Genomic DNA, 221,197 nt, shown 5'->3' on the forward strand with positions numbered 1-221,197 from the left:
TGGCCAGTTCACTTTTTGTGTGCTTTTGAGTGATTGGTTACACCAGAGGTTTAAGTATTTAAAATTGCTACAGCAGTACAAGGTGGGTGAATATTTAACCAACCAAGCTATTCCATATTTTTATTTCTACTTCATTTTCTAAGGAATTCTGGAATATATTTTTCACTTGGTAGCTGTGGGGGTAGGATGTGTGGATGTAAGGAACAACCACTTTTAGTGCATTTTATTTCCAGGCTATAAAGCAACAAAAGGTGAATATTTTGGAAGAGGATGTTGACTTTCTATAGCTACTGTAAACTAGACAAAATATGTTTGTGAAAGCTCTTCCTTCTGCAAAAGACATTCTCTTTTTTTTGGTCCCAGCAATTGCCTTCTGCTCTTGAGGTCATCCACTCAATAAAAACTAGCCCCTATTGAAGCTACTGTGCTTGAATCTTCGTTCTTGGCTATGCAGGGGTTATTCCCTCTGCACTCTGGCCCAAATGTGCAATCAGCCAGTAAGCGTCACTGTTCAATGGCAGGGATGACTTTTCCCTCAGGGGCTGCTATTACTAAGTACAGAAGCCCAACCCAGGACTTGAACTGGATAAAAGTCCTGTCCTTAATGTGTAACATTTGATCTATTCCAAGTACCAAAAAAATACCTGGAAAATATACAATGCAGTTGAGAAATGTGTGAAAAGTGTTTGGGAGCTTTATTTAAAATACCACAAATCTTCAATAGTCTTCTCTTCAAAAACAATTTCAGGAAAGAAGGGGAATCTGTTGCTCTCTGGGGTGGGTAAAGATTGTCCTGTATTTGCTACAGGAACAAGGAGGCTGAGAAGAAAAGTAAAAACGGCTTTAAAAAAGCGTCTTACCTTTTCTCTATTTTTATATTTATTTTGGTTTTGGCGATTTACATAAGATGGTTTTCATAAATAAAAGGGCACTGAGGAAGGACAGAACATGAAAAATAAGAAATATAAAAAAACCCAAACCTGTAAAACAAAAGGGATGTGATTTCTCCTTGCTACAGAAATACAGATCAGTGCGGCATTATTGTCTTGCAGAAACAGGATGGCGTGGCGTGACCTTTTCCTATCCTTTAACTTCTGTCCTGATGCATTCTGGTACTTGCAATCCCTATGTGTGGTTTCCATTCAGTAAAATGTTTTGTTTGTATCCAGGTAGGTGCCGGTGGACTGAGCACTGTATGCACGGGACAGTGCTGCTGCTGCTGCAGGGTACGTAAGGCCAAGTTTGGCACAGGAGCTCTGCAGGAAGGCTGGGAAACGCAAGTCAGGGGTGACTGGACTGGCGGGGTAAGCAGGGCGCTGGGCCAGTGGACTCTCATAGCCAGTGGAGAGGAGGTCGGCTCCTGGAGTTGGGAAATTCAGGTCCAGGCCACAGTGTGAAGGTGCAGGTGGGGGTTTGAAGCCATTGCCCCCAGTTGGTATATCAGCACAAGGATGGGCTGCTGGTGCTAGCGAGGCGCTGAACCTGTGATAGGGGATACTGGGTGGGTAATTCTCTCCACCGGCCTGCTTCATATTGAGGTGGCCAGGAGGTGCTGCAGATGGGCTGTGGGGAAGAAAAGAGAAACAGCCTTTAGTTATCAAGCACAATGCCGGTGTCTGCTTTCCTGTATAGTTCCTGTTATGAGCAGCTTACCCCCATTACTTTGAAGCCTATGGTATGGGGGGAGTTTAAATGATTCACTCAAGATCCCATGGGGAGGAGTAATAGTGGATGGGAAATTACAATCTATAGATGAGAATTTAAATGGCTGACTGGGTTCATATGGGATTTATACCATTTATCAAAAGGTTTTCTATAAATGTTTAAGGTCTCTAGAATCAACAGTATAGGAGGGCCAAGGAAGATATATAGCAGTAGTGGGACGCTAGGGTCTATGGAGTGTCTGTGGTGAAGGATATGTGGAACAGCACTGGGCCCTAGGATTGCCTATCCTCCAGGAATTAGAGGTTAAACTCTCCAGCACTGCTGTATGCAACACTGGAGAAAAGTGCAAATGCTAAAAAAAATAAAAATAGAATTGTATTATTCTGTGGTAAATCATATGTATCCTGGTGCTTGCACAATACATTTTCTATTTTGCAAAAGCTGTAACTACTCTTATGGGGTAAAAGTCAAAATGTTAAAATAAGGATGGCACACAAATTAAATTATGTATTGAGAATGGTCCCATTACTAGTGCTGTCACTGTTCCTTAAAAAGAATAAAGACCAGCTTTGAACTTTATAAGGGGAGCAATGTGGTAAAAAATAGCTACATCTTGGCTAGAGCCTCAAGCTTGCATTCACAGAAAAGGAAGATGGCCGAATGTGGATGCAGCTGGAGAAGGTAGCAGCAGCAGTGCATAAGGTGATGTAAAATGTAAATAAGAAGGTCCAGTTCTTAGATACAATAAAGAATCCTGGATTAGAACTCATTGGATAGTAAAGACGAGTAATAAAACTTTCCAGTAACAAAACTAGGACAATTGTGAAATAAAAATTGTGGGCAAGAATGGGCATAATTGTATAGTATGTCTCAACCATTTCACCAAGTTGGCAATTTTCATTCATTTGCTGAAGTACATGATTTCATTTTCAGTCTCATCATTTGATTAAGTATTTACAACTGGTATTTTGAGCAAGTACTTGCAGTTCAGTTCCAAGCCATTAGGTGAATTTCGCTACAAAAGCAGTGTAGGAAAATACTAGCATACAGCATATGTTTCTAGAATATATTTTTAGAAATTTCATTTCCTGACAACTTACACCTAAAAGTGAAATTTCAATGGAAAGAGGAAGTTTAAGAAACTATATCAAATACATGCAGGGATCTTATTATGGCCAGTCACCAAGAAAATGGTGGAGAAGCCAAAGCAAAGTTGATCTAATTCAAGGTATTGTACAGATTCAGCCCGATACAGAAAAGATCGTGGGACTACGGGTGCTCAATCCTATATTTAAATGAGGGGTTGCACTAAAAGGAGGTGTTAGGGATGATTATGTGCCCCTAGCACATCCTTGGCCCAGGAGAGGTGGATCTGTCAGCGGGTTCAGGAAACCAATGCTCAATTTTATGAGGGTCGATTTTCCGAACCCGCTGACAGTGATCGGTTAGGAAAACGAACGCCAGTAAAATTGAGTACCTGTTATCCTAACGGGACTGGCCGGCACATTTTTTTAAATTTTCTTTTTACATTTTTGTTTCCTCCGGCTTAAATCGCTAGGATATTAAGTCAGAGGTTGTACAGAAAAGCAGTACTTACTGCTTTCTGTACACTTTTCTGGGATGCTCATAAATTAACGCCTGCCCTTGGGCAGGCGTTAATTTATGAACATTAAATGTGGAGATTGGCCGCACATTTTACTTACAGAATGCTGATGACTAATAGCCTCATCAATAAACATTTGCATGTGATGAGCGCTATTAGTTTTCAGGAGGTTTGGCAGTGCATTTTCAAGGCGCTAAACCCCTTACAGTATAAGGGGTAATAGACGCCCCTCGAAAACTCGTGGCCAAACTCATGTTGAACAGTGCGCACGGCCGAGCGCACTTTACAGAATTGGCCCTATTCTATTGGACCCCAGAAAGACTTCATAGCAGGACTTAGCTCCAGCGTAGATGGGTAAGGGTTCCATCCTCCTTACTTGCTATGAAAAACTCCAATGCATCTGGAAGAAAGTATGGCTGGAGATGAATACTACCTTGACAATAACCATCCTACAAACACCTTAGAACAGCTCTGTTTTGTAATTTTGCTAGTAGTAAATATAAGTATAAACAAAGATGGCTATCAGCTTTAGTGAGTGTCCTGAGACACTGGAATACCACTTTACTTCTTAAAGTGACCACATGCTATCAAATATCAAAAATAGCCTCTTATTATACACAATCTATAAGAATATAAGCTGCTTGTATTTAACAAGATTTGGTCATCCTTCTGGAGGAGACATGAATAAATGTCTGTGTGAGAAGATGCCAATAATGTTACAAGCTTGCTTCTCTTTCTCCCCCACCCATTCCTTTTATCCTTGTTTTCTTAAATATATTTATTTTAAAAATTATATTGATTTTTTTTAACATGTAATAATATTTACATAAGTTGATGATGGAGATGTTTATATTATTTTTCTCCCAGGACAAGCAGGATGGTAGACCTCACATGTGGGTGACATCACTGGATGGAGCCCTATCATGGAAAATGTTTCTATCAAAGTTTCTAGAACTTTTGACTGGCACACTGAGCATGCCCAGCATGCCATAATCCCTGTAGCCACAGGGGTTTCCCTTCAATCTCTTTTTTTCCTTGATGCAGTTTGCCTCGCGGTTAGGAGCTCTGTGAGATTTTCTCACAAAACTTTTCCTCACAGAATACTTGAAGTTTACTTCTACAAAAACTTCCCTCACACAGGTCTCCCATCGCGACACCAATTTTCATCGCTTGGTGAGTGAATTCTCCCGTCTTCAGTCAATTCCTGCTTCCCCCTTTTTTCGGTGTCCTCAGGCCGTCGATCGTTTTTGGGCCTCCCCTTTTTCTACCATGGCTACAGGTTTTAGAAAATGCCCAAAGTGTCCCCGTACAATCTCGATTACCAACCCACATGATGTCTGTGTGCTGTGCCTCGGCTCTTCACACCATGTATCTCACTGCCCAAGTTGTGCCCAGATGACCCCGAAGGGTAGGTGGGCTCACCTCGACAAGATGTAGTCCCTTTTTAAAATCAGATTGACTCCATCGACGTCCACCCAGTCATCACCTGCAGGAGCATTGAAGAAACTTGTCATCAAACCGTGCCGGGAGCACCAGGGCAGCGGTGACCATCCATCACCAACTCCATCCGCATCGTCTTCCTCTGTGCTGGAGAAAGACCGGACTGAGCACCGAGGGAAGCACCGGCACCGATGTGAGTCTACTCCCAGTGCCGGCACCAACACCGCATCGGCCTCGATGGCTATCGAGCCAATTGCGAAGAGGACACGGGTAGAGGAGCCTCCAACCCCCTCTCTACCCGAGAAATCAAGGCGATCCCCACTGATATTGGTGCCGGGTACTGAGCCCCCACAAATTCCTGTGGAGGTGCCAGTAGCACCTAGCCTGTCTCCCCCTGTAGCTGTGATATCTACACCAGCTTTCAGGGAGGAACTGGATGGTCTCATCCGCCAGGCAGTGCTCAATGCTCTCCCAGACTTACAGCCATTGATGCTGGCCCCCATACCGACATCGGAGCCATCGATGTTTACACCGCTGCTAAACCGACTGGATACTCTCATCGGTGCCCTTCCAACACAACCTAGGCCATCGATGCCAAAGCAACCCGCAAAGTCTCTGAAAACCCCGATACCTATTCCGGGGTCCTCAGAAGACAAAGGCATGGACTCCAGTCCTCTCTCAACACTGATTCCACCGATGCCGGATCTGATGCCTAGTCCATCGTGGCTCTCGGGACCGAGATGCCCACATTTCCCCTCGATGCTTTCGGTGCCGCCGAAATTCACATCTGTGCCACCTCATCTTCCATCCAGGCCATCGAAGGATCCATCGATGCCAACACGTCCTACAGTATCAACCTTCTTCACTCCTTCAGGAACTTGGCTAGAGACCTTTTCTGACACATGGGAAGATGTGGACACCGATACATCCATGGAGGAAATCTTATCAGAACCATCTCCGGAGGAAGAAAGGAGAAAATCTCCCCCAGAAGACCTCTCCTTTGCAAATTTTGTAAAGGAAATGTCAGAGACAATCCCCTTTGACCTGATTACAGAGGAGGACACATGCCATAAAACATTGGAAGTTCTCCAATTTGTTGATGCTCCAAAGGAAGTTATGGCTATCCCTGTCCACGAGGTGCTCGTGGATCTCCAACATAGTCTCTGGGAGCATCCTTGTACTGTCCAACCAGTGAATAGGAGGACAGATGCAACTTATCTGGTCCAACATATTCCTGGATTCCAAAAGCCACAACTACCCCATCAGTCATCGGTAGTTGAATCCTCACAGAAAAAGGCCAGGCAACTCCGCCCTCACTCTTCAACACCTCCTGGCAAAGACCAAAAATTCCTGGATATTTTGGGTCGCAAGATGTTTCAGGGCTCTATGCTAGTGTCACGCATAGCTGCATACCAACTTTACATGACACAATATCAAAGGAATCTCTGGAAGCAGGTTCAGGGAATAGCTGACTCTCTCCCCCAACAACAACAAGATAGTCTCAACGCCATACTACAGAAAGGCCTTGAGGCTGGGAAACATGAGGTTCAGGCTGCTTACAACTCCTTTGAAACTGCTTCTCGCTTGTCAGCAACAGGAATCAGCGCCAGGAGTGGGCCTGGCTGAAAGCATCTGACTTGAGACATGAAGTCCAAGACAAACTCTCTAATTTGCCATGTACCGGTGACAACCTATTCGGCGACAAGATACAGGACGCAGTGGCTTAACTAAAAGACCATAATGAGACTCTGCGTCAATTTTCAATGATTACTACTGAGGGCCCTTCCTCTGCAAGAAGACCCACGAGAAGGGATCCTAGAAAACCATTTTATTGCCCATGCAGATACTACCCACCTACATCTCGAGTGAGGCCAACCAAGCCATCTCAGAGAGGACATCTTCGACAGCCTAAGCCATCCAGGCCTCAGCCACTACCGCAAACAGGCCAAGCCTCTGGATTTTGAAATCTATCCAGAGAACAGCAGCCACTCCATGAATCCAAAACCAGATTTGACAGTAGGAGGTCACATTCACCACTTCATAACCAACTGGCTCAGGATTACCACAGACCATAGAAATGACGGCAGAAGAAGACCATTCGGTCTGCCCAGCAAGCTTTCACTTTTTTTTCCCATACTTATCTTTTTCTCTTGTCCCTTGTAAGTGACTTTTTGTTCTATTTCCTTTCCACCCCGCCATCCCTTCCACCCCCGCCATCAATCTATTTCCCTTCCACCCCGCCATCAATCTATTTCCCTTCCACCCCCGCCATCGATGTAGTTAGCAGTGCTGGAGCTGCATCTAAGTGAAGTATCTAGCTAATTGTTTAGGGTAGTAACCGCCATCATAGCAAGCTACTCCCACGCATGTTTATCCAGCCTGTACAACTCAGTCCTTGTTGGTTGTTGTCTGAATATAAATCATCTTTTCATCATTCCCCCTGCCGTTGAAGCAGAGAACTATGCTGGATATCATTGAAAGTGAAGTATCAGGCTAATTTGGTTTGGGGTAGTAACCGCCGTATCAAGCAAGCTACTCCCCTGCTTTTTTGTGGATGCAAATCCTTTTTTTTCCATTTCCTCTTGCCGTTGAAGCACAGAGCAATGTTGGAGTCGCATTAACCGTGTGTATGTTTATTTAATTAGGATATTAATCTCCAGGTAGTAGCCGTCATTCCCGCAAGCCACCCCATACCTCTTCACTTCATTCACATCCTCTATACTTTATGGATCCACGCCTCTTTGAAATCCTTCACAGTTTTGGTCTTCACCACTTCCTCCGGAAGGGCGTTCCAGGCATCCACCACCCTCTCTGTGAAGAAATACTTCCTGACATTGGTTCTGAGTCTTCCTCCCTGGAGTTTTAAATCGAGACCCCTGGTTCTGCTGATTTTTTTGCAACGGAAAAGGTTTGTCGTTGTCTTTGGATCATTAAAACCTTTCAAGTATCTGAAAGTCTGTATCATATCACCTCTGCTCCTCTTTTCCTCCAGGGTGTACATATTTAGATTCTTCAATATCCCCTCATAAGTCATTTGATGAAGACCCTCCACCTTTTTGGTCGCCCTTCTCTGTCCCACCTCCATCCTGTCTCTGTCCCTTCTGAGATACGGTCTCCACTGAACACAGTACTCCAGGTGAGGCCTCACCAAGGACCTATACAAGGGGATAATCACATGCCTTTTCTTACTATATATTCCTCTCTCTATGCAGCCCAGCATTCGTCTGGCTTTAGCTATCGCCTTGTTACATTGTTTCGCCAACTTCAGATCATTAGACACTATCACCCCCAGGTCTCTCTCCTGTTCCGTGCACATCAGCCCTTCTCCCCCCATCGAATGTAGTTCTTTCGGATTTACATATCCCATATGCATGACTCTGCACTTCTTGGCGTTGAATTTTAGCTGCCATATCTTCGACCACTCTTCCAGTTTCCTTAGATCCCGTCTCATTCTCTCCACTCCTTCTGGGTTATATCCATCATAACCCAGGGATACCATCTAAACGTCCTCATGGTACCCGTGGATTCACCACCCAATCCACTGTGGATGCAAAAAGATCACACAACCCTTCTAGAGTTAGAACTCTCCACCCTTCTGGGCGCCAGAGCTGTGGAAGCCGTTCCCTGGACACAGCAGGGCAGAGGATTCTACTCCCGCTATTTTCTCATTACAAAGAAATTAGGCGGCCTCCGCCCCATCCTAGACCTCCGCAATCTCAACAAATTTCTACAAAAAGAAAAATTCAGGATGGTGTCCCTGGGCACCATGCTTCCCCTTCTGCAAAATGGAGATTGCCTTTGTTCTCTGGATCTTCAAGACGCTTACGCTCACATTCCAATATCCCCACATCACCGCAAATACCTGCGTTTCCTAGTGGGACATCAACATTATAAGTACCGGGTTCTGCCTTTCAGACTTGCCTTGGCATCCCGTGTATTTACAAAGTGCTTAGCAGTGGCTGCGGCCCATCTACGCAAAGAAAAGCATACACGTGTTTCCTTACCTGGACGACTGGCTGATCAAAAGCCATTCCAAGCAAGGAGCTCTCGATGCTCTCAATCTCACTATCAATCTGCTACACTCGTTGGGATTTCTCATAAACTACCAAAAATCCCACCTGACTCCATCTCACCTCCTTACTTTCATCGGAGCAGATCTAGATACCACAGTCGCAAAGGCCTTCCTGCCCATTGACCTCTGTGTACAAAGAAAACAGCCTCAGCCCATCAATTCCTAACGTTGCTGGGCCACATGGCTTCCATGGTCTACATCACTCCTATGGCCAGGCTGGCCATGAGAATCACTCAATGGACTTTGAAATCTCAGTGGCTCCAAGCCACTCAACCGCTTTCATCCCAGATTCAAGTAACCCACCAGCTGCGATTATCGCTTCTCTGGTGGACAAACAAAGTCAACTTGCTAACAGGTCTACCCTTCCAGCAACCAGATCCGCAAGTAACTTTAACCACAGATGCATTCAACTTGGGTTGGGGAGCTCATGTGAACAATCTTCAAACCCAAGGTACTTGGACACAGCTCGAAGCAATGTTTCAGATCAACTTCCTAGAGCTTCGGACTATATGTTATGCTCTCTATGCATTCAAGGACTGCCTTTCACACAAGACTGTTCTCATACAAACAGACAACACAGTTGCCATAGGTACTTGAACAAGCAGGGTGGCACAGGCTTTTATCTCCTCTGCCAAGAAGCCGTGCAGATCTGGGCCTGAGCCCTTGCACACTCCATGCATCTCTGGGCCACTTATCTGGCAGGCATACAGAACGTAGTAGCAGATCGCCTCAGTCGACAGTTCCATCCCCATGAGTGGTCTCTGAATCCTGTGGTAACGACTAGAATCTTCCAATGCTGGGGTCAACCAATAGACCTCTTTGCATCTGAACTGAATCACAAAGTGGACAGATTCTGCTCCCTGCACAGGCAACAAAATAAGTTAACCATGGATGCCTTTGCTCGCCCCTGAAACACAGGCCTCCTATACGTGTATCCCCCAATACTGCTGATAGCCAAAACTCTCGTGAACAGGACAAAAGGTCAATGATACTCATAGCCCCATATTGGCCTTGACAAGTATGGTTTCCCATGCTTCTCGACCTCTCGATCAGAGAACCCATTCGCCTGGGCACAGCGCCCACTCTCATAACTCAGAACCAAGGCATGTTACTCCATCCGAACCTTCAGACCCTATCCCTCACAGCCTGGATGTTGAAAGCTTGATCCTCCAACCGCTCAACCTTTCAACTGATGTCTCTCAAGTGCTTGTAGCCTCATGAAAGCCTTCCACACGAAAATCCTATTGTTCTAAGTGGAATAGATTTACCATATGGTGCATGCAAAAAGGTATCGACCCCTTTTCCTGCCCCACGCCATCTCTATTAGACTATCTCTTGCACCTTTCAGACTCTGGTCTCCAGACTTCTTTGGTGAGGGTACACCTGTGCCATCTCAGCATACCACAAAGGAGTTGGGGATGTCCCGGTAACAGTGCAACCCCTTGTGAGTAGGTTTATGAGGGGCCTACTACAACTTAAGCCCCCTCTGCGGCCACCAGTCACTGAATGGGACCTAAATGTAGTACTTACAAGGCTCATGCGCTCCCCGTTTGAGTCTTTGCACTCCTGCGATATTAAATTTCTTACATGGAAAGTTCTCTTTCTAGTAGCCGTTACATCTGCTCGAAGGGTTAGTGAGTTACAAGCACTTGTCACATACTCGCCCTATACCAGGTTCCTACATGACCGAGTGGTCCTACATACTCACCCTAAATTCCTTCCCAAGGTGGTTACTGACTTCCACTTGAATCAGTCTATAGTCCTGCCCACCTTTTTCCTAAGACCTCACTCTCACTAGGGTGAGAGAATTTTACATACCTTGGATTGTAAACGTGCACTTGCATTTTACCTAGACCGCACTGCAGTCCATAGGAAATCCACCCAACTCTTTGTTTCTTTTGACAAAAACAGACTAGGAGTTGCAGTGGGCAAACAAACTCTCTCCAACTGGCTAGCAGACTGTATCGAATTCTGCTATGAAAAAGCAGGCCTTCCTCTCCAGGGACGAGTGAAGGCGCACTCAGTAAGAGCCATGGCAACCTCAGTAGCACACTATCGTTCAGTACCAATTGCTGAGATCTGCAAAGCTGCAATATGGAGCTCTCTTCACACATTTGCAGCACATTACTGCCTGGACAAGGAAGGACATCAAGACTCTGCCTTTGGCCAATCCGTCTTCAATAACTTATTTCCAGTATAATCCCAACTCCTTCCACATCCAATCTGCTGTGATATTCAGGCTGCCTCATTTTTCCCAACAGTACGCCAGTTGTTGTGCCTGTGCACAAATTGTATGCTGTTGGTCCAATCAAATAAGAGTCAGCCTGTAGCTTGCTAATCACCCACATGTAAGGACTACCATCCTGCTTGTCCTGGGAGAAAGCAGAGTTGCTTACCTGTAACAAGTGTTCTCCCAGGACAGCAGGATGTAGTCCTCATGAAACCCACTCACCACCCCATGAAGTTGGGGCCGAAACATTTTATTATTTTATTTTTTCGCTCGCATCTTTTGCTACAAACAAGACTGAAGGGAGACCCCTGTGGCTACAGGGATTATGGTTTGCTGGGCATGCTCAGTGTGCCAGTCAAAAATTCTAGAAACTTTAACAGAAAAGTTTTCCGTGATAGGGCTCCGTCCAGTGACGTCACCCACATGTGAGGACTACATCCTGCTGTCCTGGGAGAACCCCTGTTACAGGTAAGCAACTCTGCTTTCCCATCGATAAGCAGGCTGAATTAGCCATCCTGTCTGGGACGTCCTCTGCGGCCCTGGGCAGAGCTTTTCTAAGATCACAGAGCTTTGCCTGTGGGTGCCTGTGTGGCTCTTCCCGCATGACATTGACTCGCAGTCACTTTTCTTCCACGCTGCTAGCTGCACATGGAGCTTTTTCTCCCTCTCATGCTCAGTGAATTAAAAAAAAACAAAAAAAAAAACAAACACAAGTGCTACCATGGCTCCGAAACCTCCTGGTTTCAAGTATTGTCAATGTAGGAAAGTTATGTCCATCATGGATGGACATAACTACTGCTATCTCTGCCTGGGCCCGGAGCACGATCAGTCCACCTGCAGGGACTGCAGGAGGATGTCACCCAGAGCTCAGAAACAGCGGGCCTTGAAGGTAGCCAGACTGCGTGAGGAAGAGACAGGTTCAAATGCACTATCCTTGCACTTGTTCCCAGGGCCAAAGGCACAAAGAGTGGAGCAGGCCAGGAGGGCCCTCCTCCCTGGGGCCACCTGTAAGCAAAAAGAAGTAGAGCCAGCCAGTGCAAGTCACCCCAGCGCTCTAGCTCTCCCATGCCCCAAAGAGACCACATCACAAAAACACAGGCAGAGACAGCATTGCCAGCGACCTCTAGTGTCGTACCATGTGGATCGACGCATAAGTCAAAACAAAGCAAGCCTGACACAAGGGGGGGTTGACATGGGGCAAGGAAGATCTCGCACAATGCAAGAATGCACTGAGGAGCAAGCACGACACACCAAAGTGAAGCTCACAAGCGCCACTCCCAGCAACGCAGGCGCTTCCTAAAAAGAAGATGACAAAAGAACCCACTACGAAGTGTCTATTGGCGATGCATGCCAACAGGCCTATGAGCCCTCATCGGGAAAGAACGATGCAGAAGCACAGGCCTCCCCAGAAGAAGACTTCCCCCAAAACACAGGACTCTCAGATTGTGTTCTCACTGGAGGAACTCTTTGAGATGGGGTTTTCAGATGTGGAACCACTCTCGGACAACCACTGATCATCAAATTCTTCAGGATCGTCCCAAAGTGTTTATTCTGACATGTCATCTGTCTCCAAGAGAAAGACATGCTCGCCTCAGTTACAACAGCCACTAACGAAGAGACACAAGATATCGCACAAAGACCACACTCCAACAGTGTGTGATAGAGGGCCAGATTCCTTGATCCTCCTAGCAGCAGTGCCTCCACCATACAAAAGGGTCAAGCTCAAGGAGAACAAAAGACATGATGGGGGCATACCCACGGTCCACAGAAAGGGATAGAAGGGGTCTAGCTTCATATTGCAGATCTCTGAAATTCTGAGCAATTTCTTTACATCTCTGGAGAGCTCAAGCATCGTCATCTTACCACCTGGCCCAGCCGTCTGACAATTTTTTTGCAAGAAAAGGGTTCACTATCCCCAACACACAAGGATCACAGCCCTCAGGACGAAGAGGCGAACCCCCAACTACAATTTTCTCCCCAGTCATCTGAACCCGGTGATTCCTTGCCAACTTCACCAGGCTCCTCTAAGGGAATTCCGTCACACCCACCAGAGGAACCACCTGAACCATCTTCACTCCTAGAGTACCTGTCCTACTCAAAAGTTTATAGAAAAAGTGGGGATAATTTTAAAAATTTAAATTTAGGAAGGTACTGGATCCCATATCAGAAGTCTTGGGGATACTGAAAATTTTCGAAGTCCCAGCTGAACCAACAGCCTTACCATCCCACCCAGTACTGGATGCAGTAATGGACAAGGCTTGAGAATCTCCCTTTTCTGGACCAGCAATGTCCAGGAAAACTGATTTGAAATTCAGAATGAGGAAATCCCTGGACTACAGCACAGTTCAACTGCCTCATGCCTCGGTAGTCATAGAATCTGCCATAAAGAAATCTAAAAAGTCGTGGCTACACTCCAGTACCCCGCCTGGGAAGGACAACTGATACCTGGATGACTTCAGAAGAAGAACTTTCCAGGCAGCGATGTTGAGTGCTAAAATCCAGCAACACCAATTCTATATCACTCAATATCTATATGAGTGTTTACAATCCCTAAAGCCGAACTTTATCCTGGGACCATCAGACAACGTGCTGCCTCAGGCCTTTATGTATCTCAAAGAGGGCTTGCGACACCTTCTGTGAACAGTATATGAAGCATTCGAGACATCAGCCCATACATCGTTGGGATCCATAGTGGCCCGTAGAATGGCCTGGCTACGTGCCAGTGCCATGCGGGAGGATGTGCATGAGAAATTAGCAGATCTCCCTTGTAAAGTAGACAACTTGTTTGGTGATAAGCTGAGGGAAACTGTATCACAGCTTAAGGAGCAGAATATAGCAGTTCTGTCCCTAGCTTCCCTGGCAGAACAGCCATCTTCAACCAGAAGATATTACCCAACATTCAAAAAGTTCTACTATCAGAGTCGCCCTTTCCAGCTATATATGCCTTATCATCCACCAGCGTACCAGCAGCCCAGACACAACCACAACCGATGCAACCTACAAATTGGGCAAGGGGCCAATGTCAACAAAGGCAACAGCAGGGTGGCAACCCAAAACCACAACAGGATTTTTGAGGAAGGACTGGCTGCAGTTACCATGGGGGCAGACATAAGAACATGCCATACTGGGTCAGACCAAGGGTCCATCAAGCCCAGCATTCTGTTTCCAACAGTGGCCAATCCAGGCCATAAGAACCTGGCAATTACCCAAAAACTAAGTCTATTCCATGTTACCGTTGCTAGTAATAGCAGTGGCTATTTTCTAAGTCAACTTAACTAATAGCAGGTAATGGACTTCCCCTCCAAGAACTTATCCAATCCTTTTTTAAACACAGCTATACTAACTGCACTAACCACATCCTCTGGCAACAAATTCCAGATTTTAATTGTGCGTTGAGTAAAAAAGAACTTTCTCCAATTAGTTTTAAATGTGCCACATGCTAACTTCATGGAGTGCCCCCTAGTTTTTCTATTATCCGAAAGAGTAAATAACCGATTCACATCTACCCGTTTTGGACCTCTCATGATTTTAACACCTCTATCATCCCCCCTCAGCCGTCTCTTCTCCAAGCTGAAAAGTCCTAACCTCTTTAGTCTTTCCTCATAGGGGAGCTGTTCCATTCCCCTTATCATTTTGGTAGCCCTTCTCTGTACCTTCTCCATCGCAATTATATATTTTTTGAGATGCGGTGACCAGAATTGTACACAGTATTCAAGGTGCGGTCTCACCATGGAGCAATACAGAGGCATTATGACATTTTCCGTTTTATTCACCATTCCCTTTCTAATAATTCCCAACATTCTGTTTGCTTTTTTGACTGCTGCAGCACATTGAACCGACGATTTCAATGTGTTATCCACTATGACGCCTAGATCTCTTTCTTGGGTTGTAGCACCTAATATGGAACCTAACATTGTGTAACTATAGCTTGGGTTATTTTTCCCTATATGCATCACCTTGCACTTATCCACATAAAATTTCATCTGCCATTTCGATGCCCAATTTTCCAGTCTCACAAGGTCTTCCTGCAATTTATCACAATCTGCTTGTGATTTAACTACTCTGAACAATTTTGTATCATCTGCAAATTTGATTATCTCACTCGTCGTATTTCTTTCAAGATCATTTATAAATATATTGAAAAGGGTCCCAATACAGATCCCTGAGGCACTCCACTGCCCACTCCTTTCCTCTGAGAAAATTGTCCATTTAATCCTACTCTTTGTTTCCTGTCTTTTAGCCAGTTTGCAATCCACGAAAGGACATCGCCACCTATCCCATGACTTTTTACTTTTCCTAGAAGCCTCTCATGAGGAACTTTGTCAAACGCTTTCTGAAAATCCAAGTATACTACATCTACCGGTTCACCTTTATCCACATGTTTATTAACTCCTTCAAAAAAGTGAAGCAGATTTGTGAGGAAAGACTTGCCTTGGGTAAAGCCATGCTGACTTTGTTCCATTAAACCATGTCTTTCTATATGTTCTGTGATTTTGATGTCTAGAACACTTTCCACTATTTTTCCTGGCACTGAAGTCAGGCTAACCGGTCTGTATTTTCCCGGATCGCCCCTGGAGCCCTTTTTAAATATTGGGATTACATTTGCTATCCTCCAGTCTTCAGGCACAATGAATGATTTTAATGATAGGTTACAAATTTTTACTAATAGGCCTGAAATTTCATTTTTTAGCTCCTTCAGAACTCTGGGATGTATACCATCTGGTCCAGGTGATTTACTACTCTTCAGTTTGTCAATCAGGTCTACCACATCTTCTAGGTTCACCGTGATTTGATTCAGTCCATCTGAATCATTACCCATGAAAACCTTCTCCAGTATGGGTACCTCCCCAACATCCTCTTCAGTAAACACCAAAGCAAAGAAATCATTTAATCTTTCCGCGATCCAGGCTGTCCAGATTCTACAATTCTTGGGAGGCGATCACATCATACCATTGGGTATTAAACATCATCCACAAGGACTACTGGCTGAACCGACATGATGCGATATTTATCGCGAATGCCGGTATAGAAAAACTTTAAATAAATAAATAAATAAATAAACTTCAAAACAAACCTTTCTCTTCTGCACCTGGTGCCCTCAGTGTGAAAGCATACGCAGGCACAGCTATTACAGAAGGAATTGGACCCTCTACTTCAACAACATACGATTCAGGCAGTACCTCCAAGCAAATGCAACAAGGGGTCAACTCCCAATACTTCCTTATTCCCAACAAAACAGGGGATCTTTGCCCAATTTTAGATTTGAGGGACCTCAACAAATTTATTTGGAGGAAAACGTTCAAGATGACATTTCTCAAATCAGTTTTTCCCTTCCTGCAATCCAACGATTGGATGTGCTCACTGGATCTCAAGGATGCTTCCTCCCACATACCTATGCACCGTTCTTCATGGTGTTACCTGTGCTTCCAAGTGAATAAGCAGCACTACCATTACAAGGTTCTTCCCTTTGGACTTTCGTCCACCCCCAGAATCTTCACAAAATGTCTAGCGGTAGTGGTGGCCCACTTGAGAAAGAAGGGAATCCAATTATTTCCTTACCTGGACGATTGCCTTCTGGTGGCATTGGAAGAGACCACACTCTGAACACAATTGCAAGTCACAATGGACCTTTTAGAAGGGCTGGATTTCACAATAAACTATGAAAAATCCAGCCTTCATCTAATGTAAACTCTTCAGTTCATAGGGGCCACCATAATCACCATCATAGGGAAGGCCTACCTTCCAAAAGAATGAGCTCAGAACTTGCACAATTTAGCAATACAGTTGAAGAATTGTGCCCAAATGTGGTCCAGATCTTAACCCTTCTGGGCCACATGACGGCAGCTATATACATGGTGCCGCACGCTCATCTGCATATGTGCCACTTACAATGGGGTCTAAAAACACAAAGGACCCAGTTCACCCAGCCATTGTTCAAAAAAGTGACACTGACCTGAGCAATGAAGCGGGATATCACCTGGTGGTTGTCCCCACTGATCCTTTCTATGGAGCCCCATTCCACAGCCCAGCACACGAATTAGTCTTTACCACAGATGCTTCAACAAGAGGCTGGGAAGTTCATCTAGAGTACATAAAGATGTGAGGTGTATGGAACCCGTCAGAGAGAGCCTGGTAAGTAAATCTCCTGGAGTTGTGAACAATAAAAAAAAAAATGCCCTGCACACATTCAGAGACCATCTGCAGGGAAGGAACGTAATGATGCACATTGACAACCAGATGGCCATGTTTTACATAAACAAGGAAGGAAGGTCAGGTTCCTGGACACTCTGCAGGGAAGTGATCCTGATCCTGGAATAGGCGGAGGTGCATTCCATTTTGTTGCAAGTGACCTATCTCCCAGGGATTGTAAACACAGAAGCAGACAGACTCAGCAGGATATTCCACCCTGATGAATGGGCTCTCATCCAAGAGGTTGCTAACGATCTTTTTGCAATGTGGGGACTCCTGTGTATGGGCCTCTTCACGACAATATACGACTGGAAGTCTCGCACCTTTTGCTCATGTTGGGAGCAATGCGCCCAGGATGCATTTGTAATTCTGTGGAAGGAGGGACTTTACTACGCTTATCCCCTGATACCACTCATAACCTGGATGATCCAAAAATGCATTGCAGATGTAGCGGACCTGATACTTACCGCTCCAGCGTGGCCAAGACAACCTTGGTACGCCTATGTAGTTCGACTATCTGTCGATCCTCCTATCTCATTGGGAAACAGCATGCATCTGCAAACGCAGGAGGGAGACTTGCTGCTGCACCTCATGCACTCCTCATTTCATCTCACAACTTAGAGATTGAAAGGACAGTATTAAACCACCTTCAGTTGTCAGCAGATATCCAAGATATCTTGGTGTCAGCTAGGAAGCCTTCCACAAGGAAAAACTATCAGGGCAAATGGCAGCGTTATATGACTGGTGTGGTGAGAGGGGGGTTGACCCATTCTCCTGCTCCCCAGAAATTCTACTGGACTACTTGAATACAATCTACCAGGCAGGGTTGGCTACAGCATCTGTCAGAGTCCATATGAGCCTATCATCACTTATTCAATGGCCTAACCATTTCAAACTATCCTCTGGTGACCAAATTCATGAAAGGGATCCTGAAATTGAGACCACCTGTGACAAAGCCTCCGGTCCCTTGGGACATAAATTTGGTACTGGAGCAGCTCATGTTCCCACCTTTTGAATACCTGGACAGTTGCCATATTAAATATCTGACGTGGAAGGTGTTGTTTTTGGTTGCAGTAACCTCATCAAGGTGGGTTAGTGAACTACAGATCCTGGTTCACTACCCTCCCTATTTACAGTTTCACCATGACAAAGTTACCTTTAGAACTCATCCCTCCTTCTTGCCTAAGATAGTCTTGGCATTTCATTTGAACCAAGCCATTACATTACCAATCTTTTTCCCGAAGCCACATGCTAATGACAAGGAAAGGCTCCTTCACACCTTAGATTGCAAAAGGACTTTGGCTTACTACAAGTGAAGAATACACGCAGAGAATAGGACCTCGCAACTGTTTTATCCTTCAACCCAGTATCGCCAGGTCTACTGGTAACAAAGATGATGTTGTTAAACTGGATAGCACAATGCATCTATTTTGGTTACTCAAAGCACTTAGCAGAGCTCTCCAACACAGTCAAGGCCCATCAGGTCAAAGTCGTAGTGGCTTCAATTGCTCATCTACACATGATACCAGTGCTGGACATTTGTAAAGCTGCTGCGTGGTCATCTCTGCATACTTTCACATCACAATACTGTCTTGACCAGCAAGCATCTTTGGGCACAGTGCTGGGAGCGCAGCGTTAAACCACTCAGCAAGAAATTGAGGCTGTCCACGACTGCGCAGGTTGAGCATATCAGATGAATTCTACTGGCAGGGGTTGGGTACCCCCAACTCCGAATATATCAGTGTACGACATACACTGCGGGCTAAGCCACTAAGCTGTGGGCTCCCAGATAGCATGGCTAATTCAGCCTTCTTATCGATGGGGAAAAAAGCAAGTTTGCTTACTGTAAATGGTGTTTTCTGTGGATAGCAGGATGAATTAGCCATGCTAACCCGCCCACCTTCCCCAGCAGCCTGTACGTGATCAAGAGACTAAGAAAACTATGTTACAGATTGAGGAGAGTCGGTATTGCGCAGGAAGAGCTGCGCTGGCGCACAGAGGCAAAGCTCTGTGATCTTTGAGAGAAAACTCCACCCAGGGCTGCTTGGAGGACGTCCCAGACAGCATAGCTAATTCATCCTGCTATCTATGGAAAACACCGTTTATGGTAAGCAAACTTGCTATTTTGGGACATTTGAAGATATAATGATCAAACACTTTGGATCTGGCAGTAAAGCACTTTATAGAGACTTCAACATTTTAACTCTACAGAAATAATGCTACTGCCTTTCTGTCAACTTCTTATCATGCTAAAATATCAACTGCCCCCATCTCTTCCTCTTCACACTAACATTGCAATATATTATGTAATTCACTTGTATTTTCTGGTGAAGTCATCTTTTTCTCTGATCTCATTCTTTTTTGGACCTGACAAAGGGTTAATACATTTCACAATAGACAAGCAAGGACTAAAGCAAGCCACACAAGTGGGTGACATCATCGATGATGCCGACATAGACCATGGCCTTTCAGAGCTCCGACAGATTCAGAAATCTTTCTGAGCATGAACTTGTATTCCCATGTTGCTGCCGCCACATGAATCTCCTCCATCCTTTTTCTTCCACTGAAGTGAAAAAACATGGTTTGCTGTCTCAACTGCTCATGGTAATTGTCAAATATTTTAATTCCTTTCATTCTTTTTTCATTTTTTCTTCAGATGTTTTTAAATTTTTCTGAGTCTCCTAAAAATAATTGAAATTAGACTTCTAGAATTTTTAGAATTAGTTTTCCTTTTTTTTTTTCTCTCACTTTCTGTTAATCATGTCAGGGGAAAAAGCCTTCATACTGTACAACATGCAGCCACAAGATGTCCAGCCTCAACCTCCTCAATATCCATACCTGCTGCTTGGGCCCTTCACACAACATTGCTAATTGTGCAGCATGCAGAAAAATGTCCACCCAAGCACTCTCCTTCAGGGAACTCAAGCTAAAGTATCATCTATCCTCTCCTTCAGAAGGGAAAGGGAGGGAAAGAGTTCCTCTGAGAGACTAGTACCACAACGGAAAGAAAGGTCAGAGTCTCCTAGGCGCTGCAGCCATGATTCTGCAAACTCCTGCACTGACCATAAGAGAGAAAGAAATGCTCACCATTGGCGCTGAGAAGCTCTTAAGCATCACTGTGCTGAAAGTGTACTGGCACAGAAGAGATCAGTGCCAAATACCTCCAGCACCATCAACAGCGAGCAGCCCAGTGCAGAAAACCTTGGCACCAAAGATGTCCAGCACTGAAAACAACCACTGAAAAACATATTCCATTGGTTTTAGTTTCAGAATCGTATACCTCTTCAGTACACTCAACCTTTTGCATTTCAATGCCATCCATTCATACAGAAATGATGGAGTCTGTTCATAATTATATGAAAAAGATTGCATCGACTCCCCTTTGCTTATGAAGCCTGTCTTTTTTAAAATTCACTGTTCAACTAGAATCTAAATCTATTCCATCATATCAGAAAGGTCAGGATATTCAAAGAGGAAAATCTCAAAGTTGTATCTCCTCATGGGGTAGGCCCTTTGCCAAAAAAAAGCCTCTGCTCTTAATCACTGACTCTTATAATGACTCTCAGTCATTATTAGGATCTTTTTCCTATCAATCTTTTGAGGATTCAACAGGGATGCCCTCGGAGAATTTTCTGGAACGAGCTAGGAGTACTATTCCATCAGAAAGCATATCTCATCCTGCCATCTTTCAGACTATTCCCTTTCAGTTAGAAGAAGTACTTCCCAGGAGTATTACAATACATATGAGGAAGCATCTAAATGGGCCTTTTCGGTCTCCATATATAAAGCACTTCAATATCTTTAAGCTAAAGTATGGAAGACATATCTTTCCATGCTGCCAATTGCCAGAAAAATAGACCTAAAATGTACAGTTTAAGATTGCCCAGGACATAAAAAGATCCAACTACTTCATGAATCTGTAGTTGTAGAATCTGCCCTGAAGGCAAAAAAAAAAAGTGAAAGCACGTTCCCGTGCTCCCCCTGGCAAAGAGCTGAAATTACTGGACACTACTGCAATAAGTTTTTCCAGTCAGCAATGCTGCACCGCAGAATCTCAGCCCATCAATTCCAGATGGTCCAGTACCTTTACAATTTACTTCAGAAGTTAAGTGACACCTCGGCACAACTACCGACTGAAGGTTTAGGACAGATTTACTTCTCATTGTAATGGTGCAGACAAATGTACAAAGGACCAAACAAGATCAGATCATGACACCTTTGCCATGGCTTTCAGTTCTTCAGTCATGGTCATAGGGACCAGAAGATTAGCACAGCTCAAAGCATCAGGCCTCTGAGATGATGTGGATGTAAAGTTAGCAGATTCCCCATGTGCTGGAGCTAACCTGTTTGGAGATAAGGTTAAGGAAACTGTAAATCTCATAAAGGGCCACTGTTCTACCATACAAACCCTAAGAGCAGCAACTTCCGAGCAACCCTCTACACAAAGGAGATATCAACAATAAAACTTCACAAGGCAATAATATTTATTTGATTTATATTCCACTTTTTGGCATTTCAAAGCTGATTACATTCAGGTACCATAGATATTTCCCTACTATTGTCCTAGGGGAAGATACCAGCCCTACACACATCAAAGGTAATGTCCACAACAACATCAACAGCAATAAATCCGACCTTGTCTAAGGGCTAGATCCCAGACCAGACCTACGCAGCAGTCCTCACAAAAGTCAGGACCTAATTTTTGACTACAATTCCCTTCATTCTCTCACTTCCATAAAAACTCTTCCAGTGGGGGGGGGGGGGCCTTTAATTTTTTCATCAATGGATTCTCATCACCATGGTCTGTTGCATCCACAAGATGAGTCAGAGAGGATAATGGCTAAATGTTCAAGCTCTTCTGCCTACACTCCATCTCACCCTCCTCCTCAAAGAAGAACTGGCACATGCTATAGAGTTCCAATCATGGCAAGAGGCAAGGATTTTCACTCAAGATATTTTTTATCCCAAAAAGGTCAATGGGTCTTCATGCTATTCTGGACCTCAAGAATATAAACAAATACCTAAAAACAAATTCAAGATGAATTCAGTTCACTGAGTACCATCCTTCCTCATCTGGAAGTTGATGGTTGCCTAACAACCTTAGATCTGAAGGATGGTTACATGCATGTTCCCGTTCTCACTGATCACAGGAGATATATACATTTCTTAGTAGTAGAGGAGCATTATCAGTATTGCATTCTCCTATTTAGTCTAGCAGCAGCTCCAAAAGTATTTATCAAATGCCTGCAGTTGTAGCTGCCCATGTCAAGAGAAACAATGTCTTAAATTTTTCTATAATTAGATAATTGGCTAATATCAAGCAGATCCTCAAAAGAAGTGAAGCTAACCACATCCTATATGCTCCACACCTTCTCACTAGGATTTGTAGTGAGCTTCCAAAAATCCTATTTGACTCGAAATTGTCAATTGGACTTTATAGGAGCATACTTGAATGTCCAAAAAGAAAAGGCTTTTTTCTCCTTCAAAGAATGAACACCCTATCCTGCATAGTGTGCTCTTTGTCCAACCAGGATCCGTATTGGCCAGAACATTCATGGAAATGTTAGGCCACATGGCAGCCACATTCCATGTTATACCCTTTGCCATGTCTATGGTTGAGGGAAGTACAGTGGCTCTTGAAGCTTTTTTGGAACCAACATTTACAGCCAGTGTCACAGGATTCGTCTTTCCAAACTTCTCATTTGTTGAAGTGGTGGACTCACTGCTACTTCCTGCAAACCCTTTCATCCTCAATAGATTCTGCAAATGCTAACTATGGATGGTTCCACCCAGGGTTGGGGAGCCTATCTTAATGCTGTTTGCTCTCAAAGATCTTGGACTATCCAAGAACAGAAATTTCATATAAACCTTCTAGAGTTAAAAGCCATATTCAAAGTGCTCCTAGTGTTTCAGCTGTGGTTAAAAGGAACAGCCATTCAGATCTAAACAGAGACTCAAATAGTAATGAATTACATAAACAAAGAGAAACAAGATCCTCAAAATTATGCAAAGAAACAGACAAAATTTGGAATTGAGCAATTTTAAGGAAAATACATCTAAAATGCTGTGCACCTCCCAGGCACGTACAATGCCTTAGTGGATTCACTGAGTCATTGCCTTCAACTTCACCAATGGTCTCTCTACCTCAGTATGGTACGGTTCTCTTTTGTCTCTGGAAAACACTACAGGTGCATCTCTTTGCAGCTCTTTTCAACCACATACTCCCTCTCTGCTGCTCGAAAAGACCGTAACCCAACTCCCTCACGGCAGATGCTATTTTGATTCCATGGAACCAAGGTCTACTATATACTGTTGCACTGATTTCCAAAGGAAAGGACAAATAGGAGCTGATTTTGATAGTCCCCTTTTGGCTATGTCAAATATAGATTCCATAGTTTCAAAGATTAGCTATGTCTTCAAATATTTCCAAATCTCTTAATAGAATACATTGGGTCACTACTTCACCCCAGTCTCCAGTCTCTAGCATTCATGGGGTAAATATTGAAAGAAAAGTCATGCAAGAGCCCTTATTCTGTGACATGAAAGAAGTAAATATCAACAATGAGAAGACCTTCTAGCAAAGGACCAGGTGTTCCATTTAGTCATATCTCAAAAGGCAGATCTGCTCAATTGCTCCACTTCAGTATTACTTTGCCTATTCAGTCTCTCTAAATCGTCTGAAAACTACCTCCATCAGAGTATATTTAGGAATAATTTTCAAAGGAATTGTATATGTAATATTAGCATATATGTGCAGACATAGCCTAAATTTGCATTCATGTTATTTTATAAATATGAAACATACACAAGTATGTTTGCTTTCACGTGCGTATCTATACCTGTAAAAAAAAAAAAGAAAAAAAAAGGCAGTCTAGGGGCATTCCTGGGTGGGCAGAGACTTGCAAGAGTACATGTGGTAACTTATTTGCACACTTTTACACCTACTACTACTACTTTAACATTTCAAATATGATGGAGCCCGCACCACTAACTGTTGCAAGAAAGTGTCCACAAACATTGCAAGTGGTTCCAGAATGAACCTCTTAATGACACTATAGGTCTAATGGGAGTAGCCTGTAAGTTTTTATGGATTTTCGGAACGGAGTATATGATGGGAGTGCTTGGATGATCCTTCACTAAAAATCTCTTTTCTTTGCCGGTGAGAAATCTTGCTCCATCCACACACTTCTTTATTTGCTGTAATAACTCATTGGTCGGATTCTGTGCTATCATCCGATAATAAGTGACATCCTGAAAGTGTTCCAACATTGTCCTTTCATAAACATCCCGATCCTGTAAAACAATGGCTCTTCCCTTGTCCACTGGTTTGATAACCATTTCATATTCATTAGAGAGAGGGGTCAATGCTGATCATAATTCCTGTGACAAATTATGATATCGTGGCATCTGTTTCAGTTCCATCTGTTCTATGTCCTGCAATACCAATTGTCTAAATGTCAAAATGTGTGGGTCTATAGGTCCTGGACGGTTGCACGTAGATTTTAACTTCACTACCGAAATCTTCAGATTTGTGTCACCTTGTTGGTGAAAAAATAATCGACAGTTCAATTTTCTAATGAAATGGTGGATAGCAATTCTTGCCTCAAATGGTTTATGAAACGAAGTTGTCCAATATTTGGATATGGTCATTTGTCAATGTCAATGTCAACGATGACAAATTGACTATAGCTTAGCTGATAACGTTTGTGCACCTGCTGATGTGTCACTCTGCCTGTGGGTAAATGGTAGTCCTGTTGGCCTCTCCATCGAGTTCTGCGGTAATTCATGACATCTGGAAAGTGGCCACTTGGTCCTCCATTCATACCTTTACCAAACATTATGGTCTCACAGAGAACTCTTGCAGAGATAATAATTTTGGCCAAGCAGTGCCTAGAAACTTATTTCTCTTACCAGGTTGCAATTTTCCACAGCCAGGAAGAAAAGCTAATATTTATAACAATCCATAGCTTGGGAATCCTCACTTGTGTGGCTAACTTTGGTCCTACTTGTCCACAGAGAAAGCAAAGTTCTCTGTAGAAAGCAGGACACATCAGCCACACAATCCCATGCTCCTCGCTCTAGAGTTGAAGCTTTGTTTGTAAAATAACTGAGGCAGCTTATGTGGCAGCAGCTGTGTGGGAATACCCATTCATTCTGGGAGTTTCTAAGCTTTGAGAGAGCATGCTCTGTGTTGGCCCCACCGATGACATCATCCACTTGTGTGACCAATTTGTTATGCTGTCTATAAAGAACACCTGTTATAGGTAAGCAACTTCGCTTTCTTGACTAGCTTTCAGGAATTAAATAAGTCCAATAATATTCTTTTGCCTGTTGACCTTTATGTCCATGCATTCAAGAGGACTAACACAGCAATCACACTACTTTATCATTCCTTTCATACATTCCTGGAAACTATAGTCCAATCATTATTTGCGATGTCATGTTTAAGGATACAGAAAAGAGCTGATTTAGTGCAAGTTTGAAATGTGAGCAATAAGGTTTAAGAAGAAGAACATGAGCAAAGGCTCAGTTATGAGAGCCCTAACTTTTGTAAGGTAAGTACAGAAAATTGTAGTTATTTTTGGGGACCTACATTTTCAGTTTTTTATTTTATTTTTCTGGAATTTCAATTTATAACAAAAATGTATAACAAAGTCATTTTTCTACTGTTTGTTTTTTTGTTATAATTGAAATTCCTAGGAAAAATAAAAACAGAAAATGAAGGTGCCTAGTTATTTTTTTTAGAAGTATCAAACATTCTGGAATATCATATATTCTCTTTTTAAAGTAATGAATGAAATGAATGTTAATATATGCATTATTTAAACCAATTTTTAAGGCTGGCCCAGAGAAGGATAAGAGTGCCATCTAGTGGCCAAAGCTTGGGAGCATATGTATTGGGTTCTAGAAATGGTATGTGACCCCTGGAAGGGATCAAGGCTAGATGGGCATGGTCATCGCAAAGAGCGGGCAATAAAGGTAATTGCCCTGGACATGTCAGGCTTGGTGGCAGGCGGCACATCATACTAACCTGCTGAGTCAGTCTGGAAGCATGTGAGCCCAACGCAGAAGGAAATGTGGTTTTGACCAGTGACTGCCCTGTAGATTGGGGGGGGGGGGGGGGGGTTTGATTATGAATGAAGAAACTCCTTTCCATCCCCCTCCCCTACCCCCACCAAGGGTTGTTGGAAAAGAAAGCTTATGGAGCTATAGCCCATTTCACACTGGAAATCTTAACTGAGCAGAAACAGCAAGTTAAAAACAAAGAAACAGAAAAGTTTTCTCTAGAAAAATGAAGTAAATCCTATTATCCTTTTAAAAAAAAATAAGATTAACTGTAGTATTAGTGTGTTGTGTGTGTTACTAGGTAATCTGCTTTCACCATAAATCCAGTCCTTAAACCCACTAGTCATGTGATAAAACCTTCAGATATACGTTCAGAGTTTGCAAACCTACTGGGACCTAGTGGCATCTATAATTTATATGGGGCAAGGGGAAAGGTAAAGATAGATAGTGTCCAGCACATATAAACAGCACTGGGGATCTATGGGATCTAGCTCAGCAACAGCCCACATTTCCTAGAGTTCCAGGAGACTCTCAGGCTGCCTGCACCCCTGCCTGCCGCCCAGCTGAAGGTAGCTAGGATGTGAACGCTGAGACAGGAGCATGGAGGCAAGCAGAGGCAGCCATGAATTTGTTGCCTAGCTGCCTTCCTCTAGTGTGCGCTTCCTGTTGAGAGAAAAATTGCCAATTCTTGATGCCAGGGAGGAGGCAGAGTAGCACGCGGACTGTGAGCGCATGTGCTTCTGCTTGTCTCCATGCTGCCAATGACCCTATTAAATGATGGAAAGCTACAGTCAGGGTTCTTGCACGTGCAGCCCTAATTGTGGGGTTCTAGTTGATACAGGAGACTAGAGGGTGGGGGGAAAGCCATAAATAGACATAAGAGAGGAGGAGAGAGAGTTAGTGTAAATCTCAGTAATTCTTCCTGCCTGCACTTTAAGACCATTACAGATTGTGCAAAACAGCCTCACATGTCTCTTGGCCAGAAGATCAATTCGTGATCATGTTACCTCTGTGTTAGTTGATCTACATTGGTTATCTATTGGCACATGAAATATAAAGTGCTCTTATTGATCCATAAATTAATTTATGAGATTAACCCTATTTGGTTAAATTGTATCCTGAGAATATATAAGCCAGCTCGAGCACTTAAGTCAGCTAACAAAGGATTGTTGGCAGTTCCATCAATCATCTAAACTAGCTCATCTGGTAGAGGTCCGTGATCGTGCCTAATCAATAGCTGGTCCTATAGCATGGAATGCTCTCCCAGGACCATTTTGCCTCTCCTCCGACACTGCTCAGTTTAAGAAGATGCTTAAATCTCATTTGTGCCATGAAGCATTTGACTCCAGAGACTAAGGTTATTATTATTAATACCTTTTCGAGTGACATGGAGCGCAAGTCATTCATATAATCATTTAAATGTTTGGCTGATGATAGTTTCTATTATTTTATTTTATGTATGTTTTTTTTGTAACACGCTTCGGTCTGTATTTGGAGATGGTGATGAATAAATTAATACACTATAAAAAAAGATGGGGAACTAGAGCTGGTGAAGGAAAATGGAAGACAGGAGAGGAAAGAGTCAGTGAGGGGAGATGAGGAGAGAGAGAGAGGAGAGAGAGACAGAAACAAGGGATGGGAGGAACAAAAGCCCTGCAGAAAGAGAATACGCCAGATGAAAAGTCTGGTGGTGGTGGTGATAGATGGTTGGAAAGATACAGATAGAGAGGGGAAATTGGGGGAGGAGCTGGTAAGACAGAGGGGGACAGATGTGGGAACTTTTGAATTGTGGTCATTCTGAGATGATTGTTGGTTAACCGGGGGGGCAGGTGGGAGAAATATGTATCAGCTTTTTCTCTTCCACTACACCTCCAACTGTTTAACATGTTCTTCCTCTCCCCCTTCCTCACCATCATCACCAGTTCCCCCCTTCTAGGGATGATCCCAGCATTCCTTCCTTTCCTTCCACTTTCTCCCATCCATCAACAGGCACAGCTCCTGGACTTGTGCACCCTCACTTCGCCCTTAGCTGAGTAAGTCCCAAGTCCTGGAATCACAGCTGCAGCCTGTGCTGTATGTGTTGCAATCCCTCTCCAGTTTCTTCCCACACGCTGCCTGCAATGTCTGCTTCAGGCTGACCCCTCTCTTCCTATTCCCTGAAGGCTTAGTGAGGAAGGGGTATGGCTGGAGCTGTAAACAGACAGGCCCTGAGTTTTATAGCGGAGGTGCTTTCTAGTGTTTTTCCAGAGATCCGGCAATTGCCGCAAATTCCCTGAGTTTCCGGGTGAAATCTGGAGAGTTCCCATGTTTGCAGAAGTGAGAGAGTGGGTGGCAACCTGTGCAAAAACTGAAATTGGTGCCTCCCCATTATGAACAATACCAGCTTCATTCGCACCGCTGTCCACAGCTTCTGCAGCGATCTCTCCTAGTCCCCACCCCTAGCTTCCTGCCCAATGTTTCCCCAACTCTTCCCTACCTTCCAGGGACAAATATATGTTTATAACACTGTTACCCCCCTCCCCATCCCTATCATTCCCAGTAGGTGAATAACACTATTGAAATCTGGGGGTCTTTACAGGATGAGACAGAACCCCAATATAAATCCTGCACCTTGAGTTCTGTAAACATGTCCTGTGTCCCCAGAAACTCCCCCAACAATGGGTACAGAATAAAAGTGTCTGGCGCTATCAATGGAAAAGCATCCAGCACTGTTGACACAGGCATGTCCAGTGCAGTCGGTGCAAGCACCATCGATGCACATCCAGCGCCATCAACATAGATGATGTTGACACAAGTGTGACCAGCATCATCAATGCAAGTACCATCAATGCAGGAGCGACCAGTGTCATAGAAGCAAGTGCAATCAACACAGGAGCATCCGTTGCCATTGATGCAAAAACCATGAACACAGGTGAGTCTGGTGCCATCAACACAAACACCATCAACACAGTTAACACCATCGATGCAAGCACCCTTGTAGCAGAAATGTCCAGCGCCATTGATGAAAATGCCATCAACACAGGAAGCGCCATCAACACAGGAGCGTCCAGCACCATTAACATAGGAAGCACTGTCTGGAGGAGAATCCAGCACCGTTGATGCAAGCGCCTAAACAGAAGAGCACCCAGCACTGTCTATGCACAGCACCTTTAACAAAGCAGAGTCCAGCGCTGTTGATGCAACCAGCATCGATGCAGGTCCATCTGATGACACAGCCTCTGTCAACACAGGCATACCCAACACAACCAGTCTCTCTCTCGTCAGGATGTGGATAAATTCAATGAAGGAAGGTTCATTCTTCCCATCAGAACTGGTCAATGATACTTGTTTTGAGTTATATGAGGCTGCAAGGCATCTAGTCCCCTTGTGCCCCTAAACCTGAGAGCTCTCCATTGGGGTTTCTGTTCTCAGTGGAGTCAGCTATGTTAATCCCCTTTTACACTCTGTGTTTATTCTTTGATAATGAAGATGTTCCTTCATTGGTTACTAAACCTATTGGTCCTGAGAATGCTCCTCTCTTCAAGTTTCTCCCTTCCAGGAATCATATTCTATTATGGAATTCTTTGGGGGTTTTTTTACAGACAAAACTTCTTGGAGCTGCAAGTCATTCCGGTTTGCAGTAGGGGTATTCTCCCATCTCATGTAAGGAATGAGACTGATGATTCAAACTGACAATCAAATGGTAGTTTATGAAAGCAAGTAATGAGACAGGAAACAGACCTTGAGAAGATCACATTACAAGGATTATCTTCACAGAGTCTTCCAATTTAACAAAAAATCAAGCCTTTGGGCCATCATCCTCGAACTTATTTGCTGTAGTATTGTGCTGACCATGAGACTTATCCCACAGCCAACGCACCTTACCTGTTGCTAGGCCCAGGCCCAGGCCCCCAATGCTGCCAATGCCACTCTGCAGGATGATGCCATTCCTTGTCTCCTCTTAGACATGAACGCATGAAACTCTCTACTCTTTAAAGATCCTGCAGTGAAAACTTGGCCATGGCGGTCCCGGATGACATCACCCTCCGAGCACAAACAGCTGATGCCTTAATAACAGGTCCTCCTGCTTTGCTGGTGATCGTTGCTGCTTGTTCCATTTCCTGCCTTGCCTTTTTCCATCCTGCCTTTTCCTCCTCTCTTCTGACTTCTTGTTACTGTCTTGGACTGTGCCTGGATTCTGACTTTGCCTGACCACCATCTGCCTTGATCCTCTGCTTGGATTCTGACTCTATCTTGCCCTCTGCCTGCATTGAACATTTGCCTGGCTTATGACCCATCTGACTGCAGCTTGCCTACCCATGGACAATTCTTCCTTCTGTGGAGATTCATCTAAGTCCTGCAGGCCTCCGAACCCAAGGGCTCAACTTGTGGGGAAAGGGCAGGTATAGGTGAAGTCTTCTCTGTCCTACCCATAGCGGGTCTGTCTGCTGTCGGTGGGGGCAAAACCATTTCTGTGGCTGGGAAATACCAAACTTACCAATGCTCAAGGACTCAAACTTCATGACAGATTGCTGAGGCCATGGGTTCAGTGGACCTGCCTCATCTCTGGCCGCTCCTGGACTGACCCTCATGATACTATAGCAGCAAGACCAATTGACACAGATAAAGGGTTTGCTTCAAGGCCCTGACCATATGCTTGGATGTCCCGCAGGGATCGGCCTCACCAGCGGTACCATAGGTGTACAGTCTTCTCCAGTGCTCGTATGCATGCTAATAGCCATTCAGCATGTAGCACCCACGCCAAAGTATAATGGGGACCCAAAGGCATGCCATGGTTTCATCAACTAGTGCTTGATTCATTTCAAGCTGCAAGCAGCCTGTTTCCTACTGATAAGACCAAGGTGTTATTTGTCCTATCCCTGCTCTCCAGACCTGCCCTGGACTCTGCTTCTCCCCTGTGGAAATGGAACAAATCCCTTATGGGAAATCTCGTGATGTTTTTGGAGCAGTTTTCCAGAGTTTTCAATGAACTGGGATATTCATCCTCTGCAGTCATGGACCTGCTTCATATATGCCAAGGCAGCAAGACTGTTGGTGATTATGCCATCCAGTTCAGAACTGTTGCATCCAAACTCCAGTGGCATCAAGAAAGACTGGTGGCTTGCTGACCATATTAAGGATGAATTGGTAGGGAGAGATGTGCCTACAGGTCTGGACAACCTCATCATCCTCTGCATCAAAACTGATGTTTGGTTCCAGGAGCAACACCAAGAGAAGGAAGCCCATCATAGGCATCTCAAACTGGCTCCTCAATTTCAACATCCACTCCTGATTCCTCCCAAGGAACCAGTGTCACTCCCAGCCATGGAGGAACCTATGCAGCTTGGAAGATCGAAACTCACAGAGGAAGAGAAGCAGACACGCAGACATCAACCTTTGCTTGTGTTGTGCAAGATCAGGGCACTTCACCACACAGTACCCAGAGAAGTCGAGAAACTTCCGAGCTTAGAGCTAGTTGGAGAGGTAGCCCTTAGTCAATCAGGTCCATTCTCCTTTCTGGAAATGCTGGTCCCAGTCGTAATGAAGACCAATACCTTGGAAATCCCTATTTTGGATTCCGGGGCAGGTGGAAACTTTATTGAAGAAGACGTGGTATATTTGACTGACCCTCCAGTTACAATTTCCTTAGTATACAGGGAACTACTACAAGGGAAGTTGCAGATGGCCATTACTCTTCTGACCTTACAGAGCAGAGCTCTGCATTCAGAGCATATTTCTGTCTTCATGATATTTCCATGAACCCTATTATTTTAGGGTTGCCTTGATTCCAGGAGCCATAATCCTAAGATTGACTGGGCTTCGACCAAGATCTCTCGGTGGCAGTGGTGTAGCCAGAAATGAATTTCTTTTGGGGGGAGGGGGGCCGCAAGGTTAACATGGATGGGCAGTTGACATACAAGTCTAGGCCCTACTATTTGTACTCTTATAAATAAATAATGCCTTAGGGTGCATCTGACAATGGATTTTTAAGTAGTTTCATCATGAGTGATGCTTTAAAATATTTGTCTATTATTTCAAGCCTTTAATACCTTATTAATCTATATTAATTTATTATATATTTATTGCAGTTTATGAATACACATCATGTGAAAAGTAACAGAAGTTGAACAAAAACATCAGATCCAATTATGTAATAATTTCCAAAAATGCAAGGAATATCATAACTACAATAAAACAACAATAATAATAATTATCGTAAGAACTTAAGATTTGCAACAGGTGCAGAACAGAACTAGGACATGCAAAAAATATATTTAAATGCTGGTGCCATCTCAGTGACAGCAAAACAAACTCCCTCCAATGCCAAACACTTTGTGAAATAAGACAAATTCCTACAACCCCCCCCCCCCCCAAAAAAAAATAAAAAAACCACCTAGAACCTTCCCATGCCATACCATAACAGCAGTAACTCTCAGGACTCAAACAGCAACCTTATCAAAAAAAAAGGCAGCAAAGGCAAACATTACACCAAGCCTTAGAATACTAATATACTACATAGTGGGCATTCAGAACAAGCTGAACTGCTACAAATCCCTACTGAGAAACTACACACTAGCCAAAATACTGCACTTCTGTCACACATGTGTAATACAGACAGAGCCTTAGCTAATTCATAATAAGGGGCTACAAATTAGAAATAAACATACAGACAAAACTGAAATGGAAACCAGCCTCAGCCTCTGTGAACACTGGAATACTGAAGAAACAGCAAAGTACAAATATATAAGAAATACACATTCCCAGAGATGGCATATTCCAATTGCTAAAAGTCAAAATAATGTTGTTGTTTTTTTTATCTTTGTTGTCTGATTTTATTTTTCTAATCTGTTGGTCCCAGTCTCTTTGTTCCCCTTGTCTGTCTTTTCCTAATTCCTTTTTCAGGTTCGCTTTTATTCTGTTTCTTCTCTCTCCTCTTGCCTTCTTTCCTTCCTCCTTCATACACACACACACACACACACACACATTCTCTCTCTCATGCATTCTCTCAAGCATATGCTTTCTCTCACACAGGCTTCCACCCTTGCATGCTCTCTCTCACATACACCCAAGCTCCCACTCATGCTCTTACTCTCATATGCTCTCTCTCACATGCAGGCATTCATTCTCACATGCAGGCTCTCACTCACAGATTCCACATACCTTTTTACCCAGGCTCCCACTTGCACACACAGGTTCCCACTCTCACATGAAGATTTCTACTCCCATACGCACACAGGCTCTCTTACATGCTGTCTCCCACATGCAGGCTTCCACTCCCACATGCTCTCTCTCACACCAACTATCTCAAACACCCACATGCTTTCTTTCATACATACACAGGCTCTCCACTCCCATGCTCTCATACATACACACACACATACACACACACACACATAGCCTTCTCGCTCATACATACACAGAAAGGCTTCTCATTCCCATACTCTCACTCATACATATACAGACAGGCTTCTCACTAGCATGCTCTCTCTCATACATACACAGTCAGACTTCTCATTCCCATGCTCTCTCTCGTGCATAGACAGATAGGCTTCTTACTCCCATGCGCTCTCTCATACACACAGGCTGCTCATGCCCATGCTCTCTTTCATATACACAGACAGGCTGCTCACTCCCTCGCTTTCTCTCATACACACACAGGCTTCTCACTCCCATGCTCTCTTTCATACATACATACATACAGAGACATCTCACTCTCATGCTCTCTTTCGTACATGCACACACACACACACCAGCTTCTCACTCCCATGCTGTTTTTCACACAAGTACACACAGATGCTTCTCACTCCCATTCTGTCTCTCTCTCTCATACATACACAAACACACACACACTCTATCAGGGCCTCTACTTCTCTTCTGGGCCTCCTTGCTGCAAGACCTCTTCTCTTCTCTGGCTGTGCATGTTGAGCTCCGCAATGGCACTGAGATGGTCAGGCCTCTCTTCTTGGACCATGCGGGATGAGCTCTGCAACGGCCCTGCCACCATTGGGCCTCTTCTCAGGCCGTACGCAATGAGCTCTGTGACAGCCCTGCGACAATCGGGCCTCTTCTCGGGCCGTGCAGCATGAGCTCCGCGATGGCCCTGTGATGATCAGGCCTCTCTTCTCAGGCCGCGTGGGATGAGCTCAGCAACAGCCCTTTGACGGTCAGCCACACGGGATGAGTTTCGCAATGGCCCTGTATCGGGCCTCTCTTCTCAGGCGCCAGATAACTCAGTGGGTGGGCCTAAGCGCAAAGTGTGTGGGCCTCAGTCCACCAAGCCCATCCATGGCTACACCACTGCTTGGTGGGGACCTACATGTTTCCAAAAGTGCTTGCTACCGGTGCTGCTGCCACTGACCATTGTCTTGGCTATACTCCCTGCACCGTCTAGACTTCCTCAAGTTTATGCAGCCTACACAGACATTTTCAGTAAGGAGCAAGCTGAGATGTCACTACCCACAGGACTTAAGACTGTACCATTGATCTCCTTCCTGACAAGATCTACACTAAGGGGTAAATTTTAAAAAAGTACGCCCGACCAGCACAAACAAGAGTACACCGGATTTTAATAGATACGCGCGTATCTTTTAAAATCCGGGGTCGGCGCGCGCAAGGCTGCGCAAAATCGGCAGACTGGGCGCGCCAAGCCGCACAGCCTGCTTTCGTTCCCTCCGAGGCCGCTCCGAAATCGGAGCGGCCTCGGAGGGAACTGTCCTTCCACCCCCCCCGCACCTTCCCCTCCCTTCCCCTACCTAACCCACCCTCCCAGCCCTATCTAAACCCCTCCCCTACCTTTGTTTTAAAAGTTATGCCTGTGCCGGCTGGCTGGCGATTCCCTGACCCAGGAGCAGTTTCGGAGGCCTCGGCCATGCCCCCGGGCCGGATCCATGCTCGCGGCCCCGCCCCCAGATGATGCGCCGCCGCGACATGCCCCCGATAGCCCCCCAGGAAAGCCCAGGACTTACGTGCGTCCCGGGACTTGCGCACGCTGCTGAGCCTATTCAACATAGACTCGGCGTGCGCAGGGGGAGCTTGGAGCAGGTTTTCGGGGGGTACGCGCATATCCCTTTGAAAATCTGCCCCTTTATCGGTCCCAGAAATACAGGTTATGTCCAACTCGACAATCTCGAAAATGGGCTAGATTCTTCTTCATAGGGAAGAAAGATGCATCCCTACAACCTTGTATTGACTACTATGGTCTCAATGCTATTACCAAAAGAAACAGATACCTGCTGCCCCTCATTTCAGAGATGTTTGACAGGCTCCAGGGTACACAGTCTTCACAAAGCTGGATCTCTGAGGAATGTACAATTAAGTTTTGCAAGGGAGATGAGTGGAAGACTGCTTTTAACACTAGGGACTGTCACTGTGAGCACCTCATCATTCCATTTGAATTCTGCAATGCCCCTGCAGTATTCCAACACATAGCGAATGAGATCTTTTGGGATCTCTTGAAATCTTGCGTTCTAGTCTACTTTGATGACATTCTTGGGTATTCCCATTCCCTCGTTCAACTGCTGATGTTATTCAAGTTTTTAAGTGCTATATTAATGCAGATGTTTGAAATGTTAAGTTATTATTGTATGTCTATTTGTATGAATTTTTTAGTGTTTAGTTAGAAGCCACCCAGGAAAATGTACTTTGATATAAGCGGGTTAGAAATATTTTAAATAAAAAAATAAACAACATAAACAACATGTCAAAGCTGTCCTGCATCGACTCAGAGAGAATCACCTATATACCAAATTAGAAAAGTGTTCTTTTCAACAGAGTTATCCTTCCTGTGATACTTCATCTCTAGGCATGATCTTTATATGGTCCCGGATAAGATTGCTGCTAATCAGAATTGGCCCCACCAATAGATCTCAAGGCTCTCCAGCAATTCCTGGGGTTTGCAAATTACTACCACCAGTTCATTACCACTAACTACTCATCATTAGCAGCGCCTCTCACCACCCTTACCAAGAAGAGTTCTGACCACAGAAACTGGCCAGAAGCAGCAATTCAAGCCTTCAAGCAGCTGAAATCTGCATTTACAATGACCTCCTGCCTAAACACCCTGACTTTCAGAAGCCCTTCATTTTAGAGGTTGACACCTCTGCTTTTGGAGTTTGTGCTCTGCTTTCTCAACTGAATGACAAAGGGAAGATGGTCATTCGTGTTTTCTTTTCAAAAGGTTTACACTCACTTAGAAAAATTATACAATTGGGAATCGTGAACTCCTTGCATTAAAGTTATCCTTGAAAGAGTGAAGACATCGCCTAGAATAGGCCATTCATTCCATCACCATCATAACTACAGCCCATAAAATCTCTTGTATCTTTATCAGACTCAAAGATAAATCTTCGGCAGGCAATGTGGTCACTCTTTTTCAATCGCTTTTATTTCCAACTGACCCACTGTCCAGCAGAAAAGAACCAACTAGCAGACGCCCTTTCCCGCTCCTTTGAGCTGCTGGATATTCCAGAACCGTCGCAACACATTGTGGACCCAGCCAAGATTCTTGCCCTCACATCTGTTCCAGTACTACCCAGGAAAACTGTGGTGCCCAAATCATTCAAGGGGAGGGTACATTGCTAGGCCCATGACTCCATGTTCAGAGGACATCCGGCATCCGCAAAACATTCAAACTTCTCTCCTGACACTACTAGGGCCTCATCTCCCCAAGGATATTCAGAATTACGTGGAATCCTGCCTCATCTGCGCTTCCAAAAAATCTTCCCATGCATGCCTGTGGGGACTCATGCAACTGCTACCAGTCCCAAAAAAAACATAAACCCATATATCTATGGATTTCGTAACTGACCTCCCACTCTCTGAAGAATGCATGGTAATCTGGGTCATCTTGGAGAGTTTTGGCGTTCCTATAGCACCCAAATTGGCCCATCTCTTCTTTCAACATGTATTCTGTCTACATGGATTAACAGAGCACATTGTCAGTAACAGAAGCACCCAGTTTACAGCTAAGTTCTGAAAATACTTGTGCAGAAAATTCAACATCATACTTGACTTTTCATCCATCTACCACCCCTAATCCAATGGGCAAATGGAACACACCAATCAAATCCTGAAGGCATTCTTGAGAGCCTATGTCAACAACAAACACAATGACTGTATCACCCTGTTACCTTGGGCCATGTTTTGCCACAACAAGCACATGGAGGAGGCAGCAGGTTCATCACTGTTTACAATAATGTATGGATGTTATCCAAAACTCCCCATTCCAATACCTCCAAATGGCCTCTGTCCGATGACAGAACACACCGTTCACAACCTCAGGGAGCTCTGAAAAGAACTTGCCAGCTTCTCCTGCAGGGAGTTGAATGGTACAAAACAGGGGCTTGGGGAGGGAGCGTAGAAGAGGGGGTACTGTAGTGTTGTGCTGACCGTGAGGCTTATCCTACAGCTGATGCATCTTACTTGTCGCTAAGCCCAGGCCCAGAGACACCAGCAATGCCTCACAGCAGGTTGCCGCCATTCCTGGCATCTCTTAGGCGCACAAGCAACTCTGATCTTTATAGGCCCCACGGCAGGAATGGCCGTAGTGCTCCCAGATGACGTCAGCCCAACCAGGCTATTTAAACCCCATGAGCACAAACAGATGATGCCTCAACAACAGGTTCTTCTATTTTGCGGTGTTTGTTGCTACTTGTTCCAGCTCCTGCCTTGCCTTATTCCAGATCCCACCTTGCCTTGCTTTGACCTGCTTTTTCCTCCTCTTCTCTGACTGATCTCTTATTATAACTTGGACCATGCCTGGATTCTGATTCTGCCTGACTGCTACCTGCCTTGACCCTCTGCTTGAATTCTCTGTGTTGCCCTATACCTACCTTGAACCCTTATCTGGACATTGACACCACTTGACCTCTGCTTTCCTTGACCCATTGCCTGGCTACCGACCCATCTGACTGCAGCCTGCCTACCTATGGACAGTTCTTCCTGCTGTGAGGATAAATCCTGCTGTCTCTGAACACAAAGTTCAACCTCCAGGGGGAGGGGCTAGTATAGGTGATGTTTTCTCTGTCCTAGCCCATAGCAAGTCTGCCTGCTGATAGTGGGGGCCCAGATGTTTCTGGAGTCAGGTAGTACCAGTCTTACCACAGTCCAAATAATGTTGAAAAGCAACAGGAAGATTGAATTGTTTTTTCTATCCTATGGAGTGAATATAAATCTGTTCCTGTCCCTTCTCTGCCAAAGTGGGAAATACATCTTCTCTATGCATTTCTATAACTGCAGTTAGTGGCAAAAATGCTTTAGTTTAGAAAGTACTTTAGGCTTGGACTAGGCTTTTCCTCATTGTCACAGAATGACCTAGTCAGGGTGTGTTTTTCTCACATCTCATCTGGTTGTCAGTTCTCCTCCTGATTCCTCTGGGAGTCAAACATTCGCTGCTAGCACTGGGAAAAGATCATCTATACCTCATGAACCTTCTCTGGCAAGGGTGTTGAACGCTTGGTAGTCTCCTCTTTTTCACTGTCAAAAGAAGTCAAGAGCATCCTATATCTGGCTTGGTAGCCAGATAACAAAAAGGTGTACAGGTTTAGATGGCAGATATTTTTATCTTCATGCCAGACAGGTTCTCTTGTTCCTTTCACTTATTTTACCAAGGATCTAGATCAGTACTTATTTCCTCTCTGTCCATTGGATCTCAATACTTCATCAATGAAGGTTCACATTAGTGCCATCACTGCTTGCTTCTTCCAAGTATAGGAAATACTGATCTCATTTCATTCTTGAGTATCACAATTTATGAAGAGTTTGGTGGCACATAAAACCTCCAGTTTCAAGACCTCCTGTGTTATAGGACCTCAATGTCAAGCTGCTGGAGTTGTCCTCTTCAAGTATCTTACCTGGAAAGTGGTGTTACTAGTCACTAGCTCATCAACTAAATAGATCGGCAACAGTAGTCCTTTTATAACAAAGTGATGCACCGCACCAATCTTTAATTTCTCTTCAAATGGTCTCTGGTTTTCACCTGAATCAAGCCAAGTGCATTAAGGAGAGTAAGGCCCTTCATTTGCTGGTCTGTAAGAGGGCCATGGCATATTACTGAAGGAGAACTAACCACATCATTAGGCTTATCAATTATCTGTGTTCTAGGGGCCCATCAGTCTTGGAGTAGCAGTTGCCATTCATTCCTTGTCCGACTGGCTAGTGGGCTGTATTGCACACAGCAGTGAATTGGCTGACCTTTCAATTACAGACTTTGTCAAGGTTCATCAAGTCAGAGTCATGCATTTTCACTGCAGTCAGCTGCACAGCTGCAACTTGATTATCTGTATGTCCCAGTACTGTCTGGACAACCTATCCAGAGGAGACAGTAAATTTGGACAAGCGGTTTTGTGCAGCCTGTTCACCAGTAGTCCTGTCTGCACATGGGGAGCCATGTTGCTTTATTCAGTAAGTACTCCACTACACAACCCTCAGCTTGGGACTCTCCACATGTCATGCCTAATTCAGCCTTTCTTATCAATAGAGAAAGTAAGTTTGCTTCCCATAAATTATGTTCTCCATAAGAACATAAGATAGAACATAAGACTTGCCATTCTGGGTCAGACCATGGATCCATCAAGTCCAGTATCCTGTTTCCAACAGTGGTCAATCCAAGTCACAAGTACCTGACAAGTACCCAAACATTAGAGGGATCACAAGCTACTATTGCTTATTAATTACTGTCATAGCAGTTTATGGATTTTTCCTCTAGGAACTTATCCAAATCCTTTTAAAACCCAGTTACACTAACTGCTGTAACCACATCCTCTGGCAATGAATTCCAGAGCTTAACTATGCGCTGAGTGAAAAAGATTTGCTTCGATTTCATTTAAATGATCTACTTGCTAACTTCATGGAGTGCCCCCTGGTCCTTCTGTTATCTGAGAGAGTAAATAACCGATTTACATTAACTTGTTCAAGTTCATTCATGATTTTGTAGACTTCTATCATATCCCCCCTCAGCTGTCTCTTCTCCAAGCTGAACAGCCCTAACTTCTTTAGCCTTTCCTCATAGGGAAGCTGTTCCATCCCCTTTATCATTTTGGTCACCCCAACAGTCTACAGGCCCTTCCTCTTGCCTCACGCCATCCTTTTCTGTAACTCTAGCTTGCCTCCATTTCTCCTTGCCCCCACAACACTTCATTGCATTCCCATTCACTGTGTGCTACTGAGTCTGCTGCTTTTATAGTTCCTCAGGCTTTGCACTACCTACCTGTTCTAGGGGAGGGGGAAAAGCAGTGGTCCATTTTGTTCCTCCAGGTCTTATAAAATGAAAACTTAAGCCCTGGCTGAGACTGGGCAGAGTCACAGGATCCAAAACAGACTGGGAAGAGTCACAGGATCCAAAATCCTCCTTTCCCACATGATGCCAGTGCAGCCAGGGCTGGTGCAAGGGTATTAGGAGTCATATCCTTGTACTTCCCAATCTCCCCCTCCCCACACATAATTTAAAATTATGCATTTATGATGATTTTACATCAAAGGACATACTGTCTGTACAGTCTTTTGAAATAAAAATATCACAAGTATATTACAATTTCATGCACTGCTGTGGAGCCAACTAGAAAACTCCGCAAAAATAAAAATGCTTGGATCCCATCTTGCATTTGACCTATTCTAACACATGTTGGGTGTGGGCTTGGCTCTCAGAAAGCCTTGAGTAAACTAAATTACAATTACTATATAGTAATCATCCCATACCAAAACAGCACCTAATACTGGCACTCAAACAATGACAATCCTACTTATGTAACGGCAACACTGCAAATATTACACCAGGCCCTAAAACACCAATACACCTTCTATTAGGAAAACAGAACAAACCAGGCTGCTACAGATCCCCACACAAATACAACACAGATACATCCTCATCAAATACAGAATAAGGAGACCATAAAGAAAAAATAGAAATGTGCAGATAAAAACTGAACTGGAAACTGCAAGAAATCAGACTCTGTATGCAGTGGAACAAGGGAAAACAGAAACATCACCATTCCTCATAAAACATTAAACAATAAAATAAAGAAATATAAATCATTGGTAATATAAAAACCATACTAATAAAAAGAATAAATATTTCAAAACATCTGATGAATAGAACATCCAATAATTAAAAACATATAAAATTGTTTAAAAATTTCTCAAACAATAAATATTTTTAAACAGCAGACACATCAGATAACACCCAATAATTAAAACCAGTATGAATTAATAAATCCTCCGCTTTATATACTTGGGAACTTTTAACTTCCAGTCATCCTGAAATTGTTGACGATTAGTGGGGGTGGAGGTGCACAAATGTTCTTTTCCCTTACATACATGCTCTGACACACACACATATACACACACTCCCTCATGCTTTCTGACATACACATGCTCCCTCACAGTCTCTGACACACATTGACTCCCTGTCATACAAACACGCATGCATTTTCCCTTACACATGCCTGCTGACACACACACACCTACTAACACATATGCCTGCTCTCATTCACCCTTGCTGGCACACACACTCCCACACACATGCAGGTTCACTTGCACATGCTGGTACACACAACTATGCATGCTCCCTTGCATACATGACTCTCATGCTCATACATGTAAATACACGCTCACTGACATTCTTTTCCCCAACCCCCTCTGAATATATTAAAAAATATATTTTTACTTACATTCAGGCCGAGTCAGTAAAAGGAGCGGGTGAGCACCCGCTCTCCTGTGTGCGCGATTCAGGGGAGAAGAACATGCAAATTAGGGCCCGCGGTAAAAAGAGGCGCTAGGGACACTAGCGTCTCCTTTTTGACAGGAGCGGCGGCTGTCAGCGGGTTTGACAGCCGACGCTCAATTTTTCTGGTGTCGGTTCTCACGCCCGCTGACAGCTACGGGTTCGGAAAACGAACGCTGGCTAAATTGAGCGTCCGTCTTCCAACCCGCGGGCCGCCGGCCAATTTAAATTATTTTTTTTTTTAAATTTTGGGGCCTCCGACGTAATATCACTATGATATTAAGTTGGAGGGTGTACAGAAAAGTAGTTTTTTTCTGCTTTTCTGTACACTTCCTCGGTGCCGGCCGAAGTTAACGCCAGCCTTTGGTTGGCGTTAATTTCTGAAAGTAAAATGTGCGGGAATAACTAATAATGCCATCAACATGCATTTGCATGTTGATGGCATTATTAGTTTCGGGGGGGGGGGGGGGGGGGTTGGACACGCGTTTTTGACGCGCTATTACCCCTTGCTATATAAAGGGTAAAGCTAGCGCGTCGAAAACGCGTGTCCAAACCTGGGCTAACAGTGCGTTCTGCCGGAGCGCACTGTACTGTATCGGCCCGATTGGTGGTCAGGGAGAATCCAGACAGGAATATCTGCTGATAGTGCTGGTGTGGAAAGAGGCGGTCAGGAAGGCCGCGATGTGTGTGAGGGAAAGTGCTACAAATTATTTGTGGGCCCAATATAAGGTGGGGGCCGGCAGAGCTCAAGGAGAGACCTTCAGCTGGTTGATAAGCAGCGAGCAGTGGTGCCTGCTGCCTTCCGCAACAGAGACAGTGGCAGGATGCAAGGACTGGAGTGAAAAGAGGCGGCAGGAATGTTTCCCGCCTCCGCGGTGATGAGGGGAGGAGGGCATTAGTCCCATACTGCATCGAGGGCGTTGCGAGAAGGGGGGGGGGGCGGGGAAACAGGCCAGTGGAGCTGTGGTGGGGGCCAGAGAAACAAAGGGCACAGGCCCATGGAGTTGCGAGTTAAAAAACCAAAAGGCAAAGCAAAAGTGAACAAAGAGGCTCCTGCTCTGCCAGGAGAGCTGCTGTGGGGTCCGGTGTTGGTCGCAGCAGCTCCACAGGTATGGGACTGCTGCAGTGAACACCAGTGTCATGTGACTGACCTGACCGACTCACTGGGGCATGCCCAAAGCCCCAATAGGCCAATCCACCCCTGGTCTCTCAAGGTCCTCCTGTAATTCATCACAATCCGCTTATGATTTAATTACTCTACATAATTTTGTGTCATCCGCAAATTTGATCACCTCACTCGTCGAATCCCTTTCCAGATCATTTATAAATATATTACAAAGCACCGGTCCAAGAACAGATCCCTGAGGCACTCCACTGTTTACCTTTTTCCACTGTGAAAACTGATCATTTAATCCTATTCTCTGTTTTCTGTCTTTTAACCAGTTTGTAATCCACAAAAGGACATCACTTCCTATCCCATGACTTTTTAGTTTTCCTAGAAGCCGCTCATCTAGAACTTTGTTGAACGCCTTTTGAAAATCCAAATACACCACATCTACCGGTTCTTCTTTGTCCACGTTTATTAACCCCTTCAAAAAAATGTAGGAGATTTGTGAGGCAAGACTTGCTTTGGTTAAATCCATGCTGGCTGTGTCCCATCAAGCCATGTCTATCTAAATGTTTGTGATTTTATTCTTTATAATAGTTTCCACAATTTTTCCCGGCACTGAAGTAAGTCTCAGCAAGCTATAGTTTCCGGGATCACCCCTGGAGCCCTTTTTAAATATCGGGGTTACGTTGGCCATCTTCCAGTCTTCAGGTACATGAGATAATTTTAATGATAGGTTACAAATTAATTGAAATAGGTCTGAATTTTCCTTTTTTAGTTCTTTCAGAACCCTGTGCTATATGACAGAGGTGGATTGCAAGAAAATATCGGCCCGGGGGATTTTTTCAAAACTGGCCCACAGGACATCTGACACCAGGTTCCTGCAAAGTTGGGGGGGGGGGGGGGGGGGGGAGGGGAGCGTCATGCGGCCTTGCAGGCCTTGCTCCCAGCCTTGCAAGTTTCTCTTCGGATCACAGCAGTCCCTCTTCTCTTTGGCCGGAAAGTTTATTTAAAAAAAAATTAAAATCACATGACGGGAGTGACCGGCCCACCGGGGGAAGCCTGATCCCCTAATAGGGCAATCCACCTCTGGTGAATACCATCCGGTCCAGGTGATTTACTACTCCAGTTTGTCAATCAGGCCTACCACATCTTCCAGGTTCACCGTGATTTGGTTCAGTTGATCTGAATCATTATCCATGAAAACCTTCTCCAGAATGGGTATCTCCCCAACATCCTCTTCAGTAAACACCGAAGCAAATAAATCATTTAATCTTTCCATAATGGCCTTATCTTCTCTAAGTGCCCCTGTAATCCCTTGATCATCTAACGGTCCAACCAACTCCCTCGCAGGCTTTCTGCTTCGGATATATTTTTAAAAGTTTTTATTGTGAGTTTTTGCCTCTATGGCCAACTTCTTTAAAAATTCTCTCTTAACCTGTCTTATCAATGTCTTACAGTTAACTTGACAATGCTTATGCATTATCCTATTTTCTTCTGTTGGATCCTTCTTCCAATTTTTGAATGAAGATCTTTTGGCTAAAATAGCTTCTTTCACCTCCCCTTTTAACCATGCTGCTAATCGTTTTGCCTTCTTTCCACCTTTCTTAATGTGTGGAATACATCTGGACTGTGCTCTAGGATGGTAATTTTAACGATGTCTACGCCTTTTTCACACTTTTTACCTTTGTAGCTGCACCTTTCAGTTTTTTTCTATTTTTCTCATTTTATCAAAGTTTTCCTTTTGAATGTTTAGCGCTAGAGCCATGGATTTACTTAATATTCTCCTTCCAATCATTAATTCAAATTTGGTCATATTATGATCACTATTGCCAAGCGGCCCCACCACCGTTACCTCTCTCACCAAATCCTGTGCTCCACTGAGAATTAGATCTAAAATTGCTCCCTCTTTAATTGGTTCCTGAACCAATTGCTCCATAAAACTGTCATTTATTCCATCCAGGAACTTTATCTCTCTAGCATGCCCTGATGTTTCACTTACCCAGTTTTAGGGTCCTGCCCGTGATAGCCGTGGGCAGTCCCCTACCTTTTTTCCAGCCAGGCTGCTGATGCCGTTTCCAAGCACGGCCCGAAGGCCGTCACATTGTCGGGGCCTTCGCGGTCCTGGCACCGCTGTCCAGCCCGATGCCTTCCCCATCTTTGCAGCATAAAGCCGCCACTGCTGCTGCCTGCTCCTTTTTCGAGGCAGGGCTGCCACTGCCGCCGCCGCTCCTTGTTGGGCTTCCCACGCGGCAGGGATGCCGCCGACGTGTCTGCTCCTTCCTGCTTCACCATAGGCATGGGCAAGCGCCTCTCTTCAGGATTTAAAGGGCCAGCGGCGGGCTGGTCACGGAACACAATGGTACCAGGTACCATTGTGTTCCGTGACCAGCCCTCGTCGATGATGTCATCATCCTGTTCCTGCTTCAGCCCTATAAAAGGGCCTTGCTTCTGTTCTTCAGTGCCTTCGGATCCAGTCTTCACAGCGTCTGTGGTCTTCTGTGGATCCAGGTCCTCTGTGGTCTTCCTGTGCCTTGATGGATCTTTGTTCTGTGTTCTTCATGTTCCTGAACTTCGTCTCCTTTATGTTCCTGGTCTCATCCCTCGTCAGAGCTCCCTTGTCGTCTGTCTCGTGTCCTGATGTTCCAGATGTCCAGTTCTCCTGATGTCCTGATGTCCAGATGTTCCATGTCCTGATGTCCAGATGTCACATTTCCTGAGGTGCCATGTTCCTGATGTCCGATGTTCCTGTCTTGACTTCATCTGTCTCATCTTCAGCTCTTCGTCCAGTTCCCAGGTCCCTCGTCTGTCCACCTCTCCTGGCGTGCCATCATTGTGTTCCGTGACCAGCCCATGGGGGGCTGTGTAGGGTGCCTCATGGTACAAGGCCTTCTTTTCGTCTTCAGCGCAAGCCTCTCGAACACTCCTATTTTTAATGCCTTGCTTCTGTTAGGAATCTGCTGTCTGGTGGGAGGAGCAAGCAGATGGGAGTTAGCAATCTGTTATGGATCAACTCCTGGAGAGGGAGGAGTTAGCAATCTGTTGGGTACTAACTCCTAGGGAGGAAGGAGTTAGCAATCTGTTATGATCTCATGAGGCGTTAGCAATCTTGTTAGGTTTGCTAGGGAGTTTGCAATCTTGTTATGCTTCGGCTCCTGTGGAGGGAAGAGTAGCACACTGTACCAGCGGAGTGCTTGAAGAGGACACTCAGCTTTTCTTGCAAATATGGTAGTAGCCCTGATCTTTTATATTTGCTAGTCCTAAGGGGACAAGTGTTTAATGCATGTATATATCCAACAAGTAATACACATTGTTCTGATTAAATCTGACCCCAATATAACTATAGATTAGGAAACTTTTCATCCAGCAGGTGTCATGTGAATCCTCTGAATCCAGGGGTGGAATATGCTGGAGTAATTTTTTGTTACTTTTGCTGAGGATGTATATAGAGGATAAGCCGTATGGATTCAGAGTTTTCACCCAGACACAAGCTAGCTTGAAGGGCACAGCCAACCTCTAAGTGAACTCCTGTTTACTGTCTTGCACTGTGAAATGTTTACGGCAGGCAAGAGTCTGTTTATTTAGTTATTCCAGTAGGTCTATAATGAGAAAGCTAATAATTAAAGCCTGAGAGAGAATGAAGGCCACACGCTGCACCTGAGACTTGATAAGAAATCAGAGGGAGGGAACACCACTGCTTTTACAAACATTTTTTAGTATATAAGGAGAGAGAGGGAGAGAGGGGGGAGAGCGCGCTGGATGTGAGAGCACAGGTTGATCCTTTGGAAACATGTAAGCTTTTAAATATATATAGCTAGACAGATGTAGCAATTTTTATTATTTACCATTACTTCTTCAGTATAATCTGATTTTATTTTGTTCTATCCTTCTATTGCTCAAATAAACTCACTTTCCTAAATAACTGGAACCGTGATGTACTGAATCAAAGTTTGTGTGTGGCTCTTTGTGTTGGGAATTAGCTTCTAGATTCAAGCCCCTAGGTATAATCCCAGTAATTGTGGGGCCGATGCAATACAGTGCGCTCAGCCGAGCGCACTGTATTGCACTGAATAACCCGCAGTCGGACACGGGTTAAATAGGCGCTAATCCACCCCCTAATGCAACAGGGGGATTAGCGCCTATTTAACGTACATCTGACGCGAGTGAGTGCGATAGTGCTCATCACATGCAAATGCATGTGAATGAGGCTATTACTCATTCACTCCGCATGCCAAAAAAAAAAAGTGTGCGTCTCAGACGCACATTTAGCTGTCAGGTATTAACTCCTGCCTGGAGCAGGCGTTAATAGCTGAGCACATGTAAAAGAAGAACAGAAAAGCAGAAAAAAATGCTTTTCTTACTTAAGCAAAAAAAAAAAAAACCTCGAGAAAACCGAGTTATGAAGACCGACGCGGTAACTCGGCATCGGTTTTCATAATTGTATCAATAGGCTGAAATTGTATCAATAGGCTGAAATGTAAATATTGTGCTGTTCAATTTCTCCCCTTCCATCCCAAGTTTATTTTCCTTGTTTTTTGTAACTTTCCCTCTCCCTTTTTCTGATTCACTGTATTTAAAGTTCAAGGTTCTTATTGAAAATATTGTTTTTTACGTTACGTTATGCTTTACACTCCTTGTTATTTGTAAACCGGGTTGATGTGATGCCTATCATGAAACTCGGTATAACAAAAACAATAAATAAATAAATAAATAAATAATTGGCCGCCTGCCAGTAATGAAAACGGATGCTGATAAAATCGGCGTCCGTTTTTATTACTGGCAGAAGGCCGGTTATGAAAACCGATGCCGAGTTTATTGGCTTCGGTTTTCGTAACCGGCAGTCGCTGCAGGTTCGTGTTAGCAAGGAGGCGCTAGGGGTGTGCAAGCGATCCTAGCGCCTCCTTGCTAGCGTGACCCCCTAATTTACATATAGCATAGCGCCCTTTCCGCGCTTGTTTTTGCAACGACCCTGTGTGTGGCTATTTTTGCAGGGGATAAGCTCCTGGGTTCAAGCCCCCAGGTATGATCCCAGTAATTGCATATGTTTATATGGGATAAACCCTCAGGTAGCCCCCAGTGTGGACCTCAGTGAGATTAGTCCCTCCCTCCCAGGTCAGAGCCCTTGGGCAGAACACCAGTGGGTACGGTCTGAACCCATAACAGCGTGTGTGTGTGTGTGTGTGTGTGTGTGTGTGAGTGAGTGCCTGAACGCCTGTATACATGTTTGTGTGTGTGTGAGAGAGAGAGAGGGAATGTGAGAGAGTCTGTATGTGATTGTGTGAGTTCATGTGTGCAAGAGCCTGTGTGCATGTTTGAATGCAGGTGTTCATGAGAACCTGTGTGTAGATGTGTATATATGAGGATCAGAGAGCTTGTGTATGTGTGAGAGAGGGAGGGAGTGTGTGCGTGTGTGTGTAAAAGAGAGGATAAAGTTACACTATGCGGGCCATCCAGTGCTCCTACCATGTGACAGGGGCCGGTCGATGGCACGGATAACCCTGTCACATGGTAAGGGCAAAGGGCCATCGGCGCCAATTTGATTAGTGGCAACCGACGGCTCGGGAGCGGGAGATCGCTCCCGGGATCCCCACTGGACCACCAGGTACCTGTAAAATGTTTTTGGGGGGGTCAGGAGGGTGGGGGAAGCAAAGGGATTAGTTTTAAAGGGTCAGGGTGGGTTTAGGAGTTATTTTTGTGTGCCGTTTTTCCCGCCCTCCCCCAAAACGATAAGAGAACCCCCACGATCAATATCATGGGGTTTTCCTATCGTTTCGGGGGAGCCCCCGATTTCTGACGATTTTGAAAATATCGACGATATTTTCAATCGTCCGAAGCCCGATTCACATCCCTAGTATACAACGCTGGAGGTCATACCTCAAAAAGGATACAGACAGAATGAAGGTGGTCCAGAGAAAGGCTACCACAACAGTGCAGTGTCTGCACCAAAAGCCCTAAGAAATGAGACTTGACCTAAATACATACATACCCTAGAGGTGGGTTAGGTAGAGACATTCAAGAACTTAGAAAATGTAAGCAACAAAACAAAAAGCAAACATATTTCAGTGGAAAGGAAATTTTAGAACAAAGGGATCATGGCATGAGGCTTTAAAGGGGTAGACTCAGGAGCAACATTAGAAAATATTTCTTCGCAGAAAAGATGTTGGATTTCATGGAACAGCCTCTCAGTGAACGTGATCAAGGCAAAAACAGTAATAGAATTCAGGAAAGCATGGGATAAGTGCAGAGGATCTGAGCTGTGAAGAGGTATAGGGAACACCACAGATCATCTGAGGTCTATGGCATTGTAACAGGAAATGAATTGGGAAGACTAGATGGGGCTTACGGTGCTTATTTACCATCATATTCTATGTTTCCATGTTTTAATGCTATTTGTGCACTTTGTTATGGAGGGTGGGAGGATTGCTTACTGGATTCACCCCTTCCTCAGTCTTCCTAAAATCACTTTTGCAAACTTGGGCTATTTTCTGATGTATATGGAGTGAAAGGATATGTTCCACAGCTGGGACCCCAGGAGATGTATACGGAATACCTGGAATACATAGCAGTAGTCTCTTTTCCATAGTGTAGGCCGTGGAAGGAGGCTGGATGCTGCAGATAGGCCTCAGCGCTGGGGTTCCCCATATCCAGGCCCCGTGTCGGTGGCTTTTCTGAGGCATGCAGAAAGGAGGAAGCTGTTGAGCTAGCAGAAGGTCCTGAAGGTGGAGGTGTGACAGGATTAAAGGAGCAGTCTGGACTGGGTAGTGAGATTCCCAGACCCAAGTTCCTGACTTCCAGGTCTTCACCCAATGTGGAGTCACAGGGCCCTGACAGTCGCAACTGTGAACAGCCTGCTTGAGAGAAGAAAAGTAATGACCAATCTCTACATTCAATAATAATTATAATCATTATAATTCTACATTCTGTCTAAGAGAACAACACCACGAGACAAGTTAGTGAATGGCCTCTTTATTAAATAATGATTAGAATCTTAAATCTGTTTCTCATCTCTCTCACAATGTGGAGTCTGAGACGTGAGTGTTATCTGTTCCTTCTCAGCCCTCTGAGTCACTGAATGAGTTGATCTCTCCCCTCTCTCCATACCGAGTCAATGAGGATTAAATGGATCTCCCCATCTCAACCTGCTAAGTTACTGAGGAGTCAGTGAAACTATTTGGATGTATATAATCAAAAAAAGAAAGGAGCCTAGGGATAAGATTAGTAGAGAGACAAATAGTGCTAACAAAATGGTGGGTTGCTATTTTAAGGAAACTAGCCGGTACTGGTGCTTTAATGAAGTAACAAACTCTCCAGGGCATGGTGCTGTTAAGGGGTGCATTAGGGAATGACCTGGGGAGAAGGCATGTGTGACTTACCCTTTTTGGTATTATCTGCTTCCTCCTTACTCTCAGGGTTCTCTGTGCTTCTCTTGCCTCGAGTCTGTCGCTCTCTGTGTGGGGTTAATACAGATAATGTGAGGGTAATGGAAAGAGGTCACGTCACATGTCTTCCAGGACTCCTGCTTCCCCTTCCTCTAAATCCATTTTTTGTTTGTTTTTACTGGAGATTCTGCTTGAGAATCCATCAGTTACAAAGCAATTTTTTGTCAGTAGGAGTGTGTTTTGAAAGGGAGGGGAGGTTAGTGAAGGAGGATGGTAGGTACCTTATGTGGCTGGTGGAAGAGGTGGCAACTTGGCCTTAATAGCAGCCACAATACAGACTGAAGTGGTAAAAGGGCGGCAGTAGTGACAACTTTGGGTCAGTTCTTTGAACAGAGTCAGTGAAAAGAGGAGACGAAGTGCACACAGAGAGGGTGTAATCCTCTGGCCAGAAGGGTGACCCTACTCACCTCTTGTTGTTCATGCCATTTTCCCGGAAGCCTTTGGCAAACGGATTGGTCTGGATCTTCAGCTGAGTGATCTGCAGTATGGGAAGAGATTGATTTTGGTCCTCAGAATCCCAGGATTCCCAGCACAACGTGATAACAGATGGTTGGACTCAGGGACTGGCAGGAGAATGGGCAGTAGAACAGATGGAGTTTGGATACATGGAGAAATGATGGATGTGATAGATGGAGTTTGGATGTATGTACAGATGGATGGAATTTGAATACACGGAGGAATAATAGATGGTGGGATGGATGGAAATTGGATACATGGAGAAATGATGGTAGGGTCATGGTGTTTGGATGATGGAAGGAGTTTGGATGCATGGAGAGAAATAATGGATGAAAGAAGATTGAATGCATGGAGTTGATGGTTGGACAGTAAATATATAATGTTTGTAGACACATAGAAAGGATGGATATTGGAATGCATGGAAGTTTGAATGTATAGAAACATAATGGATGGATAAATCGGTAGTTACAGGGACTGATGACTGACCCACTGAAACTTCAAAGGGATGGCTAGAGTGGAAAGATGGATATTTGGGCATACAGAACAATGAATAAATGGCTAGAAGGACAAAGTGTGAGAAGGATAGACACATGTTGGGATGAATGCATGGCTAGAACAGATGAGCAGGTACATAGGAAATATTGTAGCTGGATGGGTAAATGAAAGGACAACATGTGATGGAAAATTACTATTGAATGGAAAGCCAGATAGTGTGACGGATAGATGGATATATAAACATAAGAAAATGGAACGAGGGTTAGAACCTGAGTTATTTAATTATTAATTTTATGGACCTTTCCCCGGGATTAAAACAAGCTGCCCAAAGTGGTTTAACAGATTAAAAATAAAACAAACCACAAACCACCACCAAACATACATCCTATAATTAAAACAACCAAAAACTACATCAGAAAACAAACAGTGAACAACCAGTCCCTAGATGCCATAATCCTCTCTCCACAGCAGATGCCCTACCCCAGCAATAGCGCCTCTTAGACAAATCATCCTACCTCCAGTCTCTGCCTTCCCATATCCCTTAGTCCACAAAATCTGACCTCATTCCTCAAGGAGCCACCTTCCCATCTCCTCCCTGTAATCCAGACAATGCAATTTCATTCCTCAAGTAGCCACCTTCCCATCTCCTCCCTGTAATCAGACAATGCAATCTCATTCCTCAAGTAGCCACCTTCCCATCGCCTGTAAAGCCAGACCTCATAGCAATCATTGCTAAAAAAATATTCTATAGCCAGGAAACCAAAAATCACCAATCATCCCAGGCCTGTTACCTATGGAAGTTATACTGGGGAGAGTAACCATTTTGTTAAAGGAAAAGAACCTCTTAAACCTGATTTTCATCCAGTAGAGCAACTCCAAAGTTGTGGGGCAGAAACAGATAAGGCCTGAGCTCTCATCTATGCCTTTTGTACCTTTTTAAATGTTGGAACACATAATTTTTCCCCTTGACTCAATCTTAATTCCCATTTTGGGAAATACCAATTCAACTTATTTTTCAAGTAAGGTGGAACCCCTGCTTTCTAAACTTTGCAGGTTATTCGCCTCACACCTTAATAGGTAACAATGTAGTGAACAGAGTGGCACTAGCTCTTCTAGGCGGAGTCAGCGTGATTTTGGCAGCCATATTTTGAACTCTTTGCAATGCATGAATAAGTATCTCAGGGAAACACAAAAATTACCCACTGCAATAGTCCAAGTAAGAAGATATACACACATGAAAGATCCATTTTAAAATCTTTATCTCTAAGTAAGGACAAAGTTTATATGTACATCGCAGCTTGAGAAATGCATTCTGAATAATTTGAGAACTATATGACTCCAAGGTAAAAATAGCAATACAAATTAGTATCCAAATCAATGGCCAGAAGGACACAAGAAACAAGAGAGTCCTTCATAGTCAGTGAGAGGGAAATCCCTGGCAAATTACATAGGTCCATATTCAGTAGGTTGACGAGAGGCAAGTTAACAAGGCTCCCGCTGAATATACTCGGCTAGAGCTATCTGGGGAAAGTTATCTGGCTAATTTTTCCCACTCACTGGCTTACTCAATATTGCCCAACAACCCCCTGCAGGATCTCACTCCCTCCACCAGGGTCAAAGAGTTACCAAGAGGGAGCAGACAGCTTCCTGCGGGATCCCCCTTGCTTTATGGCCAGATAAAGAAAACTGTGGGACCCCCTGGATCCTTTCCCCTCCCACCCAGCCCTCTAATGTTAGGGTAAATGCTCCTGCCCTGGCCTCCCCTCCCAAACCTGTGCTCCGCCACCCCCCCCCCCCCCCCCCCACCTCTCTGCCCACACTCTCTCTTCCTCCTGGAGGCAGCCAGCACTGCTCTGACATATGTTACCAGCAGTGCGCTGGTAACATATGCAGCAAGCTTTATGGTCAGACTAACACTGGGTGTCAGGAATGCAGTAAGATTTATCACCTCCTGGTTTGGGCTGAGGGGTTATGGAGGGTTCTGGGTAAGATGGGAGGGGACTCGAAGCCACTTCTGCTTGTATTTAAATATCTGGAGGGTGAGCCACAAGTTTGCGAGGGGGGGGGGGACTGGGTCAGGAGCGTTTAGCTTAACATTGGAGAGCTGGTTGGGATGGGAAAGGATGCTGGTGGCCGCCGGTGCCACATATTTTGAACATAAGAAATTGCCATACTGGGTCAGACCAAGGGTCCATCAAGTCCAGCATCCTGTTTCCAACAGTGGCCAATCCAAGTTACAAGTACATGGCAAGTACTCAAACATCAGATAGATCTCAAGCTACTATTCTTACTGATTAATAGTATTTTATGAATTTTTCCTCTAGGAACATACTCAAATCTTTTTTAAACCCAGTTACACTAACTGCTGTAACCACATCCCCTGGCAATTAATTCCAGAGCTTAACTATGCACTCAGTGAAAAAGAGTTTTCTCCGATTTGTTTTAAATGAGCTACTTGCTAACTTCATGGAGTGCACCCTGGTCCTTCTATTATCTGAGATAGTAAATAACTGATTTACATTAACTTGTTCAAGTCCTTTCATGCTTTGTTTTTTGGCCAGAAAGGAAGATCCTAGATGGGGGTGACAGGACACTCTATGGTAACTTTTTGACACCGGCAATAGGGAGGGGAATCCTGCTGGGGGGGGGAAGGGGTTATCAGGCCCTCCCACGGGTTTTTTTTATATTTCACCAGATTGTCTGATCAGAGTTAGCTGGAGAACTTTACTGGCTAGCACTCAATATCAGCACTAGCTGCTTAAATTTAAGCTCCGCCCCCCAAATGCCTTCCCTGCCTCCTTATTTTTATTTTGAAACTGTTTATTGAAAAGCATAAAGATATAAATGCACGACATACATTAGGCTCTGATGCAAATCTGGCTAAAATTTAGCTATTCAACAGGACAGGATATTTAAAACTCAGGGTCTGTGTGGCTAAGTCCCAAACTTTGCCAGAGAAATCCTTTTGAATATGGACCTCACATCTGTAAAACCTCCATCTTCTGTCCATTACTACACAGTTTACTTAATGATATCCAACTGGCAATCATTTTAAAGCAATCATTTAATTGATCCAGAACTCCTGCGGAACTCCCTGTCCAGGGTACTACCAGTTGGATGTCCTGTGCATATACGTAAGCCATAAGCCCTAGAGAACGGATCATCTGGCTCAGCGGATGCATGTAGAGACTGAAGAGAAGTGGAGATAAATACAAGCCCTGGGGCACAGTGCACACCCTAGTGGAGCAGCATGGGATCTGAGCTAAGCCCATTTGCAGGCACAAAAGAACACCTATCTGTAAGAAAAGATGCAATCTAGTTTAAAACTGAATTTCCAATTCCTAATGTTCTACATTTGCTTAACCACTGGATCAAATGCACTAGACAGATCAAGTAAAATGAGAAACATAAAAGCCATTATTGAGGTATCGAAGAACATCATCTTTTTCTGCTAACGACACTGTCTCAGCGCTATGCCTTGGTCTAGTAACCTGACCATTTTTATACAAGAGAACAACTGGGTTTGTAGCTACTTTCTCAATGATCTTGGACAGAAGTGGAATCCCTGAAACAGGTCTATAACTAGCACAGCTAGAAGCGGTTCAGCAATGGCTCTTTTATTAATGGGAAATAATAGGCTTAGGGGAAGATATCCTAAGTCTAAAGAACCATTTACTACCTTTAATAAATATGGAAGAATATAGTCTGGTTAAGGACATGTAGCCCCTCTTCCGGTAGTTGAGGTTGGAAGGCAGGAGGACATGGGGTCCTGGGGCCAACCTCTCTCTCTTTCTCTGCCCCACAGCCTGGGATATTGGAGTCTTTCCAATGGGGGGAGTGGGGGGGTGGGGAGGAAAGAAGAAAGGAAACACTCCACCAAGGCCCAAGGGAGAGGGGTGGATCTCTTTTTCTCTCCTGAGGAGGTCTCTCTTACTTCAGAGGGGGAGAATGTGAGGGCCAACAACAGATGCTGGATGCTCAAGTTGGGTTCCCAAAAACAAAATGTTGCAGGTGTGGACCCTTGGACTGAGATCGAGTTGGCGCTGGTGGAGCTGGTTGTGGCAGAGGCCCAACTGGAGCTTCACCTATACCAGCCCTCATTCCCCTTAGGTGTTAGGCCCTCAGGTGCCGAGGCCAGAAGGATTTAGCCGCAAGCCTCTGTGGATGAGGTGGAGATCCGTGGAGATGGTCGAGTCACAGGCTAGGGTCCAGGGCAGGCAGCACAGGCATAGTCGGAGACAGACAGCGGTCAGGGCAGGTGGCATTCAGATGTGGTCAAGAGTCAAGCAGCGGTCGGAGGCAGGTGGAGTTCAGTCATAATCAAGAAACAGGTGGTGGTAAGTGGCGGGCAGAATTCAGTCATCAAGAATCAGGTGGTGTCAGTGGCAGGCAGAGTTCAGTCATAGTCATGGGTCAAGCAGGCCGAGGTCATAACCAGAGATCTGTCCAAAGGAAGAAGGGATGGATAAGCAGGCAGGGAGATGAGGAACAGCACAGGCAGGAGAAGACACTGAAGGACTGAGGACTGACCACTGAACAAAGAGGAAGAACTAAAGACTGACCACTGGATAAAGACGAATAACTCAAAAACGAAGACCAGGGACTGCCAAGAAAAAAACCAGGAACACGCTGAGGCAACTTCCTCTTCCAGAGGTACTCAACCTATTGCCGAGGTATAGATTGAAGGGAAGAAGGCTCTTTTATTGGCCAGAGGCTGAGATGTCATCAGTGGGCAATGCGGGGGATTTCCCGCTATGTATCCTTTAAATTGGGGAAAGTCGGGCATGCACGCATCTAGGGCCAGGCAGGAGATACGGTGGCATCCCGTCTCATAGCGTCGAGCAGAGTACAGTGGTTTACTGTGCTGCAGCTCATGGAATCCAGGACAGCATCTAGCAAGGGAAGAAAAGGCTTGGGGCTGGAGGTAAACATGATGGTTCGTAGCCTCGCCTTGCGGACCACCAAATGCAACAGTACCCTCTCCTCTTAAACCCCCTCACTGAGGGCCTTGGTTTCTTGGGATGTAGGGTATGAAACTTCCTTAGTAGGTTGGTATCTAGAATGTTGGTGACGGGTTCTCATGTATTTTCTTCGGGACCATACCTCTTCCAGGAGATGTGGTACTCCTACCTCATGCCTCTTCGCCAAAAGTCCAGGATTTCTTTTACTTCATAAATCGTGTTGCCCTCAATGCTCACTTCTTGTGGTTTAGGTGGTCCTCTAGAGCAGTGGTTATCAACCTTTTTTCTGTCGAGACACACCTGACAGATGGTTCTCACATGCATGACACACTGAACACATGACCATCATAGGGCTAAATGTAAAAGTACAGTTTGCATCCACAGGAACCCCCTTGACCCACAATAATGGATGTAAAGCAGATTTACTACATTCCCCGTACAACTCACCCTACAAAAAAGATATTCTGGTTCTGGTGTCTTCTCAGTAACAGCAACACAAACTCCTTATACTACCAGGCTCAATAGCCTTACTTATGAAAAGACAGCAGTTTACCACCAATGCATGTCCTCTTGAGAAAACACAACAAATAAGACTGATACAAACGCTTACATGCTAGTAAAATATCTCACCTCAATAACACTCATAGAACTGACCTAACATACTCCCAGGATCTGCAGTAATGCATATAAACTAATCTGCATACAGTTACACCTGTATTATGGAATGCACTCAAACAGGAGCAACCCTATCTATGAAAAGGCAACACTACAAATATTAAATCAGGCCCTAAACACCAATACACCTCCTATTAGGAAAACAGAACTAGCAAGCAGCAACCACAGAAATAATTGTAAAACTATACTAATAAGCAGAATAAATGTTTCAAAACAGCTATGAACAGAATAACATCCAATAATTAAAAACTCATAAAAGCTATTAAAAATTCTACAAACACCAATAAAATATTTCAAAACAGTAGACATATCACATAATATTCAGTAATTAAAATGGCAGTCAATCAAGAAAAATAAACTTTAAAAGCCACCTTTACTTACCCCTTCCAGCAGCTCTCCTACTTCTCTTCCATGCAGGTCAGTAGCACACACCAGAAGCAGCAGTAGTGGCTGAAGCTCTGTCCTCATGGTCCTCTTCCTTAGGGCTCACAACCAGTCTCTCTGTCTCTCACACACACACATACCAGTCACACCCCCAAGACCAGTTTCTGTCTCTCACACACCAAACATCTCCCGACCAGTCTTTCTCTTACACACACACTAGGCACCTTCCCCAGCAGTCTCTCTCTGTCATGCACCCACTCACACACAGGCTTCCCACTCCCATGTTCTATTTTACATATACAGGCTTCTCACTCCCATGCTGTGTCTCACACATACCCAGTCATCCAGGTTTCTCAATCCCATGCTCGCTCTCTCCACATGCACAGGCTTCCCATAATCACTTTCTCTCTCTCACACATACACACGCACCAGTTTCTCTCTCACTCTCATGCTCACTCTCTCCACATGCACAGGCTTCTAATTCCCATAATCACTTTCTTTCTCTCACATACATACACACAACAGTCTCTTTCTCTCACACACACCAGTCACCTTACCAACCAGTCTATCTCTCATGCATACACACACACAGGCGTCCAACTCCCACGCTCTCTCTCTCATATAAAGGCTTCTCACTCTCATGCTCTCTTTCACACACACACCCACACACTAGGCTTCTTACTACCATGCTTTCTTTCTCACACATATACACACACACTCACCAGTCACCTCCCTGACCAATCTCTCACTCTCTCTCACACACACCAGTCACCTCCCTGACAAATCTTTCTTTCTCTCACACACACAAACACACACTCCAATCTTCTCCCTAACCAGTCACTTTCATTGTCTCACATATACAAACATCACCTCTCTAGCCAGTTTCTCTCAATCACACACATGCTGTCTCTCACTCACTTACACACAGGCTCTCAATCACAGTTACACATACACACTCTCATTCACACATACATTCTCTCACTTACACAGAGACTGGCTGGCTGTCTCTATCTCTCACTTCCTACTCCCCCCCCCCACCCAAAGCACAAATGGTAGGTGCAGCAGCCTCCTCCTCCAGCCCCTTCAGACCAAAAAAGAAGAATCCCATCGGCTGCAGGAGGCTAATGCTGCTGTCTCCTTTGTCGATTGCCGGCTCTTTCGGATTTTGCTCTGGGCCCACACTACTGCTCGGACCCGATGCTGCCACCACTACTTTTCCATGCAGCATGACTTTCTTCTTCCTGCACACCCCACTGCACATCACTTCCTATTCCGGGCCACAGGGGCAGGTGCTGGAAGAAAAAAAGGCCCAGCCGCAGTTGCCAGCTTCCACTAACACTGCTGCGGTTCCCATCTGGGCTTGAATGTGCTGATAGCCCAGGTGGCAATGGCAGCAGTGGAAGATCATCTGCCTCTCGCTCGGTGAAGCAAGAGGAGGGAAGAGCAGCGGGAGACTGGTAGCACATGACACCCCTGCCGGTGCTTGGCGACACACTGGTGTGACGCGACACACCGGTTGAGAATCGCTGCTCTAGAGGGCCAGGAGAGTACTAGAAGCTTTAGTAAGGAGATGTGGAAAACATGGTGTATACCTAATGTAGGTGGCTGCCTCAACTGGTATGTCACAGGTCCTATTTGGCAAAGGTTGGTAAAAGGTCCAATGTATCATGGAACGAGGCACATGGAGGGCAATGTGAGGCATATGTGGTGCATGCTTAACCACACCTTCTTGCCTCTTTGAGGTGCGAGCCTCTTGTGTGCATCAGTGATTTTATTGGCCTTCTTGGCTACCTTTTAGATCATGTTGTTTGTGCAAATCCAGAGGTTCTGGAGCTCCTGAGCGGATAGCCGAGATGCTGGTGATGGCACAGCCACAGGGAGAGGCAGAGGAGACAAGGTTTGCTTCTCGTACACTACTTGGAAAGGCGAAGACCAGGTAGTGCTACAGACATGAGAATTGTGAGGAAATTCTGACCAGGGCAGAAGAGAAACCCAATTATCCTGGCATTTGTTGACGTAGGCCCAGAGGAAGGTTTTGAATGTTCGGTTTGTACGCTCGGACTCCCTATTTCCCTGTGCGTGGTATGCAGCCATGAAGTCCAACGTGATATCGAACATTTTACAGAGCGAATGCCAGTATTTCACCATGAACTATACTCCTCAGTCTGATACAATATGTTTGGGTGGACTGTGTAAATGGAAAACATGGAGTGTGAAATTGCGTGCAAACTCCGGAATGGAAGGGAGAGCTGGAGGTGGGACAAAATGAGTCATCTTTGAGAAATGATCAATACCACCTAAATTATGGTGGTGCCTCTAAGAGAGGGAGGTTTACTATAAAATCAATGGACAAGAGGGTCCAGGGTTCCTGGGAGCTGACAATGACTGTATCAGTCCCCAGGGTCAGCCCGACAGAGTGTTCTGCTGAGCGCAGGTGGGGCAAGACCCCATGTATGCTTTAAGACCATGCTTCATCTGAGGCCACTAATAGTATTGCTGACACGTCCAGCATGATATGCGACACGGGAGTCACTGGACCATTTTAATACCCTTTTGTGCAGTTTACTGGGAACGATCCTCTTTCCTGGAGGGACAATCTTAGAGGCAGCTAGGAGGATCCTGGCTGGATCGATGATATGCCAGGAGATTCTGGGATGTCCTCATCCTGGAAGGAGCGTGAGAGGGTGTCTGCCCGGATGTTTTTGAGAGCCGGACGATACCTCAGCTCAAAATCAAAATGTGCAAAGAACAGAGATCAGTAAGCCTGTCATGCAGTCACTGGGTATGATGGAGGTGTTCCAGATTCTTATGATCCATATTTATAATAATACAGTGCTGAGCACCTTCTAGCCAATGATGCCACTCTTCTAGTGCTAACTTAATTGTGAGGAGTTCTCTGTCCCTGATGTTGTAGTTGTGTTCAGGCAGAGAGAATTTCTTTGAGAAGAATGAGCAAGGATGGAGAGCCCTCTTAGGCAAATACTGGCTTAGTACAGCCTCTACACCCACTGTGGAGGTGTCCACTTCCAAGATGAAGGGGCATGTAGGGTCTGAGTGGTGAAGACAGGATTTCTTTAAGAACGCATCTTTAGTTCAAAGGCTGCTACTGCTTCAGGTGGTCAAACCTTCATGTTAGCTCCCTTATGGGTGAGGGCTGTGAGAAAGGCCACAGTCCTTGAGTAATTCACAATGAAGTGATGGTAATAGTTGGCGAAGCCTAGAAACATTTGTAGGGCTCGCAGACCTATTGGATGGGGCCAATCCTGGATGCTTTAAACCCTCTTGGGGTCCATGTGAAAGCCTTTTCTGGATGTAATATAATCCCGGAAGGGGAGACTCTCCCTTTCGAAATAGGCACTTCTCATTTTTAGCATATAGATTGTTTTCTCACAGCTGCTGTAGATCTAGACATACATTGTGACAATGGGAGCTGAGGTTCTTTGAAAACAATTGAGGATATCATCAAGGTATATGACAACACAGACATAGAGAAGATCCCAGAAAATCTCATTCATCATTTTTTGGAAGATAGCCAGGGTATTACATAGCGTGAAGGGCATTACCAAGTTCTCATAATGGCTGTCCCCACTGTTGAATGCTGTCTTCCATTCAACACCAGCTTTAATTCTAACCAAGTTGTAAGCCCCTCAGAGGTCTAATTTTGTAAAGATCCTGGCCTCTTGGAGCCGGTCAAAGAGTTCCAAGATTAATGACAGAAGATACTGATCCTTTTTTTGTGATGGTGTTTAATCCATGGTAGTCAATATAAGGCCTGAGTGAGCCATCCTTTTTGGCAACAAAAAAGCCAAAAAGCCGGCCCCCTACCGGAGATGTGGATCATTGGATGAAGGCCTGGTCTAGATTCTTGCGGATGTACTCTGACCTTGCCTTGGTTTCGGGAAGTGACAAGGGGGTATACCTTACTCCATGGTGGTTTGGTATTGGGTGACAACTAGTTTCCGCAGTCGTACACTCTGTGGGGTGACAATGTCTCAGCCCTCTTCTTCAAGAATACATCCTCAAATTTGCTGCACTGCAGAGGGATGCCCAGAAGTGTGGCAGCCAGGGGTAAGCGGAGTGGAGGTTCTACCCACTCCAGACATGAATCGTGGCATTGCAGGCCCCAGCAGGTGAGTTGCATTGTGGCCCAGTCAATTTGTGGGGGATGCAGCTGGAGCCAGGGAAGCCCCAGCACAATTGGATGGACAGCTGTTCCTTATGGAATAGGCCGGTATGCATGGTAAATGAGATGGTAGGAAAGGTGATCTGACCAGGCAACGAATCCCCGTATATGGGAGAGATGATTAAGGGGGACTTCCTTAGAACAGTGGGAAGCTGTAGATGATCCAACCAGAGCTTTCATCAAGAAGTTTCCCCTAGCACCGGAGTCCACCAATGCCAGGGCAGATAACTCCTAGTTGTTCATGGTGATCTTCACCGTAAGAGTCAATTGAGGAGTAGGGGGTCATGAAGTCTAGGATCACCTCTTCACCAGATCCTAGGCTTGGAAGTTTCCTGGCTTGACTGGGTATTGAGCAAGCTGGTGCCCTATGTCTGCTCAGTAAAGGCACAAGCCTAACTGGCGATGATGGTGTCTCTCCTCGAGTGTGAGGTAGCCATGTCTGAGCTTCATGGGTTCGTCCAAGCATACAGAGAAGTGGGCACAAGAAATGGGGTGCCAACATGATGTCCCTACAAGGAGGATGAACCTCCCTGGCCCATTGTTGAAAGCAGTGGTCGAACCTCCCAGCCAAGTCAATGAGCCCTTCTAGGGACTGCAGATGTTCACGAGCAGCCAGCTCATCCATCACCCTGGAGGACAAGCCTTCCAGGAAGATGCTGCAGAAGCAATCCTCTCTCCAGTTGAGTTTGGTGGCCAGGGTCCAAAACTCTATAGCGTAGTTCACTAGAGGCCAGTTGCCCTGGCCTAGATGCAGAAGGTTGGAGCCCACTATGGCCAGCCAGCCTGGTTCCTCGAAAACTGTCTTAAGGCACCATGAACCACTGCAGGTTCTGAAGGAGTGGATCAGCATGCTCCTATAATGGAGAAGCCCAGGCAAGAGCCTTACCATCAAGGAGGGAAAGAATGAATGTTGTCTTCACTATGTCATCAAAGAAGAGTGCTGCTTGGAGTGAGAAATGCATATAGCATAAATTAAGAAATCCTTGGCACTGTTTAGGGTCCCTGGCATACCAGGATGGAGCAGGTACTTTCAAAATTGGGCAACTCGAAGTGGCAAACCCAGGTGAGACAGCCGATGGCAGAACTGGTACAGCCGAAGCCAAGGTTCCATCTAGACGGGTGATGAGTCACTTCATAGAAGCCGGTGTTGAAGAAAGCCCTGCTGCTCTTGGAGTTTGTGCACTAGGCCCGGAATGGCCTGGAGGGCAGTGACATCCGCCAAGTCCATGGCCTCTGCAATCTGTTGCGGGCGTGGACCCTTGGGCCGAGGTGGAGTTGGCATAACCTGCAGGGAGGAGCCCTGCAGGACCCCACCGTTGGCTGGCAGAGCTGGTTGTGGCAGAAGCCCAACTGGAGCTTCACCTGTACCAGCGTTCGTTCCCCTTAGGTTGAGCCCTTGGGTGCAGGGGCCAGCAGAACTTAGGCACAGGCCTCTGTGGACAAGGTGGAGATCCGTGGAGACAGACAACTCACAGGCCAGGGTCTGGGGCATGTTTAGCACAGGTATAGACAGAGACAGACAGTGGTCAGGACAAGCGGCATTCAGATGTGGTCAAAAGTCAGGCAGTGGTCTGAGGCAGGTGGAGTTCAGTCTTAAACAAGAATCAGGCAGTGGTCAGTGGCAGGTGGAGCTCAGGTGGAGTCACCGGTCAGGCAGGCCGAGGTCAGAACCAGAGTTCTGTCCAAGGGAGGGAGGGAGATGAGGAACAGCACAGGCAGGAGAAGACACTGAAGGACTGAGGACTGACCACTGGACAAAGATGAAGAACTCAAGAACGAAGACAAGGGACTGCCACAACGAAGACCAGGAATGCAGGAATGAAGACCAGGAACTCGCTGAGGCAACTTGCTCTACCAGAGGTAGCCGACCTATTGCCGAAGCATAGATTGAAGGGAAGAAGGCCCTTTTATGAGCCAGAGGCTGTAATGTCATCAGTGGGTGCCGCGGGGGATTTCCCGTTGCAGGCCCTTTAAATTGGGGGAAGTCGGGTATGCACGTGCCTAGGGCCGGGCAGGAGAGACGGCAGCTTTCTGCCGTGCCGCGGCTTGTGGTATGCAGGACGGCATCTAGCGAGGGAGAACCCAGCTCGGGGCTGGAAGTAAGCATGGCAGTTCGCAGCCTTGCCCCGCAGACCGCCAACGGCAGCACCAAACTTTACTATAGCAATTCTTCAATAGCAAATAGAGGCATTCTACACATCGGCTCTTGGCACAACAGTTTGTTATTACAATCCTCCAACTTTCCTTATCTGTGCAAGTGTCCTTCACCAGCCAGGGTATGGAAAAAGCAAGATTTCCTAGGTGGACAGAGGTATCCTATTTATGGATGGAAAATCCCCTTCAAAAACACTGGCAGAAAAACAAGGTCTCAGGTTTAACAAAAAGATCTTACTCATAATTCTCTTTCTCCAGATGACACACAGGATCTTTTGGAAGAAAGGTCCAGGCTGCAGGAAAGAAACAGCTCTTCTGGTTTTCTCCACTTCAGGGCAGGAAGGGTGACAGTAAAACTTCCTTCCAAAACTCGGGCAAATCTTCACAAAACTGCAAAACTGAAACTCTCCTGCAGCGAGTGTGGTTTGTGTGACAGAGAACAGCAGCATCTCTTCTACTCCTGGCCTTCCCAAGAAAAAGGACTCTTCCAAAGTCCTGGAACCTAGGGCACGAACCAAGAATCTCACAGAATAAACTCTCAAAACAAGTCCAAGAATCCCTTAAACATCCATGAGGGCACCCTCACTGAGCAGGTTGTGTCCCAGCAAGGCAATTGCCTCCTTCCTATTCAATGCAAGTTCCAAGCCGTGAGGCCTAGCACACCAAAAGCAGGAAGAAGTTTAACTCAGGAGAGCACAGCTTCTGCTCCTCTGATTTCTAACTCAAATTGCTAGACCTTGTAGTTCAGCAAGCTGCTTTTACTCCAGCAGGGGCCCTAGCCATACCAGCCACCTCTGTGAGATGCTGTCCTGAAAGGGTGCACCCCCTACTATTTCAGAAAGGGTTTAGAAATTAGGGCCCTATAGTGGCAATTCCGAGAGGTCCCCACAGAACGTATCAGTCTAACAGAACAAGGATACAGTTCACACTGGGTTGGTCTCATGGAACTCATAATTTTCATGATTTCAAACAAAGACAAGGATCTGAATACCTTAGAAAAATGTATTAGGTTGTGAAGCAGTGTCCTTATCCAAAGAACCTGTTCTCTCTTTTCCTATGTTCAGCTCTTTACCTACAGGTTGATCAGTACTCCAAGTCCTAGTAAGACCATCCTTGTTTCCACTATTAATCTGAAGGCTGATAATCTTTTCAATAAAACAAAAAAAAGAATCAAAATGTGTCGTAACTAGGCATCTGAGTAACATCAAAAGTTCTATGGACAGATTTTCCCAATAGATTACCAATAATAGAAAAAGCACTCTAGCATGGTTCTCTTTAGCTATAATAATGCTTGTGTCAAACCTTTTTTTGGCCGTCACTGTCTCAGAAGGACAATGGAAGGCAAAGATGATTGACAAGGTCAGTGCAACCCACTAGGTAGTATAAGCAACTTCCTAGAGCGATCTTGTCCCTACTCCTCCATGCCATACCTACATCCCATCGTTGTCTCTGCCAGCTGCCTGCCTCCACCCACTTTCCCTCCACCCTGCTACCTCAGTGCAACTGACCTGAATTGGAGGGCCTGGGTCCTATCACCAAATAGCATCCGCTGTTGGTCAGTGAGTGAGAAGACTGTGAGCCACTTCTGGTCAGCCAGTGCGTTGCATTTATAATTCCCATAGTGGATCCACCAGCTCTGGTGCAAGCTTCCTGCCAAACTGGAAAATATGCGGGAAGAGTTGATGGGGAACCACCGTGGGGACTGGGAGCCTCTACTGGCTTGCAGTCCCCGTGTTTACTGTTGGATTGAAGCTGGTGCAGTTTGTTGGTAGTACCAAAGGCTAACACCCACTTCCTGCTCAGCCATTTCAGTGACGAGGTGAACGGGGCAGAAGGGGGTGGGGAAAGGTGGAGCTGGAGCTGAAGGGGGGGCCAGAGTGAAGGATGGCAAAACTGTTTGCTCCAGCCCTGATGGATGAAAATATGTATGAATAAAAGAAGGATGGATATATTAGAGATGGGAATATGGATAATGAGATGTAAAGGATAAGCTGGATGGATGGATGAACAGACAGTGCCATGGGTAGATGTGGAACAAATAAATGAATGGATGGATACAGAAGGATGGACAGATGGAAGGACACAGCAGAGAGACATAAGACAGGAAAAGAGACACTTGCGTTTTCATTTTGGTAGGCAGTCACTGTGAGGAAGACAGTCTCAGGGAAGGTGAAGGATGAGCAGCCGGACCAGTGCCTGCTGTAGACATCATTGGCTTGGACAATGTGGAAACGAGGCTGGTACTTGTGCATGGAATGAAGGATGATCTGTGAGGAGAGAAAGAGACAACATGGGATAATATCTCGCTGTGAAAGGGAATGGCCCTCATCTGTAAAATGTCACTGTGTATCATATGAGGATTCTAGGCCACTCTGGGATTTACAGGAAGATTATTTTAGAAAGGGGTAGAGATGGTGACAAAAATGGGAGATTGCAAACTGAGACTCCTGTGCTCCGATCCCCAACTCTTCCACGAACCGAGTAATCTTGGGGGCGAGTCACTCTCTATCTCACTGTTCCTAAATTCTAATCCCCGGCTCTGTCCCTGGTTCTCTATGCCTCAGTTCGAGTCACTTCACCTCCCTGTGCCTCAGTTCTAGTCACTTCACCTCCCTGTGCCTCAGTTCGAGTCACTTCACCTCCCTGTGCCTCAGTTCTAGTCACTTCACCTCCCTGTGCCTCAGTTCTAGTCATGGCTCCTCTGCTAACGCTGTGGGAGCGGGCGCTGGTGATAAAGCCCAGGAGATGCTGGGCGGATAAGAAGTCCTTACGTGTCCCAGCTGGTCCAGTGTGTTGTTGGTGAGCTTGACTTTGTGGAAGGAGATGGGCTGCCTCATCCAGTGAGCGCCGGGGGCAGGGGAGTCCGGGTGGATATAGACCCGGTCTGGAAGGGGTGGCTCGGCCTTGCCGCTGGGCTCCCAGTGTTTGTCCTGCCACTTGTAGCGTGCGCTGTCCACGGGGATGATGTCCAGCAGCAGCACATACCTGGTGTCTGGGTCCAGGCCGGACACACTGACCTTACACTGAGGGAACATCCGCCTAATCCAAGGAGAGACAGACACACAGGGGAAGACGGCAAGATGGAGAGAAACAGAAAGGCCCACGGATAGACAGAGAAATTAGAAGACAAAGACAGCGATAAGGGGAGGGGGAGAAACAGATAATTTAATATGCAACAAGCACAGGTATTTCCTATTCTCATTCCTCCTCCTCCCGGGATATGGATTGCAGAGGGATCTCCTGCCCTCTTCCTGCTAGGTTTGGACTGCATAGAGATCCTCCATCTCCTCCTTTCTACGAGGCACAAACTGTATTCCTTAACTGCCTCCTTCCCTCCCCCCCATTCATGCAACACACCGACTCTACAGCCAATTCCTTACTCCAAGGCACAAACTGTACAAGGCTCTCCACCCCTCCACTCCTCACCTCCCAGACTTGGTGATGATCATCTCTGTGCCAATGGCACTAAACTGCTTCCAAAGCTCCTTGTTCTCCAGCATCACCTTCACATCCCCAGAGATCCCTCGCTGGGGACCTTCCAGCACCGGGAAGAGAGCTTCAAACCTCGGGCCAGGGCCCAGTGGGTCTATGTAAAAAAAATAATAAACTCATCACGTTCGTTAAAGGATGACCAGGGACGCCCGGCTTCAACACCATTCAGGAAAATCTTACATCCGCCTCCAGTGCCAGGAGCACGGAGGGGGGAACACAGCCTGAGCACTGCAGGCCATGGCCATTAGGCGGTGATAGTATAAATAAGGGATTTTCAAACCGGGGGATGTGAGCCAGAGCAGCCTCACACGCGCAGGCAGGATGTGAAGGAATGGCTCGTTCTGACATTGTAGCCAGAGCCGACCCAGGGGGTGTGCGAGCTGTGCAGCTGCACAGGGTGCCAAGTATGAGGAAGTGCCACCACCCCACAGTTCTCCCTGCGCCGCCCGGCACTCTTCAGCATCATGTGGACAAGGGGAGAGGGGGATAATAGTGCAGAGCAGGGGGGGGGGGGGGGGGCAAATAACAAGATGGAGAGAAAGGGTGAGACTGTGCTGGAGCCACTGCCGCTATCAAAGGAGGCAGCACTGCGCTGGAGCCAAAGGAGAATGGGGAGGTCAATTTCAAGTTTTTGTACAGGGTGCTGGTTAGCCCAGTTATGATAGCATTTGACAGGAAGCTGCCTGCACTAATCACCCCACTCCCCCACCCACGCCCCCTCCTCTTCTCCTCCACCCTATCATTGGAATGCATTTTACGGTTCACTTAATATTCTCTGGTAAGATGCCATCTTTTGCACATTCTCTTCCGACCTGAGGAAGGGGGTAATAGCTCCCAAATGCTAGTCAAGAAATGTACTAAAGTTAGTCCAGTTAAAAAAGTTATCATCTTATCTTTTTTTAACCTTTATTTCCATGCATTCAAGTGAACTAAAGGGTAGCAACACTACATCAGTGAGACCAAGGGAGGGGGGGGGGGGGATCTCCGGGATAGTTAATGCAATACACAGAATGTCTCTCAAACGGCAGGATGCAGCCCACAGGCAACTCTTTAGCAAGTGAATGAGCTCCTACTGGCCCAGACAGGCTCTTATTTGTCAGCGCTTGTCCCCATTTTTTTGACCACAAAGCCAGCTTCCTGGTCCACAGAGAATAAGCGGCTTGTAGGATTGACCAGGGCTGTAACTGTGTGTCTGTCAGGAGCCTTCCAATATGGGAGACAGAGTAGAGGCTAGAGAGGAGCTAATGTGCTTTGCTCTGAGGCTGTGAAAGTGTCTGATATCGCAATGCATTTATGCTGTGAGGCTGTCACAGTACCCAATGACATCACAGTACGGCTGTGCCACTCTCTTGAGGCCGTGACAGTGCCTAATGACATCACAATGCTGTTGTGCTGCCCTCTGTCACTATTGACATCACAGGCAACTGGGCTGCACTGTGCACACGTGGACAGCATTATGTAAAAATAAACGTTACACTTTGGATAAGTAGGGCATGCTGTCAAATCTATGTGATTTATCATTTGTACATCATATCCATTGAAGTGTACTTTTAGAACAATGTATAATCACCTAGTGCTTTGGTTGTAGGTGATTCATTAATTTCTAACAAAGATAAAGACAAATGATATAAAAAAAATTGTTTCTCATATACAGGCTGATGAAGAAAGGGGCGCTTGCCCTTTCTGCCTGCACTGCAGTGCTAAATGGGAATGCTGCTTAGCACCCTGACATGTAAATCCCATGCAAATGAGAGCATTGATTAAGCACTACTTCCAGATGCAGGGAGACTGCCTTTGGCCAGTGCACCCTTTTTTTTTAGTGCTGGAAACTTAACTCCTGGGTCAGAGCTACTGCACTGACACTTAAAACAAAAAAAAAAAGAGAAAAGAGAGAAGAAAAAAAAAAGTCCGGGGACATTTAGTCAGATAAGTACTGACCTATCTGGGTAAGCAGCAGCAGCCACTGCCACTTAGCTGGATAAATCACTATTTATCTGGGTGTCTGGAGAGGTTTGCCACTAGTTAGCCAGATAAATACTTATCTAACTAGCTAACTTATCTTAACTGGCTAACTAGCAGCGAATTGCGGCAGCCAGCCAGATAAGTCAGTACTTTCCCAGGTAAGTGGCGGTGGCTGCTACCAGATAGCCGAAATATCCGGGTAAGTGGCAGCGGCCTGTCAGGAATGCCCCTTCCCCCGCCTCCACCTTCTCGGAGTTAAGGCATTCATTCGACCTGTATCAAATTTACATTGTACACAGAACGTGCTTTTAAAAATTCCCGCTGCATTAGCATAGCATTAGTTTACTGTCTCAGGAGTTAAAAAATAATAATCTGGGCATTAAAAATGAGTGCTGAAAACCAGCGCACAGTTTCTTAATGCCCACATTACTGCATTGGCCTGGTAGTGCTGCTATAAAGTCACACAGGCAGCTGAAGACCATCAGAGAACTATACAGGCATCACATAGGTGTAAAGCATGAATACAGCACAGACAGCTGAAGAACATCAGAGAACTATGCAGGCGTCACATAGGTGTAAAGCATGAATACAGCACAGACAGCTGAAGAACATCAGAGAATTATGCAGGCGTCACATAGGTGAAAGGCATGAATACAGCACAGACAGCTGAAGAACATCAGAGAATTATGCAGGCATCACATAGGTGAAAGGCATGAATACAGCACAGACAGCTGAAGAACATCAGAGAATTATGCAGGCATCACATAGGTGTAAAGCATGAACACAGCACTATGCAGGCGTCGCATAGGTGTAAGGCATGAATACAGCACAGACAGCTAAAGAACATCAGAGAACTATGCAGGCGTCGCATAGGTGTAAGGCATGAATACAGCACAGACAGCTGAAGAACATCAGAGAATTATGCAGGCATCACATAGGTGAAAGGCATGAATACAGCACAGACAGCTGAAGAACATCAGAGAATTATGCAGGCATCACATAGGTGTAAAGCATGAACACAGCACAGACAGCTGAAGAACATCAGAGAACTATGCAGGCGTCGCATAGGTGTAAGGCATGAATACAGCACAGACAGCTAAAGAACATCAGAGAACTATGCAGGCGTCGCATAGGTGTAAGGCATGAATACAGCACAGACAGCTGATGAGCAGGACTCCAGGAAGCAATTGTTTAAAAAACAAAAACGGGGTATTGACAGAATAAGAAAGCGATTAGCTCTTATTCCATCGCAAAATGTAAATATATATAAGAACTAAGAGATAATTAGAGCGATAAAGGAAAGGCTACAAGAGACCCAGAAACAAAGTGCTCGATGCCTAGGAAAGTCTTAAAACTTGTGAAGCTGCAGGTGGCCCCTTTTGCTCGTCTGCTGCCGGGCTACAAGGGTGGAAAAGAAGTGAAGCGATCCGGGAGGGCCGCCGGCCCCCTTACCTGGATAACGGAAGCTCTCGGGGTGCAGCTGGCCCGGGGGATAGGCCTGGGCCAGGTGCGAGGGGGGCCTCATGCCGTAGGGGGCTCCGTATTGCGGGAACATGTCCGGGGGGTGGTACATCGGGGGTCCCGGGCGGCTGCCGTCCACCGATTCCCCCAGGAGCGCTGGGCAGGGAATGAGGGCCGAGTCCCAGGGGTCCTACTTATAACCCAGCCTCTCGCCTTTGATATGAGGTGAGACGGGGAGGGGGAGGGGAGGGGGATGCTGCTTCCCACATTGACACATTAGCACTAGATTTCAACTTTATTAAGGGCACCCTGACGCCCCCTTCCTCGGGGGCCCCCCCCCTTCTCCCTCAGGGGGGGGGTGGACACAAACTGAGGCCGGGTGAGGCTAAAGCACAGAGAAGCAGTGGGGGGGGGGGGGGGGAATTAATGACAATGCGCTCTTTAATGTACGAAAGAAATCAAGGCAGGGTGGCAGAAAGAAGAGAGCGCAAAGAAGAAAAAAAAAAGAGGGCTGATCAGAAAGCCTGGGAGCAAAAGAGAGGGCAGAGGCTGGAAAGGCTGCAGGATGCTTCCCAGGCAAAGGCCAACGGCATGAGCTGAAAAAAAAAACTGCTAGGAAAGAGCTGAGCGAAAAGCAGAAGAACCGAAGGCTTGAGAAAGGCCGAGCCTCTCAGGCCATTCCGTTGGGTCCCCCAGCCTTATGGCTCTCATACCTCCCTCGCCACTTAACACACTGGTGCGAGCAAGCTGTTTTCTTTTTCATTCACTGCCTCCTCCCGCAGCTTCTGATTCCCATACTTCTGCCAAATTGTAGAAACTGAAAGTTCTTCTTTTTTACATTTCCCTGCAATTTTGCTTTTTTTTTTTTTTTTTTTTCTTCTTCCCAACCCTCTCCCCATGAACTTCACATGGAAAAACTTGTTTCCCTTAGATTTTTTTTTTTTTCACATTGTCTACAAGATTGGGAAGGGAATTCCAAACTAACTTTACATCCACATCAAGGCTGCTTGACGTGTATGACATCATAACTCATAGGCACCAATCGGTGCCACTGTTTGTGTGATATCACCAGTGATGTCGTTACCATATAAGGCAGGTAAGTTGGAAGATTAGGGAGGCTAATTCTGTTGGCACATTGGCCATTCCCATCTGCCGACGGCTCTAAAATGCCAGCGGAACATGGAGCAGGGTGAGAACACGCAGGCCGGCTGTACGGATCTCATGATACCCGAGAGTAAGGACCGCTGGCCTGCAAGTTTTCAAAATGTTCACATTCTGCTAGTGTTTTACAGCAATCAAAAGCCAGAGATTTGGGGTGGAGGGGTGAGGAGACGACTATCTGAAGGCTGCGAGCAGCAACACTGGGGTAGGAAGTGGATGAATGGTCAGTAGGGCCTGAGGCTATTATTTAGGGTAGGTCTCCCAGGGCACTGGGACTCCCACAGACACTGACACCCCTCCAGGGCTGTCCTTAGGAGGGTGCGGGGCTCAGAGCCAATTAACCTCTTCAGGGCCCTAAAACACTGAAATCATAGGGTTGGGGATGGTAGTACCATGGCGGTGTGGAGTCCTCCAAAGTGAGGGGTCCAGGGCAGTCAACCCTATTTGCATCCTTCCCCCCCCCCCCCTCCAAGGATGACCCAGCCCCCAACACCAACAAACCCTTTGGCAGGAGTGCTACATGTTGTGGCCCCTTGGACACACAGAAGCAGGACCGGGAAGCGCCAGTGTAGTGCCCGAAGCATTTTCTGCCAGTTCTCTGCTGCACGCATTAGAAAGCAATTCTGTGCAAGGCAGGGGCAGCGTGGGTCCCCCTCCCGGTGCTAGTCTCCCTGTAGGGTCCTTTCCTGACCCCTGGGTCGCACCTGGTGCCGGTCCTCTCATATCCCTTTTCCCTGCAGGCAGCACCCTCTGGCCTCTCTCTGTACAGGCAGAGCAGTCGTCACCCTATGTCGGTCCCCCTTCCCCCTTCATTCCATTCCCCAGCCCCTCACAGCTGGCGTGATGCTCACCTGGTGTTGCTTCCCAAACAACTGGCCTCTTCTGATATATGCACCTCACCCAGGCCGACTCCCCTACTCCTCCTCCCCACAGGCCGCACAGCCCTCTCCCGATGCACCCGGGCCTTACCCGGGTCCCTTCTACCCACAATGCAGACAGCATGATTCTTCTTGAACAGTGCTGGTACCAGGGATGTCAAGCATTACACAGTCAAATGGTTAATGATGATAAGCATATTCTTACCCTTTAGTCCTGAGCCTTGCTGTTTCACTACTTAATATGTTAGCTCCCTTACAACTGCAGGAGTTGGGCCCTGGATCTCCCCCAGGGGGAGAGTGTGATGGAGGTTGGTGCTAGTATCTGCTGCAGGGACAGATGGGAGTAAGGTAGGCCAAGGGCTGGCTCCAGTGCTTCCTGGCCACAGTCCCCCCATTGCTAAGCCAGACAAACTCCAACAGCTGCTGCTGCTGCTCCTCCTCTGCCTCGCCCTGCCTTAAAGCTGCCGCCTCTCCCTCTGGCTTGGGTTTGGCTGTGCCCCAGCATCTCCTATTCCATGCTTGTTAATGGCTAGACATTATATTTTCAAGAATTTAAACGCGTCCTTTTTAAAACAATATGTACCCTCCTCCTCCAAAACAGGCAGCCGTAGTCTTGTCCCCTCAGCCGTACCGCACAGTGGAGGACGCAGGCGACACAAGGCTTCGGGGTCCAGGGCAACTCAGCCACCGAAGAGCATCTGGTCTGGCACCAAGCCCGACATTAATATTTTTTTAAATCTTACGGGCGACTGCGATGAATTTGCAAGGCACAAAGTAAGCACAGTTGGCCTGCAAATTGAAAAAATAAAAAATAAAAATGCCATCTTGGTGCTGTGTGCTGGCTGATTCTGACTCTCCCCGGTGGGCAGGATAAGTTCTGGCCACCTCGGATGCCCCACCAATTACTCTGCTAAGCCATCTTGTGCCTTCCCAATGAATCCCATCCGTATGATCATGGTTCAAGCTAACCGAGGCCTCTACGTTTGGGGACATTTTAGGACGGCTTAACCTCCCCCAAGCCTCTTGTACACAGCACCTAATGATCAGGAGCAGACAATTCCAATGTCCTCAGTGAACAGGAAATAATAAATCAGATCTCCCGTTAAGGTGGAAAGGACGGGGGTTAGATGCCTTGGAGTTCAGCTGGATTCAGCGTGTTTCTCTTTTGGTGAGACCATTGGATATTACAGTTCTGAGAGCTGTGGTTTTCACTTTAGCTCTTTCTTATATTGATTACTGCAAGGCTTTATTCGTGGGATTGCCTGTTAAAACAATTCGAAAGCTGAGGAGTATTGTGTGACTAGAAGTCCCAGGAGAACTCCCTCAGAGCCCGCAACTACTGGATTTGCATTGATTGCCGGTAAGATCGAGGTGTAAATTTAAGAATCTGGCCTTGGCTTCTAAAACTTTGACAGCAGTTGGGTCACAACAACTGAAGAATTGTCTCAGTTGCTATAAGCCCAATAGATATTTAAGGTCCTTGAAAGGTCACTTTTTAAGGGTTCAGGAGGTTAAAACTTTTCAGCACTCTCGTTTGAAGGCAAGACTGTTTTCTGAAACGATTCCTTATTTTTGGAACAATTTACTGCTCAGCTGGAGAGAAGAGGTAGATTTTTAAAAATTTAGGAAAGCCCTAAAAACTCGCCTGATGAATGAAATTCCCCAGTAGATTGAAAGTGCCTTTCACAGGTAATAAAGAAAATTTGTCCCAGAAGGTCTGTTTATTTTATTATGTATTTTTAGTTTTTTATGTATTGTATTTTTATTTTATGTTTTGTCTTTGTTGTAAATCGCTTAGGAAGATATTTTCTGTTAGGCAGTAAATAAATGATTTAAAATAAATAAAATAAATAGCCAACTGGCTCCATTTCCTCTTCTGAGACTGGTTCAGTTCTGGACCTGCAATCCTGCTTTTCTTTGGAAAATCAATTGACAAATGAAAACTATGAGGTCCATATTCAGCTGCTAGGCAGCTGGCAAAGTTAGCCAGATAATCATCGACACAGGACTTCTCTAAAGTTATCCGGCTATGTTAGCTGGATATTAATGCTGAAAATCAGCTAACTTAGGCCTGGATTCTCTAAGGTCGCAGACCTCAGAGAATCCGGCGGTAACGGGGGGCGGGGGGGGGGCAAAGCAGGGGGCGGTCCTGTGATAGCCGGCAGCGATAAAAGGTGTAGTTATTTGGCACGAAACTGGCGGCGATAAGGAATCTTACCTTTCGCCGCTAGCGATTTGTCCGCAGCGTTGGCCCCAGTGCCTCCCTGACTCCTCCTTTTCCGGGGCCGACTCCGCCCAGACTCCGCCCTGAGCTAGCTATCATATGCAAAAAGGGACTTTTCGCGTGCGATAGCGTTAGAGAATGACCCCCTTAGCCAGATAAGATTGCTCCATCCCAGAATGCCCTTGGACCGCCCCTGACAAGGCCGAATAAGTTTTCAGCTGGATACAAACTTGACCTGGCTATTTCAGGGCAGGCAGACTGGTGGGATTTTCAAATTCCAGTATTTGTCCTGCTAATTGCCAAACTCAGCTGGACAAACGCACTGAATATGAACCTCTAGAAGTTCTAGTTATTTATTTAAAAATGTATATCCCACCCTATCATCTGTTCTAGGCAACAATATATACATAATAAAAACACATTATCGTAATCCCTGTACTGGTATTCCCAAACAAAGCTTCCAGAGAGGGGTGAGCAGTATGCTTTTTTTTTTTTTTTAATATATCATTTTTATTTTGTGGTTTTTTTTTCCTTAATTTCATTTTTTAAATGGTTCATTGGAGGGTTTTTTTTTTTTTAATTTTTCCCTAATTTCGTGGTTTGTGTGCAGTAAGACCAGTTAGTGCACATTAACATGAAACTCAAAAAGTAACACAATTTTGGCGTTTTTTTCTTTCATTTCATGGTTCCAGAGAAATAAAACGAAATGGACAATGTCATTGACAATGTTGAACGCACATCTCTAGTTCCAGAGGGCCCATGTCTCAAACGCAGTCATTGATGGTACACGTCGCTTTATGGTCCATTTTCTTAATATCCAGGATTCTGTGAGCTGGGGTGGGGGTGGGAGAAGAAGATAACTCTTCTAGGTGCTGTGCATTGCAATTAATTATTTTCCAAGGCAGAGGTAGGGTATACAGCAATGGCAAGTGTTGAATTATCTATTGTTACTGGCCCCGGAGTCTGGGAAACCCACCTGGGGAGCGGCATGGGACTGCAGGGCAGGACTTAAGACAAGAGCCGGTCTTCTGCCAGCCAGCCCCCTCCCCCCGCGGGTTGAGCCCTTGGTTTCTGGGGACCGGTAGGTCTCTACGGCGGCAGTACATCATGGTGGTGAGCCAACACAGGCAAGCCTGGGGCAAGGCTGGACCAGGCAGACTTGTCTGGCAGGCAAATCTGGATACTAAGCAGGACCTGGAACTAGACAAGACAAGGGTGAGACAAGGCAAGAACAGGACTCTGGTACAGGCAGGACTGGAGAGACTGGGACAGACGGGACAAGGCCAACAAGGCAGGCTAGGGCAGGACTTAGACAAGGCAAACAATGGAAACACCAAACAAAGAACACAGAAGCCCAAAGGCAGCAAGACTTAGAAGAGGCAGAATAGGCCCCATGGCAGGATGCAAGAGAGAACAGGCCAGGGGCCTCAAGACAGGGAACAAGGCATCAAAGCTTTGCTTCCCATCCCTTGTTCTGCCTTTCGTCTGCTGATGCTAACTCAGCTTCAGATTTCTTTAGGCTCTGTTGTGGGTTTTGAAGCATCGGCCCTGGAGGCGATGGATTGGAGCTCTGCAGAGAGAGCTATTCTACCAGTGAGGAACTGGGGAAGCTGTAGTGGTGTTACCTTCCCAGGTACTGTGGGCTGGGCTATGCCCTGCCCGGCTCCCATGGGCTACAGGTTAACCTAGGGTTAACCTAGAGCCTATTCCCCAAGCCCAAGGTCTCCTGAATGCTTTATTACTGGGTCTGAACAAGGCTGCCCTGCAGCGCGGTGAACCAGATTGGATCTCTTCTTTCAGATTACCCAGTAAGGGAGGCTGCGTCTTTTCTTTGCGGCTGGTGTTCCTTTTTGACCTCCTGCGTTCAAATATTACTTAAAAGCTCAGCTACTGTGTTCTTTTTCAGACTCTGACAGATTGGGCCAGCCCCTTTGAGAGACCCAACAGCTTAAGAAGGTTTTTTTCTCCCTTCTTTTGGGTAGCGGCTGCAAATTCATTTTTATAAACACAGGCAGAAAGGGAAATAATTCCAGTGAGTAAGAGCTCGGCTGAGCCAGATTGACTGCCAAAGAGTGATTTGTAAAGAGAAAAAAACCTCTTGACTTGGATTTTCTTTTTTTTCTTTCCTCTTTTTGATCACAGAGTTGGATTTACCAAGCTGCGGTAAGGTGATTACAACAGTAGTAAACACACTGGAAGCTGATTTGGTTTTCAACGTTAACTTTTACTGATTAAAGCTGGAAAGCGATGAAACTATGCAGTTACATGTTCTTATTCTTTTCCGGTATAGAGAAAGGCGTGAGGGAAACATAATGGTCCCCTGAGAAGGTCAGTAGTAGTATGCTTTCAAAGCAAATACAATTTCTATTTAGCAAAGAAGCTCCTGAATCTTAAGCATTTCTATTATACAGGTCAAAATGTCCCCCCGACACGGACACCGTGTTTCGCCCGAAAGGCTGCGTCAGGAGGGACTGTACAGGCTGCAGCTCGGCTACTACAAAAAAGAAACAAATAATAACTGTCATAATATATAAAGGACACAATGAAGCTGGGTAGACAGAAAGTGACATCAAAAACGGACCTCTTGCATATACATTCAAGGACGTAGCAGGAGCCCTTACAGATGTAAGCTAGACCAGCGTTCTTAAAGACGCGGATCCTGGTGCCAAAACCAGATTGACCGATCACTCGATGATCACATGATTATGGGTTAGCCAATAGGGAGTTGAGGGGGGAGCACCACATACCTCATCTATACAAGAGAATGGCGCTGTTCTTTGCAGTCCATTTACAGCTATAGTTCTCTTCATACATTTGTGATCTTTAAGCTTCCAGTGAATGTACGATGTCACAGAAATCAGTTGATTCTTTTATTCCTGATACTGTCCGGTTATTAATGGGGTAGGTTTTGTAGCTTCATCCCAGAATTTGATGGGTAGAATAATATCTCCCAGTTCAGACGTTCTAATCCAGAGTCCCATTCCTCATACCTTGAGTCCAGTTGTTCGGTCATTCTCCTTACTTACCTGCTGCTACCTGGGGGGTACCTCCGTGCTCCTCTCTTCAGCATCTTGATGAGGTAGATGATGGGTGACACATATCTTCTTCACAGTCTCCTTCTTCACCCAAGAAGGAACCCAGGTCCATTCTTCCTCCAGGACTTACAAAAGTAACCCCCCCCCCCCCATGCTTTCTGGTTGGCAGACACTGCTTCTCCTAGCTGAGCCACGCTGAGCCCCTGGGCCCTAGGGTACTTAGGCAAGGTGTAAAATTAAGCCTGGAAAAAAAGGCAACAAAGAGGAGGGAAAGGAAAGATGGAATAACTTCCTTCTCCAAAACCAAAAGGGCCTCTTAACGATAGGTAAAGGCACTCTTTCTACTTTTCCATTCTTTGAGGCCCAAGGATTCTTCCTTAGAAAAGCAATCAAAACAGGAGCCAGCATAGCAACCTGCTGAACCCTACCTGGGATAACTAAAGAGTTCTCACCCTAAAAGGGAGGCATGGGTTTCTATACTCTGGGGAAAGCAACATTCCTACCTCCCACAATAATATTACTTCTGTTCCCCTGTGAAAACAGAAGCAATCCTCTTCAGTAGAGATCCTTTAGGTATATGGTGTGTACAGACAAAATGCTACACTTTGTCCTATATGTTTGTATTTCCTGTTTTCCTAGTAATAAAAAAAGATTCACTAATATAAAATAAGAAGAAAAGAACGGAGTTTTTAATAGGTAAGTTTATAAACTGATAGAAGATAACTTTCAAATGTTAATGACCCCATACATGCGCACATACGGTGCCTCACACATGTATGCTAGTATTTTATCATCTGCGTGCATACACATGCACAGACTATGAACTGCACACATCTTTTATTTAAAGATTTGTGTATTTATTTTCTGCTTTTAGGCACTTCAAAACAGATTACAGTCAGACCGTGAGACAAAATAATGTGCCATGGAGCTTGCAATATCTTTTCGGGTGGTAGCCTCCACTATGGCAGCAACATTCTCCCCCCCCCCCCCCCCCCACGCTAAAACATTGTGGCTTGGTGGCTCTAGGAGTCTGTTTGTATCTGGCCCCAGCACCCAAGGGCTCAACCTGCGGGGAACGAGGGTTGGTATAGGTGAAGGTCCTGTCAGGTCTCCTGGTCCAGTTCCGCCTCCCTTCCTTCAGCGGATCCTCCTAGCACTCTAGCCGGCTCAAGGGTCCACGTTCACAATACCTCTGGAGGGAGGTGGATTGACTAGAGGAGTGAGTAGAGGAAGAGAGAGGGGATCAGCTGGATTGAGGTGAGGGTGAGACTGGAGTGACTGTTGGGGAGGGATTGCACCCCTGCAAATTAGGTTTGGTTGTCCTCTGGGCTCATGTAATTTTTGAAATACTAAAATGGGACCATATTGGTTACATGTTTGGGAAGACCTATCTTAGGTCCTCAAAGGGCCAAAGAAATGAGTACAGCCTAGCCAAAAGCACAGGTATGTAGAGGCAGCTGGTCCTGAGGCAAAACCAAGACTGTTTTCAAAGGAAGAAAGACTGTGGATAAGAAATGATTTTTTTGAAGCTAAGGGACTTTTGTTCTTTAATTAGCCCTATATGGAATGAGAAAGTTTTGTTGGTTTCATCTATGAGATATTTTTAGAAAGCGGACACTAAAGACAAACATTTTTATTTACAAAGAAAAAATATCAAAAAGGGTACTGGTATTTGATTAGACCTTCTGATGCATGTGCTTCTGGCGTATGCACTATGATACCGGTTAGCGTTGTGGAAGTGACCCCTTCCTTTTGGTTGTATTGATAGTCTATAGAGGGGCAGATGTTATATGCTTCCCCTTTCCTAAAAGCACAGCTCTGGGAGGCATGGAGTATACAGGAACTGCCCTTTCAAATACAATGCAACTTTCCTCTGAGAGTAGGGGTTATATAGATGTGTTGGAAGGAGCTTGTGACTTGGATCGGCCACTGTTGGAAACAGGATGCTGGGCTTGATGGACCCTTGGTCTGACTCAATATGGCATGTTCTTATGTTCTTATGAGCTCCATTCACCTGAAGCTGGCTGCTGTAGCAAGTTCAACTAATTTACTTCTATGTCCCAAAAGCTGCATATGTCAATGAAAAGAAAAACTATCTTTCTAACTGCACAGGGATGAAGGCCTATCTGGGTGAATACAGAAGTCTGATGTACCTATAGCAATAATCCTAACCTTCTCCCTGCTTACACTGGCTATCCTCGCTAATAAGGCCCAGCTTATATCCACAAGGTTCCCTGCTTCTATTTCAAAATTCTTTCACTGATTTTCCCACAGTTATATCTCAGACAGCAACTCGCACAATGGGGAGTGCTACTTGTCCATTGCACATTAACAGAATGCTGACATCAGATAGGCTGGGTCTCGTGAGACCTCTTTCAGACTGAGGGCACTCAAACCACCTGAAGATGCATACAACATGTTGGTAAGGGGTTGAGACATTTTCCATGGGTCAGAAAAAGGCCACCCCCTTACATACAGATATGTTCTCAATTGGAAATATGAAATGGTGCACAAGGATGATAGGGCCAGTTTTCTCTGTCCACTCCTGCTGGTGCTTTATAAGTACTATCTGGTACCTTTCTCAGCCATAGAAAGGCTTGGCTTAATAAATTGTTTGTAGAGTAGCAGAAGATGCTAGAGTAGGGTGCATGGACCTGTTCTATTAGCCAAAAAGGAAGATCCAGCGACTGTGAAGAGAAAAGCCCACATCATATGTATACTGAAAATATGTACACTTTCTCTTTTTGCAAAGGAGGAGACAGGAGAGGACTCTGATGTTCCTGGATCCAGTGGTCTCCGACGGGCAAAGCAGCATTCATGAGTGCTGCCCACAAGCCTAGAAAAGGATACTGAGGAAGAGGGAACAGCTGAAGAGTGTTGCACCCTGTCATGGAGGAGGAGGAGGAAGAGCAGGAAGAGGACGAGACCCAGCCATTTCACACCTAGTCCCGTACACTAGACATCTAGAGGAATGAAGCTGGTGAGAGGGGAGCAGCCCAGCAGAGGAAGACCTTGACTCCAGCTGAGAGGCACATTGGAGGAAGAGATAGCAGGCCTCAGGAATAACATCCAGGGCCTGAGAAATGTCTTGCTGGAGGAGATGTAGGGAATGCAGCAGGAGCTGAAGGGCATGCAGGAGGAAATGCAGGCCCAGACTGCAGTGTGGGGGCAGATGTTGCAGAAGATTCCACCCGACCAGCCACTGCCAGTATGGAGCACGTCATGGTAGCCACTGCCTCCCACCAGCCTTTGCTGCATCACCACCCTGGATGGTGCCTCCCCAAGCAGGAGTTCCTGATGCACCATCACCCTGGCCATTGCCAGCTCCCCCTCTTACTTCACCATCGCCTGTGAAGCTTCTGCTAATACTACCTGCGCTGATGCTGCCTCCAGCTTCCCCACCACCACCACAGAGAGATGTTCCCCTCTCTCTGAGGGCACAGGTGGGATCCTCACCCTCTGCAGTGATGGGGATGGCCTCAACTAGTGTGGTGGCTGGAGAGGCTCACCACTGCTCCCAGACCATCTTCTCTGCAGCCTCACAGTCCTCCAGGCCTTTTCATCAGCTATGAACTTGTTCCACTGCTCCCAGTTTCCAGGCCCTCCAAATGCAGCGTCAGCTGTGATCGGACACCACTGAGGAGGAGCATGAGACTGGCACAGGCCACAGCTGCTGAACTTCGACCCAGAAAAACAGGGCAGCCACGGATGCATTGATTGCATATAGTACTCAGCACATTGAGCACTCCATGTAAATAAATGCACCTTCACCTTCTGAAATGTCTTTGTATCAGTGTTCCTTTCCTGTATTGCTTGCTGTTGACTCTGGCAATATATCTCCTGCAATTGCTCCTGACTTTGGTTGTGTGCCTCATCCTCCTCTTCATCCAGGTCATCCTCTAGTCCCTCTGGAGGAGGCAGGCCTCTGATTTTGGCGGGGTTTTGATGCATGCAGCAGGTTAGAAAGACTTTGGAGGGGTTGTAAAGAAGGCATCCTCCAGGGCTGTCCAGGCAATGGGAATGTGTTTGGAGTAGGCATGTGTATACGTGCAAACCAAGCCCCAACACGCCCCTAAAACCCCCATTTTTGTCATGCATGCTCTTACTCGCCAAGGTTCCTATAGGCACATATGTGACCCATTTATAACCTATGAGATGCGCATGGATGCTTCACATACATGCATATATGTTCTTTTTTCCACGCGTAACCTTTTAAAAATTCACCTCATGGTCTGTTTAAAGAGAATATTTATCTGACATTTCTGTTGGATGTTGCTGAACTATAAAAAATAGAATGTAGTCGTGAATGAAAATGTTCTTAAGTAATAGGAAAAGGAAGATTAGCCACACACTATAGTGCAGGTACAGTATGTCATTATTTCATTTGCATTGATTTAATGGTTGTTAGCATGCTTATTTGATAAAAGCATGACTACACTCATATGTTATATGACTATTTATATAATCCTTCTGCCAGCCTGACATATTTTATCTAATTAGTATTTACCCAAAAGGACCGCGTCTACTGTTCTAACAAACGGAACAACTAATACCATCTCACTTAGAACAGTGCCATCTGCAACACAATCTCTTAGACAATTAACCCTAATTTCATGTTTATTAATATCGCAGAGAATATTATTGCATCAGTAAATATCAAATTCACATAATATCTTCAAGTCAAAAATGGAAAAATCTCAAATAATCCTAATATCAAAACAAACTTCCTATTCTTTTTATCAAGATACCCCAATATATACCCCCCATAATAAACCCCCCCCTCAAACAATTAATACATCTCACTCACACTCACACTCATTAAAAATATATCAAGCGACTCGCTGACCAAATAAGTGCAACTTAACTTTGGGAAGCAAAAAGGTCAAACAGAGGAAAAATCCACCCCCCCCCCTGAAAAAAATTTGCAGTTCAAAGGAAAAAATACAGTTCAAAGAGAAAATATATACTGAGGCGAATGTCGCAATAATGGCTTGCAAAATGTAGTGTTGTTCCTTCTGAAAATTGCTGTTCTGATAAATGCTGCACCTCCACTCCACAGAGCCTGTACTTTCAAAGTCAGCATCCAGATTACAACGGAAAGAAATAATATCGTTCTCATGCGCTGGTCTTTATCCGCTCAAAAGAACGGTTATTTGGTCAAAGGAGGTGGATTTTTGTGGATTTTTCATCTGCCAGAAAGTGAAATCAGAGCCAAAGAGATTCAAATATACTGTGTAGGAATAAAGTGTTCATGTGCCGAAAATGAAAGATTTATCTCCAGGAATAAATGCTTCATCCCCAGGAGAACAGGCCTCATCAGACTTGCCCTGGTGATCTTAAAGATGAATCGTCCTGCACATTCATGGGCCGATACAATAAGACGCACGTTAAAATGCACAGTCACGTCTCCTGGGCACCTGATGCAATATTTTAATGAGCTGTTGTGGCCTTTGCATGGTCCAATACATTTAAGTTTTACTGAGGACCAATTGCGTGAGGTGCTTTACTCACCTCCAGTGTTCAACTAGGGACCTATGAGTTTGTGCAATATGTATTGGGACAAGATAGTCTATTTCAACAAACTTTTAATTTGCACAGAACTTCACTATGGCACCCTGATTGAATACTGTCGAGCACAGAGGATCCCCCGAGGGCTTAGAGTTCAAAAAGAACCTCGCCTTTATAGTGAAGATCCAAAGTTTATACAAGATTGGAATAAAATACTAAATGTGCATTGGACCTGATGGTGTTGATCATTAAAAAGGCTTGCACTATGGCGGAACAAATACGTGTAGAGCTACATAATGAGCTCCTATCTGTGAAAAGTAGCTTAACAGTAGAAGCTTTAAATAAATTTTAACTTGATTTTAAGACTCAGATGAATGAACTTTGTAAGTTCAAGCTGTCCAAATGTATTAGAGATAAAAATGATTATAAGAAAGCCTATATCTATCAATGGATGGGTCCACAACGATATAGATCTCGGCAGAAAGTTAATTTTCAGGGGTCTTCAGATGACTCCTCAGGGGATGAAGTGATTATGGTTGCCCAGAATGAAAACACACATTCCTTTTTAGGGGGTTCAGTGGCCTTGCCACCACGACGGGGTGGAGTAAGATCAGAGAATACAGGGGGCAGCAGAATCACACGGAGATTCCGTCAGGAAGGCTACAGATCCAGGACCCGGGCCCAGATACTGGATACACAGCAGTGGTAACCAAATAGAGGTTTTATATAAGTGTACCCACTAATTGTTTTGATGTTTTTCAGCTCCAGGTGGCTTGAAAGAGATTTATACGAGTTTTGAGGCTCAAGTTGCTTTTTGTGGAGAAAGATGAAAGGGGTGTAGATCCCTCGGTAGTGAAATGTAAATTGTTCTGGGTTCCCCCATGAACTTTATATCCGGTTATCACTATTTTTTTCACAATTGGTACAAAGAGATTTAGAGGCCATTGCGATACAGAATAATAGACATAAGTGGAATTTGTCATTTTACAAACAGAAAGCTCTGATACATCTTCAGTCAGATACTGATATTAAGTCCACAGACAAAGGTGGGGTGGTGGTGGTTTTGAATACTGGTGATTATGTGGAAGAAGTACAATCGCAACACTCAGATTCCACCTTTTATATCCTGTAACCTTCTGACCCTACTTTAGACATCAAACGGGAGAGGCTGACAAGGCCTTTGAATGTGGTTGGATTACCAACAAGGAAAAAGATTTTTTGAAAGTAAAACATACTAATTGTCCAGTGTTTTATTGCTTGCCAAACATCCATAAATGTTTGGTAAGACCTCCAGGTCATCCCAAAGTGTCCTCCTGGGGCTCACTATTGGAGCCTTTGTCTATATTTGCAGATGTTTTTTTGCGGCATTTTGTGGCTCAGTTACCATCTTTTATTGGTGCTTCAGGCCATGTGATTACCATGTTAGAACTACCCATCCCTAAATTACTGATGGTGACTATTGATGTGGCCTCCCTGCACACAAATATTCCCAAGACCAAACAACTGAGATCGCACATACATTCTTGGATAAAAGAAGTGGACCCCTTCGGGTACCTACAAATTTTGCAATGGATTTAATCACCATTGCTAGAAAGAAGAACTTTTTTTTGGTTTTGACCGTTCTTTTTTCAACAGTTTAAGAGGCTTGCGATGGGGGCTTCATTGCCAACCTATACATAGGTGTGTTTGAAGAACAGGCTCTATGGGACTGTCCTTTCAAGAACAATATCATATTGTGGAGATGATATATTGATGATATTTTGATGTTGTGGTCAGGCAATAGAGACAGCTTAGATTCCTTCTTACGGTGATTAAATCAACAAGATTCTAATTTACAGGTTTCTGCCAATATTAGCAATACATGTGTTCAATATTTGGACATAGCCATCCATTATCAGAATAACAGCTTTCACTTATCTATTTATAGAAAGCCTACCCATAGAAACACCTTGCTCCAATATTTTAGTTGTCACCCTAAGAAATTAAAGCAGAATCTACCAATAGGAAAGTTTCTTAAATTGAGGAAATTATGTTCTACTACAGTGGAATATGAATATAAAATGGGTGAGATGTATCAGCGTTTTAGAGAAAGAGGGTATCCTGCCAAAGTGTTTAAAGAAATCATTTTAGAGAGGGCATTGGAGTAATAGGAAGTTATTATTGTAGTGTACTATAAGGCGGAAGGCGTCAGAATTGGTTTGTGTGCTTCCCTTCTCACCAGAAACTTGGCAGGTGCAATGGAATAATAGGGCACACTGGGATTTTTTGCGGTTCTATCCAGTTTTTAGCGATGGTCCTACCTTTGTGTTGAAACGGATGTGGAACCTCAGAGACAAATTGGTCTGTTCTGCCTTTACACCACCCACGGAAGTGGATATCGATAGACCACAAGGACATTTTGCTTGTGGTCACTGCATTGTAGGCACGCTCTCTTTTAATGGGGATATTTTCACTTTGGCCGAACGATGCCCCTTCCAATTATTGTCACATACATCTTGTGAATCTTCGGGTGTGATCTATTTGATCTGGTGTCCTTGTGAATTTGTCTACATTGGGAAGACTATTAGACCTATTAAAGTCAGAATACAGGAGCATTTAAGCTGTATTAGACGTTGTAGGTCGGAGGCTCCCCTAGTTTCACATTAGCACACATTGAGTCATGGTCTGAATGAACTGCAGTTTGTAGCATAGAAAAGATCACATGGCATATTAGAGGGGGTGATTTAGACAAAGCACTGACACGTAAAGAACAATTATATATCTTTAAATGGGACACTGTAGCCTCTAGGGGCTTGAACAAGGAGATAGAGTGGGATGTTTTTTTTTTATTGAATATTAGTTGTTTCCTTTATTAAAGTTCATCAACCTCTCTTTAGTGCAATAAGTATAGATGTCTCTCTGTCTCTTTACCCCTGCTGTGTGTTCATCCAGCTGTGTGTTCATTTAGTTGTGCGCTGCATTAGTGTTTGCAGTTCTCTTTCAGGTTGATAGATCTTAAAGAAGTAGACTCTAGAATTAGATTAACCATTTGGGGAGGCTTCTGTCAGGTACGTATTTGTAAAACTGGTTGACAAGTGCCTTACGCAGCGATGTATGTAAGTATTAGGTGCCTTTCCATTGGTTGAGGGGCCATTTAAATACAAGGGCGATAAGTTAGTATTTAGAAAGTAATTTGTCAGATTGGCATGGAGGAACGTTTTGCTGACACTTTTGGTGAGTTCTGTTGTATGAATGGTACAATAAGTTATGAGTGATGTTTTTTGTTTTTTATGATGTTTTGTATGTTTTATTATAGAGTGTAGACTATTCCTCTGATGCAGGCACCACTGTCGGGATATTGTGATGGACTGAGCGCTGGTTATAAGTGTTCCTAATTTGGGGAGACTTTGTGTTCTGAGACGGTGGATGCCAAGGGTAACACTTCATTTATTGTGAAGAGGACTGTTCCATCTTGGAGGCGGTGTTGGATGCAAAGTTTACCTCCTTTGACCAAATAACCGTTCTTTGGGCTGATAAAGACCAGCGCATGAGAATGGTATTATTTCGTTCCGTTGTAATCTGGATGCTGACTTTGAAAGTACAGGCTGCGTGGAGTGGAGGTGCAGAGTTTATCAGAATAGCAATTCTCAGAAGGAACAACACTACATTTTGCAAGCCTTTATTGAGGATGCTCGCCTCAGTAAATATTTTCTCTTTGAACTGTATTTTTTCCTTTGAATTGCAATTTTTTTTTTTTTTAAATCTCTTTGACCTTTTTGCTTCCCAAAATTAAGTGCACTTATCCGGTCAGTGGGTCGCTTGAAATATTTTTAATGAGTGTGAGTGAGGAGTATTAATTGTTTGAGGGGGTTTTATTACAGGGGGGTATATACTGGGGTATCTTGATAAAAAGAACAGGAAGTTTATTTTGATATTATGATTGAGATTTTTCCATTTTTGATTTAAAAAACAGGCAGTTAGTCCTGATATTATGTGAATTTGATATTTACTGATGCAATAAAATTCTCTGCGATATTAATAAACATTAAATTAGGATTAATAGTCTAAGAGATTATGTTGCAGATGGCACTGTTCTAAGCGAGGTGGCATTGGATATTTTATGTAATACCTGATAAAGAGGAAAAATTACACAAACAGCTGTCATCTGATTTATTTTTCAGCTAAATCATCTTGTAACATTAAGTCACAATATAAACTAAGATTCTTTTCCTGAACATTTATTCCCAGGTTCCCCTCCCAATTTCCGGGGGAACCATTGATCAGGTGGGATACCTATCTTATGATAACCAGACAGGGAAAAGGGCAAGGAGTAAACCTTAGGGGGATAATATCAGAGGGGAATTTTAATGTTTCTAGCATCAGCTCCAAACTGCCACCATAGTGGGAGAGTTCCCGTCCCTACAGTGCTTTACACTTCACTGATCTAATTAGTACTTCTGAACTATAAATACTGTCAGCATGTCTTGGTTTGTTTTATTTTCTTTTTAACAGCAACTGGATTTTTATGAGGCTGACAAGTCAATGGGTAGCGACACTTACAAGTTACTCTCATCAATGGGAAGGACAATTGGTGTCACGTAATTTAAGCATGATGACTTCTGTGTAGTCGCCCTCACTCTTTTTCAGTTATAGCTTGTGAGAGGCAGGGTTTTGTTTTGTTTTTCTGTTGCCAGCTTTTGAAGTTTATAGTTGTTAGGTTTAAAAGTGTGTTTCTTCTGTAACTTAAATGATGCTCTCTGTTTTTTTCTCCTTCTAATCTAAACAAGGGGGAGGCAGTAGGAGAAGAAGATGTTTGAAGGCAAGAGGTTTGTTTAGAGGAACAGTAAGGGTTTGGAATGGGATGAGGGAATGACTGGTTGGGAATATGGTATGCTTGGTTAGATTTGAGAATGTGTTTGAGCATGGGTGGCTCGCGGGTCGAAAACCGGACCCTCATGGCGATATTAAGTCGGAGGTCCCGAAAGTTACCAAAAGTAAAAAAAAAAAAAATTTCAAATCAGCCTGCAGCTTGCGGGTCGAAAACCGGACACTCAATTTTGCTGGCATCCAGTTTCCGAGCCCGTGGCTGTCAGCGGGCTTGAGAACCGACGCCGGCAAAATTGAGTGTCGGCTGACAAACCCGCTGACAGCCGCCGCTTCTGTCCAAAAAGAGGTGCTAGGGACGCGCTAGTGTCCCTAGCGCCTCCTTTTACCTGTTTTTACCACCGGGCCTAATCTGCACGATTGGCTAGCAGGGGCAGATGGCAGGGAAATATTGGGATTTTTTTTTCAAAACTGTCCCATGGGGTATCTGACGCCTTCATGCACTCTCCCTGCAGCAGGTGTATCAACAGCTTCCAAAATATCACTAGCGGGCCGATAACGGAGCGCACTGTTAACCCTCAATTGGATGTGCGTTTTCGACATGCTAGCATTACCCCTTATTCAGTAAGGGGTAGATTTTAAAAGAAGCGCGATCAGCCTACTTTTGCTTGCGCATCAGACTCAAGCAAAAGTACGCTGGATTTTAGTAGATACGCGCGGAGCCGCGCGTATCCACTAAAATCCCGGATCGGCGCGCGCAAGGCTATCGATTTTGTATAGCCTGCGCGCGCCGAGCCGCGCTGCCTCCCCCCGTTCCCTCCGAGGCCGCTCCGAAATCGGAGCGGCCTCGGAGGGAACTTTCCTTTGCCCTCCCCTCACCTTACCCTCCCTTCCCCTACCTAACCCACCCACCCGGCCCTGTCTACACCCCCCCCTTACCTTTGTCGGGGGATTTACGCCTCCCGGAGGGAGACGTAAATCCCCGCGCGCCAGCGGGCCTGCTGCGCGCCGGGCCGCGACCTGGGGGCGGGTACGGAGGGCGCGGCCACGCCCCCGGGCCGTAGCCACGCCCCCGTACCCGCCCCCAAAACGCTGCCAACACGCCCCCGGAACGCCGCGACGACCGGGCCCGCCCCCCGACACGCCCCCGACACGCCCCCCCTCCGAGAACCCCGGGACTTACGCGAGTCCCGGGGCTCTGCGCGCGCCGGGAGGCCTATGTAAAATAGGCTTCCCGGCGCGCAGGGCCCTGCTCGCGTAAATCCGCCCGGTTTTGGGCGGATTTACGCGAGCAGGGCTCTGAAAATCCGCCCCTAAGGGGACAAAAATGCTCATCCAACCCCCCCGAACCTAATTGCGCCCACAACATGCAAATGCATGTTGATGGCCCTATTTGGTATTCCTGCGCGATTCAGAAAGGAAAATGTGCAGCCAAGCCGCACATTTTATTTTCAGAAATTACCGCCTGCCCAAAGGTAGGCGCTAATTATTATAAGCCCAGGTAAGCTCCCTGGGCTTATAATAACAGAAAATTAAGCCCTGGCCGAGACCGTGTAGAGCCACTAACCCAAAGTAGCACAGCTCCAGATGGGAATCCTGCTTTCTCTTGTGGAGCCAGTGCAGCCAGAGCTGGTGCGAGGGCATTAGGTGTCATAGGCGAACCTTACAGCCTTGCATACACTCCTGCTCCCACCCTTCCCACAAATAAATGAAAAATATGCATTTATAGTAACAGATTTTACATGAAAAAGAATATTCTCATGCTCTAAGGTAAAAATATCACTCTGCAAAACAGACAGCTGCAGTCATATGGTATTGAGACTATTGTAAAGCATGTCGGTTCTCAGAAAACGTTAAGTAAACTGAATTACAATATAGTAAACCTCCCATTCACTAACTGCCAGCACTCAAACAGTAACAACCTTACTTATGAAAAGGCAACACTTCAAATATTACACCAAGCCCTAAAACATCAATACACCTGATATTAGGAAAACAGAACAAGCCAAGCTGAAACTAAATGCTAGCAAAATACCTCACTTCAGTCACACATGCAGAACACAGATGGACCCTCACCAAATACAGAATAAAGAGACAAAGTATAACTAGAAACATGCAGACAAAAACTGAATTGTAAAGCATAACAAGACAGACTCCATATGCAGTGCAACAATGGAAAAACAGAAACATCACTATTCCTCATTAAACATCAAACAATAAAATCAAGATATATGAACAATCAATCATAATAGTAAAACCATAATCATAAAAAGAATACAGTAAATATTCAAAGCAGTTGATGAAAAGAATACCCAATAATTATTTTTTTAATTATTCCCAAATACCCTTAAAAGCAGAATATAAACCCAATAAATAAAATATTTAAAACAGAAGACATCAAATAACACCCAATTATTAAAACTAATAAGGATGGAAAAAATTCCCTGCTCTCCATACCTGGGAACTTTTGATTTCAAGTCACTCTGAGATTGTCGTGGATTAGTTCAGGGCGGGAATGGTACAATTTTCTCCTCTCTCTCTCACATACCTATATTCTCTAAGACACACACACATACTTGCTTACTCACACACCCTCACACACATGTTCTCTCTCACATGCTCTCTCACACACATACATGCACACACATTCTCTCTCTCCCCAGAACATACAAACAGAGGCTTCCTTGGGCCTGCACAGCTTCTTTCTCACATACCCATGCAGTCTTACATGCCGTTTTCTCACATGCACACATGCTCCTACACATGTTCACCCACATGCTCTCTTACTTGCTATTTGCTCACACATATGCTCTCACACACACACACACACAAACACTTGCTCTCTCTCTTCCCGGAACATACCAATAACAGAAACCTGCTCCTTGGGTCTGTGCAACGCCTCTCACACTTACATACACATTCTGTCTTACATACTATTTACTCATTCACATACTCTCTCTCTCTCTCTCTCTCTCTCCACGGAACAGCCTTCTTTCTTCAGCTGTGTGGCTCCACTGACACAACAGCCTCCTTGCACACAGCTCACGAGCGGAAAAATCATCTTTTGGCCAAGCAGCCCTTTAGGTGCAACCAGGGGTGGCTCAAGGCAATCTGCTGCCTGAGGCGAGGGAAGAGATGTGCTAACCTCACCCCGAGGCCTGGTGCAGTGTAAGTCAAATCACTGAGATAGCAAGGAGGTGGTGTCCCCTTGGAGTCTGGTCCTCTCGATGATTTTAAATGGTGGGGAAGTGCACAGGCAGGGATAAGAGTTCCCAGAGGTGTGGCAGATAAGAGTGTCAGGGATATTTCTATGAGGCTGGCAATCCTGCCACACTTCTTAAGCCTACCATCTACATCCCACCATTCCCCAGCATTTGCACCCTGGGGAAGTGGGAGATGGACGAATGGTGAGGGTCTATGCGTGGCGCATCTCTTACAGCCAATGCAAGGGTATTAGGTGCTTGGTGAACCTTACAGCCTTGCTCTGCCCCACCCCAAGCTCTCACCACAAACAAAAACTATGCATAACAACAACAGATTTTACATGAAAAAGGACTTTCAAAGTATAGTTTTCTGATGTAAAAATATCACTTAAAACAACATGGCACTGCTGTGATGCCAGAGAGGAGACACTGCAAAAAAGACACTTGGAGCCCATATTATATTAGGCTTATTGTAAAAATGTGTTTGATTTGGGCTTAGTCCTCAAGAAAGCCATAAATAAACTGAATTACAATTATAATATAATAATCATCCCTTACCAAAATTGCACTAACATCCAGCACTCAAGAAGTAAGAAACCTACCCATGAAAATGCAATAATTCAAATATTTCACCAGGCCCTAAAAAACCAATACATCCCCTATTAAGAAAACAGAACAAGTCAGGTTGTTATAGATCCCTAAATAAAAATTACACAGTAGCAGAATACAACACTTCCATCACACATTAGAACACAGACATTCACCAAATACAGAATAAAGTGACCATAAAGTAAAAATAGAAATATGCAGACAAAAACTGAATTGGAAATTGCAAAAAGCCAGACTCTGTATGAGGCACAACAATGGAAAAACAGAAATATCACCCTTCCTCATAAAACAATAAAATCAGGAAATATAAAACATCAATCATAATAATAAAACCATACTAATAAAAATCATATTTCAACACAGCTGACAAACAGAATGACATTCTAAAATTAATTTCATATTAATTCATTAAATTTTAAAGTTCCCAGACACCAATAAAATGTCAAAACAGCAGATATATCAAATAACATCCAAAAATAATTAAAATTAATAAGAATAAAAAAAATGTCCAGCTTTCCATATCTGGGAGCTTTGATTTCCAGTCACCCTGAAATTGTCCTGGATTTGCAGGGGAAGGGGTGAAGACTCCACACAACTTTGAGCATTCTCTCTCACATATACACACTTTCTAACACACATATGCTCATTCTCACATACATATTTGCTCACATTTACACATGCTGTCACACACACACACACGTTCACTTTCACATGCTCTGACACACGCTCACATTCCCATATACTCTCACACACACTCACATGCTCTTTCACACACAAGCTTGGTCACACTCTCACATACACACACACTCACTCATATAACCTCGCTCACACAAGCTCACTCATATACTTATTCCCCACATGTTCTCATACAAACTCCCCTTTCCTTTCCTTCTCACTCACCCCTTCTCTTCCCTTTCATCTTCTCACTTTCTCAGCCCCCTTTGCTTTCCTTCTCTCCCTCTTCTCAAAAACTCCTTACCTCCTCCCTTCCCTCCCCCTTCTCTCCACCCTTTTCACTCAATCCTTTCCCTTCCATTCCCTCTCACTCACACTCACCCGCCCCCTTCCCTTAAACCCCACACACCAGATCTCTTTTTTCTTCCTGCTCGCAGGATGTAGGATCCCCGTAGGCACGTCATAATCTAGCGCCAGCCCAGGATCCCCACAGGAAATGTCTAGCTGCTGCTGTCGTCTTCTTGCCCATGGGGTCTGGGATTGGCGCGGGTGCATCATAAATCTGTGCTGCTTCTGCTGCCACCGCTATCTTCTTTCTGCTCACTGGGGCTGTGATCCCTGCGGGCACACCATGATTCAACTGTCACCAGTGTCTTCTTTCCCGCGGGGCCGGGGACCCCTGCGGGGACGTCGTAAATCAATTCTCCTGCCGCTGCCATCTTCTTGGAGGGGCTGGATCCCTGTATTGCATCAGCCTGTGACAGGGGTCTCTTTGCTTCAGTCACGTGGCTGAAGAAAAGAGGCCGCTGTCAGCTGGGCCGCGTGGCTGAAAAGAAAGAGGCCCCCGTCGGCCGGGCCGCGAGGCAAAAAAAGAGAAAGCCAGGCAGCCCAAATGACAGTGGCCTCGTCTCTTCAGCCACACGTCCCGGCCGACGGGGGCCTCTTTCTTTTCTGCCTCACAGCCCGGCTGACAGGGATCTCCTTCTTTTCCGCGGCCTGGCCGACAATGGCGTCTTCTTTTCCTCCCCTCGGCCAGGCCCAAGTTAGCCCCACAACCACGTGACTGGCCTGACCGGCCCACCGGGGCATGCCCGAAGCCCTGATAGGCCAATCTGCCCCTGCTGGCTAGATTACATTGAAAAGGGGCAGCCACTTGTGCCATGTTCATCTAACTGCAATATTGCGTATCAGGTAGTTATTACTGAATGCAGCTTTTCTCCTAATCTTTATGAGGTGCTGACATATGTCTGTTCCTCTGAGAGATACCAGGTATTGTATTGGATTTGGCGGAATACCCTCACTTATGCATTTATGTGTTTTTCGCCTTACCCAAAAGATTAATTTAAATATCTTTTTGCTTAATATTAATCTTTTTTTAACGAAATCAATCTTTATTTTTGCACGCATTTCCAAAATTTTCTAAGACAAGTTACAGGTATTCATTTATTCATTTATTAAAAGATTTCTATTTTGCCGTATACAACATTTTTCAAGGGAAATTATAAAGCAAGAAAAAAATAAAACCATCAATATAAATGTAAGACAACTGAAAGCTGAAAGCTGAGCAACATCTCAAAATACCACTGCCTACAGAAATGAGACTAGAATCCAAAAAGCAAACCTGCTTTGCCTATCAGGCACTCACTCTTTGGAATGCTTTGCCATTCCAACAGTCTAGTTTTATGATAAGTAATAATTTTATTATTTTGGTTGGTATTTGTTATGCGAGAATTATTGTTTAATGTTAGAGAATTACGTTTTACTATAATATTGATGATGCTGTATATTATGTTTTTGATTACACTTTTGTTTCGCTATGTTAAATTTTGCCATTGTAAACCGACTTGAAATGAATTTGAATGTCGGTATATAAAATTGACTAAATAAATAAATAAATAAATCTGTCAAGAATTAAATTCTTTGAAATCTAGAAAAAAATATGAAAAAGTAGCTATTACAACAGGCATAAGGGGCCTTGCTGTGCAGCCAGAGAAAAGGTCCAAAATGTGTTTGTGAAAGAGACTTGCCCTGTGAGAGTGAGTGCCTGTATGTGAGAGAGACTTTGTGAGCGTGTATCTGTGTTCTGCTTGTGTGACTGAGGCTTTAGGTAGTCTGCTAGCATGGAGTTTCTGTGTAGGGATTTACAACAACCTGGCTTGAATCTGTTTCCCTAATAGGAGGTGTATTGGTGTTTAGGGCCTGATGTAATATTTGCAGTATGGCTTTTTCATAGGTTGAGTGCTGGCAATTATGATATGGAAGGCTTGCTATATTGGAATTGTAGTTCAGTTTATTCCTGGCTTTCTGTGGACCAAGTCTACACCCAGTGCACTTTACCATAGGCCTAATACCATATGGGATCCAGTAAATCGCCTTGATTACCATGAGAAAGGTATTTTATTAAGTCTATTAAACTATTATGATTGAAATTGTGTTTTTTTTGCAGTGTATGCCTATATAATATATATGCTGATGTAAGTGATATTTTTACTTCAGAAGATTGTATTTTGAAGGTCTATTTTTCATATGCAATCTGCCTTTTTAGGTTGGGGAAGTTAATAAATTTTAAAATGGAAAAGAATGCATAAGTTTTAATTATGTGGGGAGGGGAGAGAAGGGGGATGGAAAGGCTGTAAGGTTTGTCTAGGGCAACTAGAACCCTTGTATCAGCCCTAAGAGAGAGTGTGTCACACACACACACACACACAGACTCCCACCATTCACCAACCTCTCACACCCCCAGGGGGCAGATCCTGGAGAAGGATGGGAGGAAGGCAATAGGGAATGGAGGAGTCCTATTTCTAGACCCAGGAGGTGGGGCAGCCAAAGGCCACCCCGCCCCATTAAACATTTCTCCAGTGCCCCCTAGTGCAGACACCGAAGAATGAGAACAAAAAAAATAACAGGTCCAAAAACTGAGTGGTTAGAGCAGTGGGATGCAAACAAGGGAAGCCAGGGTTCAAATCCTAGTACCATTCCTTGTGACCTTGGGCAAGTCAAGTCACCTTCCATTGCCTTCTCCCTGCCCTGGCCCTCGGTGATTTCACCTGCACCGCCCCATGGGGGAGGGGACGCCATTTCATCCCTTGCCTCAGGCAGCAGATTGCCTTGAGCTGTCCCTGCTTAAAGAGACAGTTAGAACAGACATAGAGACAGAGCTATGGGCTGACAGTATCAGAGACAGTCTGAGCGCTATAGCCAGTTATTTATTTATTATTATTTATAAACTTTTCTATGCCGATGCACATGAAAAGACATATCGCACCGGTTTACATATAACTCAAGGCTGAAAATACATTGAACAGGGTGAAATTAACAGGATTAGAACTTCAGAACTGAAAGGGTAGTCAAGAAAATTAACGGTGGGGGGAATAGAGGCAAAAAACCTATGTACAGAAGAACATCGAGCAATGAGCGTTTAAAACTGTAATTAGGAAGTGAAAGGTGGCATACAGAGTCTGGGAGTCAGCTTCAGTTCTTCAGGGAAACGCTTGGCTAAAGAGCCACGTCTTAAGCTTTTTCTTGAACGTCCGATGGCAGGGTTCTTGGCGGAGGTCCGGTGGTAGTGCACTCCATTGTGTGGGACCAGCAGTGGAGAGGGCGTGTTTTCTAAGAGAGGACTTGGCCAGAGGTGCATAAAGGGTACCTTTATATGTTGATCTTATTGGCCTGGAGGACGTGTGAAGTTGGAGAGGGATATTTAAGTCGAGAGGGTATGCAAGTGGATGGTCTTATGTATCAACGTTAAAACTTTGTGAAGGATTCTGAATTTAATGGGGAGCCAGTGTAAATTTTTAAGAACGGGGGTGATGTGTTCTCCTCTGTTGGTATTAGTCAGGATCCTTGCGGTAGAGTTCTGTAACATCTGTAAGGGTCTGGTAGTAGTGGCAGGGAGGCCGAGTAGGAGGGAGTTGCAGTAGTCTATTTTTGAAAGAATGATGGCTTGTATATCGCCTGTTTTATGTAAGGGCTCTGCCTAAAAGTTCTTGTTTATTGTGAACCGATGCGATGTGCGAACGGACATCGGTATAGAAGAGACTCTAAATAAATAAATAAATAAATAAATAAATAAATAAATAATACCGTGCAGAAATCTTGTAAGTGTAGGAGGGGTTTAAGCTTTTTGGGGATTTGAAGTTTGTAAAAGCATTCCTTTGTTGTATTATTGACAAATTTTCTTAGGTTCAGACGGTCGTCGAGAATAACGCCGAGGTCTCTCACTTGGGAGATGGTGGTCGGATGGGGTGCAAGGAGGTTGCTGAATGCCAGATTGTTGACGTCCTGTGAGATGAGCAGGAGTTCGGTTTTTGATGTATTGAGTACTAGATTAAGGCTGGCGAAGAGGAGGTTGATGGACTGTAGGCAACTTTCCCAGAAGTCCAGGGTTTTGGAGAGGGATTCGTTGACTGGAATGAGAATCTGGACGTCGTCAGCGTAAATGAAGTGAGTTACTTTAACATTTGAGTTGTTAATAAACTACAGCCAGGAAGACAGTAACAGAGCCAGGCAATGTGGTGCCTATGGCCAAGTGAAAAACTTCACCCGTACCCATTACACAACACATAACACCATGAGTTGGGAGACTTTGTTAAATGCTTGTACAGCGATGCCCACGGTCAGAGCAAGGATATTGGGTGCCCTCTACCCCATCACACACAATTAAAATGTATACATTTATAATAACATTTTACATGAAAAAGGACACTCAAAGCACACTTGCCTTCTGTAATACATCTTGGGCATGGGCATGACCCTCAGAGAGTCACAAGAAAACAGAATTACAATGTAATAAACTTTCTATAATCAAAACAACACTAACTGCCAGACTCAAACAGTGATAACTCTGCTTATGAAAATTATCACTGCAAATATTACACTAGACCTAAAACACCAATACACCGCCTATTAGGAAAATAGAACAAACCAAGCTGCTACACATCCCTACATACAAACTACACATTATAGGAAAACTTCACGTCAGTCACACATGCAAAACACAGATAGACCTTAAATACAGAATAAAGAGACCATAAATTATAAATAGAATTGTACAGATAATAACTGAACAGGAAACCACAACAAGCCAAATTCTATATGAACTGCAACAATGGAGCCAAAGTGGAACCAAGCTGCTGGCACTAACTTTTAAAAAGGAGATAGAGCAGCTTTTAAACTAGAACAAGGGGAAAAGCCGACAGTCACTCAGCAGTGCATGGTTTGGAGGAATGTATCCTTGAAGGATACTAATGAAACAGGAGAGTTAGGGCAGCCCAACAGAGAGGTTCCAATAAAAGCAAACGTAGTCCATGTGCCTATATGTAAAAAATCAACTGAGCTAATGATTTCCAAATTATCCCTAAGAACTGAAAAGCAGGTTGTTAATACAAACAAAAAGCACACTTTGAAATGTCTGTATGCCAATGCCAGAAGTCTAAGACGTAAGATGGGAAAGTTAGAGTGCATAGCAGCAAATGATGAGATTGACATAATTGGCATCACAGAGACTTGGTGGAAGGAGGATAACCAATGGGACAGTGCTATATCAGGGTACAAATTATATCGCAATGATAGGGAGGACCAACTTGTTGGGGATGTGGCATTTTATGTCCGGGAGGGTATAGAGTCCAACAGGATAAAAATCATACAAGAGACTAAATGCTCAGTAGAATCTATAGGGGTAGAAATCCCATGTGTGTTGGGTAAGAGTATAATGATAAGAGTATATTACCGTCCACCTGGACAAAATGGTCAGACAGATGATGAAATGCTAAGAGAAATCAGGGAAGCTAACCAATTTGGCAGTGCAATAATAATGGGAGATTTCAATTACCCCAGTATTGACTGGGTAAATGTAACATCAGGACTTCCAAGAGACATAAAGTTCCTGGATGTAATAAATAACTGCTTCATGGAGCAATTGGTTCAGGAACCAACGAGAGAGGGAACTATTTTAGATTTAATTATTGGTGGAATGCAGGATTTGGTGAGAGAGGTAACGGTAGTGGGACCACTTGGCATTAGTGATCATAATATGATTAGCGCCTATTTAACCCGCGTTGGACGTGGAGTGAATGCAATAGAGCTCATCACATGCAAATGCATGTGACTGAGGCTATTATGCGTTCACTCCACATGCAAAAAAAAACAAAAACGTGCGCTCCAGCTCCAGGCTAGTTCTGGAGCCAAGAAAGAGCCAGAAATCCATCTCCAGATTGCTCCAGGAGCTCTTGCTTTAGCTCTGGAGCTGCACCAGCTTCAGCTGTTTTTTGCTAGTCTCAGCTCCAGAGCCACAGGCAGGGAAAGACGGGCAGGGGGCTTTGGGTGCAAAAGATGGGCCTGTCCACTCAAAAGAGAAACAGTTGAGTTATGCAGTAATATAGACTGAGCAACTGATCTATCTTTAGGGTAGTTAGAAAAAAAATGTACGCAACTTCCTGAGACGTGTCAAAGTATTTCCCTGAATGTGGGTGATTCTATGGCAGAAAAAGGTTGTAGATCAATGGCAATCCACGCCGGTGTATGCGTGTTTACATCTTCTCTTTTCCCGGTGACATTTTCAAACTCCCAGACCCAGACGCAATTCCAAAAATATCTTTTTTTCTCGCTCCTTTAGTTTTATTTTTTTTTTTGGTAAATATTTGAGTGATATCTTTCCGGATGTCTCTTCTGATTGAAAGCCTTTTTAGTCAGTTTCTCATGGCAGAATCTGCACTGTGCTTTACATCTGATGTAAACTTACAACCCAGCCAGCAACATTTAATATGACTTTCTTCATTTTGCTTTTGCTTCAGCCATAATATTAGACAAGAGACGAGTACTTATTCATTCTCACCGAGCAGTGTCTCCTGTAAAGAACGTGAAACTAACTAACCTTTTGCTTCTGGTGCTTTTCTCCACCCAGCCTCTCACCTGACATCTCTTCCTATTGCCACACAAGCTTGGGAACTCAAGCAGACTGAGATTAGACAATCAACTCCAGAACCAAGAAAAAGAAGGCATCAAGAGGGTTACATTAATAACGCAATTCTTTCCTTCTGAGGGGCATCTCCTCTAAGGGCACACAAAAGAATTTAGATTATCCGGGGCTATTTTTCCTTTGCCACGGGTCCGATCCACTTTTGTTACCCCGGGGGTGAGTTCCTTCTATGAGGGAAAGCCGATGCTTGTGGCCCTGGCGATGAGGTGACTTCTTTTCTGGTGTGTAGCTGGTTTAGTGTAAATCTCTTAGGCTGTTCAGGACAATCCTCTCCGACACTGGCAGGACAGGCCAGACCCGTTAAGCCAAATGCGTACCCCCAGGCCACCTACGGGAAGCGGGCATCACTTACTCACCAACCTCCGGACACTCGGGACGGTTGTCCCTTCGATTTGTTGAGGTGGACTGCTCCCGCTGGAACTGGCCTGAGGTATTACAGATTTGTCTGCCGTTGTGCGGCATTGTGGAGGTACTGTCTTTGGTGCGTCGCCTCACCCTAGGCAATGGTCTTAGTAGTATCGCGACGTCCACTGGCTTGCTCTTTATAGAAATCGCTATACCTGGTCGCTCACTCAAATGCTCGATCCGCCGCTGGGGGGGGGGGGGAAGAATCTTAGCTCAAGGCTTGCTGTTCCCATCAGTTGCCACCACCTGCGCATGCAGTTCCTCGTGCTGAGAGTTACATGGGCAAGCGTATCACCAATTTTATACTATCATGCTGGTGATACGTCACGCACGCCGTCACTGATATCATACGCATGACATGCACGTCCTCCCTGTCTTCACAACCTTCCTTTCCCACTGAACCTCGGACGCGGGAACGAGCGCCATCTTTGTAAGTTTCACGGTTTTTCTTTAGTACTCTTGGGTAAACTGTAGGGTCACCAAAAATCACAGTCATCGTTGCAAACACACAATTGCATTTCTCCGCCGCCCTCAAGCCCCACGTTGGGTGCCATTTTACGTAACCCTTTTCTTCCGAGGGGCATCTCCCCTAGGGGCACACAAAAGAATTTAGATTGTTCGAGGCTATTTTTCCTTTGCTACAGGTCCTCTCCACTTGTACTACCCCAGGGGTAAGTTCTTTCTATGGGGGAAAGCAGATGCTTGTGGCCCAGGTACAAGCATCTGCTTTCTGGTTTGCAGCTGGTTAGTGTAAATCTCTTAGACTGATCAGAACAAGAGGTTCAGGACACAGGATTGGGTGTTCAAAATTAACTTTACTAATTTAGTGAAAAGGTAATCAACATCCAGGTGATGTCAATGTCTGTATAATGAATGTCCTTTCTCTGTCTCTGTGTAAGTGCTGAACTCCGGGTTCCTGGGGGAAATTTAGATTCCCTTTACATAACAGCTTAGTAGTCCGCTACTCCTGCAAGGTCCCAAATGGCACCAGATCCCCTTTGAATTTTCACAGTTCTACCTGGATCCATCAGACTTCACACAGTGACCCAACCTGCGCCTGTGTCCCAGTTGAAGATCCTGATGGTTCACTGGTGCTCTTCAGTCCCTTATTTATGCTTTCCTCATCTCCCTCTGAGCCTCCCAGAAGGAAAGGCATTAATCACTCCAAATGAGAGAACGAATAAACAACAACCTCCCCTCACCTTCACTAGAGTATCTCACTGACTGTTTCAATACCTTCTGAGCCCACTGTCCCTGCAGTTCTTTCATTGCTCCTGAACAATGCTGACGGGGCCTAGTGACATGGCCTCTGGATCCAGGGGAGGGGAGTAATCTCTCCTCAGAGCTCCAGGCTGTAACCCAGGCAGAATAAACCCTTACCTACAGTCCAAATCCTTATACACTCTCTTAATTTCTCTCTGGGGGTTGTGGCAGGGAGTGCACAGGCAGGTGGTTTCCCAAAGTATCCGGGGCGAAGCTGTAGGCCTCACCAAAAGGTAAGGGACCCACACCACTAGAGCTCCTCTCTCCTCAAACTCTCCTCTTGACACCTCCTGAATCTAGGGCTAGTCCCCTAGTTATAGCAGGGTCCACCCATTCAGCTACCTCATAGAGGAGGAGCTGTAAAATGGTATTCCCTCTAGCTGGTCATTTTTTCTACAGGGACTAGGTGACATCTAGTGGTCAACCTGTAGGGGTGCCACAATAAAATTATTCTTTCCAAAATAACTGGAATGAGATTTGATTGTTTTACTCGTATGAAATGACCTGGAAATGGGAACGAGTGATCAGATTTGCAGATGACACAAAATTGTTCAAAGCTGTTAAATCACAAGAGGATTGTGAGAATTTGCAAAGGAACTTTGTAAGACTGGGAGAGTGGTCACCACTCAAGAAAAGGATCTAGGCGTCATTATTGATAATACGTTGAAATCCTCTGCTCAGTGTGCAGCCGCAAACAAGAAAGCAAATAGAATGCTAGGAATTATTAGGAAAGGAATGGAGGATAAACAGAGAATGTCATAATGCCTCTGTATCGCTCTATGACACAACCACATCTTGATCATTGTGTGCAATTCTGGTCAAAATATCTGAAAAAATATATAGCAGAATTAGAAAAAATACAGAGAAGAGCAACCAAAATGATAAAAGGGATGGAACGATTCCCCTATGAGGAAAGGTTAAAGAGGTTAGGTGGTCTTCAACATGGAGAAGAGACGGCTGAAGGGAGATATGATAAAGATCTATAAAATAATGAGCAGAATAGAACAAGTGAACGCAAATCAATTGTTTACTTTTTCAAAAAGTACAAAAACTAGGGAATTACCTATTAGTACATTTAAAACAAATAGGAGAAAATATTTTTTTACTCGATGTATAATTAAGCTCTGGAATTCATTGCCAGAGGATGTGGTGAAAGATGTTAGTGCAGTTGGGTTTAAAAAAGGTTTGGACAAGTTCCTGGAAGAAAAGTCCATAAACCATTATTAAGGTGGACTTGGAGAAATCCACTGCTTATCCCTGGAATAAGCAGCATGGAATCTATCGACCTTTTGGGATCCTGCCAGGTACTTATGAACTGGATTGACTACTGTTGGAAACAGGATACTAGGCTTGATGGAATCCTGTCTGATCCAGTATGGCATAGCTTATGTTCTTATATTCTTATGTAATTACACACTGAATTTTGTTACTTTCAGTAAAATGTATCAGGATTTTAAGGTAGCAGAGAGGGGAGCCGCTCTAAAACCTCAGCTCCAAGCTCTGGGGCCCTCCTCCTTTCTGATTCCAGCTCTGCTCCTTCTCCAGCAATCCTGGCTCCAGCTCCAGAGCTAGCTAAAAAAAAAACAAACCAAAAAACTGACCAGCTCCAGGTCTTGAAGCTGGCTCTGAGCCCCAGGCCTGGAGACCTGGCCAGTCTTACTAAGGAAGTTGCAATAGCTTGAACCTGATGTGCTTTTACTTGATTGTGCAATTGAAATTCTGATTTAGTATAGCCCTACCAAACGCAATCAGATATCCACTTGGAGAGGGTTTGCTTGGTAACCAACTCCCCTTGATTTACTGGGTTAAAGGAAATAAACAACTGGGAGGATTTCCTGTAAGCCTTTGATCTTTCCAGACAGAACAATAAAGCTTTTCTACAGTCTAGGATGTGAAGAACGTGTTCACTTTTATTAGAACGTGGTTGGGGGGGGGGGGAGTTGACAGAACTATTGCTTGGTGCAAGTGAAACTGAGAAACTACTTTTGGCAAAAGTTTGTGTTAAATCTGTAACGTTACCCTGTTTTTCAAAAGGTGAGTATAACGAGAGTGTGCTACCAGGGAATTTACTGTGCAATTAAAAACAAAACTTTCCAAAGAAAAAAAAAATGTAAGTTTGCTGTTGCTAAGGGCTGAAAAGGTAGTTTCATGAGTTAACCCAAGCATGACATTTAAATCCCATGCTGCATGCAGGTTCTTTACTGGGGGATGAAGCAGGCCTTTCATAAATCTAGCTACGATCCGATGCCGAGATATAGGAAGACCTTCTGAATGTTGATGATATGCTGCTGCAGTGGATGGATCCTCACTGAACTGGTTTTCAGCCCTGAGTTACAGTACCTGAATGTAATCCACTTTGAAGCGCTGAAAAAAGTAAAAAAGTGGAATATAAATCTAAATAAATAAAAATAAATGACAAGTATTGCAGTACAAAAGACGTGGAACAAAGGCATGGATCCTCATTCTTTGATATGCCCCAAATAACATAATTTTTCTTTTTAAAAATATAAAAAACTTCTCATGGAAAATTTTCTTGCTACAAGAATAACTTCCTCATGTTGCTGAGGGCAGAGCCATATTTGCACTAATTTACTTTCAACAGTCAGGCTGAAGGTACGTGAGATGGAAGACTGGGATGTTGGGATGTAGGGGAATTTCGATGAGCTGTGTGATCAGATGTGGGAAGGTCTGCAAGCGGATAGGCTGAAAAACAGCTAGGTATCGAAGCCATGGAAATCATATTTGACATGGCCAACAGAGGGCTATTAGAATAAGCGTCCACCTTCTTCTCTTACAGGGTCATTTATCAAAATGTGCATGTGTTATTCTTTTGCATCACGAGATGTGTATGCAAATTTTCAAAATTTAGTCAAGGGGGAGGAGTTTATGAAAATGAGGGGTGTTAATGTTGCGTGTGATAGCATAATGCATGTTTTAATGCTGGAAATAACTACACCTTTTTTCATGGTGTTATGCTGTGTGATATGCCTGCACTGGGATTTGTGAGAGGAGAGAGGAAGAAGGAGTGGAGAGGAGAGAAAGAGAGAGGGCATGAGCCTCTGGGGTGGTACAAATATTTGTCATCTATTTATACCATTTTAGGAGGGTCAACCAGTAACTCAAGATGAGGTTTTGGTGGTGGTCTAGGGTTTGGGGGCAGTTTAACATGCACAAGCAGACGTACAAACAGCACAGTACACATCAGTGAACATATGATGTGATTTGGAGAGAGGAAAGGCACACTAAGATGAGATTTGTACAATGTACTCTCGCCCCACATACAAAACAAATGACCTGCTGTTTTGCTATCGAATGACCATTCATGAGCTTGTAAGCAATGACTCAAGGAGTCTGCAGTTTGATTGCCCTTGCCCAGGAGATAGCATTGAGGAAGATTTCCTGTATAACATCCCAGCTCCACATCTTGCACGCCTCTTTGCAAAATTTTGAAGATCCTGTTCCTCAGTTTTTTTATGTACAACATTGCCAAATGATTGTCTGTTTGGACTTGAACTACCTTTCCTTTAGCCATGGTTCAAACTCCTTTAAAGCCCTGAAAATTTGACTTGAGGCGGTATTTAAACAAACATATTTCACCAGTTTAATGCTAGTATCTTTCACTGCTGATTTTTTTTAGAACATAAGAACATGCCATACTGGGTCAGACCAAGGGTCCATCAAGCCCAGCATCCTGTTTCCAACAGAGGCCAAACCAGGCCACAAGAACCTGGCAAGTACCCAAACACTAAATCTATTCCATGCTACTGTTTTTTCCAATTTCAAATCAGTATTAATGAACAGATGCACGCATTACAGAATAGAAAAATTATGACACATGAGGACAATAAAGGATATACATTCCACAACCATTAACAAATCTTAAACAGCAATGAGAGGATACAAAGAAAAACAAGCAGATTCTCCAGTTCAACTAGAATTTCTTACAAATCAGAATTCTCCATTAAAGGGCCACCCTTCTCCCTAAATGTTTTCAGTTCTGCCATTTCTCGAAATGGGTTCCAAACTTTCTCAACATCAATGTTATTATTTATCACATTATAAGTCACTTTTTCCATTGGGGCGGATTTTAGGAGCCCTGCTCGCCTAAATCCGCCCAAATCCGGGCGGATTTAGGCGAGCAGGGCCCTGCGCGCCGGTAAGCCTATTTTACATAGGCCTACCGGCACGCGCAGAGCCCCGGGACTCGCGTAAGTCCCGGGGTTTGGTGAGGGGGCGTGTCGGGGGCGGGCCCGAACCGCGCGGCGTTTTCGGGGCGTGTCGGGAGCGTTCCGGGGGCAGGCCCGGGGGCGTGGCTACGGCCCGGGGCGGTCCGGGGGCGTGGCCACGCCCTCCGGACCCGCCCCCAGGTCGCGTCCCGGCGCGCTAGCGGCCCGCTGGCGCGCGGGGATTTACGTCTCCCTCCGGGAGGCGTAAATCCCCCGACAAAGGTAAGGGGGGGTTTAGACAGGGCCGGGCGGGTGGGTTAGGTAGGGGAAGGGAGGGGAAGGTGAGGGGAGGGCAAAAGGAAGTTCCCTCCGAGGCCGCTCCGATTTCGGAGCGGCCTCGGAGGGAATGGGGGTAGGCTGCGCGGCTTGGCGCGCGCCGGCTATACGGAATTGATAGCCTTGCGCGCGCCGATCCAGGATTTTAGCGGATACGCGCGGCTCCGCGCGTATCTACTAAAATCCGGCGTACTTTTGTTTGCGCCTGGAGCGCCAACAAAAGTACGCCAACGCGCCTTGTTTGAAAATCTACCCCATTGTGTATACTTCCCAAATTAGCTTAAGCCATGAACCAGGAGAAGGCTTATGTGGAAACTTCCAATCAATAATTACGCTCCTTCTAGCTATTATCATGAAATGTATTTTTAAGGGGGTACCTTGTCTAGGTGTGGGAAGAACATTTTATGAGTCTACTACGCTGACACCAGTTATTTCTTATATCCAAGAGGGGATTTCAGACCATTAGATGACATAAGAACATAAGAACATGCCATACTGGGTCAGACCAAGGGTCCATCAAGCCCAGCATCCTGTTTCCAACAGTGGCCAATCCAGGCCACAAGAACTTGGCAATTACCCAAACACCAAGAAGATCCCATGCTACTGATGCCAGTAATAGCAGAGGTCATTCCCTAAGTCATCTTGATTAATAGCAGTTAATGGACTTCTCCAAGAACTTATCCAAACCTTTTTTGAACCCAGCTACACTAACTGCACTAACCACATCCTCTGGCAACAAATTCCAAAGCTTTATTGTGCATTGAGTGAAAAATAATTTTCTCCGATTAGTCTTAAATGTGCTACTTGCTAACTTCATGGAATGCCCCATAGTCCTTCTATTATCCAAAAGTGTAAATAACCAATTCACATCTACTCGTTCAAGACCTCACATGATCTTAAAGACCTCTATCATATCCCCCCTCAGCCGTCTCTTCTCCAAGCTGAACAGCCTAACCTCTTCAGCCTTTCCTCGAAGACAACAATATCCTCACCACTAACCAATTTGGATTCCGGAAGACAAAGAACACCTAATCGCTATTAGCCACACTATCGGACACCATTATCTTCAATCTGGAAAAAGGCCAACCTTGCCTCCTCGCACTTCTGGATCTCTCCTCAGCGTTCGACACCGTGAACCACTCTAGCCTACTACAACGGCTAACAGACATCGGCATAACAGGAGCAGCTTTCAACTGGTTTAAATCCTTCCTGGAGAACAGAATATACAAAGTCAAGATAAACAACAAGGAGTCTCACCCCATTCAATCCAAAATGGGGGTACCACAAGGATCCTCACTCTCCCCCACCCTCTTCAACATTTATCTTCTCCCACTCTGTCATCTACTTACTAACCTCAATCTAATCCATTTCCTATATGCGGATGACATACAAATTCTCATCCCTATAATGGATACTATACACAAAACCATGGCTTACTGGAATAAATGCCTCTCAACCATCAACGATCTACTAGCCAGCCTCAACCTAGTTCTAAACACTAACAAAACGGAAATCCTTATAATAGCACCGGAACAATCTGCCCCGACCACCTCCAGCACTTCGCCAGACACCTCAGGATACACCACCTCACCTCAAGTCAGAGATCTGGGTGTACTCCTAGACAACAGACTCAGCCTCAACAAATTCGTAAATAACACTACAAAAGAATGCTTCTTTAAATTACAAGTTTTAAAGAAACTAAAGCCACTTCTACTCTACAGGGATTTCCGCACAGTACTCCAAGCCATCATTCTCCCGAAATTGGACTACTGCAATTCACTCCTGCTGGGCCTTCTCGCCTGCACCACCAAACCCCTCCAGATGGTCTTGAATGCCACAGCAAGAATTCTCACCAACGCCAAAAAAAAGGACCATATCACCCCAATCCTCCAGCATCTCCATTGGCTTCCCATTAAATACAGGATACAGTTCAAAACCAGCATGATGATTCATAAGGCCCTACATAGTATCTCTCCACTCAACTTAACCTTCCAGCTCCAACTACACACTTCTAAAAAGCCGACTAGAAGGGCATACCAGAACAGAATGATCACCCAACCTGCAAAATCCTCCCTGAGGAAACGCGCACTATCCACAGCGGGCCCGTCTCTCTGGAACTCTCTACCACCAGACCTCCGCCTTGAGCCGTGCCATACCACTTTTAAAGTGAAACTCAAGACTTGGCTCTTCCTACAAGCTTTCCCAGAGAGCTAAGAGCAGGAAGAATAACAACCCTCCTATCCCACAGCAATAATGTAATGTTTATTTGCTTTATTTATGTGTTCTTAGTTGATCTTAGTTTGTATTCTACTTTATAATAGATTAATTGTTCGATATGTTCCATGTAAACCGCCACCCCGGCGATAGTTATCTCTGTTACCTGTGAACCGGAGTGATATGTATATTATACAGGAACTTCCGGTATATAAAAACCAAAAATAAATAAATAGGGGAGCTGTTCCATCCCCTTTATATATGAAAATAAGAACCAGATTGACTATAGTTTCTCCAGCAAGATACAGATAGATTTAATACAAACTTCCTCAACATTAATGGGGTAATATACCAATGTTATGCAAACTTAGAACCATTTTCTTGCTCCCTCAAACTTATTATATTTGATGTATTTATTATTTTATATATTGAATGAGGTCCTTTCTTCTGATATCTGATGGCCCACATCTTTTTCCATTCTCTTTCATAACTCTCAGGGATGTTTCAATTTTTCTTTATTAGCAAATATGTATAATTTTGAAATTAAACCTTCATTGCTAGAACCAGAGAAAATCAACATCTTATACTCGGAATTATCTGCCACAATTTATCTTATAAGGCTCCTTCATATAAAAATAAACTTTGGCCGCCAAGTTCAGGTGCTGAAAGGAGCTCCATGGTGCAGTGCTGGTTCCCTCACCATGGGAAAGTTAAAGGCAAGCCGAAACATCAGGATCACCTTGCCAGCACAATCCGGGGTCCGATAGATAAGTCACCTATATTTCAGAGGACAACATCTGGTGACTAGCACTGGAGTGAATAAGGAGGAGACAGTGCTCTCATTAGATCTGAGTTCACCTCTTTCTGGCATTCTGATCCCCTGTTGCCATCAATGAATCATGGATCAGCTAACTCGCCTCCTGTCATGACATCATTGATGTCAAAGGCCTAAAGAGTGTGGAAAGAGTGTGGAAAGAGTGTGGAAAACATTTCAGTACCAGTTCAGTTCTCATAAGGCACCAGAGAATTCATACTAGTTTGAAACCATTCACATGTACTGAGTGTGGTAAAAGTTTCAATCGGAAGGCAAACCTTGCAGTCCACCAGAGAACTCACACAAGAGTTAAACCATTTCTTTGTACTGAGTGTGGTAAATTTTTCAGTTGGAAGAGACAGCTCACAAGCCACCAGAGAATCCATTCAATGTGACAGAATAGAAAGCAACAAAAGAGGAGTTACACATGGAACCAAATATCAGTTGATTCCAAATTGAAGCCATTATAGTCAGCTGTAAGAAAATTCTAAACCTCAGTATTGCATGGTTTGAGTATAAATCCATACTCTTGGATTATAAATTGCTTTGAAATATCATGGTGAATCCTGGATTTATTGAGTATATTGAGACTCAAACCCCTACTTTTTTTCCACGACTTCAGAACAGTCCTGCAAGCCTTGATATTTGCTAAAATCGACTACTGCAGTGCACTCCTCTTGGGACTCCCCAGCTCTACCACCAAGCCGCTACAGTTGATACAGAACGCTGCCGCAAGAATCTTGACTAACACCAACCGGGGAGAACACATATCTCCCATCCTACGTAACCTACACTGGCTCCCAGTGAAGTACAGAATCCTCCACAAATCACTCACTTTAATCCACAAAGTCATCTACAATCACTTGCATCTGGACCTCGAATTCCCCCTCAATCTCCACCTCACCAACAGACCGACTAGAGAAATATATAAAGGAACCCTACAGACCCCACCTACAAAAGCCACACGCCTCATCTCAACTAAAGACCGATCCTTTTCAACAGCAGGCCCAACTATCTGGAACGACATCCCAGCTGACCTCAGAATGGAGCCCTGCCTACCAACATTCAAGAAAAAACTTAAGACCTGGCTTTTCCGCCAAGCCTTCTCAGATACCCATGACACACAATAGTCGACAGAACTTCCTTTAGGAGCAATGGATTTCCATTTTACCCCTAAGCCCAGAATAAGAGCCTCCTGACTGCTCTGTTTATTCTAATAATTTCTCCGCTATCTCTAGCCTTTCCTTCCTTCCAGCAGTCTATGCCTCCAAGTTTAATTTCCCTGTTAAATGTAACTTTGCTTTTTCATGTTCAACCTTTTGTTTTTGGTTACTGTTCTTGGTTCAGTTCCCCTATTCGATGTGAACCGACCTGATATGGTCTCCACCATGAAGGTCGGTATAGAAAAGTGTTAAATAAATAAAGAAAGAAAGAAAGAAAGGATACAGCACAGTAGGAGATTCTAGCTGTTGAGTCTGTGGGATTCCAGTTGGCTGAAGAACAAATTAGTATAATGGAGGGAAACATCTTTAGGCAGGACTCGCCTGACGAGGGAAGTTCTCTTGCCCAGATCAGTCAGGGTATTTCTTCTATAGGGGTTCCAGTGCCAGTGACGGTCTTCTCTTCCCTTACCTGGCCCAGAGTTTAGCATAGGCAACATAGGCAATTGCCTAGGGTGCCAGATTTTGAAGGCGTCAAGTACCCAGGACAAAGGGGAGTGCAACTGTATCAAAGAGCAGCCTGCTCTAGAAATCCACTTCAAAGGGGCAGTCCCATGGCACTCTGGGACTCTGGAGGGGAGTGGGGGTAGAGGGATTTCATCCATTAACTGATCTCCAGGGTCTCCCATTCCCAACTCTCCAAACTTACCTATGGGCAGGGAAGAAAGACTGATACTTCACGCATATCCAGCATAGCTCTCTGCTTCAACGGCAGGGGAGAAAGACTGATACTTCACGCATATCCAGCATAGCTCTCTGCTTCAACGGCAGGGGAGAAAGTCTGATACTTCACGCATATCCAGCATAGCTCTCTGCTTCAACGGCAGGGGAGAAAGTCTGATGCTTCACGCATATCCAGCATAGCTCTCTGCTTCAATGGCAGGGAGAATGAAGAAAAGTGGATCTATATACAGACAACCAACAAGGACTGAATTACATAGTCTGGGTAAACAAATAAGCATGGGTGTAGCTTGCTTAATGCAGCGGTTACTACCCCTAACTAATTAAGCTAGATATTTCACTTAGATGCAGCTCCAACACTGCTCTCTACATTAACGGTGGGGGTGGAAGGGAAATAGAACCAAAGGTTACTAAGAGCCAAGAGTAACAGATAAGTATGAGAAAAAAAAAAGTGCAAAACTTGCTGGGCAGACTAGATGGGCCATTTGGTCTTCTTCTGCTGTCATTTCTATGTTTCTATGTTTCTATAAATCCTAAATCTAGCCCTACTCCTTAAATGGCTTGGGCATCAAGGGGAGCCCTAGAATCCCACCAAGATGGATCTCAATCTGGGAGAGGTTTGGGAGACTTTTACGAGGACTAAAATCATTTTGGTGTAATCCATATCTCAATTATGCTTTGTCATTAAAGCTGCAGCTTCTAAGTTTTCAGAACATGATAGGAGACTTGGAGACATAGAAAATCAGGTGAGCAAGCTGAGCACTTTGATTTCTACATTGCAAGGAGCAAGTGTGGCTCATATTAAGGATAGTCTTGCTCTGAATTCCAAAATAGAAGCTTTGGAGTGTTAGGATTTGTGGGTATGTGGGCCCTGGGCCGAGGTGATGATGGTACCACCCACGGGGAGGAGCCCCATGAGCCTCACTGTCGGGAGGCAAGGTCTCAGCTGCTGGGTGTCTAGACAGCAGGTACTGGAGAGAGAGTGACACTGCCCACGGAGCGGGAAGTGTATCAAGAAAGTCACACAGACACAGAGATGCCACGGGGTCTGTGAAGTGGGGACTACCCAAAAGGATTCTCCTGTAGAGATGATACGGCAACGGTCCGCAGAGTGGGGTACACCGATGAGGGTTCCTCAGGAGAGATGGTACGGAGGTGGTCCATAGAGCGGGGTACACTGATGAGGGTTCCACAGTAGAGACGATACAGCAATGGTCCGCAGAGCGGGGTACACCAATGAGGGTTCCTCAGGAGAGATGGTACGGCAATGGTCCATAGAGCAGGGTTCATCGATGAGGGTTCCTCAGGAGAGATGGTACAGCAATGGTCCATAGAGCGGGGTACACCGATGAGGGTTCCACAGTAGAGACGATCCGGCTATGGTCCACAGAGCGGGTACACCGATGAGGGTTCCTCAGTAGCGATGATACGGCAGTGGTCTGCAAGCAGAGTACTCACTGTAGAAGAAGTGCTGGTTCCAGAGGAAGCCCCGGGGAATGGGGCAGGCAACAGACCTTGGAGTAAGGTCCTCCAAGGAGCAGACAGCCAGAGACGAGGAAAGCGGATTCAGCAATGAGGGAACTCGTTGCCAATTTGTAGGCAGACAGGGCCAGCCGGCTTAAGAGTCCACGATGAATGACGTCATCCGGGATGGACGCCCCCGAGGTTCCCACCATGATGTGCATAAGACTGGCCTGAGAGTGCGCGTGCGCGCGCCTAAGGAACTCCAAGGGCAAGATAGTGGTCGGCAGTGTCCAAGCCATCCAGGGAGGCCCAGGAACAGAAGCAGGCAGGCAGGTGATAGCTGGCGGAGGCCGCAAGTCTACTCAAAGGAGTCAGTGCAGTGAGACAAGAGGTGAGCAACAGCGGTCACAACATGGAGAATGCAGCCAGGGTTAAGAACTTGCATCTTTTGAATTTTCCCAAGTTCAGGCAGTTGTCTCTTCAAACAGAAGACCTGGACAGAGATCTGATCGAAGACATCCAAAAGATGGGAAAGAAGGGAGAAGATTTTAATCAGCTGCATGAGGATTGGAGTATCCCTTCTGCGGAATCTACAAGAAGTAGAGAGATAGTGGATGTCCTTCTAGGGGGTCTGCTCAAACAAATGGTAATGCAATCCACAACAGAGGGTGTGATATTCGACCTAGTACTCACTAATGGGATTATGTCTCTAATATCTAGGTAGGTGCCCACTTGAACACCAGTAATCATCAGACAGTATGATTTGACATCGCAAACAGGATATAGAGAAGTCACACGAAGACCTGTGTTTTGAATTTCATAAATATAGACTTTTTCAAAATAGGGATTACCTGGAAAAAGAACTGGAAGACTGGGAGAAAACGGGTGAGGTGGAACAACAGTGGGCCAAATTAAAAGGAGCTGTTACAAAGGCAAAAAAATCTATATGTTAGAAAAGCAAACAAAATTAAGAGGAAAAAGAGACTAATCTGGATCTTAAAGGAGGTGGCTGACATCATAAAACCAAAAAGAACAGTGTTCAAGAAGTATTAAAGGATCCCAAAAAGAGGAACACAGGGAAGAATATCTGACGAAGCTAAAAGAGATGGAGAAAGAAATCAGAAAAGCAAAAGGTTGAGCAGAAGAAAGGATTGCCAAAGAGATAAAGCAAATTGACATAACATTGTTCAGATATATCAGAGAAAGGAGGAAGGCCCAAGGTGGTGTAATGAAAATGAAAGGTGACGAGGAGCAATGTGTGGAGAGAGACAAAGAAATGGTGGAAATATTAAACAAATACTTCAGTTTGGTGTTTACTATAGAAGACCCTGGACAAGGGTTGCTGGTTGACAAGACCATTGCTGGTTGACAAGACAATAGATGGGGATGGGAAAGGCGAAACTCTGTTTACAGAAGAGAATGCATGGGAGGAGCTAGGAAAACCGAAAGTGGGCAAGGCCATGGGGCTGGATGAGGTTCATCCCAGGATACTGAGGGAGCTCAGAGATGTGCTGGCGGGTCCGCTGCATGACCTGTTCAATAGATTCTTTGAAACGGGAGTGGTGCCGCAGGACTGAAGAAGAGCGGTGGTGGTCCTGCTCATAAGAGTGGTAGCAGAGAGGAAGCTGAAAACTACAGGCTGGTTAGCCTCACCTTGGTGGTGGGAAAATTAATGGAGACTCTGCTGAAGGAAAGGATAATGAGCTATCTACAATCCAGTGGGCTGCTGGATCTGAGGAAGCATGAATTCACCAGGGGAAGGTCCTGTCAGACAAATCTGATTGATTCTTTTTGATTGGGTGCCTAGAGAATGGTGTTAAGTGGAGTGCCACAGAGATTGGTTTTGGGACCAATTCTGTTCAATATCTTTGTGTGTGACATTGCAGAAATGATAGAAGATAAATTCTGTCTGTTTATTTATTTACTTAAAAACATTTATTACCTGCCTTTCCTAGGTTCAGAGTGGGGTACAGTAAGAACATACACAGTCAAGTGAACGGATAGAGCAAGACAATGCATCAATTATACGAAGAAGGGGGAAAACATGATTTTATTTGCAGATGATATTAAAATCTGCATCAGAGTTGACGTGCCAGTAGGAGTAGAGAGAATGAAAAGTGATTTAAGGAAGCTTGAAGAGTGGTTGAAGATTTGGCAGCTGGGATTCAATGCCAAGAAGTGCAGAGTCATGTATCTGGGGTGCGGTACATGTAGCCAGATAGCTTTAAGTCAATATATTTAGCGAGACGTTTATCCCTCTGAATATATGAGAAAAGTTATCCGGCTAACTTTAGCTGGATAACTTGTCCACTAAATGGCCTACTGAATATCGGGCTCAAGCTTTCCTCTTCGGAACGCATGACCTGCTCTGTTAATCCCTGTTTGATCCTAGACACAGACATCTAGACATTTAGGAAATTCTGGTTACCCCCAAAAAGGAGATAAAGGAGAGGGGAAGGAGGTCAGTCTTGTCTTTCCTATAATCTCCTGCCAAAATCTGAAATCCCTGCTAGAATCAGTGGGTGAGTGTGACTGGAAGATTTTCTTGAGACTTTCTAGCTAACCAGAGAAACTCAATAGAAGTCTTATTACCCAAAGTCCGAATTTTCTAAACTGAGCCAGTGTTTCTCTGCTGTCTCCCTACACCAATTCATAATATTCTTTAAGCGAATAGCACGCTGACATAGTTTGAAATTTAGTAATATCAGATACTGGGAAATGTACATTGTTTTGACAGCAAAAAAAGAGAGAGCATGGAAAATGCAAACATGGCAGTGACTGCCGTAATGCTGAGACTGTAGGGCTCTATACTGCAGCACAGGGAATCTGGACTTAGATCCCTCATTCGTTGGGGCCAGTTGGGCCTGGGCACGCCGAGAGGACGTGCACTCAGGCCAGGGGAAGGAGGGCGGCTCCTGCTGGCCAGCAAGTGGCACTAAAGGTGACCTTGGAAGAGATGCCCCTACAAAGCTTGGGTTGCTGAAGGTCTCCTGTGCCCAGTGGGCAGGGCCGGTGCAAGGGATTGGGCGCCCTAGGCACCTTCAGCCTTGTGCCGCCCCCCCTGTCGTGCCGCCCCCCCAGCCCCGCCCCCGGTCGCAGCCCCAACTCCTCCCCCCTCCCAAAAGAAAACTTACAAAATACCTGGTGGTCCAGGTGGGGGCCCGGGAGCGATCTGCTGCTCCCGGGGCCTCGGCTGCCACTAACCAAAATGGCGCCTGTGGCCTTTAGCCCTTACCCCCTGTCACATGGTAGGAGCTAAAGGCCACCGGCGCCATTTTGGTTAGTGGCAGCAGCATACCCACTGGCTGCCACTAACCAAAATGGCGCCTGTGGCCTTTAGCCCCTACCCCCTGTCACATGGTAGGAGCTAAAGGCCACCGGCGCCATTTTGGTTGGTGGCAGCCGAGGCCTCGGGAGCGGCAGATTGCTCCCGAGCCCTCCGCTGGACCACAAGGGGGGCGTTGGGAGGGTGGTACAGTGAGGCAGGGACTGGCAGAATTTTGAAAGGGCATTTTTTGCCCTTTCAAAATTCTGCCGCCTGCTGCAGCGCCCCCTAAATCGTGACGCCCTAGGCACAGGCCTAGCTCGCCTAGTGGTTCCTCCGGCCCTGCCAGTGGGTATGCTGCTTTGAAGAAGGGAGCAGCAGACACTGCCAAGAGAGAAAAATGGGAGAAAAGATGGAAAAAAATATAGAGAGAAATGGAAATCAAAGCAAAAAAAGTAAATGAAATAATTCTTAGAAGAAATGCTTTTCAACAGAGATAAATAGCTCAGAGATGATTTTGGAAGGTGTCAGAGATTTGAGAAGTTACATTTTCAGATACATAAAGGACACTGGACTCACTGGCAAATGATTAGTGGTTTCTACAAATATGTGAATATTAGTAACTGATAGTCAGGACTGGATTAGTTAAGCCTTATAAAGTTAGGAATATTTATTATATATCAAGGGAAAAAATTTATCTTTAATCAACCTATCCAGTTAAGATCGTACCTGAATGCCCAACCCTAAAAACTCTAATGAGCTGGGAATTAGTCTACTATGGTGAGATTGATAAATCTTTATTGTAAGTTTCCTAGAATAACTGCTTCTGAAGTTAAGTAAGCCATATCATATTCTCTTTTTCTTATGACCATGTATATTTTAGATAAAAATTCACAGATATACATTTAAATTTTGAAGGAAGTATTATGTTACTTTTTGTTTATTACTCTGACTGTGAAATGTATCTTAATATTGAAAAATTCAATAAATAAAGAATTAAAAATAAATAAATAAAGTTAGGAATATATTAAGAACATAAGAACATGCCATACTGGGTCAGACCAACAGTGGCCAATCCAGGTCATAAGAACCTGGCAAGTGCCCAAAAACTAAGTCTATTCCATGTTACCATTGCCAGTAATAGCATTGGCTATTTTCTAAGTCAACTTAATTAATAGCAGGTAATGGACTTCTCCTCCAAGAACTTATCCAATCCTTTTTTAAACACAGCTATACTAACTGCACTAACCACATATTAATTGTCTTCTTTTCTTGGTGATTCTGTATATTCGCTTCTAAAGTTCTTTATAAAAAAAGGTTAAATCTGTTAAATGCTATTGTTACATTCTATGTTACTTGTAATAATGTTCAATGGTTTATTGTTATTGTTCCATGTTCTATGTAAAAAAACCCAGGTCTAACTTCCCAGACCAGGGCAACCTCTTTCGTTACTTGTAAACCGGACTGATTTGTATTGCATACAGGAATTCCGGTATATAAAAATTTAAAATAAATAAATAAATAAAATAAATATATAAGATCCTGTACAAATGTAAATGAGACACTGACACGGGACACATAGCAAACTGATTTCTTCTTGCAGAACTTAAAAAACAATCTTATAAATGTCTTTCTGGAGAGAAGACACGGTTGAGAAGGAAACTTTTTTTCTTTTTGACAGGAGCTGAGTTGGAGTGGCTTTAGTGCATAACGAATGTGAAAACTAGGGGCGGGGGGTGGTGGTTATTTTTTTTTAATGCGAAATGTATCTAGAAGTTAAACTTTTTCCATGGACAAAAGTCTAGAATTTACGGTAGGTATTTTTAATGCTTCATGGTGTGGCTCTGTATACCGAGAAAGCAAGATGTCGAGGGAGGAAATGGAGATAAGATAGAGAGAGGAGAAAGTTAGGGAAGGAGAAGGAGAGAGTGCATGCAAAACGGAATGCAATCAGACTTCTGTTGGAAGAGTCTCAGCCTTGCTCAGTGTCTGAGCATCAGAAAATCGGTACAGGATACTGTCCCAACTCCAGCTCTCCCTTGGCAGCTCCAGGGGCTGCCCGGGTGGTTCAAAGGAGTGGGTGGGGAGCCTTTCATGTACCCTATTGATGTGCTTACCTCTCTCCTTGGCTTTGGAGGTGTGAGAGCCATCCTTGGATGTGAGGGCAGCTGGGCCGAGGTCCCGGGGAGAATGCACACCTCAGGTGAGAGGGTCCTTGGAACACATCAAACCCCTCATTACAAACTCGACACCTGACGCCGCTGGGAGAGGGAGAAATGAAAATAATCTGTAAGGGAACAAAGTTTTGAAAGACCAAAATGTCAGCGAAGTTAGAGAAGCAGCAGCTGCGAGGAGGAGCCCAGCTGGACCGACAGGGGCCAGGGGCTGGTGCAACACAGCTCAAGGCGCAATTAATTGATATTTATAGAGTGCGGACCGTGCCCTTGAGGTAGAATGAGGTCATTTTTATATAGCGCTGGCAGCGGGCATGGTGGGTAGGAAGTAAAATAATTGTATTTGTATATAGCGGTGACAGTGTACAGTGCTGTTCAAGGGAGAATTATTTTATTTTTATGTAGCGCTGACTGTGTGCAGCGCTATATGAGGTTAAATTATTTTATATTTATAAAATAATACCACTGACAATGTTAGCAGTGCTTATATGAGGAAGAATTATTGTATTTTATATAGTGCTGAGAGTGTGTGTCTAGTATGTATGAGGTGGAACAATTTTATTTTTACTGTATATAATACTGACAATGTGCACAGCTCTGTACCAGGCAGGATTATGAGGTAGAGTAAGTGAGGTGAGTAAGAACACCTACACACAGCTGAAAGTCACCTAAAAGCGTAATTGCTTTCTTATTTTTATCATAATTAAGTATTAATTTAAGAGAAAGACAGTATAAAACATATATGATTATCCTTTGAATCATATACATGGAAATTCCAATCCCACTTTCCATATAGAATATATTATTGAAACATGTAACCGAAAAATTGATTGGCACCCTCTAGATAAATTTATAAACCAAACTTTTGTAGGTGCCTACATGTAAACCGTTGTGATGGTGCATTACTAAACGACGGTATAGAAAAGTTTTTAAATAAATAAATATAGTACTGGCACTGTATGAGGTACAATTATTTTTATATAGCTCTGACAGTATGTGCAGTGCTGCACAAGGGAGAAATATTTTATTTTTATTTAGTAACAGTAAACAGAACCGTACATAGTGGCATTATTTTATCTTCAGAAAACACTAGCAGGGTGCACAGCGCTGCAGGAGATACCATTTATTTATTTTTTATTTTTTTTAGAAAGCCGGGCGAGGTAGAGGGCATTTTTGTACGTATACAGTGCTGACAGTAGGTGCGAGGCTGCACGAGGTAGATTATTTTATTTTTCTAAAGTAGAATACGAGCTTTTTCGTTCCCATACCGAGAAAGCTATTGGGGTATCCCTGAAATCAATGCCCCCTTGTTCTCTTCCACCTTTCTGTCCCTCCTCTGTTTGTGTTTCATTTAAGACCCCTAATGGTATCATTAACACCCTGAAAGAGTTTGTGACAGAGGGAATGGGCGCTGCTCCACCCTCTTTTTTTTATTTTTTATCAGGCTGTAGAAGTTGTGGTTCTTGTTTCTCCAGCTGTTGAAACAGCTGGGGATGGGGAGCAGCAGGAGCAGCCCCCCCCCCCCCCCCCCTCCCCAGACTCATTCCTTGCACTTTTGCTATAAAAGGTCCCTTTGAGCGGAGGACTATTTTTCTTTTCTTTCTCTAAACCCGAAAGCGAGGGGTCATGTTTGAGAATCCAAAGCTGGGCTGCCTGAGGACCGGGGGAGGATGTTACTGCTCCCCAGCCTCCATCAGAAGTAAGTGAGGGAAGGGCGCAGTGCGCAGGGCAGAGCAGGCCCGAGGCGCACCAGGGACGGCAGAGCGGGCGCGCACGTGGGGGGCGCTAAAATGCCGCCTCTTTCTCTCTCTTCCGATCAAGGCTGCGGCTGCACCCGCTGTTGCCCCTTCGGGGAGGATCGCCCTCGCTGCTGTGAAACGGCCGCCCCTGCATCTCCAGCTCTTCTGCCTTCTCCGCCCTCGGAGCCCCGCGCGGGAGTTTTGGCCACGCTGGAGAAGAGGGAGCTGTGGGAGAAGTTCCGCGGCGTGGGCACCGAGATGATAGTCACAAAGAGGGGCAGGTAGGTGGGTGGGTGGGTGTCGCATCCCCTCCGGGGGGGGGGGGGCAGAAGAACCAGCTCAGGCCCTTCTTCCCATTCTGGGGCTGCCCCTGCGTCGTGCTGTGCTGATTTCTCAGCAAGCTGCTGTCCCAGGTTCTGCTCCAGGCAATAAGGCCCTCTTTCTTTTCCTAAAATAACTGAGGATGGGGTTTCTAAGAGCTCCCTCCAGAATATCACTGGGCTGCGTTTTGTGAGATAGGGAATGGGATGGGGGGGAAGAGAAGGAGATGGAAGCAAGAGAGTGAGATGGGAAGAGAAGGATACCAAGAGGAGAGCACCAGGGGTGAGGGGACCTGGATAATCCTCTCCTCTCCTGTTCTGTTTTTTTGTTGTTTTTTTTTCCAGAAGGATGTTCCCAGAGTTCTCAGTTTCTCTCTCAGGCCTGGACCCCATTGCCCTGTATGTGCTGACGGTGGAGGCGCTGCCCACGGATAGCTTCCGCTACAAGTGGCGTACCGGAGGGGAGGGGTGGCAACAGAATGGAAAGGCCGAGGCTCTGCTCCCGGCTCGGCTGTACCTGCATCCAGAGTCCCCGGCCCCTGGGGTCCACTGGATGGGCCGCCCTGTCTCCTTCAGCAAGTTGAAAGTGACCAATAACTTGCTGGACCAGAGTGGCCATGTGAGTACCACTGACTAATGAGCAGCAACGATGGGGGAGAGGGGCTGAAGGAGAAACTGTATGCAGGGTATGATAATATTGCATTAAAACACATCCTGAGCTTTGTATCGTATTGCCACTCTGCAGTAACAGCGTAAATAAGGGATTTTTATCTGATAAACGGAACAGATTAAGCTGGTATTCATAGAGCAGCTGCATATGTAGGTAGGTATCACGCAAAAAGGATCATAAATACACATGGACTTTTATCAGCAGAGAGAGTGGGCACTTAAAATCTAATGCTTTCTAATATCTGTTCTATTCACCGTTCCAATGTGATCGTTAGACAATGACTGTCCTACAGCATGGAACACGTTCAGTGCTTTTTTTATGCCATTGTCACTCTGCAGGATCCAAATGTGTCAAAAGTATCCTTAACTGAATTGCTTATGATTCTCCTTTCTTTTCTTTCCCACGTGTCCTTCCTCCCCTTTCTCAGCTAATCCTGTGCTCCATGCACAAGTACCACCTGCGCCTCTGCATAGTCCTGGCCTCAGAGCGCAGGTCCTGTGCCATCAGCACGGCCTTCTCTGCCTCCACGTTTCCTGAGACCGCCTTCATCGCTGTTACCAGCTACCAGAATGAAAAGGTAAAAGTGAGAGAGGAGGATGTGGTAGATGGGGAGGAGGCAGGAGGTCCGCGTTGCACTGCTCCATGTGTAACTCTTCTCCCTTTTGGTTAGTTGCCTCTTGTGGGATAAGAGTGCTGCTCTTATATGCAGTGATATTCCTGGGAGCCAGACTTAACCGCTGTGCGAAGTGTCTCGTGCTGCGTGAGACTGAAACAGGAGGACGGGAGGGAAAGCAGTTTTGATCCCTTACAAATTTGAGAGGATGCATCGGAGCTGCGGGAAAGCAAAGAGGAGAAGGGGGGAGAGTTAACAGGGGTGCCGGAGTGTTTATCGTAGAAGGAGAGAATAGCAGGCCTAGTTGGGCATGTGCAGCCCAGAGAGGAGAAGATTTAGAGATAGGATAACATCGAGATGATGTTTAGTAGGGGTAAGAGTGCTTCCTGTCGCCGGGGCCCACACATGGCCAGCCATACACAATATTTCCGAGGGATGAAGAATCCTTGCAGGCTCACCATTCCTTGCAGGCAACGCCTTCCGCAGTCCCCCAGCCACACTGAGTTCTCAGTGCAATCATTCTTTGAACTCTTTTTTGCGCTTATTATTTCCACAGCTTTCTCAGCTGAAGATTGAGGAGAATCCATTTGCCAAGGGGATCAAAGACTTCAGAAAGCAGAAGCGGAGGTGGGTGCGAGGCTGTGTGTCTCCCTCCCCCCTTTCCCCCTCCCCCCAGCTCCCTTCTGCCATGTGCCCGCACCCAACCCCCCCTCTTCCTCTCCCTGCTCCCCTCCGCCCTTCTCCCCCTGGCTGCTCTGAGTCGCTCTCAGTGTCGAAGGCCCGCACATTGATGGTTGATGGAAACTGGGTCGGCAGGTACCACAGCTCTGAGACCCGGTGCTGAAAGTCACACATTGAGACTGAAAACCATAACTGTTTGTGAATTCTTTTTTTTTTTAAGGGAGAAGATGCTGAAGAATGACCTGGAGAGGAGTGGGATAAAGAATAAGGAAGAGAGGCCCCACGGTTAGTCTTGGCAATGTTTTGGGTTTTTTTTTTGTAGCCTTCTGTGAGAGCACTGAAAGGGGGGACGAGGCATGTGACTGCAAGCCTGTCTCAGAGGCACTGGGACTGTAAAGTGCCCTGGGACTCAGGGGGAAAGGTGCTGTGTTTTTCGGTGACTTGAGAGGTGTCATCACAGAGGCCTATCAGCTAGGGTAAGGTGTGATCACCTCCCTGCCCCCTTTCCACTGAGATCAAATGTAAGTGGAGCCACCAAGGGAGGAGCTTTCATGGCACTGTGATACCTTTCCCTTTCTCCCTCTCTCTGCCCCCCCCCCCCCCTCACTATCCGCATCTCTCTCCTACTCAAAGGGGCCAATGTAATAAGGCGCGCTGATGTCAGCACACTTTCACTCCTGTTTTAGTGCACATTTTTTTCTGCAGCAAGTTAACACTGGTACACAACAGGGGCTTTTAGCTCCTACAAAATGTGCCCAATCCAGAGGGCAAATTCTTGCATCCAAGGCCATTTTTGGCAAGGAATGGGAAGTAAAATCAAAGCATGAGCTCTTTGGGGAAGGCACCTACAACTAGCTTAATAAAGCATAAACTCTCCTATAGGGGGTGGCACCCGTAGCTGAACAGGACACCAAAGCTGGATGCACAGCATCAAAGTGCATATTGTTCAACTGAAGGTGCCTGCCCCTGGGAGCTTACGCGTTGCTTTTTCTTGCCATGTCTTGCCAGAATGGCATTCAGTGTGAGACTGATCACTGTGCATCCCAATGTGTGGGCACATTCTCTTATTCGAGTCCATTTTGACAAGGAATAGCAAGTAAAATAAAAGTATAAGCTCTCTATGAAAGGCACCTACAGCCAGATGAGCAAAGCATAGGCAGTCTGGGTGAGCACCTACAGCTGAACTGTGCCCACTCTAGCACTGTGTGTGCATTGTCCAGCTGTTCAAGAAAAACAATGAAAACCTGTGACTTCCTCAGCGAGCTTACATTGGAAATTTAACTCCTGGATCTGAGGTGGAGTAAACTCACAATTCTGGTGGCCAATGTTGTCCATTGTTGTGCCAGTGTGGTAATCCAGACCCAAGAAGGACTTAAATTTCCAATGCAAGTTCTCTGGGGAAGGAACCTACCGCTGATCAATGTGTAAGCTCTCTGGGGAGGGCACCTGCAGCTAACAGTATGCTAAAGTCAGGATGCACAACACTAAAGATGCATACTATTCAGCTGAAGGTGCCTTCCCCAGAGAGCTTACATTTTGTTCAGCTGTAGGTGAAAGCCCCAGAGAGCTTACACTAGAAATGTCTGAGGTGGAGTAAACTCACATTTCTGGTGGCCAACGTTATTCTGTTGCTGCACCCAGTAGAAAGACTCTACCGCATGGGCACAGCAATAGAACATCATGGCCTCCAGAAATGTGAGTTAACTTTTATTCTACCTCAAAACAGGAGTAAGGAGGTAAGTGCTTGAAGTCAAAAGGGTTGTGACCAAAATGGCCTTGCATGCAAGATTGGCACTGGGCATCCCAACTTGGGCACAGTCTCACATGCAAGACCATTTGGGCAAGGCCAAGTGGAATCAAAGGGTAAGCTCTCTGGGATGGGCAACTACAGCCATTAGGGATGCAAAGAACCAAAGTGCATACTCTTCTGCCGTAGGTGTCCTCCCTAGAGAGCTTACCTTCTGATTTCACTTGGCATAACTTGCCCAAAACGCCTTGCATGTGAGGTTGACCCCGAGTTGGGATGCCCAGTGCCAGTCTTTCATACATGGTCATTTTGGTTGCGCTCCTTCTGTCTTTAAATGTCTTTGCTGCATTGGTGCAGATTTTTCAGGTTAACTCACATTTTAGTGTGCTTTTTTCATTGTGCACGGTTTTATTTACTCCTGTTCCATTTGTATCCCATTAGCTTACTGCATCCTGCAGAGTCCCCTGTTTTTAAAGCATGCGTTAAGTAAAACCTGCACTAAAATTTAACTCCCATTTTAGCATGAGTTTTATTAAATTGGCCCCATAGACAAGGGCAGACTTCTCAGTAGGAAGACTGGGCCATTGCCTAGGACATAGCAAAATGCCACGCTAGGGTCAGACCAAGGTCCATCAAGCCCAGTCTCCGACAGTGGCCAGTCTAGGTCACAAGTACCTGGCACATCCCATGAGGTAAACACGTTTCCTGTTCCTCACTCCCTGAGATGGCAATAATTTTCTTTAGTCTATCTGGCTAATAATAATGTTTTATGGACTTTTCCTGCAAGGAATTTGTCCAAACCTCTTTTAAACCCAACTACGCAAGTCGCCTTCAGCACTTCTCCTGGCAACATAGTCCACGGTTTGATTGTGCGCTGAGTAAAAAAAAAAAAAAAAACTTTCTACAATATGTTTACAATTTGCAGGTTGTTCATTTCATGGGAGTGTGGGCAGGAGCAGCCACCCTGCCTACCAGAAGTCCGTCCAGCGGCTGCATCATCATTTGTGGGCAGTCTGCCGATGCATCATTGCAGGGGGGGGGGGGGAATCTGCTGTGGGCCAGCAGTGACTTTGGAAGGCCCCTCCACACTCCCCAGGCTACTACTTCAGTAATGAATCCCGCCCTCCCCTTAAGCCACGACTTCAGAGGGGAGGTGCCCGGGTTATGGAGCTGCCTGGGGACGCTGTGCATGTAGAGGGAGACAGGCAGAGGTGTGGGTGCTGGGAGAACCCGCCCCCATGCTGCTGCTGCTGCTCCTCCTATCTCACGTGTTAGCAGCATTGTGTGATGTATCCTGCGCCACCTCCAATCAGCCGCTCCGAGTCTCCCCTCCTCTGGTGGGAGATTCCACGTCCCGTGCAGGACTCTATTTATGAACAGGAGGTTTTAATCCTCCCGTTTCAGGAATGGTCAAAAGGGTTAGGTGGCAGGGCATTATCCCTCCCTCCGTCCCCGCTGTTGCAAACATTCTCAGTCTCAAGCAAAAGGCCAAGAAGGGACTTGTCCTCGGCTTATAGGTGCAAACCCAACACACTGCATCGTAGCCAAAAAGAGAGTGAGAAGTGACACAGGAGACTCACCACAGATGTGGGAGACCTGACAGTTCTGGGTCAGATGTGAATCATGAGCTGAGGATGGTTTCTTCCCCGGCCTCTGGGGTGAGATTGAGAAACTGTAAAACCTGGGGGAGGGGGCTTAATACCCTGCTTCTCAACCCCCCCCACTAAGGACATGAAACTGTCTGCATCCTCATCGTGGGAGGAACAGAGGAGTAGTGGTGGTGTCATGGGGTGGGTGGGGGGGCAGGGCAGAAGCTCAGGTAATGGTGGTCGACGCATGCACTGGTTGAGAGCTTTATTACTTATTTATTCTACACCTGCAGCAGTTAAAAGACTGAAATATTCACCAGAGAGCCCAACAGCTGGAGGGAAGGAAACCCCGGACCCTGGACGGGAGAACGGAGGTCTGGAAACAGATAAGGCTGACCGTGTGGTGACAGAGGGAGCCCCCACGGCGCACGGTTCCCCCGGGATAGCTCCCCGGGCCTGTCCGGTCCCTTCCTCGCCTGATGCCCCATCTTTGTGCACTCTAAGCCCTTCCCTTTTGCACCCTTCAGTCGACCACAGGTTGGTATAGAAGAACCTCAGCATGGGAACATGTGTGTGGGGGGGGGGTGCGTGTGCATGTGTACTGAGGGAAGAGGGCTACCCTCCCATCTCTTTCCCCGTCTAAGCTGACCACCTGTCTTCCTCCTGCTCGGTAGTTAGACAGCTAGATCCATTCTGAAAATTTACCCCATGGTAAGACAGTTCTACGTTAATATAATTCTCGCTCTCTCTCTCTCTCTCTTTGCCTTTTTGTCTTTCTCTGCTCCAGACCTATTTCCTGTGTAGTAGAACTGGGTGAAGGATTCATTAATAGTAACTTTGCATTTGATCTCCGAGTCATCCAGTTTCAGTTGTGGGGCTCTCTGACTCTCTCTCTCTCTCTCAGCTCCTACTCCTCCTATTCAGCATTTACATAGTGCTACAAGGTATGCGCAGTGCTGTACGGGATGTATAGAAGAGACAGCCCCTTCTTTGTGGAGCTTACAGTCAAGGCAGGCAGGGATCTTAATCCCCCTCTAAAGTCTAAACAGGACAACAGTCAGTGTGGGTGGGTATGCATGGGTTGGGGGGGGGGGGGATGAGGATGCGGGAATTATTATTATTTTAAGCACTAAAGTCACAGATAGGAAACAGTCCTTGCTCCATGGAGCTTACACTCTAGTCAAGATACGCAGACAAGATAAATAAGAGGATCTGCAAGCTTTGGCACTTAGAAAAACGGTTAACATCACGAGGAGGAAGAATGAAGGTTCAAGTTTTGAAAGCAACCTCAAAGAGGTGAGTTTTTTTTTTTTTTTAGACGGGATTTGAATCTGGCAAGAGAGGGAGCATGGTACATGTGTTCAGGTAATTTATCCCAGGCATCTGCAGGCCGGTGCAATATCGGCTCGCATAAAACAGGCCACTCACGATCAAGCGTCTGCTCTCCTAGCGCGCCCCCAGCCACCTCTCCTGGGCACGTGACGCACTATTTAAATGAGAGGCGGTGCTAAAACGGAGGCGCTGGGGGAAAATTGTGCCGACCCTAGCGCCTCCTCTGCAACGGGCACACAGGAGAGGTGGCTGTCAGAGCGTCCGTTTTCCCCCGCCCACCTGCACAAGATACCAGCACAAGGTAGATGGCCTGGACCGTCTTTCTTGTGCATCTATCTTGGGCACCCAGAATTTTTTTTTTGTTGATTTTTTTTTTTTTTTTACCCTTCAATCTGCTTTCTGTGGTTCCTCCTACTTAGTATGGCGATAATACTAAATGGAGGAATCCCAGAAAGGCAGGAATTTTTCTTTTTCCAGTGAGCCCTTGAGCGCGGCATAACCCTTTATAGCAGCCCCGGGCTGGCGTAAACTTTGCCGCGTTGCAATGGGCGCATTGGCCGCAATGCAATGGGTATTGCATCGGCCAGTGGGTGCAGCAAGGTGGAAAGCCCAGAGCTGAGATTTGGCGATGGAGGAGGAGAGTACAGATAAGAGCAGCCCGATGATGAACGAAGTATGAGAAGAAGGGTGTACGGGGAAATAAAGACAGGCGAGGTCATGAGAGGTGGCTGAGGGAATGCACTTCTGCCCAGGGATCATTTGCTTTCTAGGACAAGTTTACTCTTCTGCTAATTGAGGTGAGTTACATGCATTCATAACGCCTATTGATGGAATGTCGTCGGTAGGGTTAGCCAGCATTTTATCTGTCCTTTTTCTTCCCTTATGCCTCCTTATTTAAACAGATGGCTAGGTCACAGTAGAATCTTCCTCTCTCCTTCTGCGTCTCCCATAGACTTCATTCCTGCATAGCAGAGTTGGTTAAATGATGCTGCTGAATAGTTTTAATAATAACTTTACATTTGCATTTGATTCATTTCAGTCCTGGGGCTGAGGAGTAGTGTGGGGAGATCATTAGGAGGGTGGGGGCTCAGCCGCATCCCTGTGTCACTCCTGCCTGCGGCGTCCGTCTGCCCGTTGTTTATCTTACAGCTGCTAGTTGAATACCTGGATTTAATCATATCAGAGGTTTTTTTTCTCCCTGATTCCATTTTAAAGTAGTTTTAAGTCAGAGGATCAGGATACCAAATTGAATTAAGTCAATAAAACATGCAAATATTCTCCCCAAGGGGATGTGTTTTTTACACGGTTGTTAATCAGAAATTGGTCTGGTGCTTGGGGAGGAATCCAATTTGATTAATATTCAGGATTTTGCTGTTTAAACGACTACCACAAGGGTGCTCTTTTGTTGAGAATATTACAGAATAGTTTACTAATATTATTGTTGATTCTTATTCCTCTCTAATTATTTGGATTAGTGGTATAACCCCAATATTGACTGGGTAAATGTAACATCAGGACTTGCTAGAGACAGTTCCTGGATGTAATAAATCACTGCTTCATGGAGCAATTGGTTCAGGAACCAACAAGCGAGGGAGTTATTTTAGATTTAATTCTTAGTGGAACGCAAGATTTGGTGAGAGAAGTAATGGTGGTGGGGCCACTTGGCAACAGTGATCATAACATGATCAAATTTAAACTAATAACTGGAAGGGGGACAATAAGTAAATCTGCAGCTCTAACACTAAATTTTAAAAAGGGAAACTTTGATAAAATGAGAAAAATAGTTAGAAAAAAACTGAAAGGTGCAGCTGCAAAGGTTAAAAGTGTTCAACAGGCATGGACATTGTTTAAAAATATAATCCTAGAGGCACAGTCCATATGTATTCCGCGCATTAAGAAAGGTGGAAGGAAGGCAAAACAATTACCGTCAGGGTTAAAAGGTGAGGTGAAAGAGGCTATTTTAGCCAAAAAATATCCTTCAAAAACTGGAAGAAGGATCCATCTGAAGAAATAGGATAAAACATAAGCATTGTCAAGCTAAGTGTAAAAACATTGATAAGACAGGCGAAGAGAGAATTTGAAATGAAATTGGCCATAGAGGCAAAAACTCATAATAAAAACTTTTTTAAATATATCCAAAGCAAGAAACCTGTGAGGGAGTCGGTTGGACCATTAGATGACAGAGGGGTTAAAGGGGCTCTTAGGGAAGATAAGGCCATTGCAGAAAGACTAAATGAATTCTTTGCCTCCGTGTTTACTAATGAGGATGTTGGAGAGATACCATTTCTGGAGATGGTTTTCAGGGGTGATGAGTCAGACGAACTGAACAAAATCACTGTGAACCTGGAAGATGTAGTAGGCCAGATTGACAAACTAAAGAGTAGCAAATCACCTGGACCGGATGGTATGCATCCTAGGGTTCTGAAGGAACTCAAAAATGAAATTTCTGATCTATTAGTTAAAATTTTTAACCTATCATTAAAATCATCCATTGTACCTGAAGACTGGAGGGTGGCCAATGTAACCCCAATATTTAAAAAAGGCTCCAGGGGCGATCCAGGTGACTATAGACCAGTGAGCCTGACTTCAGTGCCGGGAAAAATAGTGGAAACTATTCTCAAGAACAAAATTGTAAAGCATATAGAAAGACATGATTTAATGGAACACAGTCAACATGGATTTACCCAAGGGAAGTCTTGCCTAACAAATCTGCTTCATTTTTTTGAAGGGGTTAATAAACATGTGGATAAAGGTGAACCGGTAGATGTCGTGTATTTGGGATTTTCAGAAGGCGTTTGACAAAGTCCCCTCATGAGAGGCTTCTACGAAAACTAAAAAGTCATGGGATAGGAGGCGATGTCCTTTCGTGGATTACAAACTGGTTAAAAGACAGGAAACAGAGAGTAGGATTAAATGGTCAATTTTCTCAGTGGAAAAGGGTAAACAGTGGAGTGCCTCAGGGATCTGTACTTGGACCGGTGCTTTTCAATATATATATAAATGATCTGGAATGGAATACGATGAGTGAGGTTATCAAATTTGCAGATGATACAAAATTATTCAGAGTAGTTAAATCACAAGCAGACTGTGATACATTACAGGAGGACCTTGCAAGACTTGAAGATTGGGCATCCAAATGGCAGATGAAATTTAATGTGGACAAGTGCAAGGTGTTGCATATAGGGAAAAATAACCGTTGCTCATTCAGCGCTGTCCAGTCAGTCTTCGCCTCTGGGCAATTGTCATTGTGATGGAATCTTCTGGCAGGAAGTGATGTCGTGCGTTCCTACACCTCTCTTTGCAGTGTTGCTGACATGCATTGCATTCTCTCTCTTTTTCATTCCAGCCAGGCATATCCAGCGACCGGGCTGAACCTCACCCACCTTGGAAACATCACAACTAATTTTCCACCCTCCAGCCGGCGAGGGAGACTCTCTCCTTTCTGTGCAGCCCCCCCTCTTGCTGGCAAGTTGGACTCTGCCTTCACACCTTGCTCCTCGTTGGAGGCCCCGTGGTATCCACCCCTCGGCTCTTGGGTTCCCTTCTTGGGGCCCCATTCCCTCTCTCTGACCCCCGTCCTACTTCCAAGGGCCCACCAGTGGCACAATGGCCCCCACTGCTGACATTGGAGAGGTTGTTCCAGAAACGGAGTTGGCAGCTGCTGCTGGTGCCTGTGTCCCTCTTGTGCCCTGACAGGGAATCGTGGGAGGGTTTCTGCAGAGCTGATGCTGCAAAAGACTGTGAGGGGATCCACTGAGGGCCAGACCAGGCCTGGAATTCTCCTTTTCCCCTTCTGATGCCTTGTGGCATTGCCATCCCTGTCTCTCCTGCTTGACGTCGCCAGAATGCATCCGGAGAGGAGCAAGGTGTCAGCCGCAGATCCATACGTTTGTTAATTATTTGATGCGATGTTTTGGTTTTTTTTTTTTTTTTAATCTCAAAATGGAGTCAAATTAAATTTCTCCCCGTGACTCACATCCCAGAGCTGACTGAGCTGTAACACCTTAGCCAAGGCTGTATCCTGATGCAACCACTGCACACACAAACACAGATTTTTACAGGTACAAAGTCTCATCCTGCTGGCTGACAGAATTTTACCTGGGTAAAATTAACTAGAAAAACAAAGGAAGAGCGGGGGTGGGGGGATTGTCCCAGGAGCGGGGTCTAAATTTATCCCAGTGATGCCAATATTCAGTGCTGTTTTGATAAATTTAGCTGGACAAGTCTGGCAGGTGAAATCGCTGACCTAAGGTTACCTGGGCATTCAGCAGCAGACTTACCTGTTTAAGTCCCATTGAATATCCAGGCTAAAGTTGCCCAGTACCTTCCCGCTCACCGCACCACTCAGTATGGAGCTCGTTGTGTGTTATACTGAGGAGCATTATATCAGAATGATAAAAAGAAACATGTCACAGGTTATAAAGGGGACAAGTTTTACTATCACAGGATCATCTGGCATGGCTAGAAGTTATCTGAGAAGTTATGACCCCCATTAAAAATGATGTGGAAATAAATTATATTTATACATGTGTGTGTATGTGTGTGTTTTATATATGTATAAAAACATATGTGCTGTGTAGGTCCAGATATTCATTGAACCCTGTTATGTCATAGGTGTTGGAATAGGGGCCACAAGGGCCATGGCTGGGACTAAAATCTGGTCCTTTCTGCAGAATCTGGGGCTGGGTCGAGCAGGCAGCAAGAGGAGGAGAACAACGGTGCATCAGTAGTGTCTTCCAACTCTGGCGGCTCTGGGCTCTTCATTGTTGTCATTGAGTCACCTTGGCTACCTTTCCTTGCTATTGCATGGCTCCTGTGGCCTTCTTGCCTAACCTTGATTTATCTCGTGACAGCCTTGACCTTCTTGCTTTGTCCTGCAGCCTCCTTGGCCTTCCCCTGCCTTGTGGCCTTCAGGCTTTCTAATCTCGCCTTGCATTGCCTTTTGGCCTGCTTAGGCCTCCTTTGTCTGTTTCTCATTTGTCTCATATGTACCTTGCTTTGCATTAGTTTTCTATATTTGTATATTCTTCGCCCTATTCTCATGGTTCTTGCCATTCTAGTCTTGTCCTGTCCAGTCCTTTTGTCTTGCTCGGTTCTCCCTGTGGTCCCCCACTCTCTGTGGGCCTCCGGTTCCAGTCCTTGTCTCCAGCCCAGAGCCAGTTCAAGGGGATTATGCGCCCTAGGTGAACCTTTTGTCTTGCGCTCGCCCTCCCCCCCCCCCCAAGTCACGCCACCACCACCTGGTCTCAACCCCGACTCAAAGTCAGCGACTCCTCCTACCTCATTCGTGACCACCAATTGTGGGCTCTGGGCTGCGAGAAGGTTGGGCAGTGCTCGTGGCCTGCCGAATCTCTATTCTTCTTTGCTGCTGTTTGCAGCCCTGCATAGCTGTTCTAGTCTTCGGTGCCCCCTTAATTGTCATTGCTCTAGTCAAGGGCCTACTTCGCCTAATAGAACACACCGGCCCTGCTCCAGCCCCTGCATGTCTCCAGCCCCTGCCTGTCTGTAGTGCCAGTGCCTTTCCCAGACTCCAATTCCAGTCCTTGTCTCCTGCTTCAGCCCTGCCTTCAGTAACAGCCATGTCTCCAGTTCCTGTCCTACCCGGTTGCTATCATGTACCATGCCAAGAAAGTCTTGCAGGCCCCCAGAAAGGGGGTGGGGACTGGTCAGGCCAAAGACCTTCTCTTGCTCTGTCTTGAAGTCTTGTACTGCTCCTGTTGGGGGAATAACAGAATCCAGCCTGTCCTTGTCTCTTCCACCTCTATGGGGATGGTGTTCCATGCATCCACTACCCTCTCCGGAAGAAATGTGGTCTTAGATTACTTCAGAATCTTCCCCCTTTCACCATCATCCCATGATCTCTCATTCTAAAGCCTCCTTTCTTTTGAAAGAGGCTCGCTTCCTGTGCATAGAAATCTTGTAGGTATTTAAATGTCTATATTATATCTCCCCTATCTTGCGTTTCCTTAAGGGTAAACATGATTAGATTTTTAAGTCTGCCCCCTTATGCTTTAGAATGAAGACTGGTGATCATCTTAGCTACCCTCTGGCCTGATTCCAACTAGTTTATATCCTTTTGAAGGTGCAGTGTCCAGAATTGTACACAGTATTCTAAGTGAGGTCTCACCAGGGACCTATAGGGGGCAATATCACCTCCCATTTTCTGCTGACCATTACTCTCCCTATGTTGGCCAAGCATCTTTCTTTTGCAGTCACTTTATTTACCTTTTTATCCATCTTAAGCTCATCAGATACGATCACCTCTAGATTCTGCTCTTTCATGCTTAGAAGAATATCACTCACTATACTGTACCTTTCCCTTGGGTTTTAGCATCCTAAATGCATGACTGCATTTTTTTTGGCATTAAATTTTAGCTGCTAGACCCTAGACCATTCCTCAAGCTTTGCTAGATCACTCCTCATATTTTCTGAACCTTCCTGAATGTCTACCCTGTTGCATATTTTGGTATCATCGGCAAAAAGACAAATCATTCCTGAAAATCCTTCCACAATGCCGCTTAGGAAAATATTGGAAAGAAATGGTCCAAGGACCGATCCTTGAGGCACAACACTAGTAATGCCCCTCCCCTCTCCTTGGAGTGAATTCTATGTACCATTACCCTTTTTCAACTCCCACTCAACCAGTTTCTAACTCAGTCACTTTAGGATTCATACCAAGGATGCTCAATTTATTTATAAATGGCCTATGTGGAACTATATCAAATGCCGTACTGAAATCCAAGTACACTACATCCAGCGCTCTCCTCGATCCAACTCTCTGGTCATCCAGTCAAAAAAATTGATCATATTCGTCAGACAAGACCTACCTCTGGCAAAACCATACTGCTTCAGATCTTTCTATTCACTGGATTCCAGAAACTGCACTATCCTCTATAATGAGCTAGGGTGAAGTGGCCACTTCAGGCAGCAAAAGTTTGAAGCAACAATGCCACACCAAAACACTCCGGGGCCTTCTCACCTTGCCACCAGACAAATTTACCGATATACCCACAGGGCTCCCATCCCCCAAGGGCTAGAAGAAGAGCCTCGTGGCAGCACAGGAAAATGACATGCCTGTGAGGATGAGAAAAGTCCCCATGGGCCACCAATTGAATCCAACCAGTGTTCCCTCTGAGCTGTGCACATGTGTGCGCGCAGACGGCCCATGAAGGCCGCGCACATTGTACAAAGTTCAGCGCACAGAGTTTTCAATCCTAGAGTTTTTCCAAAAACTAGACAAATTATTAAGCATAATATCATTATACTTGCATAGCAATGATGGGAGACACCTAACGTGCACTACATAATATCTGTGCCACCCTGTGGGTTAAGAGATCTCTGACTCATCTCTACACAGTCCATAGTATTGGTTTAAACACTTGCTCCAAAGTTCAAGTGCAGATGAGATAAAGGTCCTGATTTACAGTGTCTTGCTAGCCATCAAACTGAACTCCTCTATGCTGGCTGTTACAGATATAAATGAACACATGGCCAAATTTGTAAAGCTGCCAGTTTGAGAAGTAAAAATTATGCATTTGAATTTCTTGAAGTCATCAACAGTGTTGTTCAAAATGATATAATGCAAGAAATTTCTTCGGCATTGCTCCACACTTTAACCGTTGATGAAAGCACTGAAATATCTTTGACCAAATGCTTATTACTTTACTTTAAGTATTGGCCTAGCAATGCTTTGGATTACAAAGTATCGTTTGGTGGCATTTTGTGATTAGAACATTGCGATGCTGCTTTAATCGTATCTGCCATCAAAGTCTTTTATACAGCAAACAAGCTTGATTTAAGGAAGATGGTTATGTTTACATCGGACGGAGTCTCTGTTATATTAGGAAGAAAAAATGGAGTAGCAGCACAGTTGAAAAAAGAAATCCCACACCTAACTCAGCAACACTGTGTAGCACATCATGAAGATTTATGAATAACTGGTACATGGAAAGAAGTCAAACTGATGCAAGACATTGAAACTCTTATCAGAACTGTGTACTCGATGTTTAGTAAGTCTATTTCGAAATAGTTAAATTTCAAGAAATCGTTGACGCCTCAGAGCATGATTCAGTGGCATTCAGACCTTTAAATGAAGTGCGATGGCTGTCGAGGCATTTTGCTGTGCAAGCTATAGTTCGAAACTATGCTGTTTTGTTACAATATTTCGAGGAAGAGCAGGGAAAAGACCCAATTGCCAAATACTGTTTCAAGAAGCTGAGCACTTCTGAGTTTAGGGTAGCTCTGGAAAATTTGAATGATGTTCTATCAGATTTGGCTTCATTGACTCTTCAGAAGAAGAAGAAGGGTTTAACAACTCTAGAAGCTCACCCTTTAGCTCGAGGCAAACTGAACAAGATCAGAAGTCAATATCTAACAAGCTCACCTCAGTGGAGTCAAAGTGTTAAAGCACTATTACAGGTACCAACCAATAGTGCAGTCAACACAAGCTCGCTGATCACATTTGTCAATCTCTTGTGTGTCCATCTGGATGAAAGGTTTCCAGAAGAGGAAGTACAGGCATGGGCTGCATTTGATATTGGGTCACTTGTCAATTGTGACTTCGATTTCGGAATTGATAACATAAAATCACTTTGTGCTCAATATAAAGAGTTTCTGCCTGAGGAGTTAACAGTAATTGATCAATACAACGACTTCAAATTCGTTGTTGCTGAGAAAATCAAAGACAAAGTTGTTTCAAATTTGTCATCTATGTTGTCGTTTGTAACTCAAAATGAACAATTCAAAGACCTCACTGTGTTGATGGATATTGGAGGAACATTCATGGCATCCAGTGTAGACTATGAACATGGCTTCAGTTTAATGAACGCTACGAAAACCAAATCGCAGAATCGGTTACAGACGGAGCATTTGGATATGCTCATGCATGTGAAGAACTATCAACTAGATGGCGGAAATATAGATCTTGACAGAATCTATAACGAATGGACAAATGTCAAAGACCTCAAGGAAAAAATGTGAATATTATGGATTGTGAAGTTGTGAACTGAGTTATGAGGCGCAGTCGCCCAGTATATATGGTATAAAACAAATAAACTGTTACGCTTTCTACTTGCTATACCTTAGTAGGCTCTTTAGTTAAGAAGTATATAAACATGTTAACATTTCACTTGGTTTTCACTTATTTTTTAACTCCAGTAGGCTGAGTTGTAAGTTTGGATGCACAACATTAAGTAAAGTTTCGGAAAAGTTGCACACAACAAAATTTTTGCGCACATACCATGTCAGAAATTAGAGGGAACATTGAACCCAACCCATCGGTGACGAAAAAGGAAGGAAGTCCAGTGGTCTTCCAGCGGAGCCCAACCCGCTGGTGGCCAAAAAATGGAGGAAGCCCAGCAGACATACCTGGGAACTCTCCAGATTTGATCCGGAGACTCCAGAATTCCAAAGGAATTGCCAGGACTCTGGGTGAAAACTCTGGGCTTGGGAGTGCTGCTGCTACTATTCCGAGCTCCTGTGTGGGCCTAGATGAAGAAGTCACCTGAGCCTGCGTGATCGGGAAGGATCCATAGGCACATGCCAGAAGGAGCAGGGGGAGCGTCAGGTGCACAAAGGAGCAGAGTGTCGGTGGGCCCTCATCGGAAGAAGGAGCAGGGGGTGTGTCAAGGCATGCTGAGCTAGAAGCATGCACATGGCAGGAAGATAGAGCAGTCCAATAAGCTGCATGAGCCTAAAAGGCTGCTAATGGTGAGTTCAGGCTGGGGGTAGAGGAAGAGAGAGAAGGTGGTGTGACTGTGTGTATGTATCTTTGAGTGGACATATTTGTATGAGGGAGTGAATGTGAATGGGCAAGTGTATGTTGGACTGTGAAGAAGTGAGTAAGTAGGTTTGTGTGTGTAGAAGAAAGAAGAGTGGGCATGTGCATGAGAACATGTATGTATGAGCATGTAAGAATGAGCACGTATGTGTGTGTGTGTTAGTGTATGACCTATCCCCCCCCCAACCGAATTTTTTTTTTTTTTACTAACCAGTCTGTAGTTCTCAGCTTCTTCCTTACTTCCACTTTTGTGAATAGGAACGACATCCGCCCATCTCCCATCCTTTGGCACTATTCTCAACTCTAAAAAAAACATTGAAAAGTTCAGCCAGTATTACTGCCAGAGCTTCTCTAAGTTCCCATAATTCCCTCGGATGTATCCCATCTGGATATATAGCTTTATCTACTTTAAGTTTAATTAAGTACTCATGAACACATTTTTCTGAAAATTGATTAAGGTTTACCTCACTTTCAACCTTATTTGTGTTTGTTTTGTGTGATTCTATTCCATGCCCTTCCACAGTGAACACTGAACAGAAATATTTGTTAAGCAATTTTGATTTTTCCTCATTAGCCTCTTCATATTTCCCCCCATTCTTCACTTCTGAATCCCACAATGCCACTTCTACACTTCCTTCTATTACTAATATATCTATAAAAAGTCTTGTCTCCCTGTTTTACTGTATTTGCTATTTTTTTCCATTTGAATCTTTGCATTCCTGACTACTTTCCCAGCTTCTCTTAGCTTTTCTAGATATTGTCGCTTGTCTTTCTCTTTCTGTGATCTCTTGTAGTTTATGAATGCTAATTTTTTCCCTTACCTTTTCAGCTAATTCTTTAGAAAACCATAGCAGCCTCTTTTCCTCTTTCCCTTATTTACTTTCCTAATAAAAAGGTTTGTTGTCCTTCTGTCTCGATTTAGTTTTGCTCACTGCTCTACTTCCCCTAGATTTTCTCATCCAGCTAGTGATGCCTTGAGATGCTCCCTCATTTTAACAAAGTTAGTTTTCCTGAAGTCTAGGATCCTCTCTTTTGAATGAACCTTCATCTCTAATACTGAACCATACCATACAGTGCTCACTGGATCCCAAATGATCATCCACTATAATATCAGAAACATTGTCCCCATTGGCAAGCACCAGGTCTAGTATTGTCTTCTCCCATCTGGGTTCTGTTACCAGTTGTCAGAACAGTTCTTCCTGCAGAGAATCCAGGATCTCCATGTTTCTAGAAGACACTGCAGCCAGGATTTCTCAATCAACATCCGGTAGATTGAAATCCCCCTAGCAATATTACCTCCCCGTTCATAGCAATTTTGTGAATATTCTCCATTAAGTCTCTATCCATTTCTTCCATCTGTGATGGAGGTCTGTATATTACACCATTATGAATAGATGTTCCATTTCCTCTTTCCAGATTAACCAACAATGCCTCCACCTTACCTTGTACGCCCTGCAATTCTTTTGCTTTAATATATTTAATATATACATATAAAATATAATATATTTAATATATACATATAAAATATATATACATATATATACAAAATATATTAAAAGCAAAAGAATTGCAGGGCGTACAAGGTAAGGGGGAGGCATTGTTGGTTAATCTGGAAAGAGGAAATGGAACATCTATTCATAATGGTGTAATATACAGACCTCCATCACAGATGGAAGAAATGGATAGAGACTTAAAGAGAGAGAGTGGGAGGGGGAGAGAGAGAGATTGCTATGCCTCCTCCTTATGATCCTAGTTTAAAGCTTTCTGTGCACTCTCTTCAACAGATGGACCCCCATCTCTACTCAACAGTTGAAAAACATCATCCCATGGTCCAGGAAGCAGAAACGCTCTTGTTGGCACCATCTATGTGGCCATTCATTACTCTCCAGAATGTGAGTTTCCCTACCTGGGCCTTTATCCTTGACTAGGAGGATGGAGGAAAATACTACCTATGCACGTATCTGCTTTACCCACCCAGAGTCACAAAGTCACTTTTTATACAATCTGTGTGGTACCTAGCAGTATCATTTGTGCCAACATGAATCAGCATCATAGTCAGAAGACTTGAGGATTTTCAGCAATTTCTCCATAATGTTTTAGATTTTGATACCCAGCAGTCAGCACACTTACAGGGAAAATAGCTTTGGTGATACGATGTTTCCTGGCCATCCTCAGCTGTTGGGAGCTTTTGGTCCTGTTGAAAGAAAGAAATGAGAAAGACCTACCAAAGTCTATACCTTTTCTTCAACTATCATGCAAGTAAAATTATCTCATTTGTGCAATCTAACTTCCACCTCCACACTCAGAATCTCTATTTGTAGTCTTGTTTGCTTGTTTAATTGTTGTTTGGAAGTATAACGCATCTCATCTTGTTCTTTCTGACTATAAAACTATTTATAAATCTACGAGGTATGTAGTTTTGTGTTGCTCCCTTTATAGAATCTTGTTGCTTAGGGTATAAAAGTAAACCAGAGCAACTAGAAATTATTACCACATAGATCAAATATGATGCTACTAATTAGAGCTTGGTTGGCTTAGAAAACCCAACCAAAAAGGCATTCTACTGCACCTACATCATGCTATTTGTCTTCACAAAATCTGACCTTTAGTAATGAGTTCCACGGGTTAACTAGGCATTTTGTGAAGACTAAATGTGAAACATAAAAGGTGCCAACTTGGGTTAGATTAATGATTCATCAAGCCCAGCATCCTGTCTCCAACAGTGGCCAGTCTGGGTTACTTGGAAAAACCCAGCAGATCCTAATTGGAAAGTCCATTTTCTCTTGCTCACTCCCAGATGTTTAAAATGGTGACAAAGTCTATCTGGCTAATAATTATTTATAGACCTGTTCTCCAAAGCTTGTCCAAACCTTTTTTAAACTCAGTTATTACTAGCCTTGACCATAGAAACATGGAAACATGACGGCAGAAAAAGACCATTTGGCCCATCCAGTCTGTTAGGGAATTAGCAATCTGTTGTTACTTAGGAGAGTTGTGGGTGGATCCTTGGACCAGTGGCAGATGACCACGCCCCCGGGGGAAGATCCCGAGAGGGACCACCGGTCAGGCTCAGAGTATGGAGACAGACACACACTAGATCTTTTATTAGACAGTATACTGAACCACCAGAGGTGGCAGTAGTGAGCTGGAATGCCCGGCTGGGCTGTAGTCCCTCAGATACTGGAACAGCGAGCCCTGGAGGCTGAGCTGTAGAGAAACTGAAATATAGTGAGTAGGCAGGGTATGCAGAGTTCATGTACTGAACCAGATGGTAACACTCACACAATGTCTCATAGAAGCCCAGGAGCTGGAATGTATAGGCCCTCGAGGAACGAGTACCTGGTTCCAGGTAAAGCTCTGAGAGAGCGATGGTAACTCACTGGTGTTTTAGGCAGTGATGACTTCCAGGCAGAAGAGAATACGGAGCAAATCTGGGAACGAGGGCTCTCGAGGAGCGAGTACCGGTTCCAGGCTGTCACCTGAAAAACAAAGGAGAGAGCGAGGCCCCCGAGGAGCGGGTACCTCTGGTAAGTCCAAGGAGGCAGAGTAGCTTGGAAAGTGGAAGCGAGTCCATAGTCATTCCTTGCTAACTCGATGTGCTAGCAAATTCTAAGACCTTATATATCCGTCGCGGGTGACGTCATCTTCGGGGGACGCCCCCGAGGTTCACGCCTTCGCTGGTACTTCTGATGGGGCCGCGCTGCGCGCGCACCCCCCTAGGCCTCCAGGAAACATGGCAGTTTGCAGCGTCCAGTTGGTTCAGGGATGCCGGAGGACTTCGGCAGAAGAATGCCGCGGCAGCCAGTCTTCTCCTGGACGAAGAGGGAGGCGCCAAAGAGGTAAGGAGGGCGGAGAGAGGGCATCGGGAACCAACTGACACAACAGTAAGTCTCCACAGGCCCATCCCCTTCTCCCTTGTACTTCTGTGGCAATCCTAAATAAAGCTTTGGTATAACTAATCACCTTCAAAAGCACGCACCAAGTGAACTGGCCCAAAATGTGTTAAATGCCCTATCTGCATTCTTCGGTGTACAAAAATGTATATATTAAATGTTTGTATAACACTGATAAAGTAGTGGAATATAAACGCTGTTAAATAAATAAATAAATCACACTGATTCACATGATGACAGGCTAAATTCAGCAGTTCCTGTTGGTTCTCTCTGCTAGGTAGTGCATTTCAAAAGCAAAGACCCAACCAGGAACACCAAGGAGCTGTCAAAAGAACTCGGGGACAAACTTGTGGAAATGCACAGATCTGGGGATGGGAATAAAAGAATTGCAAAGTCCCTGAATATCCTTTGCAACACAGTCAAGGCGAGTATTAAAAAGTGCAAGGTGTATGGCATCAGCAAGACTCTGCCTAGATCAATCAGGCCATCCCTCTAAACTGGATGACCGAGCAAGAAGGAGACCAAGTGGAGGACAATGGCAACTTTGAAAGAGCTACAGGCTTCCATGGTCGACACAGGGCAAAGGGTGCATGTGACAAGAATATCCCAAGCACTCCACATGTGGCCTGAATGCTAAAGTGGCAAGAAGGCCATTACTGAAGAAAGCCCACCTTACGAACATAAGAAATTGCCATGCTGGGTCAGACCAAGGGTCCATCAAGCCCAGCATCCTGTTTCCAACAGAGGCCAAAACCAGGCCACAAGAACCTGGCAATTACCCAAACACTAAGACGATCCCATGCTACTGATGCAATTAATAGCAGTAGCTATTCCCTAAGTAAACTTGATTGATAGCAGTTAATGGACTTCTCCTCCAAGAACTTATCCAAACCTTTTTTGAACCCAGCTACACTAACTGCACTAACCACATCCTCTGGCAACAAATTCCAGAGCTTTATTGTGCGTTGAGTGAAAAATAATTTTCTTAGTCTTAAATGTGCTGCTTGCTAACTTCATGGAATGCCCCCGAGTCCTTCTATTATAGTGTAAATAACCGATTCACATCTACTCGTTCAAGACCTCTCATGATCTTAAAGACCTCTATCATACCCCCCTCAGCCGTCTCTTCTCCAAGCTGAACAGCCCTAACCTCTTCAGCCTTTCCTCATAGGGGAGCTGTTCCATCCCCTTTATCATTTTGGTTGCCCTTCTCTGTACCTTCTCCATTGCAACAATATCTTTTTTGAGATGCAGTGACCAGAATTGTAAACAGTATTCAAGGTGCGGTCTCACCATGGAGCGATACAGAGGCATTATGACATTTTCCGTTTTATTCACCATTCCCTTCCTTAATAATTCCTAACATTCCGTTTGAAGTAAGTGCCCTGGGGATACTGCAGCCATGTGCTAAAAATGTTTGTGGTCTGCCAAAACTAAAAAAGAGAACTTTATGGCCGGAATGCAAAGTATTACATTTGGTACAAATCCAACACAGAACATCACTCAGAGAAGGAGGCCCAGGGCTTCCATTAGGTAAACTCGGCAGCCACTTAAAGCACCAAACCTTTAGGAGATGGCAAAGCCCCACTGCCACAAGGCTCCTGCACGCTGGTGAAGCCCATTTCTTCCGCAGCTAGAGAGGAATGGGAGGCATGGGGCGACTGACCTAGCCCATGCTGCCAGTAGCCGAGGAGAAGAGCGAGGCCCAGGGCTGCTGGCAGAACCCATTTCATGAGTGACGGAAGAGAAAAGAAACTCGAGGTTGCCAGCAGAGCCAATCTCCGAAGAGGAGAGAGGCCCAGGGCTGAGGCTGCTAGTGAAGTACATTCTGCCGGTGGCTGAAGAAGAGAGAGAGACTCGGGACCACCAGTGGCTGGAGGTCCAGGGCTAAGGCTGCCAGCAGAGAACGGAGAGAGGCCCGGGGCTGTTGGCAGAGCCCATCCCGCTGGCGGTGGAAGAATGTAGGAGGTGGCCTGGCATTATGAGGTGGAGAGAGGGGAATGAATATTCGGTAAGTGTGGCGGGGTGGAGAGTGTGATGGTGCTGGGCGGTTGGAAGGTAGAAAGACAGGGTACTGGGCGGGTGGGGGTAGTGAGATAGAGGATACTGGGCAAGTGACAGGGAAAAGAAAGTGAGAAAATACTGAGTGGGTGGGGCTGGAGAGAGAGAGAGAGAGAAAATGCTGAGCAGCTGGCAGGTGGAAAAAGAGAAAGGGTGCTGAGTGGGTGAAGGTGAGGTAGGCATGGAACGGAGGGGAAAGGAGAATACTGTGGGAGAGAAGAAGAGATGCTGGGCAGAGAGAGAGAGAGAACAGATGCTGAGCACTACGGGTAGGGGGGCAAAGAGAAGGCAATGCTGTCGGAGGATGAAGGAAGAGATCGAGGGGGGAGCTATGCCAGAGCTAATGCTCCAGACAAGGGAGAACAGTGCTGGAGCTGCCACCAATAGTTAAGTCTCGGGTAATGGGAGAGAACGTAGAAGAATGCAAGGCCAAAGGATGGCTTAGAGCCCCTTGCACTGGCTCTGCAGAGAACACCATCCCTATTGTGAAGTGTGCTGACGACCTGCAGCATCCGGTTATAGAAATATAATTAAAAACATAGAAATGACGGCAGAAAAAGACCAATCGGCCCATCCAGTCTGCCCAGCAAGCTCCCATACGTATCTGTTTCATCAACCAACAAGTTCAGGGCCCTTGTTGGTAACTGTTTGATTCAAATTTCCTGCCACCCCCTGTCATTGATGCAGAGAGTAATGTTAGAGTTGCATCAAAGGTGAGCATAAGGCTTAATGGTTACGGGTAGTAACCACCACATCAAGCAAGTTACCCCGATGCTTGTTTACCCAGACTGCACAGATCAATGCCTTGATGGATGTTGTCTGAATGTAAATTCTGTTTTCCATTAGTCCATTAATGGCCATTAAGCAATTATACTTCGGGAATAGCCACTGCTATTAATTGCATTAGTAGCATGGGATCTTCTTAGTGTTTGGGTAATTGCCAGGTTCTTGTGGTCTGGTTTTGGCCTCTGTTGGAAACAGGATGCTGGGCTTGATGGACCCTTGGTCTGACCCAGCATGGCAATTTCTTATGTTCCACATTTCCCCCTGCCATTGAAGCAGAGATCAATGCTGTATATGCATTCAAAGTGATGTATCAGGTTTAATTGGTTTAGGGTAGTAACCGTCGTAATAAGCAAGCTACCTCCACACTTATTTGTTTACCCAGATTGTGAAGTTCAGTTCTTGTTGGTTGTTGTCTGAATGCAAATCCTCTTTTCCACATTTCCCCTTGCCGTTGAAGCAGAGAGCAATGTTGGAGTTGCATTAACCGTGCGAAGGCTTATTGAGTAAGAGTAGTAATCACCAGGTAGTAGCCTCCACTCCAGTAATCCACCCCCATGGCTCTTCTCTTCATTCCCATCCTCTAACCTTTATGGATCCACAGTGTTTATCCCATGCCCCTTTGAAATCCTTCACAGTTTTAGTCTTCACCACTTCCTCCAGAAGGGCATTCCAGGCATCCACCACCCTCTCCGTGAAGAAATACTTCCTGACATTGATTCTGAGTCTTCATCCCTGGAGCTTCAAATCGTGACCCCTAGTTCCACTGATTTTTTTCCCAACGTAAAAGGTTTGTTGTTGACCATGGATCATTAAAACCTTTCAAGTATCTGAAAGTCTGTATCATATCACCCCTGCTCCTCTCCTGCAGGGTATACATATTTAGGTTTTCCAATCTCTCCTCATAAGTCATTTTATGAAGACCATCCACCTTTTTGGTCACCCTTCTCTGGACCGCCTCCATCCTGTCTCTGTCCCTTCAGAGATACGGTCTCCAGAATTGAACACAGTACTCCGGGTGGGGCCTCACCAAGGGCCTGTACAAGGGAATCATCACTTCCTTTCTCTTACTAGATAAGATATTCCTCTCTCTATGCAGCCCAGCATTCTTCTGGCATTAGCTATCGCCCTGTCACATTATTTCACCAACTTTAGATCGTTAAACACTATCACCCCGAGGTCTCTCTCCTGCTCCGTGCACTTCTGCACTTCTTGGCATTGAATCTCAGCTGCCAAATCTTCGACCACTCTTCCAGCTTCCTTAAATCCCGTCTCATTCTCTCCACTCCTTCTGGCATGTCCACTCTGTTGCAGATCTTAGTATCATCCGCAAAAAGACAAGCCTTACCTTCTATCCCGTCCGCAATGTCGCCCACAAAGATATTGAACAGGACCGGTCCCAACACCAATCCTTGCGGTAAACCGCTTAACACCGCTCTCTCTTCAGAGTAAGTTCCATTTACCATCACACATTGTCTTCTGTCCGTCAACCAGTTTGCAATCTAGGCCACCACCTTGGCACTCACTCCTAAGCTTCTCGTTTTATTCACAAGCCTCCTGTGAGGGACCGTATCAAAAGCTTTACTGAAATCCAAATAGATGACATCAAGCACTCTTCCTCGATCCAATTCCCTAGTCACCCAATCAAAAAAGTCAGATTTGTCTGACAGGACCTTCCCCTGGTGAATCCATGCTGCCTCTGGTCCAGCAATTCTCCCGACTGTAGATAGTTCACTATTCTTTCTTTCAGCAGAGACGCCAATACTTTTCTCACCACCGAGGTGAGGCTAACCGGTCTGTAGTTTCCAGCCTCTCTCTGCTCCCACTCTTGTGAAGCAGGACCACCACCGCTCTTCTCCAATCACTCAGCATCACTCCCGTTTCTAGGGATCTATTAAACAGGTCACACAGCGGACCCACCAGCACTTCTCTGAGCTCCCTCAGTATCCTGGGATGAACCTCATCAGACCCCCATGGCTTTGTTCACTTTCAGTTTCCCCAGCTGTTCCCATACATTCTCTTCTGTAAACGGAGTTACATCTACTCCACTCCCCTCCAGTTTCTTGTTAAGTAGCGATGGTCCTTCTCCAGGGTCCTCTTTAGTGAACACCGAACTGAAATATTTGTTTAATATTTCTGCCATTTCTTCGTCTCTCTCCACACATTGACGCTTTTCACCTTTCAATTTCACTATACCACTTTGAACTTTTCTCCTTTCTCTGATGTATCTGAAATGGGGATGTTAATCAGTAGCAGGGCCAGGCACTCTTGTCAGGACAGAAAGGACAATGAATGGAGAAAAGTACAGAAAATTATTCAGCAAAACTTACTGTCCTCTGCAAGAAAGCTGAAAGTTCAATTTTCAACATGCCTGTGAACTTTCAATTTCAATTCACTCTCAGATTTTCCTGGATTAGCGGAGAAGGGGGGCAGAGGATGGTGCAGGGGCATGCACACAAACTTTCTGCTCTCTTACACACACAATTTAACACTCACAAATTTTCTCATGCTCACACACACTCCTCTCATTCTACTCCCAAACACACACACTCATGCACATGCTCACTCATTCACTCACATGCTTTCTCACTTCTCTCTTCCACAAACATACGCTCACTCACACATATCTATGCCCATCTACCTTCCTTCCACACACATATGCCCACTCACACATATGCCCATCTTCCTTCCACGCACACAAATGCCTATTCACGTACTTCCTCACACACACACCCACTCGCAAACACACTCTTTTGCACACATATGTCAACTCTCACACACTTCTTTCACTCTCCCACACACACACTCTCAATCTCCCTCTCCTCAGCCTGAACCCACCAGTGGCAGCAGCCTCCTCCTTTAGGCTCATAGCTGATGGAACTCTTCTTTCCTTCTGCAACACAGGCTGAGGTTCTGACATTGCCTCCCTCCTTCTACTCCAAGGACTGACAGTTTACACTGCTTTCCACCTTCGGGCCACACAGTCAACTGCTCCTTCTTCTGGCCAAATAGCCCAGTGCTCTGAAGGCCCAGTGCAAGGGTATTAGGCACCCTAGGCGAACCTGCTGCATTATGCCCACCCCCTCCAGTCCAGGCCCTGGCTCCAGCACCGACCTCATTCACTCAGACAGGCCCCCTCTCTAACATACATTTAGGTTCCTTGTCTCATTTACCCACATTGATTAAAAACTATGTTGCCGAACCTTATGGCACCTGCATTACTTTTTGTGCCTTACTGTAAACCGTTGTGACGGTACCCACCTTAATGACGGTATAGAAAAGATTTAAATAAATAAATAAATAAATACCCTTACACAGGCTCTCTCCCTCTCTCTCACTAACACCATTGCTCTCTCATACACACACACACACACACACAAACAGAGGTGTTGCTCATTATCCGCCAAGACTCTGCTTCTCTTGGCTGCGAGCAGGATAGGCTTCACTCGCGGCCCGCCGAGTCTGTACTCCTCTCGGCCGTGAGTGGAAGGCGCTCCACTCGTGGCCTCACATGGCTGCTCTTTGCTGCCTCTTAATGGCTGGTGCCCTAGGCGACTGCCTATTTCACCTATTGGGACACGCCGGCCCTGATTGCTCTGCCTTCTTCCCGCCCACATGAGTCCAGGTGACTTCCTCTTCCAGGCCTGTATAGGTGCTTGAGCAGCAGCACCCAGAGATGTGTAGTGTTGACCCAGAAACCCAGCAATTCCTTTGAAATTCCAGTATACACACTCCACAACGAAACCTGCGCTCAGCAGGTAAAGGTCTTCTTACAATTCCCTCTATTGCCACTGCCAAACGTACCTCTGTTAGGGAGAGAGCTGTTTCATTAGCCGGTCCAGGTCTGTGGAATATGTTACCCATAGAATTAAGGCTCCAGAAAGATTTAAAAGCGTTTAAGAAAGCACTAAAAACGTGGCTTTTTGCACAAGCATTCCAATTAGAAGTCAACCAGTAATTCTCATATTTTTATACTTTGATGCTTTCTTTTAATTATTTTTATGTTAATGGGTATGTTTTAATGTGATTATTTATTCTTCTAATTCCTAACATTTATTTTATGATTTGATTCATTTATTTAATTTTAAGAGTGCTTTATACTTATACAAGCCGTTAAGCCCGTTAAAACGGGCTACATTAACATTTTTTTTGGATCATTTCCTTCCCCCTCCCACCTCCCCCACTCTCTCCCCTCAGTCACTCCTCTCTCTCCCCCCCCCCCCTCCCTCCTCCCCTCAGTCACTCCCCCCTCCTCCCTCCCATCTCCCCCTCCCCCAGTCACTCCCCCCAGGCACTCCCCCCTCCCCTCAGTCACTCCTCCCTCCCCCCTCCCCTCAGTCACTCCCCCCTCCTCCCCTGAGTCACTCCTCTCTCCCCCCTCCCCCTCAGTCACTCCTCCCTCCTCCCCTGAGTCACTCCTCTCTCCCCCCTCCCCTCAGTCCCTCCTCCCTCCCCTCAGTCGATCTCCGCCGAAGACCCAGAGCGGCGGCCCGAAGACCCGGAGCGGCGGCGGCATGCGCGCGAGGGAGGGACAGACTTCCTTCCGTCCGTCTGTCCCTCCCTCGTGCGCATGCCGCCGCCGCTCCGGGTCTTCGGGCCGCCGCTCCTGCCGCTCCGGGCCGCCGCTCCTGCCCGGGTCTTCGGGCCGCCGCTGCCGCTCCCGCCGCTCCGGGTCTTCGGGCCACCGCTCCCGCCGCTCCGGGTCTTCGGGCCGGTGCCGCCGCCGCTCCGGGTCTTCGGGCCGCCGCTGCCGCCGCTCCTGCCCGGGTCTTCGGGCCGGTGCCGCCGCCGCTCTTCGGGCCGCCGCTGCCACTCCCGCCGCTCTGGGTCTTCGGGCCGCCGCCGCCGCTCCGGGTCTTCGGGCCGCCGCTGCTACACCACCATTTTTATTTTTAAGAGGCACACTGTGACCGACGTGCTCGCATGCGCGGTAGAGCTGCTCTCTACTGCGCATTTGCGGCACGTCGGTCAACCTTCGTTTATTAGGTTGATTTACTTGTTTGATTGGTTTCATTTTTATTATATTTTATGATTTTTAGTTACAATAACATTGTAAACCGGTGTGTGAAGGTAAATACCCTACATCAGTATAGAAAATTAAGTCAATAAATAAATAAATCTCTGGGTTAAATCTGGAGACTCTGCAGGTATGCCTTTCAGCAGACAGCCAAAGCTCCACTGGAGTGGCTAAGGAACAAAAAGGACTGGCTCATTCAGAGCCCCGACCTCAATCCAATCGAAAATCAGTGGCATGACTTGAAGATTGCTGTCCATCAATGCTCCCCGAGGAACCTGACAGAGCTTGAGCAGTTTTGTAAAACAGAATAGCAAAGTTGGTGGTGACCTATCCCAACAAACTCACGGCTGTAACTGCTGTCAAAGGTGCTTACACTGGGTATTGACTCAGGAGGTATCCCAATGTTTTCCAACCAGTGCCACTTCAGACCCGATCAGGTATGCCATGGAAAAGTCACCACTGTCTGACGCTCAGAGCCAGACCAGCACCTGGACTCTGCTCTCAGCACCTTGCAGCAAGAAGAACACCAGCGGTGGCCATTAAACATGCAGGAGCTCCTTTCTGAGAACATGCGTAATCAGGCATGCCTCTCCTTCCTAGCTACAGCATGAGCCATGGGGTGTGGGGGTAATTAATGGGCAGCACGCAGGGCATGGATAGCTGGGTCCTGCTTTGTGCAGCACACACAGTGCACAGAGCATCTCCTCGTCTTCTCTATCAGCCTCTGTCTTATTCACCAGGCTGAGTGCGACGAGGAGAGCATGCACTGAACACGTGACAAGACTCATTCTAAGTGCTGGGAGCACTAGCCATGGAGGACCTCTAGCAGCCAAGGTAATTAACCAAACCGCATCCCTTTGACTTCTCCCTGCTCCCTTACTTGTATAGAGCAGGAGCTGGCCCATTGTGAGGAGTTCCTGTGTGTCTGCTCCCCTCTCTCCCTTCATTTTAAAATTTGGAAGAGACAACTGGTGGTTCCCTGGCTCTACTTCTCACTCTCCATGTCCGCATTGCCTGCCACACAACATTTTTGTTAATGAAGACGTGCCTTTGTCTTTGAAAGTCTGGGAAACATTGACTTATCCAACCAAGTTATTCCGTGTTTTTGTTTCTACTTCATTTTCTCTGGAATTCTGGAATATATTTTTTTAATTGTGAGAAAGGATGTGTGGTTGCATGGAACAAACTCTGTTTTAATGCATTTGACTTCCAGACTACAAGGCAACAAAAGGTGAACATTTAAGAATGGGGGTGTAGACTTTCTATAGTTATTGTATAAGCCTGTCATACAACAGAGAAACAGATCTCCAGGAATGAGCCTGGGTTAGCTCATTCCTGGAGATCTGTTTCTCTGTTGTATGCCATTTATATAAACATGCAGTAAAAAGATCCTGGCTGCATCCTCCTCTTTAGACACTGAGGGGCAGCAGTGGGCTGCACGCCACCTCCCCAAGGTCTGCCTGTTGTGGCCTGGCTTCTGACATCCCACCCCCAGGCAGCAAGGCCCTCAGTCCCACCCTCATCCATTCCCTCTCGCCTCTTTGGCCAGTGTCTCCCATGAGATCCAATCCACGCTTACTGAACCTGGAAGATAAAAGACCCCTGCCCTTCGGTTTTAAAATAAAAGGGTATTGCAGGTGAGTTTTCCTTTGCTTTGATGTGCCCTGTGTATATCCACGTCCCCCACTCTCCACCTTCCACCTGCCCTGCACACACACTGCAGCCAGAGGACACGATGGCACCTGGATTAAGATAGGCTGGGCCAGTCCAGGTGTTAGCCCATCGCCTGCCTGGAACCGTAGTCCCACTTTTCTTAGGAAAATAAGAACGGCATCTCCATATGCACAGATGTGCACACAGTTCTCGTTCCCCCTCTTTACCTGGGGTCCAACGACAACAAAAAAAAACTCACAGCAGCTGGCAGGCAATGGGCAGAAGGACGTGAGAGGCTCCCCCCCACCTATTCCGCCTCCTCCTGCTGCCTACCTGGCCAAATCCTCAGTCTCTGACCCCGGTGACGGCCTCCGCTCTAGCTTACTTACCCTTCTCGAGCAGGAAAACTCCCCGTCGCTCATCCACCTCTGGAAAAAACAGCCTGTTTTAGTTTTACGAATAGGGAGGGTTGGAGAACCCCACTGCTAGCAACATTCCTGAATGTTTTAGGGTCATGGCAGTCTTATTCCTAGGTGGTATCTTTTCTTGCCCAGAATATTTTCTTAGATTTTTTTTTATACTTTTTTTTGGAATGCAAACTATTCGTCTTTTATTACAGTCATATATAAATATATATAAACAGGATACGACTGTAATAAAAGACGAATAGTTTGCATTCCAAAAAAAAGTATTAAAAAATCTATATATTTATTATCACTATTGTAGGAACCCAGAAAAATGTTTAATTATCTTTTCTTTTTATTATATATAACACAATATCCAAGCATAATAAGAACACGTCTTTCCATAAAAAATACAAAAAAATTTTTTTCAAATTTTTAAATACCCATTTTCTAAGGATTCATATCCAAGAAAAATTACCCACTCTTCTGCTTACAATATTTTTGAAACAAATAACTCTTTTACTAAAGGTATAAATTATCCATATAAATTCAGTCACAGAGGCTAATAATATCACAACTTCTTCAGGTATATAGTATCCCAGAGTCTCAAGACAATAACATTTTACAAACTTTTCAAACAGCACGATCTTCTAAGGCTGGCTTCTACCTCACTGTTGTCATTAGGTAGATCTTCTACCACAACGATGGTATTTACCCCAACAGGTAGGCCTAGATGTTTCACTGCACAAGCAGCTTCATCAGGAGGAGCACAACCACTTAATCAGCATCTTGCAAAAACATGAAAAAATATCTCACATTTACCCCAAGACCATTTTACACCCACTCATATTTAGGACAGAATATTACATACTCACAGCCTACTCGTGTATTCAAACATTTAGACTAGCATACATTTCTGGAAAACAAAATGTTCATGCAGAAATTCATTTAAATATACCTCTTAAAATATAAATCATCACGCTCTTTTCATAGACATCACAAAAAATATATATAACAAACATTTATCCACACAGAGCTTACCCAAAGCCTTCCTTCACTGTTTCTAGGCAAGTCCTTCTCTCTCAAAATGGAGGCTAACTGCTGCTATTAAGCAATTGGATTTAAATATTGTCATAATCCGCTATGCTGATGGGAGGAGCAATCAGATAGGAGTGGCAATCTGATGTTATAGACTGCTGGAGATAGAAGTGGGTGGATCCTTGGGCCGGTGGCAGATGACCACGCCCCTGGGGGAAGATCCCGAGAGGGACCACGGGCTAGGCTTAGAGTATGGAGACAGACACACACTAGTTCTTTTATTAATCAGGTCTTGAAACCACCAGAGGTGGCAGTAGTGAGCTGAAGTGCTCAGCAGGGCTGAAGTCCCTCAGATACTGGAACAGCGATCCCTGGATGGCTGAGCTGTTGAGAAACTGTAGAAAGTGAGTAGGCAGAGTTCATGAACAGAACTTAGATGACAACACTCACATATTGGTCTCAGGGAGCTCAGGAGCTGGAAAGGATAGGCCCTCGAGGAGCGAGTACCTGATTCCAGGGAAAGCTCTGAGAGAGCGATGGTAACTCACAATGATGTAGGCAGTGATGGCTTCCAGGCAGAAGAGAAATCAGCAGATAGTCAGGAACGAGGGCCCTCGAAGAGCGAGTACTGGTTCCTGTCTGTAACCTGAAAAGCAAAGAGAGAGCAAGGCCCCCGAGGAGCGGGTACTTCTGGTAAGTCCGAGGAGGCAGAGTAGCATAGGCAGGGTAAGCTGAGTAAACCTTGTCCTAACCCGTCCGAACCTTTGCTAACTCGGTTTGTCAGCGATATCAGAGACCTTTAAATATCGGAAGCAGATGACGTCATCTCAGGGGGACGCCCCTGAGGTTCGCGCTCTTGCTGGTCCTTCACTCGGAGCGCGCGTGTGCCCTAGGCTTCAGGCAACATGGCGGATCTGCAGCGTCGAGCTGGTCCGGGGATGCCGGAGAGAAACGGCAGGGAGACGCCGCGGCAGCTAACCGTCCTTCAGACCTGGAGGGAGTCGCCATAGAGGCAAAGAGGGCAGAGTGAAGACATCGGGCAGTGACGGTCGCAACAAATACCCCACACCATCTGGGTGTTTTACCAAATTCAAAAAGCCCAGGATTAGTCTCTTTAAAGGGGAGGAGATTAAAAAAAAAACAAAAAAACCTCCCATTCAATAGCCATGTTTAAACCATACGGCTGACAAGTTTTCCAATTATATATGAGATATCACCCCCACGAGGAAGCTTTATCTGTTGAACTACAAAAAAACATACATCATCCACTGTATGATTTTTTAACAACCAGGGCTTAACCAATGGAGACTCAAGGCGTTTATTTCTAATACAGCTCTCATGTTGAATAATTCTTGTCTTAATCGCCAGCTTAGTATGTCCAATATATAGTTTTGAGCAAGGGCAAATGATCGCATATATAACCTGAACGGTTTCCCAGTCAAAATAAGCCCATAGAGAGTATTTAATGTAGGGATCAGAATGATAAAAAGTTTGAATTTGCAAAACATTCTGACAAACTGTGCGGTGACCACATTGAAACTGTGCCACAAATGTCCCTTGCTTTCCTTCTATGCCATGGCATCGTTGACACAAGTTTATCTCGCAAATTACTATTTCTTGTACGCGCGAATATCGGAGGAGAGGTGAATGCTGTATGCATTTGTAAAACATGCCAATAACCTTTAATAATTTGCTGTATTGAATCTGAAAATTTAGAAGAAGGAAGAGTGCAAACCACATGTGCGGATTCATGCCTTTGCTGATTCATTAACAAAAGATCAAGGTTCGCAAATAGACCTCTTTTATATGCACGGCAGATGAGTTTACGTGGATACCCCCGGATGCCCAGAAATCTGAGTTGGACTACTATTGAGCTGATACCATCCCCACCAAAACCCTCCTAACCATTCCCAACACCATTGCCAAACCCCTAGCAGACATCATTAACTGCTCCCTCTCCATTGGCACAGTCCCTGATTCCTTAAAACACGCAGCTGACAAACCCCTGCTCAAAAAACCATCTCTAGACCCCAAAGATCCTTCCAACTACCGTCCCATCTCAAACGTTCCCTTCATTGCTAAAATTATGGAAAAGGTGGTAAACTCCCAACTTATGGACTACCTTGAAGACAACAACATCCTTCACCCCTCTCAATCTGGCTTTCGTAAAAACTTAAGCACCGAAACACTATTACTCTCCCTCACTGACACCCTCCTCACTGGCCTAGACCGAGGTCATAGCTTCATCATTGCCTTCCTTGACATCTCCTCAGCCTTTGACACGATAAGCCACAACCTCCTCATCTCCCGTCTAACTGACATTGGCATTTCCGGCGCAGCCCTCCTCTGGTTCAAATCCTACCTGGCTAACAGACAATTCTCTGTTAAACTAGGCAACTCAGAATCCACTCATTTCTCCCTCTCCCAAGGAGTCCCCCAAGACTCCTCCCTCTCCTCCACCCTATTTAATATTTACCTCCTGTCTCTCTGCCAGCTACTATCTGAACTTGGGCTCAAATTCTACATCTACGCAGATGATGTTCAAATCATTATACCAATACAAGAATCCATATCCATAATGCTAAAATTCTGGGAGAAATGCCTCACATCCATTAATTCCCTACTCACCAACCTACACCTTGCCCTCAACTCCTCAAAGACTGAACTCCTCCTCATTCACAACCACCAAACTCTTAATCTCTCCCCCGCCAATGACCCAGCATCCAGCACCTTCACCTCACAGCTTCCAGTACAAAACCTGGGTGTTCTAATTGATCCACATCTAAACCTAAAAACACACATCAATTCCGTTTTAAAAGCAGGCTTCTATAAGCTCAACGTCATAAAAAAAACTCAAACCCCTACTCCATACCCACGATCTCAGAACAGTCATCCAAGCCACCCTTTCATCGAAACTGGACTACTGCAATTCATTGTATCTAGGCCTTCCCTACTCCACTATCAAACCTCTCCAAATGCTACAGAACGCCACTGCTAGAAATATCATGAATGCACGCAAATCTGACCACATAACCCCACTCCTCAAAGACCTCCATTGGCTCCCCATTCCATCATGCATCCTATTTAAGACTCTCACCATTATGCACAAATCCATCTACAAAAGCAATTCCTCCTGGCTCAGCGAACCCTTCCGTTTCACACACTCCTCCCGCCCATCCAGAGCAAACCTCAAAGGTACCCTATATATCCCATCCCTCAAGAATGCTCGCCTCACTTCAACAAGGGTCCGCGCCCTATCAATTGCTGGCCCCACTCGTTGGAATGCTCTACCTACAAACCTCCGCCTTGAGCCCTGCCCCTTTAAATTCAAGAAAATGCTAAAGACCTGGCTCTTCCACCAGGCATATCCAGACTAGATCCATGTACCACACTACGCCACCTCTTCTCACCTTACAGTTAACCTCAAGCCGCTCCAAGTTATTATGTTAATATGTTAATATGTTACCTCTCCAATTCTCATTCTCTGACTCACCAATATAGCCTCCTCTAGCTGCAGCACCGTTGTTGCAACATGTTACTTTTTTGTCTGTCTCCCCGCTCCCTGTTCATTGTATTTTCCATCTATTGTTTGATGTAAACCGATATGATGTACCTACTAATATCGGTATAGAAAAGCTGTTAAATAAATAAATAAATAACATTATTACAAAACAGGAACAGTATGTTATTAATTCTTCAGGCCGGAAGATTTAACACTTATGTACTACATCAACCATCTTATAAAATATTAACTGATCAACGAGATAGGAACTTTATCCAAGTTCTGTGTCTCACTGGAGATATACAGAGCCCTTCAATAGTTGTGGTTAGTGATCTTTTGAATGTATATCCATTCAAGGACCTTTCAGGTCGTGTCCATGTGAGTTTTCTGGGGGTCAGAGTTTCGCTTTAGCCGACTGTTCCTGGTGGTCGCCCATTGCCATCTGGGGTGTTGATCTTTTGGATGAAATTTTTTAGCGCCCGACGCTTGCCCAGCTGTCGCTGTAAATCCTTGGTCTTTCATGTTTTTTGTAGCTTCTGCCATGTTGAGAATGCAAGCAGACACACCATCCCAGGTGTAAGTTAAGCCAAAGGGATGCATCCATATGTATTTTACATTCTCCTTCCTTAGAAATGCAGTCACTGTTGCGTCCGTCGCTGCTCGACGCCCTCACTCCGCCCTCTTTACCTCTGTGGTGACTCCCTCTATGTCTGATGGACTGTTAGCTGCCGCGGCGTCTTCTTGCCATCTCCCTCCGGCGTCCCTGGACCGGCTCAACGCTGCGGATCCGCCATATTGCCTGATGATGTAGGATGCGCACACGCGCTCTGATTGATATACCAGCAAGGGCGCGAACCTCGGGGGTGTCCCCTGAGATGACGTCATCCGCTTCCAATATAAAAGGTCTCAGTATTTGCTAACGAATCGAGTTAGCAAGGAGAAAGTCTTTGCTTCATGCGGGGATTGATTTGGACTCACTTGTCTCTCTACGCTACTCTGCCTCCTCGGACTTACCAGGGGTACCCGCTCCTCGGGGGCCTCGCTCTCTTTTCTTTATTTCAGATTGCAGATAGGAACCGGTACTCGCTCCTCGAGGGCCCATGTTCCTCGACATTCTGAAGATTTGCTATTGCCTGGAAGCTATCGCAGATACAGACATTTGTGAGTTACCATCGCTCTCTCAGAGCTTTCCCTGGAACCAGGTACTCGCTCCTCGAGGGCCTAACCCTTTCCAGCTACTGAGCTTCCTTAAGACCTTATGTGAGTTTTGTCATCTAGTTCTGGCTATGAACACAGCATACCCTGTCTACTCACTATCTATAGTCTTTCTACAGCTCAGCAACCCTGGGATCGATGTTCCAGTACCTGAGGGACTTCAGCCCTGCCGGGCATATCAACTCACTACTGCCACCTCTGGTGGTTCTACTAACCTGTCTAATAAAAGAATTATCTGTGTCTGTCTCCATACCCAAGCCTAGCCGGTGGTCCCTCTCATGATATCCTCCTGGGGGCGCAGGCATCTGCCATCAGCCCAAGGATCCATCTATCTACATTCCTCTACAGCTGAGTGCCCTCTCCAAGCACTCCGCTGGTAACAGATTGCTACTCCTTCCCCATTAGGAGTCTTCAGCAACAGATTCATAACAGATTGCTAGCTCCGCAGTCTAATCTCTAACAGATTGTTAACTACTCCCTCTACAGGAGCTGAGCATATCAGATTGCTAACTCCTCCTTTCACAGGAGCAGTTCATAACAGATTGCTAACTCCTCCTTCCTCAGGAGCTGTTTCATAACAGATTGCTAACCCCTCCTCCAACAGGAGTATCCACGAACTGATTCCTAACAGTCATCTCCTTCAGTTCCTGTCTATTTTGCAGAATAGCTTGCGACAGGTCCGCATCGATCGAAATCTCTTGATTTTCACATAACCACTTCATTTGTTTCCTTGCTGCTCCTGCTATTCGGTCTTTTAGGCCATAATCATGGAAACATACTACAATGTCTCTTGATTGCCCATTGCTAGGCACTCTCAGGGCTCTGTGGGCCCTATCCAATTTTATGGTCGTCTGTTGACCCCCTCCATGTTCCGGGTCAGAGTCTAATAAGAAGGCGCAGAACTGTTGAATAAGATCCACACAGTCAATGTTTGCTGCGGTTTCGAGGAAACCTCGGAAGCGTAGATTTCCCCTTCTGGCTCTGTTTTCAAGATCAGCTAATTTGGCATGCATATTCATGTTATCCTTGTTGCAGTCCCGGTCGCTAGGCTAGCGACCGGGTCCTTACCTTTCTCCTGCCTCCCCCGGTCTCGCTGCAATCCGTTGCTCCTGGGGCCTGCAGGGCCGCATGGCAGCGTCTCTCTCCACGTGGAGACGCTGCCGAAGGACGATTCTGACTCCTCCCACTGCCAGGCAACGCGCGCGCGTGAGCAGGGGGCTCTTAAAGGTCCAGCACCCGGAAGTGCTGAACCGCCCTGTTCCTGACGTCAGACGCTGGCTGGCTATTTAAACCATTGTCTGACTTCCTTGCTTTGCCTTTGCAACGAGGTCGCTCTCCTGAGTGCTTAGTTGCTTCCCAGCGTTGCTTTCAGCCTTGGTTCCTGCTTGTTCCAGCCGTGCCTTGCTTCCAGCTCTGGTTCCTGCTTGTTCCAGCCGTGCCTTGCTTCCAGCTCTGGTTCCTGCTTGTTCCAGCCGTGCCTTGCTTCCAGCTCTGGTTCCTGCTTGTTCCAGCCGTGCCTTGCTTCCAGCTCTGGTTCCTGCTTGTTCCAGCCGTGCCTTGCTTCCAGCTCTGGTTCCTGCTTGTTCCAGCCGTGCCTTGCTTCCAGCTCTGGTTCCTGCTTGTTCCAGCCGTGCCTTGCTGCCAGCTCCGGTTCCAGCTTGTCCCAGCCGTGCCTTGCTTCCAGGTCAGGTTCTGTTTGGTCCTGCTGTGCCTTGGCTCCAGCTCTGGGCTCCACTTGCTGTCTACATATCCTGACTCCAGCTCCGGTTCCTGATTCTCCTTTGTCTTCAGCCAGCCACGAACCTTGGTCTTCTTCACGATTCTCCTTTGTCTTCAGCCAGCCACGAACCTTGGTCTTCTTCACGATTCTCCTTTGTCTTCAGCCAGCCACGAACCTTGGTCTTCTTCACGATTCTCCTAAGTCCCAGCGACTCGGACCCCTACGGGCTCCTCCTGGGGGGGTCTCGGGTTTCCAGGGTGAAGACGCCACCAGTCCGCTCCAGCTGAGTGCCGCCTCCCGGCTTATTAACTCCTGTGGACGCTGTCCACCTCAGCCGGCCCAAGGGTCCACTATTGACTTTACTCATAACATAACAGTTTGCAAAGGCCATGGACTCGGCGCACTCCGCTCCTATGCAGGCCATCCCTGGCATGGCCCAAAGAATCCAGCAGCAACAGCAATGTCTGGAAGTCTTGGCTGCTACGGTGGATCGCCTAGCCAGTCGCTTGGACGCCAATCCTCCACCGCTGGCACCACCCCCGCCTCCACTGGCGGTTCAAGCTCCCGCACAGACTCAGCTTCCAGCGCCTACTCGATACTCCGGGGATGCCAGATCGTGCAGGGCGTTTTTGAATCAGTGCTTCATCCGCTTCACGTTGCTACCAGGGCAGTTCCCGTCTGATGCCGTCAAGGTAGCATATATTTTGTCTCTGCTCGATGGGAGGGCTATGCTATGGGCCTCTCCCATGTGGGAGAAACAGGACGCCATGCTGCACAACTTGCAGGATTTCGTGACTCACTTCAAACAGACTTTTGATGAGCCAGCTCGTGCTACCACTGCTACCACTGAAATTCTACAGCTACGACAAGGATCCCGCTCTCTGGCGGAGTACGCTATTGAATTTCGTACTCTGGCGATGGAACTCGGCTGGCAGGATGACTGTTTGCGGGGTATTTTCCTGGAAGGTCTTGCAGGTCGTATCAAAGACGAGCTGATGGCTCGCGACCTGCCCCTCACTCTGAACGGGGTGATAGACTTGGCCGGGAGGATTGACCGGCGATTGCAGCAACGAGCTAAGGAGGGTCGAGTTCCTCGTCGGCCTGTCTCATTGGCACCCTCCTTCTCCAGGTCTCTGACTGTACCTCACAAGACACCATCAGCCTCCCACAGCTCCTCAGAGGAACTTATGCAGCTTGGACGGGCACCGCTAACCGAGGAGGAGAAGACACGACGCCGCACTCTGGGCCTGTGCTTATACTGCGGCACTAAGGGTCATTTCCTGGGTCAATGTCCTGCGAGACCGGGAAATGCTCGAGTCTAGGGAGAGATGAGGAGGTTCCCCTAGGCTATGTTAATGCTACTCCTCAATGTACAGTTCCTATAACGCTGGAATATCCAGGTGGCTCCTTGCAGACTCTAGCTTTCATTGATTCCGGAGCCGGAGGGAACTTTATCTGGAGAGAACTGGTACATCAATTAGGACTACCTACTAAGCGCCGGATACCTCCGTTACGGGTTACCTCTATCCGGGGAACCCCTCTACCTGGATCCATTTCTGAAACCACGATGCCTCTCACTTTACGGACGGGAGTGCTTCACACTGAGACAATCTCCTTTTTGCTACTGGATAAATCGGTGCACCCTGTGGTCCTGGGACTCCCTTGGTTGCAACAACATGCTCCGGTGATCCATTGGGACTCTCTCCAAATTGCGCAATGGAGTCCTTCCTGTTTCCAGAATTGCCTGGATCCCGTTCCTAGACCGGAGATATTACTCTCTCACTCTGCCCTGGACCTTCCTTTGCCGTACCAGGATTACGCTGACGTGTTCTCCAAACAAAAAGCTGAACTGCTTCCATGCCATCGGCCCTTCGACTGTGCCATTGATTTACTACCTGGTTCCACTCCCCCGCGGGGTAGGGTATACCCTCTTTCTCTGCCAGAAACCCATGCAATGTCAGACTACATTACGGAGAATCTTGCCAAAGGGTTCATTCGCCCTTCGCACTCTCCTGCAGGAGCAGGATTCTTTTTTGTGTCCAAAAAAGATGGCTCCCTCCGGCCGTGCATAGACTATCGAGGTCTGAACTCCATCACTAAGAAAGATCGCTATCCCTTGCCTCTGATCCCAGAACTGCTCGATAGACTTCAGGGGGCCAAGATCTTTACAAAATTGGATTTACGTGGAGCATACAATTTGGTTCGTATTCGTCCCGGTGACGAGTGGAAGACAGCGTTCAACACGCGAGATGGACATTACGAATACTTAGTAATGCCTTTCGGCTTATGTAATGCCCCTGCTGTCTTCCAGAATCTGATGAATGAGGTACTCCGAGAGATGCTTCATTCTTTCGTCATAGTGTACCTTGATGACGTACTGATCTATTCCCAAGATCTCTCCTCCCATCGCCAACACGTCAAACAGGTCTTACAGGCTCTAAGAGACAATCATCTATACGCTAAATTTGAAAAATGTCAGTTTGAGCGCGAGTCGCTTCCGTTCTTGGGATATATTGTTTCCTCGTCCGGTTTCCAGATGGACCCAGAGAAGGTGGCGGCCATTGTCAAATGGCCTCGCCCGTCTGGCCTGAAGGCGCTACAGCGATTCCTTGGATTCGCCAATTTTTACAGGCATTTTATACCACATTACTCCCAGAAGGTAGCTCCTCTCACGGCGCTTACTCGCAAAGGGGTTAACGCTCACGATTGGTCTACCACCGCCTCGGCTGCCTTTGAAGACTTAAAACAAGCATTCCTAGACGCTTCCTGCCTACGACACCCAGATCCACAACGACCCTTCATCCTGGAGGTCGATGCCTCGAATCTGGCTGTTGGAGCGGTGCTCAGTCAACACGATACTTCGGGCAAATTGATGCCATGTTCTTACTTCTCTAAAAAGTTTTCGCCTGCTGAATGTAACTATGGCATCGGAGACAAAGAACTCTTAGCCATCAAGTTGGCCTTCGAGGAGTGGAGGCAATGGCTGGAGGGGGCTAATCATCCGGTGACAGTGTACACTGATCACAAAAATTTATTGTACTTGGCCCAAGCTCAACGACTAAACTCGCGGCAAGCAAGATGGTCACTCTTCTTCAGTCGTTTCAATTTCATCCTCAAGTTTCGACCAGCTGAGAAGAACGTTCGAGCCGATGCTCTATCTCGTACCTATCAGCCGGAAGAAGAGGACGACTCTCCACGAACCATCCTGGATCCTGCCTGTGTTCAAATAACTACCACTTCCATTGCTTCCTCAAATAAGACTACCGTTCCTAAGAGGCTTCGGAGGAAAGTCTTGTCTTGGGGCCATGACTCCTTGACCGGGGGACATGCTGGTAGACTAAGAACATTGGATCTTATAAATCGTTTCTATTGGTGGCCTGGTCTTCGACGTGATGTTTCCCTTTACGTGAATTCTTGCCCCACTTGCGCCCTGCAGAAACCGCTTAATGGCCCTCCGAGAGGGTTTCTACAACCGTTACCTATACCCACGGAACCCTGGACACATATTGCTACTGATTTTATGGTGGAACTCCCGCCTTCGCAAGGCAAGACTGTGGTATGGGTCACGGTGGACCGCTTCTCTAAAATGGCTCACTTTGTGCCTTTGCCCAAATTACCTTCCGCCACTGAACTGGCTTCTCTGTTCACACACCATGTATTCCGTATTCATGGTCTGCCTCAGGACATTGTATCTGACAGAGGCCCTCAATTCACAGCCAGGTATTGGAAAGCCTTATGCAAAAAATTTAAGATCCAGCTGAGTTTCTCCTCCGCTTTCCACCCGCAAAGTAATGGGCAAACCGAACGCATGAATCGTTCATTAAAGTTGTTCCTACGAGCGTTCATTAACCACAAACAAGATAATTGGGTGGAGCTTTTGCCTTGGGCAGAATTCGCCTATAATAATCAAATACATACGGCGACGGGGAAATCCCCTTTTCAAATTGTGTACGGTAAACAGCTCAAACCACCGTTACCTCTACCAGTACCAACCTCCTCACCAGCTGCTCAATTGACCGCGGACCAATTGAGTAAACTTTGGTCCTCTACTCAACACCGACTTCAGAAAGTCGCACGCACTTCTAAACGCTACTATGATCGACACCGAAAACCGGCATTCGCTTTTTTCCCAGGCGATCGAGTGTGGCTTAGTACAAAGAACATTCATCTGAGGCAACCTTCCAAGAAGCTCTCACCCAAGTTCTGTGGTCCTTTCCGCGTTGCAGAGAGGGTAGGGCTGGTCTCTTACCGTCTACGACTCCCAACCACTTTACGCATTCATGATGTCTTTCACGTCTCCCTCTTAAAACCAGTGATTCTTTCCAGATTCCACCCCAGGCCTCTTGAGGACGCTTCCATCACTTCGGATGAGGATCCTACGTTTCAGGTACGAGAGGTCCTGGATGCTCGCTTCGCCAACAGACGTTGGGAATATTTGCTAGCCTGGGAAGGTTGTGGAGACGAAGACAATACGTGGGAGCCTGCCCGCAACATCTTGGACAAGACTCTTCTGCAGCAATATCATCTGGACCATCCTGACAGGCCAAGCCCTCTGAAGAGGGGGCGTAAAGGGGGGGGTACTGTTGCAGTCCCGGTCGCTAGGCTAGCGACCGGGTCCTTACCTTTCTCCTGCCTCCCCCGGTCTCGCTGCAATCCGTTGCTCCTGGGGCCTGCAGGGCCACATGGCAGCGTCTCTCTCCACGTGGAGACGCTGCCGAAGGACGATTCTGACTCCTCCCACTGCCAGGCAACGCGCGCGCGTGAGCAGGGGGCTCTTAAAGGTCCAGCACCCGGAAGTGCTGAACCGCCCTGTTCCTGACGTCAGATGCTGGCTGGCTATTTAAACCATCGTCTGACTTCCTTGCTTTGCCTTTGCAACGAGGTCGCTCTCCTGAGTGCTTAGTTGCTTCCCAGCGTTGCTTTCAGCCTTGGTTCCTGCTTGTTCCAGCCGTGCCTTGCTTCCAGCTCTGGTTCCTGCTTGTTCCAGCCGTGCCTTGCTTCCAGCTCTGGTTCCTGCTTGTTCCAGCCGTGCCTTGCTTCCAGCTCTGGTTCCTGCTTGTTCCAGCCGTGCCTTGCTTCCAGCTCTGGTTCCTGCTTGTTCCAGCCGTGCCTTGCTTCCAGCTCTGGTTCCTGCTTGTTCCAGCCGTGCCTTGCTGCCAGCTCCGGTTCCAGCTTGTCCCAGCCGTGCCTTGCTTCCAGGTCAGGTTCTGTTTGGTCCTGCTGTGCCTTGGCTCCAGCTCTGGGCTCCACTTGCTGTCTACATATCCTGACTCCAGCTCCGGTTCCTGATTCTCCTTTGTCTTCAGCCAGCCACGAACCTTGGTCTTCTTCACGATTCTCCTTTGTCTTCAGCCAGCCACGAACCTTGGTCTTCTTCACGATTCTCCTTTGTCTTCAGCCAGCCACGAACCTTGGTCTTCTTCACGATTCTCCTTTGTCTTCAGCCAGCCACGAACCTTGGTCTTCTTCACGATTCTCCTAAGTCCCAGCGACTCGGACCCCTACGGGCTCCTCCTGGGGGGGGTCTCGGGTTTCCAGGGTGAAGACGCCACCAGTCCGCTCCAGCTGAGTGCCGCCTCCCGGCTTATTAACTCCTGTGGACGCTGTCCACCTCAGCCGGCCCAAGGGTCCACTATTGACTTTACTCATAACATAACAATCCTCTTGAAGTTCAGAGCAAAGTTCCTGAAGCTGTTTATGAGATTCTGCCTGTGCATCCACTCTCGCATCCATGTCATGTACCCTGTGACCCAGCGGCGCCAGCTCCTCGTGAAGTTCTCCCATCATGTCTTTTATTTCAGTTTTGTAGGTTTTTAAATCCGGACGGAAACTGCAGAACCAGTCTCTGAACTCTGATCACGTGGGGTTCCTCGTCGGAATTCACTTTGAAGGCGTCCGGCATCTCAGCGCCCTCAGCTGTGGCATCTGCACCCGCAGCCTGCTCGTCAACCTCAGCCTCCTGCTCTCCTTGCTTTCGGTAAGAAAAGCACTGGAAATCCAGTGTTTTTCTTTTGGTCGCCATTACCGAGTCGTTCCCTGCGGGTACCTGCCCTCTATATATCACTTGTCAGACTTGCGATTCCGCTCCCGTTTCTGAGTTATCAAAGAAAATTAGCCGCGGAGCTCGCAGCTCAGCCAGCCATCAAGCTCGGTGATGTCACTTCCTCCTCCTGAAATATTTTTCTTCCTATTAGCATGGTTTTACTTTTATGATAGATTTTTATATTTATTGATTTTATTGTTTGATGTTTTAGTAGGACAGGAGATGTTTCTGTTTTTTCACTGTTGCCCTACATACAGGGCCGGTGCAAGGGTAGTAGGCGCCCTAGGCAAAACCTTTGCCTTGCACCTGCCCCTCCTCCCTTTCCCGCTCCAGGCCCCAGCTCCAACCTCATTCACTCAGATAGGCCCTCCTCTCTTACACACACATAGGTTCCTTGTCTCATTCACACCTGCACCCTTACCCAGGCTCCCTCCCTCTCTCCCACTAACACCATTGCTCTCTCGTGTACACACAATCCCACTCACACACACACATACAAACAGGGTTGCCCCTTGTGGCCCGACGAGACTCTGCTTCTCATGGGCGCTGCTCACAGCCCGCCAAGTGTCTGCTTCTCTCAGCTGCGAGTAGGATGGGTGCTGGTCATGGCCCAAGCGTCTGCACTTCTCAGCTGTGAGGATGGGCACTGCTTGCAGCCTGCTGAGTCTCTACTCCTTTGGGTTGTGAGTGGGATGGGCACCACTCGTGGCCTCATATGGCTGCTCTTTGCCGCCCCGGATTGCTGGTGGCCTAGGCGACTGCCTAGTTCACCTATTGGGATGCGCTGACCGAAGTCTGGTTTGCTGCATTTTCCAATTCAGTTTTTGCTCTCCTTATTCTATATTTGGTGAGGGTATGTCTGTTCCTCACTTGTAACTGAGGTATTTTCTGAGCATGTATTTTCTGGATAGGGATCTATAGCAGCCTGGTTTGTTCTGTTTTCGTAATAGGAGGTATTTTGGCGTTTTTGTGTCTGGTGTAATATGTAAAATTTTGCAGTTTCATAGGTAGGGTTGTTACTGTTTGAATGGAATGAAACCATTATTTTTTTATTTGTTTGTTTTTATATACCGACATTCGATCTGACACATCACATCGGTTTACATTCAGGTACTGTAGGTATTTACCTTTCACCCTCTACCCCTCTCTGGTACCTCACTTATCTCTACCTACCTCTGTCTCCTTCCATCTCTTAATTTTATTGTAACTTTGCTTTCTGCTTCTGTGTTGAGTAACCCGAGTTCTATGTAAACCGATGTGATATGTTTTATGAACGTCGGTATAGAAAAGTTTTAAATAAATAAATTTAGTGCTGTTTTGATAGGGAAGGGTTACGATATTGTAATTATAATTCAGTTTACTCATGACTTTCTGAGGGCCAGGGCCAAGCTCACACCCATCGCATGTTATAATAGGCATAATGCCATATGGGTTTCAAATGTCTGTTTTTGTGTTTTTTGCATGCATATTATTATTTATATGGATTTAGCTCAAAGCGAGTTACATTCAAGTACAGTAGATATTTCTCCCTCTGCAGCGGGCTTACAAACTAATCAGTACTTTTACTAAACCATGATGCTAGTAACGCATGAAAAACAGCATTTCTTGCACATAAAATGCTCTGATGTTATAATTGCATATAACAGTATCACATAATATTCATGATATCATGCAATATTTTGATTAAAAATCTCCCCCTATTGAAAATAACATCTTTGCATGTATTAAGAACATAAGAAATTGCCATGCTGGGTCAGACCAAGGGTCCATCAAGCCCAGCATCCTGTCTCCAACAGAGGCCAATCCAGGCCATAAGAACCTGGCAATTACCCAAAACCAAGAAGATCCCATGCTACTGATGCAATTAATAGCAGTGGCTATTCCCTCAGTAAACTTGATTAATAGCAGTTAATGGACTTCTCCTCCAAGAACTTATCCAAACCTTTTTTGAACTCAGTTACACTAACTGCACCAACCACATCTTCTGGCAACAAATTCCAGAGCTTAATTGTGCGTTTTCATGCATAAAAATTCCAAATGCATGGAAAGTAGCTAATGCATAGGTAATCCTATGGTAATAAACTAATGCGGTTTGCCTCAAAAAAAAGTAAAGCCACATTATTTTAATGAAAATTCAGGAGGTGTGGCTGACAGATCCCAGGGGCATCAGGACGCTAATGCGCATCCTGATGTCCCCAAAGGCTCCCTCCTAAAGTGCAAAAATCCCCCCTGGGTGTCTGACAAGACCCCTGCCCATTCCCCACCGCTTCTAGAGGCAGCCTAGAAGTGTAAAAAATAAAATAAAATCAAACTGCCAGTGAAAATCAGATGGGGATGCCCCAGTCCCCTACCCAAACCTCACCCCTTTCTGAAAAAATTCTCTTTCAGGTTCCAACACCCCCCCCCCCCCCCAATGCATTCAAACCCCCCTGAACCCTGACCATTAGAAGTCATCGTTGGTAGTCTACTTGTCTCTACCCCTAACCCCCTTCTAAGAAAGAAGGCCCTGGTGGTCTAGTGGTCCATTCCCAGCCCCCAGACCTCCTCCCACACCAATAGAAGAAATCCCTGGTGTTTAGTGAGACCTGGAGTGACTCTAGGCTCCCGGCCGGTCAACACCATATTTCAAAATGGTATCAACTGGTCTTTGCCCCATCACGCATCCCCATGCTTTGGAGCCCATAATAAAGACTTTATTGCACCATTACTCTTATTCACCTGGAACAGCATCACCTATTGGCCTCACCCCTTGCCTTTCACCATACCCTCCCCTCTGTGACCGTGTTCACTCCACATTAACATTTTTGCCCATAGGCAGTGCCATGGCAATGTCCCTTTGAAGCTATGCTGGCATATAACAAGCAGAAGCTGGCTTCGCTTTGGGCTGGATATTTGGTGCCCAGGGCCATTGCCAATGAGGTCAATAGGCCTAAATTCGGGCCTGCATGCATGCTAACGAGGATGTTACTATGTTCTGGCAGCTCCCTCCCTCCCTCCCGGGCCTGCAGTCCCTCCATGACGCTGACACTTGGAAGCATAAGCCATTTTTTTTTTCTTCTTGTTTGTGCAGCCAGTGTGCTCCCCTTTAGGACGGTTCAGGCCTCTCCCAACCAGTTTGCTCATCTCTGACATAAAGAATATTATACTTATTTATAGCTTAGGCCCTATGTTAACAATCTGGGCAAAGCTAACCTTTTAGGAGATTTGGATAACCAACTGGAGAGCTTTTTAAAAAAAAATTGAAGAGAGCATCAGTTGTCAACATACATAAATCCAGTGGAGAACTAGAGGCAGATGGTATCCCAGAAGGTGTGATAGTTAAATGGAAAGATGAGCTGACTTTGCAACCAACAGAGGAACCAGCTAAGGCACAGTTTTGCAAGAACCCCTGAATTAGTTAAAAATATTGCTCTGGGGGGCGCTGTTGCGCAGCCGATGAAGACGGACGTGTAGCCGCTGAGCTCTGCTCCCCCGTGAGCCCAAAACCCGATTAAATCAGCGCAACCAATCCGGAATTTCGCAAAACTTACTGGGTAACAACGCAGCAGTGTTGCCTTACAATCCCCGATGGCTACTAAACGTAAAACGGCTGATCTTCGCCAATTTTCGTATGGCAAGCTGCCGCCAGACCCGGATCAAGATGGCGCCGACGGAGACGGGTCTACTGCAGGAGGAACCGCACCCCCCACGGAGCACTGCAAATCGGAGCCCGGCTTGCCTGCCTTGCCCAATACCACGGTGGAACCATCTCTCTCCCGCGCCGAGATAAGGCAGTGGTTTATGGACTTAAGGGGGGACATGAAGCAGCATAAACAAGACATCATGGCTTCTGTAGCTGATCTTAAGGAAGACCTGGCCGCTTTGGGGACCCGGGTAGATGCGGTGTAGAATCGGGTGGACGCACATGGTGACGCCTTAAACCACTTGCAATGGAGAGATCACGTGATGTGGTGGGCTTGCTAGGACGTGCTCCTGCGAGCTCCGGCTGTCTCTCTGGCGATCCCTCCCCATCTTTTGCTTCCCCCTTGTTTTTCTTTGTTTTTTTTTTGCTGGGCTTGTTTCTCTGAATTTTCAGCTTGGCCGGAATCTACTGTGGGCTAATTTTATCGCGCTGTATGGCTACTAGAAATCTTCGGAAGGAGAAAGACAAGCCGAAGCTCCCCCCACCTAAAATGGCGGCTGAAGCGCACGAGGAATCTGTGGAGGACGGCGACTCCCTGGAGGAGAAAATATCCCAAGCTGTGGTAGCGGCGTTAGACATCCGCCTCCATCAACTGTCGGAACAGATTGCTGATGTGCGGGCATCGCTCACGGAATTTGACGCAAGGGCGGAACGACTCGAAGGCCGTGTGGGCCTAGCTGAAGATGACATCGGAGCTTTGGAGAAAAAAGTGGACGAGCTGACTAAGCAAGCGGCGGCCAACGCAGAAAAGATCGACGATTTAGAAAATCGTTCCCGCCGGAACAATCTTAGGTTTGTGGGGTTTCCTGAATCTCTTTCTGAAGCCGACCTACCCCGCCTGCTTGAGGCATGGCTACTGAGTATTGTGCCGACTTTGGCGTCCCCCTCCGGGGGCTTGTTGGAGCGTGCTCATCGGGTGGGGCGGCGATTTGAGGGAGAGCCGGCTAATCGCCCACGAGTGATCTTGGCTCGTTTCCTACATTTTGCGCAGCGCTCGTTGGTTTTGCAACACTTCAGGAAAGCCCGGGACCTCACCTATGAATCGCACCGTATCATGATTTTTCAGGATTATTCGCCACGTGTCTCACTGCAACGGAAGGCCTTTAATGAGATTTGCTCGGAGCTGGTGAATAAGCAAGTCAGGTTTGCCCTTATGTTTCCGGCAAAATTAAAGATCATGCATCAAGGGCAGACCAAATTGTTTGATTCGGCGGGGGCAGCAAAAGCTTATGTTCAGGCTATACCGGGCCCTGCAGCGCCATCTACTTCATGATTGCTGGCTGGAGATACCGTTTGTTTTCCCGCATTGGCGCTTAACCTCAAGCATGCCTGCAGTTTTCCAGCGGGCCTTGCTCCCTAGAGCTTGTATACAGCCCACCAAGTTTGGTCGATATTGTTTTTGTTGTTCTGAGAAGTTGCTATTGTAACTACTGTATATATCCAGCCGCAAATTGTCACATGTGTGCATTTGGGGATTTATGACTAAGGGGGTTGGCGGTTTTCACTGTTTAGGTTTTTTTTTTTTTAATGAGGGGTCCCAGGGAGAAGCCGAACACATGTACCATCTTAGTGCTCTCCTCCCTATTTCCTGGTTGTTTTTGTAAGACTGGGTTCTGGGGATCTCTATGCTGAGATTTGTTACGGGGGGAATAACAGGGTGGGGGGAGGGTGCACTACCGGTAGAGAGCCTATCTGAAATTTTACTATTTTGTTTGTATCAATGGGATATCTCCTGTTTTTGGTTTTGTATCATGTACTGTGGGGTATGGATTGTACTTCAGCAGAGCCGCCTACTCATCCACAGAGGGCACTTGCTTGGGTGGACATGTGAGCTTCCTAGTAGTCTGTTATTTTATGCTAATGTCTCTTGAAATCATAACTTGGAATGTTGCGGGCTTGGGCACCCCAATCAAGCGTGAGAAGGTTTTGGCGCGCCTGGGTAGACTCCGTGCCAAAATCATATTTCTTCAGGAGACTCACATGTCCCCTCCGGAGGCTCTTAAGCTCCAGAAAAAATGGGTCACGCAGGTCTACTCTGCATCGGGCACTTCTAAGAGCAGAGGAGTAGCCATCTTATTACACCAGACAGTTCCCTTTATCAAACAACAAGTGGTGGCGGACCCTGAAGGTCGGTATGTGGTGGTTAAGGGACTGTTACGGGGCTTGCCGATCATATTGGCATCGATCTATGCTCCAAATGTCTATGATCACACATTTTACACTTCTTTACTCTCCATTATCACTGGTTTAGGGGACTGCCCTGTGATCCTTGGGGGTGATTTTAACTTTGCAATTGACCCGGTGCTAGATAGATTGCCTCCTCGAGGTGGGCACCAGATCAGTGAGCGAAAGGGACCCAGTTATTTATGTAAACACTTGGGATTGTTGGACCTCTGGAGGGTGCTTCACCCTGGGGACAGGGAGTTTACTCATATAGCCAAGGCGCATCCATCGCGGTCCAGGATTGATTATTTACTTATTTCTGAACCCCTATTTACTAAATTCACTAAATCTGCCATTGAATCCTTAGTGATCTCCGATCATTGCCCAGTATCTGGCACCTTTCAACTAGGTGGACCTGGAGTAGGGGCTCAATGGCGTCTCCCCTCCTCTTTAGCTAATGATCCTGCTTTTGCTGCTTTCCTAACAGATAAATGGCGAACTTTTATGAAATCAAATGCTCAGCATGTCGACCAGCCGGTTCTTCTGTGGGAAACAGCAAAATGTGTTCTCAGAGGGGACATTATTAGCTATTCTAGTTATAAGAAAAAGAAGATGGATAGGGAGATCATAGACTTGGAAAAACAACTGAGGGGTCTTCAGCGTCAATGTTCAGGGCCCTGGGATGTGAAGTGGAATGCCCAATTTCGTGAGACACAAACTGCCCTGCATGCTTTGCTCCATGAAAGAGCGGCCCGTCATCTCAGGCACCGACAATTCACTTTTTTTGCCCATGGTAACAAAGCGGGGCGTCTTCTTGCTCGGTTGTTAAAAGCGCAAGAGGCTTCTAAATTCATAGCGAACCTCAAGTCTGCTACAGGGGACATAAAATCTAACTCCCGAGATATAGCGGACATCTTCTCAGAATATTATAAATCTCTTTATTCTGCTGATCCGGTTAATGAGGAGAATATTACTGAATTTCTTAGGGGTATTAATATGCCAAGTTTGACGACGGACCAGACCCAGAAATTGCAGTCCCCCATAACTGAAGCGGAAGTGCTTGCTGCAATTCAGGCCCTTCCCAATCTTAAAGCGCCAGGACCTGATGGGTTAACCTCAATATTTTATAAAACTTTAAAGGCGGAGGTTTGTCCGGTCTTACGGTCCCTTTATGAGAAGATGGTGGATAATCAGGAAATGCCTAGCACTCTACGGGCAGCCACTATTGTGGTTCTCCCTAAGTCGGGCAGGGACCCTCTATTACCTTCGTCATATCGCCCAATCTCCCTTCTAAATTTAGATATAAAGATTTATGCGAAAATTCTGGCCACTCGTATACAACCACTTCTCCCTTTATTGATTTCTCCGGATCAGGTGGGTTTTGTGGCTGGCAGGCGCTCAACGGTTAACATCCATAAAGTCTTAACTGCTTTGGAGCTCTGCTCGACTTCTAGGGTTTCTGATCCATTGGTGGTTACGTGTGACGCAGAGAAAGCTTTTGACCGAGTCGCTTGGCCTTTTCTCAAGCAGGTTCTCACTACAATGGGTTTTGTGGGGAGGATCTATGACTATATTATGTTGTTATATTCAAATCCTACGGCCCGAATTTTGGTTAACGGAGACCTCTCGGCTGAATTTACTTTGCAAAGAGGCACGCGACAAGGGTGTCCCCTGTCCCCGTTATTGTTTATTTTGACTGTTGAGCCTTTGGTGTGTAAATTGAAGATTACGCCAGAGGTTACGGGAATTCCAGTGGGCAACAGTTCCTACCTCACCTTATTATTTGCAGATGACATTTTATTGCTTCTTTCTAATGCCAGACAGGCTCTCCCAGCGGCTTTGAGCATTTTTCAGACTTACCAGTTCTTGTCCGGCTTTAAACTAAACTTAGATAAGACGGAAGCGCTGGATGTTAGAGGGGCCCTCCGTGATACCTGGGAACATTTTCCTGTAAAATGGGCAGACGCTACCATTAAATATTTGGGTATAATTATACATCCAGACCCAAAACGATGGTATGCGCTTAATATACCTCCCACTATTGCTAAGATGACCCATAAACTGCAGGGATGGCAATCACTTCCTATTTCTTTGCAAGGCCGTATTGCCCTAGTGAAGATGGTTGTTGCTCCTCTCTTATTGTACAAATTGTTAATGTTACCTTTCTTTATTTTAGTGCGGGATGACCGTGTATTGCAATCATCATTGCGTAAATTTATATGGAACAATAAAAGAGCCCGGCTCTCTTACCACACTCTTATGGCTCCAAGGGTACAAGGGAGATATGCTCTTCCTAATTTTTATCTTTACTCTTTAGCAGCCAATCTTCGATTTTTAGGAGATTGGTTGTTTGGTACCTCGGAGTATACGGACCCTAACATGATACGCATGATGTGTGCCCCTTATGATCCAACTTATATTTTACATGCTCCATCCACGAGTTTCCGGAGTTTACATATTGATTTTATATTGGTCACTACTGTCCGAAAGGTGTGGCGGAGAACGCGGTTCCTCCTGGGCTTATCTCCTACAGTATCTCCTCAATTCCCTTTACGGGGATCTTCCCTACCGTCAATTTCCATGTTGCCCTCTCCCCATAGGTTCTCCTTTGCGCCAAATTGGCCTCTGGGCGCCTTTCTAGACCCTCAAACGAGTCAAGTTTACTCCTTTACTCATTGTCAGACCACGTTGGGTTTTCGGCCCTGTCACTTCTTACTATATGGTTATGTTCGGGCGGGAATCACTGCTGCTTTGGGCTCTGAGAGGGACCACCTGACCAACTCTACATACACAGACTTACTGTCCTGTTTACAGATGAATAAGGGTACATTGTCATGTTTGTATTCTTTTTATCTTGTGGTGCAACCGTACTGTATTTTTCAGAAGCTCCTTCCTAAGTGGACCCGGGATTGCCATGAGGAGCTCCAAATACACATGCTTAAGAACTCCTACCTTTCCATTTTTTCCAGCACTACCAATGTGACTCTCCGGGAACTACAACAACGTATTTTCCACAGGATTATTGTATCTCCTGCACGAGCTTATCAAATGGGCCACATACCATCGGCCAGCTGCTTGAAATGTTCTGCGCCTGTTGCTACTTTGATACACTGTTTGTGGGATTGTCCAAATATTAGGGTCTTCTGGGAGGATGTTCGTGGAGCCCTCTCAAATATTTTCCAACACGAGATACAGTGGACTTGCTCACTATGCTTATTGAACAATGATGTTGGGGATGAAAGTTTGAACGTGGACAATTTGCTGTTTATAATGAAAGCTTGCCTTATAGCAAAGAAATGTATTCTTGTGAAGTGGCTAGATAAGGATTCGCCTACATTGAGCCTTTGGTCTTCTAAACTCACTGAATTATATCAACTGGAATATGGCTCTATGTACAAACACTTCTCCCCGAAGAAGAAGCAAGTTTTTCGGGGTATTTGGGCTTCCTATTATGAGACATTATCTTTGACTGTTCGACTTTCTGCCCCACTGACAACGGGTGTTCCGCCTACCTCATCCACTGCTTTGTGAGTCTTCTGGGGACAAGCTATAATGGGTTGACTGCATAGTTTGCCTTGGGTGGCATTGCTGGCCTGTTTTGTTTTGCTTCGCTACTGTACAGTCTTTCCTTTCTTACTTGGAGATTAGCGGCTCTCTACCGGGGGGGTGGGGGGTGGGAGGGGGATTCTAGAAAATGTTTAGCTTGCTAGATTTTCTACTGTTTCATGCGAGGATAGAAAAAGCTTGGGCGATGCGGGATGCTTTTGTACCTCTGTTTCTTTTTGGATGGCTGTTATATTGTTCCCTGTTTTGCCCAATAAAACATATATTACAAAAAAAAAAAAAAAAAAAACCACTTGCAATCCCAGAGCACTCAAACAAATACTGAATTGGCTGCACTCCAGGAGAAAATTGAGGACTTGGAAAATAGGAGCAGGAGGAATAACCTCCGCATCAGGGGGGTGCCGGACAGCCCGGATTTTTCAGATGCTCCGGCAGTGGCCTTACAAATTTGCCAACACTTGCTCTCCCTGGATAAGGAGCGCCCTGCCGACTCACAGCCTGACACCCTAGAGGTGCGTCTGGAGCATGCAATCGGGCGCTTGGCCCACGCCGGGACTAAAGACCGAGAGATCTTGTTATATACTTTCACAGTTTCAAGCTGAAGGAGAGGATTTATGCCATCTCACGGTCCTTAAAGGAGATACAATGGAATAACCACTCCATTTTTCTCTATCAAGATTTAGCTCCAGTCACCTTGAAGAAGAGGTATGATTTGAGGGAGGTGACCTCCGCTCTGATGGCCAAGGATATCAAATATCGTTGGACATTTCCCTTTGGATTACTGTTTCAAGTGCAAGGGATAACTTACAAGGTTAAGACTTTGGCGGAGGCGTTGAAAGCCTTCAATAAAGCACAGATCCCTGCCACCTTTCAAGCCCCCAAGATGGCGTCCTTGCTGGAAAAGATGGATCCAGCACCATGCTGGCAACGAGCGGATAAAGGAGGGAAGAGGCTTCGGAGGCAGCCGGACGCACATCGCTCACCGCAGTCGGACCAAGGCTGAATTACTGACTGTAGAAACTCCTCTCTTTGCCACCTGAAGCTTTTTCCAAGCTGCGCATCAGCAGTTGCAGCTGAGTTTTGGAGACTGTAAGACTCTGGCATTTTATGCTCAGTTGGAAGGTTGCATTGTAAAGTATTATGTACCTTGCGCTGGTATATTTATGGTTATTCCAGTTTTCTCTTATTTGTTGGGTTACTAGTTCACACTTGTATATACCTATCATTAGCGTTCGGGCTGTGGGGGAGGGGGGTCGCTGGCTGGCATCTGTTAACATTCGGGTGTTTATGGCTCCCACTATTAGTGTATCCCAGGGGAGGTTGGAGGGATACGGTAGGACTGATGGGGAACACATTGGGACATATGCTTCTATATTTAGACGCTGGGACGAGAAGGGAAAGCTAGGGGAAAATTCGTCTAAAGTTTGGAATTTATCTTGGGTTGGGGAATTCTTCTTATCTCTAGAGGCTGGGTTTCTACTAATGCTTGATGGCTACTAAGATATTTTCACTTAATGTAAAGGGGTTAAACACTCCTAGAAAACGTCTGATACTCACCAGAGAGCTCCAACGGCAGGAGGTGGGAATAGCTTTCATTCAAGAGACGCATGTTCAAAAGCATCACGAACGTCTGCTAGTCTACCCCCAATATCCCACTTGTTACTGGGCGGCGAGCTCTAAAGCTAACAAATATGCAGGTGTGGGGATCTTGTTCTCAGCGACCTGTGTTTTTGAGGAAATGTTTAAAGTTTTTGACTCCCGAGGCAGGTATATCTTTTTAAAAATCAGAGTGGGTAGGCGCGTTCTTTCACTTTTAAATGTTTACTTCCTGAACACTGAACAGGAGGCATTCTTGCACCAACTTGATGGTCTTTTTCAGCAGCATCTGGAGGGGGATCTAGTGCTGGGAGGTGATTTTCATGCCACATTACACCCCAATCTGGACCATAGTTCAGGTATGGCGCCGGCCACCAAATTTAGGACTCAGTGGCGCCACTTTCTGGACAAATGGTGTTTGGTAGATGCCTGGAGGAGGTATTACCCACATTCCAGGTCCTACACTTTTTACTCCAATTCCCATGGCACATATTCAAGGATCGATTATTTTTTTGTTTCCACTCAAGCTCAAAATCGGGTCCGGAAAGCATGTGTGGATGCCATAACCTGGTCTGACCATGCTCCTATTTGGATCGAGATCTTTCTTCAAGAGTCAGATCCAGGGTACAGGCCGTGGAGGTTTAATGATAGTCTTCTCAAGGATCAGACTTTTGTCACTAAATTAGAACAACACATGACACATTACTTTCAGGAGAACCAGACAGAAGGCATGACTCCCTTAGTAGTATGGGAGTGTTCAAAAGCAGTTATTAGGGGGCTCTGCATCTCTCAGGCTGCACATTGCACAGGGCGAGGGAAAGCGCCAGACTAACGTTATTAGATGAATTACATGCTCTGGCTACGCAACATAGTACTACATTTTCTCAATCTATTTACTACAAGATGTTAAAAGTTAAAAGTCAACTTCGATCCTTAGATGATGATGCCATTAGTCATCATTTGCTTTTACTTTGGCAAAAATTTTTTGAGGGGGGTAATAAGGCGGGACGCTATTTAGCACATAGACTGAGGACCGCTAGAGCTCAGACGGTGATTGCAAAGATCGATTCCACACAGGGACAGCCCACTACTACTTCGGAGGGCATAAGGAGATCTTTTACCAATTTTTATACTCAACTATATGCCCCGGACCATAATGTGACTGAAGCAGCTATAGACGATTATTTATGCTCCGTGGTATTGCCCACCTTGACAGGACCCCAGAGGGAATTTCTGGATAAGCCTATCGAGCCCCTTGAGGTGCTCGGTGCCATTAAACATTTGAAACCAGGGAAAGCGCCGGGGCTCGATGGCTTTACCGGTACGTATTACCGAAAGTTTGCTAATACCCTGGTGGGTCCCCTGACGGATGCCTTCAATTCCTTGTTGCAAGGTGCATTCCTTGGTAGGGATACCAACACAGCAGGTATCACGGTACTGCCCAAGTCGGGGCGGGATCCAACAAAATGTAGTTCATACAGGCCTATATCTTTAATTAATGTTGACCTTAAGATTTTGGCCAGAGTGTTGGCTGCCAGACTCAACGGAGTTCTGCCAGGTTTAGTCCATAATGATCAGGTGGGGTTTGTCCCCGGACGCCTGGCGGCGGACAATGTTAGGAGGATCATTGATATCATCGATTTGGTGCACTTGGAACAGACATAGGCGGTCCTCCTCTCATTGGATGCTGAAAAAGCTTTTGATTTGGTTCATTGGCCCTTTCTTTTTAAGACACTACAACATATGTCCTTTGGCCCTTCATTTGTCACTTGGCTATTGAAGCTGTATGATCATCCTTTTGCTCGAGTTAAGGCTAATGGGAGCTTCGGTGATCCCTTTGAGATTCAAAGGGGGACTAGACAAGGGTGCCCGCTGTCCCCCCTGTTGTTTGCTTTATTTTTAGAACCATTTACCTCGACAATACGGGCATCTTCGGGGATCACGGGCGTGAAGAAAGGTAACCACCACTTTAAGATATCACTTTTCGCTGACGATGTGATGTTTACACTTACGGAACCGGGAACATCACTTAAGGGGGTAATGACAGAGTTGCTGCAGTTCACTTCTGTCTCGGGTATGAAGGTGAACTATGACAAATCTGAGATTCTCAACTTAACCACACCACCGGAAATTACACAGGTGATTAAGCAGAACTTTCCATTTAAGTGGGCTGCCTCCTCGCTGAAGTATCTAGGGGTTCGGCTGGGATCATCCGTGAGTCAATTATATGAATTAAATCATGACCCTCTTATTAAGAACATACAGAAAGACTTAGCTAAGTGGCAACATCAAAGTCATTCGTGGTTAGGGCACCTAGCTATAGTTAAAATGAATGTCCTTCCTCGTTTTTTATATTTTTTTACAACAATCCCCATTTGCTTACCTACTTTTATCCTTAAGAAGTGGCAACAAATTGTATGTAGTTTTATATGGCGCAAGCGTCCTCCAAGGGTGGCGCGGACAATTCTGTACTTGGTGAGGTCATAAGGAGGCTTACAATTGCCTAACCTGCTGTGGTACTATTCTGCCGCACAACTTCAGGCCCTTGTAGCTATTCATCGCACGCATGACATACCTCAGTGGGTCCACTTGGAACAAGCATTAATAGGGGTCATGCCTCTCTCAGCCCTTCCATGGCAGCCTCAGACGTCTTGGGGGACAGTCTCTCGTCTACCCTTTGCACTAAACACGACACTCAGGGTTTGGCAACAGTGGAAGTCTAAGCTAGTGGGAACTGAACTTTACACCACAATGACCCATCTCTTCACAAATACAATATACCCTATCAGTGATATCTCCCCGACTATCAAAGCTTGGGTACGTGTAGGTATTAACAGGCTGGCTCATGTTCAGCAGCAGGGTTCATTAATGTCTCTCGATCAAATATGTCAAGCTTTTTCCCTGGCTGGGATAGATTTTTTACATTATGCCAAATTGTACCACTTTATTCACTGGGGTTTGCATGGTGGGACACTAAAACTAACGGGCACGCTTTTTGAGATGTATTGTAAGCATGCTTCCACAATACGTGGTGTCATATCTAAAATATATGCCCTTCTTAATGGCAAACTGTTTGAGCCTCCTTGCCACTGCATGATCTGGGAAACTGACTTTCACCATCGGCTGGATGAGCGAGACTGGGACATTGTCTACACACTAGCTCATAAATGCTCTATCTCAGTGGGCCTACAAGAGAACTGTTATAAGCTGCTTTATCGTTGGCATTATACACCAGTACAGTTACATAAATTTCGATCTGCACTGTCCAACTTATGCTGGAGGGGCTGCGGCCATCTTGGCACGTACTTTCATATTTGGTGGGAGTGTCCCCGGGTGGCCTTAGTGTGGCAGGAGGTGTTTGGTTGGCTTTCAAAGGTTCTGATGACACAGGTGGCAACTGAACCTTGGAATGTGCTATTGGGTCTTCCCATACCAGGGCATAATAAGGACACACAACGGTTTATGTTGCAGTTTTTATTGCAACTCGCTCGGAAATCGCATTACACTGGAAAGGCACTAGTACCCCCCGGCTGGCCCAGATTCAACATAGGTTGCACACATATTACCAGCTTAGTCGACTCACTGCCGTACATAATGATCGTCTGAGTGCCTTCCTCAGAGTGTGGGGGCATTATACTACATGGCTAGATCGCCAGGCGCTTCTTCCATGATGGTCTTCTGATACTGTTTGCTCTCATAGAAATGCACAGATCCTTCTGATTTCTTGCACATCCCTAAACCCAAATATCTCATTTTCTTATTATTGTGTGGTTCTTCCCTGGTTTCCTCCAATGCTTCTGTTTTTTTTCTCCACTTACTGTCAGGCTGTAAGTAAGCTCCCAGATGTATGGGGGGGTTTGGGGAGGGAGGCGGGGGGTAGGGGTTTGTTTATAAAATGGTCAATCACAAGCTGTACTACATATGCATAGCTAGGCAATGTCATTGTGCAACTTTGGTTCAGTTTTGATTGATGTGCTTTTTGTCTGTTTCATTTTCTTGTTCTAATTGACAATAAAACTATTTACATACAAAAAAAAAATATTGCTCTGCAGAAAATTCAATATTAGTTTTCAAAAAGGGCCTTAATTTCTCAGCCTCAATCATTCAGGGCTAAAATTGCACAATGAGCAGTGTGGTGAAATCAGAGGCACAGAGGGACAGGTTTTTGGTGTTTTCTAAGGCTTCTTCTATTTTTGGGGGGGGAAGAATGAGCAGTTAAGCCTAGTGCGGACGGATTTCTTTTTTATGATCCAGTTTCATTGGAGGTTAGGAGAAGTGATTTCATTTTTTTTTTTGGTAGGAAGTTTTGTTTACTAGAGGAAAAAGTGATTTTGTGAGTATGGAAGGAAGGCAACGCTTCTTCATACAGCCAATGGAAGAACGCACGCCCTGCTTTGATGCAAATGGAAAATCTAGCATCCACGGAGGCCAAGAAAAGGAAGTTTGCATAAAGACTCTCAGAGCCAAAAGGAAGGTAGTTAATGATCCTTAAAGAGTTAACAATTGATGCAAGGGCTGAGGGGCCAGATAATATTGGCACTATAGCAGGACTTTCTGGTATACTCTCACATTGGCTTGCTTTTATCCAAGGTATAATGGTGGGGGAGGAAGTGGGTGTGTGTCACTGGCAGTTATTTGATAACTGAGAATTAGATAATTTTGTCATGACAACTTAGTATACATAAGGAGCACTGTATGCCGGGCTATTTCTTTCCATTGTATCATTTATTCTCAATAAAGAGGGTTAAACATTAAAAGATATAAGCCTCTAACAAGGTGCAAGCTCTTCAAAGTTATTGACCGACTGCTAGCAGAGTGGCCCATAATTTACCCTCCCTCAGTGTATAAATATATCTGCGAGAGGAACTCTCTCCCGCACATTCATATAGCCCTTATCTTAAGCGAGTGAGCTCTCACTTGCATAACTCACCTAGGAGCCAGGGTGTCAACTGATGCTGGAGATGCTTCAAAACACACAGCCCTCGGGCTTACAATGGAAAGGGAGCTTGGTACATGACTCCCTCTCCTCACTCAGGATCTGTGCAAGAAACAGAAGCCACATTTCTCACACATATTCCAATATGGGCACCCCCGGGGTACAGGGCAAGGCAGCCGATTTCTCACACCTGGACAGCATGGCAATGGAGAAGGAAGGGCCTTAGGATTGTTTTTAAAACAGTAGGGTTAACCAAAAAACACAGGCAGATAAAATAGCTTGGCTCAAAGGTCACACACACGGAGTCAGCAGCAGAGCTAGTGTTACACTCCAATAATTCCTGTGCACAGATCATAATTTTGATCCCCAATATACAGTTTTTGCCAACAGTGAGGCATGAACACCCCCCCCCCCCCCCCCGGCTAGCACATATGCATTTTCCTCTTGCTCCTTTGTATTTCCAGCTCATTGCGAAGCAGGACTGGGATCCGGCACTATCAGTGTGCCTGACGGTGCCAGACCCCTACATTCACAACCACCCAGGAATTTTTCCTCCCTGTTTTGGTTCCCCTCCTAACAAATTTGAGTCTAGTTATTGCCCCAACGATCATGAACCAGGGGCCATTCTGGAACTTGCAAGCATGGGACTTGAATCCAGCCACTAAGCGTCACCCCCTTATGCAATGACCATGACTCCCACCCTCAAACCCGAGGGCTGCGATTGTTGCCTCCACAGCATCCTCAACCCTGGCTGACCTACTGATCAAACTAGTACTCCTGGGGGAATTCTGCGCACAAAAAACTTAAAATTCTGCAAATTTTATATGGGTCAAAATAACACAATTTACATGACAGTCTTTAAGTAATCAAACAACCAGAGCAAGAGAGGGAAAAGGATCAATCGTCCAATTCACAACTTTAACTGAATCATAGGCAGATGACAATATCATACAAATCTTTGCTTAGAAGTCTCAATCTGCGGCCTCTCGCCTCTCAATGGGCCGCAAGCCTTAATCAGCTTACCAAAGCAACATATAATGTTTAATCATTTATCGTCATCTGCTCATGTCAGTATTTAATCTAATTAGAGTGTAATAATTTTACCACAATTTTATTTCCAACCTACCCTAAAAAAGGTTATAAATATGAACCGAAAACTATACTTCCCACCAACATTAAAATCTGAAAATTTCCAAAATTCAAAAATTTGTTGAAAAAGAGATACTTAGCCGATGCCTCGTAGAATATCACATTAACGCATTCCCGACACGAATCATGTTTCGGTTGCCAGAAGCAACCTTCTTCAGGGGATAACACTCAACAGTATTTTGCATGAAGCGGCCAAATTTCTTCAATCTCTCCCGGACAAACTGTGTCTCAGCTATTGTTTTCAAAAAATGGCGCCACGGCGTCTCTGGCGCCGTGGCGCCATTTTTTGAAAACAATAGCTGAGACACAGTTTGTCCGGGAGAGATTGAAGAAATTTGGCCGCTTCATGCAAAATACTGTTGAGTGTTATCCCCTGAAGAAGGTTGCTTCTGGCAACCGAAACATGATTCGTGTCGGGAATGCGTTAATGTGATATTCTACGAGGCATCGGCTAAGTATCTCTTTTTCAACAAATTTTTGAATTTTGGAAATTTTCAGATTTTAATGTTGGTGGGAAGTATAGTTTTCGGTTCATATTTATAACCTTTTTTAGGGTAGGTTGGAAATAAAATTGTGGTAAAATTATTACACTCTAATTAGATTAAATACTGACATGAGCAGATGACGATAAATGATTAAACATTATATGTTGCTTTGGTAAGCTGATTAAGGCTTGCGGCCCATTGAGAGGCGAGAGGCCGCAGATTGAGACTTCTAAGCAAAGATTTGTATGATATTGTCATCTGCCTATGATTCAGTTAAAGTTGTGAATTGGACGATTGATCCTTTTCCCTCTCTTGCTCTGGTTGTTTGATAATATTGGAGAGGTGTGCTGCTTCTTTGTTTGCTGAGTCTTTAAGTAATTACATTTTAAATTAATACAGAAAAAAGTTATTACATAGAGATGCAGAATTTTAAATATTTTGAGCAGAATTTCCCTAGATATTCACTGTAAGAGGGTCCTTCCACTCGCGCTCTCTACTCCCCTGGCCACTTTGCCCTCTCAGGCCCCAACTCCTCCACCTGCCAGTATCTCTCCCCTCCACCCCTAGGCTCAACCCCTTCCACTCTATTGCCAGTCCCAGAGTTTGACCCCGTTCTCAGTATGGCCCCTCACACAGGCTCCCTCTGTCCCTCCTTCTCTCACACACATGCTCCCTCTCTCTAGTACACATACACACACCCTCATACAGGTGCCCTCACTCTCTCACACACATGCATCCCTCATACAGGGTCCCTCTCTCTTGCATACAATCCCACATAAGCTCCCTTTCTCTCTCACACATACAACCTATGTCTCTCTCTCACGCACCCCTTCACACAGGCTCTGTCTCACACATACACAATCCCTTCATACAAGCTAGCACGCTCACATACACACGATCCTTTTTTCATACACACAAGCTCCCAATCTCTCACACACACACACACACTCTGTCACAATCACCTCATATAGGGTCCCTCTCTCTGAAACCCACACTTAAGCATTCCCCCTCCCCGCTCTCTCACCTCCCATGCTCTCACCCCCTCCCTTCTCCTCTCTCTCACACACATTCTCTTTCACCAGGACCTTCATCTTCGCGTGCTGTCTTCATTTGTGGCATGCCGAGGTCTCCTCTGCCATTTTCTGTGCAGAATTCTGCGCTCCGCGGTAGCGCAAAATTCCCCCAGGACTAAACTAGGGACCTTCTGCATGGCAGTGCACAGCACTTAGTACCTGAGCCACCTTAATAAAGTGGGAGAGCTTTGCTTTTTCTTCTTCCAGTGAGCAGAATGCGCACAAGAGATTGCAGCCCATGCCCTGGATGAGGGGTACTCAGCTGCCTTCAATGTAGCCTAAGAAGACCCAGCACACATCAGCAAACACATATGCACAAGTCAATTTATTATACACTGTGATATAACAGAAATTTCACACAAACAGGAACTTTGTAAGACAGAGGAAGAGGTGGGATTCATGGCCCCAATTCTGTACACGTAAACAAGTCATAAAACTGCCATATATGTACACAAACAAGCAACACACACACACACACACACACACGTGTGATGCAGATAGATTTTCAGTCCACAACATTAAACGAAGAGGAGTCTCCGGAGGATACTCTGTGTGAGGCTGCGGTTGCATCTCCTCTCATCTGAGCATGCTCCTTGCTACTGAGCAAGATCCTCCTTGACAGCTCTAAGCATTCTTAGTATAAAAGTGGATGGGGAAAAATGCAGAAACCTGACAGAGGCTTCTTGAAGACATTTTTTCAATGCTCCTGTTTCCAAGAAGATGAAAAATAAAAAAGATCTATAATTCTGAGTAATTCTGAATAGGAATTGTGTTCTCTCACTGCATCTTTCAAATTTAACACCGCCTGAACTGTACTCTCTTCCAGCTGACCATTGAAATGTCAAAGAAAGACTAAGAGCTATAAAAGTGTATCTGATTGGCTGCCCACTTTAAAAAAAACCAAAACAAAACAATGGATTTCAACAGAAGTTCTCCTAAGCATGCTCAGAGCACATAGACATAATATGCATAGTATATACAAGCTACAGATAAATATTATCCACAAAACTCAAGTGCTGCTTAGATATTAAAGAATAGTAAATATACACTATACATACACAGACATATACATATATATCCACACAAAATATAAAATACATTAAAACTGTGAAAGCTGCAATAAAAGGAATTAACTGTGCTACATCATTAGTTTTCCACATGTTGAAAAGGCAATATAATATATTTAAAAGGTTTAAACGGAAATACCATTGCATTACACAGATGCACAAAATAAATTCAGAATGTTTCATGCACTGCAAATCCAGGTCTTTAAAAGGTATTATGAAAATATTAAATCAGAATGGGAAATATAAAAACGAAAGATAAAGATTTCATTCCTTTCCTCTTCCACTGCAAATCCACACATGCGCACACATAACAACGTTCATGCAGGAAACACATTCGCATTCGAAGAGATTTCTGCAATAGGAACTGTGCTGCTGCTCCCATTCATCCGAAATCTCACCCCCTATATTTGTTGGCATATATAGATATAGCCTTTCAAGTGTAGCTGGGGGCCTTCCTTTAACCCAAATGGTACCATCTGATGGTGCATTACATGAAAAAACAACAAGCAACACTTACGGACTTACACACTATGGTATGAAAAGGTTTGGGCTGCAGAGTTTCCTAAAGGGGTCTGGAAAGAATAAAGGGCTCTAATTATATTTTATCAGGGACTACACCGTAAACTCAAGGCTTTGGAAACCATGAACAATATAGTCATAGCTCTCTCGTTCATATCTGTAAATATTTGTTAAAGATCTCATCTCTTCATTAATTTACCTAAGGAAAAAAAAAATCTTCTGTAAATCACCACTGTCTCATCCCCCTCCCAGAATTATGTTCAGCCCCTTAAAATCACTCTACGGTCCTTAATGGGAAGTTCAGATTCACATGAGGACAGTCATTACATGGGATGCTGTCGTCAGGACGCCTGCAGCTCTCCGATGAGCCTTCCCCCTCCCCCAAACCTGCATTATACAGCGATTTAACCGTCAGAGCTGGCTAGAAAACTCAAAATCAGTACGGGAGAAAAAAAAAAAAGTCAACTCCACCTCCTACTACCAGCCTCACTCCAGAATGGACACTAACATCCGGGTTTTCCAAAGAAGGTCAAAAGAATGGAAACGCTCACGTCTCACTGGAAAAGGATGAAGTCTTCCTGTCTCTCACTCTCTGGAATGGGGCAAAAAGGTCCACTGAGTTCTAAAAGGGCCTGATACCTGAAAATATTTCCATGTCTTCCACCTCTCCCAATTGCTTATCTGAATCAATACCAAAATCCAGTCGTCTCGCTTGATGAGAAGGGCGCCGAGAGACAAACACAAGGATGGCAGAGACGGTGCAGAGCAGAAAAGACCAATGTTAAGGCCCACAAAATGGGACAAGACAGCTTCCTTATCTGATGCTCAGTCATCTCTTAATTAATTAGTCAAAATCGGACTACAGCCCTCCAAGGATGCACTGCCTCCTCCCAATCCCGACCCTTACTGGAGGAAAGGCAGAGCTCTCCAAGGCCCACCGGTAGCAATGACGAAACAAGGACACTCTTATTTGCTGTAAAATGTCACAGAAAGATGGCGACTCCGCTCCCTCCCTCCCCCTCCCCCCCACCCACTCAAGTCAGTCACGATTCTTTCCTTCCGCACGCACACAGGGATGAATAAGAATGAGAGTGCATATGTCCAGCAGGGTGACCTGGACGACGACTGAGGTGGCAAGGCCCCTGGGAAAAGACCAGAGAACAGCAATGGAGAGCATGACGGAGATGGGCTTTATCTCCTCTTCCGCGGTTCAGTCCCAGCCATTGTCCTTGATCATGTGATTGAGCTCTATGATGTACTTTCCTTCCTTGTACTTCTGACTGCTTTCGTATGCCTGCTCCTGCCAGGGGAAATGAGAGAAGAAGATCGTTGTCATTAAATTCATAGGGAGGCAACAGCACCTATCTAGGAGGGATATCGTGAGCTCAGGCTTTCGAGGGAGGGCCATAAAGTCTCTTGAGAGGCAATAAACAATCTGAGCCACAGGCCACTGCTGTGGGTGTGGAGGTAGAGGGAGAGGGGGGCTCAGAGGATCAGAAAGCAGCTGCGGCATAGGTGAGGAGAGAGCTCTACGGATTCAGCAACTAATGAGGGAGGAGCGCCATGGGGTTCAGAGGGCCACAAACACTTACATATTTCCAGCCCAGCGTGGTCTTGCAGTTTTCACAGTATATATCAGCCACGGCATGCAGTCCTGTGAGCAGTACTCTCTCCTCTGCCGGACCACATCCTACATTAACCCTGCAGAGACCAAGCAAAACACTCAGACGACAGTGCAGAAGGTGAGAGAGGCAAGAAAAAAAAAACAAACAACTTACTGATGAAAGAAGGGCGAGAGGGAAGATAGCGTCGGGGAATGAGACAGCCTGTTGATGTGTTAGGGGCTCCCAAAAGGTGGAAGACAGGAGGAAAATACATGAGAGCAGCACAAAGGAAGAGGAACAGCTAGCTAACAGGATTGCATGCTCCGAAGAAGTGGGGAAAGGTTGGAACATGTTTATGAGAGGGACGAAGGCAGCCTGGGAGTGAGTGAGTGAGTGAATGAGTGAGTGTGTGTGCGTGAGTGTGTGTGCGTGTCCGTCCATCCGTCCGTCCGTCCCGTGGGGGAAAGAGAGGAGGAAGAGAGAGCTTGACGACAGGAAGCCAGGTAGACTGCATACTAATAATTGTATGCAGCAAAGCATGAAAGAGGAGTGACTGCATCTCTGCTGAGAAAGACTGTGGATAGGCAGCGTGGGGCAGGGGGGTATAAAGGAGTCCCACCCTCTTTAACATCTACATCAATAATCTCCCCACACTACTGGTGCTTCTCAGCCCCAAAACTGAAACAAAATAACTAAGGTCAAGTGGCTGCTGTATGCAGACAACCTGCTCATTTTATCACCTGTTCCAGATCTGTAAAAAAAACACAAACACTACTGCAACCCAAGGCCCTCAGGTGGATCTGAAAAAGAGAAATTAGGATTTTCCAGGAAAAGACAAAACCAATCTCCAATACAAATTCAAGTTTTATCTAAACAACCACCAAGAAGTAGAGCACATGCTAGACTTTACATACTGGCTTAATAAGTGCATCTGGGAGCTATAAGTTGGCTATAAAAAAAACCCCCCAAAACATTGTGAAAAAGGGTCTTTTATGCAATCAAAAAATACTTGGCCAGTTTCAACCTTGCAGTAAAACTATTAAAAGCATTTTATAACACCATACAGTCAATTCCCCTATACAGAACTGAAGTATGGGGTCTGCCATTATCAAACATTACACAATGTTACCAAACGCCCATGAGAAATCCTGCCCCTCCAGTTCTGTAAAAATATACTCCATGTCCAATAAAAAGGTGTCACACACAACTTTTTTCTTGATCTTTATTTTATATCTTCTGTACCCTGGAATTCCTTCCTTTTATTACTAATGTATTACTTTGGCAACATAGATAAAGTCGCATGCCAATAAAGTTTCTTAAACCTGAAGAAAAAAAAAGGCAGAGCGAGGCAGGCATGGTGAAGACAGATAGGAAGGGCAGGGGAATTCAAGTAGCTTGGCAGTCTTAGGTTAACCTGCTGCTCCCTCCCTGTCTGACATGCTTTGGGTTCCTCCCTCACCACTCCTAATATATCCGGCCTAAGAACTCACATACGGCAAAACCACAAGTGCCAGGCCTGAGGCCTACCAATCCCCAGAAATACAGTCCCGCTGAAAGCAGCCTCCTGTAGAGCCCGAGCCAGAGAAGGATGCAGAAAGAGAGAGAGAGAACTGGTCTCCGATACATAAAGTATTTTGTACAATACGAGTTCAATGAAGAGATGGGAATTAAAGATTACAGAACAGGATGGTGTACTCACACGGAGTTGAAGAGGTATGCCCTTCCCTGGCTCCCCTGGAAAGACTAAAACGACAAAGGGTAAAAACAAAAAGATCACTTACAAACCCTTCTGTGACTTAAGTCTATAAAACTTTGACTTTTTGGCTATGTTCATAGTGTAGCCAAACACAAGTCTCAGCTATGAGCTGAGAACAGAAACTTCCTGCTGGGGGAAAAAAAAAAAAAAAAGTAGGATATAACCCCCACCCCCGCCGAAAAAAAACCCAACCAGGTCAGGCTGGTGATAGCCTGGCGCCATCTCCTGGGTTTTGCATAACCTTTGCCTCTCCACACCCCCAGCGCCCCACTGGATTATCCCACTATACAATTTTTGTACCATTTTGTAGGCCATTCAATTTGGAATTTAAAAATACCTTACACATTACTTAAACGCATTATTTATGGCCAGAACGTATGATAGCGAAAAACAGCATTACACTGATCGTATTAAGTGTATTGCATTTCATGAGGCCCGTGATGCTGGAGCAACCTTTATTATGAAAAATGTGGATTAAGGAAAAACGAGGTCGAAGCAAAAGCTGGATTCAGAGAACATGGGGCAGGACCACCAAATTCCATAACATTCACATTGGCAATGGTCGACCACTAAAATGTCTCAGGAAAGCCAAAAAACTATTGAAAGTTCCAGCAACAAGCAGAAAAAAAAGCTGTTACCCCGCTTGTTTTAAAGCCATTTTGCAAGCTAACAATGGGCACACCAACTATTAATTATATGTTTAATTCCGTTTTGAATGCTGATTAAAATGGTAGACTGCAGATTTCTGGTTGCTGCTGCAATAGGGGAGGTTAAGGTTATGCAACACCCAGTACATTACTATGTTAATATGCTAATCTACAATATGAAAATGCTTTGTATCATTTGCTACACAATGGATTGCAATTGAGATTTTTTTTTAACTGATACTGTTATATTAATGTTAACAATTGCTTACATTTTTAGTTCCACATATAAATGCCTTCAGTAAACTGCCGGTTACAATAATTATTTAGTTGATCTATACTGCTTTAAATGATGGAAATGTTGCATGAACTGCTTTCTGCTTTACTTATAATGTTTCAATTAATAGCTTTGTAAAACGCAGATGTTTTGTAAGTCAATAAAGTTTATTTTGTTTATAAAAGTAACTTGACGAGAATCTCTGGTTTCTTTAGATTGTTTCCCTATCATGATGTAAATTTCCCAAGGAAACTCCTTTTGAGTTTGCGGCCAAATTGCCCAGCCCTTTTTAATCAAAGCATGAGGTGAGAGCATGTTCTCTCATTTTAAATCATTTTTTAAAAAAAAGATAATTGGGTTATGAATGTAATAGGAAAGATGCAAAAATGGACAGTAACCGGGGTTGAAGCCCTGCCCACCGCTGAAGCTACTGCTCAAAAGTTTCAAACTTGTGTACATTCAACCCCCTTTTTGTGTCTGTTTTCAGTCTATTTTTAAATCGGTAGACGCCAGGGCGGGACACCAAAGGCACTTCATGCTGGCCAAGAAAAAAAAACAAAACAAAAAACAAAGAGGCGTGTGCTTCACATCCCGTGGACATTTGTGCAAAAAACCCCCCAAAAAAAATGTACAGTCCACCAACAAAACCAGATGCCTAGTGTGTTCTCAGACAACCAGCTTATGATGCTGCGAATGCTGCTTTTCTAAACGAACACTACAGAAAAAGGTAAAAGAAAGGCAGACTGAAGCTGGAGTCCCTGAAAATTGCATCCTAAATCGAAATAATGTTATAAATGGGGGATTGGTTCCAGCACCCTAGTTTCACCAAAATAACCCAAAATATAGCAATGCAGGCAGTACAGCTACATTTTAAAGCATTACATTTTTGTATGTCTGAAGAGGAAACTCGCCCAGGCTTTGCACTGTCGCTCTGAGGAGAGGAGGTCTCCGGCACTCTGCCGGGCCCCATGGTCGTTATACACCAACAACATGTGCATGCTGGAAGGCACTTGGGCATCTTAAACTCAAAACAAATGTTGCAAGTTGGAATATGGGTGTCAATTTAGAAAGCCAAGAGCCAGGTGTGAGCCATAAGCTGAGAACAGTCTCTTCTTGCCTAATGCCCAAGACTGAGAGGGTTAATGCCCTGCCACCTGACCCGGGGGGGGGGGGGGGCCCAGGGAATATGATGAGGTAACAACCATCGCTAAAGCAGAAGGATTAAACATTAGCTGACCCTGCAGCATCTCCCAGCCGGAGGACAAGCGGCTCAAATCCTGAGACTTACTGCTTGATGAAAAACTGTTTCACCCTGTGAAGAAGAGGGAAAAAAGCCAGCCCACTTCCTATTCCACCAGCCTGGTGGCTCGGGGGCAGCGCTGCCTGCTACCCTGTGGAGAACCTGGGACCAACTCCTGACTCAGGTCTTCCATTCCCCGGGCTGGCCGGGATGCTGCAGAGGTAGCACTCACAGCCCCTTGGCAGAGGGAATTCCAGTCATATGGCTGGGGCAACCTACATGGAAGGCCTGTGGGGAGTTCTGATGGGGTGTTTATTTTTTTTTGGGGGGGGGGGGGCAGGGGGCGGTTACAACAGCCTCACTAATTTTGATGACTATGGGAATTACAAAACTTGGTGATAAGACACGGAAGGGAGTCTTGCTGTTGGACTGAGTGCTGACCTTGTAAGATTCATATTTAAAAGAGGAGGCCTGAAATGGCTTTACCTGCACGGGAGGTGGAAGATGGTTCTTTTGCTGGTTCTTGGCCGTGCATGAGAAGGATATGGAGGGTCAGGAGCGGGATGAGTGAGGAACTGATGTTGGGTTGCAATATGAGCAAAAGAACCAAAACTGGCCCATTTGGCTCTTTATCTTCCAGCATCTATGTTATCAGGCAATAGCAACACCAAGGGGCTGGGCTTAGGACCTATGGCGGTAGGGGCTCTGGAAGAATCCCTGGTGCACGGACCCCTTCACTCAAAACGGACAGACATATGCAAATAGGGGAAACACCTCCAGCCCTCCCTGTTCCTAAGGGCAGGTGCTAAAGAAGGCTCCCGTCTCTGTAGAAGCCCTTCTCATTAAACTCAAAGCCCCGCAGAGCAGGAGAAAATAGCTGCCTCCCCTCCCCTAAAAAAAAAAAAAGAATGTCCTACACTGTGCTCTGTATATAGAATTCAACCAAAGCATTCTATATCTCCTTTATAAGGTCCACTGCTGCGGACATTTTTGAAAGGAACTAAACAGAAAAAAGCCCTTCCGAGTTAACGTTTGTACAGGATTCTGAGGTCGTTCTACTGACCTGCTTGTCTGTGCGGTATTCTCGTCTTACCTGCATCAGTACGACATCTGTAAAAGGGGTGCTGATGATTTACTCAATATCACAGGGGTGGGCAGCTCCAGTCCTGGAATGCCACGAACCGGTCTGGTTTTCAGTACATCCACAATGAATAATCTGCATACACCGGAGGCAGCTGCATGCAAGTCCACCTCACGTACGTTTATTGTGGATACCTTGAAAACCAGACCGGGCTTATGGCACCCCCAGGACTGACGCCTACCCCTGCAACAACATAACGGCAGGTGCACCTAATCAGGAGGAGCCTTCAAAAAAAGGTTTCCTAAACTTTAGAACTAAACTAAACCCAAATCATTTCAGATCTGATAAAAATCTCAATGAAGAAAAAGAGGAGGATAATTATTTGTTTGTTTAAGACCAATGGCTGAAGTGTCAAATGTCAACCTGTAAAAACAAAAACACACCAGTGCTTCTGCCTCATGGCCTGCCTCCACTTTCCTCTGCTGGGCAGTTTAATGATTAACAGATAAGTCTGCAAACAAGCTCCGGGAGACGGCTGTGGCAGGTACAGACGGCTGTGCCAAACAGAGCCAGCTTGGGTTCCCCTCCCCCCACCACTAGCCCAGCGGGGGGCAGCGACTCACCAAGGACCGACCCGACCCAACACTGAGCTTTCTCAGATTCTCCCTCCCCCACTCCTTGGTATGTGGTCAGCCTTAAAAGACACAGTTTTCTATTAAACGTTACCATATATAACACCACCCACCCATGGGCAGATGCATTCAACATCCAGATTGCGCCTTCCTGATTTCTGGGCTGGAGCGGGCCTACTGCATTAATGAAACCTGGGGATTTTTTTTCCCCCCCCACAGACCTTGTGCTGGCTGATAAACCTCAAACACTATTTACTGCTAATCTGCCACTACCAAGCGCTTCCCTACAAATAATCCCAGCAGCTTCCCATTCGTTGGGAGAAAGCTGATGTAGGGAAGAGGTGGGGGCCTGCGCACCCAACCCAACACTATAGGGACCATCTTTAGGCCTGTGTGGTGCGACTGCTGCCACCTGCAGGGACACCCTCCAGGGCCTCTCCCCTCTGCAGCTGTACTTTTTTGTTTTTGCTCCTGTGCAAAGACGGATCTGCCTGATTTAATGCCAGCAGGCAGCTGGCTGTCCCATCATCACGCAATTCCTGTCCTAACGATGCTGCGTGTTCAGGTATATCAGGGGACACACTGCGTGCTTTGTACGCCACTGTCGGCCTACAGCAAGGCTTCCCAAACGTTGTAAAAGAAGAGCTACATGTGACACTTCAAATCTCTCAGAGAGAAAGAGAAAGAGGGAGGGCCGGAGGGGGAAGACGACAGTCCCCTCGGAGTTTTGATGATCAGGGGAGGAGGGAGATATTCCATTGGCCCTTTCTGTGATTTGAAATGCTGCAGGAGCCTGGAGGCAGGTTTCCCCACAGAGGAATGGCAGATAGTACACATTTTCCCAGGAAGCTACTGACCCTTTATTTATTTAGGGATCCTACCGCCTGCCTCCCCCCCCCCCTTCCTCAGCATCCGCATGTGACGGTGGACGGCAGGGTGATGTGTTTGGGGCATATTCTCTCCCACCTTTACGGCTTTGCAGCTGAAGAAAGAGACCGTACCGGTGCCCACCCCCCAACCCCTCTCTCTCTCTCTGCTGGTGCTGGCTTACCTTGGAGATAAGGTCATCATGGTTTGCCAGATGTGCCCTGCAGTGGACACAGCTGTATCTTCGGCTGCAGTTGTCCAGGTACGCCTGGAAGGTCTTCGGCTTTGTCAGTCTAACCATCCCGGGCAGAGTCGGGGGAAGGAATTTCAGTGAAAGAGGGGGGAGACAGCGATGACCTCTGACCTCCTGCAGTCGATCTGGAGTGAGGAGGAGTACAGAAAGAGAAAGGCGATGTCACACGCAGAACAAAAAGGCAGGAGGACTTCTTTCTGCATTGTAGTTCCAATGCCAGTCTGACTATCTGTGTCTCACTGTCTCAGTCTACTCCTCTCTCTCTCTCTCGCCCTCTGTCTGGATACCTCCAGATTGTTTTCTTTAGCTTGACCTTCCACTGCCCATGGACGGATGCAGTACTTTGGCCCAGACCTCTTCCCCTCAATATGGTTATACAGCGCAGGACTATAAATACAGGAACCCAATCGCTGAGGAATCCAAGGTGGGAGGGGAGAGCGAGACTAATTCAGACACAGAGAGAAAGACAGGGCGAGGGGGAAATCTGTAGTCTGGGGACATGAGGAGATGCACAATTTCAGGGAAGAGGGAAGGGCGGTAAGACACATGCGCACAGCTCCCGTTGCATGGTCCAGGATGCAAACAGCAGAGGATGGGATCCATGGTCCCGCTAATTGTTTGTGGGCTGTGTGCAGAAAAAGGTTCTCCTGTACAAAGCAGTGCAGAGTGTTCTTGGAAACATCGCTCTAGTTTCCTTTTCTTGTGCATGCTGTGTTTCCCTTGGGTGCTCTGCATGCATGCACAGTCACATGTAACTTATAGGAAACATAAGATGAGATCCTACTCTATATGAATTGTGACACTTTGGACCATGAAGGATATTGTATATGTGGAGATGGCTGGACACATGAAATACTGAATATACTGTACACATGGACTGTAACATGGCAGAATATCAAAATGCTTATTTATAAGCATACATGCTGCCATACACTATGGTTATATGGAACCTGGTATACGAGATGCCTTGGTATTATATATAGATAGATAAATAGATATGAGAGAGAGAGAGAATAGATCCTGACACTAGCAGTTGAAAGCTCATTCATCCCCTTCATCGACCCCCCTTCCTCTGCAACTGTTACCAGTCCCCCTGAGACAGAAACATAGAAACATAGAAATGACGGCAGAAGAAGACCAAATGGCCCATCCAGTCTGCCCAGCAAGCCATGCACTCTTTTTTTTTTTTTCTCATACTTGTTACGCCTGGCTTTCAGTACCCCTTAGTTCCATTTCCCCTCCACCCTACCACCAATGTAGAGAGCAGTGCCGGAACCACATCCAAGTGAATATCCAGCCCAATTAGGGGCAGCAACCGCAGCAACAAGCAGGCCACACCCACGCCCTTGTCCACCCAGACTATGCAACTCAGACCCTGTTGGTCACCGTCCATATACAGATCCCCCCCTTCCACATTCCCCCTGCCGTTGAAGCAGAGAGCTACGTTGGACATGCACTGAAAGTAAAGTATCGGCCCATTTGGTTTTGGGGAAGTAACCGCCGTAACAAGCAAGCTACACCTCGCCTCTTTCTGAATGCAAATCCTTTTTTTTTTTCTTCCACATTTCCTCTTGCTGTTGAAGCCTAGAACAATGATGGAGTCTCATTAACCGGTATGTATGTACATTGAACAAGGGTATTATCTCCAGGTAGTAGCGCTCATTCTCGTGAGCCACATTAACAATCAACAAATATTGAACAAGCCTAATAATTGGCAATACCTATAGCCTATGTCCTCACTGGTAATTTTACATACTCTTACCCACCCCTCTGCTTTTTTTTTTTTTTTTTGGAGATGGCAGCCCTCCATCCTTCCGCTCCATGAAGGTGGTATACCATTGGCATCCCGCTCCGTGAATGCCACTCCAGCCTTCTGCTCCGTGAAGGTGGAACACTCGCCACTGGCATCCCACTCCGTGAATGCCCCTGTGGCCACTGCCGCTCCGTGCAGTGTTCTGCCGCCTCCTCCCACCCCTGGCCTTGCGGGCCCCGGTTATTGATCACTGCGTCCGCTACTTTTTGTGGCTGTGACAACTCCCCCCCCCCCCCCAACAAGACCTTTATTTTGGGCTTCAAGGGCTGCTGCTTCTCCCTTTTACTGCAACAGGTCTAAGGCGATCTCTAGCTCAGCCTTTCTGCGCACTTCGGCGGCGGCGGCTGTGGCGGCAGTTGTGGCTTCCTGTTCTTTTATTCTGAGCCCTTCTATCTTGAGGGCTGCTGCTTGGGTGAGCTGAGGAGATGGTGATACACATGGACTGGAGTGTTATAGACAAGCTGAGGGTGTAATAGAGGGGAATTACAGACAGGTTGGGAGTGCTATACATAAGCCTAGAGGTGTTTCCAATTGGGAGTGTTAAAGATGAACTGAGGAACAACAGATGGTCATAAGCTGTTACAGATGAGTTGGGAGGGGAGAATTTCTCTTTGAACTGCCTGAAACTGGGCTCCAGGCATGAAATCTGCATTCAGGTTAAATATGAAAGTCTTGAGTTTATTTATAATCTATGATTCCCCCTGCCCCACCCCCCACCTGAAGCAGGGGAATATAAAACAGACAGTGGAGCTCTGCCACTCAGTGGGATTCTCAGGGATATCGCTCATTGCTAATGCCTCTAAATACGTGGACATTTTACATGTCAAAATAAGATCTCTCTCTCTACAAACACCCCCAACTGTAGGTGATCAGTGTAGGCTGGTAGCTGTACTACTTGTGTTCAGAAATGTCTGATATATGTAGATCGCCCCTCCATCATTCACTACAACCTTAAAACCAGACATTTAACCTCTTTCTGCTCAGTATTTGCTCAGCATCCTAAGCTTTTTGGGGCAGTGACATTCAAACACCCTGTCATCACCCTCATATAACTGAGTACCATTTTCTTAACATTTGCTAGGTCTTAGCTTATCTAAAAAGATCATCTCCATGTACAAATATTTACAGATAAAAAAAAAAGAGAGAACTTTATGTAGTCAATAGTGTTTCCATTATTTATAGGTTTTATACATACAAACGTATAGATAGTATTTACACACACATGCACATATATGGTAATTCCAACATACATATGCATTATTTCTACAAAGAAACAAAAAATTGCAATATTTTGGAAGCTTTTCAGTAGGGTAAGAACATTTTACAGTTAGTGCTTTCTGTTCCTCCCGACTTGTAAAGGAAAGGCAGGTGAACCTTCAGGAAAAAGGGTCAGAGACCTTCTTAAAAATCAAATCCAAGGGCCGGGCAGAATATAAATCATTAACATCTAATGGCAAATTTGTGGGACAGGCAGGGGTTAATCTCAGGGAATGTTCCATCAGAGCAAGCAATGAAAAAGCGAAGGCCACAACCAGCTTCAAACTTCCTTGTTTTGACAAACAAAGGAAGTGAAGCGGAAGCAAAATTAAAACTTAGAAGCAGAAGAAAAAAAAATGACGTTTTCGTAAAGAACAAAATCAGCCCCAGCTGGGGGACTGAGCACCCTGCTGTTTGGCCTCCAGAAAGAAACCTGCGCTATGCAACAATTTTTTTTCTTAACAGCAGCTCTTTGCAATGGAATAAAACCCTCCCTCCCCCCTTTTTTATATTTCTTAATCCAGCCATCCTCCAAATTCTAATCTTTGCTCCTCTCCTTTACATCCGAATCTATTCCTCACACGATATAGTTAGGCGGTTTTATTATTATTATTTTTTTTTTTTTTGCCAACACTGAAATTTCAGAACAAAAGGGGAGGAGAAAGCAAAGCAAAATGAACAACAGACGCCAGCACGCTTTTCATTTCACGAACATAAAGCCTCGGGGGCTTCGCGGAATACCTTGCCCTGTTTTGGTTTCCCGAATGCCACACAAATTGCGTTTATTTATTGAACGTTTGCCGCCCCGGAGGAGGAACTCACCTGGCCGGGCTGACCTGGGAATTATTTTTCTGGGTAGGACTTGACTTCTCCGGCAGCCCGAGTGCTCTTTAGAAATGCAGCAGGGACGCCATCAGCTGTTCCTCGGTTCCTTGTTTACACGGACAAACCTTCCCCAGCGCCCTCGCTTCACAACATCAACAAGGCGTGACCCAATCGGCGACAGGTATGGAAATGAAGCTGCCAAGCGCAGAAGCCGATTGGCTGAACTCGAGGTCCCCTGCTCTAAAGAAGGCGAGGGCCTTTAAAGCGGTCGCGCGCGGGACTACCCTGATGCAAAAACTGAAACCCGCGCAATGATGTACGCGATATTATTATTTAGTGAAGTTCATATACCGCCTGCAGAGCGATCTGTACCCTCTGTCTGCTCACAAGGCAGTAATTATGTATGAAGCACCCTCACCATACACAACCATAGTATTGTACCCTGGGTGTTTCTAAATGGGATTTCCCATAAGAACAATTGCCTTCTGTTATTCCATTTATGGCACTTGCGTATCTTTGGGGGATTACTTTTTCCCTAGTGTAGCAGGACCCCCCTTTGACTAGATGGCTGCATCCGGGGAGCTACATTCGACGGGGTTTCTCTGGCTGGATAGCGGGGAAAGCTTAATTTCTCACTGTAAAAATGGCTGGGCAAGGGAGTTGCAAGAGGAGCCACCAAAATAATAATTAAAAGAAATAGAAAAAAATAATTGCCAGCAGCCAAACTCAGAAAATGGTCTGAGCAGGGCCCGCACGACCATTAGGTTAGCGCCACTGGGGGGTATGCGAGATCGCCATTTAAAAAATGTGACAGCAATTGTGGCGCACTGGTTAGATTTGTGGAGAGCGAGCACTGTCAGAGGGTGACCGTAACTCGCTCTATATATACCGTTGTTAGAGGGCACATTCAACTCAGGGTGGGGCGGGTTTTACATTGGTCTGCTTGGGGCACTACCGCACCTTGCACTGGCCCTGGTTCTGAGTCCTATTGGTATTCAAAGAAAATTTTACTTCAGTTTGAAAAATCGAATTTATACCAGAATTAAAGAGATAAAGGAACATTAAAAAAAAAAAATCAGGGTTAGAAAAACCATAGTCTCCTTGTCCATTTTACTCCTGGTTCTTCTCCTTCCTGGTGTGCCAGCTTCCATATCCAACAACCCTTCCCCCTGAAGGGTTGTTGGATATAGGAAAGGGTGACAAAAAATCCCTTAAATTCAAAAATAGTCTTCAGAATCAAAACAGGTCCAGCAAATCTTACTGGACTGTCCAAAGAGCTGAACCCCCCCCCCCCCCCCCAAACAACCAACCAACTCTCTTCATCCTTCCTTTGACTGATAGCTAGGGCAAAAATACACAATAACCCAGCTGTTCTGAATAGCTGAGGCCTCCCTTCCTTCAGAAACTGGGCGAGATCCCAAAACAACTAATATCTCCTTCCTCTGGGTCAAACCACCTGGAGGATGGAAAATGACCAACAAACTCCTCACCCTCTTGGGTAAAAAAAAAAGGCAATGACCATCAACACCAATAACTCCTCCTTTCTTCCCTCTAATTTCTGAGCATGCTCCATGGACATTCATAGTCCACAGAAGCCTCCCACAAAGAAGGGGACATAGGTAGGGGGAGGACTCCAAAAATATTAAAACAACAACAAAAAAAAAAAAACCCTCCCGTGCCCATGATGGAAAAATATAAGGGGAAAATCTTTAGTGACGGACAACGCCAGAACACCCTAGTATCCAAGCACAGGCCCTGAGCTATATACTGACAAACTGAGCCTTCCCTTCTCTCCGTCTATTAGATTTGTACCCTGTTTAGCCAGTAAAAATGGTGCCCAAAGTGGCTAACAACAAATGTATCAACATATATAATTTAATACACAATGTGCGGCCTTTTGGCTGGAACTGAGAACCTAGTAAGAGGAGATTAACACACCGTATTGTAAAGACCATTGTCAAAGTGGAATGATTAAATCTCCTGTTAAAAAAATATATATGTATATATCTGTCATTTAGTCAGATTAGATAAACTGAGTATTGTGCTCAGCCTCATTTTTGGATGGGATCCAAATGCAGGGTCTGAGCCATGAGCTCACAGCAGTTTCTTTTTGGCTGAGATTGGAAATTTGTATTTGGGAGGGGGGCGGGCGGGGGGGAGAGAGAGGTAACAGATAATGTAACAAAAGCAAAGCAGAAATATTGCCAGAAGCATTAAACCATTTGTTCAAAGAGGAAACAAAAATAGCCCTATTATTTATGATGCACCCATAATACACACATTGTACGGTCACAGAGACCTGTGCCAGGGGCAGGGGGTAATTGGAACAACACTGGCCTGATTTACCTGGGCTCCCACCTGACACCAGTGACCTACAGATTCTGTCCCTGGACCAATCTCAACAGCTGGCACCACCAGCTCTTTAGACCTGTGCCGGAGGCAAGGAACTGCTGGCAGCTTGCGACAAAGGGACACAAAGGGGTGTGCCACTTCTTGCCAACCTGAAGAGAGTGCAAACGAGGACTAATGCCACCAGACAGGCTTCACCCTCAATAAATACTAGGTCCCCCCATCCCACTCCCACAGCTCTCCTGTAAGCATTTCTAGCAAGAGTCACATGCCCTCTAGGAAACAATGTACCTAGACCTTATGGGCAAAAAGCAGGGCTGGTGCAAGGGTATTAGGTGCCTTAGGTGAACTCTGAATCTTTCCCATCCTCAGAGAGGGCAAAAAATCAAAGAGGTCAATCAACTACCTAACATTTGATACCCCCCCCTCTATTCTCCACAAGGCAATCATGACCAGACTATAATGTGGCAACATAGGCCTGGTGAATGCCAGAGCAGTGAATAAGAAATTCCTGATGATCCATAATATTATCAGTGAACAGCGTTTAGATATGGTAAGCTAACTGAGACCCGGTTAGGTGAAACAAGGGGAAAGCCATTACACGAACTACTGTAAGCCCAACAGGTTTCTCCACTGAACATCAGCCCAGGCAAGGGAGAGATAGCGGAGGGGTACTGGTTTTGTTTTGAGACTATCAAAGCATACAGGGGTTCCTCTTCCCCAAAACAGCTGACTGAGAATGCCCGCTAGGATCCAGCAGGGTTTCTCTGGTTTACAAAGCCTCCCGAAACACATTCTCTACACATGCATCCCTCAAGCTAATCACCGAGAAGGCCTTCAGCTTTCCTAAGCCAGTAATCATGGGTGACCACCCCCCCCCCCCCCCAAATCAATATATAGAGCAGGGGTAGGCAGCTCCGGTCCTCCAGTCCCACCAACCAGGTCGGGTTTTCAGGATATCCGCAATGAAGATGCATGAGCTATAGTTGTATACTGTGGCGGTAGTATAGGCAGATATAATCCCATGCATCTTCATTGCGGATATCCTGAAAACCAGACCTGGTTGGTAGCATTTGAGGATCAGAGTTGACTACCCCTGATACAGAGACTCTGACTGCCGACACTGTTGACTTTCTCACTGCGCTAGCAGTCAGCCACCAATATAGGCAATAAAACATCTACGCATGAGCAGGGTCACACACTAAACCTGGTATTCCCCTCAGGAGTGAATCTACCTGTTCACTAGACTAATGGTATTGAGACGAAGCTACTGTTGTGGACAGATCACTCCCTAATCAGTCTCCCTAGCAAATGACTTAAAACAGGCAAGCCAGCAAAGAAGCTGGAAAGAGATCTGAGACCAGAAGAAGCGCTGCCGAGAATCTTCTAGAGGTGTAAGAGCAGGGCTTCCCAAACCTGTCCTGGGGAGCCCGCAGCCAGTCGGGGTTTCAGGATACCCACAATGAGTGTGCATGAGATAAATTTGCATATACTGAGTCTCCTGGATACTCATTGTGGCTATGCTGAAACCCGCTTTGGGGGTCCCCAGGAAAGGTTTGCAAAGCCCTGTGTTAGAGTATCCCCCTTGTGGAGGACATGAAGATCTCTGTGGCAAAACAGGGAGACATTTGGAATACAAAAAACAGCACCACTAAAATAAGTGCTGTGTCCCATGCACAGTCACCATGGTGCATGTCGGAACGAAGGTCCTATAAACACCCAGAGCATAAAGTGGAAAGAAAATGGGTGCATATCTCACCTAGAGGAGGACAAGCTAAAATGTATAGCATACGTGGCTACTTAACGCTAAGCCACAACAGCAGCCAAAAAAAAGCAATGTTTTATCTCAGTGTATCAAACAGTCTGTTAACTCAGCAAAGCGGCTGTTTAAAACAGTCAACAGCCTGCCACAGTCACCCCTACAATGGAATTATCCTGCCCGATCTAAATTGACTTGTAACGTTGGCCTCCTTTGTCTCCAACAAAATTAAGGGGCCCCACTAGTCCTTTCAGAAGGACCTACCCTCCCCTGGCAAAACCAGGACTGTGCTAACTTGGCACCTCACCCCAGGCCAAAGGTATGTGACTCATTCGTTTTAGCACAGGAGAAAGCCCCAAGGAGACCCGCCGCTGACTTCTTGCTCCCTTGATCCTTACCCGTCAAAACTAGAGAAGCTAGCAAGGAGGGCCTCATGAAACGGGCCACTAAAATTGTAAACTCCCTGTTTTCAGAAGGCAGAGCCGTAGCGTACCTATGGCCAATATGGTCTCAGCCATAGGCACCGCTACTGAAAGGGTGCCCCACTGCTGCCGGTAACGCCTCCTTTTGCTGTGGTCGGAAGCATTGCAGTCCGGCAAGAATCGCCGGCAGGGCCTCAAGAGGAGGAAGAGCACGGCGGCCCGTCTCAATCACTGGCAGGGCCTCGGGAGGAAGAGGAGTGCCGCAGCCATGCCAGAATTGCCAGTGAGACTGAGTAAGAGGAGCAGTGCTGCAGTCCCGCCAAAATTGCCAGCGGGGCCTTAGGAGGAGGAGCACTGTGGCCCCTATGGAATCAATGGCAAGAACTCCCTAAGAAGGAGGAAGAGCACGGCGGCCCGTCTCAATCACTGGTAGGGCCTCGGGAGGAAGAGGAGTGCCGCAGCCATGCCAGAATTGCCAGTGAGACTGAGTAAGAGGAGCAGTGCTGCAGTCCCGCCAGAATTGCCAGCGGGGCCTTAGGAGGAGGAGGAAGACCGCTGCAGCCCTGCAGAAACATCAGAGGGGGCCTTAGAAGGAGAAGTGCCGCGACCCCGCCGGCGGCTCCAGCGGGCTTTAGGAGGAGGAGGAGTGAAGAGGCCTGCTCTGCAGGAAGAGCACTAGGCCAGAGCTGGATCAGCCACAAGAAGTCATCCTGTTGGCTGCAGAGGCTGAAGAAGGAAACTGCTGCTGATGTTTCAAGCGAGGGGGGAAAAGTGAGATAGAGCATGAACATGTGTGAGAGAGAGGGGGCATGTGTGTATATGTGAAAGTGAGAGAGCATGTGTGTGTGTGTGTGTGAGAGAGAGCATGAGCAAGTAAGAGGGAGCATGTGTGTATATGTGAAAGTGAGAGAGAGCATGAGCGAGTAAGAGGGAGCATGTGTGTATATGTGAAAGTGAGAGAGCATGTGTGTGTGTGTGTGAGAGAGCATGAGCGAGTAAGAGGGAGCATGTGTGTGTGTGTGTGAGAGAGAGCATGAGCAAGTAAGAGGGAGCATGTGTGTATATGTGAAAGTGAGAGAGAGAGAGAGAGCATGAGCGAGTAAGAGGGAGCATGTGTGTATATGTGAAAGTGAGAGAGCATGTGTGTGTGTGTGTGAGAGAGAGCATGAGCGAGTAAGAGGGAGCATGTGTGTGTGTGTGAGAGAGAGAGAAAGCAAGAGCGAGTGAGAGGGAGTGTTGTGGTGCTGGACAAAAATGTGGACCCTTTGCCCGAGGGGGAGTTGGCGCTACCTGAGAGGGCGAACCCCCGCAGGACCCACCGTTGGGAGGCGAGGCCGAACTGATTCAGGGGGCTGGCTGGACCTTCACCAATATCTGCCCCGTTCCCCACACGTTGAGCCTTTGGGTGCGTGGGGCCGGCTGGTCTTAGGTGGGCCCCTGTGAAGACGGGAGAATCCCTGATATTCAGTCTGAGGTCAGAAGCCAGAGAATCGTCGATAGCCAATCCAGAGTCGGGAGCGAGAGTCTTCAGAAGCCGGTCCAGAGTCAGAAGCCAGAAGATCCGTCCATGGGAACCAAGGGAAAGGAGCAGGAGCAGGAATTTATTTATTTTTATATACCGACATTCAATCTGAGATATCACATCGGTTTACATTCAGGTACTGTAGATATTTCCCTATACCCAGAGGGCTTACAATCTAAGTTTGTACCTGAGGCAATAGAGGGTAAAGTGACTTGCCCAAGGTCACAAGGAGCGACAGCGGGACTCAAACCCTGGTCTCCTGATTCATAGCCCACTGCTCTAACCACTAGGCTATTTCTCAGAAGGCAGGAACAAAACTCAGAAGCACCAAGAAGCACCGAAGACTCCACTGAGACGAAGCAGACTCGTTGCCAAGTCAGGGAAGAGCATGAGAGGCAGGCCTAAATAGGCCAGATATGATGACAACTTCCTGTGGGTTTCAAGAGGATTTCCCGCCGCTGGCCCTTTAAGGAAGAAGAGAGTCCGCGCGCGCCTAGAGAGGGAGCCAGGGAAGTCGGCGGCATCCTGCAGCCCGTCAGGGGCCCGGCACAGAGGTGAGGTCGTCAGAGGAAGGCGCGGTGGGTCCAGAGTTGGGGAGGCCGGCAGCGCGACGCAGGAGACCGTGGGGGGTCAGGCCAGCACGAGCAGCACGATCGGTGAGTGCAACAGGGAGCTAGTGTGTGAGTGAGAGAGCATATGTGTGTGTGAGACAGAGAGCGTGTGTGTGTGTGACTGAGAATGTGTGTGTGAGTGTCTGCTAATCTATGACAATCTCAGGGTATCTGGAAATCAAAAGTTTCCAGGTATGGAAAGTGGGAATTTTTTAAAAATCCTTATTAGTTTTAATTATTGGCTGTTATTTGATGTGTCTGTTTTGAAATATTTTAATGGTGTTTGGAAAATGTTTATATGCGTTTTTAATTATTGGATATTATCCTATTCGTTAGCTGTTTTGAATTATACTTTGTACTGGTGTGGTTTTACAACTGTTGATAAAATTTGTATTTCTTGATTTGATTGTTTTATGAGAAATAGTAATTTATTTTCTACTGTTGCACTGCATGCAGAATTTGGCTTGTTGCAATTTCCAGTTCAGTTTTTGCCTGCATGTTTCTATTTATATTTTAAGGTCTCTTTTTTTCTGTTTTTGAAAGTCTGTCTGTGTTCTGCATGTGTGACTAAAGTGAGGTATTCCACTAGAGTGCAGTTTCTGTGGAGGGATTTATAACAGCTTGGCTTATTCTGTTTTCTTAATGGGAGGTGTATTGGTGTTTTAGGGCCTGGTGTAATATTTGCAGTGTTGCCTTTCATAGGTAAGATTGTTAGTGTTTGAATGCTGGCAGTTAGTGCTATTTTGATATAAAAAGTTTATTGTATTGTAATTCTGTTTTCTTCTGGCTTTCTGAGGGCCAAGCCCATGCCCATGGCACTTTACAGTAGGCCTAATGCGATTTGGGTTCCAAGTGTCCACTTTGCTTTTTTGCAGGGTTTTCTGGTTAGCATCGCAGCACTGCATGTAAACATACATATTGTAAGTGATATTTTACCTCAGAAGACTATACTTTGAGTATCCTTTTTCACGTAAAAATGTGTTATTATAAATGCAAAACTTTTAATTGTGTGTAGGGAAGGTGTGACAGGCTGCAAGGCTGTAAGGTTTGCCTGGGGCACCTGATACCCATGCATCAGACTTTGACGTTTGCTGTACAAACATTGAACAGTCTCCCTACTCTGGTGTCATGTGTTCTGTAATAGGTAAGGGCACAATTTTTCACTTGGCCATAGTCGCCAAATTGTCTAGCTATGGCTCTCTCAGAGGGGCTGCTGCCAACAGCAGTGAAAAAGGACTGTAGTACACCCCCTACCACAAAAACATCACTGGATAACTACCGCCCAGCATCTAACACCCCATTTTTAGGAAAACAAGTGGCACAGGCAATACGCACTCTGCTCAGTGACTGGCCGGATGAGAGAAACGAGTTAGAACCCAGTCAGTCTGGATTTAGACCCAGACACGGATCAGAGACAGTCCTGTTCTCCCCGTTAGATGAGAGCCACAGAAACCATGACAGGGGTCTCGTCTCGGTAGTGGCAGTACTGGATTTCTCGGTAGCATTTGATACTGTTGACCATTAGGGGATAAGCATTTGGTTTAAAAAAAAAAAATCCAACAAATAAAGTCTTTTTTTTTTTTATTTGTTCAGAATGTAATGAACCGAAAATAACCTCCAACAAAAATACCAGAAAATGTTTAGGTGTTTTTATATTTATGTAACAGACCCCTTTTGTCTGTTACCATTAAGGCCTGGGTGAACCTTTAATCAGTAAGAGTGCAGGTTAGCGTGAGGGGGGAGGTTAGCATTCAAACGCAGCCCCCTCTGTTTGAGGGGTCCAGAATGGCCGTCCCCCTGAGAGTCTATATGGCAACTCTCTACAGAGAGCTCGAGAGGCAGCCCCTCTAGGTTTGCTGAGAGTCAGGAGATAGAGAGGAGTTCTGCTCGAGTAATTTTTTCAGGCCCAGGGTCAGAGGAGCCAGGCAAACCCTACCTAGTGTTCCTGACCATGGTCTGGAGGGGTTTCCTTACCCAGTCCGCTCACTGGCTGGTTGGGATTTTCCCCCCTGGATCTATTTTTTTGAGTTTAAGATTTTAAGTGGTAGGAGCCTCGTGAGAGCCTGCACACCACTTGGGCTCAGGGTGTGCCCGGGGCTGTGCGGCTCAGGGATGACCTACCCGCCCCAAGGACGGAGGTGTCAGTGACCTGCTGCAAGGTGAAACTCCGCTGTTAAATTCATTGAAGGGGAAAATACTTTAAGATCCAGGAGGATGTTTTGGCTGCCCTTCCTTCCTGTCTGAAGCAGACAAAGCTGCTTGTTTCAAGGGGATCCCCCCTATCAGGGATCCATAAAGAAGAAATAAAGAGACTGGGTAAGAACTAAGGAGATCCAGAAGGTCTGCTAACCGTAAGGGAAATCACAAATCACTGGGGACGCCCATCGGGTGTTTTCACTACCCTGGGGGGAGAGAGAGAGAGAAGATTTACTCTCTGTTCCATAGACTCTTTACCATTTTTACAAGATTGGAAGGGGTTTTTAACCAAGCTAACGAGACCCTGCCCACATAGGAAGGCCACTTAATCAAGCCCTGGAGAGTGGAGGTTTCCCTGGCCCTGGTATGTGAGACTGTAAGAAAAGCAAACAAGAGAATTCTATGGTGCTGCAGTTTCAGTTACTGTGCCATTCATCATCAGTGTTTGAACAGTAAAGATTAATTTTGGACACTAAATCAGTGACTCCAGAGTATTTCTTTCACACTCACTGCACCCACTGTAAGGACAAGTCCCCTCTCCCAAGGGAACACAAAGGAAAAGAAAATGGGTAGAAAGGACATCCCGGGCACATTGGGCCCTGGAAATAAATCCTCCCTCCCCCCCCCCCCCCCCCCCCCCCCCCCCCCCTCCTATAAAGGATCCGACTCTGAAAGTAAGATAAATTGTTAGAGCTAGCTGGTGAGTGGTTCCAGCCTTGAAAAGAAACAAATTCTTTTATGGCCCCTCCCATGCAAGAAAGGCGCACCAGGGTGGTGTTACATTAAAAAAAAACCCCTCCAAAAAAAGGGCTTCCGGCAGGACTAGGTCTCAGCAACAGGCCTGGCAACAAGATGTAGTCCCAGGACAGGCCTGGTACTGAGACTTGGTCCTGGGCCCTGAGGTCTAGGCCCAGCCCTGCAGACTAGCCCCCACCATTGAGGCTTAGGCTTGGTTCCTGAACCATGGCCTGGCCCTGAGTCCACGCGCCAAGGTTTAGGCCTATGCCTGTTCCTGACACCAGGACCCAGCATTGAAGCCTAGTCCTGATGCTAAGGCCTAGGCCTGGCTCCAGCATCAGGGCCCAACCCTGAGGCCTGGTCCTACAGCCTGGCTCTGTTGCCTAGGCCCAGCAGTGAGGCCCGGTTTCTTTGCTGAGGCCTAGGCCCAATGGCAGGCCCTGAGATCTGGTCCCAATACCAAGGCCTAGGCCTAATCCCAGTACCAGGGCCCAGCCATGAAGACCAGCCCTAACATTGAGGCCTAGACTTGGTCCCTGAGCCAGGGACTGGTCTTGGGTCTTATCGCTGCAGCTTAGGCCTGGCTGTAAGGCTGGTCCTGTTGCCATGGCCTAATCCTGGTACTGGAATGGGCGCTGAGGTCAGACTTTGAGTCCTAGTCCTAGCCTTGAGGCATGATGCTGTTGCTGAGGCCCAGCCTAAGGCCTGGTCCTGGTGCTATTGCCGAGACCTGGCCCTGAAGACTGGTCCCATTGCTGAGGACTAGGCTCGGCATTGGGGCCCAGCCCTGAGGCCTAGTCTCATTGCTGTGTAATCGTTTTAAAATGAATTATTACTTTAACTTTATAATTTTACTACAGTATAATTCTAGTTTTGTATTGTATTTTTTATTTACTTTGTCTTAGTCTGTTAAGTATTGTTGTATTTTGTCTATCTTATATTGTCACTCTACTGAGCATATTTTGTTATGTTTATCTTAATTGTTACTGTAAATTGTTTTACGGATTACTAATTGTAAATCACTTTGTATTTTAAATGGAAGAAAAGCAATTTTATCAAATACAATAAACTATCTGTCTAATCCTGAAGTCTGGTCCCATCATTGAAGCTGGAACCTTGCTCTGATGCCTGATCCTATTGCTGAAACCTAGGCACAGTGCTGGGGCCCAGCCGAGAGCTTGGTCCTGGCCCTGAGGCCAAGTCATGGTGCCAAGGCCCAGCACTGAGACTTGATGCCGAGCAGAGGCCTGGTACTGAGGTCTGAGCCTAGTCTTTTCACCAAGGACCATGCCTAGCCCCAGGGCTTTGCCCCCTTGTTGAGGCCTAGACCAGGCAGCAGAGCCCAGCCCTAAGGCCTGGTCTCATTGCCAAGGCTTATGCCCAGCTCTGAGGTGTAGTTCCATTACCAAGGCATAGGCCTGGCACCAGGGCGTGACCATGAAGCCTAGTCCCAGCATTGAGGCCTAGGCTTGGGCCCTGAATCAGGGCCGAACCCTGAGACCTGGTCCTGTTGCTGCAGCCTAGGCCCAGCCCTAAGTCTGATCCTGTTACCGAGGCCCAGCCCAGAGACCTGAGCCTGGTTCTGAGGTCTGACCATGAGGCCTAGTCATGGCCCTGAGGTCTGGTGCTGATGCTGAGCCTTGAGATCTGCTCCCATTGATGAGGACTAGGCCTCAGGGCTGGGGTCCAGCCCTGAGGCCTAGTCCTATTGTGAGGCCTATGCCTGGTGCTGGGGCCGGCCAGGAGGTCTGGACCTATTGCGGAGGCCTAGGTCCAGCACCGTAACTCAGTCCTGAAGTCTGATCCCTAACTGAAGTTGGCACCTGACCAAGATGCCTGGTCCTATTACTGAGGCCTATGCATGGAGCCAGGACCTGACCCTGAGGCCTGGTTCCCTTGCCAAGGCCTAGGCCCAGTGCTGGGGAACAGCTCAGAGCTTGGTCCCAGCACCAAGGCCTGGCCCTGAGGCATAATCATGGTGCTACGGTTAGGCCCTGAGGTCTAGTTCCAGCCCCAATGCCCACTCTGAGGCCTGGTCCCATCACTGAGGAATAGGCTCCATCGCTGAGGCCTATACCTGGCTCTGAGATCCATCGCCAAAGCCTGGGGCTGGTGCTAGGGCCCAGCCCTGAGTCCTGGTCTCCTTGCTAAGGCTTAGGCCTGGGCCTCCCAATGTCTTTTTCTTCCTGGAACTTAAAAAAGACACCATCCACTTGCAGAATGGTGCCACAGTAACGTTACCAAGTACACTGGATGTACCAAGCTCTGGTACAGGCATAGGCCAAGGCCTTGGTGCTGGGACCCATGTCTCTGGGTCGAGCCCCAGTGCTGTGACCAGGCCTCAAGGCTGGGCCTTGGCACTGGAACCAGGCCTCCTAGCTGGGACAAGGTCTTCATGCTGGGCCTCGGCACTGAGATCAGGCCTCAAGGCTGAGCCTCCCAATATTTTCTTCTGTCTACCTATTTGTTGAAGCATTTAAAATCACCATGCCTGATACAAAGGACACCTACCTACAGAAATATACACACATGTTCTAACAGTCAGGTGTAACTTCAATCTTATGGACAAATGGATTTAAACTGTTGCACAATCAGTAATCTTTAACACTGAAGCCTTGTCCTGCCTAGATTGTCCCAGCATCCCACCTTTGGGATGCAGCTGCTAACAACACACTCATTGTCTGGGCCATAAGCAAGAGCTTCCCCCCATTAAAAAAAATATCCACCATGGGATAGAGTCAAGCATGCTCACTGACACATGATCAGTCACACATACACTCCCACATGCTAACACACACAATCAGTCACACATATACACATGCTGACACACACGATCACACATATAGTCTCAGATGCTAACACACATATATATGATCAGTTACACATACATTCTCAGATGCTCACTGACACACGTTTATTCACACATACACTGTCACATGCTCACTGACACACACACAAATGATCAGTGACGCATACACACTTACACAACGACTCTGACTGCTCACACACATGCCCAGTCATTCACACACTCTCTATTCTCCCTCCTGCAGAGTTTAAACGTTGCTACAGCTTCTGTGAATAATAAAAAACACATTTATACTCATGTATTGGTGGTTAGGGGGTTCAGGCAAAGCCCTGGCATTACGGTGTCTCAGTGAGCTAGCTGCCTGTTGCTATAGGTCGGAGATTGTGCTTCTTGCTGTGGGATGCGCGGGTTGCAAGATCCCAGTACCCTATTTAATTTGTTTTTTTCTTTTGCCGGGGCCTGCGGCAGAGGTTGAGGCGGCAGACATGAGGCGTGGAGCAGGCGGTAAGGCAACCGCGGGAGGCCTCCTGATTGCCTCCCACCGAGAGAGGCAGAGGCGGCTGAAAGGTGGGGGAGAGGATCCAAGAGAGCCGTGAAAGGACAGAGAACCGTGCGAAAAAAAAAACCAAAAAGCGCAGACGGCAGAAGGGGGACCGGGTGCCGCTGTAATCGCGCTCCTGGTCGTCAGGTTTCTCGCCGGCTACGGGAGGTCTTGATGCCCACCAGCAATGCAGCCGAACGCTCCGCAATCACTACCCAGATCTGGGCACGCGTCGACGCCAACCACGTGCTGATTTTCAGCGAAAAGTTGTGTAAGAAGGTGAGAGACCTTTTTGATAGCCTAAATATAAATATAGAGAGAGCGGGAGGCTCCTACTGTGCGAGAAGCACTGGGGACCTGGCGTTGGTCGCAGCGGCTACGCAGGCAAGGGGGGGGGGGGGGGGGCTCTACTGCGAGCAACACCAACCACGTGATTGGGTGGACCGGCCCAGCGGGGCGTGCCCGAAGCCCTGATAGGCCAATCCGCCCCTGCCCCCCGAGTTTCATGGACCAGAGGAAGCGGGAAACCCAGAATTTGCAGGGGAGTTTGCACAGATGATGCACGAGGCTTATCTGGATATGAAGGGGCACGGCAGGAGACCGGCCCAGGGCAACAAGAAGGGGAGGAACCCTCACCGTGTAGGAAACCCAGAATTGTGAAAGCCAGGGGGGGTGGAGGGGGGGAGGATCCCGCAATACCGCAAGTCCCCTCCTCCGCCGGGGAAGGAAGACGGCTCCGGTGCAGACCCTCTCTAGGAAGAGGAAGGGGAAACTGCATTTAGAATGACGCTGCAGTCAGATTTTCTGGACAGTAAGAATTAAGTGCCCTTATTTCTAAAGTTCCCAATTGTTAAGTCCAAAGCAATGTCAGTCTAATGAAGTTCCCAACGGGGATCCAGTCCTGGCTGGCATAAAGAAAGCAGGAAAGGCATTCCCGGTTCCCCCTACTATTAGAGATTTGATTGCAGTGGAGAGGGATGGCCGTCGAAGAACTGCAGAACTATAAAAGACTGTACACCCTGTACAGCAGAACAAAAAACAGTAGCATCTTTTTAAGATGCCAGAGTGGATTCCGCCGCAGCAGCAGGAACTAAAAACAAAACAAAAAAAAAACCAACCACCTCTGTGGAAGGGGGATCAGCGTTTGAAGGATATGCAGGCCCACAAGGGGGAGACCTTGCTGCAAAAGTCATTTGATTTGGCAAGATTGTCACTGCAAGAAGCAATTTGTAGTGGATAAGTGGCAAGAGCCATGATATGCTGGGTGCGGCAAGGCCAGGTGGCCGTGGGCCCAGAGGATGTGCAAGGTTCAGACGAGGGACTCCTGGAATCTGGAGTAGCATTCATAGCATACACTCTGCACGACTGGATCAGAGTGGCTACCACTGTGGCTAAGTTTACTGTGGGGGCAGACTTTGCCTCTAAAGCTAGGTTAAGGAGATTGCCTTTCAGAGAAGGGCTTCTCTTTAGGGATGGAATTGGTTAAATTAGTTAAGGAACCGGGAGAATTGAAGCCCCAGAGGCTGCCTGAAGACGCAGGCAAGAATGTGGCCAGAGGAGGCAATTTAGGCCAGGAGGGCTGCCCAGTGGCCAGAAAGCCAGACTGCCAGTAAAGGCTCAGCCCTTTTGTGGCAGGAGATGGGAGGTTGAGATGCTGGAATCAGGGAATCATCATCGGCTGAGAATGACAATTGCAAGGGCCACTCCTTTCCGCCAGTAGGCAGGCACCTGCAAAATTACTATGAAGAGTAAGCCAGTGTTACAAGAGACCGGGGGTGTTGGAAATCATCCAACAAGGATACACCCTAGAATAAAAATAAAAATCACCAATAAAGGAATGCAATGTAGCAAAAACGGAAGCCATTCAAGGAACAGCAGAGAAACTTCTACAAACAGTTCCATTGCAGGAACTAGGAAAAGGCAGATCTTCAATTTATTTCGTTGTCCCAAAGAAGGAAAGGACATTCAGACCAGCACTGGACTTAAAAGGGGTAAACAAGCCCCTGAGAATACCACACTTCCAGGTAAAATCACTGAGAACAGTCTAGCCGATACAGAAAAACGAGCGGGAGAGCCGGCGAGCGCCCGCTCTCCCGACGAACGCACAGGCCACTCTTCTGGCCGCGCAATACAGAAAGCCCAGGTATGTAAATTAGGGCTCGGGGTAAAAGGAGGCGCTAGGGCATCCCTAGCACCTCCTTTTTGACAGAAGTGGCGCCTGTCAGCGGGTTTGACAGCCAACACTCAATTTTACCGCCGTCGGTTCTCGAACCCGCTGACAGCCATGGGTTCGGAAAATGGACGCCGGCTAAACTGAGTATCCGTCTTGCGGGCCGCAGGCAGATTTTTAATTTTTTTTTTAATTTTGGGGCCTCCGACTTAATATTGCCATGATATTAAGTCGGAGGGTGTAAAGAAAAGCAGTTTTTTCTGCTTTTCTATACACTTCCCTGGTACCGGCCGAAATTAACCGCCTGCCTTTAGCAGGAGTTAATTTATGAGAGTAAAATGTGCGGCTTGGCTGCACATTTTACTTTCTGAATTGTGCAGGAATAATTAATAGGGCCATCAACATGCATTTGCATGTTGCGGGTGCTATTAGTTTCAGGGGGGGGGGTTGGCCGCGCGTTTTCGATGCGCTATTACCCCTTACTGTATAAGGGGTAAAAATAGCGCATCGAAAACGCGGGCTAACAGTGTGCTCCATCGGAGTGCACTTTACTGTATCGGCCTGAGTGATAGCAGCGGTAAGGAAGGGAGACGTTCCTATCCTCCCTGGGCCGAGCAGAAGGATATCTGCACATTCCCATCAGGTAGAAATATCAGTGCTTCATATCTGCGATAGAGAAAGAACATTAGCAGTTCAAGGCAATGCCCTTTGGGCTAGCAAAGGCAATCGGTATCTGTTAAGAAGGTCATGGTAGTAGTGGCAGTCTTCCTTCACAAGGAAGGCATTTGAGTTCACCCATACCTAGATGACTGGCTCATCAGGGCGAATTCCTCACAGGAAGGTGTTCTAGTAACACAGAGGGTTCTCCAAGTACTGGAAAGTCTAGTTTGGGTGGTGAACAGAGCCAAAGCTATTTGTGCCCATCCCATACCTAAGAACCCAGTTACAACGCAGGGCAAGGTGTTCATGACGGACCAAAAGATAAATAAACTTCAACAGCTGGTCATAGCAATATTGAGCCTTCAGACCTCTACAGCCTGGACGCATTTACAATTCCTAGGCTTGATGACAGCAGCCACAGAAGCGGTCCCTTGGACAGGAGCACACAAGAGCTCTTTCAGAGAAGCCTCCTGACCAGGTGGTCCCCGCAAGGTCAAGACTATCAGAAGGGAGTTTAATAATGTGGGTCAGGAAAAGCCTGAGCCGGTGGTTGGAGCCAGCCTAGAAAAGAGGCCAACCTGGAACCACCTCAGTGGGTTATGGTGACCATAGATGCAAGCAAGATAGGTTGAGATGCACATTGCCAAGGGCAGACAGCACAAGGCCTTTTGGTTCCAAGAAGAGAGAACATTTTCATGAAATGTCTGGGAGGCAAGAGCGAGCAGGCTGGGCATTGTTAAGCTTCCGGCAGGTAGAGCAAATCAATCCAGGAGGGATCCTGACAGACGGTGCCACAGTAGTGACACGTGAACAGCCGGGGGGGGGGGGGGGGGCGCAAAGCATAAAGAAGGTGTTAAAAGAAGCAAAGTGATTGATGCATTGGGCAGAGAAGCACCTGCAAGGCCTCTTCGCAGCACAAATGGCGGGGTCAGACAATCTGCAAGCTGATTTTTTTGAACTGACAGATGCTAAAACCAGACGAATGGGAGGTAGCAGACAGGGTTTTCAACTAAATAGTTGCTAAATGGGAACGACCACAGAGGAACTAAAGGCGATACACAACAATGCCAAAACAAAGAACTTCTTCAAATGAAGAAAGCCTACAGGATTCAGGCGCTGGCACAAGCATGGCCACAGGAGGCGCCATTATACATCCTCCCACTCTGGCTGATGGTAGTAAGAAGGACTGCAAGACCATCCAGGGAAGGTAGTGCTAATGGCAGTGGACTGGGCAAGGTATTTGTGGTAAGCGGACCTGGTCAGGCTCAGCCTAGAGGAGCCACTAAGAACAAACCTAGTGGCGGGTCTGCTAAGGAAAGGTCCAGTGATCATGGAGGATCCAACACCATTCTCTGTTACAGCCTGGCTCTTGAGTAGAGGAAACTGAGCAAAAGAGGATATTCCAGACAAGTCATATAAGAAGCAGCAGATTTGGGTCAGACCAAAGGTCCACCAAGCCCAGTATCCTGTTTCCAACAGTGGCCAAGCCAGATCACAAGTACCTGGCAGGATCCCAAGGGGTAGATAGATTCCAAGCTGCTTATCCCAAGAATAAGCAGTGGATTTCTGCATTTCTCCCTTAATAATGGACTTTTCCTCCAGAAACTTGCCAAACCTTTTTTAAATGCAGCTACACTAATAGCTTTCACCACATCCTCTGGCAATGAATTCCAGAGCTTAATTATGTGTTGAGTAAAAAAATATTTTCTCTTATTAGTTTTAAATGTATGACCTACTAACTTCATTGTGTGTTTCCTGGTCTTTGTATTTTTCGAAAGTGTAAACAACTGGTTAACGTTTACTCATTATTTTATAGACTTCTATTATATCTCCCCTCAGCCATCTCTTCTCCAAGCTGAAGAGTCCTAATCTCTTTAGCCTTCCTTCATAAGGGAATTCTCCATCCCCTTTATCATTTTGGTTGCCCTTCTCTGTACCTTTTCTAATTCTGCTACATCTTTCTTGAGATTTGGTGACCAGAAATGCACACAACACTCAAGTTGAGGTCCCACCATAGAGCGATTATAGAGGCTTTATGGTATTCTCTGTCTTAGCCTCCTTTCCTTTCCTTTTTTTTTTCCTAACTTTATTTATATATATGAGAATGAACAGCACATGACAACCGTAAACACAAATGTTAAACAAATTAAGAACAAAATGGTAAGCAGAAGAAACTACTGAAAAGGAGAGACTAGTACACAACTGTCTGCCTGGAAGGCGAATAAAGTAATCATTTACCAGAATATTAGTTGTACATATTACAGACACATGTGCATGAATCATCCCCACAGTCTTCTATTTTAATAAGTATCCATCAGTCATTTGGTCTCTCAAACCCACGCGCGCACACACACACAAACACACACACACACGCAGACACACACACAAACACACACACACAAACACACACACACACGCAGACACACACACACACACACACACACACACCCATTCACCCCCATCCATTCATACTTCAAGGGATCAGTCCTTAAATGATTCCGGAAAGGGAAGAAGTTAACAATACACTCATGCCCGGAATTGGAAAATTAGATTACCAGATGCATGAATACCCACACAGGACTAAAGAACATTGAACCTTGGGAGGTAACATCTTATAGGTTACAGACCATAGATGAACGTAATCTTTATGTGTTTTTTTTATACAGGAATATTGCATCAAGCCGCTCTATTTGCATCCATTCGGCTAACTTTCGATACCACATTATGGCAGAGGACTCTTGAGGGTTGTTTAATCCATGTAGACGAGATATGTGCCTTAGGCCAGCAGCACCAATATACGTATATATTTAGTCTGATATTTGGAAATAACCAGGAAAAGCCCGCACCGATCCCAATGATAACAGCTCCCCACAGTAAGGAGGGTTTACATTCGGTTACTTTTTCTGTCGTTGTTACAACCACTTCCCAAAAGGAAAAGAGCACTGGGGAATGTAGAAAATGATGTGTAAATGTGCCTTTCTGAATATGACATTTAACACACAAATCAGTTTGCAAAATATTCATTTTACATGCTCTACCCGCATCTACATATTTCATGTGCAGCAATTTATATTGTAGTTCATGTAGCTTGACATCAACAGATGCTTTATACGTGATATCAAAATAAACAGTCATTTGTGCTTCATTGACAGTATTGCCAATTGCATGAGACCAAGAGCGGGCAAGCAATGTGAACAAGGACTTATTGGATATTATACCAGAAAGACAATGTATTGTTATATTTATTTACTTTACTTGTTTTGGTAATAAAAGATTTTTGTGCACACACAGTAATAGGACTGAGCCAGTACTTTTGTGACAAGGTGTCTTAGCTGCGAGTATACATAAAAAAAAAAACCTGTCGCTGATTAAGAGAGCAACGAGAGACTCATTGTGCAAAAGAAAGCAAGCGCTTTTGCTCTGTACAGTAAACATTTGCAATGTTTGCCAATCCTTTCTGTTTCCACCTCATAAATACTGGATTATGGCGGCCAGGAAGAAAATCAGGATTACCCACTATTTCATTCAGTTCTGTGGCGTAGGGATTGAGGCCTCTAGATCTGTACGTGACGCCATGGCAGTAATGCAGGGCCTGATTAACATGTTTAGCAATAGCAGGGGGAAGAGCCAAATCTCTGCAGTGCATCAAATTAATAATTGATGGGGGATAGGAAATGTCCTCTATTAAATTAGCAACTTCACATTTATACTGCTCCTAACCATTCCCAGCAAAAACGCATCTGGCACGCAGCATTATAACATCAAAAGCGTGGAAGGTTTCAGCCCCTCAGATAGAGCAAAAGGGGATCATTTTGGAGAGTTTAGGAGTGGCTGAGTGTGGCTCACTGAGGGGTGAGGAGAGAGGATCAGCTGGGGAACAAGTCTGTGTGTGTGAGAGAGAGAGAGAGAGGAACAGGGGAAGGAGGCAGTGTTAGTGGGTGTCAGAGAGAAGGATCTGGTTCCAGGTATATCTGTATGCCAGACTGGATGGGAAATTAAAAAGGTGGATCAAGATTGAAGCATGGCAGGGACACCTCTCCTTCCCCCATCCCTATCAATGTAATTCAGATCCTCTCTTCCTTGACATCGGATTCTAGCCCCAGATCCTGGAACCCACTCTCATCCCTTACTCCTTACTCCATCCCAGAATCTCCCTCTCTCACCCTCTCCTTCCTCTTCCCCTGTCTCAGGTTCCTGATTTCCCCTGCCCTCCTTATCCTTAGTTTTCTCCATCTCCCATCTTCATCCCCGGTCGTCCCTTGCTCTTCTCCCTAATCCTGATCCTCCCCCATCTCTTTCCCCTCTCTCCATCCTTGAGATCTCATCTCTCTACTGAGGCTTGGGATCTCTATTCCTCACCTGATAAAAAAAAAAGAAATTATGCACGCACAAGCAAGGCTGGAAAATGACTTCATTTTTATAATATAAAAGACGGAAATGTTTTCCGATGTGCTTCAGAATTTTCCTGTTTTTAACACATAATCTGCTGTGGGGCTGTGCCTTGGACCTTCTGCTCGCTGTTGTCTGACCTTATAGCGCTGATGGGGAGGAGAGGGGGGCACCACAGCGCCTACGGGTGGCATGGTTCATTTCCTAAGAGGAGCAAAGCACATGCATTCTCCTAAATTTGGTCCTAAGGACACTGGTACAGGCACCAGTTGAACCTCTCAAGAAGGCCTCAGTTAAAGACCTTACTCTTAAAACAGCATTCCTGGTAGCAATCTGCTCAGCAAGAAGAATCTTGGAACTGCAAGAAGATCAGTTTCAGTCTTTTTCACAATTTAGCTAGTAGTACCCGCCTTTCAGCAGAGGGTAGTATCATGTTTCCACCTGACTCAAATTACTTTTCCAGGGTTCAGAAAAAGAGACAGTATAGCCGGTAAGAAACATCTCAGAATACAGTACTGGATGTTCAAAGGATACTTTGGCGATACCCGGAGATAACAATCAGTTCAGGAAAGGTGGACAGACGTTTTGTGTTCTTTGCAGGAGCCCGCAAAAGTGACTTGGTCTCCAAAACGTCTATCGCTCAGTGGATCAAGGAGTTGATAGTCTCCGCTAATATAGTAACAGGGAAACAAGTCCCAGGGGGACTCAGAGCACAGGCCACAAGGGCCCAGGCAGTGTCCTGGGCAGCCATTTGGGCATCGCTGCATTCATTTATGAAGCATTATAAGCTAAATCTTCAAGAAAAGAAGGATACAACCTTTGCTATGGGGGGGTCCTAGAAGCAGGTCTGGGATACTCTCACCCAGCATAGTTCTGCTTGGGTACATCTCGCTTGTCTGCACTGGTCTGCAGAACGATAAGGAAGGTACATTTAGGTTCTTACGTACTAATTGTCTTTCCTGGAGTCCTGACAGACCAGTCCAGAACCCACTCAAAGAAAAAAAAAAGGTGTTCCTTTTGGCACATGTATAAGCAGTAAGGAAGGGTATTGAAAACAAGTACTCCCTATGGTAAGTCATCCCAAGAAGGGAGAAGAGCAGGGTTAAAGCTCAAAATCACTTTGTGTTGGTTATGCTGGATCAATCTTTTCCTTCTTACAAAAAAGTCAAATTTTCATTGGCTATCTGAGGGAAACTCACACATCAGCTTGGGCAACAGACTACTGACACCTTACCTGCTGGACCAAGTTATATACAGGGAGAGTGTCAGGATAAAGAATTTGTCCTCTGCCTCCATCTGCTGGTAGGAGGGACAAACCCACTTGCCTGGACTGATTTGTCAGGACTCAAGGAAAGACAATTAACGGGTAAGAACCTGAATCTACCATAAGAGTTCTATTCTTATTCATTCGTATGCTTTTTTAATTCCTATATATATGCATTAATTCTTGCCCTATTTATCAATTTTAACATTAATTATGTCCATGAATTTGATTTACCAAACTGGTTTTAATTGCTGTAAATACATGCTAGCGTTTTTCTTTATATTGGTTTTATCTTTTCTTTATCTGTGCTAATTGCACTATTTCCCAGCGTGACATGTTCTCTTTTACCCCTGCTTTAATCTTGTTGTACACCACCTTAGGTACCTTTTCAAAAAGGTGGTTAATAAATTGTAATAAATAATAAATTCATATGGAGTTTCAAATCTGGAAGCAGTGACTTGCCCTACTGTAGAAGAGCAGTTCTAGCACTGGGTTTGGGCTCTGTTTGTGTTAAACATTAGGTGCCACCTGCTGGACAACAGAGGTACTGGTGATGCTGCCCCATTTATCCCCGATTCAGATTCAAGAAACCTTACTGGCAGGACAGTCTTCTATGTGTTGCCCAAATAATACATAAAGGAATAAAGGAAAGAATTAAAGGGTCAACAAACATGTTGCAGGGGATAGCTTATTACTGGACTAACTTAATACAGCTATGATTACCTGTCACGAAGGTCCCGCTCTATAGTGGGAACGAGGAGAGTCCAGAGGAGACCAGGGCCCCCAATTGCTGACAGTGAGGGAGAGGAGCTGCATCAAGGGGGGAGGGGGAGGGGGTGTCCACTATCTGAGGCACCAAGATGGGTCTTCACCCAATGCCATGGCTGTTCTCCGTGGGTTGAGTCTGAGGGCCAAGGCTGGGGTTTGATAACCCACAAAGGAGGACCTAAAGGGCCCGGACCGGCCAAGGTTTTGGAAGGCCTCGGTGTGACTCGGAAATCTGACATGGATCAGAAATCTGAGCCCCACAGGAGAAGACCTCGGGAGACTGTTGCACCTGCAAATGTTTGTTTCCACAAACATCCAGTGCCAGGCCAAATTTCCCCTCCACTTCCTCTTTCATCCCCCACCGCCCATCTCTCCCGTCTCTTGAAGCAGCCTAGGGCTAGAGGAAGCCTCTTACCACCACCTTCCAGTCTCTCTCATCCTCAGGGCCAGTGCAAGAGCATTTGCTGCCTTAGGCAAACCTTCAAGTCATGCACACCCTACCCCAACTTAACCTATTGGTGGCAGCTCCCACAGTGCTCCTCCTTTTGTCAGTACTGGCTCTCCCCTTCGGGGCCTTGTCCTGATATTATTTTGTTGCTCCCCCCAAAGTCTGGTGCTCTAGGCAGCTATCTAGTTTGCCCAATAGAAGCACAAGGCCCTGCTCACCCCCTTTACTTCCAGGCTCACAGCACTGACAGTATCTCCTCTTACCCCAGGGCCTGCAGCAGGGTCATGGGCTTTGCCCAAGCACACAAGCAGTGACAACTTCCCTCAGGCCCAATGCGCTCCTGCCCCTTAGCAGTGAAGAGCTGGTTTGGTGTGGTGGGCGGACGGACCCCATCCCACCAGTCAGCAACGTGAAATAAAGGGCACATAAGGATGTTTCTGCCGGACGTTATGGTCCTACGGCAGGCTTCGCTTTGCCTGCTGACAGGATGGGGTCCACTCACCATGCCAAGCCAGCTCTTCAGTTCTGAGAGAGGTTGTGCGTCGGATCGTGCCATGTAGGATGGAGACCACTGTGGTCAGGGCTTTGCCATGGCACACCAGCTGAGAAGCACTGAGCTAAGATATTTTTTTGGCCGTCTCATTCCTTCTTCCCCCGACGCTGTTGATCACGTCCTCCTTTCTGGCTGTCAGCCACCCTGCTCACTCTCTCGGTGTTGCTCTCCTTCGTTTCTCAGGACCCTTCAGGGCTGTGACGGCCCTGCTTTCCTCCTCCAGCATACTGCAAGCGCAGGTTGGGGCCCTCTGGTCACCATCAGACCCTGCTGTTCATCTCCCCCTTCCTGCTTGCAGGATTGGAGCTTTGGGCTCCTGGCCACAACCAGCCTTCCCTCCTCTCCCGTGTGCAGCAGCAGCAACATGGGGTCAAGCTCTTGGCAGCTTCCCTTATAACCTGCTGCAGCAGCTCAAAACATTGTAGGTAGCAGTAGCCATAGAGAAGAGGTCCTCAGAGGCAAGATCTGCCCACTCCTTTTCTTGCCAGCTGAACTTGCTGACTTTCCTTCCCTGTGATGGTCTCAGGGATCACTAGAAGTCTCTAGACCTCAGGTGAGAGGCACTGACGTAGATGTTAAAGAGGTTGGAGCTCAGGCTACACACCCCGCCTCCCCTGTCTCCTCGTTGCTGCCTGAAGCTGTCTGCATACATGTTATTTATCTTTACCTTACAGCTGATGGATGAATACATAGATCTGATTACATCCTGAATTTTTCTCCCAGTTCCAGGAAGTTTGAGATTGAGATCAGGCTGGTTCCCATAAGCCAGCTCTAGCTGGAAGGCTCTTTCCATCTCTCCTGACGTGCAGGGCCGGCGCGTCCATTAGGCGAACTTTGGCGCTCGCCTAGGGTGACGAGCCGTAGGGGGCGCCGAAGAGCAGCCACGTGGTGCCGCAAGCGGGGCCTATCCCGCTCACGGCAAAGAGAAATAGAGACTGTGAGAAGCACACAGTGTCGCGGCCCCCTCTCCACCTGTTTTGGTGCCGACTGTTTCTATTTCTCTTTGCTGCGAGCAGGATAGGCCCTGCTTGTGGCACCACGTGGCTGCTCTTCGGCGCCCCCTACAGCTCGGCGTCCTGAGAAGCACACAGTCGGTGCCGAAACAGGTAGTGGGGGGGGTGCAAGCGGGGAGGGGGGGGGGGGCGGCAGCACAAGGGTTGCCTAGGGTGCCCAATACCCTTGCACCGGCCCTGCTGACATGGATGACTGGAGGTGAGCCGGCAGCTCCTGGGGACTGCTCTGCAAAAGCAGCCCACCCTGGTTAGCAGTGGATAGAAAATGACAGCAGATAAGAGCCCGCATGGCTCCCCCAGTTTCTGCTCCATTTTCCCTGTTTGCTGTAACATTGCAGACTAATGTTGTGGTGCCAGTTTCTTATCCAGGGGCTCATGCTAACTCTGCTGCACAGTCAGGGAGACACCCCTCGGTTTCATAAATCAATTTAAGAGTCTCCTGAGAACCCTCAGTTGATTCTCGCAACATATCCTTGCCACAAAACCTGCTTTGATCTCCAGCTTTGCCCCTTTGCTTCCCCCTCAGCTGAGGATCTTCTGCACCCGTCCCATGTCTTTCTCAAATCCTGGTATTGTTTCCACACCCACCATCTTTGCTGAGAGAAGCTGTGGCTCCTGAGTCTGTCCTTCCCTTCAGCCTTGTACCATATGTGCCTTTTTGGTGGGGGGAGGAGGGGAAGTGTGATAGCAGCTACCTCATGCTCCCTTTGTACTTTCAGCTCAGCTGCACTCCAGGCTAGGATCTGGCACCATAGGTCATTTGCCACTACCCAGTATTTTTCTCCGATTTCATATCTCCTTCCCAACTTACGAAGCTCAGTCACTGCAGCGAAGGTTCTTGGGTGGGGGCCATATAGCAGACCTGCTTCCAGAACCTGCAAGCATTTTATTTATTTGACTT

General features: G+C 45.9%; 3 protein-coding genes across 5 annotated transcripts; 1 reads left to right on the top strand and 2 right to left on the bottom strand.

Annotated features, from left to right (window-relative positions):
- Positions 1-676: 676 nt before the first annotated feature.
- On the bottom strand, positions 677-117,990 carry TBX6 (T-box transcription factor 6). Its single transcript, XM_029607004.1, has 8 exons — positions 117,750-117,990; positions 67,244-67,403; positions 66,589-66,856; positions 65,938-66,084; positions 50,917-50,987; positions 50,444-50,517; positions 49,621-49,918; positions 677-1,563 (listed from the first exon to the last, which is right to left on the bottom strand). The coding sequence occupies exons 2-8, from the start codon at positions 67,315-67,317 to the stop codon at positions 1,143-1,145; spliced, it is 1,353 nt and encodes a 450-aa protein (XP_029462864.1). The 5' UTR covers positions 67,318-67,403; positions 117,750-117,990; the 3' UTR covers positions 677-1,142.
- A 1,432-nt stretch (positions 117,991-119,422) lies between these two features.
- On the top strand, positions 119,423-138,680 carry LOC115094202 (T-box-containing protein TBX6L-like). Of its 3 annotated transcripts, none has more exons than XM_029607007.1 (8): positions 119,423-119,505; positions 119,628-119,826; positions 120,211-120,484; positions 120,963-121,112; positions 121,705-121,775; positions 122,050-122,114; positions 125,459-125,702; positions 138,060-138,680. In XM_029607007.1, the coding sequence occupies exons 1-8, from the start codon at positions 119,433-119,435 to the stop codon at positions 138,169-138,171; spliced, it is 1,188 nt and encodes a 395-aa protein (XP_029462867.1). In that variant the 5' UTR covers positions 119,423-119,432; the 3' UTR covers positions 138,172-138,680. The 3 variants fall into 3 exon arrangements, with proteins under 3 accessions (XP_029462867.1, XP_029462865.1, XP_029462866.1); XM_029607005.1 differs by lacking the exon at positions 138,060-138,680 and adding an exon at positions 129,844-130,975; XM_029607006.1 differs by lacking the exon at positions 138,060-138,680 and adding an exon at positions 129,844-130,975 and having other exon boundaries at positions 120,214-120,484.
- Positions 138,681-182,558: 43,878 nt separating this feature from the next.
- Positions 182,559-196,280, bottom strand: YPEL3 (yippee like 3). Its single transcript, XM_029607008.1, has 5 exons — positions 196,085-196,280; positions 192,124-192,317; positions 187,142-187,185; positions 185,431-185,539; positions 182,559-185,138 (listed from the first exon to the last, which is right to left on the bottom strand). The coding sequence occupies exons 2-5, from the start codon at positions 192,238-192,240 to the stop codon at positions 185,049-185,051; spliced, it is 360 nt and encodes a 119-aa protein (XP_029462868.1). The 5' UTR covers positions 192,241-192,317; positions 196,085-196,280; the 3' UTR covers positions 182,559-185,048.
- Positions 196,281-221,197: the final 24,917 nt, after the last annotated feature.

The sequence above is a fragment of the Rhinatrema bivittatum genome, chromosome 6 (assembly GCF_901001135.1).
Source record: "Rhinatrema bivittatum chromosome 6, aRhiBiv1.1, whole genome shotgun sequence".
NCBI classification, from domain to species: Eukaryota; Metazoa; Chordata; class Amphibia; order Gymnophiona; family Rhinatrematidae; genus Rhinatrema; species Rhinatrema bivittatum.

Coding starts and splice junctions, on each gene's coding strand:
- TBX6 (XM_029607004.1), bottom strand. CDS start 67,317: ATGCTGGAGAACAAGGAGCTTTGGAAGCAGTTTAGTGCCATTGGCACA. Junction 66,857..67,243: donor ATCATCACCAAGTCTGGGAG/GTGAGGAGTGGA, acceptor TCCTTGGATTAG/GCGGATGTTCCCTCAGTGTA. Junction 49,919..50,443: donor AGCAGATAATACCAAAAAGG/GTAAGTCACACA, acceptor TCTCTCAAGCAG/GCTGTTCACAGTTGCGACTG.
- LOC115094202 (XM_029607005.1), top strand. CDS start 119,433: ATGTTTGAGAATCCAAAGCTGGGCTGCCTGAGGACCGGGGGAGGATGT. Junction 119,827..120,210: donor ATAGTCACAAAGAGGGGCAG/GTAGGTGGGTGG, acceptor TTTTTTTTCCAG/AAGGATGTTCCCAGAGTTCT. Junction 121,776..122,049: donor TTCAGAAAGCAGAAGCGGAG/GTGGGTGCGAGG, acceptor TTTTTTTTTAAG/GGAGAAGATGCTGAAGAATG.
- YPEL3 (XM_029607008.1), bottom strand. CDS start 192,240: ATGGTTAGACTGACAAAGCCGAAGACCTTCCAGGCGTACCTGGACAAC. Junction 185,540..187,141: donor GCATACCTCTTCAACTCCGT/GTGAGTACACCA, acceptor TGGTCTCTGCAG/GGTTAATGTAGGATGTGGTC. Junction 185,139..185,430: donor CCACGCTGGGCTGGAAATAT/GTAAGTGTTTGT, acceptor TTCCCCTGGCAG/GAGCAGGCATACGAAAGCAG.